This window comes from Triplophysa dalaica, chromosome 21 (assembly GCF_015846415.1).
Source record: "Triplophysa dalaica isolate WHDGS20190420 chromosome 21, ASM1584641v1, whole genome shotgun sequence".
NCBI lineage: Eukaryota > Metazoa > Chordata > Actinopteri > Cypriniformes > Nemacheilidae > Triplophysa > Triplophysa dalaica.
In genome coordinates this window covers 4,265,472-4,518,015 of record NC_079562.1, presented here as the reverse complement: position 1 = coordinate 4,518,015, position 252,544 = coordinate 4,265,472, and the positions used below count along the sequence as shown (strand labels likewise).

At 37.5% G+C, this 252,544-nt stretch overlaps 12 protein-coding genes and 1 long non-coding RNA gene across 20 annotated transcripts; 3 read left to right on the top strand and 10 right to left on the bottom strand.

The window, feature by feature from the left end:
- Positions 1 to 6,311: 6,311 nt before the first annotated feature.
- thsd7bb (thrombospondin, type I, domain containing 7Bb) lies at positions 6,312 to 45,846 on the top strand. The gene is made up of 28 exons (XM_056735561.1): positions 6,312 to 6,540; positions 17,858 to 18,010; positions 23,428 to 24,265; positions 27,140 to 27,388; positions 27,518 to 27,678; positions 28,116 to 28,271; positions 29,121 to 29,321; positions 32,745 to 32,936; positions 33,844 to 34,084; positions 34,405 to 34,520; positions 35,854 to 35,986; positions 36,153 to 36,256; positions 36,754 to 36,945; positions 37,284 to 37,592; positions 38,578 to 38,756; positions 39,720 to 39,883; positions 40,195 to 40,348; positions 40,454 to 40,592; positions 41,235 to 41,350; positions 41,435 to 41,549; positions 42,166 to 42,311; positions 42,423 to 42,597; positions 42,800 to 42,973; positions 43,569 to 43,664; positions 43,794 to 43,876; positions 44,215 to 44,407; positions 44,613 to 44,700; positions 45,040 to 45,846. The coding sequence occupies exons 2-28, from the start codon at positions 17,884 to 17,886 to the stop codon at positions 45,116 to 45,118; spliced, it is 4,920 nt and encodes a 1,639-aa protein (XP_056591539.1). The 5' UTR covers positions 6,312 to 6,540; positions 17,858 to 17,883; the 3' UTR covers positions 45,119 to 45,846.
- A 12,505-nt stretch (positions 45,847 to 58,351) lies between these two features.
- On the bottom strand, positions 58,352 to 60,390 carry LOC130410519 (uncharacterized). 2 transcript variants are annotated; one of them, XR_008905021.1, is made up of 4 exons: positions 59,440 to 60,390; positions 59,127 to 59,296; positions 58,765 to 58,895; positions 58,352 to 58,531 (listed from the first exon to the last, which is right to left on the bottom strand). It is a non-coding gene; the product is annotated as an uncharacterized LOC130410519 (long non-coding RNA). The 2 variants fall into 2 exon arrangements; XR_008905020.1 differs by having other exon boundaries at positions 59,127 to 60,390.
- Positions 60,391 to 62,924: 2,534 nt separating this feature from the next.
- On the top strand, positions 62,925 to 70,500 carry spoplb (speckle type BTB/POZ protein like b). Its single transcript, XM_056735619.1, has 13 exons — positions 62,925 to 63,086; positions 64,256 to 64,361; positions 64,587 to 64,715; positions 65,643 to 65,768; positions 65,853 to 65,974; positions 66,158 to 66,309; positions 66,399 to 66,526; positions 66,770 to 66,947; positions 67,514 to 67,569; positions 68,300 to 68,422; positions 68,507 to 68,649; positions 68,765 to 68,818; positions 69,341 to 70,500. The coding sequence occupies exons 4-13, from the start codon at positions 65,691 to 65,693 to the stop codon at positions 69,483 to 69,485; spliced, it is 1,179 nt and encodes a 392-aa protein (XP_056591597.1). The 5' UTR covers positions 62,925 to 63,086; positions 64,256 to 64,361; positions 64,587 to 64,715; positions 65,643 to 65,690; the 3' UTR covers positions 69,486 to 70,500.
- A 1,035-nt stretch (positions 70,501 to 71,535) lies between these two features.
- nxph2b (neurexophilin 2b) lies at positions 71,536 to 75,896 on the bottom strand. Its single transcript, XM_056735075.1, has 3 exons — positions 75,178 to 75,896; positions 74,776 to 74,889; positions 71,536 to 72,869 (listed from the first exon to the last, which is right to left on the bottom strand). The coding sequence occupies exons 2-3, from the start codon at positions 74,818 to 74,820 to the stop codon at positions 72,108 to 72,110; spliced, it is 807 nt and encodes a 268-aa protein (XP_056591053.1). The 5' UTR covers positions 74,821 to 74,889; positions 75,178 to 75,896; the 3' UTR covers positions 71,536 to 72,107.
- A 282-nt stretch (positions 75,897 to 76,178) lies between these two features.
- Positions 76,179 to 79,395, bottom strand: si:ch211-227n13.3 (uncharacterized). The gene is made up of 6 exons (XM_056735088.1): positions 79,256 to 79,395; positions 78,645 to 78,705; positions 77,907 to 78,513; positions 77,746 to 77,824; positions 77,354 to 77,467; positions 76,179 to 77,068 (listed from the first exon to the last, which is right to left on the bottom strand). The coding sequence occupies exons 1-6, from the start codon at positions 79,297 to 79,299 to the stop codon at positions 76,384 to 76,386; spliced, it is 1,590 nt and encodes a 529-aa protein (XP_056591066.1). The 5' UTR covers positions 79,300 to 79,395; the 3' UTR covers positions 76,179 to 76,383.
- Positions 79,396 to 79,812: 417 nt separating this feature from the next.
- Positions 79,813 to 93,831, bottom strand: phka2 (phosphorylase kinase, alpha 2 (liver)). Of its 2 annotated transcripts, XM_056734826.1 has the most exons (31): positions 93,194 to 93,831; positions 92,148 to 92,306; positions 91,790 to 91,837; positions 91,440 to 91,608; positions 91,268 to 91,350; positions 91,112 to 91,192; positions 90,937 to 91,035; positions 90,710 to 90,856; positions 90,397 to 90,450; positions 90,193 to 90,315; positions 89,971 to 90,066; positions 88,118 to 88,225; positions 87,818 to 87,896; positions 87,540 to 87,674; positions 87,212 to 87,321; positions 86,954 to 87,098; positions 86,770 to 86,848; positions 86,550 to 86,683; positions 86,094 to 86,261; positions 85,919 to 86,019; positions 85,503 to 85,639; positions 85,104 to 85,260; positions 83,981 to 84,060; positions 83,820 to 83,898; positions 83,603 to 83,732; positions 83,418 to 83,519; positions 82,961 to 83,079; positions 82,432 to 82,485; positions 81,752 to 81,979; positions 81,465 to 81,665; positions 79,813 to 81,160 (listed from the first exon to the last, which is right to left on the bottom strand). In XM_056734826.1, exons 1-31 carry the CDS (start codon positions 93,269 to 93,271, stop codon positions 80,987 to 80,989), a joined length of 3,657 nt encoding a protein of 1,218 aa, XP_056590804.1. In that variant the 5' UTR covers positions 93,272 to 93,831; the 3' UTR covers positions 79,813 to 80,986. The 2 variants fall into 2 exon arrangements, with proteins under 2 accessions (XP_056590804.1, XP_056590805.1); XM_056734827.1 differs by lacking the exons at positions 79,813 to 81,160; positions 81,465 to 81,665; positions 81,752 to 81,979 and having other exon boundaries at positions 82,434 to 82,821.
- An 886-nt stretch (positions 93,832 to 94,717) lies between these two features.
- Positions 94,718 to 110,476, bottom strand: col6a2 (collagen, type VI, alpha 2). Of its 2 annotated transcripts, none has more exons than XM_056734924.1 (28): positions 110,321 to 110,476; positions 106,709 to 106,801; positions 105,609 to 106,213; positions 105,490 to 105,510; positions 105,297 to 105,359; positions 105,166 to 105,219; positions 104,698 to 104,742; positions 104,575 to 104,601; positions 104,444 to 104,470; positions 104,294 to 104,338; positions 104,157 to 104,210; positions 104,014 to 104,076; positions 103,864 to 103,926; positions 103,730 to 103,783; positions 103,613 to 103,648; positions 103,461 to 103,523; positions 103,216 to 103,278; positions 102,724 to 102,786; positions 102,421 to 102,483; positions 102,262 to 102,312; positions 102,027 to 102,125; positions 101,788 to 101,850; positions 101,328 to 101,363; positions 101,207 to 101,252; positions 100,961 to 101,113; positions 100,400 to 100,858; positions 100,277 to 100,315; positions 94,718 to 96,267 (listed from the first exon to the last, which is right to left on the bottom strand). In XM_056734924.1, exons 2-28 carry the CDS (start codon positions 106,791 to 106,793, stop codon positions 95,666 to 95,668), a joined length of 3,042 nt encoding a protein of 1,013 aa, XP_056590902.1. In that variant the 5' UTR covers positions 106,794 to 106,801; positions 110,321 to 110,476; the 3' UTR covers positions 94,718 to 95,665. The 2 variants fall into 2 exon arrangements, with proteins under 2 accessions (XP_056590902.1, XP_056590903.1); XM_056734925.1 differs by lacking the exon at positions 94,718 to 96,267 and adding an exon at positions 96,478 to 98,296.
- An 11,999-nt stretch (positions 110,477 to 122,475) lies between these two features.
- col6a1 (collagen, type VI, alpha 1) lies at positions 122,476 to 151,472 on the bottom strand. Its single transcript, XM_056734966.1, has 35 exons — positions 151,216 to 151,472; positions 149,842 to 149,971; positions 149,169 to 149,369; positions 148,416 to 148,575; positions 147,876 to 147,989; positions 147,507 to 147,527; positions 147,381 to 147,401; positions 147,205 to 147,249; positions 145,248 to 145,301; positions 143,409 to 143,453; positions 143,276 to 143,302; positions 143,122 to 143,148; positions 142,991 to 143,035; positions 142,075 to 142,128; positions 141,493 to 141,555; positions 140,946 to 141,008; positions 140,611 to 140,664; positions 140,475 to 140,510; positions 140,195 to 140,257; positions 139,637 to 139,699; positions 137,103 to 137,165; positions 136,834 to 136,896; positions 136,707 to 136,757; positions 136,589 to 136,624; positions 135,471 to 135,533; positions 130,160 to 130,225; positions 129,245 to 129,280; positions 128,322 to 128,358; positions 126,850 to 126,858; positions 126,622 to 126,746; positions 125,733 to 125,842; positions 125,446 to 125,632; positions 124,610 to 124,781; positions 124,475 to 124,504; positions 122,476 to 124,022 (listed from the first exon to the last, which is right to left on the bottom strand). Exons 1-35 carry the CDS (start codon positions 151,295 to 151,297, stop codon positions 123,430 to 123,432), a joined length of 3,009 nt encoding a protein of 1,002 aa, XP_056590944.1. The 5' UTR covers positions 151,298 to 151,472; the 3' UTR covers positions 122,476 to 123,429.
- A 6,986-nt stretch (positions 151,473 to 158,458) lies between these two features.
- tdo2b (tryptophan 2,3-dioxygenase b) lies at positions 158,459 to 162,085 on the bottom strand. Of its 2 annotated transcripts, none has more exons than XM_056734097.1 (12): positions 161,965 to 162,085; positions 161,773 to 161,872; positions 161,493 to 161,583; positions 161,320 to 161,390; positions 161,081 to 161,208; positions 160,470 to 160,656; positions 160,240 to 160,347; positions 160,042 to 160,153; positions 159,849 to 159,906; positions 159,457 to 159,536; positions 159,285 to 159,375; positions 158,459 to 158,961 (listed from the first exon to the last, which is right to left on the bottom strand). In XM_056734097.1, the coding sequence occupies exons 1-12, from the start codon at positions 161,997 to 161,999 to the stop codon at positions 158,802 to 158,804; spliced, it is 1,221 nt and encodes a 406-aa protein (XP_056590075.1). In that variant the 5' UTR covers positions 162,000 to 162,085; the 3' UTR covers positions 158,459 to 158,801. The 2 variants fall into 2 exon arrangements, with proteins under 2 accessions (XP_056590075.1, XP_056590076.1); XM_056734098.1 differs by having other exon boundaries at positions 161,773 to 161,860; positions 161,965 to 162,074.
- Positions 162,086 to 164,279: 2,194 nt separating this feature from the next.
- On the bottom strand, positions 164,280 to 194,711 carry atp13a3 (ATPase 13A3). Of its 4 annotated transcripts, none has more exons than XM_056734163.1 (34): positions 194,679 to 194,711; positions 185,653 to 185,743; positions 183,323 to 183,410; positions 182,931 to 183,104; positions 182,209 to 182,391; positions 181,999 to 182,069; positions 181,817 to 181,900; positions 181,597 to 181,666; positions 181,307 to 181,441; positions 179,895 to 179,967; positions 179,533 to 179,664; positions 178,844 to 179,026; positions 178,486 to 178,643; positions 178,221 to 178,409; positions 177,847 to 177,908; positions 177,621 to 177,771; positions 177,362 to 177,478; positions 177,220 to 177,246; positions 176,986 to 177,139; positions 176,755 to 176,875; positions 176,516 to 176,640; positions 175,975 to 176,147; positions 175,637 to 175,765; positions 175,471 to 175,550; positions 175,169 to 175,211; positions 174,947 to 175,056; positions 174,486 to 174,582; positions 173,885 to 173,957; positions 173,400 to 173,565; positions 173,059 to 173,237; positions 172,801 to 172,889; positions 172,639 to 172,719; positions 169,839 to 169,931; positions 164,280 to 167,483 (listed from the first exon to the last, which is right to left on the bottom strand). In XM_056734163.1, the coding sequence occupies exons 3-34, from the start codon at positions 183,371 to 183,373 to the stop codon at positions 167,283 to 167,285; spliced, it is 3,774 nt and encodes a 1,257-aa protein (XP_056590141.1). In that variant the 5' UTR covers positions 183,374 to 183,410; positions 185,653 to 185,743; positions 194,679 to 194,711; the 3' UTR covers positions 164,280 to 167,282. The 4 variants fall into 4 exon arrangements, with proteins under 4 accessions (XP_056590141.1, XP_056590140.1, XP_056590142.1 ...); XM_056734162.1 differs by lacking the exon at positions 194,679 to 194,711 and adding an exon at positions 191,179 to 191,318; XM_056734164.1 differs by lacking the exon at positions 194,679 to 194,711 and adding an exon at positions 187,792 to 188,041.
- Positions 194,712 to 195,215: 504 nt separating this feature from the next.
- On the bottom strand, positions 195,216 to 203,632 carry tmem44 (transmembrane protein 44). Its single transcript, XM_056734167.1, has 10 exons — positions 202,610 to 203,632; positions 202,268 to 202,391; positions 202,072 to 202,162; positions 201,595 to 201,755; positions 200,878 to 200,964; positions 200,495 to 200,665; positions 199,843 to 200,061; positions 198,892 to 199,035; positions 196,310 to 196,509; positions 195,216 to 196,180 (listed from the first exon to the last, which is right to left on the bottom strand). The coding sequence occupies exons 1-10, from the start codon at positions 202,753 to 202,755 to the stop codon at positions 196,114 to 196,116; spliced, it is 1,410 nt and encodes a 469-aa protein (XP_056590145.1). The 5' UTR covers positions 202,756 to 203,632; the 3' UTR covers positions 195,216 to 196,113.
- Positions 203,633 to 203,946: 314 nt separating this feature from the next.
- On the bottom strand, positions 203,947 to 208,489 carry lsg1 (large 60S subunit nuclear export GTPase 1). The gene is made up of 14 exons (XM_056734166.1): positions 208,127 to 208,489; positions 207,882 to 208,008; positions 207,650 to 207,770; positions 207,377 to 207,463; positions 207,201 to 207,287; positions 207,030 to 207,090; positions 206,767 to 206,943; positions 206,178 to 206,519; positions 205,421 to 205,522; positions 205,147 to 205,290; positions 204,907 to 205,030; positions 204,742 to 204,821; positions 204,475 to 204,648; positions 203,947 to 204,395 (listed from the first exon to the last, which is right to left on the bottom strand). Exons 1-14 carry the CDS (start codon positions 208,226 to 208,228, stop codon positions 204,216 to 204,218), a joined length of 1,908 nt encoding a protein of 635 aa, XP_056590144.1. The 5' UTR covers positions 208,229 to 208,489; the 3' UTR covers positions 203,947 to 204,215.
- A 1,389-nt stretch (positions 208,490 to 209,878) lies between these two features.
- On the top strand, positions 209,879 to 211,849 carry fam43a (family with sequence similarity 43 member A). The gene has a single exon (XM_056734882.1). The coding sequence runs from the start codon at positions 210,052 to 210,054 to the stop codon at positions 211,084 to 211,086; it is 1,035 nt and encodes a 344-aa protein (XP_056590860.1). The 5' UTR covers positions 209,879 to 210,051; the 3' UTR covers positions 211,087 to 211,849.
- The last annotated feature ends 40,695 nt before the right edge of the window (positions 211,850 to 252,544 follow it).

Sequence of the window (252,544 nt, the reverse complement as noted above, 5' to 3'; positions counted from 1 at the left end):
TGTAAATGTCTAAATGTAAACATGACGAATAATTGACATAACCAACCAATAGCTCTGTCTGTCTAAAAAAAATCTTGCCATTCTCTCCTTTGCGTACTTCAGCTTTAATCTCCCTTTGGCCTAGTAAACGAATGGTACTGTTTACCGTGATTACAAAATGTTTATTCGCTCTCCTGCTTGAAAGTCACTCTGGATAAAAGCATCTGCCAAATGAATAAATGTAAATGTAAATGTGGGTCACCATATGTTAGACATGTAATACAGGGCAGCTAAAGGTGTAACTGGCTGTTTACTCGGCCAGTACACATGCTTGCAACAGATTCAGAAGTTGGCCTCCATAAACCAAAGTGTAAATAAATGGATTAGTTATAATAATACATTTAACAACTCCAACACCCCGATGTTACGACTTTCATTCACGAATAGTAACTTAAGGTTGTTGGGGGATTCATCCAAAATGAAGGTAAATATAATAAAAGCCAAACAACAGCTTACAAATACACAAAATTACAATATGCTTACAAAATTATTATTGTGCTTATGATTTCTCAATTGTTGTATGCTTATTAAAGACTTGATAAAAATCGGTTTACTTGTTTGTTGAGATAGTAGCTAATGAAAAGTATTCCGTGCTTGTTTATATAAGTTATAATCGGTCTAAAATAGAGCTTGTTAATCAACGTCACGCCGCTTTGAATGTTGCGCCATTTTGGGAGGATGAGTGGTAGTGTTAAATGCAGTGGTATATAGAAGTGCTATTCTGGTGAAGGCCACTTCTTCTTTACCACTGCAGTGTGCTGCAATGTCAGTTACAGCATCTGCTAAATTTAACTATCTTCTCAGTTTTCCCACTCGAAACTGCCTAGGTTCTTCCTGTGAAATGCGGAAGTAACATGTTCATATAGCCCATTTAAAGTAAACGTCATCAGTATTATATGTACATTAAATTAATGTGTCTTTATGTATTTAATTGATATATATAACTTTTCTGCAATATACCACCTGCTGTTGTTAGAATAAAGCCTTAATCTGTTCAAACCTAATGATATGCCAATAGAGTACAATCATGGTATGAATTAGATTTTGCAAGGTGATATTTGCACTTCTAGTAGTCCATGAAAAGATCATTTGCATCAACAGCAGCAGTGAGTTAATAAACAGGACAAGTTATTTGACACTGAGACTGGCTGTGTTTGTTCATATGCATTTAATAAAAGAGCAGCCATATCTTAATCTTTCTACTGTGGTTTCTAAGCTATAATATTGAACACAAAAAAACTCCCCTTATACGTTCTCATTTTTTGGGGGGCCTCCAGGCTCTGCCCTTTAATCTGAATTCATCACCTCCCCATTGTCGTTGTCATGGATACACGTTGATGCACAGAGCTCTATCCAAAGTTCTGCTAAGATAAATGTATGATTGTCTAATTAGCATCCAGAGTCCTATAAAAACGGTATAATCACCAGCACGCCCGTGGTGGATCAAAATTAGAAGATGCTGTGAACAAACAGAGTCGTGTCACATGTCAAGGTCATCACCGCATTAGAAATGTTGAGGAAAGTCATCATCTAAAACTTTGAGACCAGGAATAAATAATCCTGTTATACATGTCATTGCATGTGTGCGTGCGTGTGTGTGTATGATTATACGCTTGAGCACCTTTACGGTATATTTATTTCTCTGTCCTTGACAAGCTTTGTTAAGAGGTTATAAAAATAGAAAAGCAACTGTGTTCTGGCGTAATGATCTTCTTCCAGATGGGTTTATATACCTCACATGACTTTGGTAAACCATATCTCTAGTCTTCATACCTGTTTGTTTTTCAGTTCATTGAAACACTGATTTGTTTATAATATTTATTTTTAATGGCAAGTAACACTTGCATCCATTTCTTATCTGTATAATGCGGTTTGTGTAAAAAAAGTGTAATAGTGTAATTTAGTGAAGATTTGCAATCGAGTCAGTAGTTAAAGCCTTTATGATCCTTTCACTAACTAAGAAATACTGTAGATAGATCACGTGGGACAATCAACAGACAGGAATCCTCCTGAACACTTTCCATTGTTTTGGTTCTTAAGAAACACTTGCAAGTTCTGTTCCCATCCTTCCCCGCCGTTGCCATGTGAACAGCATAGCTTGCAGAATTGTGGCAGGAACCACAACCTTGTATCATGCGTGTGTACATGTGGCTCTGTGCATCTGTGTGTATTATACACATGAAGGATCTGTTGAGTAATCAGCATCTCTTCAATGAATATGGACTTTTCTGTTTCATCTAGACCTGGGCTTTTCACTGTGCACTGATCGCATGTCCTATTCAAAGCCTTTCAGACCGTAATATGCAGCCATCAGATTCTTTTCAGATTCTCAGAGTTGTATTTTTACACCTCGTTAATAATGTGATCTTTCAGAAATATGGAAATCCATTTGAAATAGCCGATGTGACTTCTGCAGGAAAAAAGGTAAATACTCTCAAGGGATTATTTGAGTACTGCTGCCATACTGTGTAGGATGATTTAATGTGCAAAACAGTAAATCATTTTGGATTTTAATGATAAAACATTACACATGATAAAAAGATCTATTCTCAAATCTATATTTAACAGTGTTATTTAAACCTTTGTGTTATAATATTGAGTACAGAAATTATATGACTAAGACTTATTAATATACTGTACAAAAATAACAAAAAATGTCTCCATGTTTAACTCACCCTCAAGGCATCTCAACTGAATATGATTTTCTTGTAGAATAATGCAATCTGATTTATATTACCAGGCATGCTTTCACTTCCAAGCGGTAGAATTTTTTGAAGCTCCAAAAAGTGCATCCATCGATCAAAGAACGGCTTGACACGGCAATTAACGCAACTTCCGGTGACGAACGCGCCCATTTTCATTTTGTTCCAATAATAAATAAATGAGGCATTTATAAAGCGCTTTATTGTGTATTGCTATACACCCAAAGCACTTTACAATCATATGAGGGGGGTCTCTCCTAAACCACCACCAGTGTGCAGCATCCACTTGGAAGATGCGATGGCAGTACAACGGTGCCTTTGCGCTCACCACACCTAGGTGGAGAGAGAGATAGAGCCAATTCAGAGGGTCGGGATTATTAAAAGGCCATGATTGACAAGGGCCAGTGGATTACACCCCTACTCTAGAAGAGCCATGGGACCTTTAAAGACCACTTGGAGTCAGGACCTCGGTTTAACAACTCTACCGAAGGACAAACCCAGTCTGACGGCAGTTCGTGGCATAGACACAAAATTTGGAATCTATTCATTTGTGTTCATGGACACGAATATCCACATTTTTTTCGTGTCAGTGAGCATAAACTTTTTTTAATGTCACTCAGCACGGCTTTCGTATTGTGTCACTCAGCACGACTTTCAATACTCAGACCCGTGTGTGTACCTACATTTATATACGTAAGACTTAATATCAAAAGAAGTCGTACTTATTTTAGGATTTTTAGGCTATGATAACCTGTAGCTCACTTCACCCCGAATCTTTAAATCACAGCCACAAAGGTTTATTTTGCTAAAAAGCGAGTTTCAGGAGGTGGCAACAAGTGTATGAATGGCTCCCTAACCCCGCCCCTAAACCTAACGTCACAGGGAAAAGACAAAACATAATAAAACACACAAATGAGTTCGTAGGAAAAAGAATACACACGAATGAGCCACCTTGTAAAATAGGCACGAAGTCTCCTTAGATTGCGTTGATATATACATGTGAAAGATAACGCGTAGTAGAATAAATTCGATTGAAAATCGTACGTTGTGACACGAATAAAAACCGTGCTGACTGACACGAAAAAAGGGGGAAATTCGTAAAAAGGAGTCGATAGATTACAGTTTGTGATGATAATGTCACAAATTCCCGCGAGACTGTGGTGGAAGGACTGTAGGATTCCGTCTCTGTGTGGGAGTTTCGTCACCGTCACTTGCCGGAAAGACACGCCCCAGGTTCAACTCGATTTCCGGAACAATTCGACGCTTTTTGTCGTGTTCCCACCGCGTTCGTTCCATCCTGACCGCGAGACATATCCTAATAAACAATTTAAAACATTTAACTATTTCGGTTGTTTAAATTACACAATGGAGAATGCAATCACATTTATGATATTGATCGTTTGCCGCTATGTCTTTATCTAGCGCCAAACGCGCTTCGTTTTAGGTTTTAACACGCCGTATTTTAACAGTAGTGCGGACACGAAGATCAGGTAAATGGACACACGACAGTAAACAAATACAGCTGACTTATATAGATCAGATTTGTGATATTTTATTAACACTGATGTTTTTATCTACTTTTAGCATTAGCATTATTGATCAGCATGTAAGCATTTGTGACCCAGAGAAAACCCAGTCCAAAGTCTCATGATCTAATTAGCTATTTGATCAAAGATTAATTTCACTAGGATTTAAATCTTTGAAATGCCATTATTCAGTCAATATTGCAGATATTGTTGTTATATTATAAGAGAATATTCTGTAGGAAGATTTTATGTAGGAAACAGTAAAAATACTTTTGCTGGGATTTCACAAGAAGGGTTACGTTTTATACTGAACAGCGTTGTAATTGGGAAATTATTTAAAGATAGAAGTAGTTCTGCTATGAATGGCATAGAAATGCTAATTTGGTAAGTACATTTGTTTTCTGTTTTATGATGAGAGCATTTTAATTGTTACAATGCATTTGCTGTAATAATATTATTAGACTTCTATTAAGAGGACATTCCCCTTAAGCCACAGAGCCTACAATATATGCATACTGTGGATATCAATATATCAAATAGATGGCTTTATAATATTAAACTGGGCTAAATTGGTTAAATATGTATTTATTTTCAAAAAACATACTGTCTGGACCTTTGTTTGGAAGAAAATATAAAGACCAGACCTCTTGGAACTTTATGCTTTGGCTCCTTCTCTGAGGCAGCGTCTAAACCAGCAAGATAGTAATGTGACATAAGCAAACGCTGATTGGCTGAACTTCTGTTGTTTGGCTGTTTGTCAATGTTTGACAGACGTGCTTAAATGAAGTAGCTGTCGACTGCCTTACGTCACAAGATAGTTCCTTTTGCCAGTACGAATGCGATCGGGCAAAATGTGAAAAAGTTCACAAACATCAGCTCTCTTTACTCGTTCTGGTACTTTGTTCCTGAATTGATCTGGTCAGAAAGCGCCTAATGCTTGTTGCCAAACCGTTCTTGGCCACCATTGACTACCATAGTTAGAAAAAGTTTGTTAAAAGTGCGCAGAACTGTTTCCTCTCCTACATTCTACAAAATATCTTATTTGTGTTTAACAAAAAAAACATTCTACTGTGGTAGTCAATGGCGGCCAAGAACTGTTTGGCTGTATCGTTGGAGATACTAACCAGCTAACAGTTTCGTAAGCTGCACATCCATCGTTTGAACCATATTGCTTCAACAATATAGTTGATGACATCACAGTGGTGGCGGATGAATAACGTCCGTTCAGATCAAATTAATGTCAAATTATTGCTGTAAATAACAAACATTGCGTCCGAAGACTACTATAGATATCCTTATTACGACCTGTAGCCCATCTGAATACGGCCAAGAATGTTTGATGGCTCCCAAGTAGGTTTTTTTCATTGTAAATTCATCGTATTTTTACTATGTCTTCAAGATAATGGGTCAAATGATAATCCTGATTATTTTGCACTACATTTCAATCACAACCACTATTATTCTGTCAATTTATAACTTTTCTATTTCTGCACATCTGCATATTTATTACACTTTACAGCCAATTAAAGCGTGTTATTGTATCCATGTGTGTGCTTGCTATTAAATCTCATGACTATTATTCTTAATGAATTATGGGAGGCAGAAATCACAATTAATATATGATTAACTGTATTTTTTTACCTGTTTTATCATCTACCAATGGTAATACAGTCAGCAGATTGTTTACCTTTGTGCAGTAGTATGCCTTCCCTTGCAGCAAGCATAATGAGCCATGAAATCACACAATTTTGACTATTAAGTAAAAGGAAATTAGAATTTCTTTTACCAAATTCTGATTCAAATGCAACGAAATATTCGCGATCTGATCAAATTTATGAGATGGTTCATGGAGTTAAACGCTTTCGAGCGCCTTCTGATAAGCTTTGAATGGCGATTCATTATTTGAAAATGAGATAGAAGGGGTGGGTGGAGGGGGGTTGGCTGAGTGACGAAGAAAGAGAGAGAGAGTGATAGTGCTGCCAGTGTCTGCACACCACACACAGACAGTCCCATCTCTGCTGTCTCTCGTCCTCTCTCTCTCCTCTCTGCTGCTTAATCTTCAGAAAGGACTGCCCACTGGGATACTGTTCTCTATCCGTCTTTCACGCACATTAATCAGCCTCGCACTCTCTCTCTCTCCTACTTTCTCAATATTTGACACTGTGTTTCTGTATCGGCTGTCATATATCTCCTCAACTCTCCTGTTCTCCTTTTTTATCACTTCTTTTTCGCTGCTCACATTGTGTCTCAGTCAGAGGGACGCAGTTGGACAGGTAAGATTGCGTATGTGTGTGTGTGTGCATGCGTGCGTGTTAGTGTTTCTGAGAGGGAGACAAAGCAAGTGTGTGAAAAGTAAATGACAGTATTTTTAGTAGACATTTCCAAATAATAATCTGTATTTTTTTCAATAAGATACTTTGTGTTCTGTGTTCTGTGTATTGCTCTTTCGAAACTCCAGATAAGACGCATTTAAGATGCTATAGGGTTTTATTTCCCCAGGAGAAAGTCTACATTTATTCCATTGTTGTATGATAGAAACACTTGAGAAATGAAACCGATATTTGTGATTTGCGGTATAACTATGAGCGTTCTTCATGTGGCTTTAGAAAGTTTTTCTCAGACTCATCAGGCGGTTAATAGACGATTTCACGAAGCAGATTAAGCCTCTTTCCTATGAGACGGATGAAGAACATGAGGAATTCAGCCAGCAGAGATGAACAGATGTTACTTTAGACCTCTGAAGATTTTGTATGTGTGCAGTGTGACCTTGACAGCAAACCACCCACGTCGTCTTGTTGTTGTTCTTTAAGTTTTGAAACAGAAGTGAAAGGGAGGTAAAACAGTACGGTGTTGCTTTACTGTCTGGAAGGTATACAGAAGAACTCATTTGAGCATTTGACACACGCCTTCTGTCTGTATTTGATGAGTTTTAATTGAATTTTTCATTAGAGTTGAGTTAGACGGAGGCTTACCTGTGCTCCTCACAGATGTGCTTTTAATAGCTTTAATTTTCTGCTCTCTCCATTTTTCTTATCTCCCTCTCTGTCTCTCTCACTATCATTCTCATTCTTAGTTTCTTTTTCCCCTTTCCTTGCTTTTTCTTTCAAACACAGCAAAACCTTTTTCCTTGTGACTTTGTGTCAATGTTTATATTTAAAATCTACATTTTTATAAAAAAATGTTACTATCTTTCTGCCTGTCATTCTACGTCTTTTATCTCCCCTTTTACCTGCAGGCTTGAACCTGCCTATCATTTTTATAGATCTGTGTTGTAGATTTGTGTGTGTGTGTTCATCTATGCAGACATAAAATGTGTGTCGTATAAAGCTCTCTGAGCTTCACGAATTTGGGATGCGGCGTTCAACGCTTTGTGTGATTCTATTCTATTGTTTTTCTACATTGAAAGTAGAATGCGGTGTGCATTTGTGCCGTGTATTCCCATGTTAGGAGTGCACATTAGTGACGGATGATTGAACGAGTGTGCTGTGGACTAGAGTCTAATGTGAATGTTTAAAGCCTATAGCGTGTTTCATAATTAATGTTATTGTTTTCATAATTTAGAGGTGGGGTGGCTGGGCCACTTAGCAATCAAGGTTTTGCCTTGGAAATGATTTCGACTATTGTGAAAAAGGACCAATCACAGACATGCACATATATGCGGTCTTTAGAAGTGGATATTTATGTTTAATCACATGGGGGAGAGGAGGCAAATATAGCTTTATTGTTTAGAAATTGTAGCAATGGATTCATGGGATCAATGTTTGCTTCAGCATGCAACCCCTGCAGGTTTTGCCATAGATTCAAAGAACTTACCGTTACTCATTGATATATCATTTTTCATTGATTTCCAACCAATTTTATATGTGGAAATCATTGTTTTAGTCATTGGAAAGTTTGGAATTTCAAGTTCCCTATAAATGTGTGTTCATGTTTGTGTGTAGAGAGAGAGAGACTGCAAATGAGTTTAGTCCTCTCGACGAAATCAATCCAAATATGAAGTGCTGGAGAGCTCATTGCTATTCAGATGCGTGTTTGTATCATATCTTTAAATCTGCTAATTAACCTCATTACCAGACTCAGCCTGTAGGGGATCCAGTATAAACCAGAGCGCGCACACACACCACGACCCTCGTACACACACAACGGACACACAGCTTTACCAGTTTAACTGTGAAACACCCGCGATTGAATATTTAATGCTGTTGGGTCTCCCACTGAAGCTCAGCTAGCATAGGCCAAGTGGTCATTGTGGTCCAGATAGAGATACTTTAAATAATCTTCACAGAACTGTCGCCTGGCAAAAACATTGTGTTGGTGATTTTTTTAGTCATCTCTTGCATGCTAACCATGAGGTGTGTGTGGTTTGCCGTTATTGTTTCTTGGAATGATTGCTGTGATTTATAGTTTATTCTTCGATTTATGTTCCTATAAGCAAAATTAAAACACACAGAGACGAATTGGAGATTATATGTGATTTATTTTGTAATATATTGTATATGTGAATAAGTCATTTTACATGCCACGTGGCGTACTCACCACTTCCTGGACTGGTACCTCCTATTAAGATAGGAGGCAGGACAAAAGTTGTCCTTATTCGTTCTTGTGTGTCGTACCATATTGCAATTTGGGGCCAAGTAATATAACTTTTGGCTTGAGGTCTTGACCAATTGTTCTCAAAGCTGTTTTAAAGAGTTGGATACCCAATAATGGGACATCATTTGAAGAATTTTCTTCATTGGTTTTATTGTTTAGCGATTATATGTTGGATATGTTCATTGAGAGATTTTATCACCCCAATAGTTGCTAGGGGAAAGTTCTTCTATGAAAGTTCTTCTATTGGTGAGGCTGGCCAAGGTTATTTTAGCCAGTCTAGTTGTAACCTGGGGTAAGAGAGGTGTCAGGGCGCTATGAATTGTTTTGCTGCTTAAAGCAACTGTATTCTTTGTTAAGGCTGAGCCTAGTGCCATTATGTTTGTGAACACGTTGTTAGATTGTTTTCTTTCTTTTTGCGTTGTGCATGTTTCCTCTAAATTTTGCCATCAATAATACACTTTTTGGGGACTATAATCGTTGTCTTCGGAGCCTTCCTACCACCTCCCCTATGCATAAACGGGACATGTTACTACAGAGAGAACACATAAAGAGGCAAGATTACACATGTTCGCACACAACAGGGCCAAAAAATCCAATGCAGAAACAAAATGTGAAATATTACCAGGGATTAAATTGGGGTTGAAACAGTTTGTCGTTGTGAGACCTTGGATTCAGAGAAGAACCAAATTTTTAAAACAAATTTTAGTTGGTGTGCTCTTATCCAGTTTGATCCCATTCTGTCTCTGTTTAGTGTACTAAGGTTAACTAAATTAGGCATTACGGTTCTAGAGTGGCACTTTTCTGGAAGCAGTTTTATGTCCAATTCAACTATATTAACATCTAACTCTAAGATTTTTGTCCATGTTTCAGCATATTCGACCTTCTCTGTTTAATGCAAACAAGTTGACATGAATGTTTTTGGATAATTTATTGTTCAATGACAAAAAATGGGCAAGGAAGAATATGTGTTTGTTGTAGGACATTTAGAGACAATGAAGAGTAGGAGAAGAGTAGAATTAGCATTTATTTAAAAACAAACTGGGCGGTTGATGGGCGACTGTATAGTTTTACAGCCAGCACCCACCACATTTCTAGAATGAGCAAAGAAAAGCTTCATGGTTGAATGTTATCCTGGAACATTTACTGTATTTTCTGAGAACTGTTACAATTAGGGCTGTCAAACAATTAATTGCCTCCAGAATAAAGGTTTGTTTATAATATATTTCTGTGTACTGTGTATATTAATTTTGTATTTATTATACTGTATATTTAGTAAATATTTACATGTATTTATGTATTTATTTTCGCCAATCATGTTAATTATATATTAATGTTTATTCCTTTTCATATTTTTCTTAAATAAATGTCTTTATAAATACAAAATTAATATGCAATGTACACAGACATATATTATGTAAACACAAACTTTTATTTTGGATGCGATTCATCTCGTTTGAATTGTTTGACAGCCCTAGTTTCAAATTAATATCTGATCAGTATAAATAAATATGCCTAAATCGTGTTGCTCAACTAGTTCAACATAATGACTTTGCTTTCAAAAGTATACATGTAAATGTACAATATACCTTAAATAATTATTTTTTCGAGTAATGATCTTTAGGTCATATAGCTTAATGTCATTAAGTACAGAACGTTTTAGTAGTTCTGCTACTGTAAAGTTGTCACAGTGTACATTTGGTTAGCAATCCCATAGAGATAATGTGACTATTAAAAATAAATCCACCAAACTAAACTAAAAACATATTGGAGAAAAAGTGCACTTTGGAGTCTGAGACGGATAGTCTGTTTGATCATCTGTGCACACTTGAAAGTTCTTCATATCATGAGTTAATAAAGTGTCTCAGCATATGGTGCAAGCATTCTCTGAGTTGTTGGCGTGAAAGAGAACTTTAGTTAACACGTCTGTAACGTGTAAGTGTGTTGTGTACACCTGTGAGAGTAAGTTTCGTCGAAATGCACAAATTATGCACTGGAATAAAGCGGTACATTTCCACAACTTTGAAAAGAACATTTGAGAGAGAGAGAGAGAGAGAAGTAACGAGACAAGAAACAAAGTGTTATTCCTCGCAGTTATACATAAACATGATTTCAAACCTACAGATGGACATATTTTTATAGACAGTTTTGCTGTATTAATTTAAACTTGAACTAACTCAAAAACAAATTCAACCTAAATTAGTCTTTAAACATACAGCTAACATAGAAATCTTGGGTTTCCAATCTAGGATTGAACATACAAATCTAAGATTTTCCCACTGCGCCATTCTCAATTGTTTTTTTTTGTCACCTTTACCAGTCTAGACCTTTGCTATTTGATCTTTAAAATCTGCTGTGGTCCTTTCAGTGGAGATTATCGAGACTTTGTGAAAAATTTTTAAGATTCATTAGAGAGGTCCTTCAAAGCATCCAAGTCATTGGTTACATGAAGTTTTTACAAGAGTTTTTTTTTAGAAATAACACGGTGACTGTAGCATCCAACGCACTTCGGTGAGTGTTATTAAGACTTCACAACAAACAGCATGTTCAAAAGTCAGCTGTATACATTTTGCAGGGTAGGATCAGGTGCATTCTGTATTCAACGCAATCTTCTAATGTTGTCAGTAAGATTCAAAATGCATTCAATTAAAATCAGGATGAAAGGCCATTCACTTCTGTAATGTGCTGGATCGACTGTCTAATCTATTTGCTGAAGTTTCCTAAACTCAAACTTTTACTGATACAAAAAGAAACCCCTATTAAAATAAGGTTAAAGTGCCAACGTGTCTCTGAACGTTTCCCTCTGCTGTGTCAAATATAATCTTTGCTCTCAAAAATCTGAGCTCTCTGTTCAGCCCTTGTGGCTACGAATCACAATAGAACTAAATGAAAAACAGATGAAAGAGAAGACAATCAAAGATGATTCAAAAACATGTTGAGATTATTTTAAGTGACTCACAAGTTACCCATGCACTTCTCATGCAGAAACTGGTATTAGTCTGCCACACATGAAAACAACACCATTCAAGCTGTGGATAAATCAGTCATACCATTTGTGCTTTTGTCTTTGCTGTTTGACAAATATTGACTTGTATATTGAATGAGAGGTTCTCAATAGGGTGTCCAAGCAGTGCTTTCATCTCAGCTGCATACAGTAGACATTTCATTTCTGTTGCTTTCAAGCAGTGCAGGCTATAATATACTGTAAGTATCAACCATCTGTCTCAGAAATAAAAATTAAAGACACAACTGTGTATCTTTACATACAGTTAGAGTATACAGCCAATGAAAAAAATTAGGAGAAAAAATATGTATTGTGGTCATTCCAGGTGATTTTTAACAAAATCAAACCTCAGGAGCGACAAAGTCATTTAACAGCATGACACATATTAATACAAATCCAGGTTATCACATAAAAAATATATATTTGAACTTTTCCTAAATACATGTACAAATATGACTGTTGTATCCCTTAAAAGTGAATATGAACTTAATTTGTTTTCATTGCAGTTTTTGAGGTCTGATAAAAAGCATAATTTCTGTTATTTTGACTTGTTTCTCCATTTTTCATGTTCTGCTATTAAATGCAAATTGAAACAATATTTTTATCTGAAATTTGGGAGAAATAGAAGTTCACAGAATGATTTTTATTTTGCCTAAACATGTACCAAAAAATGCTAAATATAGAAAAACTGAATATAATTTAATCTCTTCATTTTTTCCCGAGGCTTTAAGTTTGCATAATGAAAGTATTGTATAGTATATAATTATAAAGAATCTAGCTAGGATGTTTTTTTAATTAAAAAAAAACTTTTTTCAATTTCGTCTCTGAGCACAAGCGTAGTGTGAGACATAATAATCTCATTTGAAACTCCAGAGGAGACAAGATTATGAAACAAAAGAGCCTGTATGGTCTCCATCTAACCTTATTGCTGTCTAAAAGAAACAGTTGCGACATCTTTTGGGAAAATTATCCCATTAAAGAGATCTAATTTGGGATTTTTCCTTCCCGGTTGTATTGAAACAAGGGCTTTGAAATCGTCTTTCATGCATGTGTGCTGTAAACATAAACTGTACATTTCTCATACAACTCAAAACAAAAATCAAGAAACAAATCAATGTTCTACATGCATTATATCCTGATATCTATGAAGACTTTTGCTCTCCCTAACCACCATGTAATTTACCAAACAGATGTTCAAACCGGTATCAGTGCAGAGCTTTCATTTGGACCTTATAGAAACTGCATTTTTATTGATTCGTTCATTCTGCTTTGTAAGTGTATGTGGGACAGTTTCCTGCAGAGCTAAGGCTGGTTGCGTCGTATATAGCTGCCATATGCTTCCTGCGGCAAGTGCTCTGGGCCACAGCAGGGTCTGTGTCCTAATTGAACTGTAATTGACTCAGCAGCAGGGAAGGTCAGTTTGTCACCGAGTAGCTCATACATTGAGCCGCCAACCCTGTTACCTGATCCAACCAGTTATGACTCATGCCAGGGGTATTGAGATGCTCTGTTACATGATAAAACAGTGAGATTGATCCACATATGTACGTGAACACATGCAGAAGAAAAACACAACAAGTGAATTGGAGAAAGCACACACACACACACTAATAGATCACTATTGACACTAATGTAATTGGCTGATGTAAATTGGCGTCATTGATGTGCTGGGTGTCTGTCTTTCTAATCTGAATACTCTGGAGACACCACAGATTTTGTTTTTACTGTTCTGATTTTCCTACACATTTGGTCCTCAAACATGGAGTGTAACTTTCTTCCAAAATCTGCCCTCCTACCTACATAAAAGCTGCTTTATAATGCATCGATCTGACATGGATCCTCAAGTGGCTAATTTGAAGTGGTCTGCCTGAGGTTCTCAACCAGGGGGAGCAGAGGTACTGCACGTGGGGAACAACGGTTTCCCGATACCCCAACCTTTGGAACTCGATCATGAATGCATTGAGGAACGCGATTGCAAATTGACGGAGTGCAATGTTCCATCTGAAGCTGAAACTAATTGTAGGTCCTGCTAATTTTTTTTACACATTATCTTATCTATCCTCAATGTACAGATTGGGGGGGCGGCAGTTCTTTAAATGGGATTACTAGGGGGCGCGACCATGAAAAGGTTGAGAGCACCTGACGTATACACCTCATACAGATCATTGGAGACTCGACTCAAATTGAAATTTAATTGAATTTGATGTTGCTGATTTATGTAATGTTATGTTTTAAAGGGGTAATATGGAGCGAATATGTGTTTTTCTGTGTCTTTGGTGAGTTATAAGTTGCCAATGCATGTATTAGAAAAGTTAAATTGCTTAAAATAAAGTACATGAACAAAAGATGCATTCTAAAGCGAATGCTCACCCAGACCTGCCTGAAACGCCTCGTGCAACCACACCCCCACAAATCTATGTCAGTTTTTGGAATTACTAAGACCACCCAAATTTATATGCATAAATGGTGGGCGTTCAGTACTATTGCTTTGGAACCCGATGTTACAAATATGGCATGGGCGTTACATTTCCATCACACGCTTGCAGTATTCGACCAATCACTACGCACTGGTTAATTGGCCAATCATAGCACACCTCGCTTTTCAGAGTGATGAGCTTTGTAAAAAATCAGCACGTTTCAGAGAGGCGGAGCAAAGAGGAGATACAAACATGCACAGTATGTGGACAGCGATTTTTAACCTTAAATCGTGTAAGCACATTGCATTACTTCTAAAACAAAAATAATATTCGTTTTAGCCGTGTCATATGACCCCTTTAATGTTAAAATATGTTATCTGATGAGAAATATTAATTAATAGAAAGGAAGTTGAAAGCTGAATAAGATCTACAGTATAGATCATTGGTCCTCAACAAGTGGACCGCAATGGGCCCCAGTTGATTTCCAAGAGGGCCTCAGGATGACTAATAATTTAAAATTACACCAAATGAGCATTGAAATACATTTTAAAACAACAAAAAGGTATGTATTATTATTTGTCAGTTTTTATACTTTCAAGTAAACATAATTTTATATAGTTTTTGTTTTTGAGCAGGAGGGGGGGCCTTTGAAAATTGTTAAATTCAGTTGGGGGCCGTGCAGACACAATGGTTGGTTGTTTCAGTGGCAACAACAAACAAACGTTACGTGGACAAAACTTTGTAGTTTCAATGTAATTTAATACAATGAATATACGACAAAATTTGAATAAAAATTAATATTAAATATAATAGAAATTGTTATATTATAGCCAAACAAGTTTCCTTCGGGCCAGGCGGGTGCGTCCCATCTATATAAGGCAAAAATAACTAACCTGATCATAAAACTTAGATCTCAGATTCATAAAGAGACAACATCTGTGAGCGCAGCCGTCGCAATAACTGGAGATTAGTTCAGATGTCCCTCAGGTTAATTACTACAATACCAGAGATGTGAAGGTTAAACAAAGGTAATCCACGTTGACATTTAGATATCCGAGCTTGCTTTTACACCCGAAGTGTGAAATTTTGAGTCAACTCTGAAGCGGAGGCGTAGGAGATGTAATGCAAGTTGGATTTTAATGCAGTTGAATGTTTTAAAGGAGTCTACGACTGGCATTATGAAAATGTCATTGCGCTTTTCTAGGTGAGAAGCTGATTTCAAAGAGCGAGAAGTCCTTTGAATGAAAACTGCAATGAACGTTAATGAGCTTAATATTGCTATGAATAAGCAGTAAAAGCCTTTTCACATAGTCACATTTATTGAAACGGCTCGCTTTGAAACAGATCGCCTAAGATGAGACTCGGGAGTGTGTATGGATGTATTGTTAATGATGTCTGTATTCCGGAGATTAAGATGCATTTGTTCATTATTCTTTTCCTAGCGTCCTCTTGCCCCCAAACAGAGAAGATTTGGATGCTTAATGAAAAGGAAGAGCCCATTTAATCATGCCAACAAACTGTTTAATTAAACTTTTAATTGAATACTAAAGGGATTTCTCTTTCTTTCACACCACCAACTTAAAAAATGCAGGCCGTTGTTTGGGCAACAGTTTGTGTTTGTGTGTGTTAACATTTAATTGTTACTTTTAGAAATATAGTAAAACCACCTTGTAAGGACATTTTTGATGCTCATTATAAATAAAAAGAAAATTCTCATAAAATGGCAAATCATGTTCTGCCTCAAATAGACTGATGTCCATAAAGTGTACAAGGAATATGGTCAGGAGACATAAAATATCAACTACCTGATATGAGACTAACGTCATGAAGCAAACTGAAGTGTGTGTATGTGGTTGAAATCTGTGTTTGTGTGCCAGTGAATGAATGGGCCGCTGTCGAAAATGATTAGCTTTGTAATTACTCAGCGTTGGCCAGGATTCTCCGGTCAGCGCTAACAGACATGTTTAATGCTATGCGTCAATCTACAGTCTCACAGTAAAATCCAAGATGGGATTGCTAAAAAAACAGCACCAGGAGGAAAGGAGAAATGTGAGGGATGGTCTCTCAGTGCCCACCTTAGTTGTTACAAGCCTTTCAGAGAATATAACAGGCGAGACACAGCGAAACAAACATTCGAGGAGCTGGCTATGCAGATCCAGACAGCATTGTCTTAGTAAAAATGCCAAGCGCTGAATGAAACATGATTGTGGTTTATTTTTATGGATGGAAGTTTAGGGAGCTCTGAGGAATTGGGAGAAAAATATGTTGGGAAAGAGTGAATCATCTCTCAGAAACATCAGAGGTAGAGAGGAAGAGAAAGTTTAGCGGTATTTAATGAGCACGAGGAACTGTTTACAAGACATTATTCTCCCATCATTAGAGTGACAAGCAGGTGACTTCTGCTTTACAATTTGTTAAACTTGGTGGTTGGTAGTTTGTAGTAGAATGTCAACATCTCCGCCATATTGGGGAGGGCAAGATTGCACATATGAACACAAGTAAGCACAAGAGTACACAAACCAATTTGTCTCCTGTAACTTTTTGTCGTCAGATTGTAATTTTTGGTCATAAGGAATTAAGAAAACTCACATGTGTCAAGCTTTGAAAACTATTTAGAAATATTGTGTGCTTTTTGTACAGGAAAACAGCTTATAGCACAGTGTTGCTCTTAACATGCCAATAAAAATCAATGGTGGCCAAGGACTGTTTGCACACAAGCATTCTTTCAAATATTTGTCTGTATACCAATTTGGAATAAGTCGAGGTAAGTAAGTTGAGTAAATGATGACATAATTTATATGTTTGCGTAATCTGTCCCTTTAACTCTGTCTCTCTCCAGTGCACATTCAGTCTATTCTCCATTTTTGCCACCAACCTCCGTCTGTCTCTTTCTAATTCTCTGTCTCCCTCTCTTTCAACATGGTCTTACTCTCTCCTCTAAGTAACAGATTTGACATGGTGGGAATGTGGCAGATGTAATTTAGCAGAGTGGAATCAGGCACGGCTCTTTGTGTTGCAGAGCTCTCCAAGCATTTTGTTCATCTCTTTAAACGTTCTCCACGAGCACAGCACACGCATCATCCTGGCAGCTCTAACAAGTGCAAATGAATCTCTTTTAAGACACTACATGGATCTTTCTTCCTTTGGGAAGGTGTTTATTTGTGGCTTTGAAATAAAGAAGTAAGAGAAACATGGGACAGAAAGAGATCACATGTTTGGCTTTTGTGTAAATTTGTTCAGTGTCTCTAGAGATGTTCTTCTATGATACATCCTACAGTCTTTCACACACAGTGTTTGATTGTGTTAAAATTTCTTTACAGAAAGATTTTGAATTTAACCTGTTTAGGTTTTTTATACATTTTCATAATTTACTCATGAAATAAATGAAATAAATGATAGCAGAAAAAATATTTATTCAAATATTAGCAGATCCACTACAGAAAATTTGTGCTAGTCAATAAAGGATTCACACTTTAAAATAATATTTGAATATACACATTTTTGTATTCATGGTATATGTATGAAGATGTATGATTTAATATAAGACTAATTTTATGTATCATGTTGCTTCTGTTGCAGGTTGGATACCAACATACTGATAGATAATGGCATATCTGAGATATAAAAGTACCTTTGTGTTGTCTCTGTGGGCGTCCCTGCTCTGTGTAGCGCTAATGACTCTTTCCCTGGAGGCAGACGCACCAAAGACAAGCCTGTACGTTTGGAAAAAAGGTGGGATGCTGATATTTCTTTTCATTTTGCTTCAGACTTGATCACAATGGTCTGTACTGTCTAATTTGTCAGCATTTTTCTGCAGTCACCACTCGTCCACTTTCAGATTTGTTTTTATTGAAATCAAAAAACTTTTCATGTTATTTTTTCCCACATGTTACTTTATTTTTCTATACAATAATAGTATAAAAGGCTTTATGGAATCCAAATGAAAAAGCCCCACACACATCTTTCATGTGTTTCATGAACTTTATTCCAAGCTTTCAAAAACAATCAAACATGACTGGTCGAAAGATTACAAGTAAATGTAATAGATATAACTGGATATAATATCTCAATTGTCCCACAGAAGTAGGTAATTTCATATGGAAGATGAACTTTGGTTTGAAATCGAATTGTGATGTTTCCTCTGTTCATGTATTCACACATAAAAGTAGTGTGATATATGCACAGCACAGTTTACGTTTCTAAAATTCATCCACAGACAGAGCTGAGACGTCTGACAATTTTTTCGTTTCTCTGTGGTCAGAACCAGTTGGAGAAGTCACAGCTTGGGATTATATAATCAAATGTGTGAATGACAGTGTCTGGTACAGTCAGTCCACATTCTGAGACAGAAGGCAATGCTCATTTCTCATCTGGCTTTAATAGAGAAGTAGTGAATGGACAGGAACACCAGCTGACCTGTTGTGTTGGATATTGATCCTTGCGGTCACAGTTCTGGAAGCAGCAAGGATGCACATTTGGTAATTCTGAAATTATGGCTGAAAAGTGCGAGACCATCTGCCTGTGTTATCTTTGAAGTCTGATCAATCTTATATCCTGCTGGAGTGCTCTTCATGTCGCCATGGCGACAATTGTTAAGCGTGAGATTGAACAGAAGATTAATATGTGGCCCATTAACGTTGTCCGTTGTGTTCGAGATACTGTGCTCTTACAATATATAAGCCATACATTTCTCGGAAACAAGCATCCAACGGTTGGGTGTATACATCTTTAAATGGTTTGTAACCAAAAAAGAGGGATGACATTAAGGAAGGTTCTCTGCGTTGTCGTGTGAGGCATTGGTAAGTCCACCGAGACTCTGACCTTGTCTCCTCACGTGCTGTGTTTGGATCGAAGAGCAGCTCTGCAGGCCCACAGGGGTGATGATTTCTGGAATGTCAATTTGAAAATGGTTCATCCTCAGAGTGTGGGTCTGCTCCAGTCCTTTTTTTATGTTGAAATGCAAATTTTCCCATCTAGAAACACTGGCTGCAATTCACCACGGAAAAATGATGCCTGTGAATTTTTGCTTTAAAGGTCCAATGTGTATTTCTTGACAGAAATGCAATATAATATACAGTACATAACTATGACTTCAGAGGTGTATAAAGACCTTGCATGATGAAGCGTTATGTGTTATTATCTTAGAATGCGCTATTTCTATCTACATACACCACAGGTCCCCTTGCATGGAACTCGCCATGTTGTTTCTACTGTAGCCCTAAACGGACAATTTGCTCTAAAAAGAGTTTTGTGAATACGAATACGTGATCTTCTTCAGCAAAGAAGCCGTGAAAGAAAAGAAACGTGCAAAGAAACGTGATGACTTCTTTGACCTGTAATAAGTAGTACTTCAAAAGGGAGGGGTGGAGTGAGCCGTTGGTTGCAATTCACAACCTCACCACTAGATGCTGCTAAATTTTATATGACGGACCTTTAAAACAAAAAGTTCAAATTCAACTTTGTAAACATATGCAGTATATACTTAAGTATGGTGCCCTTGTGCATCATGTAATCATCTTTTGATGAAGGACTGCTGCCTTGATCAATTTATAAAATCATTTTAAGAGCTGAGAACAATTGAAAACACTTCAGGTTATTGCTTTCTGTAGATGATGAGAGTGTGACTTATTTACACCAGGCAAATAGCACTGACATTTGTCAATTCTAAAAGTCCTATAAAAAGAATTATTTGCATAGATGGGAGGCGTGTTTCCTTGAGCTTCGGATCTCTCTTCCTCATGTTGATTCATGTAATACAGTTGGCGAGTTCTGGGATTAAGAAATCTGCGTGGAGGAAGAGGAAACTCTTTTTTTATCTTAAAACCACTCAGGCAACATTAGAACCTAATATTAAACTTGTCTCCATGGAGTTCTGCTTCCAGGAGCTGGACACAGAAAAAGTCTTACAAAAACAAGATGAAAATTTACCTTGATAAAAAAAGAGCAAAAATTTACTGGAATAGATTTGGTGCTGCTTTCATGCAATTTATATCAAAACAGGATTATTTAAAAAAGAAGACCGTTGCATGAGTTTTTTAGCAGAGAATCTTGTGCTGCAATTGTCTTTTGTTTACTGTTCAATCAATTAAGTGCTAATTTCTTTCATTCTCTTGGTTTGATTGATTTTGTGCAGGGAATTGAAGGAAATCAGCACTACGTACACACACAACCTTGACAAAGTCATGATCGGTGGTGGTGTTCAGAAGATAAATTGGATTCACATTTGATCAACACTTTTGGGTGTAACTAGTTACTAAGTAATTAGTTAATGTAATTTAATTAATTTTCCCTTGAAAAAGTAAAATAAGGGGTTACTCATTATTTTTTCAGAAATGTAATTACAGTTACTTATGATGTAATTAAACTAAATACTGTGAAATATATTCAATAGTCTAAATTACATCAAAATTATAAGTCTAACCTTGAAATGTATGCTTTACTTTATCCTTCTCACATTTGTATACTTTGGTCAGTTAATATGAATAATCAATGTAGTTATTTATTATTTATTTGAATGAATGAATGAATTAAATAAGCCGTTTCATGTCCTTGAATCACATAACTAATCAAGCTGATATAAGATATAGAAAGTAGTAATAAGTAATTAAATACTTTTGGAGTGACAAATTTGTACAGTAATCTGATTACACTATTGAATATGTAACTAGTAACTAGTATATCATTAGTTTTTCAGAGTCACTTACCCAACACTGTTGATCAATGAAACATAGGAGTTTTATCAGAAGTTTGTTGAAAGGTTTTGAGGTTTCTCTGACACTTTAGCTTTATTTCATCTGTAACGTTTGAACGGTGTTATATATATATATATATACTATATTAAATAAATATTCCTAATCTGTAAAAAAGTCTTTGTTTGGTTAAACACAGAAAACTATTTGGAAGAAATTGGCACCATTGACTACCATCGTAGAAAAAATAACAATGGAAGTCAAAAATGCCTCTTTGTTGTCCTACATTCTTGAAAACATCTTCTTTTGTGTTCGAGAGACATTTATAAAGCTATTTTTCCTACTATGGTAGTCAAAGGTGGCCATAAAACGTTCTGACATTCTTCCAAATATCTTTCTCTTTGTTCACAGAAATTTTTATGGGTTTGGAACAACTTGAGGTTGATTAATTCATGACAGAATTTTCATTTTGGGTGAACTATTACTTTAACAGAAAACGTCTGCGCATTACTTTAAACTCCCTTCATATGCACGCACAAGTAAACACCCTGTTATACAGTATCCTGTCATTCCAGCATACTTTTGCATTCAAGATGTCACAATCCACCACAAACTCCCACAGACTCGTGACGGACCAAAAACAGCTCCATTTCCTTTGTGATAGGCAGAAAAGCACTGTAATTGCGTCTTTGGCCATCAGCGAGTAATTAATCTGTCATGAGCCCTATTGTTGGACCCAGGATACGACCGAAAAGTGTGCAATGTCAGCCTGGAACGTTGAGAGGAAGAAAACCGTCCTTCTCGAGAGACCTCTGGGTCAGGAAATGTTTTTTAGATGTGTAAACAACCCTAATGGGCCTAACGCTTTCAGACATCATAAATGGGTAATCCGATTTATTTTTGTATAAACAAAGGCTGCTTTGTCATCTCATGCTGTGTTGCATCTATACCATTACACTTGTTTATAAGGGAAGCAGTCGCCGATTGTTTCCAAATATACTTATTACTGTCTGGCTTTGGCTTAATGGGATGGGGTTTGGTTTAGTCCTCTGTCCTTGTATTTATCATTAAGTTAATTGAACCAATTGAATGGGTTTCAGCTGACTGAGGTGAACTGGCACATAGAAAGCAGTGCTAATGCTCTTCTTAGCACCCACACTCTCCCCCAAATACTTCCTATAATAGAAGTATCGTACCACAGAACTAGTCTTCCAGGCGACTACAGCTTTAGGAAATTTGAATAGCAGAAAATAACCCGTCTCAGATGCATTCAAACCAACGTTTCTTATTTGTGCTGATGAATTTCCAGAGTATGGTGTTTGGGGAAAATGTTTCACTTAAATTTTTCGAGTGAAACTCCTGATTTTGTATGTTTGAAGTGAATATTATGGATTCTTCCACCAGATAAGATATCCTGCAGCAAAACCGTTCAAACAGTACATCCGCCTTTGTGGTGTCACGGTCCTGCCACTGTTGCCTTCGCTTCCGATGCTCTCGATATGATCTAGTGTCACAGATTCATGGCAGGACACCACAGGACAGGACAGTCTCTTGGACTGCTGCGTTTCCATGACAACCATGTGAGTGACAGAGAGGAGAAAGAGGGTGCCCGCCCCATGAGATGGACAGGAAGAGCACTGGAAGGAGCTTGTCACAGCTGTGTCTGTTTGCACGTGCGTACGTGTGTGCATCTGTGTGTGTGTGTGTGTGTGTGCGTGTGCGTGTGTGTGTGTGTGTGCGTGCAACATCATATTTGAATGAGCACATATCTAGATGAGATTTGCTACAGCATTTCAAAACTTTGAGTGCTACTTATCTTATAATCTGTTTTTCCCCACACCATGTCGAATTGCCTTACCAGCTTTAAGCCAAGAAAGCAGTCAGAGGAATAAAAATACAACAGATATTGCTTTTCGTGGTGGTACATGTTTCCCTCACACAGCTACAGTCGAGAGCGATTTTTTCTTCATCTAAAGGCTTTAATCAGCGTGTCAACTTTCATAACCCCAATGAAGCCGGAGATCTAAGCAGGACAGGTCTCAGCAGACCTGAATCCCGTCTCCCGATAAATTGATATTTAAACACAGACATGACCGGAGAAATAATTTGGGCTTTTATGCAGTCTTTTAATTGAATGAGGATAGAGTTACTGACACAATTTTGTGTTCTAATCTGATTGGCTGAAAGTGTTTTTTGCTGACATCTGTGGTCCGACTGTGATGATGTCATCCCCTATATTTCTCTGTCCTACAGTATTTTCTGCCTTCACTCGGTGCATTAGCTGGGATTTGGTAACTTAAGTGACCTCACCAGTGAAGTGATGAAGAGAATGTGGCCTTTATCTTACCCAGAGGACGATGGTGTCATGTTTTATGTTTAAAACATCCGCCTCCCCCCCTCATGTCCTTATATATTATTATCCTTAATTATTATCAATAATGAATGTCTCTTTTGCTGCAGGTGTATGGGGTGTATGTATAGCCAGCGATTGTGGTTCTGTCGGGCTCCAGAATCGCTCAGTATGGTGCGTCCATTCAGAAGGCTGGAGTACACATCAGTCCAATTGCTTTCCGTCTGATCGACCGCCACACCAGCGAGTGTGTGTGAAGACGTGCGAATGCCAGAAGGATCTGTTTGAATGGCGTTTGTCTCCTTGGGGTCCCTGCACCCCGACTCCTTTCCTCCCAGCCAATCGATGTGTGACCGCTCAGCACGGATTACAAAACCGAGAAGTGCTGTGTGTGAAACGCACTAACAGCACCACGGTGAGCCTGCGTATGTGTGAAGCGTTCTCTTCGACACCCGAACGAGACCAGGCATGTTTGTTGCCCTGTCCTATCGACTGCGTCGTCTCCGCCTTCTCTCATTGGTCCACCTGCAGCCGCACCTGTGGGTCAGCCCTCCAGCAACGCATCAGGCACGTTCTAGCCCCGCCCCTTTACGGAGGTGCTGACTGTCCCAGCCTCACCCAGACACGCCCGTGTAACCACGACAACACCCACCCCACACTATGTCCTTCTGACCAACAGGAGTACAGTTACAGTTTGTGGGTGGGGCCCTGGAGCCCGTGTAGACTTAAAGGAAAAGCGCTTGTTGGAAAGACAACAGTGGACTTTAGTTTTGGGCTGGATGAAAATAAAGCAGACAAAGCGGCCTATTTTGTCAAACGACACAATGTTCATCATCAAAATCACTATGATGATAAGATAGGCCACAGAGCATTGTGGGAAATCACGATCGGATATCAGACTCGGCAACTTCGCTGCACAAGGAGTGATGGGAAGAATTCAATGATAAGGTGAGCTTTCATTTAATAAATAAAAGTTTAAATTATACATACATCAATCATCCAATTATTCAGTTATAAAAAACTGTTCTATGACCACACAAATAATTCCAAGGTGCCAAATTTGGTTAAAATTCGTAATAAATGTCTTTGTCTTACGTTTCTACTCTCAGTTATTCTCCTGCCACTATTAAAGTTGATGTTATTCTATTTACATTAGAGAACAAAACTTTATTCTTGGATTTACTCATTCACTGTCCCAAAAGTATCTGAATATTATTGCTAACTGTGAATGATGAGAAACTAGAAAAGCCCTTTTCCTTTTTTTCTGTTTAGGTAACATCCCAAGTGTGCTATACTTGATTAATATTAAATTTGATTTAAATTGAAATACTACTTGTTGCTCTTTGACGGTCACAATAATAAGCTCCAGTGAGATTTCAGCAGAGCAATGTGATTAGAGTGAATATATAAGTTTAAGACACACTTCAGATGATCCCTACATTCAGAGAAGTCAGCAGAATTCCTGTGAGACACATATATATATATTTTATTATGAAAGAGATTTCACAGAGAAAGCACGAAATGAATTCCCACTGCATTGTGTTCAGGTTTTTACTTTCTAAGACTTTTTATTTGCTAAAACTGAAGACTTTTTTCGAGTAGTTACAGAAGATTTTTATGACATAGGAAGCTCTCCAGTGTACTTTTTCAAAGGCCAAATCAAAATAAAAAATCGGTCTTATATTCTCATATTGGTCCAATCCTGAATAGCTTACCTTATTCTTTAAACACTTTTTGGAAGTCAGTATCGCACTCAATTATGGGCGTTTTCTTTATTTAGGGGTCTATCCCTAAAGGGGCGCAGACCCCTATTGGATCCGTTAACTCTTCGCCCGCCAGCCTTTTAAAAAAAAGTTGCCAGCCTACGCCAGCGGTGAACTTTAATGGCTCTCAGTACATTTTCTGTAAAGATTATATGGACAAACAATATGTCCAGAGTATCAGCTTTTAAACCATAGAAACCATATTCTTCTATCTGCAATTGTTCTCTTTTTTAATTACTCCTTAGATGTGAGTTGGTTTCTTCAAAAATGGATCACTTTGATTAAACAGCTGAGATAATTGAAGTTTTTTGTCAAAGATTCCACCCAGATTCCACTCGATAAGAAATATACGTTTTAGGTTCTGGGATTTTGTACTTTTTCCCAAAGGAGTTTGACAGCGCCACCTACTGTATAACAGCATAAACACTGATTGCCATAAAAACTCGTATTTGGCGGGGGACCATTTTTTAAAATGACGAGATAACTCGTCAATGGCGGTGAAAGATTTAGTTTTCTTTGGAATTTTGTCATAAAATGCAGTATTTTAGAAATGCAATGGCGGATCGCTGAAACTTGGTGTGGTGCATAAAGGTCATGTTCTGAGAGGACCAATAAGATTATAGGCCAGCGCCCCCTAGTGGTCATCTGACATGTCAAAATATTTCCCTTTGGCCGTTTATTGTAGCCTGACTACGTCAGACTTCGTACTTCCGCTCAATTTCAGTTCAGTTCGCTTCTGTACCCCGTCTGATATAGCAAACCAGCTCCCAGATTATCTCCGGCTCCGCTCTGCTTAATGCTACTCCAATGATTTTAAACTTCAGACACCCCCCACGAGAAAATAATTATTATGTCAATTATTCCCTTGCAGGCTCTGTCTACGAAACAAAGCAAAGCAGCTGAGTTTGTTATTACCAGGCTACCTTTATTGGGCTTGGACCCGTAATTGCTGCTTGCAGCTATATTTTTCTGTGTTTTTGTTTGTTTCCCAACATTCTTCAAAATATATTCTTTTGTGTATTGCAAAACAGGTTTGAAATGACAAGAGTGTGAGTAAGTGATGACAGAATTTTCATTTTTGGCTGAACCATCCTTTAAATAAAACTCCCTTAGCATAACTAACACATCTGACACTTAAGATGAGCATATAAAGGTTTTAAAATGTGCACATAAATTATAAATCCCACCTGAGTTCTGTAATTCTTGCCGTTTTAATTAGCTCATTACCAAGTGAAATGTGTCACGCATTATTCTCTTATTGTCCTCTCCTTGATACCTTCCTAATGGACACTGATGCTGGGAATCTATTTCATTGTTTGTAAAGGTAAATGTTATTTAACCTCTATTTGTTTTATATTCAAGCATGCAATGCAATCAACACTTTGTTTTCTAAGCAGCCAAGAACAGTATTGTTACTGGAAAAAAATGCTAATGCCAGTCCTTACTCAAACCCCTCGATTACACAAAAAGCATTATAAATTAACATAATTTTAACCTGTCTGCAGATTACAAGATTTCCCTTGTGGTTTGCTAACTTTTCACATTTATATTAAGCCAAAAGTTTTGAATAAATTGTACGCCCCCAGACCGCCCTAACTCTCTCTCTCTCTCTCTCTCTCTCAGGATTTCGTAGCTGGCTTTGTCGTGTTTTGTATGCCAATATATTCAAGAAAATCAGCAACAATGCTAAATCCTTGGAGAGTTTTAAGACATCTGTTTATGTTGTTACCTTTTCTGTCACGCTAGCCAGAGGCTAAACGCATGCCAACAGCTTTAGAACAAACAGACTTTTATTAGAAAAGGCACTGATCGTAGAACAAAAGCTTTAAAGACAATGTCATTTCATGCAAGTTTTTTTAGTTGTGAAGATCACATTTATACACATTTTAGTTGTATTAAGCTATAAACTGCACAAAAGCGGAGCATCTCAAAACCAGTGTGGAGAAATAAAAGACAAATTAACCCAGTAAAGGGGTTACGGACACCCACAAAATATCAGTCTATGTGTTTACAACACACTTCTTCATACACAATGATGACTCTGTAAATATCTCTCCAGCCTTTGCGACCATGACAACAGCCCGGTGAACTTCCGGTCCTGCGTAATGCCCAGAGATTGCAAAGTGTCTGATTGGTCAACGTGGAGTCCTTGTTCAAAGACCTGTCAAATATCCGACCAATCGCCAGGCTTCAGAAGTAGATTCCGCAGTGTAAAGAGATCAGCCATTGGCGGAGGAGAGGCATGTCCGGCATTGGTTGAAACACAGCGGTGTAATATTTTGGATGACGCACTGCCGTTTTGCCCAAGGTACAGTGGATGTTTTGGCAAGATTGCACCTCAAGTCTTGTAAAATTATAAATGTTTATGTTAAATGCAATTTCCTTGGCGAACAGATGTGAGCTGCATTGTCCTAATGTTAATTGGCTGGAAATTCAGGTATGGATGGAGGGTGACCAATTGGAATCCATGTCAGGTGACCCCCCTTTTGAGTCAACAGGACCACCGCCATAGCAATACCAGCATCCTGTGTGGAGGTGGGATCCAGACGCGAGAAGCATATTGTGTCAGCATCCATAACAACACAGCTCCATCACATAGTAAGACCATGGGTTTTTAATAAAAGTCAATTATGGTTCATTAACAAGCATCATGTGTTTTTGGAAATAAACAGTAAATAAACAAATGTGATAAACTCAGATGAGTTGTTTTGATTATTAATGGAACACCCATTAGGGAAACGTTTCCTAGACAGGGAAGATTGCTTCCATTTTGTTTAATCCTTTATGGGATGTCGAGGCTCAGGGTAGAGAGTGCTGACGGAGAGGGTTTAGCTTTCTCTGTGTTTGTGTTTTTTGATTTAAATGGTAATCTGTGGCCACACAGCGAGAGGGCGGATTTGAATTACGTTTATTTTCAAGCGAACTTCTATTAGATCTCCGAGAATGCTCTTTATACAGTTTGGAAAACAATTTAGACAGCAGAGAAGCGTTATGGTAAATCATTTTCTCTCAAACTGCTTCTGTTTTTCTGTTAGTCAAGAGGCCTGCCGGGAGGAACTTGTGCACTGGACCTTTACCGCCCTTGGCTCAGTCTTGCTCCATCCCCTGTCTGAAACATTGCCCCCTCACACCTTGGACACCTTGGGGACCCTGTCTCCATGACAACTGCTTAGAACCTCAAGGGAAGAGAGGTGAGAGACAAAAAGCATCCCATTAAACCATATCACACATTTCCAAATCTAAAGTCTGTCACGCAAACGCTAATCCCTGACCTTGGTCTCGGTAAAGTAAGTGGTGTGTGGGACAACTTTCAGAGGGGGCGTGTTTCTGACCCTGAGCTATAGCCCCACCCACTCAATGAGGCAACAGCTGTAACCTTCTATTATTTATGCTCGATTTGAAACCTTTTTTCAAGTATTCTTTCTATACTTTGTGCGGTTTCTTTCAAAAAGAAACATATATATATATATATATATATATATATATATATACAACCATACATCTCTATCAATTTGAGGAGCATCATTGTTTGGTCTGTAAAACCTGGAGAGGGCTGCCTGATAGTACTTCAATTCATCTTATAAAGAGAGATGATGTCAATGGCAGCTGATATTCAATTTTCCTCGTAGTACCATCAAAACCTTAATATAATATGTGCAATTTTTATGACCTCAAAGAAATTTCTGCAGTATGCTGCAGTTCAGCCAAACCTTGACCTACTCAAAAAACTACTTCAGCAGTAGGTTTGTGTGGCTTCTGCGCTCCCTTTGCAGTGTACAGATGCCTTATTTCTCCCAAAAATGAAATTTCTGTTATCACTTAATCACCCTCATGTCATTTCAAACCTGTGTCCAGTTAATGCGTACTGCTGTCGTTCGGTTAGCAACATTCTACCAAATATCTTCAGTTATTCAGGTTTAAAATGACAATAGGTCAGGTAAATGATGACATTTTTTTTGAGTGGACTATCTCTTTAAGAAATCAAAGTAGATTGCTGACAGATTTGATCCTTATTTCGTATGCACGTGTTGTGATTTTAGGTTTCAGAGTGAGGACTCGTTCTTTGATCAGTGAGTCTTGGGTGGAGTCCCACAGTTGCCCTCATATCACCGAAGCAATGATCTGTGATGACCCCATCTGCTTCCTCTGGCGGGTGACATCTCAGGGGCCCTGTGTTCCTTATAATGGATCGTGTGGTTTGGGAACCCAGGAACAGACTGTGGAGTGCATCTCTGTGATTGGTGAGCAGCTTATTTTTTGCACTTCTGCAACCACCTACAAGGCCTTAGCAACCTCCTAAGCACCCTAGTAACCACTCAGAACCTCATTCTGTAGTATTGTGACTTCTGCATAAGCAAGCACCACTTTCATCCTTATGGAATTTAAAACTTTTACTTTTTCTTCCATAGAAAGCATATAATCTTTTCTTTTTGCTATTATCGCCCTTATCAAGATGTTCAAGTGCTCAGTTATTTTCACTTGCGTAAACCAATGATCTGCTATCTCATCTACGTCTCATCTCACCTCCTTTGCTCCCAGTGGGCATGCGGTGTATCAGCTAGCTTTCTGTCTTCTGGCAGGTTTGAGATCAGAATCTTCCCTGACAGACAGACACATGTCACAATATTTCACTGTTGTTCTGACACACACATGCACAGAGACGAGGAGCCTGAAGAATCCTCTGAGGTTTGTACCAGTACTGTCCAAATGTCACTCATCTATTACAGGTGTCACAGTATGTGCTGTCAATCATCAGACAGGGTATGAGTGTTCTATAGAGGGTTACCAGATGAAATAATGGGTTTGGACACAGGATTATTTAAATTTAAAATGAATATTATTCCAACCACTACTTATACAGTATATACAGATGCTAAAAAAAGACTATTCCAAATTTTCATTTAAGCAGCATTTCTGTGTATTGTTGCCAATCCTGTGTCTGTTGAATCTCAAGAAAATCAAACCTCAGGAGTAACATAAAGTCGGCCAACAGCTATATAAAAGACGGACAGTGTGACAAAACAATGATACAAAAATCAATGATATTACCTAAAATAAAAAAACTTCCTAAATACATATATGATAATACTTTTGTATTGCTTAAAAGTGAATATGAGCTTGTTTTCTTTGCAGTATTTGTGGTCTGTTATTTTCACATGTTTCTCCAGTTTTTTATTTTCTGCAAATAGATGCAAATAGAAACAATATTTTTATTTTAAATTTGGGAGAAAATTTGTTACAAGTTCACAGAATGACACAAAAATGATAATTTTACCTCAAATTTACCCTTTAAATATGACATTTTAAAATCAGAAAACTTATTCAGAAATGGTCTCTTATTTAAAAAAAATTTTGTATGCATGTTGGTAAAGCTCCGCTTTGAGAAGAATTTAAAGAGGCCCCGGACAAAATATATACACAAGAAAGAATCAACAAATATTCATTCATGATCAATTTCCAGCTTTATTTCCTAATGCTTTTTGTTTGTCTATGCATTTTTTGCATTTTTTATTTCATTCGCCGATATCCTGTTGTTTGCCTTTTTGCCAGATAATTTTGTCCAATAAACACCTTAAAAGCTTAATGTTTTGTCTGTTTTGCACAAAACACTTATATATATTTGAAAGGTTTAATCCAACCTGCATTTACGTTTGTTCTCTATATAATAACAACCCAAGACCTTTATTTATTTAACAAAAAAAATATTTATTGTGTATGTGAAAACACAGTGCATTTGTATAGTTTGATTGGTTTTTAAATGCCATTTCAAAAAGTGTCTGTTCTATCCTGTGTAGGAGATCGTCTGGCAGGACTAGACATGAAGTTGAATATAAGACATATGCATTAACCCCGACAGAATCATTTGCCCAGCATGCATCTGGAGAGTTCTATAAATACAAAGTGAACTTGAAATGCCAAACCCATTAATGTAAAGTGCGTTTGACCTGAGCATATATAATAGATTTTTGCAGGAGATTCTTGCTGTACAGTCACCAGGTTAAACTCTGGTAAAACCACATTCACGCAGAAACATATCAGGAAAACATAACAGGACAAATGCACTGTTTATGAAGTGTAACTTACATTCAGAAAAAATCTGTTTGTGTTTTTGTGCGAGAGTTATTGCAGTGTACAGAAATGGTTTGATGGTTTTAAAGCTGTCGATTCAGATTTTGTGATCCGATAGTCTGATACATGTTTACGAGGCAGTTCCTGCTATTGATTTTCACTCGCTATTAACACTTCTGCATTCCTGCTTTATTATGACACACTTTTTAATGTTCTAGGTAAATCTCCGTCCACCAAAGTACAAAGACGAGGAAATATACCACAATAAAACAATTGGCAGGACGGTTATTACAGAGGTCATAAAAAACATAGTATATTAAGAGCTGTGCATCTTCAGTCTCTTGTGCTTGGAATATGATTCACAGAGATTGATTTTAGGGCAGAACATCAATTGTAGAAATGTTGTCCTTCCTGCATGAGATGTAATGAAGAAATGAACTGCTGCAGCTCGATATCTGATTCTCACAGGAGAGTCTGTTTCATTTCTCGGCTTTGATCTTTTCTTTTATCTCACAAACAAGCTGAAGAACATCTTCTACCAGTTGAATCAGTGTATCCTTGTTATCTGTTCATTCTAATCAGACAAAATAAGACTATTTTTTATTTGTTGTGTTGATGTTGTCTTAGAGGGTTGGAGGTTATACAATAATTTAAGGCCCCAACAGGTTGATCAGCACTCTAAGAAAACTTATTGGTTTATTTTGTGTCACTTGACTAGTATTTTCTATAAATGCATCACATTCCCATGGTAGCTTGAAACCAGAAGCATAAGGCAAAGTTAACTAAACAAAAATTCACTATTTATTATATGATTTCAAACCTGTATATGACTTTTCGGAACACAAAATAAGATATTTTGAGAAATGTCTCCGTGGCTTTGTGTCCATAAAATAAAAAAAGACAAAACTAGCCTACTGTGCATTTTTCTGACTGCTACCACAAAACTAAATGACTGAACATGAAATATTGATTTGACGCGTGCGAAAGTAAAGAGACAACAGAGACATGGAACTAGCACAATGTGGAAGATTGGTTGCCAGGGACAACGGTCTAATAAAGCCTACAGTTCAAAGATCATGATACAAAAACATCTGAGCACCATTGACCAATTATAATCAAGCGTCATGTAATAAACTTTGGTATTTTACTGTAGATTTCATTAGCAGATGATTATTTTCCAACTCTCATTTCATGAAAATGAATGGCTTTAATGTTTCTTAATCACAGTCTTTGAGGAGAGAACAGAGCCATCAGAATACTCTTAGACAACTTCTTTGCATATTTTTCTGATGTAATTATAGAAAACTGATTGTGCGGCGCAATTTTCATATTTTTTGTTTAATTATTGCAAGATAAGTGGCACCCAAGATATTTCTGGTATTTGAAAAGCCTTCATATTTATTTCGAGAATTTTATTAGTTTTTAACTGGTGAATTTAATTGAATATTTCCTTGTAGTACAATCAGAAGCTAATTAAATAAGCTTGTTTACTGGAAAAAGAAGATAATGTTGTTCACAACAGGAACTTTAGATGGAATAAACGTTTCATACGTAATGCGTTTAATCTAAATCTGCTCTCATTGTCTGTTTTACAGGAGAGTCAGCCTCTAGTGAGCGATGTCCAGGTGATCCTCCTCCAGTCCAGCAGCCGTGTGAGATGGGCTGCCCAGGGGACTGTGTGCTGGGACACTGGGCTTCCTGGTCTCCATGTTCACAGTCCTGTTCTAATAAACATTTTGAGGGAAAACAGACTCGCTCGCGGCCCGTTCTCGCTCTTCCTAGGGAGCGTAAGTCCACTCATCTTAAACATCTGGTCTGCAATTGTGTAGAAGCTGACACACTCGTTTTAATTCAGCATTTCACAACATTACAATATGTTTGGTGTGTTTTAAAATGCACTAGACCAAAGTTATTCTACATAAACCATAGGCCTCCCTTCATGTTTGAAATTCTATAGGTGTCATGGTAGTACACGATATGTGTTTATAAGAAAAGTTCTCAAAATCGAAATGGTGTCATCTTTTATGCACCCACATGACGTTCAACATGTTTTAAGACCTCCCAGCGACTTCGGAACTCAAAAAAAGATATTTTAGGTGACATCCGAGAGATTTCCAAGTCGCTTGAACTCGCTGAATTCAATTAAGCCACTATGGACCAATTTCATGTTTTTTTTTAATTCAGCTTTCAGATGATGTATAAATCTCATTCAAAGAATTGTTGACTGGTTTTGTTGTCCAGGCAGGGTCACATTTTATAAATCTTTGTCCTGTCGTACTTAGACATGATTCTTTAATGCTGGTCTCCATTAAGTAGCTCTGTCTTATCAATTATACATGTTTCACATTTGACACACTGTTTATGGATGTGACCTCTTTATGACCCAGTGAACCCATGACCCTTTCAACAGACATCTTTATCATTTTAATGTGTGTTATATGCTATAAATATGAATCTATATATACTTATTAAGTGTTTTATAGATATGTATGTACAGTACTATACAGTATATTCCTATGCCTTTTGTTTTATGATGTATTTGTTTCTAAAATAAAAGTTATTTTGTGGAATGAACATTGGTTAAAAATTTAGTAACATTCATTTTAGTGCCAAAAATTGGCCTTATACAAACTTTACATTTGCAAAGGCATAACTAAATAAACAGTATTTTGGTCAAAACATTTGTGGTTACAGAAGGCAAAACTTGTTCTCTATCCTCTGAGCTGGAGCAGTGGAGACCCTGTGGTACACACTCATGCACAGTATACTACTGGGATACTTCACCTTGGGACGCCTGTGTGCCAGAATCCATCACAAATGGGGGTGAGAGGAGCATCACAGACCAGATGGAGAATGAAGCCACATGTGGTACTGGGGTGCAAATGCGGCAAGTTACCTGCAGAAAAGCTGGAAATGGACAGATTGCACCAAAACGGTAAAGAAACATTCAAAATGCTGTAATTTAGATTCATTGTTTCTAGTAAATTTTTACAGGTTTTTAAGGTGATTGTAATGGGATATTATGAAAACGTCTTTAGAATAATATGTAAAGTGAGATCCGTGATCCAAAAAATATTTGTTTTCATCATTTACTCAAACCTGTATCACTGTCTTATGCAGAACACAAAATAAGATATTTTGAAGAATGTTGGTAACCCAACAAAAATTGAAAGTTTAAATGGAAATTCTCTCTTATGTCACATTTTTCATGCGAACAAGCCCTCAGTTATTAAATCTGTATTCACTTAACTTTAGCTGTCCTGAATCATCTCGTCCTGAATCGATCCGGTCTTGTGCTGTTCCTTGCCAAATTGACTGTGTCGTCACACCTTTTAGTGAATGGAGCCCCTGTCCCACTTCTTGTGTACCAGGTAAACCTACAATCATCTCTACCATCCACATTTGTGCTCCTAATTTACTCTCCATTGGAGCTGAGCTCCAGGTTTGAGGATTGACAGTGAAGTGAAGTATGTGGTAAGAGTGTCAAAAAGCAGAGAAATTTTCAACTTTATGCAAATGTGAGATTGAAACATTTGGCGACAGGCAATCACTGTGAGATGTGGGCAGCGATGTCTGTCAAAAGTTTTGGGTTTATTCATGCTTACATTACATCATTATATGTTGGTTTCTTTCAATCAGATTTTAAATTCAGTCTGTGTTATATCGATTGGGTTTCTTATTTGCCGCTAAACCTCAGCATCTGTAGTATAAACACAGGTGAGTTTAAAGGGATAGTTCACCCAAAAAAGAAAATTCTGTCATCATTCACCCTCTTGTCATTTCAAACCTTTCTTTCTTCTGCAGAACACAAAAGAAGATATTTTAAAGAATGCTGGTAACTGAAGCGCATTCACTTCTAGTGTATGGACGCAAAACCAATGCATGTGAATGGGGTCCAGTTACATTTACATTTACATTTAGTCATTTAGCAGACGCTTTTATCCAAAGCGACTTACAAGTGGGGTAGATAATGGAAGCAATTAGGACAGCATAAGTACAACAAAAGCATAAGTGCAATCAAAAAGAAGACTAGTCTCATATAGCCTAACACAGTATACGGAACCATTCATACTTTTTTTTTTTAAGAGTAGAGAAGAAAAGAGTCAGAACAGATCAGTCAGATGTTGGCGGAAGAGATGTGTTTTCAGGCGTTTCTTAAAGATGGCTACAGAATCTGCAGATCTTGTAGCAGTGGGCAGATCATTCCACATAGGTGGAACAGATCCGGAGAAGGTGCGCGAGAGAGATTTTCTACCTTTATGGGATGGCACCACAAGACGTCTTTCTTTGCAGAGCGTAGGGATCTGGCAGGTACATATGTCTGCATTAACGATTTAAGATAAGTTAACAACATTTATCAAAATATCTTCTTTTTAAGTTCTTCGAAAAAAGAAAGTCATGCAGGTTTGAAATGACAAGGGTGAATTTTTATTTTTGGGTGAACCATTACTTTAATATAATAAATGTCTTCAAAATGTGTTTTGGCGGGTTCTCATTTTGCTATTGCAGATTTGGACTGAAAGTTGACATTTTGCATTTTGTTGACAGTGTGAATTTATGCAAGTTGTCAATTCGCACATGAGTCACTAAACATAATCTTTACACAATATCCTGTTATCCAATATCATTTTTATTAAAATGAACTGAATGTAAAAAGTAATTTTTACGAACTGATATTCTATTTGATCTTCTCTCGTACACTAGTGAATGACACAGCCTCAGCTCAGTCACGCCACAGGATTATTATCCAGAGACCTGCTAATGGAGGTCAAGAATGTCCAGACACTCTTTATGAGGAGAGAGAATGTGAGCCGTCCCCTCTGTGCCCACTTTACAGGTAAAAAACGAAATATCCTTTTCAATACAAACATTATCAAAGCACACACAAACAATCAACAATGACTGGATATGACAACACAATCAATTTCACAAAATGTTGTAAAACATTAACCGGGTGAGTCAAACCCTAACATGTGTTCCTGCGCAACGATGTATCCTGGCAGATGGCAGACCCACCGCTGGCATCAGTGCATTCTGGTACCCGATTCAGTGAGACAGGCTGTGGGCGGTCCCACAGAGGCATGCGGGATGGGCCTGGAGGTAAGAGGTAAGTGACAGATTTAATTTTTGATTTGGAAAGTTCTGTGAGGGCTGGTTAATGATACCAGGTTTAGTTTCTTGTTTCTCAGCTGCCTGAAGAAACTTGTGTGTATAGACAGTCGCAAAATGTCAGTGAGCATCTTTTAGCCATGTTTGGCTGCCTGTGGTGTTACACCTGACATCTCAGTCCCCTTTTAAAATCTCCTGCTGAGCCTTCATGTAAATTTAAAAGCAAGTCCCAGCCTATCACGACACAGCGGGATCTTTCGAAGCGCGTTTCAGCATCCCGCAAGTACACACAGTAACCCTAGCAACCAAAATTTTGATGGCATCTACAATTCAGAGCAGTTGGCACGGTGTTTGAGACCAGCTTCTCTACATCAGTTTTGGAAATACCGGCTTTAAAACTCGATTCACAATTCATCATAAAATTCATTATATCTTGACATGAGCACACATGAGGAATAAATCGGTTTTTCTCTCCGACTGTCTTCTCATCTGTAGATGTGGCGTGCGTGGATGCAGATGATGCTCCAGCAGATATGGCTGACTGTTTGAGGTGGGCAGGTGTGATGCCTGAACAGGTGAGGGAGTGTCAGGTGCCATGCAAAAATGAATGCACCTTCACTTCCTGGAGCAGATTCACCCCGTGCCAAGGCTGTAGAAGTTGGCGCACCCGAAACCGTTCTTTGATAGGTACAACTTGCATTCACACAGGGTCCAAATTCATTTTTGGTTGCCCGTTACAAACCATAAAAGTAGTATTTTAGTTTACTTTATTCATTCATATAGCATCTTGACACACAACTCATGTGCTCAAATTGCTTCACAAGCATGACAAGTAAGCTTTGTACTTGCTTTTAATAAACTTACTTTCCAGTTACAAATCATTTTTCTCACATTTGGCACTTGTACAGTGTTTATTTGGCTCTTATAACACATCCAAACTTTCTGTGTTTATCAAAATTGTCTTCATCCATCATCACTTATCCAACTTCCTCTCTCATTTCTCTCGTCTTCACCCGAATTCTCAGGTCGCAGTAAGAAACGCTGGCGTTGTCAGCAGCAGGAGTTGATTCCTCTCCAGGAGAAAGAAGCTTGCCCCTGTTCTGAATTTCACGCCAAGCCTTGTGGTCCGTGGTCCCCCTGTTTGCTCCCTCCGACAGCAAACCAGGCTGAACATCCTTTCATCAGAGCAGTTTACCAGCAAGGCCAAAAGGCAGTCCAGGACTGGCGAGTTCAAAGAAAGAACAGCGAGTGTGGGCCTGGAAAGCGCTACAGAGCCCTCGCCTGTCTGGATCACCAGGGACGACTAGTGGAACCAGATCACTGTAGCAGCTCTGGTGATTTAAACTTTTTGTATTAATTAACACCGTGTCTACACTGGGCGTGACCTGACACGACACACGGTTTGTTTGAAAGGGTTTATTGTGGACAAAATAAAAAATTTCAATGGGTTTCAATGCGTTTGTAAAGTCCTTTGGTCGTGTCGCATCGCACCGGTCGCATTTGCTAAAGACAGGGTGTTACTGTATTTATGTATAGCTGGTCTTAAGCTAAAATGTACAGTCTTGGAAAAAGAAAGATATTTGGAAGAATGTCAGTAACCAAAGAGATATCATCCCTCATTTACTGCCAAAATAAATACTATGGGAGTCAATTTTCTCTGTGTTTAGCAGAACAAATACATTTATACAGGTTTGGTACAATTTGAAGGAGAGTAAATTATGACAGAAAATAACATGAACTAAAAGCATAGGTTTGGTCTCATTTGAAAGCAGACACTTGGCAGTTTATTTTCAAGTCAGAATTATTTAGCTATATCATAATGAAAAAATATAACTTAAAAGTACATTTAAAAAAATAAAACGTATCAGCCTTCCATTAGAGCACTGGCAAAGCTTGGTGCTAGCAATGCCAAGGTCTTGGGTTTCATCTCAAGTTACTTAGCATCTGCCAAATCTAAAAATGATGAGAATGAGAATCATGAATAATATGTGACCCAGTCTGTGAAATTCAGGTTAAAGTCACAATCTAATTATGAGATCAGAAGCGTCAAAGTAGTACTCACATTTTTATTTATGAGAAATATGATAAATATTGAAATTTAAGATTTGATTGACCTTATGCTTTTCTATTTTGCACAAAAAAGTACCAGAAGTTGCCTTTTGGAACATTAAATTAGGTCGTACTGAGCCAATATTAAAGATAATTTTTTCACCGAATGTGAAACATTAAATAACAATATTGTTAAATCTGGGTTTTCAGAGACTGGGTTATGTTTCATGAACAGTTTAACTATATTTAATTGTATCTATGTTGTTACAGGCTATGAAGAGGAAATGTGTCATGTGCCCTGCTCTACAGACTGTAAGCTGAGCGAGTGGTCTCATTGGTCCACCTGCAGCGCCTCTTGTGGTGGGGGTGTAAAAGTTCGCTCTCAGTGGCTACGAGAAAAACCTTTTAATGGAGGCCGACCCTGCCCGCAACTAAATTACAAAAATCAGGTGAGAACTGACTTCAGGTTTTCCTGACTTGCATTTTCATACATTTTAAGGAATTATCAAATTTTATGATGATTATAAAAACTTGTTGTAAAACTACACATGACCACACAAGCGTGTGTGTGTTCATTTCAATACTGTATATATGTAAAGATTCGCAGATAACTTAAGCAGTAGATGTGAGTCACAGAGGACATGAAAGAGTGTGTATGAAAACCCGATTCATTATTCATTTGACCTCGCTTTTGGCTGTTCCCTGGGCTTCCCACTTTCAAGCCTTTTCACACTGTTTCTCAATCACGTTGTGTACTACAGTAAGTCAAGACTGTAGAGAACAGAGGTCTACTGGGACTGAAGCTCTTATCCTTTCAGCTTTTCCTTGTGTTCAACTCTCTTTATTTTAAATTCCATCAGGGCAGGTGTAGCAAGAATTAAAGTTTCATGAGTCTGAACTGAAGTCTGAAAGTGTTTCCTTCAGCTCACTTTCACTCATAGAAATGAAGCAGGAAATAACCTGCCCTACCTGAAGTTCAGGGTGAAAAGTTAGACACTAATGAAAAAACTTTCTCTTCTTTTCTTTTCATTTGTTTCTCTTTACTGTCCTGTCCTTTTTTACTTATTCACTTTACCTTATTTTACTTTCCCTTTTTCATTCCTTTTCTTTCAATTTTTTTCTTTTTTCTCTTTCTTTTCTTTTGTATTCCTTTCTTTATTACATTTTTTCCATTTATTTTCTATCTTTTAATCCTTTGACTTTTTCTTCCTTTCCTGTGTTTCACTCCCTCTCTTTTGTGGTTGGCCACTGCTGCTTTGAATGTCCACAAAGGCTCAGGTGAGTACCCAAGTGTACCCATTTGCTATTGTGAATTCTTGTCTGTGCATTGACATGTTATCATTTTACTTGCCCTAATGCACATATCTACATATAATTCTATAACTAAACTCTGTTGTGTTGTATGTGCTCAGGTGTCTGAGGTGCTGCACTGTTACTCTCAATGCAGTCAGTATGTGTGGGTTGCAGGCTCCTGGTCCATGTGCATCATAAACCCAACAAACACTAACAACACTACAACGAATACAACAGAAGGACAGCCTGTCTTCGGAAATGGCCTGTGGACCCGCAAAATCCGGTGAGCTCATCGCACCCAGCCCTTAATCATCATCCCCTAAAGTCATCAAAATAGATCTAGTGAGCGTCACCGCTAAACTATCTCATAAGTCAGCGTTCAAAACAGAGCAGAGGTCACATTACCTCTTAATGGATTCATAGGGGTCAGAACTCTGAAAAGAGTAGTGAGGTCAGAGAGGATGATGGGATACTATGGAAAACATCATCTGAACGTTGAATATTTGGGGGTGTTTTTTGCTTTCGCCATCACAGAGTCATTTTTTCTTTTTCAGCCAAGTTTTAGTCTTGACACTTCTTTTTCCCGACTGACAGCTGTGTTAAAAGGGATGGACAGAACCCGGACGAGAGTGTGGATGACTCACTGTGCGACCAGGAGGAGCGGCCAATCACAGCTGAGACCTGTCGACTGCCATACCCCACCCACTGCGTGACATCGGAATGGAGCCAATGGACCAAATGTAGTGTGGTCAGTTAAACTGATGTACAGATAAACATGGCTGATAAATAGATCATTTTATGTCAGGATGGAGGTATGGCCTGTTTGTTGCAACATCTATATGTGTTTCTACAGGACTGTAATGATGGTGATTTAAGGTGGAGGAGCAGAACTATATTAAGATGGCCAGAAGGAAATCATACCTGTCCTGATCTAAACCAAACTCTACCCTGTAACAATATGACCTGTCTCAAATACTCATACGTATATTCAGGTAATGCTAAAATGATCATGCTTACTCTTCTACTTAAAGTCACCATGAAATCGAACAGGAAAATTCTGTATGTTTTTACACAGTGTTGCATGAATTATTTCAAATGATTCATCCGTGCACACCATTATTCAATTTAGACTTGTAATCTTTAATGAAAAACATTAAGCTCCTCACCCCCTTTCAACAACAATCACATGACGTAAGCGACAAAAAAAGGTAGGACTATACTGACTGTCCAATGGCCAGGCATTTTAAGCTCTTGCCTCAAGGCCCAATTTACAACAAACCAATAAAAAAGGGAAGGGCAAAATAAATCCCTAATTTCAGAAGCTGTTTCAATCGGATATATAAATCATGATACGGAAAAGAAGTCAATCGTAACTTCCATTACATGGTTACTTTAAAAACACTTCACATTTACAGATTCAATTTACTGCTAAAAAAGTTCAAGACCACATTATAAATTGAGTAAGAAATGTTGTGTTTTTTTAGCATTGTTCCCACAATTACGGTTAATCCAAAAATATGCAAGACATTTTCTAAAATAATTAAGTATAAGGAATAGAAAAAATCATTGAAGTAAAAAATAGATGTCAATGGAATAGTCCCTACTAAGATAAAAAATGTGTGTGTGTTTTAAAGACTGGAGTAGCTGTCAGATAGGTGAAAATGCAGTATGCGGCAGGGGGATTAAGACTCGACTCCTGAACTGTGTCCGCACTGACAGAAAGCTGGTGGAACTGAGCATGTGCAAAGAGGTGCTCCTTCATCTTTCATTTATAACACAGATTCACCAAAACTTCTAACAATGCACTTATTTTACCTTCTCTTCTCTTTTCTAGTTGGGTCCTTCACGTGGAAAGCTGTCTTCCCCGTGTGAGGTGGGCTGTCCTGTAAATTGCCTGCTCACAGAGTGGTCCACCTGGTCAGAATGTTCGCACACCTGTGGAAGCCAAAGTATGATTGTTATATAATAATTATTGTGTTTCCATTCGATTCCATGGAGAAAGATCCAGACAAATAAATTGTCATTCCTAGCTCGCTTACTCCCTCAGGGCAAAATCACTTTAACATTTTGGTAACTCCTTTAGTAAATCTATGGGATTTCATTATTAGTTATTGACCTTTAGATTAAAATCATCTGTCTGTTCGCTTACAAAAGTCACAGCACACCTCTCCACAACAAGACCCATGATGTCAAGTTAAGTTTAATATCTTGTATTAAGCCTTTCGTACAAATCCCTAACCCTGCGTGCGAGCAATAATAGCAGGCAAGCATCACTAATAATATGTCCCATAAAAATGAATCTAGTGTCTTTGAGAAGATAACACCCACTTGTGAGCTCTGTCATGCTTCTTGGAGCCCCGTCTCTCTTTCCAGCTATTGTTAGGGCTTTAATTAAAAGCTTTAATCAGTCTCATTTATCTCAATTCAAGGCCCATGAGTAAACCGTTCCCTGAGCTCGTATTAAGCCTAACCATGCAAACAGTGCTCGTACCTTAGATCCTCATCCTGTGTGTATACTTTGCATCTGCATATGCCAATGTTTGTGTATGCGTGTGAATTTTCCAGGTCAGATGACACGCACCCGGATGGTTTTACAGTCTGCTGGAGAGGGAGGGCGCCCGTGTCCGTCTCAGCTCTCGCAGACTCGCTCGTGTCCCATCAGGCCCTGCTACAGCTGGAGGCTGGGGGACTGGAGTCCATGCAGGGTGGAGGTATTGATTCGGCCATTTAGATGGAAAAACAGCCTTTACACTTCAGGGACGTTGAGATGAGAAATAAACATCAATATTGAAATGTCTTTATCCCTCTGTCATTCACTCCAGGGCGCTGACTGTGGTGAGGGTGTAAGTCGGAGGGAAATGTCCTGTGTGGTGCACTGGGGTTCTCTCTCTGGTCCTCCTCAGCCTGTCCCTGTAGAAGACCAGTGGTGTGTGGTACATTCCCAGAGTAAAATCAGTGAGATTGAGTTACAGCAGCCCTGCACGATCCCTTGTCCAGGTTTGCACCTGTAACACATTTGTACATAATATCTTGACAATTTGGCAACTATACAAAAAAATGTCACATTATTCTATTCTTGATGAAGATATTAAATATAATTAAGGATATAGTGGTTTAATAGTGATGAATCAGCAGCTTTGTTAAGCACACTTGTTTTTAATAGCTCCCCGTGATTGTTCTTTTCCATCTCGTACGTCAGGTGAATGTCACTTGAGCCAATGGTCAACGTGGAGTTCATGTCAGCTGCTGTGTTTGGATGGCCTGAGTTTTGAGACTTGGGGTCGACAGGCTCGTTCTAGAGCCGTAGTCACGCAGGTGGCTGAGAACCAAGATACATGTCCCAGTCAGGTTTATGAGACACAGCCATGCCAAGGTATGAAAAGAAGCCGATACAGAGATATCACATATCTGGGTTTAGGTTTTCCATACCTAGGAAAGCCTTACATTTTGGAAAAGCAATGGAAAGTTTGATTTCTGTAATAAATCTAAATTTTGTAATACGGATTAACAATGAAAATAAGTCTCTGCAAATTCAACATCTAGAAATGTTTTCATATGAAATCATATCCAATAGTGTTCAGAAAAGATAAACGAGTAATGTTAATTCATTTGTCAAGGCTTCAGAACCATGCACACATTCACAAAAAGCATTGCCAATTTCAGAAACATACAATTTGGGGATGAAAGCTTCTTTTTGTCCCGAGTATACCTTTCCTTTGCAACACCTGCTTTGAGTGGGTTTGTTGACAGGTATTTGTGAAGTAACATTTCTCCAGATCTAAAATATGGAGAGCAGAGTGAACCGTTCTCTCTCTTCACCTTCACAGATGCACAGCTGTTGTTTTGCAGACCTTATTTTCTGTCTGTCTGCCTGAGAAAATAGCTTCCAAGACTGAGAACTGAAAGACAAGATGTTGTTTGGCCTCTAAACACTAAATGCACTGTAGTGTATTTGTGTCTGTCTCCAGGTGGGACCTGTCTCAGTTATGAATGGATTACTGGTGACTGGAGGCATAACCGCAGACTGGTGTGGTGTCAGCGTTCTGATGGAGTTAACGTCACAGGTCGTTTACATTTTACCATTTATTGTTGTGTAAAGATGTATTGTGCAGCACATAGCTGTGCTACTACGGTCATTGTTAAAGACGAGAATAAAAAAAGCTTGTTCACTATTCAATCTTTCTTTACATTAGGAGGCTGCATCTCCCAAAACAAGCCCTCTGCTGTGAGACAATGTCATCCTCCATGTATCAAACCATTCTCTTTCTGCACACAGGTAACATTTACAGATCATATGGATACATGCTCTTAATCATTATTGCACAAATTCATTACAAACATAGAAGGTTATATTATTTGACCTCAAAATCATAAGATAAAAACAATAAGGTAACTTGCTAAATGGAAAATTATGTAATACCAGATTTAACATTCGAAAGTCTTCTCGTATTAAAATGAGCCACGACGGACACTTACCTGTGTTATCAGCTGACTAAATTCAATATAGGCTACATCTGTTTGTCACAGTTAGTGAGTAAATATGTTCATTATCGCATGTACAACACTGCACATTTCACAATCTGAGCCATGAAAACTTGAGTTTCTGATTTTCAGAGTGGAGTTTGTGGTTGTGAGAAAGGTTTCACAGTGGTCATGACCTCTCACGGTTTCCTGGATTACTGCACCAGAACTCCAGGGTTGGATCACAAGAAAGCAGATGTGAAGAGGAGTGCGAGGCATCCTAGACCAGAACATGCTCGAAACAAGAACCAAATCAATGATTGGGCACTGCATCCCCTTGGACGAGGTACTACAGAAACCATGTGCTCTATCAGAAAGATTGTTTGATTGATGGCTACTAGTCAAAAGCCAGTTTTCCCACATCATAACGGCAGTCTTTAGCGACACAGATTTGGCCTTGATTTGATTCTAAATAAAAAAAGAAAACTGACCTTCGTTTGCGTAATTCTAAACAGGCACTGCTATTTGTGTCTCCTTATTGTGATTGACAGATGGGCGTGTAAAGCTGTGGGTTTATGGGCTGATGGCTGCTGGGTTCGTCCTGATTCTCCTCCTCATTCTTATGTCCTTCCTCTTGTGGTAAGCTTTCTTTTACCTGACACATAACAGATGGTTATAGGCATTCGATTGATGGATATGTACGATACATGAGTTGTATTAGCTTGTTCACAGATTTAATGTGTAATTGTAGGCCTTCACGTAGCATTCCTACTTTGTAGACTATGTTTTTGCTTGATTTGATACTTGTTACAAAATGTTTAATCCTTCCTCATTTGCAAGTTGCTTAGGATAAAATCATTAAAACAACAGATTTAATAGCTATGTTATGCCCTCTAGTGGTTAAACCTGAAACAACATGTGCCGTGTGTGTCTCAGCTTGTGTTGTTGATTCGTACTCACTTTTTTTGTGTGTTTCAGTAAAGACACAGAGGGCAGTCCCAGCAATTGTCCTCAGAAGGCAATGTCTCTGGCATATGATGGTGATGTGGATATGTGAACTCTTCCTAACTGTGTGTATGCAATACTGAAGCTATCTCAAATCGGTCTGACTATGTTTAGTCCACAACATGGATGTTTACAGTACACAGGCAGAGCCAGACAGAGATGTTGTTGATGTTTAAACACAGCAGAAAGAACTAAATTACATAACTAAAACGGAATGTGTCATGCGTCTGTTGTGTGTTTGTGTGCATTGATGAGCGCGGACCTGTGTGTGCAGGTGTGTGTCTGTATGCTGTATATGTGTTTTAATGTGTAATGCTTGCAGTTATGGGCCCACATGAAACTTACTGTACTTCTGCAGAAAGTTCATCATATTTCAGAAGAAATTTATTATTTATAAACTTTTCTACAAATTTGTCCCTTTATTGTTAGTATTATGATTAAGTCTAATTTTGTTTTACCACTAAGACTGTAAACTCTTTTCAAACTTGTTTAGACACATTCCATACAATTTGACAAACTTGTCCTGTACATGTTTATGATCTCTAAAAGGGGTTTCAGTGATGCACTATGTTAGTGCCAGCTTAAGTGGCATATTTATTTATTTGTTTTAAAACTATCTTAGCATTTGAATAACCCTTGACCAGCCATGAAGTGTTGAACAATTTTATACCCCTGATAAGAAGTTGAAAGAATGCCTGTGACATGCTCTTTTTTTTTAAGTGTATGCTGTAAATATTTTCTATGTGTCTTTGAGCGCTTTATAAATAAACGTAAATCTTTGAAAAAGGCAGAGAATGTCATCTTTTTGATGCTTGTGTTGTAAGAGAAACCTCAACCTGGCAAAATGTACTGTTTGGACGCGAGTTAAACATGCTTGATGCTTTATATGTTTGTCATGATTTTACTGTGTGGGCTCTTTAACTTTCCTTAGTCTTCGCAGTTCTTGAACAGTGCTGTTGTCATTTCTTATCAGTATCAATACACCGGGCCAACTTTCATGAGCCAAGTCCAGATTGTCATAGTCCTCTCATGAATTGTGATTAGTATGCACATTTGCAACAGCAGATGAGATCAAATGAGGAAAACGCAGGTGTGATGAAACTGCATGAATACGTACGAGCCAGTAGGTGGCAGTATGACACCATTAGAAAAGGTAGTTGTCTGTGGTTTGTGAAAAATGAGCAAAAATATCTTGATTGAATTCTTTGTGTTTTGGAAAGGATCTGATTTTTGAACATTCTGGAGATTTAACTGCACAAGTTAATTTGGAGATTTTCTTTTGCACAAGTAGTAGTCCACATTACTGGTTTGCCACATTCAAAGTCTTCAGAAGCAATGTATTAACTAAAATGACAGTCAATGCCATTTCAACGTTTCATTAACAGGAATTTCTCATGAAAACTTTGAGTTTCATATCTTTGAGTTTGGAGACATTGACATTGTTCAAAATTAGTTTTCCTGTAGGTCAGATGGTAGCATATCGTGTTAGTAATGCAAAGGTTTGATCCAAGGGAACACTCAAACTGATTAATACAATGTATTGATTGAATGCACTGCACTTTGGATAAAAGCATTCCCATACATGTAAAACATCTAGCCTGTGTAGTTTTATAGAAGAAATTCTGTTCCTTTAACATGAGCTTACACAGATCTAGAAAAACACATTGGTCTAGCTTGGCCCTTGGAGTGTGAGCCCATATGAGAAACATCGTTTTAGCACTCGCATGCTGTTAAGACTTAAATGTTGCCACAAATGGATGACGGTAAATTAAATCAGCAAATTGATTTGATTTGAAGTTGTGGATTGACGTCAGGTGTTTAAGTGAGTTTTCTTCACAGCGTGCCATGCGTCAGGTCACAGATAAGACTTTCCAACAGCCCAGATTTCGAAATTGGATTCATTGATTTATGAGAGGAGGTAAACGACTTTTTACTTCTCTCAAAGGGAAATACTGTAGGTTATTTGGACCTTGAATTATTTTCTGTCTAGCTAAATTCAGCCAGAGATCATCAAATTACCCATTATTGGCAAATGGGTGGCCCACCACAGCAGTCCTTTTGCATCAAAATGTATTTTGTCTCTCACAATTTTCACTTAACATTGAGAGACGACATTCCTTTTAAATGTCCATTTTTCCACATCTGAGCGTCCAAAGGCTTTTCTAAATAATGTGTGATTATTTTAGACGGTTTGCAATTCTGTGTAACAGAATAGTGTTGGTAATTTACAATTATAATTTACCTTTTCAAACAAACAGAAGACCTCTCCACATTCTCCTCCTCTGTCGTATCTTCTCCCTCCTCCTTCTCTTCGCTATCAGTGGAGAAGTGCATTAGAGAACTCTCGTTCTCGCTCGTGTCTCTGTGTGCCTTATCAGATGAGATAAGAATGAGTGCTGAAGTTCTAATAGGGTTCCAGTCCAGCGGGATTCTTCTCACGTGCACTGGAAACAACAAACACATACATCACTGCGCCGACACATCAGCTCCCCAACAAAACAAAACCAGCAGTGACTAACTCAAACACATTCTATAATCAAGATCCCAGTTTAACGAAAAAACCTGAACATGTCCACATTTTCTACATTTAAAAGGATAGATCAACCATTAATGAAATTAAGTCCTCAATTTATCAATGTCATGTCATTTCAAAGCTGTATTGTTTTCTTTGTTTGTGTGTAGATACAGAAAATTTGGTATTTTTTAAGGATGTTTACAGTATTCTTTTTAGTCAACGAACATGACCAATGACCAGAATGCACTATTAAAGAATGCAACTTTTCCTTTTATAGCTTATATTTGGTCTATTAAAATTAATTTATGAAAAAAATGAACAATCTCTCAAAAATATCTTTAATGTATAACTTTCTTCTGTTGAGCACAGAAGAAGATATTTCGAGAAATGTTTCAGGGGTTTGTTAATAAAACGGAAGTCAATAGGGGCCAATTTTGTTTGGTTTCAAACATTCTTCAAAATATCTTCTTTTGTGTTCTGCAGAAGAAAGGAAGTCATACAGATTTCGACTGACGTGTAGGTGAGTAAATGATGAAATAATCTTCATTTTGGGACCCTTTAAATTTTTATTCTCTTACCTATGCACGTTGCTCGTTTTGCACCCCTTATGTTAAAAGCTATGATATATATATATTTTTTTTGTTTGATTTCTAAACTCTCCTTTATTTTCCATTAATCAGACCCGCTCCGAAGACCTGCCACTGTGACAAGGTTGGTCAGATTAATCAAACGGTCATGTTTTGGTTTCATCACAGGGCTACAGTGCTACACGTCAAGAGAATCAATCTACGACTGCTGTACTTGTTTCAACATATCAAGCAGGGATAGTTCATAGTATTATCAGTATTATGAGTATTAAAAACATTGACACATTTCACAATTACATTTCGACCAGAATTATACGTACTCACTGCAAAAGTGCACAAACATGAAAAGCAGTCTGGCTCTAAAGGAGCTTTGCAAAGCACTATCTAGAGGGCAGCCAACCCTCCAAATATTAGTAAACCATTATAAGACATAAACGCTGAGTGGAAGGCCAATAATGAGAGAGAGATAAAAGAAAGTGGCAGAGCGAAGAAAAAAAGGAGTGTTGGAGGAGATAACTCCCTTCTCTTCATTACTCCCTTCTCTCTTCCATTAAAAGCTTTTTCCTGCCCCTGGCTGAAGACTCTGGAGAGAAAGTGTAATTGTGCATGGGAAATTAAGTCTGCGACTTGCTACACTATTTAAAATACTGAGTCCCTAAGGGTAAGAAAGCCCGCTATATCATGACACACACATTTTATCTTTAACACGTGCGCTGGTTCGCACGCACACTCTAGCGGCGCATAAGCCGCAGCGTAACAACAACAGCAGACTTAAGGGCACATCATGAAAACAGAATCCGTGACAGTGTTTCAGCTTTAAATAAAATACATTTCTGAGTTACTATATTATGCAAATCAGGGACAAAATCGATGTGTAAGGCAAACTGCATATTTATCCATCTTATAGACACAACCTGACACTTTACTAGCACTGTACAATATCACTTCCATTGTGAACAAGGCCCTCACACAACTGTATTCTCAAAACGCAGGGAGTTTTATTGGTAGATGAACCACCATTATACCAAAGTTTGCCTGCTTCAACCCCTGGCTAGGCCCTTGGTGGGCTGATTTCAAAACAAAGCCAGTAAGTCTGAAGCAGAAGTGCATCATGAACATTTTTCTGCAGCCGTCTAACTCATGATGCATGAACAGGAAAGCTTTTATCTTGATGACGGATTGCTTTAAAACTGCTGCGTTTTTCCCCCGAATCAAATCTCGCATTTGTTCTCTCTTGTAATTTTAATCAGTTCGTTTGGCGGAGTGCCCGCGCGCCAACGTTTTCCCTCGGGATCAATAATTGTATTGATGAGGGTCCGATAGAGGCCGGTCAAGCGACCTGTCTGCACAGGGCTGCATCGATTTCATTTTCCGCAATCCATTCGAATCAGGTGGCTACCAAACGCCATTGTGTTTCACCTCGTGCTGGACAGGCATTATCAATCAAACACAGAGAAAGGCCTGTCCGATCAGTGCAGAGTAATGGGCAGTCGGACTGTCTCAGGGACGTTGTTCCCGGCCTGCGGTCTTGAGAGATGAGGTTTAGCGTGGTATACTTTACACAAACGCTGACAGGTTGTGGTGTGTTGGCCATTGGCAGAAGAGTTCATCTTTATGATGCTAGACTTATGACACATGTTCTGTAAAGGTTTCAATATCTTATGTTTTTGGTTTCACATGGCAATGTGGAAACTCTTCCTCCTAAACTCTGCTCGAGTGATTTAATGAAATGTGGTTGGATGGATGTGTCTATTGATGCTTTTTGTGAAAATGTTCACTTAGTACTGGCCCTAAAAAAGGTACTTTAAATTAAAATTTGTGTTGTATCATATTTCTTTTTGGTACTTTTTGGAAGACTTTTATTAGATGCTTTGGTACTTTTTGTTACACTTTTGGTAGCTCAGAAAAATCTGTCATATTGATTATTTTACTCTTTTTATATTATTTTGTAATATAATATAATATAATATAATATAATATAATATAATATCATATTATATTATAATATATAAAAATGTATTGTATTGTATTGTTTATATCATATTATAATTAACAATGGAACGCCCAAACTTAAAGCTTCTAAAGATTTATTTCTACAAAGTACTTTCCTAAATATCATTTTCTTTGCATTACACATCTATTTTTTAGACCGGTGAACATGATAAAGGTGTCTGCTGACCCTTGTTAATGGATGTTCTGCGGTATCGCAGCCCATAGGCAGCAGAGGGAACTCTGAAACAGCACTCAATACTTCGTGAAGTGTTTCACGTATAAAATTTATCGCTGGGCTGCCTCTTTGTCAATATCACCTGTCAATGTGAATGTCAGGACGAGGCATGAGAATCCATTAGACATGGTGGCAGCGGCCTGACCTGTGGCATTGCATTCAGTCACTGTAGCCTGGTGTCATTTCTTTAAGGTTTCCAAAGAGATATTCAGAATGGAGTGTTAACCTTGGATCATAAAACACAAGAAAATGCCACTGGCCATTTTGACAGAATTCGTATCGGCCACTGATAAAACTCCGTAGACACGTGTAGCTGTAAACTGGGGGTTTGGGTGATTTTGTACAAATCAAATGGATATTCTGAGTGTATAAAAACACACTAAAGGCTGTATTTCAACCTGTCAGGCATAAGTCTGTTTCATATTTTACCACTAAATCAAAAGACTCCAATCAATATAATAATATATTGTCAATATATTTATATTTTTAAATAAAACGTCTATTATTCTTATGAATGTTATACATTATGCGGGCTGTAGCCTAAACTTAATTAAAGGACTTGATGACTATAGACTAAAGAGGGAAGGAGAGAGCGACAGAGGGAGGGAGGGAGAGAGAGAGAGAGAGAGAGGGAGAGAGAGGGAGAGGGAGAGGGAGAGGGAGAGGGAGAGAGAGAGAGAGAGAGAGAGGGAGAGAGAGAGAGAGAGAGGGAGAGAGAGAGAAAGAGAGAGAGAGAGAGAGAGAGAGAGAGAGAGAGAGAGAGAGAGAGAGAGGGAGAGAGAGGGAGAGAGAGGGAGAGGGAGAGGGAGAGTGAGAGGGAGAGGGAGAGGGAGAGAGAGAGAGAGAGAGAGAGAGAGAGAGGGAGAGAGAGAGAGAGAGAGAGAGAGAATAGGTTCCTAATCCCATGCCGGATTGATCTTCTAGCTTGTGGTGTTGGGAGTTCTGTAATTATGTCTGAACTTAGTCCTTGACCCACTTTTGCTGTCTTATCTCTCTCCCTCTTTCTTCGCTTTCTCTCTCTCTTTCACTCATCACTCTGCATGTCTTTCTTTCTGTATTGCTCTCCAAACTCCTAAGAAGTGTATGGGGGTTAAAAACGAGTATGTAGATGCTGTTATGCGAGACAGAGATGGCCGAGTGCCCGGGGTATTTAAACAAAGGGAACTCGCTCCAGCGGGAAGAATTAGTCTCCTGCTCTCTCTCAACACTACATTTGGCACCTGAGGCCTGGCCTGGCAAAGCACCTCATCACCCCCCCAACACAATCCAGACAATTCAGCAAGGCATCTGCGATCCGCTCAGTAATGTGGGACTTCGACCATAAGTAGCTGCGGGCAACCGTTGGCCATATAATATTTCATTTGATCCATTTCTTCTCGGAGATGCGAGTCGATAGTCTTGCTGGAGGCAATGTTTGGTATAGATGTTGTTCTTTTAATATTACGCAGCAAATGTGCCGAGACTCAGATTCAGCTTATTCTTATTCCAGTCTGACCAGGCTGACTGAAGGGGTAAAATGACTGGGCTCTATGTGCACTTAATTTCACGTGTCATTCTGTATAATCTTCAAGGCAATAGAAAGTTTATGATTCAGAGTGTCAAGATTTTTTTTCAAAAGATAGAACGAAGATAAAATGCCTAAATTAGCAAATTTTCCTAGTCTTACTTACATCTTTTGCATTGTGACAATTTCAATGACAAGCACAATTTTCCTACAATTGCCTAAATATTTTGATTTTTTATCATTTAGATTATTCTCATGAAAAATAGAGTAATACAATAATGTTTTTCATTGAAACGTAACTAATATGCCATTGATTTTCTTGGTGGGGGGATATAACACAATTCAGTAGTATTAATCTCCTACAATAGGCTTTGATTTATGTAAACAAAAACATTTTATTATCTCTCTTTTAAATTTGGAATGAAATATGATCTGAACCTGTTCTTGATAGGTTTCATGACATTCGCCCATAAACAAGTTATTCAGTTATGTATAATACATCTTTTTTCCTTAGACCATTTTAACTGATTCAGCAGAGTTTCAGCATTCAGGTTGCCAAGGTAATCAACAGGCGAAGTCTGCGTAGCTCCAGAAGCCATACATCACTGTCACCTCTCCGCTCCTTTCCGAAGTACTACCGCGGATCTGCAACCAGGATGCTAATCACATCCACATCCCCACACATCCTAAAAAGATAGTGATGGATGCAGTTAGCATTCGATATCTCTTAGACACAAAGCTGCAGTTGAGAGCTGGTTTCTGTGCAATTTGTTTCAGCCACAATACGGTATGAGGGAATTTTAAGGTGTAGTAGTTTTCCTATGATACCTGATAAAAAATATATCTTAAATATTACGTTATACACAGTTCTTCAGCAGGCTTAAACTACTGCAATACGTGAAATAGCCCCAATAGAAGTATATGTGGCTCATTTTTGGATTTACAGTATCTGTATTTTTCGATCATGCAGTGAATATTCTTGACTCGCTTTAAGGCTCTACCCCTTCAGCACTTTGAGAATGTGATAATGTCTTATCTAAAAATCTCATCAAGCTCCACACAACGTTAATGAATCAGCTCGTTTGAGTTATCTATGGGGGAATTCCCCCTAATTTCAGACCCTGTTTATAGTGCACTATAAAAAAGATTATGGACTGAACAGCATTGGTGGAAAACAAACACCATATATTATCCTCAGTGTGTACATTGACAACACCATTTATTTTCTTCTGATAATGCAGATACGGGTGCGGAGGGTGTGAGTCCAATTTTGCAGGCATCACGCAAAATTCCTTTGCTGAGAAAAAGCACCTTGGAGTGCAAGTCACCCTGGATAAAGATGGCTAGGTGTTTTCATTTTAGTGACAATTACACTTTTTAAAAAATGTTCACCACAGTGATTCCATATATATATCTCTCTTACTTCTAATGATATAAAGAAGTAGGGATGCACAATACATTTTCTGCCATATCGGTATCAGCCAATAAATGGTCATTTTTAATGCTATTGTATCAGGCATTTATCACAACATTTAGGCGGATTATGAATAATTTTCTGTGGTCAAACCACTGTACACAGTTGAAACCCAACACCTTATCATCCTCTTACTATTATTAGCAAAAGTGTTAAAGTAGGTACAATTATAGGAACAAAAGCATAACGTTTAAAGGCAATTGCTGTCTGAATGCTTTCTTTCTGGAGACCTGTGAGACTCGTAGCTATCATAACACTTTTCTGGGTTGCTCTGGAAGAATATCTACAATTTGTTTATTTACTAAACATACCTGAAAAGTTTAAAAGTTAAAGGACCTTTAACTAGGTAAAGTAAGCTTGGTACATGATTTTCAGGGGGCGGGAGAATTTTTGGTTACTTTGTTTTCTGCAGTGAGTGGTTTCAAATAAAAGATGTTGTACTCGTTTTGCCTTTTGTTTCAGTCTCAGAAAATTGTGTATGAATGTTTAGGTACTGTATATCGGTCAATATATAGATTATCAGCTTCCAGTGTTAAAGTATTATCGGTTATTGTTATCTGCCAAAATTTACATATTGGTACATTTACCCTTTAAAGAACCCTTTTCCACTGACATGGAAAGATTCTTCAGATGTTAATTGGTTCTTTAGGAACGATTCAGCTGTTTAATTGTTCTTTGGCATCGTGAAGCACCTTTTTTAAGAACGTTTATTATAAGAATTTGTATAGAAAATCTATACATGGATAGCTACAGTAAATAGACATTTTACACTTTATTGTCTCTTGGGTATTATTTAACTGTATTGTAAATAGATTATAAAATGCAGAAAATGATTAAATGACAAATCCTTCATAATTTCGGAACACAAAAGATTATTTCATCATTCTTTTATCACAGTGGCAGTATTCTATTGACCAGGAAAGTGTCTGATGCATCAGAGTTTGCCATTTCTGGAAATATTTTTCAACTTTATTAAATAATTATTATTATTGAGCTTCTTGTCAAATGACATTGCAATTCAAAATCAATCAGAGCATCAAAGAAAATGCCACTTAATTAATCTTTTCGCTTCATTAGCTTTCCCGATCATAATTAAATGATTAGTAGATATGAACTTTATATTCAAGAGTTCCACTCATGCATTTATTCCCGCTGACAATTAAAACTCAACAGCGATCTCATGTGATTGAAGGGTGATTGAGAACAAGCCCTCAAGTGCTTTCCCAGAAAATACTAGATGAAATTGGTAGGCGTGAGCGTGTGGACATTTGCATGAGGGGCTGCAACTGTTTATCCATATTTTTCAGACATTTCTGATGTCGCAGGCAGGAAACCTCATGTGCCTTTTACTTGTAGAAGTCCTCTGCTTCTGTTTTCTCCACAGGGAAATCCGGAGCGTTTCTCAGGCCTCTCACAGGACTTCACACGCATCACTCGATGCCCTCCAGCCGTAGTGTCTTAATGTCACAGGAAAATTAAAAAACTTCTACCTTTGCCAAGGGCCTGAATCTTAATATAGACCCTTGCTAAATCCAAAACACAGGAGATCATCATGACTAGGTGACAGGGTCAGGAAGTACTGATTAAAATGGAGGTCGGTGAAAGGTGGCCTTTGAAAAAGAGTTACGAACAAGCTCAAACTTCTTTTGAGGCTTTAACACACAAAGGCTTAAAGCTGGTTTTATGTGAAGGATGTGGTTGAGCTTTTATTTGCTTTTTTTAAATGCACATTCAAACCAATAATAATTGGTCACGTCAGGTTTACGACATGCTATTGACAATTTTGCAACCATTCCTGAATATGTTGTTAAAAAAGCATTTTAACATCTTCCCTGCTTTGGCAGATATTGGATGAGGTCTGTATGTTTGGCTCAAGGGCTTGATAGAAAAATACCCAATTTAAACATTTACAGCAGACAAACTAGACGTTTGTTGTGACACTGTCAATACCAATACTGGTAAGCATAGATCAAACGTTTTACCGTAATGATTTCCTGTGACGGCTGATCACTGCAACAATTCCAACTGAAATTGCTTTCCGATGAGAAAAAGTGTTACTGAATTTGTATGAAAATGTAAGGAACGTGTGTTACTATTCTTCTACAATATAAAATTGCCAATTTCTCATACAGAAAACTGATAGCTAATTAAAATCGTTAAAATTATGTTTTAAATAACGTTAAAAATGTGTATTTTCTTTAACGGTCACACTTGTGATAACCAGCACTGTAAAACTTTGCTGTAATTTTGCATCAGGTTTGCCACTTACTGTAGATTTAATGTACAATTTTGTTTATTAGCATAAACTTACCTAGTTAACATATTTTTCTTTCATAAAACAAGAATACAAATATTGGGTCAATTTTCTTGTTATGCAAATGCATCGCAATTTAAGAAGTTTTAAATATTTTTACAGAAAACAAGAGAAAATGCTTAGGAATAATGTCATTTTTTTGCAGTGTTGCTGTGCTAATGCCAAACTCTTCTTGCTCATTTTGAAAAAAAAGTTAAAGGGTTTTAATTTTGATTAAAGGAATTGAAAACAGCACTAATTGGAAAGTATATTAAGTAGTAATTAATTCTACAGTAAATTACTGGCAAACCTGCTGCAAAAACTACAGTAAAGTTTTACAGTGCGTGAGAAGCCATTTCTCGTTTACAAGTGATTTATAGTCAATACAAGTTAGGCTACTGATTCCTTTAATACTAAAAACGGTAAAAGCACGGTTAAATCGATCCATGCCCTAAAATTAGCCTCCTGTGTCATAGTGGCTTTTACCTCAGATTGTAGCACAGATCACACGGCGGCTTGTGGAGTTTAACAGCTTTTTTACGCGCTTCCTCCTTCACCAGCTCATGAAAACATGCGTCTCTGCTCAGTGATTTCTCATTCCGAAAACACAAATTTAGATACAAGTACAAAACGAGCTTTAAACCGAGCTGTCAGCTGCGGAGATGAAAGGGAGTTAATCGTCGGAAGCCTGTCAAACCGTTGACATTCCAGCGCGTGTGTGTTATCTGCACAGCGCGCGCTGCTGGAAGCGCGGGAGGCGCGCGCGTATGCTGACCGAATCGCCGCCTCGCGCTTCCCGCTTTCCTTTCCTTTCTTCTGACAAGCGGTGGGGAAGAGAGAGGGGGGACAGAGAGATTTTCTATTTCTAATAGAGAAATATGGGGGATTTCTTGGGAAGCCAAGACAGACAATGTGGTTTTGTATGTCTGGACAGTTTTCTCTGATGCTTTATCACCAGAGTTTATGTTCATTAACTTGTAACAGTTCTCTTTAAGCTATGAGTGTGTCGGGAGTTTGGCAACACATTTCTCTCAATTAAGAAAAAAACAACTTAAGTCTTCACAAGCTTTTGTGCTTTTGTCGATAATTACTTGTTTTTGAATCCATGGGCCTAACAGAAGTCTTTGAAATATCTCTGTGCAGACAGGCTTCCTAGTGCTATCCCCCCCCTCCCTCTCTCTCTCTCTCTCTCTCTCTCTCTCTCTTTCTCTTAAAGAATATTTACCCAGCTGGCATATGCTCAAATGTAGTGAAGCATGAAACCAACCTTTATTTCATTGCAGACATTCTTGGTACTTTTCACCTCAATAAATGTCCAATGGTCACATAAAGGTACTTGCAACATAGGTCATCTCATGAATGACTGATCCTGGACAAAATGATATGGCTTCCTTATAATGATGTTTGAACCTTTTGCTGACCCACATACACAGCAGCCTGCAAATACACAACAAAAAACAATACACAGTGCAGGGGTTTTCAAACTGGGGTCCGGGGAGCCCCAGGGGGCCTCTAGAAGATTCTAGGGGGTCCCCGGAAATTATCAGTGGGGAAAAGTGTAGTACATCGTGTTTATGTGTGTTAAGTGTTTATCTCTTCGTTCTCGCTACATGCATACTTTCCCTACAATTTTTTTATCTTTGTAGTTAGTTTTCTCACTACAGTTCCCATTATTTCACTCCCATGCACTGTAAAACCAAATTCTCAAAATAATCGAACAGATTAAGTAATGTTAACCTAATTTCAAAAAAGTAATGCTTACTTAAATATTTTAAGTTCCTGGAACGCAATTTTACTTTTAAGTTGATTATTTTTGATTAACTTGAAGTTTTGACTTAAACATATGATATAAAAAATATGATTCGCTCCTTTTCTATTGACTTTATTTAAACATGTTAATTCAACACAATCGGTCGAGAAGGATTTCCAATTCCCAGCATGCTTTGCGACGGATTGCATTAGGTAGAGTAGATTTGAAAGAATATGAACACTTGATGTGTTCTTTTGGGCAAAGTTAAAGACTTGTTAGTGTTTAATGTTCATTTGTCAAAGATATTTAGAAGAATTTTCCATATTTTTCAGTTGTGTGTTTACCATTGTTCAGGAGAGTTGTGCAGGTGCTTAGTATCTGGGAGGATACATGTAACCTGTAACATGTGTTATGTCACCAGTGATTGTAAATGTGCTACTGCAGTTATGAGATCAGTCTCTTCATGCTAATTTTGTCTTGCATAAATTAGATTTATACATATCAAGACTAAACTATATGTAAAATGAAGAATCTGAAAGAATTAAGTTTAGTTAACATAAAACTACAGGCAAAATTGAGTCATTTCAACTTAATTAATTAAAGTAAATTTGAGTCAGAAATATTTTACTTATTTAAGTAAGTTATATGTTCATTTTTTTAATACAGTTTAATTAAGCCTACACTGTAAAAAAAATCCTGTAAAATTTACAGTAAACTACTGGCAGCAGGGTTGCCAGCCAGTTACTGTAAATTGTACAGCCACAGTACTGTAATTTAATTTACAGCCATTTACTGTAATTGCAGAATAAAGGAAAAACTGTAATTTTGAATAGCAACAGTATAATGCTGTATGTTTTGCATACTGGATATACAGTGTTTATTTTTTTTTAATTGATACAAAAATACATTACAGACAAATTGTGTACGTTGTTGTACATGAAATAATTTTATTCAGTAACAACTTCATAGTATCCAACATGGCTCTTTAAACATTCATGTTTAAACAACACGTTAACCAACATTACCATCATGAAACAACATTGCAAAACAAGGCCCAAGTGAGTCTGTAAAATGGTCCACATCTTGATCCATCAGAGCACAACAAGTAGCTGGAACTATGGAAACGAAACAAGAGAATAATGTTAGATATTCAATTTATAGTCAGAGAAAAACAGAGGACAACATATACAGTCAGAGAATAATAAAATGATGTAATTCAATGATGAGATCTGTGTGTGTGTGTGTGTGTGTGTGTGTGTGTGTGTGTGTGTGTGTGTGTGTGTGTGTGTGTGTGTGTGTGTGTGTGTGTGCGTGTGTCTGTGTGTGTGTGTGTGTGTGTGCTTCTTACTTTTCATCGATTACACTGAATATTCATCATTGTGTTTAGAAGAGCCGCGACATGTGGGTTCACTGCAACCTGTTTCTTCTGTATCCTGGCATTTTAGATGACGCTTCTTGTTCCACTCTCTGGATTAATATCTACAAAGAGTCAGGAAAAACTAAATGTTATATATTAAATGTACAAAATATATTATATTAAAACACATGAATTAAATCATCAGCTTGCTAGTGTTAAATAGGGGAGACTTCTAAATAATTTGCCCAAAAAAATTGCATCTCTCGTTGAGAAATATTGTTTTAAAGGTCTTAACAGGTATATAACATTAACATATCTATAAAAAGCAGGTAAGGAAGTTGTTCAATTAATACCTTTCATTGGACTCCAAGATACACGCTGCCTCATCCTGGTACTCAAGATTGAATATGTAACATGCTATGAACAGAGTGGGAAGGCCAGACATGAAGCTGTGCTGAGCACCGTCACACACAACCTAACCTTCAGTAGTCAGCATCCAGTGGCCTGCATGGCAAAGTGTGTCCTAAAACAAACAATTATACATGTGACAATAGTAATAGTTAATAGTGACTATACAATTATCTTTAAGCATTTTACATTTAAACTACATTTTAGTATAAGTGACTCTACAAACAAACTCTAAGCAAATTACACAGAGTAACTTACACTTAAAACCGTACTTATACAGAAATGTAATCCAACTAACGTTAGGGATGTCACGGTCAAGAAATTGTCACACTAGTATTTTGTAACGGGTCTCACTCCCACCCTCCAACGGTCCTATTTGGGAGACAGGCCTGCTATACAATGAGGGTGTCGCTAACGTCTTTTGCTCAAGCTCTCAGCTGGCCTCCGATACATAAACTGTATATCTATGGTTACGTACATTAATCACTTTACCGGGCTATCCTCCGTGAACATCGACCTACCGCAAGCTATGGTGACTCATTTTAATTTGGGCGCTCGATTTAACGGATGACTGCGTTTGCAAATTTGAATTACACCAGAAAATAATCACGAGCGAGTGTGGTATCACAACTGTCGAAGCATGTAACTTTTACCGAGTCTACGGCGGGCGCGATGTTCAACATTAAAAAAACAACCGTCAACTTACTAATACAATGAACTGTAGCTCGTCACATACCGCCTTCACTCCTGGTGTGAACAAAAACTCTAAATAACATGAACAACTTCTGTCCTCAGGTGCTATAGCGACGGAGAATGTTTGAAATCTTACCGCGACGGCGCTGCTGAAACCCCGCAAGACTCCTTCGGTCCCCGCGGATGGAGGTTGAATCCGGGGTTAGCAATATGAACCGCGAATTTAGATACCTCTATATAAAGTTACCAGCATGATAGTTACCAAATATGGAAAAAAAATACGTAATAAGTTACTTACCACAGGTGTGAATCACTCATTTTGCGCACTACCCCAATCTCGACTGTTGAAGATCATCCCGCCATTGTAGATTTGAAATTTACAGCAATATTCTGTACATTGAGTTAATCCGTCAAGTGACCCCAGAATGCATTGCACTTTACAGCAATATTCTGTATTATTTAAAATACAGTCAGCTTCTGTAAAATAACGCTGTAGTTTTTACAGCAATTCGTTACAGTGTACGTAATTGAATCAAGGCAACGAGTTTGAATAATAACATTAAGTAAATTAAACAAATTAGTTTTAACAGTGTGGGCTTTGTAAAATAGTCGTTGCAAAGGTGTAAAGAAACCTGGCTACAGTACACATACATTCGAATGAAACACAAAATGAGATATTTTGGAGAAGTTAGGAACAGCTTTGGGGTACCTTTGACAATTTTTTCTGCTATGGTAGTCAATGATGTACTTGAAACATTGTTTCAAATATCTTTCTCTGCGTTCATCACGTAGGTAGTCATACATGTTTGAAATAACATGAGGGTGATAAAACAATGATAGAATCTGCTGCAGATGCATGTAGAAAGTCACTTCCTATGAATGTTTATGTAATATAATGTGCAGTTTGACTTTAGGATTCCTCCTGTGAAAGACTGGGTTATGTTTTGTTTCTCTGATCTTACATCTTATCTCTCTCCATCATTTCTGTTGCCAAAGGTTTTAAAACTCATTACTATTTCCCGGATTAGAATTCAGCGCTCAAACAATAGAGTTAATTACAACCGATCATGATTGCTGTGAGAGCTCTTGAGTTCTTAATACGTAAGTGGCTAGGGGGTCGCCACTGAGTTTGACACTGTTCAACTAAAAACAGTACAGCTAATACTGTGAACTATATTTTGTTCTTGTCAAAACAGGGAAAAAAACATAAAGCTCAGAAATGATGAAAAAAGTGATAAAATAAAAGAGAGTGTATTATTGATGAAGCTATCACTGATGCTATTTTGCTGGAAACATGCGATCAAGCATTTTCCTGTCAACCTAGCAAGGCATCTCACTACCTGACAAGAAATGTTTGTCTTCTAATTGGGAATCACAAAGCCAGGGGTTAAACTCAACAGAGAAACTGTGGAAAAACTTTCTATTAAGTGCCTTTTTATTTCCCCTCCATTTGATCAAAATGTTTGTTTTCATATACCAAGGCCAAAACCTATTCCACCAAGAAATATAATATGTCAATCCCATAATGCATTGTGACAAACTGAACCCAAGATGGCTGATAACATTGCAGACAATCAATTATAAATAAACCTACATTTCCCCATAAGAGTCTTGGTGTGGGAGTCTATTCTGATTTTGTCATTTCTTTTGAGAAACACTTTTCATGTGCTGCATGGAGTTGCTGCCTATGTAGACCATTTCAAAACAATCTCTCATAATGTTTTTTGACTGAGATGCTGCCTTACAAGGTAGCAAACCAGCTCACTAGACTTTGGAGCAGACCTAAAGTGTTTATAAAAGCGCTGGTGTATATTTCAATAAAATGATTTGTATGCAGGGCTGTTGTAACATGTAATCCAAATCTACATTTTCCCAATGACAGAAAAATAAAGGCCTGTTTTTATGCAACGTTCATCTGTTAATAATAGAATCGTTTTCTACACAGATACCAGTTCATCCACTCTCATCTTTTTCATTTAGTTGATAATCCTCTTACTTTCAAACATTGATATTGTTATAGCGCCGGTCACAGGGCATTGAGACTCCGGCTTTGTCATGGTAATGAAGCTAAACTTTTAAATCTGAACTGATGAGACCACAGAACAGAAATAATAGTTTTTCAAACCATACAAATCTACACGAGTCACTTTTTTATCTGTTATTTTTTCCAGTGTATATCTCCCCAGGCTTAATAGGGCCTCCCTTTCATATCCCATTGAGTGATAACCTGGATCATTACCATTATAATGGCTGCTTCCAAAATACTGTTAACTTCGTGATATCAAATGATGATATATTGTGTGGCATCTCATTCATTCACTCAGACAAGATACCAATCAGAATGCCCCAAGTCATAAAAGATGACAAGTTGGATAAAAAACATTTTTAGTCCATGATGGCTGGCACACATGAGTCTTGTATGAGTGTATGGGGAGGGGGGAATGTATTGTGATCCCCGGTTCTTTCAGGACTCATGTCATACAAATAATAATATCTAATTAATTGCATTATAAACAAAATAATAAACATTTATAGAAAAGGCAGACTATGTGCAATGATTTTTGTCATGTTAACAAACAGAACCAATTTGGTAACACTTAAAAAATATATGTATTATTAATTAACACAAACACCTATTTTACATTTTGTATTTTGATTTTATGTATTTTTTATGATCTATTTTATGTTATAGTGTAATATGCTACTTTTTATAATTAATCCATGTTTGTGTATATCAATTATAATGTATCTTTATTTTAAATCTAAAATGTGAAAAAGCGCATCACATATCTATAATTTTAACATCAAGCAACATGCACAACGCAAATGTATTCTTTGTTAGCAAACAAGTGACAAACAAAGTTCAAAGCTGAACTATGCGCCACAAAATGTATTTCAATATAGCATGTTATAAATGAACTAAACCACGCTATTTTAATAACCCTAACCAAGTTTCAAGACATCAAAACGTATTGTAAGCTGCGCTTTATATCAGAACAGATGGAATCAGGAGGAAGTTCTCCGCGCATGCGCTTTGTGTAGAGCCGAAGCGCAGGCAGGCAGCGCTATGAGAGACAGGGAGAAAAAAAACACACCTTATCTGTAAAGACCGGCTTAAAAGTTCATTCCTTTCGCACAAAATTCTTTCTACGTCTCACTCAGGTCACACATTGAACCGTGTTTCTATGTCTGTGATGCGGAGTGTCTGAGAGGTTTGTAAAATATTTTTTCTTTCTTTTAACCACCGTTCTGCGCACTGACACAAAGACAGATGGCTGCTCGATTTCACCGATCCTTAATATTATGTTCTACTTTGATTCAAACAAATCTGATACGCGAGGGCTTTGCTAGAAGGGTCTTTCTTTGTTTCGACCGGAAAGCAAAATTGTTGGCTGTCCTTTGTTATGGTTCTGCGCTTGTTTGGGCCGTGCATGGAATTTAGGCCAAACGAGACGAGCCTTGGTTGGCTAACTTGCTTTCCTTTACTATTTTTTCTCCTCCGTGTTTATGCATCGATCGCATCTAACGGGAAAGTGCGCGGCGCGTAAATGTACGTAAATACTTGTACGAATGTTACGCGAAACGCGGTTTGGTTCGCAACAGAAACTTGGAGCGGATGGGGCTGGTTTTGTAGCGCATTAGCCGACATGATTGTCTGCTGGATGTTTAGAGAAACTTCACTTGTTATACCGGATGATTTGGTTTTGGATGCGTCCCGTGTGTTGTTACATTGTTGCGGTGTGTTTGTTACATTGTTGCGCGTGTACGTGAATCGCGTGAGCACGCCAGAAATGTTCATGTATCAAAAACGTATCGTAGCGCGACGGTTTTAACCGCCGCCAACACCATGCTTTGCAAAACTTCTTCGACATCTTGAGGTTGTTGACCTAGATTATTCAGTAGATAAAGGAGTAGTGACATGATTTATCAGCCATGATGATTCATCCAAGTTGACCATAAACATGAGTCCCCATTCGTATCAGCTCCAACTCTACAGACAAAGTTGGGAATTAATAAGTTTCTGCTTTAGTGTCAAACAAATAATTATTCATCCTATTTCACTTAAATGACTTTCAATTTTACAGCAAGCTGTGAAATCTTAAGTATGTGTACGCTGTATTCTTGATCTCTGAAATATGTTATCATACTAGTGCCCTTTCCACCATTTACTACAGTCTCCAGTGATGTCAGCATTTGCATGATACAACACTCCCAAACATGCCTCATGATGTCATTAAACCTAAATAATTCACGTCTCTTATATTTGTGGCTTATTTGCTTTTAGGGGTCGGTAATTTAAAATGTGAGCCACGTTTGGATCATAAAGCAATGTTCGTCGTTCAATGTAGAGGTGGTGTAAAAATTCTGTTGTTCTTCCCAGGGTTCATTGAATCTCTGCTGAGCGTGGCATCCCACACCATCCTTGCCTGCCAAGCTCTGGAAGACTCACAAAACTCCCACAAGTGAGATTCAGCAGTCTTTGTGAAGTGAGTGTGTGTTTTTCTAGCTGTGGTCTGTGCATGGGCTGAATGAAGACTTGAGGGGCAATGGTGTGTGCTGATTTATGTCGTCATCTTTAGTGGGAACATTGATATGTTTTATTCATTAAGTAATTTTCCGGATTTCAAGTTCGTTCGCTGTCATAAAGGACCCATAAGATGCATAATGGGATGTTTAGTTAATTCTGTTTGTGTGTGTGTGTGTGTGTTTAGGATGGCTTGTTTAGAGGCTGAGGTCAGTCTGCACTGTTAGTCATTGTTTCCAATCACACTGCCGGCGTGTCTCTGAGCTTGAGCCCAGGGATGTCATGGAAAACAAAACAGCTGATCTCTGAACAGAAGGTATAAATTTATTAATATTGCACAGTTATTGTTGCTCTTTTCCTAAACCAAGTATTACACAATGTGTTACCTGCATGTCGTAATGTTCCATATGGGCAGGACTGATCATTCATTCTTCTTATTTTGGAGATTTGCATTACTTTCTATAATTGTTTGGGCATATTAATTTTACCTGGCAGGTATTGAAATTGTATAGGCTTGCATCGCGTGAGGGAAAGGACCAGTTTCATAGAGACGTTGGCTACTAAAAGTTGTATTGTATACATTTGGTATATAGGTAGACATTTTAATCTAAAACAAGTTAAAGTGATAGTGCACGCAAATAAACAAATAAAATGTCTGTCATCATTTACTCGCCCTCATTTCATTTCAAACCTGTATGACTTCCTTTCTTCGGCAGAACACGAAAGAAGATATTTTTGAAGAATGTTGTTAACTGGTACCCATTCACTTGCATTGGTTTCGTGTCCATACAATTAATCTGAATGGGAGCTAGATCTGTTTGGTTACCGACTCTCTTCAAAATATCTTCTTTTGTGTTCTGCGGATGAAAGAAAGTATACAGGGTTTAAATGACAAGAGGGTGAGTAAATGATGACAGAATTTTCACTATTGGATGAACTTTCATTTTAACTCATCAGATTAAAGTGTCTGGCTATATGCTTAAATATAAAATGTATAAAAAACACATATATGAAAACACCCAAAAAACATGAAACACTCCAGGAACAGCATAAGGCAGGTTGCCAAGTATTTGTGAGCCTCTACTTTTAATAATAACTATAGGAACATTGAGTAACATGAATTGTCAGTATTTAGTTTGCTTTCTTGTTAAACACAGTGTATGTTTTGACTACGACCTTTTTTTTTTATTGTATTTTATTGTTTTATTTTATTTATTGTATTTTTTCTCTTGTTTGCGTGTAGGTCGAGCAGTAAGCTAAATCAGGGACGTGGAAGGGTGAAAAACAGGCCATGTCGCGGGTTCCCACACCCCCTCCCCCAGGGGACATGACATCAGGACCTGTGGCGGAGAGCTGGTGTTACACACAGGTGAGAGAGGAATGGAGAGAACGAAACTAACTGATGGAGTTTGAGTAGAGAACACGAGGCATGAAGCCTGTTTTTCTACGGCAGGTGAAAGTTGTGAAGTTTTCTTACATGTGGACAATAAACAACTTCAGCTTCTGTCGGGAGGAGATGGGAGAAGTCGTGAGGAGCTCGACCTTCTCATCCGGGCCCAACGACAAGATGAAATGGTGTGTTTAACCGCGTTCTTCGTGTTGGTAAATGCTCTTAAGGGCCTCTTGATTACATTCCCGAATTCCCACAACTTTTCCAAACCAAACGCATATAAAGGCAACTGGGAGCTTAATTTCAATCATGGTTTGCGAAACCTCACATCCACATCAACTGAAAGGTTCTTTCTCTTCTCTCTATAGGTGTTTGAGAGTGAATCCAAAGGGTCTGGACGATGAGAGTAAAGATTATCTCTCTCTGTACTTATTGCTTGTTAGTTGTCCAAAAAGTGAAGTGAGAGCAAAGTTCAAGTTTTCTTTACTAAACGCCAAAAGAGAAGAAACTAAAGCCATGGGTAAGCCCTTTCGGAAAGTTCAGAGGATTGAGTGTGGATGTGAACTATGGGGTATTTTGAGTCCTTATATTTTCTTCTCACACCTTTAGAAAGCCAAAGAGCCTACCGCTTCGTCCAGGGAAAGGACTGGGGCTTCAAGAAGTTTATCAGACGAGACTTTTTGCTAGACGAAGCGAACGGACTGCTGCCAGATGACAAGCTCACGCTGTTCTGTGAGGTACCTTGACCTTGGAAATGTATTGTGGATGTGAATTAGATAAACTCTAATGATGTCAAATGAGATGCTTGCAAAATAGAAGAAAATATATAAACCCTTATTCGTTATTGGGCGGTGGCTACAATAAATACCACAGGTGCTTGGCATCCTTGTACACTTTGTGTACATACATTAAGTGTCCAATAAAAACGTTTGTTTGACTACTGAAAACAATGAATCCTTTTTCTGTGTCTTTCTGATTAGGTGAGCGTGGTCCAGGACTCTGTAAATATCTCGGGCCAGTCTAACACAAACATGCTAAAGGTTCCCGAGTGTCAACTTTCAGATGACCTGGGTAATTTGTGGGAAGGCTCCAGGTTCACAGACTGCAGCTTGTTCGTTGGAGGGCAAGAGTTCAAAGCGCACAAATCCATACTGGCAGGTGAGCTTGGTTATATGAACAAATCGACTGTTTGAGGTTAACCCAGATTTTATGTTGCTGAAAAGACGATGCACAGATAGAGAATGTTTAGTGAAATGATAATGAGGATGTACTGGACACACAGATGATACCCTTAAAGGAACAGTTCACCTGAAAATGAAAATTCTTCCTTACTCACCCTCAAGTTGTTGCAAATCTTAATGAATTTCTTTGTTCTGATGAAGGCATTTGGAAGAGATGTCTTGTAACCAAACAGTTGGCCCCCCATTGACTACTATATTAGGAAAAATAGCTTTATAAATTACTCTTGGACACAAAATTTTGGAGAATTTAGGAAAACTAACAGTTCTAGGACACTTTTGACTACCATTGTAATTTTTCCTACTATGGTGTAGTCAATGGTGGCCAAGAACTGTTTGTTAACAAGATAACTCAAATATCTTTCTCTTTGTTCATCAGAAATGTATAAAGATTTGAAACAACTTTTTATTTTGGGTTAACTGGCCCTTTAAACTGTTGATTCGTGTTACCCGTTGTGTGCTAATCTTTTTTTTTTGGCTTGACAGCGAGGTCGCCGGTTTTCAATGCCATGTTTGAACACAAAATGGAAGAGAGTAAAAAAGTAAGTTAAGATAGAAACAAATAGGGGCGATTCACATTTCGCATCTAAAACCGTGTGGAAAACGCGAGCCACACTGCTTTCTCCTTTTTTTCCCAAAGCACCTAGGAGTTTGAGCTCTTCTGGCATCCGTCGTTGCTAAGCAACCATGGGCCACGCTAGCCATTGACGAGGAGGTATAAAGGATTATATGCACTGAAAATACCTTGCAATCACCTTGCTACTATATTTAATAACGCTTTGATCATCGTGTCTCCATCTTCACTGAGCTTGTCTATATGGTTATCTTGTTCTTGTCACATGACCTGTGGTGCGCGTGTTGCGATAAAAGTTGAAAAGCGGGAGCGTTGCACCGCATGCGCATCACGACCATGTCGTTTCCTATTTGAGCACGCTTGTTGCACATCTACATTTAAAAAACGAATATTTAAGACGCGAAATGTGAATGGCCTCATAATCACTACTTTTTGTATATGTATATACATATTTTGTCCTTTCTATTTTTTGTCATAAATCATTTTAATTATTCACTCTTTATGCGTGACAGTGGATTTTGCCAATATCTAACCAAACAAAGAACTTAAAAGTGCAACTTCGATGACACACAGTATTGACTCCCATTGACAACTGGACCAAATAATTGTTTTACAATAGCCTTTGTGCTTTTCAATGTCCAAACCACATTATCATATTATACAATGTAGTTGAATTTCATTTTCTGATTCCATTGCAGAACCGTGTGGACATCAGTGATGTTGACCCGGAGGTATTTAGGGAAATGATGGTATTTATTTACACTGGTAAAGCTCCTAACCTTGAGAAAATGGCTGACAACCTGTTAGCGGCTGCAGACAAGGTATAAGGTTTTGAAGAGATCTCTCAAGTTCTGATGGGCGCTATACCTGTATTTGACCTCCAGTGTGTTTGTTTTTCTGTACAGTATGCTCTAGAAAGATTAAAAGTATTATGTGAAGAGGCTCTCTGTAACAGTCTGTCTGTAGAGAACGTGGCTGACATCCTCATTCTGGCCGACCTCCACAGCGCCGAGCAGCTTAAAGCACAAGCCATCGATTTCATTAATAGGCAAGTACACACACGAAGAATCACATTTATTCTTTGATTTGATTGACGAAGTGACAGGGCAGGAAGTATAGGATCTATTAGCGGCGGATTTATTTAGTTTAGTTTTTCTCCTCAGGTGCAGTGTTCTCAGACAGCTGGGCTGTAAGGATGGCAAAAACTGGAATAGCAAGTATGTGTGCCAACTTGTTGCAACCTTCACACATAAAAAGGACCGTTTATTTAAGTTTAAAATAAGCTCCCATTTGTGCCCCAAGCGATACCTGTAAGAATAAACATACATGCTATTAAAACACATTAGGGCTTTAACAAGATGCTACATTTTCTGTTGTGTAGTTACGTATTTTACAAGAATGTTTAGATATAAAGACAGAGTAGCACATAACCAGAAGTTCACCCACCTCACACGGCTGAAGTCACATTGCTAAAAATGATTTAAAGAGATTATTAGGGTATTTATCAGCGTGGAACAAGGCTTATCTTATCAGAATTAAGATTCAGAACATTGCCTTGTTGTTAGTGCATTACTATACCAAACCAGCTAAAAGATGCCTCAGATGTCGTCTTTTGAGCTTAACTTGTTTTGAAACCAGAACATTCCTTTTAATCGGCATAATTTCACTAATCTTGGTTATTTTGTTGATTTTATAAATGGAAACTGTTTTGTGATAAGTGTTTGTTTTCGCTTTTGCAGTCACGCTGCAGATATAATGGAGACGGCGGGCTGGAAGGCGATGATTCAGTCTCATCCTCACCTCGTTGCTGAGGCTTTCCGCGCTCTCGCCTCCGCCCAGTGCCCCCCTTTCGGTCTGCCTAGGAAACGGCTAAAACAATCCTGACCTTTGCCCTCACTGACTGCATAGAATATGACGCATGAGGAGGCAACTACCCCACAAAGCCCTTTCCCCCACCCCCTTTCACTCGCCCTTATCGAAGACACAACAAAGTGGCTTGTTTAAACCACTGTGGTCTCTGCACGAGAGGAAGAAGAAATGGACTTCGCAGTGGATGCAGCCATGCTGTTTACTATGGGCTGCTGAAGTCTCGTTGGAAAATGGCCTTAAGGATTCGCCCCTGTTCCTTTGTCTCTACATGTAGCTATGTGCCTGCTACGACTGATCCCAGACCTGTCTGGATTGCACTAGCTCCTACATAATGCAGTAGTTTTAACATGGTGGTGTTTATGATCTTGTATGTTACGGTCATGGGGCGGGGTAACGTCTGGTCTTGTGAACTTTTCGGAAAACAAAGTATACACTCACTAAACGCATAGCTACGCACAAGCATCAAGTGCAAAGTTCGTCTCCACTGACACTTTTAAAAGTGATGATGTTGCCCATATTGCTGGCGAAATGACTCATGGTTATCATCGTTCAAATTGGCGTAGGTATTAACTGAGGTTGTGAAGTGAAATGTGAGGCAGTTCACATTGAGTATTAGAAGAAAACAGGTAAAGATGTCGATATTTTGCACCAAGTTCAACTGTTTGGTAAATATGAAGATTTGTTTACCGTGTTGTTTACAGAACTTGTTTTCCCCCTTTTCGCACAGAGTTAGTTTTGACCTTAGATGAAGGTGAATTTATTTTCCATCGTTAATGTACTCTACGGAACAGGAGAGTTCTTTGTGTTTGAAAATGTATTGTGGTTCAGAAGAACTTTGATTTATTGCTTTGGAAATAAAATGGCAAAGTCGTCAAATTTGTGCATGATTTTTTTAAGGGCAACACTTTACAGTAAGGTTGCATTTGTTACACATGTTAACTATGTTAGTTCGGATAAACTACCGATGAACAATCTTTCTCTACAGCATGTCAGTTATAGTTCACCCGAGATGAAAATGTCATCATTTACTCACCCTATTGTCATTTCAAACGTGCATGACTTTCTTCCGCAAAACACAAAAGATGTTCCAGATCTTCATCATTTGTGTTCTGCGGAAAAGAGTCAAACAGGTTTGATGACATGAGGGTGAGTAAATTACACAATTTTCCTTTTTGGGTCATTATCCCTTTCATTTTAGTTTAGAATTGTTTTTAAACAAATCTTGCATACACAATAAAGTAACATGAAACAACACTGCATTTGTATTACTTAACTTTAACAAAGATAACAATTCTCAAATGTTGCTGTTAGTTCATGTTAGTTACTGCATTAACTAATATTAACAAATGGAACCTTATTGTTACATGTTAACATTTTAGTCAAATCAAAATTCATCTGGTTATTTCTTAGTCCTAGTCCCACTTGGCACGTTATGTTTTTGTTTACATGAAATATTTCACTTGTTTAAAATAAGTGATTTTTGCATCTGTTCAAACTTATTTGTAAAACAATCTGTAAAGAATTGATTTTTTTATAAAAGTGTTAAATGAAATGCATCGCTACCTGGATGTTAATGTGTACTTGGAACAAGTCTCTGAATCACTTTAGTCTTTAAACATCTGGAGACAAATTGAGATCCGAGTGGTGCAAATCTTCAAACACCCTGTTTGTCAAGGCTTTCGATCACAGACCTTCACTGACACCGTGTACGATTTAAAGATTAGAGTCTGTGCATATGACCTGACATAACGTATAAATGTTCTAAACAGGGTCTGCTGCTGTGAAATGGTGCTGTGTATTATTCATCACAGATTCATTATAGATTATTGGTTAAACTGCCAGATGACACTGTTAAAACTGACAGCATAAGGAGATTTTCAAACACTGGTTGTGGCAGAAGGATACTTTGTTGTTTTGAGAGGATTTAGTAACACCAAACTGTGGCACAGATGTGACTTTTTTTTGTTTTGCTGATTTGCTTTGTCCACCATGAGCATCTTTGTAACAATCTCTATCAATATTATACAATCAGTGAGAAGAAACAAACACACAAGGGACTGTTAAGTAAATTCCAGTTAACAGATGTGGTTTTTAATAACAGAAACAAAAACTGGGGAGATAGTGGAGCACATTATGACAATAATAATCTTATATTGTAAACACAGAAATTACGAAATAGAGGGAATCACAAGTGACATCAATACTAAATGTTTCACATTTTTCTATTCCTAAAAATCCCAGCCATGTTGATTTGACATTTTTAATCTAGAAACTGCACACTGATGACATCACAAGGGTCACTGAGAATGGGGTCACTGTTGCATGTACACGTGTTATTCTTGTTTGGACAAGAAGCATGAGATTTAGACATTAGCTATAGCATTTTCAGATCTAAAGTTTTAAAGGGACGGTTTACCTAAAAATTAAAACTTTGCCATCATTTACACACGACATGTTGTTTCAAACATGCATAACTTTCTTCTGTAAAACACAAGAATGTAGTTGTGCGGGTAAAGAATAACAGAATTCCATCGTTGTGTCATCCTGAAGAAAGGATAAAAAGGGTGAGTCCGTTTCTGAGCTCTGCTTCCATGCATCCGGTTCTTTGTTTAACAGGAAGAGGGAATCTTGGCAGTGTTATCCCACAGAAGTATAGGGCGTATCACTGTGGTAGTTGTAGTCAGGGCAGACCTTCTGCACCAGCTTGTAGTCTGCGCTGAAGAAGTCAATGTAGATGCAAATGACTTTAAAGGGCTTGGAGCAAAGCCAGGACACATGACTTTGGGTCTGCTCCTGGAGACAGACCCTGTTCGGGAAGTCACTGCAAGCAGATGTCCTCTTGCTGCGATCTGTCTTCTCATATTCCACGCGACAATTAAAAGCCTTACTGTCTTTAGGTACCTCTATGGTTTCCTGTTGGATGATTTCCTGTTGCATGATCTCAAAATCTACAGCCTTGGAGGGGGGGACCAGACTGACGGACACGTTGCCGAGCCCGGTGGAATTGTGGCGGAAATAGACGCTGAAGGTTCCGTTGCCGTGGTCGACGATTTTCCCTGTGATGAGAAGGTTTAGCTTGACTGTTTTGATGTTGGAATGAAAGTCGCCCCAGCCGAACATCTTCTTAAACTTGCCTGTTTTCACATAGGGACGGCGTTTGGCCCTGGATAGGGTTCCCTCTGTGTCGGTGAGGTTGGATAACCAAGTCCACAGATCTAGTGCTCCAGGGTCTGGTGCAGCATCACGGCTTTTTGCGTTAGATTGGGACGGGTGGGGGAAAAGCCGCAGGGATTTGATAATCCCGGAACGGGAGTCGGGAGGGGAGATGCTCGCCTCCTTATCACTTTTACTCCAACCAAGAGGCGACACAGCTGTTCTGAGCTCTGTTCCGCAAGTCACCTTCAAAGACAAAAGCAGTTGTAGTTGTACATGCCAAAATATTTATAGTCAAAGAACCAGTGCACACACAGTGGATGCAAAGCTTTTCAATAATATCAAAAGCAACAGCATTTGTAAGCAAACATAAAAAAACTTTTCATCCAATAGGAACGGATGGATTTTTTTAATGATTTTTTTCAAAATATATTATGAATTATTACCAAAATGTTATTTGTAACATAATCTGTACAAATGTACATGTTGCACAAGCTAGCCCAATGATAATATAAAAACATGAATAACCTGACAGTAAAGATGAGAATACATAGAGAATGAACTGAGCATCACTGATATGAATAATCAGAAGATTAAAAGGAAGAGAAACAGAAAGCTGCGTCAAACTGTTTTGTTTTTAATGATGCAAACAGGATGTAACCGTGCGAGACTGTGAAAGCCCCGTGAGGAGAGAGTTTAGTAACAAAATAATCACCTTCTTCACCAAAAGTCAGTGACATTCACACATAAACAAACACACACTCCTAAACACATGCAAACTCATTTTTCTTAACAAAACAGCCCAGAAATAAATATAAATTTGTCGTGACATTTTTAGTAAATGGAACTAAATGAGAAACTGAAAAGATTAGTATTGCCATATTTTTTTCTGATCAGCTGCTATGAAACAATGTAAAACAATAATAAAAATGATGGTAAGAACAACAGGGCGGAGCTGCTCGGTCAGTAATCTTTCTATCCAGAAACATCTTTACTTTTATGTCCCAAAAGGCTGTTTGATTACAATCCTTTGGAGTATGTCTGAATACGCATTTCTTGTTTATTTTCAGAGAACCAAGCAACAAGATATTTAGTAGAGAAAGATCATTAATCCTGTAAACCACACGATTCAAAAACGAGAATTGAAACATCATGTTCTTCAAAAATGCTAATGTTTTTGAGCTCAGAGCCTGATGCGTATTGGTTGTATGTGATTTTGTCTGACTAGACCATGTTTGGTTTCTTCTCTATTCTCCAAATCCAAGAGACCAAAACACTGCCACTGCCCTCTGAAAAACATGTATGAAAATTTCACCATAAACTCTTTCACAAAGTGGAAATTGGATAATTTTCCTCCCCCGTTAATCCCTTCTCAGTGGAAAGAGATTTATTTGTTAGAAAAATAATGAACACTTTCATTCTCTTTAAAGTCAAGAGATTTGGGACTTGTTCCTAATCCGACATTTTCTAGTTTGTGCGTGGAACGATGCAGAAAAAAACTGAATGTTAAAAGCCTGAGTGTAGGTTATGAAAATAAAAGTCTCTTGAGAGATGATTTAAGACTGAGCCATCACGCAGGTTGTCATTTCATCTTCGGTTGGTTTATGGGCTAAAACCTTAAATTAACCTCTGCATGGGGCTTCTAAAGTCAATTCATATGCATTGGAATTAATCTTTTGAAAATAAATGCACACTGCAAGCACACATTTGAGAAATAAGTAAAACTGAAGGATTAGAGGCCCTGTGGAAGCAGGATAAAGATTTGCAGAGGAAATGAGAGGTGCCTGTAATGAGAGAAATACTGTCCTGTTCAAAAACAATGAAATAATTGAAACCAATAGTACATCAATAATAACAAAAATGTATGAAATGGAACATTAATTGTCAATAGGGTGACTGATAAAAATAAAAAAAGTAAATTACTACTAGTACCACTTCTACTACTTTAACTACAAATGATAATAATGAAGTCATTATTACCATTAATGTAAAGCATATCAGTATTTTTATTCTCTTTTTCTATCTCGCCAGTGCGAGCCTGACAGATAAAAAATCACTTGCACAAGACAGTCACAATCAAAACTTTCAAATCTTTATTGTTTTAATAAAAAAAAAATTTAGTTAGAATAAATAATTCAATTCAAACACATACCATGTACAAACAGAGCAAAAGCAGCGCAGAGTAACACTGGCACATCTCTGTCAGTTATACGAGTCCAGATTCTGGTTTGTAAAGATCAGGTCCAGTCGTGAAAGAGTCGTGTGTCTGTATGCACACAAACAAAAAACAATGAGATTTATATAAATATAAAGCTTTTTAATAGTTTTATGTCTTTTAAACTACAGGTAACAAGAAAGGTCACACACTTAAGAGTCCAGAAATACCATGTTCAGTATCAAGAAACAACTGTCTTGTAATTAAATGTAATGGTTTTATGCTTCTTTTAAATTATACACTATTATAAAAACGGGTTAAAATTTGTTGAGTTTAAAATAAACAAAACATATTCATTTTATCATTAAATATTAAAGGGTCATTTTAAGAATAACTCACCTTTTTACTGTGAGGCTGACGCCATGCATCTTTGTAAAATGAGCATCCTTAAACAGTTCACTTCAGAGATATCACACAACAGATAAACATCACTCCTCCAGAGCGCAAACTAAAGTGAGCAGCAATACAAACTTCTTTGCTTTTGATTAAAACAATATAATCTTCTTCACTCAACGTGGCTCATGTCCAGCTGTATTAAATCCTCTTAGCTCTGCTCATCTGACTGTGCGCTTTACCGTAACGCGATTAAGACTCTATGTGATTGTCCGTCCATAAGAAATAAACTTAACACTCCTCTTGGTAAAAGTCCGGGGTTTGGTGCATTCTTGTCCGCTCGATGTCTTAACCGATGCTCTGCGAGTGGATGAGTGCTTTTGAGTTTTAATAGTGGAGCCACTGAGCCCTACCCCTCAACATCAGCACCAATAACAGTTCCAACGTCTTCTATGCATGTTAACCCATTTAAAACCGCGTGGTGTTACGAAGCACTTTGTTGGTTCATAAAACAGTCGACTACTTGCCTTGAAGGTGGAGTTTATCTTTTGGGGGTCAACGTGTTTTAAAGATTTTTGTTTGTTTAACCTCTCAAGACCATAACCTTCCAAAACATGCTGTATAATGCTCACCTAAACAAACCCAAAAAGCATGTGTGTTAACAAAAAACAAGCCCATTTTAGCAAACACATTTTTCTATGGATATGCATAGTTACCATTTAAAACAAAGAGTAACATAGACGCTTTCATTGGTTTATATCATTTCTGCATTGTGCAGAGTTCACATTTAAGATGACAAAATGCCATTTTTAGTCACTCTGTTTCTGGAAAATGGTAAGATTTATGTATGTCATAACAATTAAACAATGCAAAATAAAAAGAAATAACAGTTGTATGCGAGCGCAGACGTATGTTTGTTTGAAAACAGTGGCACCTTGTGGTTGTTATCGATGATAAACTTCTGGCTATTGACAAGTGACCAACACAGCCAAACAGTTCTGTCGATGCACGATTTATTATTTACAGATGCAAATGAAATTGCAGAACAGAAGTAACGTAACAATACAATAAATATTCACTAAATCGTTTAAAGATTAGAATTATTATTGCAAACTGATCAAAAACAGAGCAAATCTGTGCAGACCTCTTCACAAAACCAAGCCATTTCTAGGCCTCAATGCTTACTTGCAAAAATACTCTCGCAGAAAGAAATCACTGAAAGGTTTCTTTAATAATCTTGTTCTGATTCTTCACCATAGTGGCTAACATGGACCTGAAGTTTGCTGTAGAAGAGGTTTTGGTAGGTTTGGTCTCACCGGAGACTGGGACTGTTTTTTGGCCCCCTCTTTTAATCTTAGGGTTCAAGCTGAACAGATCTGACGGTGTCTTAAAATCATCCGAATCTTCAAACAACTCCTCCTGCAGGCCATCCGAGTCCTTGGTCTCGACACAATTTTGAGCTTCACAAATCTCTCCACTTTCAAGCTGTCGCTGAGGGCCCCGGCTCTGTTCTGCAGTATCCACGGCAACGACTTCAGGCATGTCATCAAACTTTAGCACCCGTCGTGTTCCCTCTATGCCATCGCATGCTTCCTGCTTGTCAGATCTGTCCTGAAAATCTTTCCTCTTCTGTTTGGACTTCTGCCTCAAACTTGTGTCCAATCTTGAGCTATCATTAGGTTGTGGTTTATCTTTGTGTCTAATACTGATGCTAAGCTTGGGTGAAAAACGCTGCTGGGATAAAGTGTTGTTCATGGAAGGCTTCCTTTTAGCTGGTTTCGTCCCACTGATGTTCGGCCAGAGTGCAGCTCGGTGTTTCTTACGCTGCCGTGGCTTTACTTTGGTCAAGGATGGGTCAGTCTGAATGGAGGCCAAATATTTGCAACGTCTCAAGTTCCTAAACACATGCACATTAAAATCAACTTATATTGTTTCAGTACTTAATACGTTACAGTATGTTCCTATAAATATCAAAATATAAAATGTATTTTGGGTCTTTATAAAAAAAACTTCAAACACACATAGTCAAAACTTTATTTTTGGTTTCCTGTTTCTCAAACACTACAACTACTTTATATTGGCACAAACTGTGCTTAAAAATCTTGTTTGGATGTGCACTAATACTGAAACCCAAAGGTTAATCTGAATTTCAGTTTTGATAGTGAATGCTGTCTGGATTTACCGCTTCTGAAACACATGAGGTCTGGAGCAGAAAGTTTGAGTTCTGTTTCTCTCTGCAGAATCGTAGCCATGTACCGGCAGCTTTCTGATCTGGCTTAGGCTGGTCCACAATAGCCTAAAATATAACACTGGTATTTTTAAACATTCTGATTTTTCTCACTTAGTTGAAAAATTATCTTTAGATGGGACAGATCATCACTACAAGTGACATGTTTCTTGTTTACACATAAAAGACTCCTAAGTGTCATTCTGGTTATTATTCTCGCTGTATTATGCACATATGAAATTATTTAGGAAAAAAGTTTAAATGCTGCTGTTGTTTAATGACAAACAAAGCTTTGATGTACGTTTTTTAAAATACTATTGTGACATTCAATATTCAGCTCTACATACCCCCTCTTCCTATGCCGACCTCGCTGAGGGTGCCACTTCTTAAGAAGAACCCAGTGGTCACAGGACAAAGATGCTGGATCTATTACATAAAGAAATACACATCTTTAGACAACACAAATATACATCATCAAACCCCTATTTCTCAAAAGAGAGATGCCTACTCTTGTCTCTGTTTTTCGTTTTTGAAGGTGTCTGTCTTCTCATCTTGGAGAAAAGCCTTTCGCATTCTCTGCACTTTGCGGTATTAACATCAAGATTTGGAGAGCTGGGACCCGACTCCACGGTAAACTCAGCGCTGAATTCATCCAATGCGGGAACACATTCTTCAACGTCCTCTCTTTCTGATACAAGAGGGTTACTAGATCTCGCCTCTGGCACATTTGTGTTATTCATCACTCTGAGTTTTCCTAAAGTGTCTTCGGCCATTGCAGATGAAGCCAGGGAGATCTTCTGACACATTCCCGAAGAGTTTCCTTGCGATTTTACAATCGCGCGAGTCTCTCCTTGTTCAATTCCTTTTCTATTCCCAACAGTGAGATCAATAATATTCCCATCCGACTGGCAAGGGTCGGTGTCACTTGATAACAGCACAGAGCTGGTCTCAGTTCTGGTGGAAGTAGCCTTTTTGCCAATGGACCCATGCCTTGAAACCCTGTTGCTTTCCCCTTCTTTCAAGTCCGTTTGCTGTCGTCTCTTAAGGACCGAAGTTCGTCGCAGTTTCATGGAGACGGATCTGGCTGTGACCTCACTGATGACCAAAACATTTACCTGTAATGATTTAAAATATTTAGACGAGGATCAAAACCACAATATATTTACAAACGAGACAATCACAGAAATTGACAGTCAAATATAATCTCTCAATTGGTCTTTTCTGACTCATTAGGAAGATCTTCTACCTCTCTGCAGCATCCTGACTCTGTTCTTTGGGGAAAGTTAACGAGGTATTGGTACCATTCCCTGAAAACAACAGTCATTCAAACAAACAACACGCTGATATTAACTAATCTCACAAGTGTACACGTCATTGACTGATATGCTAACCAACCTGTGATGCCAAGATGGCAAATTGATGTTTATGTGCGCGCGCGTTTGACTTTTTATGTTGCAAAGAACCAAAGCTCTGTGCATGTTACATGTTAGCTTAAAGTAACAATAATTAAAACTATACACTTACTAAACGTAAGTGCAAACCACATAAGAAAAATTACACACAAAGTTACACAGGCTGTGTTTCAAAACATAGTAACGAAGATGCATTTTGGCCATCAAAGCTTTTGTTTTGAGACACGGCCACGGTTAACGTCACATGAAGTGAGAGGATAACTCATAAACATTTCGTTTTATTTGGTTGATATTATAAAATGATCTCATAACTATTTTGTTCATGCTGTTCAACTCAGTGCTTTTCTCTTAATTCAATTACAGTAACGTTACATTGAACTTGTTCAGTATCGTGAACAGCATTTTGGGAAAAACTCCTTGTCAAAACCTGACACACATTTCTTACTTTCTTTTGAAATATCCGTAGTTTGTTTCTTCGGTAACGTCCATCACTTTTAATCCGAATTTGTTGCAGGTTTATCAGAAACGCAATGCTGATAAACTCAGTCAGACATGAACCTCGCGCGATTCGTCATGAACCGGAAGTTGCAGTTGAACGATGGCGGCCTTTAGGGGGCGCCAAAATATACTATACTTATTCAATAGTTGTTTGTTTAAACTTTTTATATATATTGTCATGTATAAGTAATCCACTTTGAGCTTGCTCTACACACATAATACTTATTATTTTATTACTATAATTATTATCTTTCGTTCTGTGTGTATACATTTGCACTTTTTACAATTTACAAATGCTCTGGCAATACAAATCTAAGATTTTTGTCACACCAATAAAGCACACTTGAATTGAAATAGAATAGTTGTTTAGAAAATGATTACAGTACTAAATACAACAAAAACTAACCATAACAAAATATAAAAGCCTCTGACCACCTCTTTAACGGTGTGCTCTTACTATTACTCTTGTCCTAAATCTTATAAGAAAACACAAGTGCAATAAGACATTGTGTGATTAGATTTTATTTGTGATCATACAAATGTTTACTGGAGGTTAATGTACAATAACTATTTAAAATAAGTAATTTTGTAAATAAATTGGAAAACAAAATAATATAAATACAAAGACAACTCAAAGTTCAGACAATCAAATGAAAGCTTCATAAGAATAATGCCCTTCAAATGCCATGTAGACATTACAAGTTAGTATTGTACATCCAGTATGTTTCAATTAGTTAAAATGCTGGATGTTTGCATGCAAATCCACAATGACTACACTTTCCTACACAGTTTTCAAATGCATAACATTTGTATTGTACTGTAATATATATTGCATTAAATGAGAAGCACATGTTATACATCACAATTACAGAGTATAGTTAGAATGTATTCTAATATCAAGTACAAAAATAAAGTTGGCCGGAAACACTATGCGTACAGTAATATAACAGTATTTTTGTGAATGAAAACATGTAAAGATCCTTTAAAAGAGCATAACCTAAAAAAACTAAAACATCAAAGCCATAATGTGCTCTCTAAAAAGCTTGCTTGTTACAGAAACATCTTAAATAAAAAAATTATATAAGCATAAATGATAAATTATTAATTCAATTGTTATCGTAAGATATAATACAATAGTTAAATATAAATTAAATACTATTTATTTTAGTGATATTTTCATTTCACAGTAACTTAAAACCATCTTGATCAAAAACAGAACAGCACTGAGTGGCATTTCCTGCAGTCTGCTTCAAGGCCATCAACAAATTCAGAGCCGACGTTTAGGGACTCACATGTTGATGCTTAAAGGAACAGATCATCCGAAAATGAAAATGTAATCATCATTTACTCAAGTTGTTCCAAATCTGTAAAATGGTTTTGTTCTGATGAACACAGAAAACAATATTTTCGAAGAATGCTTAGTAAATGGTGGCCAAGAACTGTTTGGTTATGAACATTCTTCCAAATATCTTTCTCTATGTTTAGCAGAACAAAGAAAGTTATACAGATTTGGAACAACTCGAGGGTGAGTAAATGATGACAGAATGTTCATTTTCGGGTGACCTTTCCCTTTAAGATCTTAAATCAACTGATTTATTACATTCTTTTTTATGTTTTGGTTTTATTAAACAAGAAATAGACCAGTCCTGAAGGTCAAAGACTCTGAGAACTACAGTTATTACTGCATTAGACAGCTGCTGTTTGGCAGGAAGTCGTGCACATATGTGACCACTGCCTTTGAAAGATAAGTCATGGTGCCATAGCTGCCACTAGGGGCGCTGTCATAAAAGAAGTCGCAGATTCCTGTGGCAGGATCTTTCTCCAAGAAATACTCACTGGCCCCATGTGATCTCTGCGACAAAAACAGATGTTGTGAACTTCACTGTCAGTCCAACCTTATGGTTCTCATGATCTTAAAAATCTTTTTGATCTAAGCCTATTCTTGAAACAAAATTGCAAAATACAATAGTCCCCTAGTATGAATTTCTCCACAACATTTATTAACAGAATACATGGGAACTTCTTTAATGGTTTACTATTGTAATCTGAAAAAATATTAAAATAGCAAGTTGAAACTTAGCATGGCTTTACTTGGGTATGAAGAAGCGTCCAATATGTAGTAACATATATAACATACAAAAGAAACATGACGTTACCTGATCTTGCTGGAAGAGATCATTGGCCATATGGACTATACGGTCGATGTAAATAATTCCACCGATACTGGAAATCTCCATCTCGGCCACAAGGGTGAGCACCATAATGGCCTCAACCAACAGCTGTCTGTATTCTGGCTGTGGGACGTGATTGAGGACAGACTCCACGTGCACTGCAAACTTGATCTCTCCCTCTGTCATCTACAAGTACAAATAGTGTTTGTGGTAATGCAGTTTATACTTCTTATATTTATATGTGCAATCTGTATGTGTGCTTGTGAATGCACCTCGCTGGTGGTGGAAGAAGGCAAAACATATCCTGCAATCGACAGGCCATGACATTTCTGCAGAATCTTCCAGACCTTCTGGTAGAAGCCCATGGGCACCCTGTTAATGGCTCCATCCAGCCTGCGTCGTCTCAGCCACTGGCCCTGACGCTCCTCCCACTGAAGATGCGAGTCACCTGTACCGGTCGGGGATAAGATGCCGCTGGGAGTAGAGGGGCTGCTGCATCTCTAAAGACACATTTGTGTCATTCAAATTTACATCCACAAACATGCAATATGGGAAAGCAGTAATCGCGTTTAAAGATGAGCATGCTGTTAAGAGGTTAGCAAGCTGGAAACGTGGCAAACACGGTTAAGATGACATCATTTCAGCCGATGTCATTTTGAGTGAAAAGATCACAAGTTTAAGCATGATGAGTGATTTGTGATGGATATTGTGATTATTACTGAGCAGCGAGGCTGGAAGTTCATCCCATTTCATCTATAATGCTGCAATAAAATCAGTCAAACTTAAATTTATCCCTACATATGCTACATGTGAGTTTTAAATCAGTTTATTAAATTCATCTCTCCAGGTTGATTAAATAGTATTTAGAAATGGGAGATCTCAGCCTTGCTCATTTACAAACTGAAGAAGGTTAGTGGAAAGAGTTTTGATAGATTCAATGGTGTTGAGTTACCGTTGAACGAGGGGACGTGAAATTACTGCTGACGGAATGACTGCTGCTAAAGATCTACGACGATAAAAGCACAACAAACAAACATAACACAATGAACAGAACTATGGAAACTGTTTCGAATGGATTTTGCAAGTCTGCTGAACTGTTCACGCTGCGACACCACATACAGAGGCAAAACTAAAAACCTCGAAACAAATGTTTAATATGACTGAAAAAGATGTGCGTGAGATGGCCAAACATGATAATACTCTAAATATTCATGCTATTGCTGGTTTCATGGTCTGGAGTCTGGACAGACGTGATGAGACGGATACAGTTACTCTACGGTTTTAGCATTCCTGAAAAATGATAACAAACTCAACCCACGCTTATGGGTCTGGAGTCATCGAGCTGGAAATAAAATAAGCAGAAGTTATTTAAGGTACACCAGAAATCTGCATCAGATTAAAGATAAAAGTATCCAGACACAAACCAGAATTTATTTACACTTGCGGAAACATTTATGAAGGTTTGCTCTTTCATATTCCACCTGTTTGATTTCGGTCTTCAGTTTTCTGATTCCCGTTCGCTCAGTCTTGGTTGCCCCTACGTGTCCCAGCTCATGGATGGAAATAGCAGGACTAATGGCTGTGGACTGAATCGGACGCACTTTCACAAAATACAGAGAGGTTATTGATGTAAAAAAAGCTGTGTTCATTGACCTTGTACACGCACACATCGTTCAAATGTTTTAAGACGATTTCCACATTTGAGAATAATAGTAAAACCATGAAATCTATGAAATATAACACCGACTGTAACGTTATTTTTGTTGTCTTTCCAAAAGCATGAAAATCACTAGCCTATAATCGGCTCTTCACAAACACATTATTGATTCAAGTCTGCACTACATTTTAGTTATTGTTTATGTAAACACGATCTAGTTACACATTATTGAAGTCACAACATCTCATAATAGATATGGATTTTGATTTCTGTATACTCACTGCTTCTCTCTACACCAAACTCTTTCCCGCTCAGGATGTGATGTAATAGATTCTTCATGTCGAATGGACTCAGGCTCATCAGACTCTCTGATGCCTCCTCGCCTATAGGGGGCACATGTTGATTTAGTTCCTGTGCATAAAGAATGTGTATGTCTGAAAGCTTGGATGCACTCAGTCGTCTTTACCTGAACAGTGTAAACTGCGAGCGAGCTCTGTGGCCATCACCTGCATGATAAGGCCGATACGCAGGCGTAGCATGTCTCCGAACAGGGACGGCTGTGAGCGCATGAACATGGCCAGATATACCATAATCTCCTGTGCGGTACACAGAATCCAAGACGTTAACCAAGAACGTTTCAAAAATTGAATTTATTATATTGTATACATCTGAATTTGCATCACCTGTGTGAGAACTGCGATGCTGATGTCTTGTCCACTGGCCTCATAGATCAAGTTTATCAGTTCATCAGGGGGAAGAGGACTAAAATTGAGATAAGTTATTGAGTAATTTTAGTTACAGGGAATGCTAACATGATTATAAAGGGGCGGCGGAAGGCACTCACACTGTGATGACCTTCTCCCTGGGCTCAGGAGGCAGACCCACCGTCAGCTGTTTATGATGCGAGATCAAGTCAGTGCAGGCCTGGTGAACACACACAAACACCGGAGGAATTACTCAAATCATCCCAGTTTGTTCAGAAAATCAAAACCTATCGCTGTAAATGCAACATTATACGAGGCAAATGTAGCCCCTGAATAAGTTAATGATATGACTAGAGGTTTTACTTTCATTTTCAAGTGTTTTAAAGTGCTATTTCATCTCTTTAAATCATCGCTGTCAGGCGGAAATCTTCATCTCCAAAACGGGTTACTTTTCAGGAAAAATAAATTTCTTTTTTAAATAAGGGGTTTAAAAAGTTGCAAGCCCTTTTTCGATTCTATTCATTGGTTGAATATTTTCAAAGTATTTTTAAGCCTGTTTGACATTCTTCTGCAAAACACAAAAAATTTATTGAATAATTCAGTCTGGTTCGAAAACTGTTGATCCCCATTGACAAAAAGTCAATAGGGACCGACAATTTTCCAACATTTTTTAAAAATATCTTCTTTCGTGTTCTCACACGTTTGAAATAACCAGAGCCCGTGTTAATAATGACTGAATTTTTATTTTAGGGTGAACTGTTCCTTTAACAAATAAAAAAGACAAAAGGCTACTAATCGATTTTACTTTATATTTAATTAACATTTTTTGTAAATATTATTTCTATAATGACATGTTGACCCTGGACAACAAAACCAGTCTTATGGGTCAGTTTTTTTTATAGATTTTTTTTTCCATTTCAAACTCTTTTCATAACCTGAAAGCTACATTAAGCTTTCTATTGACGTATGAGTTGAAAAAAATCTAAATATTGCGAAAATTTCCTATGAAGTTGCTAATTAGAGGCACTGTGGCAGCCCATCCATTCACAAAAATAAAGTTTTTATATATTTAAGGTAGGAAATTTACAAAATATCTTCATGGAACATGATCTTTACTTAATATCCTAATGATTTTTGGCATAAAAGAAAAATTGATAATTTTGACCCATACAATGTATTTTTGTCTTTTACTAAAAATGTTCCCGTGCTACTTAAGACTTTTGTGATCCAGGGTCACATATATAGATTTGAGAGGGTTCTCACTTCAGCTAGGACCTCCACTCTCTTCTTCAGGATGCCTGATATGTAGCGGATGAGACCCCATTCCTTAAACGTTCCTGCCCAAACATAAAGCTCCTCCAGCAGTGAGCGAACAGTCTCCTCACCTTGACCTGACATATTAACTACCCATTCTGGACCCCTGCACAACACAGACGCAGTGAGAAAATAGCATTCATTTTATGAATGATTATTTACATTCATCTACATTTATGCATTAAGCAGACGTTTTTATCCAAAGCGACTTACATTGCATTATACTACACATACTGTATGTCGAACCCATGATTTTGCCGTTGCTAACACCATGCTCTAACTACTGCGCCACAGGAAACATTTATATGAACATAATATTTGCAGTTGCTTGTGTATGTGTATACTCACTTCATAGCATAGAGGACGTAAAGGATATCTGCCTGATCTTGCAGGGTTGGACAGCGCTTAAGCTGGTCAACCAGATAAGCAAAATCTGTGTTCCCATGGGGATCACGCGGCAAGTCCAGGTCCACGCTATCAGTCTTCTGAGGTTTGCACACAAATACATTTACATTTAGTCATTTAGCAGACGCTTTTATCCAAAGCGACTTACGGAGAGTTCAGGGAGCAATAAGCGATATGTCATACATGAGCAATAATACAATAGGTGCTTATACAAAGTTACTAGTTTCAACAAAAGCTAGACCACTACCTGAAAAACACACATAAATATGAATGCATTACAAATAGAACAATCAAACCTAAGCAACTTCTTGTTTTCCCGTTTGTTTATGTGATTGTCAGAGCAATACTGAGAAACTTGCCTTGGAATGGTGAGAAGTAAGGTGTTGTGGGACTTCGAGCAGATTCAGAGACTTTCTGTGTTTGCTCATTATGGGGGCTACAGGTAAATACATGGAAGGCTCTGTAAAACATAAGGGCTGTCAATGAAGCACATAAACTCAATTAAACTATTCAAGGTTGACTCCGAGGGCTTACTGGGTATGTTGTGTCCCTGAACCTGGGCCATAAAGGACAGAATGTCCCTGGTGGTGTGTTCAGCACTGAAAACGTGGTGCTGCCCCCTCTGGATAGGAGGTAGGTTGACCTTTGTGGTAGAGATGTGTAGGAGATCTGTGAGATACTGTTCAAACACGTCTCCAGAACCTGCAGGGAAACAAACCACACCTTATTATAACACCTTACTATGGGAAAAAGTTCAGTACTCATTGCTGTATTGCGGCTTCTTGTAATTCAAAATAATTACGTTAACTTGAATTTTTTTGTTGTTGCCAAAAGCAATGAATCAGCCATTTGGCAGAGAAATTATAAGGTCCTCATTTTAATGCTAGTTTTAGGGTGGCTATGAACATTTTAGTTAATGTTAAGTATGCGTAATAATACAGTTATGTCTTTTGGAAAAAGCTGTAAGCTTATTGTGCCCGTCAGGAATACCTGAGGGCTCAAAACTCTCTTGGTCTTCTTCCTCGTCCTCATCAAGAAGGTTCTCTTCAGAATCTGCGTCCAAGAAGCTGAGCTGAGTGTGGAAGGAGGTGGTGAGGAATGAGGACAGGTTTGCCATCTGTACCCTTCAAATAACAAAAAATATTTTTGTTGTAAATAAATACAATCATTTCTCTCATTGTTTCTTTCGTTGTATTTCTTATTCTCCAACCTGGCACCACCAAAGTAGCCATCTTGGAGTTTGCGCAGGGTAGACAGAACACAAGGATCAATACTTTCACCATCTTCAACTGGACCCAAAAAAAGAAAAAAGATCAACACAGTAATAATTCCTTTGTTCACACTATAGCATTTTCTAATATACAAGTGCTCATGGATAAGCATTAAAGTTTTACCCAGCATGCTCTTTGTGATAGGGAATGTGAGGGTAGGTCTTCCGGTCATACGCCAGCAGGACGAGAGATAGGCAAGCTCGGTTCGCAACATCTCCACAATCATCTGGTTATCCAGGGCCAAGTAGAAGTGATGTTGGTCAATGAACTTTGACAAAACAGAAAAAATACACAGTTTTATCCGCCCTGGTCTGAATGTACTTTACGTTTTTAATTTATTGTAGTGTTCTTAGTATGTGAGATTATGGCTTGAGTTATTACTTGTGGGGTGAATGTATAGGTACGATTTCTGATCTCATAGAACTTTGAAGTACCAAGGACACCAATGTGACGGTACGGCCGTCCACTCAGACTGAGCTTCTTACAGTTACCTGTGCAAACAGTAAGAGAAACCCCAATCTATTGATAATTTATGAATTTCAATTCTAAACACCTCCAAAAATGTCATGACCCGTTACTGTTTGAGGCTCACTATACATTTCTATAAGAATAAAAGTACCATAATTTATAATCAAATTATGTTATAATTCATCTACAGATGCAATAATTTACTTGGTTTGAATAAGTACTTTGTCTGTTGAATACTTACCCAATTTTACATATATGTGGCTCAGGATTCGAGCCGGCATGACTCGGATGGGTGAAACCTCAGAAATTGTCTGAACCTCTATCCCATAATCCCTCAGCAAATGCTGGATCTCCACCGATTCAGCCAATACACTCACTAAACAAAGCAAACCAATGATTTTGATTTCTTCAAAATATAGAGAATTTGAATTAAAACTGAATATAATTTCTAAAACAAGTTCTCAACGAACATGCTACACAATTTTTCACGGTTTACGAATGGAAAGACATAAACTTCACCTTGCACAACAACATCAGGCTTGAACCCTTTGGAGAATCTTCTATTGAGAGGATCGATCTCTCCAGGTGCCAGAAATCCCTGATAAAAACAAACAATTTGTCAACAATAAATTTAAAAGCAGCTGCACTGAAGATAATATAAACTGAACATAAATCTTGGTGTATCTGCGCTAACATGTGCACTCAATCAAAGTGGTTTCAAAACCTGCCGATGTATATCAAAATTTATTCTTAAAGTAATTCACTTGAATGTTTTTTGGGGTAACGTTTACGGAAATAAATCGTTTCAAGCTTCATCACCTCAGCGAGCAGGCTACCCAGGATGTACAGAGACTGGCCCCACATGTGTGGGAGCTGGCCGGCGGCCACACGCTCCACGGAGTGAGGGTTCCTGTACTCCTCCTCAATCTGAACGAGACATAAACAACAGATGAAATCATTTCCCCCCGTGATTGTTTGTCACTGTTACTGACCTGTGCACAAACACGGTTTCAACCAGAATTACCATTCAGTTACGAAGAACTTCACTGTAAAAAATACATGTGAAATCAGCGGTAATTCACTGTGTTCATGCACTGCAATTAACTGTATTAGGGGTCACATTGAATTACTGTAGTATCAATGAGAAATTACAATACTGGTCAAAATATTGTGAAAATCACATTAAAGAGGATGTGCTGAACAAAGTCACGGTAATCAGTATACTGTCATGTAGAAAGTCACAAGAAACAAGTCCTATGTGAAATTTACAGTAATTCCCTGTGTTCATGCACTGGAAATAACGTACTGGGGGTCACAGAGCATTAAAGTATATTCAGTATGAAATAACAATATTGATGGAATATTGTGAAAATCACATTAGAGGAATGTGCAAGAAAAAACGACTTTGTTAACCTAACCAACACTGGCGTGTGGTAAATCACAACAATCACTCATGAATGTTCATAGTTCTATATTATAAAGGGTTTAAATAATTATAATAGATATTTTCCCAGTTCACAGGTTTAACAGTTAAACTTGGAATTGAGAAACTTTTGTGTGATATTCAGGGCATATGAAATGGGACATAATCCAAAACAAAGTATGATCATTATTTAAAGGATACAAATGTCTTGCACAAGCTTTTAATAGCATTTTTTTCTTTTGAGTCTAGCACAACTAGACATTAAACATTGAACTGTTTTATAACCTTCTGTGAGTTGATAATTAAATATTTTTGTGAAAATAGACTTATATAAAGCTAATAAATCATTTATTGATTTGTCATGAGGTTTTGTTTACAAGCAGCAGAAATGCATGGTATTGACACAGGCTTATGATGTAGACTATTGGTGGTTCTAAACTCTGTGGCCCGCGACGTCAACTTCCTGCAGCCTTGACCCTGATCAAACTAACCTGTTTGTAACTTCCTAGTAATGACTTAAACGTCATGCAGCGCTGCGCAAATCCGATCACAGAAATTACATCAAAATACCGTGACAGGGGAATCAAGTGCAGCTTGTTCCGTAACTATTACAATAGCTCTCGCGGTACTTTGATGTCACACGCCGTCCGTGAGCAGCGCCGCTGTCGTGGACGGCCAAATACTGTAGATATCAAGAGCCAAACTCAATAGAACGTTCCATTGCAACACCAGCGCCCTGCGATTTCCGCCGTTTCGGGTTGAAAGTGACTCTTTTATTCTTTCTCGATAGCAATATGAGCTGCTTTGTAAAACATTGAAGCTGAAATCCAACCTGAATGATGATAATACACGATGACAAAAACATTAGCTCGCCAGAAACCATTTAAGTTATGAGGCATTTTCACCCCTAAATGGCGGATGCACTGTTTCCCAAAACACACTAGAGTTTTTCCTCTTAGTATCTATATTCTTTGGCGCCGCAGCACCTTTTGATGCGACCAAGTTTTCCGACCTGCGGCAGCAGCCTTCATTGTGATTGTAATGTAGCTGCACAGATTGCGTAGTATCGGTAAGTTTCTTACGTTTTCTTTGGACTAAACTTACTAACTGGCAGCCATTGACAAGTAACTTACTTTAATAAACAGTTACTTACTGGCAGAAAAAAATTATGTTCCAGTAAAGAAGGTTTTGGACTGGAGGGTCAATGACGATAGGCTTCTAGTTTTGGACGATGGATGTTTAAACTCACTTTATCAGCAGGTACAGCATAGAGTTCAGGCACCAGTCGAATCCCATGTTTGCCCCGTATTAAAACGCCATCAAGGGCTTCCCTGTATTCCTGCACCTATGAGGAATCACACAGCCAAATGTTAACACTACCAACTGACTCCCTTTGGCCAGGGCGAGTTGCTTCTCATAAATAAAGCAGGGATGAAAAAATTTCAGGCTGCTTTTCAGGTTCTTTTTGTACCTGCTCATGATCCTCATTAAATATCCCATCCAGTATAAGGTAGGTCCAAAACACAGGCCATTCACATTCAATATTCTCAAAGAGTTTCAGTTCTGCTGAATCATAGTGAAGTCGAGTGGGGTCCTATAACATTTACATTATTAGTGCCATGTTAAAAGCCTGGAGGTGTGTTAGTGAAATAAGAATCGGTCGATGGATATTTACCTCTTTAGGGGTCCTGTATCCATCTCGGATAAACCGGCAACAACCGTAACGTCCCTAAAATGAGAGATTTCGTAAGATTTCCTGTCAAAATCTTGGACAAAATGTCTAGAGAAGGTTTCATTGGATATTTAGTTTTTCATCAAACTTTGACTCAATCACACAATAGTATCTATATAACCAGCAAAAAAAAAAAGAGTGTAAGTGATAGAGAAACGTGTTTGGAAACTGGTTTGACACATACATTACTTACAGAAGCTTTAAGATTATAATCTTTTTTAAATAAAGCTTATTCGCTTATCCCGGAAAACTTTACCTGTAGCTTGGTGATGATCTCACTCTTGGTGATATTGACCAGGTCCGCATCCTCCACTGCAAATGCAGGAAAGGAGATTACGGACAGCAGACCAGCATCTATCTCTTTAGAAGTGGAGGCTCGAGGAAGCAAGGAACAAAGGATAGACTAGACAAGAGAAACAAAACCTTTGTGTAACAGCTTGAATTTGGATAACTGGCAAATGCATGATGGTTAATATAAATTACCTGACAATGTTCTACTTCATCTGGTAGAACATGAATCACTGATTTTGGTCCTCCGTAAGCTCCAAACAAATCAAGCTCATCAATAGCCTCTAACGCCGACTAGTAGCACATGAACAGAAATAATGAGTAACTTTGGACCAAGGAGACAGTGGAAATGATGACTCTCCTACTGTACCTTAGCCATTCCGACAGAGCTGCCGTTCAGCTCAGGGATTCCCTGATTGGTCTTGTCCCCTCGCTCCCACATCCCATAATCCTACAGGAGAGTGTGAACAGTGTGATGCTAGTCTGGTTCCGCTATGAAAATTTTTAATGACGGACAAGGACTTACAGCCACTTTATACGCCGCCTCAATGTAGAACACTAAGTTCTGGATGAACGCCACCTCATGCAAGTTAGAAATGATGCGTAGACCTTGAATACGATTTTAAAGAATTTACTTCAACAAACCTCAATCAAATCTCTCGGTTGAATGTCAATAAACCTTCGATTATTTTGTTTACCTGAAGCCGTCATCTGAGCCAGCGTGAGCAGGTACAGTGAAGTCGCATCTACCTGCAAATGCCCCCACTGGTCATCTCCAACCACCGTGGCGCAGGTTGGCGTATGATATTTGGCATGCAGACAATCCTTTGAGCTCTGTGTGTGTTTGAACTTCTCCACTTTTGCAACCTGCAGAAATAAACACATTCTTAACCAGGTGTGTGGTCAAATGAGTGCACATGCGCTCGAAAAAGAACACATATACTGATCAACGAAAGAAAGAACAGATACAAAGACGTGTATAACGCAAGACAACAGCAAATGCGGTTGGTTAAAGATTATTTGGCTGATAGGTTAGAATTGAGATTACCTGTCTCATCATACACTGCAGCAGTCCCTGCATGAGTTTGACGACACTCTGAAATAATAAAATGCTGTTTTGATTTTATTTAGAAAAATTCTACAATAATTAGAGAAGTTACCAAGAATAATTACAATACTACTTTTTATTTGTGTGGCATATTCTCAAACCGATATTCCAACACATTTTATTTCAAAATAACACTTTTACAATTCAATCACTCATCATAAAATCTCAAATACATCGACACATACATCCTGGGTAAAACCTTCAGGTGTTGCAGGCATCCTACCATCTGTTGTAATCCACACTTGTGTGCAACTAAACAATGTTGACTAGCACAATAGGTGATATAGTTTTGTTTCACCTGCTCAAGCTCGTATGCTTTGGCTTTGTCCTCATCACGGTCTGCGTTTTTCCGGTAAGACATGCCGAGTCCCCACACAGCCAGAATGCTGTAAACATTGTCTCTGACCCAGGCATCCTTCTGCTGCTCACTCGCCGGAAGAAGACCGGTCACTGGATTCTATACAGATATATATAATGTTTTTTTCTAATGCGAAGAGTGTTTATATTTCTGCACATTTCAGTCACTTTTTATCTCAATTCACTTGATAATTATGTCGATATCACATACAACAACTTTTTACGACAGAACAGTTATTCATTTCTGTTTAACACTTGCTTGGGTTGTGCATAAGTCATCAGCTCTGTTTTTAAAGATATTCACATGCTGTAGATAATACAAATATTTTCCCCACCCGTGGTTATATAAGGGTGACCTTTGTTCAAGCCCTATTTATTTTTAGATTCCTCCTCATAGAAGGGCCCCAATGGTAGAATGTAACATCAAACCCATAGACAGACTTCATCCATTATTATTAAAACTATTTGAATTGTGGTGGATTTTATAGGATGGTTTAAAATGTAAGAATCAGTATATACAGTAGTATTTTATAAAATTACTGTAAATATGTTTTGTTTTGAACCGAATACATTGCTTTTAAGTTTTTGTCTTATGCAACGTTACCTTCATAGCCCCATCAATAAGGTGCAAGAACTTTTGATTGTTTTAATTAATAGATGCTGCATAAATAGACACCTTTGTTGGTTTTATGGGCACGAATATTCCGCAATGGCTGTTGTTAGAATATATATATTATATTAATAGTTATTTTATTCTATATCATTCGTCTGCAATATTTTAAGTCGTAAAGTCGAAACTAAATCAAAAGTGAATCCCTATTGATGTTATATTATATTGCTATTATAATAGAAGAGAATAATACAGAATAACAAAACTGAAGAAAAATATCAAATATATATAACATAGAATAGTCTTATATAGAATAAAAGGGAATGCTATAGGATGGATGGTGTCTGTGCAAGCTACTGAAGATCTTATGAACTCACCTGATGGCATAATATTGTCTCATGGACAAGTCTGGCAAATCCATCCAATTTCACTCCCGAATTACTTCGGCTCCTCATGCTGTCATCTATTTATACGTTAACAATTAAAAACTAAGACGTTAAATAAAGAGAAAACCTTTTGTTTCTCTGGAGGAGAGCAGGATACCGGAGATCTAATGTCATTTAACGTTATTCACGAAGAGTCATGTCCGCAGTGTCGTTGTCTTTCCTACATCCACTCCGTAAGAACGAATACCGACCTTTATTCCTGCCACACAATCGGACGTTTAAAATGCATGTTAAAGCTTTTAAACAGACGTTTAAAGATGACAGTTCTGCGTGTTAATAGAAATTGTATCTACTGCATATATACTGAGGTTGACAGCCGACAAAAGCTCCGCCCACATTGTGAAGTTTACTGGCTTGAGTGACAGGAAACCCGGAAGTAGTCCAATGCCTTTGCTAGCATCCAAAGACTGATGTTTACAGTTATTCTTTGCCTTTAATGCTTGAGTTATGTTGTTAGCTAATTGCTTTTTTATTCTTATCTAATTATCTTACTTTTACATCCTGAACGTTAATTTAAATGTAAAGGTTTACGTGTTAAAAAATAAATACGGCTCCTTTTGACGTTGGTGTCTGTCTACGGTAGGCGCATTGGACCAAAAGCGAATTGTTTTTCTAGAGTAGCTCGTCTCCTGATTGGTTCATGATACGTGCAGAAGAAAGTGCATTCGGGAAATAAATGTATAAACATCTTGACATGACTCCTTAAAGGGCCAGTTCACCAAAAATGAGAATTCTGACATAATTTACTTAACCTTCAATTGTTTCAAACCTGTATACTTTTCTTTGTTCTGCTATGCACAAAGGAAGATATTTGGAAGAATGTCAGTAACCACACAGATCTCGTCCCCCATTTACAGTCAAAGTAGGGAAAATAAACACTATTGGAGTCAGTGGGGGATAAGATCTGTCTTGTTACTGACATTCATACAAATAGCTTAATTTGTGTTTAGCAGAACAAAGAAATTATACAGATTTGGAAGAATTTTAGGATGAATAAATGATGACAGACATCTTTGGGTGAACTTTCCCTTTAAGGTCGCATGTACACAATCCCTTCATGTTTGTTCATTAATTCAATCAAAGCATATTGTATAAGGCCTATCATAAAATGTTTTTTATGTTTTGGATTATAAAAAATATGTAAAATGTTAATTTGCCACACACACATGCTATATTAGACTGTTCTCAAGACCCTCCTGTGTGATTCAGTAACCTTTTGCACAAAATAGTTTGTTATAAGAACACTAGTTATCATTAAAAACAAAGTTGTAACCTCAGCATGTTGAACCAGCTGCTGGACGATACATTTCCTAAAACATTGGAAATCAATAGCAGGGCTGACCTTAAACTAATTTTTCCATTTTGACTTTGACCCAAAGACCACAACATTTCCTAAATCACTCCTGATCTCTCTGTTTGTTGTTTAGTAAAAAAGAGAAAACACAGACACCTCAGTCGTGTTACCACAGTTTGGTTTATTGTAAGACTTCAGTTCGACAACAACTATGGAATTCATCATTCAAGTCTCCATTAGCATGTCAATTATCTGAATGCCTTTTTTTGTTCCTGGGATTAATTGACTTATTGTGGTGCTCATAATACTCTCAACATGATTATTGATTATAACCATACTACCATTTATATTAAAACAAGGGTGAACATAATTTCTATTTTCACTAAATGTGAAGGACCAATCTGAAACACAGACCTCAAGAATCAGTTAAATCAAGAGTGTATGTGCTTTGGAAGATGGTATAGATTTACTGTAGTTTCTGTAAATCCTTTTTAAATTCCTGGTACATTTGAACAGCATCTATGTAATCAATACTATCCAATTCTCAATGATTTGAAACATACATGTACCCCTTAGTCTTACTTAATGAAATGTATTGTGTACTTGTTAGAATGGCTTCTCTTCTAAATTAGTGCACTTCGCACCAACGTGCATCATGAAAACACTTCTTTAATGATATACAGGAAAACTCCAGTCTTTATCTGGTTTAGCACCTTGTGTAGAGTACTATGTAAAAACAGCCTTTCAGCATAAAAAAATACAAACATAAAAACTACAATTGAAAGTTTGTCAAAATACACATTCAATACATATTCTTTGGAGAATTACTGGTAACGTGACCTCTTGTTTACTGCAATGTTTTTTCTGTACCCAAAGCCCATCTCCACCGGTGCATCATTAAGTTTAGAATAATGATAGAGATTTACTTTTTTCATTAGTTCGCTTGAGGTCTCCACCAAGATTTTTCAGTTTAGCTTCAAAAGCTAAAATGGCATCCAAAACCATTATTTTCCGAAATATATTGAGTAACAAATTGAATAGATCTATCCTTACCATTGTGCTGAACCCAATAATGCACCACTCCCCCCAAATGTAAACCCAGCCACCCCTCAGCAGATCCATCGAACGAAGCGGTCAAAAAAGCTGGCTTTGTTCAGCTGGCTAAAATCTTCGCCTCTGAAAATAGCCGTCTGGTCTCCCAGCGCAAGCTTCGTCAGAATCTCCTTGTCGACGTCGCTGCCCATAGCGATCACCGTGGAAACCCCCCCTTCATTTCGCATTAAGTTGATGTTCTCAGTCAGGTTCTTGGTGCTGGTGACCCCATCAGTGATGAAGACGATCGACAGCTCAGCATTTCGTCTGGCCAATCGAGCGCCACCGCTCCTGATGATATTATTGACAGCGTAGTTAATACCACTCCCTACGTTGGAAGTAGAATCTAGATAGTTCAGATTGGCAAGGCCATCAGAGATGACAGTAATGTTGTTGGTTAGCTGGAAGGCGAGCTCATGATTTTTGTCGTCACCGTACTGCAGAAAAGCCACCCTGGTGTTGCGTTCATCGTTGTCTCCACGGGCCAGGGTCAGACGGCTGGCAACGTTCTCTACGAACTCGCGGGCATAGCGGAAATTCTCCTCACCCATGCGCTCGGAGCCATCCAACATGAAGATGACATCAACAGGGCGCTGGATGCAGTTGGCTACCGCTGGTTCTATGAACACAAAAAACAATTGTATTGGTTAAATTTCGCAGATTGACTTGGTAATTTTAATTATTTATGGAGAACCTTTCAGCTGGATGTGCATTTGAAATAGGCAAACGTAATGTTTGGGATTGCTATTATAAAATCTAAAGTTTATCTTAAATAAAAATTCAATCAGGCAAAGTGCTTTTGAATGTTACTAAGATTACATAAAGCACACAAATGTCAATGTTAATTGTTAAAAGAAAAATATGAAAAAATAAAATAAAAATAATGCTAAAGATGTTTATTTGTTGCTCTGTTTTAGATAAACATTTCCTGCAGTCCTAGAGCTAATTGCACATTTTGAATACACAGTGTCATATAAAATCATGTTTTACTACATCCTTTCACATTACCAAGAAAAAGCTAACTATTGACCTTAATGGCAAACTGATTGAATAATACACAGTCCAAACTAGCTTTTTTCTTTCGCCCATGGAAAGATAACGTCAAGATGGGCACAGCTAAATCCCATTGCTATGTATTTCCAGCCATTACCAATCGCTTGAATAATAATTGCACATGCAATACATGCCACCCAGATGGACATGAACATTCATATGAGAGGCAAAACCTCATCACAGTGTATACAGTCTGCTTCAAATATACATTGTGAATTATCTAAAGATCAACGCTGTCTAAAAAGCAAATTAATAAATGGGGAAAATTTAGGATATATAAAATTACATAAATACCATAACACTGGTTAAAGCAGATGCTTTGGTTAAATGGTTAAACCACACACTTGAGATGTTGAACATTTGAACGTTTGAACACATAATTTCCATAAAAACACCGTAGGGGCACTAAAAACGTCTATGAGGCAATCTATGAGAAGCTTTGGAATCTAGCTATAATGTGCAAAATGCAAAACTGATTTAAATGAACGTAAACAAAATCTTAACATTAATGCCATACATACATGTGTACAGATGCTTTAAAAAAGTTCACCCAAAATAAAAATAAAAATTCTGTTATCATTTACTTCCCCTCATATCAATGTACAGTATATAATTGTCTTCAGTGGATAACATAAAAATATGTTTTGAAGAAGGTTGCTTTTCATATTTTTGTTCTTCACAAACCGCCAGACACCATATTGATTAGTTTTCTTAAAAATGTTTTTTAATCTTTTATGTTCTATACTAGAAATAAAATCTATGTGGTTTATGACGACTTGAGGGTGATAAATAATGACAGAGTTTTAGTTACAAGCCTTCAATTTTGAAGTATGATAACCACTAATCCATAATTCACAACCCTTACCCATTCCTCATCACATTTGTTTTAGTATGTAAAATCAGAATGCCTTCAAATCCTGCAGACCCCGAGGATTTAAGCAAATATGTACAAGCGAATTGCGCACCATATGAAAAAAGCAGAAATTGAGGTCAGAGACAAACACAGCTATTTCACATTAACTAAGCAAGAACTGCTCATCATGGAGGTAAGCGAAAATATGTAAGTGGCATAATTTCTGTTAATCTAGCCAAGATGCTGATTATTTTCCATGCTAGATTATTTTAAGTATTAGCAACTGTGTATCAATTACACAAGGTAAATTCATGCGTAGTCCAGCTAGCGTTTTACTGAACAACTCTTCAAGCACAACTGGACAGCGAGGCCAAGTGCTTCCTGTTCATTCGAAACGAGAGCTATCACCATGTTTTGTTTAATGCCCAATCGCATGCTTCTGAACCCTAACACAAATTGAGAGCTTTGTTTGGGTCTCCAATGATGTCGGAATAGACAACTTTAAACGAGTCTCTGAACAGATCGGTCCATCTCTGTTTTTCAGGACCAGAGGCCATCTTGGCTCTCTGGGCTGCGTATGCCAATGTAGCTATAGCCTTGGTGTAGGTATCTGGGTGCTTGGCCTCTTGTAGATTGTCGATTAAGTTTGCGACGCTCGATACAGTGTTCGGGATGGGACTGTCCTTTCCCTCCTCTGCAAGTGCATCATGTATGGGATACCCATTCCAAGTAGACACCACATCTGCAATTGAGCGTTGAAACACAGTTTTAGGGGCCGTCCTAGCAACTGGCTCCGCCTAAAACGATGCCACTGCAACGCTGGTATGCAACACTACAGAGATGCTTTACTTGTGAGACGGGGCAGGTTTAGCACACTTCACAGATGCATTACAACATATTTAACGTACATTTGTGGTCAGAACATCATTAATTAACATTTTTAATATTTTATATGAATTTTGAATTGATGTTGATTGTTTTGGTTTTTCTGAACAGTTTAGCTTTTTTAAGGGGAAAAATGAATGAGATGGCCTCAGAAGACAACAAAAGTTTTTTGTTCATTATTTTATATTAGTCAGCTGGCTAGGAGCTCCTTTTAAACCAAAGTTGGCTCTAACTAAAACTATAAAATTATATTAAAACAAGTACAATATAAGCTCAATGATTATTTGAAAAACTCACAACAAAACAAAAAATGGAAACGTTTGAAATAATTAATAACAAAATAATAATACAATAAAACAATTATCAACTTTAAAATAAATAAATAAACACTTAACTAAAACTAAAATATTTTATTTTATATACTTATATAAATAAACAAATAAATATTAAAAGAAGTGCATAAAAAATTGTAAAAACAAAAAATATGAAAATAAATATAAAAAATAAATAAATGCAAAATACAAATAAAACTCAAAACAAAACGTCTTGGTTACAGATGTAACCTCCGTTCCCTGATGGAGGGAACGAGACGTTGTGTCGAACCGACAGATGGGGTTCGTCTTGAGAAACCTATCGACTTCTGAATGGTTTAGAAAAGGCCAAAGAAATTGGCGAATGAAATTTGAATGCCCGAATTCGCCCCTGGAGACGGCATGCTGCATTCATTCACCTTTGGGCTGAGGAGCCTGAGACCTATCTTGACTGCTTCAGCGGGTGGCACGCGTTGTGGCATGAAGGACATCCGTTACCAAGACGTTCCCTTTCTGTCAGTCTCTCGACATTGTGTCCAACTGACAGATGGGGTTCCTATGGAAAACGCCACAGCGATGTCCCGTGTCACAATCTCTAGTGATGCGACGGTGACCGGCCTTGGCGTCTCATCATCATCACGCACCGTTTCCGAATACGTGGTTGAGGAACAAGACGGGGTAGGACCGTCTCTTGGGGAACGGTCAGACGAGCGAGACGAGGTGCGAACGGTCCCGCGAGCCAGTGGTTGACGAATTAACTCTCACAGTAATCCCCATATAACCCTTGCTGCTCACCGTAGCGGATGGCAGGGTCGTAGCCACCGCTGTCTAGGAACGGGAAGCAGATGAGGTGGTGGCTTGGTCCCGAGGGAACACAGCCAGCCATGACGAAACGTCTGAATCGTCATCCGCCCGCAGTGCGGGCAGGACGTATCCACAAAGGCTGCCTCAGCGTGCTGGAAACCCAAACACTTGAGGCACACAACTTGTCCATCCCCCTCCTCGATGAGTGTATTGCACCCACGAGAACAGTGGGACAAGCCATGCTGAAGAAATTAACTCTTCTGGAACGGCCAAGACGCCCAGGGGATGTTGCTGCAGGAAGGGATAGTCAGCTGCACCACATCATAAGGTTCCAGTAGTAATTCACGTAGAGTTTGTCTCAAAGTCGATCATGTGTGAAGGCTCCGGAGAACAAAAGGTGAATGAATGCAGCACGCCATCTCCATTTTATACCTGGATGTCCGGGGGCAGAGTCCGGCAAGCAAATTTCATTGGGCAATTTCATTGGCCTTTTCTAAACTAGTCAGAAGTTGATAGGTTCTCAAGACAAACCCCATCTGTCGGTTCGACACAACATCGAGAGAAAGTGAACTATAATAACTAAATCAAACCCTTTAAAAAAGGTAATTAGAATACAGTCGTGGTGTGAAAAAAAAGGTAGGACAAACAATGTTTATGAAATCAGTCATATACATAAAATCTGCTATAAAGTGCAGTTTGAAAAGATCAGAAAAAACGCTTACCGCTTTTACATGGAAGATCAGGGCAAACAGTCACTGGATCTAAAACGTAAAAAAATATTTATATATTGAGACCGCCAATAACTTTTGGATGTTTACAAAGACCTTCAAATTAACAGGACTCACTTGGGCAGAGCACAGGCTCAAGCTTATCGATGAAATCCTCTGCCACCAGATCCGCAAAACGCCTCGAGCCCATCACTCTTCCAGATTTGTCGCAGGTGATGGATTTCAGGCTTTCATTCTCTTCCGGCTGTTCAAACATGTCCCCGATTCCAATAGCATTGACATCAATGTTTTTATCATCGCCGCAGAGGTACTTAAGCAGTGTGTCGTCATCACGGGGGTCGTACCGTCCGTCCGTGATCACCACCACAGTGACATTAGCCTTCGCCCGACGGCTGTCACGAATGAGGTTATCATAGGCGAACTTCAGGGCGGACGGAGTCCACGTTCCACCGGCGATCCACTCCAGCTTTTTCACGGCTTCTTTAAAGGCGGACAGAGAGTCGATCTTGGAGTCGTTGAGGCGGATGGCCTGAAAAGTTCCATTGTGACTGTACTGGACAACGCCAACTCTGGTTCCTGTGAATGTGAGTACAAAAAAAGGTTAAATAAGTAAAAAACTTTTTCAATTGCATTTTTGTCATGACAGATTGTGTTAAAGGAATTTAAAGCAATGTTCACCTGTCTCAGAACTGGGATCTTTTGCTATTGAGCCCAGTCTGTTGATGGTGTTGATTACAAAGTTCTTCTCAAGGGTGAAGTTTGTCAAGCCCACACTCTCTGAGCTGTCAATCACAAACACAATATCCAGGGCTCCGCATCTCTTTTCACAGTCTGAAACAGAAATGGTGGTTCTTGTTGATCCAAAGCAAATATACAAAAGCAGATCAAATAATTTTGATTGAAAAGCTGAAAGAAGCATCTTACCACAGCATCCACATGTCTCTCTGACGTAGTTCATGACATCACATTCCTGAGAAAAGAAACAACAATTAAAGACTCACTATTTGCAATTGAGAGATAACAAAACGTCAATTTTAATACTTACAGTAAGACCAGGGTCTCCTTCTGGGCCAGGGTCTCCCTGTTAAAAACACAAAAATTGCTTAATGTAAATGGACAGTTAGCCCATAAATAAAAATTCTGTCATCATTTACTCACCCTCAAATTATTATTATTTCTTCAAACATTTTGACTACCATAGGAAACTACATAGTCAAAACAGTTTGCTTTCCTACATTCTTAAAAGAACAAAGAAATATATAACACATTTTTTTCTACTATGGTAGTCAGTGGTGGCAAGAACTGTTTGGTTACAAGTATTCTTCGAAATATCTCTCTCTGTGAGAAAAGAACACACACACTTATGCAAATTTGGAACAGCGCAAAGGTGAGCAAACGAATACCGAATCTTCATTTCTTGGTGAACTGTTCCTTTAAACTGCACTGTGAAACATTTAGATGTCACAACTTTCTATTCATTTCTATGTGATGGAGCATTGACTCACATTACGTCCTCCATCTCCCCTGGGCCCTCTTGGTCCAGATTCTCCTGAGGGTCCGGGCTCTCCCTGTAACAGATTTATGATGTTTCTTCATAAAAGATTTTCACAATATAGACAATTCTCAGTGGATAAATTGGACAGAAATGCTGCTTTGCGGATTTAAAATTAGTTGAGAGTGCAGTTTCATGCAAATATTTTTGGGACAAAAAATGTACAGAACTAAAATGATCAGATTTGCTCACAGGCTCTCCTGGAGTTCCGTTAGGACCTTGTCCACCCTTTGCTCCACAGTCTCCTCTGTTTCCTCTTGGTCCAGGTGCACCTTTATCCCCCCTGTCACCCTGCGAAAGACACCAACCGCTTATAGCTTCTAAAAAACGAATTCTATTAAATGTCATGATATACTGTATGTGATGTGACATAAACACTGTAAATTGAGGTTATTGTGAGTACTTCATTTTTAACTGGTTACAGTACCGTAGGTCCCATTGATCCAGGATAGCTGAACCCAGGTCTGCCAGAATCACCCTATGACAACAGAAACAGCATCTTGAATTTATAACAGAATGCAATCTATACTGAGTTTTTTTGTGAAAATACATTCATTAGAAACAAAACGTTTTTGTGTGGTCGCACCTTTGGTCCTGGGGGGCCAGAGTCACCTCTAGGTCCAGCATCACCTGGGTCACCTTGTGAACCCTGTAATGACATTTATTGTTTTTTAAGCTCAACTGGTCTTATCTAGAACCGACATCCAATTAAAAAACGTGGCACTTTAGTCATTAAAAATGTATCAATTTAGTACAGTGTTTTGATATTTTTTTTAACATCTGACAGTTTTTCAAAGTATAAAGTTCATTCTAAACACAGCCAATGTGAAGTGTGAATGTAGGACTCTTTATATTTTAAACATTTATTGATTAAATCAACATTTCTTACATTTCTTCCTGGTTCCCCAGGGGAACCTGGTGGGCCTCTTGGTCCTGGCAGTCCAAAATCACCCTGAAAGTTAGAAGAAAACAAACGTTTAATATTTAAGCCATTATTAGCCGCTGGCCATCCATTTTGAGGCTCGCCGTGAATGAAATTCTTAATTTCGGCGGATGACGCACGCAGTGCTTCCGAGTGTTCGAATTCACTCACTTTTTCATTTACTCATTCAAGTGGATTTTATTAGTAAACTAATGTAGAGAATAGTCATTGAGGGAATAGGGGACGATTTCTGACAAAGCCTTGGTTTATCTTAAAGCCTGGAATCTGATGAGAGGCACAAGGGCTTGATGTCACAAAAATGGTTAATCCTTATTTACGCAAGTGACAGATTGCAAGTGAATTTTGTTATTGCTCATGCTTGTTCATTTATATTCCTAAAGCTAAGTTTTTATACTATAAACAAAAAAATCTATTTGGATTTCATGTTGACTTTCGTACCTTAGCTCCTTTGTTTCCAGCTTCTCCCGCAAGACCCCTGGGACCTTCAGGACCCGGCTCACCCTGTCAGATTATAATCAGATGGAATAATAAGTGAATATTACATTTATGTTTGAACCACACTGGAGCATCGTCTTCCCTAATGAATTCAAATTATGCAACAAAGCGCCAGTTAACTAATTTCAATAGAGAGAAAGACCTAAGCCTGAGTTTGTATGAAAAAATGTATTTTAAGAGACACTGACCCTCTCTCCTTTCGTCCCGCTCGGTCCAGTGCCACCTTTGGGTCCAAAGTCACCTCGTCTTCCCTAAAAACATTGTCAAAAAATCACAGTTCTGCCACTGGTCATCTTATTTTAAACAAGGAAAATAACATATAAGTACAACAGCTCCTCACAGCATCGCCTTTAGGTCCCAGTCCCCCAGATGTCCCCTATAAAAAAAACATAAAACAACCTGAATATTAATTGGTCAAATTTGGTAAAATGAAGAAAAAAAATCAACAAATACATACAGCAGGCCCTTTCACGCCAGGATTTCCAGGTGATCCTGAACTTCCTCTTTCTTCCTGTAGAGAGCGCCAGGCAGCATATTAAAACATGATCAATAGCCAATATTGATATATCATCTTAAGTTTTAAAAACTCACTTTAGGTCCAGCGTCTCCATCCGGGCCAGGTGGACCTGATCTTCCTGGACGACCTGGATCACCCTGAGAACACAGAAAGCATGACAACTTAAACCAACAAGCCTCATAAGGATGCAGATGTATCTTTTCTGTATAAGATTGTTCAGGTACCTTCTCTCCCACAGACCCTGGAAGACCAGTATCTCCAACATCTCCAGGATGACCATCAGGACCCTATGAATAACACAGTCACCTGCCAGTGAACTTCAATAACTTGATATCCTGATTTCATAATCCAAAGAAAAAACTCACACCTTGTCACCCGGGTCACCTTTGCAGCCAGGGGCGCCGATCCGGCCAATTTTTCCCTGTTGACATATTGAAATTTGTGTAAGATTTCTGTCATGACTCCCTAAATGTTGAAACTATCACATATGGTACTGTAAGTAACCTTTTGCCCATCTGTTCCATTGCGGCCAGATACTCCTGCAAGACCCTGTTAGACAATAAAAATATTTTATGAATATTCAAAGATACATGTAGCCATTTGGATTTTAAAGAAAATATAAGGTTATCAATAGACTTTTCAGGAAGAACTTACCTTTTTCCCTGGTGCTCCAATTTCTCCCTAAATGTCAGAGAACTTGCGTTAAAAAGGAATTTGCAAGATTGGTGCGTTATCTATACGACTTTCTATTATGATTTTACAGATAATTCTCAAAACACTTATACCTTTTCACCATTGAGACCGTGCTCTCCCTAAGAAAATAAAGAAATAAAAACAATTAGATGGACAGACATAACAAAATCGATATTTCAATGCATATTTGCACATGAGGACAGTCTGAAACTCACCTTACTTCCAGGTTGTCCAATAGGCCCTTCAATACCAGGATCTCCCTGTAATGATTTGACATTTTAAATTCAAACATTTTGTATTTTCAAGAATTTATAAATTATGTAAATTAATTATGAATAATGAAAATGAAAATCCATAAAAACAAACGTATTAAAACATTTCTATTCGTTGAATAAAGACTTAAACAAAAACTTAAACTAAATGAAAATTTGAAAGATTGCGCTAACAATAAAATGAAATGAATTTAAATAAGGCACTAACATTATGAACTGAAAATAAATACAAACTAAACTAAAACAAAAATGAATGCAATTTATATGACAATATAAAAAAACGAATAATAGAAAGACGAAAGCATATTACCAAATTGCTAAAAACAAAACAAAAATTAACATAATAAAAATCACATCTTTTAACATGGATAAAACAACAAAAAAATTAAACTATAATAAATTGATACTTACAGCACGACCTTTTTCACCTCTTAGGCCAGGGTCACCGTTATCACCTTTGGTGCCCTGTAATAATCCAAATTTACATTAGATTATTTAAATTCATCATAAACACGTAGTATTAAGACTTTTAAGATACTCACTTTCTGTCCTCTGTGTCCTGCTGGACCTTGAGCTCCTTTAGTCTCCAGACATTTCGAGTAGCACTATGAAGAAAATGAAATTCAGTAATAAATAAGGTTAAAATCTAACCTGATCTCTAATCTAAAAGCTCTGACAGAAGATACAAAATGTTCAAAAATCTGTAATCGATGATGATTGCTGATATGATCACACCTCTTGATAAGCCAGATGGAGCTGTGAGAAAAAGACACAAAAGAAAAGTTATGCTCACACAGAATATTTATTTACATAACATATATATTACTAAAAATGTACGTCTTGCGTTATATTACCATTGTGTCATAAATGCTGTCAATGGTCGATGTCATTAAGAGAGGCCGCACCCCCGTGAGATCAACTGCCATGTAATCACTACGATAAACTCCAGCAGGTGAATTTGCGATCTCTCTAAGCCCCGACTCGTCTAGATTCCTGGAAGAAGCGACTGCGAAAATTTTTATTAACTCATCACGCGCACGCTCTGCCGCCCCTTTGATCCCACCGCAGGGGTCTCCTGTCACGTGACCATCAGTGATGACCACAGCGAAGCGTTTTGCATTGGGTTTGGATTCTGAGCGGATCAGCTGGGTCATGTTGGTGATGGCACAGTCAATGTGCGTTCCCTTGCCCAGATACTTGATACCTTGCACTTCTCTGATGAATTCATCCTTCCCGCCGATGGGACTGATGATTTTCTGTAGCTGGGAGAAGTGAAGACCTCCTACAGACCAGCTGATCTGAACTGAACCTTTATAGCTAACATCCTCTAGTTTCCTCGCAAAGGAGGTGGTGAATGCTTTGATGCTCTCTACCAGACTTCCGGGCGGGTTCTCTTGCAGAGCTATGGTCTCCGAAGTATCAATGACAAAATACAAGTCGATGGGACATTCCGTTTTTTCTGGAAGGACAGATCACACCATTAAGTCTTATTAGGCCAGCTGTTTTTCTTAAAGGATATAAATATATCATTTTTCAATAAAGGAATACTTCAAGTAAGAAACAAAATATCACTACTTTTTTCACTATGTTTTACCCACCCTCAAGGCATCTTGCCTGATTATGACTTTCTTCATGAAGAAAAACGCAGTCAGAGTTATAATACCACCTATCATTTCACTTCCAAGCGATAGAAAGGGAGTGAATGGTTGTACATTTTTTGAAGCTCTAAAAGTGCATCCATCGATCAAAGAACTGCTTGACCCAGCTCCATGGGTCAAGGAGACGGCATCCGATTGTAACAAAACGAAAAATTCTTTGTTCGTCAACTTACTACATGCCCGCGTCATTTGCCGGAAGGACAAGCCTCAGGTTCACGAGCAGCAGAGGGCTAAATGTTGTTTCTTGCCTGAAGTATCTCTATAAAGTATGATTCTAAAAATCGATTTTTATTTACCTCTGCAACCTGAGCCAACTGGAGGCTGGCCCCGTGCCACACTCGCAAGAACCACAAGGAGGACCAATATTCCCATCATCCTCATTCTCCTTCCTAAAGAAACACATAGAATGTACCATGATCTGTTATATAATACACAACATAAAACACTGTCTGTAAACATCGGTCAACTTTTAGCGGAGCAAAATAATAAACAGACAGTAAACAGACAACAACATAAAACCAGGATAATTATTCATTTCCTGCAAGTAAAAATGTCTGTTCAAGTCCTGGAACATGGCTATTATTTTATGGTTTTACACAGAGCACTTTGTTATGTATGATCTGATTCCAAAATCTGTAAAACACAGCCTCTGTTTAAAAAAATCTGCTATAGTGGTTGTCAATGTTAATATTCAACAATATTAAATACAGTGGAAAAAAGAGATTATAATTGGATTTTAGACTGAAATCATTAAAAAGTTTGGATTCCTAAGTGGATATCAGCACATATGTCGATGTTATGTGTTACATATGCACCCCTGCCAGATTATGCACCCCCCTCCCCACAATGGTTAGGGTTAGGATTAGGGGTTAGAAGAGGGGTTAGGATTAGGTGTGGGGTTAGAATTTGTCAATCTGGCATCGTGTTATTGATGGCTGTTTATTGATTATAAGTGCAAATTCTGGCAGGGGTGCATTTCTCGGCACAACACCCCACACCAACATTGTGCGTATGTTACGGAGATTCTTTCTGAATTTGTTCACCTATGATTTTTTACTACAGTAGTGATTTGGATACAGTAAGATCATAAATATGACTTCGAACAAGCTATCATTGTTTGACAAACAACAGTAATTTCAGGGCTTGTATCAAAGAGAATAGAATTTGTTGTCTAGGTACTGGATGAATCTCGTTGTACTTCTATGTTGTAGGCCTACAAAATGTGAATGACAATGTTGATCAAAGTTCTTTATTAAAGTGATTATTACCATATCAAAAAAATGCATATTGACAGTGTGTTGGTTAAATAAATCTGGTGCTCCCTCCTGAATAACGGAAATAAAACACGCCAGCAGCGGCAGCCAAGTCAGAGCCGTTGAGAGAGAGAGCTGCGTCAAATCAAGAGTCCGTTGACTCAAATCGAACACTTTTTTCACAGCAATGGAGGCTCTCGACAGTTCCTGAAAGTTACTAGTAAAGCATGGTATTGTGACGAACTTTTAATCCATTTAACACTAGAACTCCCGGATATCTATAACTACGAGAATGGCCGTAGCAGTCATTTTAACCTCTCATATTAGACTGTACTGAAAGTCATTTTTGCCATGCAATATTTACATTCAAAGCTTCTATTGAGATTATAGGTTGAAGCTTTGAATGTGTGATGTTGTCATATATTATATTGTTATCACACTAAAAAAACGCAAAATCCTCAACCACATCCCCAAGTGGCAAGCAAACTCAGATTGGCATACATAATACGATTGTTTAAAATAAATAATTGATATGTTTCATTTTTGTATATAATTTCGCAAAAAATAAGAGACCGCACCCAAAGGTGTGTGCCTTGCTTTGTGTCCGGTGTCCTGTTTAAGGACAACGGCAAGCAGAAGTTTTTTACCGCAGTGAAAACGTTGTTTTTGACAATCTAAACGGAAACAACTATAGATTGATGCAGAATATTTTGTTTTTTCTAATTTCTAATTTTAGAAATTATGATATCTAACCTTTTTTCTATGTATTTGGATCACACAAATCGCACCCACCACTGAAATCAAAATGTATGAATAAATTGATGTGTTTTGTTAGGATAGTTAATAATAAACATAAGGACACGAAATTGAAATTCTTAGGAATGTAAAAAATATATATTTCATCGTCAACCACAGAATTTATTGGGTAACCTGCTAATTACAGATATTCGAAGTAGATAAAATGATGTAAAACATTTTTTTTTAAATATAATAAGTAATCAAATATAACAATATGCATTATATTGCATAGTAAATACCTTCATAGACATGTATGGGCATATGGCAAAATTAGCAAGTTCAAATACAGTTACAAAGAATATTCGCTAACCTGTGGGAAAACGAACTGATTTAGAAAGTATTTCATTTTTGCTGACATTTTGAGGGTACGTTGTTTAAGCTTAGCAAGAACATAAAAACCGGTCGATAATAAGTTGCTCGGCAATCTTCAATGGCGGAAAAGAGCTCTGAAATGACGCAATGTCTGTAATGCATAGGCTACAATTTGACCGCCATGGCAGTTCAAGGTAAATACTCAGAACTCTTTTGTGTTCATCAATTTAAATAAACAACAATGTAAGAACAAAATATACATATATTTAAGATAAGTCAAGGTACTGTAGCAAAGTTGTTACATTGCAAATTTTAAAAACCTTGGTAGGTTTAGTGTAAAAGACGTCAATTAATGAATCAAAACATGAAATAAATAAAGCATTTAAAAAGAAAACATAACTTCCTGGAACTATCAGAAGGATCCATTAATCACGTGACTCAAAAATTTTAAACTTCCGTTGTCGCGACTCTCTATCCAACGACCGCATCTGAGCTAAGGTAAGCTCCGAAGCCTTAAAATGGGTGTGGCTTAGCAGCCCGGAAGTGGTTTCTAATTGGTCAGGATATTCTTAATTATTATATTAGTGAAGCTTTTATACTATTTTGTATATAAATACAATTTAATTTTGCTTGATTTCTATTTGTAGGTGTTATCCTGGTAGTAATTTTGTAGATTTGTGACTAGCCTATATGTTGTCCTACACATATGATTGCAATATTATAATGTATTAAAATGTAATTTTGTCTAAAAAGTATTGCAACAATTAAATCGACTGATTTGAAATATTATGTAATGACGTTATTAATCGAAACATTGGTAGGCTTGGGTTTTTGGATTACTGTCTTTGAAGGAGGGGCTCGATCCTGAGACAAGGCAACCTAAAATAGCAGAAAAATCATCTGAATGCCATTTATGTTTAAAGTCATTCTGTAGGCTACTCAACATAACACATATATGTGCACGACATGTAGGACTATGAACTATAAAACAAACACCATTTTAAAATGTGGCCACCCTCTCTTACATTCTAAAGCACAGGTGATCCTATGAATTGTAATTTCATATAGGCCAACAAGTACGCATGCATTAACGAAAAAGCATATTAGTTTATTATCTAATGTGAGGTTATATTTACTTAGTATATTGAATTAGTTTAATACCCAATAGAAATAACGCTCGGGTGCAAATAAATAGACATTCATAAAAATGTAGTTAGGTATTGTAATTAAATGACTGGCTGCATGCAAACATAGTCTTTCTGAGCTGTGGAATCAAGAATTATAACAAAAAAGAAACAATAAAAAATAAGTCAAATTCTTGTACATTTTTTGCTAAGTCTAAACTTGTTATTTATTCATTTTCTGTTGTAAATGTGGCTTCAAAGCAGACACGAATTTAGTTTTAGTTTCATGCACAAATAAACAATGTGTTACAAACTTACAACTTATAGTCTGAAGCGCATGATCATATCCAGATCAGATCCTGCGCTCTTCAGAAAAAAAAACCGCACAGACAAAATATCATGAAGTCAAATTCCAACTTACCCAATCTTCAGACTTTTGGTGTACTGCCTTGTAGTTACGTTTACCAAGCATACATTCCGACAGGATTTAAATCAGAAATCAGAATTAAGTCCAAAATGGTGTGAATGTTTCGGGAAGCCAAACTGCAGGAGAAGTTTCTTCTGCGCCTCTCCCAGCTTGAACAGAAGTCTGGTCCCTCCTTCAAGAGAAGAGCAGCGCCTCTCCAAACTCAGCATCTTTAGAATTCTCCTTCTGTCCACATGGAGGCGCTGTGCATCCACACTGATGGACTCCTCTCCCATCCCCCCTATACTCACTTATTTGGATGGCTGTTTGTTGATAAGAGGAGGGGGTGTTTAAAACACACACATGTTCACAAAGACTTCAGTGAGGGCAATTTTTCAAATAATCTCTTTTTCTATTGCAAAAAGTGTACACTGAATTCATTCTGGGTTCGCTCATGTGGTCCCTCTTCTGTGGAAGTGTATTAATGAAATGCACATGGCTGAAACATCTGTCAGTAGAATGTCACACAGCTTCATTTCAAAGAAATTTGACTTTTTTCACAAAGAAAAGTTGAGTGTTTGTTAAGCGTTTTGTAAAGTGAATGGTTACTCGAGAATGACTCGGTTTAGTTTGACACTAATGTGTAAGACATGAGAGTCAAATTGTCCAGTCATTTTTGCCCGTTGCCTTACTCATTTACAACAAGTTATTTCCAGTTGTATACGTATGACAGACTGTGTGCCAGTTCAGTCTGACAGAGGTAATTCACCGATGAGTCACGATTACCAAAAGATCAACAAACATAAACACACATTTTTATTCCATCTTCCTGTAAACATATTTGCAGGCCCAGCAAACTCACATTTAACTCCCTCATGTTTTACACACGCGCACACAAACACGGGCACGCACCTTTACTGTACATGAAACCACACATGATTGGTCATTTTTGGTCATCTTCGTTGCCATGTGTCCTTCCCCCAGGAGCCTGGAAGAAGGGAAAGGGACACGGATTTGGGATTTCCCCTGTGTTGAACAGAAAAAAAAAATATATATATATATAGAGAGAGAGAGAGCTCTTCCATATCCTTTTTAAAGTTCCAAAGCATTTTATATCACATGCACACATATCCCAGTGATGCAGGGGTTACATAAAATAGCAGATTAGCAGGAAACTCTTTATATTCTGCACCAGAAAAGAAGAATCATGCATAATGCATGCCAGTCTGAATTCTTTTGTACTGCACATTAATTACTACACAAAATCACACAGGTTGTATTGCATAACACATCGGGAACATTTGAATAGTTGTTACTTTGGAAAATGTTTACAGGTTGTTGAAATAAATAGGCCTATTAAAATGATTTCAAATGAAGTTGTTTTTTAGACATTTAAGCTAAATGAAGGACATACCTGTGCCAAGGTAAGTGAGAGGTGGTTTGGTTGGTTCTTCAGCTATTTGTTAACAAATCTGAGGCTTAGACATAAATAATGCACGTATACACACTACAGTCACTCACTAACACACTAAAACAAGTTTGCGTGTTTACATAAACTCACAGATGTGCAAGCACACACACAAGGATAGCAACAATATCCAGCTGGGGTTTTTCTTTTTTCGTTTTCCTGTTCCTTTTAAACACTGTGTGTGGCATGTTTGTATGCATACATATATACTGTAAATGAAGTATAAACACTATACAATTATGTATACATTTATATCTATGTGCTACAGACATGTTAGACCTTGGAATTGAAAACACTCGTTGATGTTAGACACACTCCTAGATTTTTTCTTTTTGCAGTTGCACGTTCACTCCCTTAGTTTAATACCTGTAAGTGTGGACAGTTGTGTCCACAATAAACTGTTCATGTTAATATTGATTGTATGATTATTCGATAAGATAATTCATTGATGCTTGTTGATTAGAGATGTTTGATAAGGAAGACACAAAAAAAGAACAGTGTTGGAGAACTAGATGATGACTGAACGTTGCTCTGGTAAAGTCCTGGATACATAATCTCATATTTCTGAAAATAAAGAACGTGTCTATTGAACACTCTCAAGAGTTAACAAAGAGGAAACTGTCACAAAAAAAGGGCAGAACTCGTAAAACAGAGATGGGTTTGTCCAATTTTCCATGTTTCTTGGCGACAGATGCATATTTCCTTGAGAAGGAGAGAAAGGGATGTAGGGAAAAAAGACACGGAAGGGGTCTAAAGGGGGGGTGGCGGAGTCTGTTTTGTCTCAGAGGTACTGAATGACTAATACTGTAAGAATGATTCCACACTCTCCCCCAGTTACAAGCGCACAAACCAAAAAGTAATGCCTCCTCCATCATGTAATGTTACAAAATCATGCTACACACAGTTGCGCTTAAATTAGTCAACACGATTCATTTAAAGTCAGATGGGTGTAAACCTCTGAAAATGGTTTTGGTGTAAAAAAATATATATTTAATTTCCTAAAAACATTTACGTATTTTTAAATCTTCTGAAGGACATTAGTAAATGAAAAAAATAACATGTATAAATGAAACAATAACAATTTACACCAAAACCATTTTCAGAGGTTTACAACCACCTGACTTTAAATGAATGGCAGCACTGAATGTTTCTATCTATTGTAATAGTTGTGTATGAGTGTCTTGATTGTCCTCAATGTAAAAAGAGGAATCTCAACATCATACAGCTACATGCTGGACATGAGTCAAATATCCAGAAATGCTGAAAAAGCAAAGATTGTGGGGGACCTGAATGATTGTTTTGAAGATCAGTGGACAGTCTACAAACAACTATGACTAAACATAACTGTCATTGATTGTTTAGGAAACATCATACAGTATAAAGAATCAGGGGCGTGTAAACTTTTGCCCTGGGCTAGTTTTTGAAATTCTCTTATTATTCTTTAGTGTGAACCTTATGTTAACATTTCTTTAGAGAAATGACTTGCTCAGATTTTCAAAAATCCTCTGAGTTTCCCAAATTTTTCAGCTTTTTCCAGATTCTGTAAGTGGTACATAAACTTTTGATCACAACTGTATCTACTCCCCAATATGATATAACTATGTCTTTAGATGTGAATAAAGACATTACATAATGAAGGGTTATATTTGTATTACCTTAGAAAGAGCTTTTTCTATCTACATATACACCCCTAACATGGAATTCGACATGCTGTTTCTACTGTAGCCCTATACGGACAAACTGCTATACAGAGGACGTTTTGTAAATATGTTACCTCATTATCTCCACAAGAAGCAAAAAAGTGACAACATCTTCGTCCAGTGTCTGCCACCATAGTGCTCTCAAAGGGGGGGGATGAGTGAGCCGTTGGTTGCAATTTGCAACCTTACTGCTAGATGCTACTAAATTTCATACACTTGTCCTTTAACACCGTTTGAGGAAGTTTTTAATAACAGATGAACTACACCTGTGGATGTTCTGCTTGGAATTGAGGGCATATGCAAAGTGAAAATGAGTTGGGAGTTACTTTTAAGTAGTTGCAAAAATGTCTAATTTATGTGGAGTTAGTTCTGAATTGAAATCTGAATATTTTATATAAATGTTTAAGCATGGATGCTTTTCATACGGATGTCAAATCAAGATCAAGTTTATGGCGCACTGTAAAATATGGTAACACATAGTCACAAGTTTTCAATATTACACAACTTTATTCCGTAACTCAACTTGTTATTAAATGGAAACTGGACTCCTGCCTTTAAAACTGACTGAGACTGAAATAGCAAATGGAGAGTTTTTCCTGACATCTTAAGTTTCTTATATGCCCAGTTTCACAGACTAACAAAGGCATAAGACTAGACTAAAATGAATATTTGAGCGTTTTTAACTAAACGACAATTGACCTGACATATCTTAAAAAATATCAGTGCCATTGTTTTGTCTCAAGATGCACACTTGCAATGTTATTTTTCTAATGCATTATTATAAAAGCAAGTTAATTTATTTAACAAATAAAGTGCACTTGAAGTCAGATATTTTAATATGAATTAGATTTTTTTTCTTTCAAAACAGTATCATTATTGTACTACAGTGCTCCTACTATAGGTTGGCAGTTTTTATATTTATTTTACATCACAGTATTACATTATATTTCAGCCTTTTGGGCTTCAGCTGGAAATTTTACTTAAACATACAATTATTAGAGAAGAGTAATAATGAAGTCCTGCCCCTAAACTGTTATAAAAGCAAATTATACAGTTAAAATAAGACTATAAAATGAATTAACCAATGAAATAGTTTAACTAAATTGCTATGAGATTGTGCTGGTTACAAGAATGGATCGATTCCATATTAAAAAATGATTTAATTTTAGGAAACATATTTTATTGATACATAAATGATACATAAATGACAATTATTCACAATGTCATCTGAGCTTTGAACTTATTTATAAAAAAAAAACTCATTTTGTGTATGTGCACCATTGGTCTTGTCATCACTATGGAGCTCTGTGTTAAAATCCCGAATTCCTCTAAAATCTCAGAATTACCGGCAGAACCAATTTCCTTATTCAAACTGAACCTCAGGTTTAGACAAACTGAAGCAAAGCAAAGGAAAGCAAGCAGGCATATCAACATTTCACACAGGACCAGTTCAGACAAGAGCAAGATCTGTTTTTAATGAAGACCGGTGAAGAAGCCCAATCATAGTTTACCATGACATTTAGCACGCCATAACATTTTATCTACTGTTTGAAAACAGATCTGATTGCAATTGGCATACAGCACAATTGAGTACAACTCCAAGTTCGTTTACAATCCATTACGTAACATCACCTCGCTTGTCCCCGTTGCCTGTTCACCAACCGATGACTCGTGCTGAGCGGTCAGAACAGTGGATCCCTTCAGGAACTAACCGACTTGTCGTCACTGGGAAAGACTGCCTCACCGGGAACACGGCGTAAAGGCCATAGAATACTTCTTTATTTCCCTGAAAGGAGGGTGTGTTGATGGCACCTGTGCGTCATCTTGTGTATTGTAAACACGGTGCGGTCTGTTAGTCGCTGGGGCCTTGTAAAGTTCCTGGCCAGATTAAACACAACTGGGATGAATTTGTAAACAGCCAGCTGATGAGATGCTTTAATGTACTGTGCATTTGGCCTTCAGTCCGGTGCAGTGGGCATAAGAGGTGCAAAATCATAATGACAGCTTATTTTATGAAAGGAGAGTAATGTTGTGATGTGTTTGTCAAAGGCCAGGCCACCTGTGTCCTGTTTGTCAGCTGTGTTAGCAAAATGATGAATTTTACAGCTCTTTACATAATAAGTTCAGAATCAGAATCAGACGTGCTGTATTGCCAAGTGTGCTTGCACACACAAGGAATTTTCTGTGGTGTTGGAAGCTACAAACATTCAACACAATGACAATACAAATATAATAAGATTTATAGTACAGTAAGAGGGGGATAATAACATATAAGCTACACTTTACAGGGAAGTATATAGTAGAATATACATATTAACAGATTGAATGTACATTTGTGCAAATGGATAATGTTGTAAGTAGAGGAAGTGTTTTATACATGTAGAAATTAAATGTACATATAATAAGGCACTATAGCGCACACTATAGGAGTAGTGAAAGATGAATATTGCTCTTAAGGAGAAGTTGTCTGTTTAGGAGGGAGATTGCCTGGGGAAGAAGCTGCTTCTGTGTCTGAAAGTCCTGGTGTTTGGAGCCGGCCAGAGGGCAACAGTTCAAAAAGTTTGTGTGCGGGGTGTGTGGATTCGATGATGATTTTTCTCGCCGGTTTTTCATTTAAATTAACCCTATGCATTTAAATGCAACCTATAAGATGTTGAAGTGGAAGTTAAATTGGAATTGGAATCAAGAAAGAAAGAATTCACTATATGTGACCCAATCTGTGAAATCCAAAGCCTCATAATCTGGATAACAAGTATACATCACAAAAAATACTTTTGCAGATTCATATTACAATTCAAATAAGTTGAACTCAGTCACACAGAAAAGTATGCTTTTTACAAATAGACTGGACATAATGTCATAGATATTACTCATTGATATTAAGTTACTCGGTGAATTGGATCCAAATTCATTGCAAATGTTTAATTTCTTCAAAAATTGAATTGTTAACATCTGTGTCCATGATCCAGGCGAGACCGATGACTGTTGACCAACGACTGCTTCATTAAAGAGTGCGTTATTTATACAGTATGCAAAATGTTTCAGATTTGAATCAGGATGTAATGACTCCATCGTGTTTGCAATCGACTATGGTAAAAAAAGTTTTTCTAATTTGAGTGTGACTCAGCTTCTCCTAATTGTTTTACTATGGTTTGGTATCCCGGTCTTGCGGCGGACTGTTGGCTGGAGTTTGTTTAAACTAACTAAACTCCCACCATGGAGCCCTTACTGGTTTCATTGCTTCAGCAAATTAGAGTGCATTGTGGCATTGCTCCATTTTATCATGCAGACTTTTTCTTCCTTTCTACCATTATTCCATTTCCTGTCTCTGAATTGTTTCATCCTCATTTATCTCTAATCCTCACAGCCTTAAACTATACTGCTCCTGTCCATGCCAAACTTTGCAGTCGCAACAAATTTATGAAACAAAACAAAGTTTTGATTTCTTCCAAAGTAGGTCTAATTGTTAAATCCATATACTGTATATTTAAATCATCCTATTGTTTCAGACTGTGTCGGTTTTACTTCACTCCTTTTCTTTTTTCGTGCAGGCATGACCGCATGCCTCCAGATGTTGGATCTCAGTTCTCAATACCAGCTGGGAAGCATTATCCAAGCACTTTGTACCAAACCTCTCTCTCTTCAAACCGCTTCCCACACCTTCATACACTAAGTTTCCACTGTGCTCTTTTGCAGGAGTTTCTTGGCAAATGAGTTTGACACGTGACAGCATGTTGCTCCAAGTTTGATTTGATACATCCTTGGCAAAATATTGTACTAGTATCGTTGTGGGGTTTAAAACACAATACCATCGGGAAGCCCCCCGGTTCACTGGACCGGCACAGTATATCTTATGGTGTGAGGCAACGTTGTAGGGGAGATTCTAACAAGGGGGGATGTAACAGTATGTTGCATAAATCTAAAACAAGAGAGAGATGTTCAATCCTGGACATGATTTATAGTTTTCTTTCTGTGTTTACATACATGCACTTGGCAGATGCTTTATTTCAAAAAGAATACGGTGCATTCAGTATCTGTAAGCTGTATATGTATCTAAGCTGTAAAACAGATGACAAATATAAACCTAGTTTGTCTGAATTGGAAGAATTAATCTTTATGTGAAACACAAAGACAGTTATTTGGACTCGAAGAAGATTGTAAGTTATGAAGGTAGTGGGACTCCCCTCAATCGTCCCAACTAAACAGCCATAATGCAAAATCTGGCAGAAGAATGTTTAAGGAATTAAAATGAAATCATCTATTTAACTGATTACTTTAGTTTATTTAAATGTTAAGCATGTTTTAGTCTGCTCGCTAAATTCATGACTACTCACTAAAGCAAGTGCAGATCTGGATCCCTCAAACGAATTGGCTCCATTTGTGTTTAGAAGGAAGTGCTAAAATCAGCACTAAATACGCCAGATGGAAGGAAAAGAGTCGAACGTCAAAGGTTGTGATGTTTTAGCTGCAGAAGCTTTTTGTAAACAACACTTTCATGGCATGTTCTCAGAAAAGCAGAGGGGAGCATTATTGAAAAATCACGAATTGATTGCTGCGTCCCATTTCGCATACTTATATTGTGCAGTAAAAGTATGTGTTGTTTTCGTTATGGAAAAGTATATACATTTTAGTGTGTAGCAAAACAATATGCGCACACTGGGACATACTAACAGGAAACATAAGTGGCCGTTGTTGCCTAGACAACATTGTGGCCATTAACTGTCACACACATCAAAATACAATTCTTCTTTCCATTTAAGTATTTATTAATTCATTGCTTCATATGTAATGTTAATTATGCTTATATTTATTAATTTAAGAGAGTGGAGTGTCACGTAAATCCGCTTACTCGCGGTGAGTTTAGTGTAATATTAGCCGTTAGAATGTGCATCATTCTGCACTTTGAATTTGTACCGCAGTGGTTCTCAAATGGGGGTACTCGTACCCCGAGGGGTGCTGCAAGGGGGTACGTGAGAGAAACTGACATTTATGAATAAATAAAGAAAATCAATAAATTATGATAATAGTATTTATATGTGAAGTTAGGACTACACAAAGATGCATAAATTAATAAATTTAGATTTAATAAAGGTTTGACTCTCAGTTCACTGTATTTTAAAGTAAAATGTTGTTGTGTGGTCAAGGGCTACATAAATCATAAAAAGGGGTACTTAAGCCAAAAAAGTTTGAGAACCACTGTTCTACCGGAAGTTTTAAACCATCTGCGAATCTTTGGAAAACTCCTTTCAACATACTACGATTTGGGAAATACTAATTATATATTCGAATACTATTTAGGAAGGATAGTTGGGACACAACACATGTCTTTAGAATCTTGACAGAAATTGGAAGGGCTAAAGCTTACCCAGGGATGGGCAGTATTTCAAATACATGTATTTAAAATACGTATTTGAAATACAAAATAGTATTTTGTATTTTAAAGCCTTTGGAAAAATCTAATGTAATTGTATTTAAATACATTTAAGATGAGTATTTTTGTATTTTCAAAATACTCAAAATACTTTGAGCCAGTCAACCTTTTCGTGCATCAACCAACATAATTCAGGCCCTTCCCCAGCCCCAACATTCATGCACGTGAGCTTCAGCTGTAGCTACAACCCAGCATTGGATCTGCGACTTTTCTGGAATAATGTGAGGATTTCATGGTCAATTTTATTTGTGTTTAAAATATTAACGTTACTGCGTGTTAGGTATGGGTGATGTCATGAAAACATCAACATGTCGTAGATTCGTAGCGATTAAATAAATTGATTTACTTTTTTTTAAATAGTTTGAGCTATTGGGGTAAGTAAATATATATGTGCACCTTTTAGTGGGCAGGAATAATTGGAACCTGAGAGTGGAAAAAGAAACAAGTGTGATTGAGTAATTGTGAGTATTGTGATTTGTTATTATAACTACCGCGAAAGGAAATTCAAATTCTCACTTTGCACGTTGGCAGTTTTTTTTGTGCACGCTCTCCGAGACGGAGTGTCACGTGTGACGCCGTAAGCGTTGGAATAAGCGCACAGTTGCCGCTTTCTATTGTTGCTTTGTGCAGTTGAAGCCTTGTTTATACTTTACAATTCGCATAGATACGCCGCGAAACTGTTTACTGCGCGCACTCCTCATTAAACCGACGAGGCTTTTATGCTTGACGTGATCTCCGTTGTATAAATCTGTGAAACGACGGGCAGCGACTCTGATAAATTCTTCTCCAAATCATCAAAAAGGAGCGATGAGAGGAAGTCATTTGTTTGCCGAATAATTTGTGAAACACTCCTCTCGTGATTAATGCATTTCTTCACATATAAATTGATTAGGTTTTGGGTCATTTTTAGGTCATTATGTGAAAAAGGTTTTGAGTACACTTCTTAAACCCTCAGTAAAACCCAGTTAACTTCAAATTGTGACATTATAACAAAACATATCAATATATGACAACATTAAACACACTAAATTGAAAAATACTGTCTTATACATTTTAAATGCATTATTTTCTTTTAATTAACGATTGTATTAAACAAAATAATCTCCATCAGTTTAGTGTATTGATTGTGTGCATCTGTGATGACACTGATGAATGATACATCACACAAAATCTTTAGCTTTTAGTAGAAAAAAAAACCTTTGGGTGAATAATGCCAAATTCGAATTTTATTTATTTTTTATTTTAGACAAACTTTCTATTTTTGTTACTGAGTTCGAAGTTATGATGGTGATAAAACCTAATAAAATTTTTTTTTATATAAAGTGTCTTTTTTGTAGTAGTGTATTTCCTACCGGGCAGGGGAAGGGAATCGGTAAATAAAATGAAAACGAAAGTTTCTTAGCAGTTAAACACATCATGCTTTTTGGCATTTAGAATAGGCCCAGTTAGATTTCAGCCTAATAGGGGTACCTGCACTGAATGACCAATTTCACATGTATTTTGTGTATTTTCAAAATACAAAATACTGTATTTGTATTTAAATACATTTTTCCACACAGTATTTTGTATTTAAATACACTTTTCCACACAGTATCTTGTATTTGTATTTAAATACACTTTTCCACACAGTATTTTGTATTTGTATTTTAAATACATTTACATGTATTTATGCCCATCCCTGAGCGTGCATAGGATTTCACACCAGGCCGAATTATATAAGGTCTGAGTGCCATTCTATTCTACAGAAATAATAATAATAATGTTCTTCATCATGATGCACAAAATGTCTTAATGTTTTAAATCAAAGTCTACTGTTTCCTATGAATTATGTGAGGGTCTCTCAAAATTTGCACATATAAACACAATTAGCATTACAAGTCTATAGACAATAATAAACAAGTTTATTCATAAATGTCATATAACATACATGAAATAATTTTGACAATAATCTTTTTTGAACATGACCAATAAGATCCTATTAAACAACTTGTATAAAAAGTATTTTTTATAATTCTACTACAGTGTTCCATGGACAATTAACAGTTCTTAATGGTAAATAATTACAGAATTGTTATTTTTGGGGTGAACTGCAAAAAGCAAAAAGCACTGCAGACCATTGCAAAAACTCATGATGAAGGCAAGATTAATCTATTGCTACCGAATCCTGCCAGGAATTGACCTTTTAGGTTAAACCACTCGCTATGAAAACGATGACTCCAGAAATGAGCCACACGTCATGTTCAGCAAATGGAGGACAGACATGGGGAGACTCATTCGATCAAAGTCCAGCAAAACTTTAGACATCAACAGGATTATGTTTTGTTTACCTTTAGGAAACCAGTAAAGGTTGTTATTTAAAAATGTCACTGTTGTTGGCATTAATTTGCAATCTCACAAGGGATAAATTAATCCACATGATCTTTTTACAGCTGATGTGAATCGTGCTTCACTTTCATCCGTTGCGTCGCCACCTCAGGGTAACATCTAAACAGATCCAGCAGTGTATTTTGGCCTACTTCATTGACTCGATCCATGAGCAAGCTGTTATCTTCAGTTTGAATATATCAAATCAACACTTTGTAATCACTAATATCTGCATCTTTAATGTGCGTTCATTGTGTTCATTGATTTTACTTATTAACTCTAAAATCGACATTCTATAGTTCACTGAGATCTGACATGAAAATAAACTGTCTATAAACTAAATTTAGAATGAATGAATGAATTAATGGAGGCATTTCTGTGTCAGAATTTCTGTGGTTCGTACAAAAAGATAAATGACTGATAAAATAATTTTAAGACATTCTCCTAAAAAAATATTCATGTGGCTTAGCAAATTTCACAAAAAACAGATGTATTAACTGAACAAAATCTTTTAAAATAATTTATCAAAATAAATATGACAACAATCCAAAAGGTTATTTCTCTAAAATGTACTTGTATGTGTTATTTAATGAAAAAATAATTGAATTAACAAATTATATTTTTAATATACTAATAAGATTTTATCTTAATTAATTTGGTGAATTCTACATTTTTAGTAACTCAAATATACTTTTTACATTTACTCAATTTAAACAGTATATTTAATTGATTTCACAGCTTTAAAATTACAAATTTATCATTAGTGTAAATTGTTTCACGTGAAACCACTGTAAAAAAGTTTGTGTAAAACAACTCAACAGACAACACTGTCTTACAGGAATCTGTAACAATTCTACGAGGTGGCTAATTCGTATGAATTCGTACAATCTTATATGTACTAATACTAATACTATCTAATAAAAATTCATTTGGCGTTACAATAGGTTTAGGGGTGGGGTTAGGGGAGGGGCTTCAGTATGGAATTGTTCAATTAATCTGACTTTTTTATGATTCATATTGTACAAATTCACATTAGCCACATTGAAAAAAAGTTATGAATTCCTTCGAGACCAGATTGAAATTGATTTACCATCTAATCCACAGCATCTTTTCTGCAGGATGTGAAATTTAAAGATTCACCTGACAATCACAAGTGAAAGATGAACGTGGGTTAGATTTATTTAAAACACAGAACCAGAGGCATTAGTGTGGGGTGTAGCGTCCTTTATTTCAAATACAGCCCAGAGCTGGTCTCAAATACATTTATCACATGTAAAATCTTTTGGTAAACAAAAAAAGTCTTTGGCTAATGTCTTGAAGAAACCTGCATTGCATTTACATTTGAATTACTAAAGGAGCCAGAGTTTACATTGGTAGCACCAAATGAATATTCAAGTTTACTTGTAAAGAAAGTGTACCACCGACCATTCCCAAGAATGATGAATTATGTGGGATAAAAATATAAATGAACATCTAAAGCAGGGTGAAGAATTAAAATTTAACTGGATCTATGAAGATAATGAAAAGAATGTATTTTGCAATGATTCCTTGTTTTTGTCATGTTAACTTTTTGTCCAAATGATCTTATTTTCACGACACCAAGTTATTTGGGATACTGATTGTGAGATTTACCTTTGAATATTTTTAGCAATATTAAATTATGAATCCCATTGGATAATGTCCTCACATTTACACAGATTTTTATCTGCATCATCACAGAAATTTTAGCTTCCGAACACTAAAATAAAAATATGCGCCCTCAACGATAAGAATTGCAATGGACAAATCCAATGAAGTACTAAAACACATCGACTGAAAAAATGGACATTGACTGAAACACATCGACTGCAAAAATACACATCGACTGAAAAAATTGACATTGTAATATGGCTTGACTGCTCGTTTTACCTTGAATAAAAGACTTGATGTGTGATATAAAAGTGATATAAAAATAGGCATTATTTAATTTTTAAATACCTAACAATCATTTACGGTCTTGTAATATGAAACTAAAATACCTTCAGATTTCCCATTCAGATACATCACATGATAAAGAATAACCGAAAAACTATCTAAGGTTGTTTGTTAACGCACTCCTTGCCTGAGCCCCTCCTTTTACCCATCACCATTTCTATTTTCGGTCCCAAAGAAGCCCGCTGTCTCAGTCCTGGGAAATCTTGCGTGAGACAGTTTGGTAAAAGACACCGCTGATCAATGAGGGGTAGTCAGATTTTTTGAAAAGATGGCGGTAGGCATACGTGTTGTCGTAGGGTCGGCCTCGGCTAACCAGGGTGCGCACATGTGTTTCGTTCACCTGATTTCCCACGGCCAGTATGTACATCTCAATGCCGGCATTGCTCACCTGCTCCACAGCTTTCTCAATCTGGATGTTAGTGAGGCCTTTAGAGCGACCATCTGAGAAGACCAGTAGCTTCTTCTTTCTGTTCCCGCCGGCCCTGAACCGTTCAATGGCGAAGTTGAGAGCCTTCGTCACCTCTGTACCTGCATCCTGGAACTTGGCTTCTGCGATCTGAGCGGCCACCCTGGTGGCGTTCCTGGAAAACTCGGCCTCCATATTGGCGTTGTTGCTGTACTGGCCGACGCCGACACGAATCTCGATGCCCTGCCTTTCGGCAGACAAGAAGCGCTTAGCAAGCATTCGCGTGAAGTCTTTCGTCATCTCGAAGTTCTTGGAGCCAACGCTGGCCGAGCTGTCCATCAAGATGAGAACATCTGTGTTACCACTAAATGAAACTGGAAAAGAGAAAGATGATGCCATGAGGACATGCTATTTTGAGGCCTCGACACAAAACAGTATACCAGACTGAATCTGGTATTTTGAATTATTAAAAGTCAAAGGTTTAAAACAGAAGGTTTACAGATTACTAAAAACAAAGGATTTAAATAGTCACCCTCTTTATTTAAGTGAAGCACTTTTTTACAAAATATTTTTTATGTCAGAAGAACCATTTCCTATTCATCAATATTACAATGTTTTTCCTTGCCATTTAGCCACTATATGGCCACTATATGACAAATACGAAAAATACAAATATTTATGTCTGAATAATCAAAAGATCCAACTTTTCAGAGAAAAATTAGCTTATTGCAATACTATATTTGACCGCTCTTCGCATCCTTATTATCGATAACTTTTGATTTGTGTCTCTCACTAGCTGTATAAAGTTATTGAAATAAATACTTACTTGGACAAGTATATGTGGGACATTTCTTTTCTGTGAACAAAGAAAAAAGGCACTGAATGACCATCTCAAAGTCTCTTCCATAACATAGCACACAAAGCACCATAAATCTTTCCAAGCAGCAGATATGCAACCAACCTTCACAGATTTTCTCAGTCAAGTTTTGCAGAAAGGTGTCATCCAGCAGCATGCCAAAATTGTTTAAGACAAAGGAGAAACCTTGTCTAGTATCTGCTTTACAAACCACATTATCGAGCTGCTCTGGATTTGGCTTCCGGTCTGCATAATCAGTCACACCAACACCACCGACCTGCCAGAAACCAAAACACACTGAAGGGTTTGATCCGACTTATTGAAAAGCAATATATAGTGCATTTAAGCAATGCAGCTTTTCCATTTGGAATTACATTGAGGAAAGGATGAGTGAATTTTACTAAGCCTCAAACTGAGATAGATCTTATAGGGAAGGTTCACCTAAAAATGAAAATTCTGTCATCATTTACTCACCCTTATGTAATTCATACCAGTATAAATTACTTTGTTCCGATGAACACAGAGAAAGAAATTTGGAAGATAGTAGTAAATTATTTTCAGTTCCAGGACATCGTTGACCACAATATGGGAAGAATTAAATGGTAGTCAAAGGTGCCCCAGAACTCTTTGTTTTCCTAATTTCTTCCAAATATCTCATTATGACAACCATTATGGTAGTGGATGATGTCCCAGAACTGAAAATTTCTAACATTCTTCCAAATATCTTTCTCTATTTTCATTGGAACCAAGACATTTATACAGGTCTAAAACATCCTGAGGGTGAATAAATGATAACAGATTTTTCCTTTTTGAATGAACTATCCCTTTAAAGAAAGGATTCAATTAACCTGTTACAGCTATAAAATATTGTCCCAAAGGTGATGCTGTGAGACACTTCTGCATCATCATTACGATAGCTCAATGTTTATTTGCTTTCTTACCTTCAGGCCCTTGCCACACAACACGTCCAAGGGCACTTTGTCCCTCACAGTGTCTGAACGTCCATCAGTTAGCACAATGACGATGCTCCTCTCTGTCACAAGCTTGCTAAGCATGTTCCTCAGTGAATACTGCAGAGCTTCTCCAGTGTATGTGGCTTCGGCCAGCCAGGGCAGATTTTTCACAGCCCTAATGTGAACAACAATTTAGACAGAATTAAATCTCATCCAATGTCATTTAAATGACCAGCAAGAAGACTGTATGCTGTTATTGTCATATCATATCATACGCTTTTAGGTCTGTCAGGCTCTTGATTTTGGGATCACCAAGCTGTACGGCCTGCTGAGCATTGGCGCCACTGTACTGCACCACACCAATACGGGAATCATTATCACCAAACTGCGAAGAATAGAGCGGGAGGAACGAGAAATTTACTATTTACTATATTGCACATTTTCATCTAATTGGCATTTCTAGATGTCTTTTGCATTCCTGTCCAGCGTCTGTTGAATTTTAACAAGATCAAACCTCAGGAGGGACATAAAGTCATCCAACAGCAATGTGAAAGACTAACAGCATGATAAGACAAAAGGAAACTGATTAAAATCAAGGTTGTCGTGTAAGAATTTTTCTTTTCCTAAATACATGTAAAAACACAACAGTTGTACTACACAGCCTGTTAACTGTCACCCGTTCCGTATACGGGACACCTACATTTGCCTCAATATTGTGCATGTAATTTCTAATCCAATCATGACAAACTATGGAAACTGGAAAGGTCTTAGACTCTAGAATACAGATTCTTTGGTGTTCTTTAAATAATTTATGTAGGGAGAATATTTGATAAAGAGTGTGCTTAGATTTTTGTTATCCTTTTGGGACCCATGTTTTTTTAATGTATTTTTTAATCAAAGAAAAACATAAACCCATATTTTTATATTTTACTATAAACCTAACCTTTTTTTGTGTGTGCAAATGCAAATGAAACAAATACTTTTGTTATAAATTTGGGAGAAACATAGTTTGTAGTTCACAGAATAAAACAAAAAACGCATTTTACCCATAAACATAGCAAATTCAGAAAAAAACTGAAAATGGTCTTTGAAATGTATCTGTTTGTCATGAATTCAAAGCTCAAGGCACTTTACCAGGTGAGCTATAGAGACGTCAAAGCTTACCTTTCCTAATTTAAGCCTGTCCATTACAGTTACGATGAAGTCTTTAGCAATGGCAAAGTTAGACGCTCCAATACTCTCAGAGCTGTCCAAAATAAAGGCGATATCCAGGGGTCCACACTTGCATTCTTAAAAGATTGAAAAATACCACATGCATGTAAAGAATACAGAATTGCAGAAAGGTAATAAATTGTAATTTCTTCTACGACACTACAAAGACTCGATACTTACCACAACAAGCTGAAAAAAGAAAGAGAAAGATGACATTGAGTAAGAAAATCAACTTTTGAAAGCATCACACAGATGAGAAATGCATGCTCTCACAACCATGTATAATAAGTGTTTTTACACATATAAAACAATTGTTAAAAAAATAAATGATTTCACATTTAAGCAAAAAAAGAATAAAGTAAATTCCAGGCAATGACCCAATTTGAATAAAACAAATGAAAACATTTTCCATATTTTTGAGTCTATAACCAACTGCATATTAGGCAAACTTGGCGAACAGAAGCCGCAATAGTAACAAAATAAGTCACTTATCTGTACAAAATAAATAGCAGGCAGAGTAATAGTGAAAGTCTCGAGAGAAAAAAGCTAGACTAATATTTTGTTTGGAAAGAAAAATAAGTTGAAAAACCCTACTTAACACAAAGCAGCTTCATTTCAAAAGATTGGTCGGATTCATTGTTCAAGTGGGCTGGAAGCCACTAGAGAGTTGATATTTTTTATTTGGGGGAATTTTGTCTGCTTTATATAAGCTTCTGGGTTGTTAATCATAGTACATTTCCCACACTGATTTATTGACAGTGTTTCATCTTTCATGATAAATGTTATTTATAAAATGACCAACTGACATAACAACACCATTTCATTGAGACATCAAGTCGAGATGAATGCGCACTAAAGATCAAGGGGCGTTCACGGATGATAGTCAGAAAATGTAAAAGTGTATTTAAACCAGCAGTTCACAAATCATTACTCAAACCCATTTTTTACCAAGCTCTTACACATTTCTGTTCAAAGCATCTGAATAGGTGTTTTCATCACATGTCTGGATGGTGATATAAAATATATAACTAGAGCCTCCAAAACTAATATTTATCGTATTGACATTTAAATGAAAATGTGTGTTTTGTAGAATTAGATTAGCCCCTGAGATTATTACTTGGGTATATAAATGGTTGTCATTATGCAAGTATAGTGACTTCTTATACGGCTCTCTGGAAAGCTCGATTTTGATTGGTCAATCAATGATAGATTACTCTTCGATCTTCTTCCTCTCAAATAATAAAACCATTTCAATGAAACATGTAAAGCATGCATACAAAATAAGTCTGTATTTATTTATTTTTCTTGGCTAGTATTTCCCGTCATGGCCCAGCTGTCTGGTTTAAAATTTGTGATAAAAGCTTACTGTGCACTTTCACTTACTAAGTGACCTATGTAAAATGCTCCTTTATTCAGCCTTATTTCCTTCAGGCTTCAATTGATCTTTCTGAATTTGCTCTACTTCCATGCAGAGGTCTGTCACTGATCTAAATACAGCTGGCCATAAGCGGACTGCCATTTCATTATGGCGTGGGCTTGTTCGACGGTGTTGTATCAGGCAGAACGCCATTTAAGGAGACCGTGCAGGTCAGTGTACGTCTCAGCTGTGACTCATGGGTAATTTAGAAGAGCTTAAGAACAGATCTACTCACAGCACATCTTCATGATGATATCCAGAATCTCACATTCCTACGAGGAAAAGAGAGAGAGGAAGAGTGAGCGAGAGACGTATGAGTCAGGTTTAACGTTTTAAGAGAATACTGCTTCTGCAGCTCATTCTGTCTGTCACCATTTTGTAGCACAAAATGGAGCCACAAAGTCCATGTTGGTTTAATTACAGGATATTCTGTTGCACATTTTGCATAGTTGCTCCCCGAAGACTCGCAATTACTGCAAAGACATTTTAAATTTTCTCTTTCGATGAAGGATGAATACACATGCTATTCAAAAATCTTCGAAAGGGCTGTTGGACAAAGTTTTCTTAGATTTTTGGAACTATATTAAAATTCATAATACCAAATCACACTTTTCTCTCTGAATAAAGTTGTGTTCTGATTAGAATCAACGAGAAATATTATGAGCAGACATGCATTTTTTAAGCATAAGATCCCTTTGTAAAGTATCTAGGATTTTTTTATATTTGTACTGGCGAACAAAAAATGTTTTACATTTATGCATTTGGCAGACGCTTTTATACAAAGCAACTTACATTGCATTATACTATACATTTGTTTCTAAGTATGTGCAATCTCTAGGATCGACCCCATGACCTTGGCGTTGCTAGCATCCATGCTCTACAACGACTGAGCCACAGGAAAGCTTTTATTCCCCAAGCACACTATTGTGCTTGGTTTTTATTTCTACAGACAATTGGGAATTCACAAAATGATGGAAAGTGCATTGTGGCACATCCAAGACCATTTATTAAAAAGAACAATGTCCTCCTTGGCATTCCTTTTCGACTCTTCATAGAGGAAATTGTGTTGGAACATTTGCATCAGATTAGATCCAACGCTGTGTGCCTTTCTCTAATTTGGGACATTTTATTTGTTGTATTTAAATGAATCTCACTCACATCAGCTCCTGCAGGTCCGGGTGGTCCTGGTGGTCCCTGTGCATGAAAACAGGATAGGTCAGATTAACAACGTGCACGTGAGGTCACGTGCCTACAAATGTAACTCTTTGTGTGATAGTGAACAACATAAACAAGTCTGCATCAATCTCTGATGTTAAACCGTTCTAGCTCTGCCAAGTAAAGACAAGCTTTCCAAATAAGAGCATTTTTGAGACACTGCCTTCTCCTCCTTTCTGGATGTCATCCAGTGGTGAAGAGGAACATCGCAAAATGAGAGAGAAACTTTGCTTCCCACACAAACTCATAACTCATACCAACTGTTTAACACCATTCCTCATATCTCTGTAGACTGCACGAGTCTGGTTGTTTGCTTTTGTGAATATCCTAATGCCAACTTTATATGCATTATATCACATCCTCTTGTGTTTTGGGAGTTTATTTTGGATGCTTGCAGAACAGACATTCTTGACCTTAAGTGAGCGTGTCAGATTGGGTCATTTATATTTTCGATGCTTACCATAAAAACAAAATTCTAGCAAACTTTAAAAAAAATCACACACTTTTTTATCATATTCCACAGAATTTCCCAACAATTTTGTACTCAAGGTTCTTGCTCTTCTGGACCACAATTTACAACACAGCCAAGTTATTTCACATGCCATAAGGCTCAAAACTATCAGCAGAAAAGTGTTTATGTTTCACTGTTCAACAATAGAAATGTAAGATATCCAGAGTTCAGGATTCTAACATAAGCACCATAAATGGCAGAGAAACTGTCGCACGTTTGAGACAGGGTGAACATAAATCAGCCGAGTTTGTGATGTGAATCTGTGGAACATTATGATTTTTCTCATTAAACTCTGATATACAGACAAAATACATGAAATGTTTCAAAACATATCTGTTCATACTCACAGAGGTTCCTTCTGGTCCTCTGTGGCCTTTCGCTCCTTTCAGCCCAGGTGGTCCAGGTCTGTCATTCTGTGGAACGCAGTATATGAAAATTTAGTTAAGAATCAATATATTATTTTCGAAAATAAAAAACATTCAGATTTATGTATGCTATTGCGTGCCTGCATTAAAATTTAAAAATAAAATACATATATATATATATATATATAAAAAATGACAACCGGCATAAAATAGATAAATACATATATAAAACATTTATTGGAAAATCAAATTATAAATAAAATAAATAAATAAAACATTTAAATAAAAATTATTATAAATAATTTAAACCAAATAAATACACAAAATATCAATACAAATATAAAGAGTTCATATTGAGGATATCAAATAAAGTCTTTGTTTAATTTTTGCATTTAAATTAATCTACATTTTTGCATATCAATATAACATAATTTGTTAACAAATAAACTGTATAAATTTGTCAACCAATAATAAGTTTTTTGCACTTTGTGGCATTAAAGCAATCACAAACATCATAATCCAACATCCCAAAATGCAATGCTTGCATCTTCCATCTCTCTCTCTCTCTCATCCAGAGTGATGAGTGAAAGAGAGAGAGAAAGCAAAGAAAGAGGGAGAGAGATAAGACAGCAAAAGTGGGTCAAGGACTCAGGTCAGACATAATTACAGAACTCCCAACACCACAAACTAGAAGATCAATCCGGCATGGGATTAGGAACCTATTCTCTCTCTCTCTCTCTCTCTCTCTCCCTCTCTCTCTCTCTCTCTCTCTCTCCTCTCTCTCTCTACAACAAAAAGTCTGTATGTCATGAAGTCTTCAATCTGAATCGGCTGTGTCTACATATTTAGCCTCCAGGCCTGCAGAAACCATCACACTGGCATTTTCATAGTGCCAGATTATGGTTCGACCGGCGAGATAACCAGCTGTCTTCTTTTAAAGCCATCTCTGTCATGCTGCTTCAATTAGTTTTAAATTCTGCACTTCAAAGCTCACAACTTTCACAGATCTTCTACAAGCCAGCTCACAGTGGGGACAAGGTTAAACTATGTTGTCATGCCATTATTGTTTTGGCATTCCGTCATTACCTTTACAAGTACAGAACTAAGTACAGGGCCCTCGGGTTTGGGAGTGGCCGGAGGAGCACAATCAAATGTTTACAAGGACATAAAAACATTTCGTAAACAGTCCTGGTGAGCAGAAAAGCAGACCCTCAATACAAACACGAGGAAAGCACTGACAAATAGTGCAGATGTGAGAAGAGGACCTGAGTAAGAACAGGACCGCAGAGGGCCTCAATGTACATTATATACAGCATTAAATCAAAGACCTTGTTCTTAGCATTATTTCCACAAACATAAAACACACTGATGTCAGTTCAGTGAGAAGATGACGGTCAAGAAAAAAGCAAATGGCTGAAGAAATATGTATAATGCAGCGCATGGACATTGTTTATGGATGCTCCAAACAAATGCAACTAAAGTGCACCGGCAAACTGTTCTGGATTACCAACAGAGCAAACAAAAAACATTCTAGATAGACATAACTTCTATCTAGATCAAAAATCAAATTAAAAAGAAATCTCATTGTTGTATTTTCAAGGAAAAGTATTAAACTCTCTCTTTTACTCTCAATCAAACTACTTAGGTGAATTGTTAGGGTTAATATAAACTATGGCACCGTATTTTTAAATCCTTAACGCTTGATAACACACGTATCAGCAGATGTCTGCAGAAAAATGACATGTTCAACAGTATGTATAAACAGTTAACACACATCTGCTGCAGAACGTTTAAATCTCACGCAAACATCTCTTGTGATTGATAACGGCCTTTCCATATAGTACAAACATTATACAGTGTGGATTCACTCACAGCTTTTCAGATATACATCCCTGTTTGCATCTGATCCCTTATCGACTTTTCACAGCAAGTCACCTGTCGAATGTGGATCTCATTTACTTCACAAATGTTCTGAATTACAAAGAGCCTTAGGCAGGACTTTAAGATTCACTTGTGTGATGGAACTTTGAGAGCTGATCTGGGTTTAAGTCCCAAAACAAGTTATACTCAAGTACATAAATCCAAATTCTTTTAGTTTTGTGCATGCAAAGTTTCGAACTTTCATTGAATTTTATAAGAAACCTTGAAATAATTATTTTATTTAAAATCCAAAATTAGTATATATATTCTGTAAAAAAATGACATTTTCTGGCAGCTGGGGCGCCAGTTAAAATGTAAAATAATAGTTTTTAATATAAAATGACTTTAAAAAATGTTTTGGTGAATTTTTAGTCTTTTTCTGTAATTGACATATTTCAAAAATATAGAAAAACCTGTAAATACAGTTTTTTACAGTGTATGAAAAATGCCAAAATAAAAGCCATCACATGGACTACTCTTGAAGTTCCCTGTTCTGCATTGAGCCAACTTATGTCAACATGTCCCTAAGGAGCATGTTTAAGTTTTATTCATTCCAAACCAGTGTAGTCCGGTCAGCCAACCACGGTGTGATGCACATGGGATGGGTTTATGAAAAATGAGAACAAAACAAAGCAACAAAAAAATCTCTATCTGCTCAATTTCCTCTGATTATGATAGTGAAACGTGTTGTCAATTCTTAAAATTAGAAAATCATTTCTTGAGAAAGGATCATGACTTTCCATCTAAAGACAGTGATTGAAAAGTCTTCCACATATGCTCGCCTAGGCTGTTCTTTTGAAGTTTTTCATTTACTATTAACGAGGACAAACACAATGATGAATAGCAAAGAAGTCTGGACGGCGGATTACCCAAACTCAACAACAGATGAATGAAGATGAAAGCTTACGAGCATAGGTATTTGTTTCCATTTTGTGTCCCCTTGTACGACCACAACAAAGCAAATCGGATCGCTTTTATGGAAGGAAATCAAACATGAACTCAGCGCTTTGATAAAAGCATGGGTTATGTGTTTAAACACAACATCCAACTCTGCGATAAAATAACAGAACACAAATATCCTAACAATTAGGGTGGCCGGTCGAACAAAATCATACAGTGACATGTGTCAAGTTATATTAAGATAATAATATATTCATATTGAATGATTTTTGATTGTGTATAAATAATAAATTGATAATGGAGGAACAAAAATAACTTTACTTCAAATAACTTATGTCTTACACTGCATAACAATTAAAAACAAAACTTAAATAGCAAAACGATAAAACTGATTGTTTGAACGTCTAAATGTCACATGGTATATGACATCATGCCTCACCGTGAATATGTTCCAGATGTCTTTTGTACATTAAATGCAATCTTTGGTGAGGCGTTACAAAGTTTCATCCTGTACAGTTTATTTTCCTTCCTGAAATTTGGATTCTTAGATAATGAGACAAACCACGCAGGCCTCTGTTGTGATAAGCCCAAAGCACTGAAGAGGAAAGCATTGACATTTTAATCTTGCTGATGTAAAAATAAGCCTGGAACAAAAGATCAAAGCCCAAATTGTGTGTGACATCTCTTGAACATTTCCAATGCCTGCAAACAGTGTGACAAGATAAACAACAACATAAGCTGTGATATTTCAGACCAGCTTCCTGTCAATTCTCAGCAGACGTTCAGCTCCCATTGGGAATGAATATGGGCAAAACTTTTAGGCTACTAGTGGTTGTCTGACCACCCCAGATGGACAGAATTGTTTATTCTGGAACAAATTCAATATATTTCCGAATGTTAACACAGACATGGTGCAGAATGATTGCTTTTTTGAGTTGTTTGAACATGCGTGGGTTCAGAAAAGATCCATATACCATAGCTCATGCACGGCTGGAACATGTGAATAAATCTCCATCGAAGACATCGGATTTGACCAAAAGAGTTTAAAATGATCATCTATGTACTTGGTTTGTGACTTATACTGCATTTGTTTAGTCAGAACAAAAGAGATAACAATAGCTAAACTGTCAATGGACAACCTTAAAAAAGATCTGGTTTACTGGCTTCTGAGGTTATTTGAATGGCTTTATCTATAATCTAATTCAGTTGTTAATAATGGTTACTAGGATGTTGCTAGGATGTTCTGGATGGTTGCTAGGTGGATGCTTAGGGACCCTCCATATCCATAGGAAAATAGACGTGGGACAAGTCACAGCCCATAGTATCGTACTGTACTTGATGATTCAAATCTCAAAAGATACAAAAGCTGACCCATTGGCTGTTCTAAAACAATTATGTCATGTCAGTGGGGCTAACTGCAATGCAGAGCCTACTGCAATTTTACTGCCGGACCATGAAATGACAAAATCCATGACCCTTTACCACAAAAACATTAACGGTTAGATAAGAGCGTTGTTCAATCCCAAGACTCTTGCTTTGGGAACACATGTGTTGTTTTGTGAGAATGTTGGGAGACGCATTGACTGGATCAAAAGTGTCTGGGGGCTGTTTAAGAATGTAAACCAGCTGAGGAGTCAAGCTTTAGAAAAAGTGTCAAAATTGCTTTTGCCAAGAACTTCTGGACTTAATATCTAATACTGAAATAAATAGTGCTCTTGTTAATCTGAACCAATATTTCAATCATTAGACTTGGCATTTTGTTTTACAGTACAAGCTTTTCACAATGACTATGCTGTTTACCCCGCTTAGTATAAAAAAAACATGGCCGTGATGAGACTTTCGCATGAGAAATAGTTGAAGACGTTTGGTGTCACAAGTTCCCTACATAAGCCATTTAAATATACGCGTTTAAAAAATATGTAGCCTTCTTAAAAACAGCAACCTTTTAAACTTTATGTTGTTGATGTCGTATCAAGAAACATAACAGCTGTCTGGACTCAAATCTGGCGACAGCAACCAGAGAGCCGAAAACAACTGTAATTCTGTGTGATGTATGCGTGACCGTCACATAAGAGCAAAACAGATGCTTTACACTTTAGAGGAATGTTTTGGGTTTAATGAATTAAAGTATTTTTTCTTCATTAAAAAAAGTGTGCATAGGAAAGAGAACAGTAGTTTTGACAGATATGAGTTTAAAATTATGAGTGCTTTCTTGTAAATGAGGGAAATGTTGTCATTTTTTAGTTGCAATAAATATTACGCACCAATACTGTCATGAAAGCCAAACGTCTTGAACCCAGAACATTCCTTTAATAGAGAGTACCATCTTTATGAAAAATGTGTTAAGCTGGGAAAGAAAATGAGGAGAAAGGCGATACCCGCACCACAAATAAATCAAGGTGTGGAGGACTCCGCTGCGAGATCAAAGGAAAAGAGAATAAATACAAAACAAATATTAAGTGAAATCACTTACATCTAATCCTGGGTCGCCTGGCTCGCCATCATCTCCCTTGGGTCCAGGAGTTCCTTTTCCACCCTTCAGAGAGAAAAAGTATACAAGAGAGAGAGAGCATTTAGGTCAGAGGCAATCACTTTGATCAACCACATCCTTTAAATGTCCAGACTCAGAGCTTTGGTCCAGATAATTTACACTTGCTGGCGAAGAACAAACTCAGCTGTTCTCCAAGTTTCTATTGTATTGCAACACAACAACCCATTGCAGTAAAACACAAATGCAAGAATCCATAAGAAGAATGCTAAAACATCTAATGAATCAAATGACTGAATCTCAATATATCGTAGAATTCCAGTCTCCATATAGAGTGTAAAGATACAAAAACACTTTACAATAAGATTGTTGTTTAATGCATTAGTTCACCCAAAAATGATCATCATTAACTCACCATCTTGTTATTTCAAACCTGTATGACTTTCTGTCTGCAGCAGAACACAAAAGAAGATATTTTGAAGAATGTTGGTAACCGAACAACGGCGTTTCTCGTTGACTTGCATTGGTTTTGTGTCCGAACAATTGAAGTCAATGGGTAACGCCGTTGTTCGGTTTCCGACATTCTTCTAAATATCTGCAGAAGAAAAAAAGTCATACAGGATTGAAATGACAAGAGGGTGAGTAAATGATGACCGAATTTTCATTTTTGAGTCAACTATCACTTTAAAATGGACTTAATCTTTGTTCATGTTAATTATTTGAATTAACTAATATTAGACTTACATGCACAATTGCATCGTTAACAAAGACTAATTCATGTTAAAAACTAAATTGCTCATTTTAGGTTCATGCAAGTGAATGCATTTACAAATGTGAACAAATACAACGTTATTGTAAAGTTTTAGATTATATTTGAATCTGTTATTAATATAATTTTGATTGATACACAATAGTGTGTTAAATTATTCCAATTATTTATTTTATAGAAAAATGGTGCACAACCCCCTAACCACAGATCTGATTTGTTGATATATAGGAATACTGGAATATTCAGGAACGCTCCCTGTTTTAAAACATCTTGGTAATTACTATTACAAGTTTCACTGCATTAGTACAAGAGAAATGATGTTAGGAATACTTACAGGTTCTCCAGCGTCTCCCCTTGGTCCAGGATAACCCTAAATCACATAAGAATAACATTTCACTCTACTAAAAATGGCAATCAACAGTTTTTTTTTTTTTTAGAGACAGGAACCTTACCTGGAAACCAGGGCAGCCGGCAGTACCATTTCCTGGTGGTCCATCAGTTCCCTGAGAGAAAAACATATTATTAGGTTGACTGAATTTTGTTAAACCTCAACACTAAAGATGAACAGGACTAACTCACTCTCTCCCCGATCAGGCCTCTGTCTCCAGGGGATCCTTTAATTCCTCTGGGCCCTTTAGCTCCCTAACAAACATGCAACATGGGAAATTAAGTTCAGTTATTGCATTTCTCTTCATGTGGAGTTGAAAATGTCATAAATTACCAAACAATAAATCCTACAAAGTGTGGCAATAGAACAATATAAATGTATGTAAATGCTGTGAGAACCACTGACCGCACCCTTCAGCCTGCAACAACCCAAAAATCAGTTATTGGCATGCCGGACCTACCTCTGGCCCGGCAGGACCCTCATCGCCACGGTAACCTGGTGACCCTGGCCTTCCTGGCTCGCCCTGTTAGAAAGGTTGGAAAACAAAAAGACATTACGAGAAATATTTTAAGTTTTAATATCTGGACATGTCCGAATGCAATGCAATTTAGTCACCTGAGATTTGGAAGGGTGTTCATATGGTGAGTAAATTATTTTTTAAGCTTTGGGTTAACCATCCCTTTTAAGAGAGTGGATATTGAACACAGAGGACCATTCATGCCTATGACACCATATCGGAATTAAAAAGTTATCTACGTATGTTTAGTTTCTTCGATCTGAGTCATCGGCTAAAAATATACTGTGCTTGTGGTAAATGACTCAACAAAAATCACCTTTTTCATTTAGTTACTGCCTATTTTCACATGCAGCATGGTTTCCATGAAAGCAATCTGACACATGAGTGAATTAAATCAGGAAAATAACAGGCTTTGGAGAGCACTGCTTTCTGCTCATGAGTTCAGAAACTCATCCAGATTTCCACCGATGTGAACACTCGGTTCTTTCCCTCCCACCCGCTTAACTCTATTGGAAAAAATCTCTGCCAGGATATAAACCAATAAAAGAGATCCTTCTTTCCCGGAGCAGTTGCTACAGCTCCTTCTATTAAAACGCTACAAATTTTGATGCGTTTGTAATACACATCATAATTCATTTTAAAATGCATACTATAACTGTAGCATAAAGCTGCACACATCTTTAGAAACAACATCTTTTTCTCAAAAACACTTAATGCAAATGTAGGCTCAAAGGAACTCAACGTTGGCCTACATAGACCGTAGTATGCTTAGTACAGTTTACATGTTCACTGGGAATTGATCCAATGACCTTGCCGTTGCATGCTTTGCACATTATAATCCAGTAATTGCGAGAACGCAAAACTGAGAGCAGCTGGGCCCCAAGTTTCTGTTTTTGAGAAACAACAGGCGGTTGAGAGAACTATGAAAATGAAGAACCGTGCCATAGGAAAAAGAGTCCTCCAACAGAAATCTGCTCCTAAAATGTTTGAAGTCGGCCTGCAATTAACAAGAGTCGCGGAGGGATCTTAAGTGCTGACAGAACCACCACGGATGGAGTTCTGTGGTGCAGCTGGTGATGTTGTAAACCTCAAAACTCGGAAATCTCGTAGGTTGAAAATCATGGGGGATTAGCTTGTTTCAGATAGGAAATCTTGAGTGAGATCTGGCATCTGAAACCAATCTCAACATCTCTCCATTGGCGTGCTTGAACAACATGCATGCAACAGATTCCGGTCAAAATTAGGATTTAGTGCAACCCAAGATCGAAACATAGCAAAAACCCAATTGGATTTCTTTCGATTCTAACATGAACTCTTCTTGAACTTCCAAAACAATTTCTATTACTCTATAACTTTCACTTACAATGTACGATTTTTAATGTGATTATGACCTGGGTGTAGTTCACCTATAGTTTATATGAGTTTCAGACACCCATTCAACCCTACAGCGATGCTCAAATGACATCACCTTTTACTACATGAAGAAAAAGCTATTTTTGTCTGTGAAGAACATTTGGTTTTAAGTATTTAAATCCATCTGTTGAACTGCATATGCAGCTCATGTTCAAACTCGCCTAACGCTGTCCATCTGGAGTCCATCTGACCTTTGAAACGTATATATCCTTCATCCTTCTCTCCACCCACCGCTAAACCACCACAAATGGCCAAACCACTGGAGGCTTTCCTTTGTTCTTCATGTTATCTTATATCATGGCTAAACTGCCCAATCGTCTGAGAGCATTTGGGGGCCTCAACAACATGCCTTTATAATGAGGTCATACGCTTTCATCCGTGTTTAATTCGTATGTTTTATGGTACACAATTCTGCATTGTATAATTCCAGATGGGCCCTATGAAAATCAACATTAGTTTTGTTGCTGTCAGGTCATTGTTGAGGACATCTATTTGAAGAGAACTGCTACATAATAACAGAATATTCAGATTTGCATGCACAGTCTCTCTCTCCTGGATTCAAAATGTTGATGACTCACTAGAAAGATTTTTGTCCAATCAGATCCTCCCTAGAATAAATTTACTCCCAGAAAAACCATGCAACTGACAAGTATGCAGAAAATCATATTTCCTGGCTTTGATGTAGCTAAAGTACGTTGGTAATTAAAAAAAACTTTATATACCACCCAAACTTCTTATTTCTGAACACGGGAAATTTGCAACAATTTACAAGGTGGCTTATTTGTATGAATTTGTATACTGTGAATTCGTGCAAAATGTAGGATTATTAGAAAAACTCTAAACTGAAGCCACTGCTGCGACAGCAAATCCCACCAAAACATTTAGCGTAAAGATAAAATCTCATAAAATAGTGTTGGCTTTTTAAGGGATATCACAGGGTCTTCGGAGAATCCCAAATGTATAAAGACATTCAGATTAACCACACAAGGCTTTTTATTATTTTATGGACGTGGCTGGTCAACTTTAAACAATCATACTGACTTGTGAACCACACGACCACTCACCGGTTCGCCGTTTGGCCCAGACGATCCCTCACGTCCTTGGTCACCTCGGGGTCCTGGCTCACCCTACAATAATTAATCATAAATATCAACTTTCGTAGCATCTTCTTAAAATATTTAGTATTTTTTACTTCTTGAGTGCATATAAACGGATGGTTTAAGTTCTGAGTGCACTTAACAGAACAGAACATTTATCAAACTTCTAATCATTCATCTGATGAATTTGTGGACCATATGTTACAATCGATGCAAGTTATGTTCATCTTGATAATGTGTATTTGATTTACTAGACATTAGCTACAGTCATCTTACTCATCAGTGGAAGAAAAAATATGCTACAGGTCAACATTAAATCAAGACTTGTCATGACAAGTTCTTGATCTATGTTATTTACACAAGGTTTATTATTATTGAAAATCAAATGAATTCACGATGGACAAAATAGACAGCTTTCTTAAGAAATATTTTCTATTAAAATTTGATTATGAAAATCCTTTCATGTTATTCTGAGGGTTTTGACATTGCATTATGGGATAGTTATGTCTGGTAAAGTATACTCACAGCCTCGCCTCTAGGTCCTCTGTTACCACGTGAACCTTGTTCACCTTTCTCACCAGGTGTGCCCTATAATAATATTAATAATAATCATAATAATAAAACACATTTCACATCAAATTTCTCAATATCTGCAATGAATGCTGACAGGCTATTGCGTACATACAGAACATTAAACACACAAATGTACAAAGCAATGTGTCAGATTAAAGGTCTAGGTGCACAGTTATTTAAGACATTTAGTTACAGTAAGACAGAAGCAAAAATAAATGGAAATTTAATTTACTTTCTCTCCACTTGGTCCATCTTTCCCTGTTTTACCCTGAAGGAGAGTAAGAAATGAAATGAAACATTAGATAAACATTATTACAGTACATATACTGAGATCTATGAAAAACTGTCTGACCAAAGGAAACACTCACATCATCTCCTCTCTCGCCTTTATCACCTTTGGCACCACGAAGACCCTTATCTCCCTAAATTAACAAACACAGTGGGATTGTGGGTAGGCAAACATCCATTATAAACTATTAGTTATAGTGCATTGACATTTATGTATTTGGCTTGTGTTTATCCAAAGGAACCCGTATGACACGGGAAGAGCGATTAGGAGGCCAAATAAAATTTGTTATTAAATAAACTCACAATCATGGTGGATTTAACAGTATATGCATTCCCTGAGAATCAATCCAACATCTACCAATCACATTTTGAAAAATGACATACAAGTAATGAAAATGTGAAAATGTCACTGTACCTTGATTCCTGGAGGTCCATACTTTCCAGGTCTTCCTGGCTCCCCGTCTTTGCCAGGGTCGCCCTAAAAGTAACACACCCACAAAATAAGTTTTCAAGTTTTATTGTTGTAGATCATGGGTGGGATACATACAGTATAGATGGCATGCTGGGTTGGACAATATATTTGGACACTTATGCAAAACTTAAATCAGTAAAAATACCAAAATAGTGTCTGTTTTGAACAAATGTTGCTAGCCTTTTCTCCGAGCTAACAAGCATTTCGACATTTCTCAGTTGGTCCCAAGGAACTTGATTGTATGAAGTCAGTCCTGACAATGTTCCACTAACACTTATTCCATCCAAATACTTTGTCTTACTTGCATGTTATTCAATTTCATATCCAAAGACCTAACAAATGTTTTTCTTGCTAATTGTGCTAATGCTATTTTTCCAACAATAAAAGTTTGATATTTTGTTACCTAATGCAGAACATTTTCAGACCTCAAGTGGTGCTTAAGTGTCCAAATACCCTTGCTGTTTTTACACCGACAGGTTCATGGACTTACTCTCTCTCCTTTGGGTCCATATTGGCCGGAATCTCCTTTAGGACCTAGTTCTCCTTGCAAGCCCTATATTATGAAATAAAAACAGCTGATTTGTGATTAAATGAGCACGTACAACCATTGATCACTTTTCCTGTAGTATATCCTTATTACAGAATGTAAACGAAGTACAAACACACTACAGAGGGGGATTTTTCAGAGCAGCTTGGATGTCAGATTTGGTAAATGTTTGGCTGCTCGAGAGGCAAACAACCTTCATCCTGTGTCCAGATGGAGGCTGAGTGGAAACAGCCGCTCATAAAACTGACTGTCATACCAAACCGCCAATCAACATCGCTTAAAGGTGAAAGAACATTTGCAATTGACTGTATGGTATATAGGGACTCAATTGACTCCCAATATTTAAAGATATAGATCTAAAACTCGTGTACATTTCAAACGCATGTAGATCAACCGCAGCTCAATGCATTTGGATAACATGCACACGTTTGCACATTTATGCACGCAGCTGATATATACACACGGGTGTCTATAAACACACAAAAAACTCCTGTAAACACGTGGGGAGGTAACAGTTTTACTCACATCTGGCCCCAGAGACCCTTTGCAGCCTGGAAGACCAGAGAAACCTGGCTCACCCTATGAAATATAATACAAACACGCAAATCATAAACACTCATCTTCACGTCAGAAGTTAAAGAAAGCGTGGAGGTGTGGTGCGAGGTCAACACACAGAACTGCATGCTATTAACTTGAGAATGACATCATGCTATGAGAAAAGTATTTTGAGACTACACACTCAAGAGAAAGAAAAACAACACTCATGTAGTAAATTAAATCTGGATAAAGCTTTAAGATGTATCATGAAGATTAGGGGAGTGCAGACGAGAGATTGTGATTTGTTGAGGGAAAATTTTCAGATAAGTTGAGGACTCTGTTTGCACATGTTGAAAAAAAGAGCGAAGAGCAAAAACGACCCAGGGTTAAGGACAAGATGATGTCAAGGGTCACAGACACACAGACCACACCACCATTATTCAATTGGGGTAACACTAAACAGGTGATGGAAGGCAGAAATAGAAAGATTGTCCAAATAAACCAAAAAAGTGATAGACGTCCATGCCGTTTGTTCTGAGATGAAATAAAAAAACATGTAGACAACTGTACATAATGTTAATCTGAAAACTCACACAGTTTGTCAGAGAAAGCAATAAAGGAAGATGAGATAAACATCATAAAGATATGTTTGAATACACAAGACTTTTTTACCCAGTTACTTTTTAAATACGTTTTTGATAACCTTGTGTTCTGTTTATATTTCAGAACTGAGTTATATCTGTTTACTGTGATTTTGCATTTTGGATCTCTCCCCATTTACGTAAAAATATCTATTTTCAGGCTCCATGCAGTATAGATTAACAATAATAATGAGCAAATTATGACTGATTTTTTATTCCCTTTAACATTTTGGGTGCTATTTCTAGACACCAACAACACTCACCTTCCTCCCATCAATGCCATCAAGACCATGTTCTCCTTTATCTCCCTGAAATTCAAATTAAAAGTTTTCTGTGCATGACAACGACAGAAAGAAACAAGACTGAAACGAATAAAGACAAATGTTCAGCTTACCCTGAAGCCTTTATGACCTCTGTCTCCCTGTGGATGAACAAGAGTTTATAAATGACACTGTAGTTCAAATATGAATCCTTAGACGAATTCGGACATGGAACGTGTGCTGATAAAATTAGTTTTAAATCAGGAGCAAAACTCCCTCTCTTTTTACCTTATGACCTCTTGTTCCTCGGTCTCCCTAAAAGAAAAAGAAAACAATACCGATTATTTCCATAGCAAGAGCACACAAATCATGTCTAACGTAAACAGATGTAAATATTTGTGAGAGTCAGTATTAGACAAACCTTCATTCCTTGGTAACCGACTGGACCCGGATCACCAGCATTTCCCTAATAGGACAGATGGAGAGAAAAGAGAGTCAGAGACTAATACAAGAGGCTTGTTGGATTTGCTTCTTATAAACAGCTGATGCAGAAATGTTTGTTAACAATGCGACTGCCTCCCTGACCCTCTTCATGTTAAACTTAAACTTATAGGGGTGTGAATAACAGGACTAATGACATTATTATGATTAGAGGAAAATAATGAAAGAAGATTATCGGTGAAAAACAGAAGGTGAATTTTTGACATAAAAAATCTTTCTTCTACCCATGGTTGAAATTTATAGGCAATAGTATTGAAAGTACTGTAACTTACCATCTTTGATAAGTTGTTAAACAGTTAAAAGTGGCTTTTGGCACAACACTGTACATTTAAGGTCATTCAAATTACTAAAAAAAATCTTTAGGGTATTTAGCAATCTGCCAAACCCTTTGGCACAATAGCACAATATATATTAAAAATTTTATATGACATATAACTTTTTTCTCTACTAAACTCTTTGTAAGTCACTCTGGATAAAAGTGTGTGCTAAATGTAAATGTAATTTTCAAGTATTTTAAAAATTACAGTACACATACAATGTAAAACTTTTCGCAGCAGGTTTGCCAGTAACTTACTGTAGATTTAATGTACAATTTAGTTTTAAGCATAAACTTTCCTAGTTAAGATATTTCTTTCGTAAAACAAGACTAAATATCTTAGGTCAATTTTCTTGTTATTTAAATGTATCGTAATTTAAGAAGTTTTAAATATTTTAAAAGAAAACAAGAGAAAAATGCTTAGGAAGAATGTCATTTTTTTGCAGTGTTGATGTGCTAATGTTAGTCTATTCTTGCTCGTTTTGAATCTCAAAAGTCAAAGTGTTTTAATTATGATTAAAGTAATTGAAAAGAGTTCTTATTGGAAAGTAAAATAAGTAGAAATTAAATCTACAGTAACATACTGGGAAACCTGCTGCAAAAACTACAGCAAAGTTTTACATTGTAGGACATTGAAAATGAAGACATCAAGTGATCAAAAAAGGTTTCTGAAGTCTACTGAGGATATGCCACCTTTGACTTTATACAAGAGTCTTACACTGTTAACATTGTTATGTCTACACAATCAGCATCCACTGTAAAATAATGGAAAAGCTGGCTCACTAACCATAAACTATCTAATAGGTTAGCTGGATATCTTCCAGCATCTATGTGTTTTCACTTTAACTTCGAGGGCCAAATTTCTGAACAGGTCCTCATTACATAGCAAAACCCCAAATGTAAGAACAGTGTTTGTGTATTTGTACACTGTGTGTTTGGCAGAAAGGATGTCATTAAGCAAATTTAGAGTGAAGCTCCATCATTTTGACAGATCATGAAGTTTTAACAGCTGCAGAAAATGAATGAGACCAGACCTGCATCTGCGGGTCACTTCAGGATTTTGCTTTGATTTGGTTATCGAAAAGAGATCAGGGGACATATGAGACAGTAACAGGAAATGATTTTAGACCCACGTGAAAATTATGAATTGGTTCTTTTTTTGTTATTAAAAAGATTTTTTGAAATCACGTGAAAGTTCTTGTTTAAAAAGTGATTTGTTCTTGTTTTGAAAAGGTAAACTATGCAAGTTTAATACTTTAGTTTAGACACTAACATATATGAGGAATAATAATGCTCGCCCACATTCCAAAGGTCTGCACTGATTTCTGGATCAGAAGCAAATAAAACACAAAAGGAAGTGCCAGAGGAATTCATCTGCAGGCCGTTTCCTCTGTGCATTGAAATTTCTTCACTTTCTTTATAAATTAACAGAAGATTGCTTACCGGAGCACCAACATCTCCTTTCTCTCCCGGCATGCCTGGTCTTCCAGGTTCTCCCTGCAGGAAGAGTAAACTTTATTAACAAAGTCCTCATTGAAGGTCAATATAACATAAATACATGTAAGATTTTTTCAAAAGTTTTTTGCACTTGGAAGGATGGGTGATGATAACAAAAGCAAATGTATCATTTTGTCTCTTCTTTACAATAGTTACAGTCACGGTTGGTGTTAACTAAACACAAGAGCAACATGCAGGATCCACATGCAGAGTGTATTTTATTAATTGGAACACTGAGGGAAAGCAAAGTAAACAAAGACACAAACAAACACAAGACCAAACAAACGAAACGCAATGAGTTTTATACAGATGTTATGAGTTCTAACAAGTGTAAGGTGCATAGATCTGGGTAGTATAACGTGGACAAGACTACATAGTGGCAGGAATCATAAAGTATTATTTAAAATTGTGGACGATCAGATAATATAACGAAATGCAAAATGGTGGACAGCATACATATCACTATATGAAGCTGCCCCCAACAGCAAACCGGATAATTGGGAAAATATCTATTGGGAGAGGTGAGCAGTTCAGGACAGAGAGGAAGAGGGACATGTGCTGGGGACCACAGGAGAGCCAAGGGAAACTGAGGCCAAGGAGCTGTCAGCAAGGGTGGAGCTGGTAAAAAGAGGATCAGGGTGTAGCTTGAGGCCAAGATGGGACTGGTGGTGATGGTGACCATAGAAGAGCTGGAGAACAGCGTCTCAGCGGTGACAAAGGTCAGGGCAGACACAATGATGAAATAGCATGGCTAAAGACCCCAGAGGAGGGTTGGTTGGAGACCAGGGCAGTACAGGTGAAGATCACAGCAAGCGAAATCAGGGACGGCCATTTTGGCATAGCAAGAAACACAAGAAATTTGGAAAGTTACAGAATGGATGGCCGCTTTGGCCATAACAGAGATCACTGGGGGCACAAGAAAGTCATGGAAGACCGCCTGTGGGGAAGCTGCTGCTGCCTCATCCGTGTCTCGGGAGGCGGCTGTGGCCTTATCCGTTTCTAGGAGTGTTCCTGTGGCTTCGTGCACCTCTGGGGACATTGCTGTGGCCTCGTCCGACAAAGGGGAAGCTGACATTGGGTTGTCCGCCTCTGGTAAAGGGGAATTTGTACTGGTTTTGTCTGCTTCTGGGGTTGTTCCTGTGGCCTCGTGCACCTCTAGGGATGCTGCTGTGGCGTCGTCCAACAAAGAGAAAGATGATATTGGGTTGTCCGCTTCTGGAAATAGGGAATTTGTACTGGTATTGTCAGGATCTGGGGGTATTCTTGTGAACTTATGCACCTCTGGGGATGTTGCTGCGGCCTCTTCCGCCTTTGGGAAAGCTTCTGCGGCCTCGTCCACCTCTGATCATTGGGCCATTGGTCATGGGACCTTTGGGACCATCGTTTTTAGGATCACCAGAACAGGCAAAGAAATGTTTAGGGGAAGGGCCCCTCTCCACTCTCACCACAGTGAAGGGGGAACCACCCAACAATAAGGCACGATCCACAAAGTCTACAAAGGTCCCCCGAAGATCATTACAGGAGAGTTGAGCTTTAAGTGGTTGAGTCTGGAGCAAAACATGTCAATGAGATAGCTATCTGAAAAGCTACTTTGATTGGCAAGGTCCATGAATTTACGGGTGTGATCCTCAATGGAGCGGACGACTTGGCGAATGAATCAAACTCCTTTTGGGAGTACGGCTGCTGGGTCACAGTTGGTGTATACCAATAAACACATGGGCAAAAGGCAGGATCCAAGCACAGTGTGTATTTTAACAATCCAAACACAGAGGGAAAGCACAGATAAAAGGGACATAAACAAATGCAGGCAAAGAACACAAGAGCTACCAAAACACAAAATGGCGGACAAACAGGAAGAGACTTATCAAAATGCCGGACAGACGGGCAGACATATGACACCTACTTTGCTTCCTGGATCTCCAGGGGGTCCTTCACTGCCTCCAGGTGCCTATAAGGTGAACACCAACACCACGGTTATAGGTGTAAATATAATATACAACAGTAAATAGTTATATCTATACAGATGGACAGCTTTCTCACTGCTGATGTTTGAATAAACAGATAATTAATGTTACTTACATTGCATTCAAAGGAGCAGCACTGATGAAGAAAACATTGATAAGACACAATTAATATCACAAAAATATCTGAATGTACAAAATCAAACAAATTGCAATACAATAAAGAAAATAAGGAGCAACATACCACTTCTTTTGTTTCGTTCGTCTGAAAAAAAAAGAAGGCAACATTAACATAAACATGTTGGCAGGTGACCTAAAGTCATGCTTGACATTTTTGATGGAGCACCAATGAAGGACATTTAGTCATTTAAAACGGTGATGTGTTCACGTGTTTTGAAAAATCTGAGTTAATAATATCTGTAACACAGACCTATAAATTAGAATAGATTGTGCAACAACTTTTTATGTCTTTTTCCTAAATAAATTTCAAGCAATCAAAGCCTTTTGTTCAAGAAAATTAAATCTGTGTGTCTTTCACTCAATCAGACCCATAAATCCACAAGAGAAGTACATAAACAATTTTGTTGTGGCTCGTTTGTGTCCTGACACTCACGATAATGTGAATGATGTTCCGTATGGTTGTCATTTGCGTGCTGAGGGATTTATCTGCAGCGGTGAAGTTTTGTCTGAAATTCTGGTTTGTGGCGATGACAGACAGTCTGGTCTCCTGGAAATAAAACAATTAAACAAATGACAAATTAATTCTTGCTTGTCTCAATGTCTCTATTTCTCACACATCCTAAAATGTATTATTATGTCCTAATAACTTTGCACAGACAGGCTAATGACAACAAGCATGAAGTTTGCCTCACTCTTCAGCTACTTAAATCGAGTTACTACTCACGTAAATAAGAAAAAGACAATATTTGACAAATGCAGTAACCAACAATATTTAAGAATAGATCTGATGATCCATAGCACCACAAAACATCAGTAACGCCAACTTGGTAACACAACTTATGTTCAGTTCAAGATGAGTAACCTGCAATTTTATATTCAAACCGAGATGGCGATATAGAGGCAAAGGTCACGGATTGTAGCTTTCACTACACACGACAGACCTCTGATCTGTGTTATATTTTGTGTACGGTACCTCCTGATCGGGTGAGATGGCCACAGCGAATACTTTGATGCGGTGTTGTCGGGCCTCATTGGCAGCCTCCTGGATCCCACCACATGGCTCCTTGTATCCGTTCATAGGGTGACCGTCTGTTACCACCACTATGTATTTGTTATCATGATAGTGGGAGCCCCTGGAGCAAGAGACATTAAAAACGGTTACTTGCCATTTCTTTTTGCATCATTTCAAAGGAAAGGATTTTGAAATTCATACGAAATTATTCTTTATTGTTGAATGTACACTGACATTTTAACTCAGTCTGAAAGGTCCAGTGTATAAAATGTTGCGCCATCTAGCAGTGAGGAGGTTGTGAAGAGCAACCGATGGCTCACTTAGCCTCTCCTTTTCGAAGCATACGGAGACTGGCACAGTACTATGATATTGTCACATATTCACTTCTTTGCTGAAGTAGATTTTTACGAAACATGCTCTGTAGCGGTTTGTCCATTAAGGGCTTCCGTAGAAAAAACATTGGAAATTCCACGTTAGGGGACCCACAGTGTATGTAGATAGAAATAGCTCATTGTAGTGTTAAAAACATAACGCTCTTTATACACCACTGAAGACATGGTTATGTATATTATATTGCACCAAAAAATAAAGCAAATGGGACCTTTAGGTGTGTTTTTTTGAATGAACTTGATTTACTTGAGTAATTCGTGTCGTGTTCCACAAAGGGAAATACTCATGTGTGTTTATGTATGCATGTTCTTTTAATGCACATACGCTTTAAGCAGCTCGGAGATACCGTCCTTGATGGCACAGTCAGTGTTCGTTCCCTTGCCGATGTATCTGATTCTGTCAACGGCAGCCTTCAGGTCGGCCCGTTTCGTGTTCAGGTCGACTAACTTCATCACAAGCTCAGTATCATCACTGTAATGTAGCGCTCCAGAGTTCCAGGTAACATTACGATCACATGGCTGGCTCCTGGCAACAACAGAACACTTGATCAAATCAATGCAGTAATGTAGACATGAATGTTAACCTGTTCTCACTGATACAGTAAAGGTATAATGTCCTACTTAAGTAACATTTTATTTGTTTAACTAGCAAATACATCAGCGATCGTACTGCTGCACAACACAAGACTGATTTTTTTTTAACAATGCTATTGCAAAGAACTTGAATGTGTATTTGTCACACATGAACAATTTATTTCTCGTTTGAAAGTGCCTTACAATTTTCTTTCCTGGTCATGTGATCTCAACATGACAGCCCCCATGGGTAGGGACCACCCTTATGTGGAATAAAACTTCCTTTTTAATGCCATCTTAATGACATGAGTGCCTTAAGTGGACAGCATTTTAAACATATTGTCAACTAAATTAATTTCCTTGGGTATAAAACCGTTTTTGAATGTTAAAAAGAAAATTGATGAATTCATAATTATATAACATACATGTCTTTCAGCTCATCGATGAACATTGTAGTGAAGGACTTGATTTGGTTGATGTAGTGCTCTGGTGGTTTAGCTCTGAGGGCCACACTTTCAGAGGTGTCCAACACAAAGAATAAATCCACAGGACAGTCTGCAGGGAAAAAGTGGGACAATCGCAAAATCCAAACACATTAGCCATTTGATTTGCTTAAGAGCTTTCTTTTTGTTTTGTAAGAAGAAAGTGAAACAATTTCCCTGTTCATAATATGTTTGGAATCACCAGGTTATAAAAAAACTGTTTTCCAAAAATATGCATGAAACAGTTTAACTATATAGTTTCTAATTAGCTAATTACAATACAATTTCCTTAATATGACCATTAGGGTTATCTAAATGCTCAGCTCCCCCTATCGGTGGAGGATCACCTTGGGGTGGATTATCATTAAATTGGCTGCCCAAAACTGTGCATCACCTGACCTGTTTTAAGTATTGCAGTCATGTGACATTACAGATGCAAGGTGAATAACAATAAATTAATACAAATATTTATAGATATATCTTGTATAAAGATCTAAGAGTCTATGCAAAACAGGACTTAATCTTCCCTGATGGTATAAAGAGACCTATAACAATATCTAACCATATACTAAACATCTCTTTAGGATAGTCCTGTCTGATTAAAACTATAATTACTGTATATTGCAGGAACAATTATATTAGTTGATGTGTTTTTATCACCTTATTGTAGCACATTCAACAACTTTTATATAAGAGGATATCCTGCATCTGGCCGAAATTAAGGCCTTTCAGGAACGATATCTCTTCAAAACACAAGATGCATGCAGCAAATTCATTTCAGAGCATTTGCTGAATCATAACTCACTGTCATGACTGTATTCACATTCAATCATAATACCTGATCTGAGGTTTCTGTTGTCAATCTTACAATCTTCAAATGAAACATGCAGCTCCAAAAAAACATTCGCATTCTGTCTGAACAGTGGCCATAGTCATATGTGTATGCCATGTCATCATTTTACTGTGCAATACTTACTACTTTACAACCCTATACTATACCTCACTGAGCTACTGTATGCACTTAAAATGTGTGTACTGACTGTACACACCGTACTATAACAATAGATAACTAATCTGTGCACTATTATAACAAAGCAAAATCTATTAAAAGTACCCACATAGTTCAAGATGGTTATATGAGCAGCATTTATTTCATGCTAAAGATGCATTCAATGTGTGTATATTATTTAGCCATGACTTTTACGCACAAGCCAGCAGCTAATGTAAAACATTAATCCATGCAATAAGTATAAAAATAGATTATTTAAGCATAACAGAATCAACATAACAAGAAGGCTAAATAATATATATAAATACCTCTGAAGGATGGTCCATCCTGAGCGGAGATCACTGCCCAAAGTGCGCACAGAGCGCCTAATATAACTCCATTACGCGCCATATATTCCGATGAAAGTCCTACACGTTAACCGTGCGAATCGAAACTGATAAACGCACAAAACTGAACGATACGAAGGAAATGAGGGTACATGAAATAAAAACAGGTTTGGATGAGATGAAATAAACGGACAGTGTTACGCTGCGCCCGCTGAGAGCGCACAACAGAGTGAAACGCCTTCAAGCGAGAGAGGGAAAGAGGTGGAGTTCAGTCTGTTCTTCAATGCTCCATCCATGCTGTTTGACACAAACTTTAGGCCTTGGAAAATATCAGGTTAAAATTGTATTGTATAAAAAGTATTTAAGGTAAGCATGGTGGTTCAGATGATTCCTCAACTTTTTTATAGAAATGACTTTGTGACAAAAGAGGAACGATTCATGCTATACAGAACACATCTCTACATAATTTGTTAATATGTAAGGACAATTTTATAAACTATTAAGATTATTTTAAAAGGTTATTAATAAATGCATTTTTTATTTTAACCACAGTCTCCAAAGAAACATACTCCATTCAATTGTGCCTTCCTTCCTAAAATAGTTTTAATAATTTTTTTAGGACAGTGGTGCAAACGTCAAAAAGTTACCAGAGGCAGTAGCCATGGTAAGATTTGCCAAAGCATGATTACCATAGAAACATACTGTTGTGCATTTGTGCGTAATGCAACAATCCCTCGAATGCCTGAGATTTACATGGATGTGCATGTGACATGGAAAAATGTGGTTTGGTTGGGAAGAAGCAGAAACATGCTCTGTTTGAAGTTACACTGTGGGAAAGAAGTGTACAGAACACACTGATGATGTTATGCGCTGTCAGGATGGGCTGAGTGTCAATGAAGTTTGTCTGTGTGAGGGAGAAAGAGATGGGGTTATAACAGTGCACTCAGGGGGTACATGATTGTCAAGAATTTTGGGGTGATAAGTTTGAGAGAGAGGGGGTGTAAACGAGACATCTGACAATTCTTATCCAGAGGGGGAAGGTAAAGATCTTTTCACATCTACATCTTGTCTACATGCAGAACGAAAGAGAGAGAGACAGAGAGAGAGAGAGAGAGAGAGAGAGAGAGAGAGAGAGAGAGAGAGAGACATAAATAACGGCACTCCCTCTTCTGTCTTTCATTGAAAGAGACACAGCGCCACCCATTTGTGACGTTCAACATGTGAATTACACTACAATGAAATTTGTCACCATGACTCTATGAGCCTGGCCTCTTCGGATCTCAGTCTCTCTTTCTCAGAGCCAGCATCTTCACAAATTTTGTTCTTCACTGCCAATATACAGAAGATTTTCTTAAACCTCTTTTTATATTATGGCAGTGATGAAAGCAGGTTGAATTTGTACCTTCTCATTCAGGACGTGTACCAAACTTAAAATAGTTCCTAAATGAGCCTTGAAAGACAGGTAGTCGATTGTTGCCAATAAAAGAGTTTTGTATATTGACTCCATACACATGGAAAATGCCTCCAAACATACCAGATCAGTTAAGCACTGGAAACGTATAATGGTAAAGTTGAAAAATATTTCTAAAAATGGAGACACTACACCCATTGTGTGTCCAGCAGTGGTGCATAAATGGCTAAAGGAAAAACAGCAGCATGGTCCTGCAATACAGCAATATTTTCCCTTTCTTGGCTTGTAATGGGACCAGAGTCCTGAGCTGGAGTAGTCATGGAGATGTGGAGGGAAACATCAGGGTGGTCCCTGGGTACTCCCTGGCATCACCACGACACAGTAATGATTACCATGGTACTTAAGACTCACCATAATGTTTACACGGTACTCCAAAGTAAAATAACAACAACAAAGGGTGATTTGCTCAAGTGTGAATCGGGCTGTTTTTGTTTACGATCAAAATTGTTGCCTGGCGCAACCAGAGGAGACGGGTGTGTTTTTCCCCCTGAAGGAGGGCAACACTTGGATTGAAAATTCGGGAGACCATTTTCTGGCTCTAGCTCATCAAACATTTTCCACTGATCTCATACTCTCGCTTATTTCCTTTTTTTCTTCCATGGAATAAAGAAAAAATCATTCTGAACCCCAAGACGGAGAGGAGAAAGAGGGGAAAAGCATCTGGTAATAATCGGGATTTCATAGGGGAGGTTTACTGTAAATCTGCGAAGAATCTGACAGCTGCGCTGGTTCCTACAGCCTGAGCTTTATAGACTTGAATGACATTAGGTGTTTTCTTCATTTTGTTCATGAGACAAGCACACAGTATTGTGAGAATTAAAACAAAATTTAAGGGGTGTTACAATATGGCATTGACAACAACCATGATATTAATCACCTTTATTATTGATGTCTTTATATCACACATACAGATTTCATCTGACACGCACGCAGGGCCCAAAGTTGTGTTTGGTTATAATTTAACAATTTATATGAATATTAATTTATATGAATATTTGATTGTATATTAATTGTATTAAATATTAAAACTACTTTGCGGAGGTCTGCTAGAAGTTCAGTTTGGGCCATGTAACGTTTGTTTATGTTGTTGCTGCTGAAACCCTCAATAGCTACATACTTTCTCTTTGGCTCCAAAATATATTTACAAAACAAAATAGACTTACAAAACTTGCAATTAATCAATTAAATTTAACTACATATCATTTAAATGCATGAACAAAATATAATTTAATTATAATATCATGATAATAACATTCATTCTTAAATTTAATTCTTTCCCAATATGTGGGAGCCCAAGAGTTCATACATTTGTATGATGCATAACAAGAGATAAGAGAAAAATGTTCAAAGTTAAGTGCAGACAGAGAGGTCAAAGTTCAGAGCCCCTAAATGAATGTTATGCTGACACTGACTGGGGAGGGAGGGGTTAAAGTAGACTTCTGGGAGTTGCCTGGGGATCCTCAAAGGTTTAGATTTTCACAGGACAGCCGGTAAATCTTAGGACTCTAGGCCATGCAGCAGGGTCAAAAAGTTCAAAATTCAACAGTCTGCATTTAAAGAAACGAAATGAGATAGTAGGGGTCTACTTTTTTGGTATTTCCAGCTCTGTAGCCATGGTTGACTCTGGAATTCTTGTCATTTTTGACGTAGGAAGAGTGGCAAAAGCATTCATCTAAGAAACACGAATCAATGATACAGTTGTATCCTCCCTCAGCTTATGAATCTGAATAATTCATCAGCATGAAGCAGTGAGGATCCCTTTTTTCACCAAATGAATGGTATTCAGTATTATATCTGAATCTAAATAGGAAAGACTGCAAAAGGATTTTCCATAGAATGAGCTCATATGCTCTTGGGAATGTCTCTTAGCAAAAATGAACCTAGATGCCAATTTTTAATACAAAGACGTTTGTTCCACATATCTGAAACAGAATGATACGTGATTCCTGTTATGTGATACAATCCAAAGTAATCTGCTACGTGAATTAATGGAGACGGTTTTATATTTTACAGGAATAGATGGTCAACAGATGTTGTAACACAGTCCTTCAGACGTTCAGATCATCTACACGTCTGTTTTAATGTGGTGGATGGATGGAGAAGTCCATTCCGTTAATTGTAAACTCATGTGCAGATGCAGACTGTCATCACCTGTTGTTGCATTTCCTGCCGTTCTCCAAATCTTGTGATCATGCAATTCAGCCACACTATTAAAATGCCGTAACGTCTGGAAAGCACATTATTGAAAAAACACCTGCGAAGGGAAGAAAAAACGACACGGCAGCCTTCCAACGGAGAATAGGCTCAAATTACATTTCACTCCATACTAACCCCAACTGTTTGTACATGGACATAAATGTAAGAGTATCTTAAATCATTTGGCGTGTTAGGGAGTTCTCAAAAAAATCTGTGGATCTAGACATGTACTCCAAAAAAAGGTGCTTGATAGGTTCTTCACAGCGATGCCCTTGAAGAACAATGAAACAGAAAGGTTCTTCAGATGTTAAAGGTTCTTTATGGAACCCAAAGGATCTTCTATGCCATCGAAGAACCTTATGAAGCGCCTTTTTTTAAGAGTGTATCCACCAAACATATGGTTCCATCCTCAGATTTCCGGGTGGGTGGTGTGCGCCAGAAAGTAATCACTCTGCAACGACTCAACATCCTAGCAACCACACAGAAACACACTAAAACTTTGAGCACTATAGCATTGCCATGGCAACTACCCATAACAGCCATACATGATGTTGCTGTGACCTTTGCATGAGTAAGCATGACCTTTTCTTTTTAACTGTATGACATGATCGTAAAATACATATTCCACACTAGACTGAAGCAATCGTTTCTTCTTGAATCTTGCTTTGTGCACATTGACATTGTCATGTTAGAATAAGGGTCTTGCCCAAACAGATGCAATGTAATAAGCAGCACACAATTCTCTATAATATCATTATATGCTGTAGCATTAAGATTTGAGATCACGGAAATGACTAAAGTAGTAAAAGATGTTCATGTAAAGGGGATGTGCTAATACTTTTGTCCACACATGGTTATGATTGACAGCCGGGACAGAAAGTGCACACTTTACTGAATTTGTGATAAACACCTCAATCCTCCTCATTGACATTATTTATCATTTTATGAGCTGTTGTTCTGTTACAACCTTGGGGTTTTGAATGTTGGTGGGCAATGGTATTGTTAGGATCCGGCATGTGGATGTTGGCCTGCCAATGGCAAGGTGTGATGCTTTCACATGTGTGTCATGGAAAATGAACAATGCATGGCTGAAGCTGTATTTAATTAAATAACCTCCTGAGAACGTAATTGGATAAAGAGAGAGAGTCAAATATAAAGAAAAAGACTAATATGACCACAAGAGAATTAGTATTAATCTAATCACTTCAGAAATACCACTCCAAGGATTCATTTGTAAGAGTCATCAAGGATTCAAGTATAAAGAGCTGTAGATAATTAAACACAGACGTGAGCTGTGAGCGCACTGACACTTCCATTAATCTTAAAGCGCCGTCTGCCAACCAGATGTAGAAATCCAGCCGACTAACAAACCACTTTTCTCCCCTCTGCTTTCCTTGGAAACAAGCTAACAAGCATTTGGACAAATTCATAAAGCTTTGGACTAGCACAATGTTTACCAAAAAAAGCATGCATTTTCTTTGGAAGGCAGGATATCTGGTGCGTAGAGAGTTCTGCAGAAGCCGAGAGATGAGGGAGACAAAAAAAGAATGAGTCCATGATTTCAGAGAAGTGTCAACGGATTGCCAATATCTACAAAGACAATGAATGCATCACAGCGCATTATAACAAATCATTTGTAGAGAAACCCCATGAATCCTCTTCCATAAAAACATTCACATTTCACAAGAAGCGGTTTGGCAGGAAGACTGAGATGTTGATGAATCACAATGCAATGAGGAGCGTTAACACTTTTGCTCTTTTGCACTACTGTGCTTCACTGCGTGCTCTGTTTTCTTTTCTTCTACGTTATTTTTCTGTTGTCCTGCTTCAGTGGTCCATGTACCGCGGTGACAGATTGAAGATAACTGCCGGAAATGGTGGAAGGAAGGAGACAATCAGCTATGATGCTAATGAAAGTAATTAGAGACCTCAAAAGAGACAGACTTCCTGAGCAAGAGTCCCACCCAGACTGACCATATTCACCTATCCGTCATTACTAATATTTTTTATAACTTACTTTTCGTGTTCAAAGCTTACAATAGAAAGTAACACTGGTATGGCACTGTGGCTAAACAGACCCAGAGAAATTAGATTTCCTCGTTTGTCCTGACAAATGGAACAGCAACTTTTTTAAATCTTGGAGTCACTCTGCTCTCTAGTGGAGAACTCAAGCATTGCTGAGTCTCAACTTTGAAAACTCAGTAATCAACAAAAAAACAGTGTTTTTTCCATTTCCTAAAAAAAGAATTTGGACATCTGAGGTTTTGGAAGGAGATCCGTGATTTGCTATTTCTATCTGATTCAGGATCTGTGCATAGGTTATTTTTTATGTAAAGAAGGATCTTCTATGTACATCTGAATGCAGATGGTGTCATCAGTGTTATTTTCACACATCTCACATGATGTTGTTCCTCCAACGTATTGCATTGTGTCACTGGGAATTTTGATGATTTTACGTAGTGATGAAATGCATATTTTTTTATTTGAAGTGTTTTACAATTCTTACAGTATGTGTGTTTAACACTGAGTGACATTTTGTGTGATAATAGCTGTCACACATTAACACAAAGCTTTCCTTAAACCCTTGTTATTTACAGTATCCTATATAATATTTCCAACAAGACACAAGCTAGTGTACACAAGACATTTATATATACATTATTATATGACTAACTGTACTGTCATGACAGCGGGGTTATAAAAATCATAAGGTACTGTATTACCACAGAGTCAGGGCCAATGTTTGTCATGGGAGAGAGAGAAGCTTACAGTGATGTGGGTCTAAGGTTTACTTTTCCATCTTGTTTGTTTTAATGGCAAAAGGAACTGGAAAACATTGGAAAATGTTCCTAAACAGCAGATGTTTATAGCCATTTCCTGCTAAACAAGCTTTTTTAACTGATAAGTGAGTTCAGAGAAAGCAGTACATTTAATGTAATGATTTTATACATTAGACATTGCACAACATGTCTCTATGTTTTCCGTACAGGATAAAAGAGAACAAACAGCCTACTGAAGAGCCCAATTCCTTTCTACAAATTATTCTTAAATGTCTTTTTTTATATAAAATTATACTAGTCATTTATATCCAAACAGAAACACTGCGTTCAGATCACAGTGACTGAGCTAGAGGACAAACAAATATTAACATTCAGCAAGTGACCTGATGTTCTCGCAATTTCCGGAAAGTATTTGGTGTTTATTGCACAAGTTGCACACACAGAACCATATGTACCTTTGATCAACATTATAATTAAACGCTGCATTTAAAATGATATATATTATGTAAGGGATAATAGCGTGGAGGCCAAGAATTACCCAACGTAAAGCTTATACCATGGTCATTTACAAGTTAAACCTGTTAGTGATGTTTACAGTGTAATTTTTGATCAGACAGGTGAAAATGACATTTATTATCCTCACTTAATTTCAAACATTGATCAAACTGACTGGAACTACCTGTGCATTACCCGGTTTTAATGCACACCTTCCAGCCAATCAGAATCAGAATTGAGTATTCAAACAGACCATGGTATGAATAAAATATAAATTAGCATGTACAGTATACTCAATATATTTTAATGTGGAGTTAATATTTCTATAAAATATTTAAATATAGAATATTTACAAAATGTCACACCAAATGTTTTTCTTTTCACATCAGTGTCAAAAATATAACACATTATGTACACGTTTTGTGATTTCAAAACAGATTTTTTGTATAAAAACAGAATTACAAAACCATATATTTTCTTCACCACAATGACGTGAAAAGTACGTCACAACAAATCGATGAACTGGGGACAAAATGCACAAACTTTGGCTTCTGGATACATTCACTTGGCATTATTCCTGATCTTTATTTTATGTAATCAGCAAAGACAAACAAGTCTGAAAGTTTCTAATCTGAGTCCTCACTGCTGTAGGAATTGTACGAGCTGTCGTTACACTCAGCCATGTAGTGGAATTTATGGATCTGGGGGTCGAGTTTGGGCACCCAAGCTCGAGGGACCAAGAATGTTGCGAGGTTGAACAAATCCACAAACACTTTGTATCGATCACTGGGAAGTCAAAAAGAATGACATTTACACTTCAGACAACAATAATGTTCAAAATTTTGCTTGTGGAAATCTGTTTGCACTCTTCTGAGATTAATTGTTTCTGTTTATCACACGCGTTAATTTAATCCGCAAGAAACCATTTTAAGGGCCTTTATGCACTCGTACCAGCAGCGTTCAGGGAGAAGTGTTGACTCTATAACTTGTGATAATAATGGGTTGAAGTCACAACCATCACGTGTATGATGCAACGCCAAAAATGGGAAGTATACACATCATGACACCAAATCATTTCGTCTTTCTCAGGAAAGTCGTTTGGAAAATACCTGACAGTGGAGCGCAGATAACAATACCCTGAAGATCCACCCGTTCCTGCTTTGCTTCCGATCATTCTGTGCACCATGCACACATGGTTATCTGGAGGACAAAAGTTTTAAATGTTACTGTGTCTGTGTCAGTTTCTAGACTTTTTATTGTAGATCACAATGAAACACTTACATCTCCACTTAGACATGAGTGTGTCGATCTCCATCAAAGCAGTGAGGAGCTGGAACGGCACCTGGAAACGAGGCTCTTCCCTAGGAGAGAAAAAGTTTGCTCCCTTTTATAAAAATATATTTTTAAATGTCTTGGAGAACATAATAGATATATTCATACAATGACATTAATATGAATACAATACTGTATTAAAAATGAAAGGAATACTCTATTATTAAAACGAAAACATTAATATGAATATTCATTTCTGATATGAATTCATTTCTGAATGAATACAGTTTTGATATTTTAATGAATACAGAACATTATTAACATGAATACACTATTAATTTTGATATTGAATACAGCAGGCATTACTAAATATGAAATATTTACATGTACATATTCAGTACCTGTAGAAATTGATCATAAGAGCTCCTTGCAGCGCTTTGTAAGAAAGTCGACGTTCACCTGTTAGCAAAAATAATAAAATTAACGTCAATATCTATATGAACAAAACCATGGCTGAATGGCATTTTCACAGTTTTTCCTATTGCTCCCATTTTTATGATACTCATTGGCAAAGCCTTTTGGGTAAGTCATCACCTTTGTTTATAAGATGCTCATGTCGACTGGGGTCAAACAGGGCAGTGAACAATTCAGTCTGCTTGTTCAGATCCTCCAGCATGTCCCCTTTCTCCTCAGAATTGGATATTTCCTACCAGCCAACATCAAAACAACGAGTTAATCTTGAGCACATTTAGATATCAAAAAAACTGTGAGGAGAAATAAAGTAGAACTGACCTCCAATTTCTGCTTCTCCAGCTTTAGACCCTCCTCAATGTTGGCTTGCAGTTTCCCCCAAAAGTTAAATCCATCTCTTTCAAGCCCAGGAGTTCGTTCCAGCCATTCCTAAAACATCAAATAACATCATTACACTGACACAAAAACACACAAATGAAAGGATTGCCCTTGATTTCACATATTCTCAACAGAGGAAAACATAAGACGTGTGAATGAGAGTGAGATGATACCTCAACCAGTTGAAGCAGACTGGGTTCCTGCAATGATCTCAGCAGGTTTTCGCTCTCCTGTCCGTGAAAGGTATCTCTGTAGTGCTGACGGTTGTAAGCGACTCTCAAATGATCCGCCACGCCGATCTTACTTTCCAGAAGACGAAACTGAAAACTCTGGAAGCCTGACGCTACAGACAGATATTGCCTAGAACACCACAACAATGACACAGAGATGCAGGGTCGGACAATCGGTTACAATGATGCAACACCTGGGACCTTAACTGCATGCTTCCTTTTCCATAAACACAAAAAGTTAATTTTTAATAAAAAAAGCATAGCAAAAAATTGTTTTTTAATACAAGGTGCTACACATTGCAATGGAAGAACCACTGAATGGATCAATGATAACCTTTAACGTACAAAGAACTTTTCTGTTACGCAAAAGGTGGGAAAATGTTCTTTAGACTACATACAAAATAAATGGTTCTGATGAGAACCTTTGACTGAATTCATTTTTGAAGCACCTTTTTCCAAGAGCGTGAGGCTGTATTGCATTTGTGATTGATTTATTATTTGAGATTTATTTTATGTTTTATTTTAAGGTCAAGTCAGGGTGTTTAAACTTTTACCTGAAATCAAAGAAGTCCAGAGAGGTCATGGTCTCCAACACAGCGAACTGCTCCACCAGCAGTTTAAAGATAATGGTGATCCTGTGGATCCTGCTCACCACTTTCAGCATGTTCCTCTCATCTCGCACCTGCACGAAATGAAAGAAAACCCTTTATATTTTCCCATCTTCACTTTTATATTGAGTCATGTCCAAAATACCCGTTACCCTTGTGGGAAGAACAAAGTGGATTTAACTCACATGATTTTTAGTGAAAAGGTCCCGAACAGAGTCAAGTTCCCATAATATCTGCTTAAACCACAGCTCGTAGGCTAAAGGAGGAAGTAAAGGAGTCTGTTAGGAAACTTTCTCACAAGAAACAAAAGTAAAACAATAGAAAGTCTTAAAAATGAAACACAACATGAATGAATGACCTTGGTGGGTAACGATGAAGAGATGCTCATCGTGGATTCTGTTTCCTTTCTGTTGACTCTGTAAGACTTGAGCATTCAGCACTTTATCAAGCTAACAGCAAACAGGTTGAGATGTCCATAAGTAGTCATTCTTTTTATCATATTTATTGTAGTCAAAATACATTTCTATATAAAAACATTCAGCATTCAAGTGTTTTTAAATGCTAATCATTTTATATTTACTATGAATTTATTTATAAAACTTCCTTGGGTCAAAACAGACGTCTACAAAATAATTTACCTGTAGATATTCTCCATAAACGATTCCACCTTTACTGGCTTTGTTGATGCCTTTTTGAGAATCGTCTTCCTCCGGCTGACTGGAGTTACTGGAAAACAATCTAATTTGACATGAAAGCATTTTTATTTCATAATGATTTTTGATCAGGTTAAAAAGTCGAGTTGATCTTGTAAGGGAAATAAAAGCACATACTGATGATTCCTCCCCATAAACGGACATCCACTCATGTTGTTATCAAAAAAGTTGATCAGAAATGGATCCTATTCACATGCACTGACATTCACGGCACAGTTCTAGATGTTTCATCATAAGGTGAAGTATTTAAGGATTTCTGATGACCAATCAAACACTGAAAAGCCAAGCACCACCCATCAACATTGTTGCGCATGATGGGTGTAGGAGTGTGTTTACAACACAATGGGATTTTTTGTTATTTTTCTAAAAGTATTTATTGTAGGTATTTTCTCATAAAGCCACTGAAATCTAAAAACTGGACTTGTTTATAACATGGAACTGAATGTGACCAGGCAACCACATTAATATTCAATGATTTTATTTACTGACATTTTACTTTATTATTTTTGCATTTCACTATATTTTACTATAGCACATTATAATTTAATGTAATTTCATTTATATTTACAGTAACATTTCTATCACTCCGATTGTGAAAAGCAAAAGTCATTATTACACGTACTTGTACTTTACATCAACAGCTACCAACACTGCAAATTCAGGGACAGGTACATATTTACATTATACTGTCTCTCGTAAAAAAATCCCAACCAATGGCAAAGCAGGATTAAGAGGGGGTTTATCACAACAAGGTCAAGCATGATCTGCAGTTATCTGAGATCAACTCTGTTTATCAGAGATAAACAAGCAAAAAGCATTGATAGGACATTATAAGAGTTGAGAACTATTATTAAAAAACATGCATCTTGATTTTGTGAAATCAAATTGTTCACGGTGTGAAAGAAAAGTTATAGATACACTAATTCCCCCATAGCCTTCTATGTGTCATTCAGTTTATCAACAAACTAAGACTGGAAATCATTCTTTTCAGTTTGAAAGCACATCATAAAATTTCAACAGAGCGTAACTTGCAGCTTTCCATGAATCATAAACCAAGACAAACGTATATGTTCTTAAACAAAAATGTATCACATGTATTCCTATAAACAGACAGAACATTAACTGGATCCCGACCAGGACACCTGACCTAAAAACTAAAGCCTGACTCGATCAATATCTCAGTGGAGGTGAAACAGTTTGTATGTTTGATGTGGCTTAAGTTGAGAAAATATATAAATATATGGGCAAACACTGGTAAAACGAAATCGCATTCAAAGACACATTACACAGGAAATGTTTCACACACATATTGACCTTTACACTGCTCTGCCGGGGGTCACATGCTTTTCAGTGGTCTGTACCTAAAAGATTTAAAGAAGCCCGAACATATGACATGACTTATTTCTGTCATGTCAAGCAAAGGGGTGACCATAAACATGATAACACCTACATTGTGTGATTTATGATGTGTTATTACTTCTCAATGTAAAAATGTTGTTGCCTATAAGACAATTGAATGAAGAAACAAACATTTAAACGTACATTAAAAAAACAACCTGGAGGAGTCGGACCTCGAGACCGATTGTGGAGCCTGATCTTCAATGTTAATGTGCATTCACTAAAATGACATTTACTTGATAATATGATGTAAACAATAAAAGACACACCACCAAATTGAAACAAAGCTTTACATGGGCACTCAGAGGTCAAGTATGTGTACTTTTTGGAAAAATGTAACTTCACTACATTATAATGCATATAATACACTTTTACTCCACTACATTTCATAAATAGATGCTTATGTTATTTACCTTTAACACTTAAGGTCCCCATGAGGCGTGAACCAGAAGTTTCGATCGTTTTTACTTCCGTGTTCTGACGCATTTTCGAGAGAAAATTAGTGGGTGTGGCTTGCGTTTTTCACTGCGAATTGATTGGATGTATAAAAACAGCTGTTGCATTTTGAGATGAAACTCGCTGCATACGGACGGTTGAAGGGGAGGAGTTAACACATGCTCCGCCCAACCCGTCTAATTTACATTATTTGAGATTAATCGTCTTTTCAGGGGCGGAAGTGCATTCTCTGATTTTAAATGAAGAATAAGAGGGTATATGAATTTTAAAAAGAAAAATGACCCACATTGATAATTTATTTACTATAAACGCTGCAATATTTCATGAAAAAAATAAGAATTGTAATTTTTTATTTCACTGGGACTTTAAAGTACATAAAAAATGTACTTGAGTGCAAGACTCAGAGTAGAACTTTGATGTACTCAACTCAAGTATTAAATGTAAAAATCAGACATTTATAAATTAAATGCAGTAGAGAAGAAGGTATGATACACGCCTTATAATGAAACAAAAATATTTTAGTCTCCACCTCTCATACTTTCGTAGCTTAAAAGCTGAAACCAACACACACAAAAAACTTCATCTTTTGTTTGTGCCATTTATTACGGAGCAGAAGAAAAAAAAATCAACCGAAAATGTACAACATTTCTTAAAAGCAACAAAAAATAAATAAAAAATAAATTACACATAAAAAAGCAATGATCACAAATTTAGATACTTCTACAAATGATTTTGAATATTGACTCTGTTAGAACATCTCTGCTGCACATAAACTTGAAAATCACCAAGAATACTGACCCACATGATTTTTCTATATTCATTTATTTATCACTAATCATTACAGAGACACATTTCCCTGAGGAAATTAAACCACTCCAGCGGTAAAACAACCAGTGGCTGAACTTTTGCTTCGATCATGTTTGAAAACACCTAAAATGTGTTATATTCACGGAAAATGAATACGACATACTGTACGAAAATAATAAGCAAAGAACGTTACGTGACCTCCAATTATCAAACACATTTTCCAGTATGTGTTTGTTTCCCAGAGGATCACAGATATGACATGAACATGGCCCCCATTTTTGGAAAATCCTTAATTTTTCTCAAATTTTCAATTGCTGTGGAATTTCAACAGTTTATTCAAGTGTTGGATATTTCAAATGTCTATGTTTTTGTGCGCAGGCATTTGAAAACGTGCAATCGATTTTACTGTGGTAGAAAATGTAATAATGACAATCAAGCCGAAGTCCCAAGCAGCAACCTACTGCCTCCTACAGGTGAGGAGGAGAAACTGCTAGCCACAACACACAAAAAAAACTAATAAAATAAAAAAGAACTACAGCAATAAAAATAAAATGAATTTAACATTCCCCAATCCCAAAAGCTTTTAGAATTGCATTCACATTTGTTAAGGACATACAGAGTTGAACATGATCGCTGTTTTTGTCTGTCCCGGTAGTAGATGTTTAAAGGTGGTCATTTATAAAACAAAGATATCAGTTGCCGTAATTAACGTGTCCCCCAGATCAATGCAATACCAGCACGGTGATTTGTTGTTACCTCTTTCATCAAATGCCCAGAACACTTGTGTTCAGAATATAAAACAAACAGATCAAATTTGGACAAACATGGTTGAAAGAAACACATTGCAAACATGACGTATTATCAATACCGCTTCAAATATTCAACAGTACCAAAATATTGCAGAAATTGAGCAAAAACAGACAGATTGAGCCCTTTTTCAGATTAAACCGAAATTTAAACAAATGCCCATAAAGCAACGAAAAACTCTAATTATAAATAAATAAACAATGTAGGAAACTTCCATGTAATCAGATTGTTAGATTCTTGTGGCTTTCTGTTGTGGAACAGGATTCTGTTGACATGCAATGGCTTTCAACAAAAACGTTTGAGGCAAAACTTTAAAAGTAGAACATGTTTCCGTGTTTCTTTCCTTTCAATGATATCTATATTTACAATAATATAGAAATAAATACAATTTGATATTCGCATATGGCATAAAAATACTATTTATCTTTCCTGATATGCAACCACACTCTTAAATGGGTAACCGACCCCTCCCCGTCACAAATCATCAACTCGCATGAGTTACAACACAAACAAGATGTAAAGAGAGCTAAGGTGATCACCTGATATTGCTTAGTGGTTCATTTCAGGAACAATACGTGTAAATTTGTATTTTATAAACCGAAATAAACAAAAATGATAACGCCGATGCATTTCCTCTACTGCACAATCCTGAATCTCGAGCTGCATAAATTATGCAAATGAACCCAATCTGAAAAGTAAGAGGGATTACCTGCAAAGGATTCTGAAGGTTCAAATGTTTTTTATTCCAATACGAGCGGCAAAAATGTTATAAGCACATGTGTTGAAGTAATACTGTTGACTGGCTAATTCAGGGAGATTTAATTGGTGACCTGCTGTTGTGTTTGCAACATTTAAACTGCATGTGCAAAGATCTCAGATACACAACTGCGATATCATCTAATATATGACCCTGGGTGAATAAGCATGCATGCGTGCATCTTGCCCTCCGAGTGTACATTTTCGAGACAATTTACATGACAATTTCCATATTACACATTATTACTAAAACTTCAATAGACAACCCGAATCGCAAGCTGCATCAAAAATATAACATTTAGCACGGGCAGATCATTTGCACTGGCGTTTCCGATCATAAACACAATGTGACATGAGCACTGATGTAAAGTGTTACCATTTTTTTCCCCCAGAAAGCATTTCACCTGAGGCCCCTATTTCTTCCTGTACGTTATCAATTCTGTCATTCCCGCGCCACTGTAACGTTGACTGCGAGTCGAAAACAACCGCAAAAATTGATTTGGTTGGCCAAATCAAAACCCATCACCACAAACAGTGCCGAGAGATGTGAACTATACACAAACCATGGCCTACCGCAGGTGAATGCCGCCTCGATTCTTCCATGGGAAGAGATATGAAAAGAAATGACGTCAAATTAAAGATCTCCGTTGATATATTTGTAATATGAACAGGCTGGATGGATTTGATTCCGTGAAGCGATACAGTTTGGTTTGTTCAATATGCAGCTTGATGCGATGGTGTTCAAGGAGTTGGCATGCTGGCCCCGCCGTAGAGCTTGTGGAGGCGACTGCGCTGACAACGTCATAATGCATAAATTACAGTACGGAAGCTCCAGTTCATGGTCAGAAGTGTTCAGATATCGTATGCGATTGCATGAGATCCGGCAGGGGCTGTTCAAAAGTGATGAATTAATGATGAGTTTAATCACTGTTTACGGTCATAAGGTTATAATGGCAACGTGACAACAGACCTCACGCTTGTGGGGCGGAGCAACCACAGTTCCCAGCCTGTGAACTCCGCCCATACTTTCAGAAAAAAACTCTTGAGCAGCTGAAACAGAAAAAAAATCTAAGAAAGGAGATAACTCTCCCTTGTGGGTTTCTGTATTTGGTGTCTTTATCTGTCTCTCGTGACAAAACGAAGTTAAACGTCATTTGCATTAAGAAATCCCTGGCGGTTTGGACGTGCGGGACGGAGAGCGTGTGTAATTGCTAGGAAACGGCCTCGATCTGATAGGTGCAGTTGTCCGACGGTGAAGAGGCTTTCGCTTCTGTAGTGCTCTTGGGTTTGGGCGGCCAGTCAGGATCCACGCTCAGCTCCTGGGCCAGGTGCATGTACCGGGCCTTGGGCACTTTTCTCTGACGGCAACACAACCAGGAGAGGCATCTGTGGCCATACATGTCTATTCCTTCCTGTAGAGACACACACACCACCCAGGGAGGAGAAGAAGAGAAAAGAAAACAACAAGCTTGTTTTATCATTTCGTTTAAAACATGAATTCAAATCAGTTTTGGAATGAAATATGACATTCATATTTATGTGCAGTAGATCAAATTGTCAGTAGCTTTGGGTGTGTCTATGACTTTTAATACTGTCATGCTTCTGAGCACATGCAAGCGTGATCTCTCTTCTGATTTAAAAACTATACAGATTGAATCTGTAAGGATGCTTCAGGTATTTTATCAAGATGAAATGGCTCTGAAGGAATGTTGCAGGTTGATATCGGTGGCATCTTGTAAGTTACCACAGAAAATGATTTTGACTCGTCCTTCAGTTTGTAAAAATGTGCAAAAATCATGTGTACAGTAATGAACCGAGGCAAACAGACACACTGCTTAAATGTGCACTTTTTACCACTGTTCAAAGGAATAACCACAAGACTTGGGATAGTTCACCCAAAAACTAAAATTTTGTCAACATTTACAGGCAAAAGGAGTTATTTTGAAGAATGTCAGTAACAGAAAACCGTTGGTCCCCACTGACTGCATTGGTTTTGTCTCCATACAATAGATCTCAATCGGGACGGTTTTTGGTTACCAACAGTCTTCAAATATTTTTTGTGTTTCTCTAAAGATAGAAAGTCATACAGGTTAAAATAACAAGACTGTGAGTGAATGATGAAAGAATTTTCTTTTTTAGTTGAACTATCCCTTTAAAGATGATACGTGTTAACATTTAACCGGTAAGACAAAATCACTTAGTAATCTTGCCTTTTCCCCACATAGGAATAAAGTTCTTACCACGTTAAAGGTTAATACACCATACATTTCCTTCTGAAATTTTCTGCTCCATAGATATTTTAAATGCATTTCTATTACTGTAAATAAGATTTTTCATGTTTTTACAATCTGAGGAAAGGAGTTATTGTCAACCATGGTCAACAGTTACACTGCAAAAAAAACGAGTACTTAGTATTGAATTTAATATTTTCATCTTCCAATTTATATACAGTACATATCTGTAAAATCCTAAATCAATATACATTTGCATGAGAAGCAAAATGAACAAATATTTTAAATCTTGTTTTCAAGATAAGAATAGCCAGAATTAACTCTTTCCCCACCAATGAAATTTATCTCGTCAATTAAGAGACAACACTTCCCTTGCAAAGACAAGATTTTACGGCAATCCGTGTTTCCACTATTATGCAGTACGTGGCGCTGTTAAACACCTCTTAAAACAGTACAGCATATACGGACTCAAAATTTGTTTCAGCCTTCCGAATCTAAAGAAAGACGTGGGCCGGGAAAGAATAAATAAAGTTTATACTCGAAACAAGTTACAACTTAATTGAGTAAACTTACCCCAAAAGCAGATCTTTTTCTTATTTTTAACAAACTCGCATTATTTTTTTGAAAACAAGACATAATATCTTAGGTCATTTTGCAATGTATTTTGATTTAAGATTTTTTTTAAATCCAATACTGGCAAACCAAGATGTATATAAAACATACTTTGTAAGAATAAAACATTTTGCAGTGTGCCCTGAACCCAGAAACCTTTTGAAGGAATATCCCAGGTTATTAACCATTTAATGACTCATTTCGAGTCAATTACATTGTTAAGCTGAAATCCGTAATTTTTTCCCTCTCTGTTTGAAACATAAAACTGAAATTGACTTAAAATTGACTTGAAACTTTACGAAATGCAGCTGTAAAATATCTACAGACATCATGTCAAGCCAACTGGATTACTTTGGCTTGACATCAGTGAAAAACAACTATTCGTAAATCCCTGTCATGCATGCCTAAGAATTTCCTCACCTTAAAGACAATATCCACCACAAAAAAAAAAAATTCATTGTGGTAATGAACTTATTTTCAGTTACATTAATAACCTGCAATATTCCTTAAACAAAACCAGATGCATAAACACACAAGACGCAATGTTTTAGACACTTTAGCAAAGTTTTGCAAGTCAGAGGGTTAGAAGTTTACATTGCTCTGTTCGATACCATCATTCCAAACCCCATGTGTTAACACACTCATAACTCTCAGACGTATGCAATAGTTGTCACTTTAAAAGGAGCATTAGAGGCATTACAGGAGAATGGGGGGGTGGGGGGAAGAATCCCGCAGGGGGCACTAGAGAGCCTTCAGAAAAATCATGTTGACACATGCAAGGCCAAAAGTTAAAACAGGGTGTTGGGTGAGAGAGGGAGACAGGAGGAAGTGAGAGAGGGCATAGAGTGAGAGTGGCATAGAGGGCGGCGTGAACACTGGGAAGTGAAAAGGCAACAGTGAACAGAAGTGTCAGATTTTCCCAACCTGTGGTGTCAGGGCTGCAGGGGAGACGTCATAACTTCCCTGCTTGTCTCTGCTGAACACATGCTTCCATAAGATGACGTCGAGCACGACGGTCTAAAGAATATCGCAGTAGGGCGGAAAGAATGAAGAGAGCTACGGATCACATGACTAGCAAAATAATTTCCTTCATCATTAGTTTCTTTCTTCATCATTTCATCAGGAGCAAAAGTAAATACATCAAAACGGAGGTGATTTTTTTGGATTGTGTGTTAGTTAAAGAAGGACAGAGGAGGAGAGAATTATCTTATTCTTGACAAAAAAACATTATTGGTTCATTGATCACATGACTGGGTTTCCGATTGGCTAATCTGATTGGCTGCTGCAGTCTATGTGTTTAATTGATTTGAGGGTGAAACAGAACGGCTGAAAAGGGGCAGCCATGGAGGGAAGCTGATCTGTAGTCAGCACCGGGAAGTTGTCAGGTTTTTAAGGGGTCTATAAGGCGAAGAAAACAGCCACTATGTCACTACACAGCAGTGCAAAGGTGATTGCTGGCGTTTCTAAATCAGGGTGAGCAGCTTCATTTTCCCAAAGAGGAAAAGGGAAATTTGTGTTTCTCTTTGGGATTTAGGAGTGGAAGGAGCGGCTAATGGAACTGAATACACCGCGCAATTCTTGACTTGGCTTAATAGGTTAAGATACAACTATTCTCCGTAAAACAGCCTAAGTGGATCAGACAGAATTTATGGTTGTATGTGCACGTGTGTGTTGTATGTAGGCGTGTACATTTCATTATGTAAACTGGAGGGTTTTAATTGGGTTACAGCAAGAGCAGTTTGTTATGAACCTGGCTGAACTGATCAACTTCAACTACTAGCGCTTATCCACCATCGCGCAGAACCATTCATAGCCAGTTACATTAATGTTTCCTCGTGAGCCTGGTTCCACATGGCTCGGCTCGAAATTTATATGGATATATTTATCTATTTGGAAGAAAATTTGTCCATTTGCATACCGGCTGGCGTCGATCGGCACGGATTAGAACGATTAAGCAAGGAGAACGTTTCGGCACGATGGTGGAAAAGCGCTCTAAAGGCTTGTCCACACCAGGGCGATAATTATGTGCGTTTATCGTCAACGTTTAACCGCCTTGAGAGTAAACAGAGGGCGCCAATGTGAGTGAGCACACAGACACGCAAAACGGCAGGAGTAAAACGTTATTTTAGAGAAATAGCTCTGGCTCGATTTTTTTTGTTCGACGCGCCACGTTAAAAACCATCCGACCTATGAGATTGCTGCTTTATTCACGTGCCTGGAGCTGCTGAAGTTACAGTAAAACACGACTTGGTGGTGCTCAAGCACAAAACGATCTTGTCGAGCACACATTGACGAAGAGGAAGCAAGATGAATTCTTCTTCTGTGTGAAAAGCTAGTGTCTGAAGCATAAAGTCGTGCAGCGCCACCTTGTGTACTGGGGCATTTCTGTTTTCCATTAAGCGCCATCTCTGTCAGGGAGTAAATTTGTTCAATCGGCTTATCGTCAGTGATAATTGTTTCGGTAAGAACGTTGACAAATGTCTCGAAAAACGCTGGCGGTTATCCTCCTGGTGCTTACAAGTCTTAAGTCACATCATATAGAGAAACACATCATGGTTCACGTAATACTTTCCCAAATCTATGAACTAGAGAAGCACCAGTTTAAAAATAACAAAAAAATCTTGTTTGGTGAAAATCTTAACAGAGGTTATGTTAACTTATCTTATAATGCTTATGCCAAAAGTCTAAATTTTTCTGTGTAACTTCAGATATTTTTTAAATTAACTTATGTCTTAATGGCCTAGTTTTTTATTTAGCTACTTGATCCGTTTTCTACAAATATACATAATATAATATATAAATGAAACATTTAAATGTATAATAATATTATCACTCTTAATAATACTGTATAATAAAGTGTTTGCGATTATCGTCCCGATGTGCACAAGTCTATAGAAAAACACATCATTGTTCACATAATACTTTCCCAAATACATGTTTATATACATAATAATAAGAACACTCTATTTCACATAATAAATATAATTATATATCAATAAATATTTTCAATATCAGTGCATCTCTTGCATAAAACAAATGACATACAATTCAAGTTTGCTTAACAACACTCTAAATAAATGCTGGGTTACTTTTCAACTTAGTGTTGAGTCAAAAAGGGACAAACCCAACAACTGGGTTTATTTGTGGGTTTAACCCACAAATCTTAATATTTCTCCCAACAAGGTTAAAACAACCTGCATTTTGGATTATTAAAAATGTTAAAGCTCAAGTGTTTAATGTTTTGAAGGATCTATTGACAGAAATGCAACATCATTTATATAACTATGTGTAGAAAGATCTTGCATAATGAGGCCTTATGTATTTGTTACCTTACAAGGAGCTTTATCTATCTACATACACCACGGGTATGGTATTCGCCATGTTGTTTCTACAGTAGTCCTAAACGGACAAACTGCTTTTCATAGCGTTTCGTAAATAATTGATCTCCTTTGGTAAAGAAGCAAAAACATGATGACATCTTTGTGCTGCATCAGCCAACATAGTGCTTCGAAAGGGTGGGGGGAGTGAGCCGTGGTTGTAGCTCTCACCACTAGATGCCGCAAACTTCCATATACTGGACCTTTAAATTACAACCCGATGTTTGGATTCGTCCCTTTTTGACCCAATGCTGGGTTAAAAATAATTCAACATTTTTTAGAGTGTATTTTTTGCCCAATCCTTCTGATAACAAATATTTACATATCCTTATTAATGGTCCACTTACCTCAGTAAAGAAGGACACTAAAGCGTTACCCAGCACAATAAACAAAATAGTCAAGCGCCAGCTCAAAGGAACACACACCAGCTGAGGAAAATGCAAACACATCATTATATTACACTTTATCTGACAGAAGATTAAATAAAGAATGCTTGGTATGTAACGTACTTCCAAAAATTGATAAATGCCAGAAACGGGGAAGAACATGATGAAAAATAAGAAAAAGACGAGTAGTAAACACGAGAGGACGAACGGCCCTGGAAGAAACCAAAAAGACAGATACACCATCAGCAGACAAAAACTGTAAATTACTTGCAAATAGCAGTGTTTGTGACTCAATGATAAAGAATATAATAAAAATATGCAAATACTACAGTGTACTATGAATGAATCATATGAAATATTGAATCATAATAAATCTCTTACAGTTCTTATAGCTGGGCTGGCGGAAAGGTTTTCCTTTGGAGAAAACGATGGCAACGATGAGGTACTGAAACGATGAGACGAAGAACAGTGTGGTGTTCACATCACTCTTGATATTCTTTTCATTATTGGTGGTGTTTTTGGAGATCTCCGTGTGACTGGGTGCAGAGCAGTTGTAGATGCTGTTATTACAAACAAAAAAAACATTTGATATGTATTTAGGTATAAGGTTTAAAAAACAGTTGTATTTGAATGAGCTATAAGTCTGAAAGTGATATTAAGTGCTGCCATCTCAAGGTGTTGTAGTACTAATGGCCTGCGGGGTCAGACTGGGTCCTACTTACTCTGACTTCAAGTACCAGTCCATATTTTGGATCAAGAGGAAGGCCACAACCTGGAAACCCAGGCAGATCAGAATCTGGGTCAGAACTGAGAAGAGAAGAGGACCTGAGACGAGACCGGAGGGCGGCCGGCGGGCGACCAGCTCCTTCCACGCGGGGTTCAGACTCACTAGGAAGAAAAAAAGAGAAGTTAAAGCCTATGTGATGTGGTCTACACCGTCAACTAATGGAAACTAGACTTTAACAATGGATTACTCAGAATGTGTCAAAATGAAAACACCTTATTCAATAATCTGGCCTACACAAACCGTTCAGACAACACCAGAGGATATTTAGGCTGCCCAAAAATCTATTCCAGTATTCAAGTTTCTTATATTGCAGACCTTTTAAAATCTACAAAGATGCATTGAAACAGACAAATGCAATAAACGCTGCAAAGATCAATTACAGCTGTTCAGGAGATGAATACAAAAAGATATGAAACTTACTAGTGAAGACAATTAGAAGGATGATGGCTATGTCAATAAACAGGAACTGGAAATCTCCAAGGTTACTGCGTATCTAAAACGCATTATAAACAAAACAGGGGCATATAAGGTCAGTAACAGTCATGTTAAAATGACCGTAGAGGTACAATACACTCAAAAATAAGGTTGTGTCATCATTTACTCATCCTCATGTGCCGAGTCACATGATGCAACCCATGAGTTTGGAAGCAGATGAGGATAAATGAGTAAATAATGACAAAACTATGCCGTTAATATTTAACACTTTACAATAGGTTGCGTTTGTTTCCATTAGCCAACACATTGGCTAATGAAATGTCACATTATTCCTTCTTAATGTTGGTTAGTGCCAAAACGGTTGTCCATGTTAATTTTTGGTGCGTTAACTAATGTTAACAGATATAACTTATAATTAAAAATATATATTCGATGCAATATTACTCACAGTAAGTACATGTTAGCTAATGCATTAACTAATATTAACAAATACAACCTTATTGTAAGGTGTTATCAACATTTTAACATATAAAGGGTGACAAGTAAAGTGTAGAAAACTGATGTGATGTTATCCGGAGGAACTTACGGAGTACAGCAGGGCGACACTGAGGCATTGAATAATACTGTAGAGAGCCATAAACTTAAACACACAGAATGAGGTGATGAGAGCCGCTCGGCCCTCCCTGTGGAGAAACAACATGTTTGTAAGAGAACAGACGGGTATAAAAAGGAACATTGGTGAAGGACCTTAAAAATGAACTCACAAAAAAAAATATACGTAACCTTTCACTGCAAAAATATTTATAATGTGTAAACTATTTATGTAATATTTTCAAATGCCCCCCCCACGTTCTTAAGCTCTCTGTAATGCAAATAATCTTACCCTTTTTATTACAACTTGCTTTATCTTAATATAATTTTATAATGCATCTCATGTGATCAAAACTCAACAATTCATTCATGAGATTCACCCATTCAGACTAACAGACCTGTCTGACCCAGGAAGCATCAACATGAAACACACAGCTATGGGTGAGGATACTACACCTGATAAGATTAGGGACGCATGTGATGCTGGGAGTTGTGGAAGTGAACGGAGAGGCCACTGACGCCTCCAATTCTGACAGGGAGATCCCGGCATGAGCCCTCTTCAGTGCCTGAAGAGAGATAGACATCATGAGCTTCATACAATAACAACTCCTCATCAGAACCGCTGACTGATACATAGGAAAATATATATAAGTATAGCAACAACAACAAAAAACTCACCCCACAATCATTTGCTCCATCACCACACATTCCAACAAAATAGCTGATGGAAAGAAGAATACACAAAGGTATTTAAACAGCTACATGCGTCTTCATCTACTTCTACATTTTGTAAAGAGAACGCGTTTCTAACCATTCAAACTTCTGAGTGTTTGTTGCTAAGGAATTCTGGGTGGTTGCTAGGTGGCCTCCGGGATGTTTCATAGTGAACCAGGACAAAAATGTCCATTCCCAGGCCTCAACTAGTTTGATATATGACTAGACAAAAGTCCTCAAAGTGCATTTGTGTTTTCAATACTCACTCTACACTCTCTAACGTCTCAACAAGCTGAGTCTTCTGGTCCGGTGCCATCCTCGCAAATACTGTTCCATGAAGTACCAGCTACACCCACAAATGGAAAAACACCAAAATAATTAAAACAGTGTAACACCAGCATATAATCAAGGGTGTGTGTGTTTTCTTCAGACCTTCTGCATCAGGTCTTGGAAATGCTCGGTAATGACAGCGAAAGATTTTCCACCCATGGCAAAGTGATAATGTTCCTGAGGTCTCCGCTCATCCACACAGTGTCCGTCTTCCATTATGATCTCCATCTCCTGTGACCACAAGAATAACAAACATTACAATGATCGCCCAGCCACTAAATCAATCACACTTACACTATACGAGTCTAGTTATTCCCACTTTATTACAGTGTTAATTATTCAATTGCATGGTAAGAAACCGCAACAAACATCCACATTCATAATAGATGTTATGAACTATGCTGCAGTAACATGGTTTGGCCACTAGAGGACATACTGACCTCTAGTTTCGTTGGTTTATTAGAGTGTTTGCTGGGTTTATCGGCATAATGCCAGGTGATCTTGGCAGCCTGTCCATCTTTAGGAGGCAGAGCCTCGGCAATAATGACTCGGTCTTGTGGCTGAATCATGCCACAGTCTCGTGCCACAGAAATGGCCGTCAGCATGTTGTCACCTGCCACAAAGAGAGGGAGAGATTAAGATACATAATAATAATGCTAAAATGATGGTAATACTGGTGGCATTGACCCAGTTATACTTATTGTAAGAGCGAGTCATGTACAAACTCAATCTGACAATGCTGCATTCATCCTCATCTAAACTTTGCAGCACTTGGCGGGAATCTTTATTAGACCGGATTCCTGAAATACCTAATGAATTAAGCTTCAAAGCTCCCAGACTCCCGTCTGCCTGCGGCTGGTCTGGATTAATCTCTCTGAACTCTCATCTGTCTATAAACAACATGGGGAATATTTCCATTCTAATGAGGACTAATTCATTCAACGAGTTTTAGACATGAGATAAGATTTTTTATTGCTTTACCTGTGACCATAACTGTGCGTATGTTTGCACGCCGCAGATCCTCCAGCACCCCAGGAGTCTCAGTTTTCAGCTTGTTTTGCATGATGATCAAGCCCAGGAAATCCATATTCTTTTCTATTTGATCCCTATTGAGTAATAAATCAATACATTATTACAGAAAACACAATTATAACAGTTAAATCTAACTAAAACTTGTAAATAAGATGAACTAAATAAACAAAATTTTAAAAACAGTATACCTGTTGACGTTCTGCACTTTGTGAAATGTGAGTTTGGCCTCTAGACGTCTGTGTGCTAGGGCGATGACCCTAAAACCTTGTTTGGTGTAGTCCTCCAGAACCTCAGCAAAATCCTCAGGTACTGTGATGCATTGTTGGTAAATAAAAACAGATGTAAACGTTACGCAAGTTCTATCCAATATTAAATGTAAAAAAGAAGAAATATTAACATTGGATGGATGAAACACTAACATGTCTCTTTTTTGCACAGGCTCGCCACGACCTCCGGCGCTCCTTTCATGTAAGCATCCATACGCCTTTCTCCAATCTGACGGACTACCACGCTCATTCTCTGCAGGGCGGAGGAGAAGGAGAACTGGCGCACAATACCGATCATGTACGACGCCTGCAGGAAAAGAAACAACACATGTAAAGATCTCAAACGTGTCTACTATAAAAACAAATCCAATAAAAACTTGTTCTTACCGAGAGCTCATACAGTTCGGACAGCTCCTGAAATCCAAAAAACATAAACAGAACATTCTTTCAAAATCAAAAAACACTTTAGATTACAACTATGAATGGTCAAGAAAGGATTTCGTTGGACAGGAAGGAGGTTGTCACTCACCATGTCCTGTTCAGGTGATATGACCGGTGGAGGAAGAAGCTGATTGGGCGGTTTGACATAGGTGAGTTCAATGCGATCGTGTTGAGCCGTCTCTTCTTCTGTGGCTTCAACGAGGATCTATATTACACACACATACACATAGTCAAACAAACAGCGGGAGCATTAAACTACAATTTTTTTACCTCCAAGGGTACAGTTAACACCCCGCATTATTTGTTGTGAAAATGGTCTGAGAACATAAAAACACTGAGACACTGACCCAGCCTGTGGCCTCGAACATCTTGAGGTCGAGTGGATCTCCAGAGAGCTGACCCTCGATCTTTGTGAGGGAGTGACAGGTGGCCATGCAGGATACAAACTTTGTCGTCAATAAGCTTTTTTCATCAGCTTTTTCTTCTGAAAGGTGGAATCTAAGGCAGAGAGACTCTTTGGTCACCAAGACAGCATCCACTTTTGCTATATATGTATACATTTATTTATCGTACCTGCCGTCTTCAACTCGTTGAATTCCCCACATGTCCAAACCGTCTTCTGTAAGAGTTCCTGTCTGATATGATGATGAATAATGAAATCAATTTAAAAGCCCTAAAATAATTCACAAATTAAGTCAGATTTTCACATCCTTGTGGTGTTCCAAACACTTCTCAGAACACAAAAATAACGTGCGTTTCATTGTATAGTGTGAATGGTGGCAGTGAGGGAGAAAATATTGCCTATTTTCTGTAGAAAGTGATGATATGTATGCATAAAAAGCATGCCAGCGCATTTTTGATGCTTCTATGGTAAATAAACCAAGGTGCTATTTAAACGCATCATAAAATGTCAATAAAACTTCAACACAAACTCCTCCACAATGTACCTTGTCGAAGCACACCAGGTTGAGCTGGCCACAGATGTTGATTCTCTGTGGACTGATGGAGAATATCCCCACTTTCCTGAGGCGGCGTTGGGCGTAGACAATACCAGCTGTCATGGCTGCCGGGAGGGCAGGAGGCACTGTGATGGTAATGATGTCCAGGGACTTCACAATGATTTGCTTCACCGGTTCCTGCCAGGACAAATGTCTTCATTCAACTTTTGCTAAAAACAAAGTGCAACAGTTTCTTTAAAGGGTAGATCATAACCTGGTTGAGGACTTTCATGACCAATGAATAGAGAAAGACAATGCTGGCCACGCCCACCAGGCAAAGCAAGAACATGTAGGCATCTCTGTACAGCTTAAAGTCAGTGGGTTTGGGGTACAGGATCGAACGAATGAGCTGCCCTTTAGCAGTGCTGAAACCTGAAAATAAAGCACGGATGAGCTGAAATGTGCAAACACGAACACACAGCCTCCATTCCAAAAAGCTTGTCAGCTGACTACAAGTACACTGATACCACATTGCTGCTTGCACACCTACACACAATTGCATCATAAACTGTACCATTGTGTTAACTGCATCATAATACACAAGCAATAACCAAATACGTTCTGGCTCATACCGGTTCTGACCACCACGGCTTTGACCATCTCTCCTGTGTAGTAGCGGGTCTGAATGACATTTGTGCCACAGAATAGCGTGTGCCTCTTCTGACTCTCTGTGCTGTAGATGACATCTCCCTCTCCGCTCCTCTTGTCCACCTGAGGGTTCGGAAGGTCCGTCTTCGTGACCGGAACACTCTCACCTAAAACAGGATGAGAGCGAACAGAAATCATTGATCTTTGAATACAAAATTATTCATCATACAAGAACAGGAAAAACAGAAATAAAAACAGGAAAGTAATTAAGATTTTACTAACGGGAACATGCTATTGCTGGAAAACGTTAAATGGTATAATGAGATGAGATTTTTTATAATATAATAAAAAAATGTAAACAGAAAAATGTATTAAAACAAATCATGAACTAAAAGGAAAATAAAGGGAATGAAATATCATAAAGATAAAATAATCAAATATAGAAAAATATTTTTAAGAATATAAAAAAGTATAATATATATAATTTAAATAAATCTTAGTTTAATTTAGTTTTGTTTCTTGAAATGAAATAAACAAAACAATTTACTTATAATTTACAATATAATTTACTTCTTTGTTTTATTTCTCCAATACAAATCTGTCTACTTGCAAAATTTCCATCATATCAGGGTAAATTAAACCCAAGACTTCATAGTTGGCTGTGACCACATACCTGTCAGCATGCTCTCATTGACTATGCACGTTCCACAGATGAGCACTGCGTCACAGGGCATGATGGTCCCGTTGCTGGGGATAACAATGACATCACCAGGGACCAGATCCGTGGACAGGGCTTCCTCGGTTTCTGTATGCCACATACAAATAGAACAGGGCACAGAAAGGAGGAGGGTGGAAAGAAAACAAAAGTTAAATAACAGAATGACTTTCTGTCTCAGCACATCACTTATTACCCACGCTCCCTTGCACAGGATGCTGACTCATCGTGACTCCGGCCACTGCGCCAAGTACCCTGAAGGAGTTACTCTAGGATCATTTAAGAGTGAGGAAAAGCAATCAATCTTAACCAGATCGTACCGTTGTCGCCCCTGCAGATGGTAACTCGAACAGTGCTGTGTGTCGCCACCATGTCGTGTAGCATTACATATTGCTATGAAAGAAAACAAACATCAGCTTAATAAATAAACATTTTCAAGAATTTGAAGAACACACACTTCTAACTGATAAAAAGCCTACTTATATCAGTATCAAAGCTTTAACCTTGAATTCATTAAGTGGTGTAATGAAACTGCTCTGAGGTCAGTATAAAGGTACATTTAGAGACAAAATGAAATATATATATTTTTTTAATAAATGTATCTGGTCGTATTGTGCAAGATTCTTCAGCACTCTTTATTCAATGGACTTTCAAAAGAAAAAACATTTCGAAAGATTTAAAAATCAATATTCATTATTCTTCCTTAAACACATTATTTAAGCAAATTTTAGACAAAAACAGGGCATTGTGGGTGTTTTTTGTATTGTACAGTTTCACTCAAACTAGGGTTGGCCGATGTCTACCAAAATGGCATCGGATGATGGCTACAGTGACATCGCCCTGCGGCGTTATAAAGTAATGCAGAGACACATCTTCTTTATACGGCACAAGATGGCAAGATATCAATTCTGGTGTCATCTGTACAGCACGAGCTTCACAGTTATAAAGTGAGGCTAGATTGTATACTTATTCTGAAGTTATACTCAACAAATGAGTTCTAAAGTGAGGTGCGTCTTCTTTATACAACGCAAATTGCGCTGATCAAGTGTCTTCTTCATATAATTATAAATTCAGATGGGTCTGCGCAAACTTAGGTCCTCTTTATACAGCGCGAGCTCCACAGTTATAAAGTCAGGCTAGTCTGATCTGTACAGTGTGAGGTTTTATGCCCATTAGCTTTGTTTCTATTCTTTACAACGCGTTTTGCAGCCCACACAGAGCAGCGAGCAGTACGTGACGAAAGTAAAACATTTGTTGTAGGGATGAATTATCGGCTATATCGGTATCGGCCGATATGAATAATTACCTCTGGCGGTTTTCTGTCATGATCATTCCCTACTGTTATTAGCAAAACATTGCTGAAATACTATGCAGATATTTATGAATGTGTAAATTATAGTAGCAAAAGCATTTTGTTTGATGCCGATTGCTGTCTGAATGCTTTCTGTCTTTAGACCTGTAAGACTTGTGGCTATTGGGCTCTGGGGGAACATCTATAATCTGTTTTTTAAATAAACTTTAGTCCAGAAAAGTTTAAAAGTTAAAGGATCTTGAATAAGTGTAAAGTGCACCCCTAATTTGTTGGAATCACCATGCCGGCTCAACATTGTCATTTCTATCAGCCATCGGCGATGGACGATAGCATCGTATAACAGCCCATCCCAAACTCAAACATGTCACATTACGTAACTAAACGCTTTCAAGTGTTCATGTTGTCTTCATGGTGATTTACCTTCTTAATAGTGTAGAGAGAGGTAGCTATTGATATAAACGACATGACGACTATGGCCATTGCGTAGTAATAATATTCATCCGTACACCACAGGATAACGCTGAAGAGCTGGAAGATGTAGAAAGGATTGAGGACCTGAGGAAAAGAAAGACAGATCAATATCTGTTGCTTCATTTCAACTCCCTGAGAAAGCAAAAGAGCGCAGTCAGCAGTGCTGCGTCATCCTTTCATTCACGTTCTGTATCGTTATCAGTTCACACACTTAAATAGAGAAACCGAGTCGAGCGTACCTCCTTAACTAGCAGCTTGAAAAGAGAAGGCACTTTCACATCTATTTCATTCGCTCCGAAGAAAAATCTCCTTCAACGAGAGAGACACAAAAGAGACGTGAGGTTTATGCTGTTAACCGGCCAAAAACTCTGTTGTACATGCACCGGGTCCATTTTTATTGTTTTGCCTAGATAATACAATTTCATGTTTCAGGTTATGAAAGCAAATTGAAGGTTTTACCTGTACTCCTGCTGGTCTTTGCTTTGCCCGCCGCTGTGCTGTGAGTGAACGGATGAGCAGGTCATATCCAGATCTTCTAGTCCCCTACAAGTCAATACAGACAAGAAAATTAAATAAACTACCCATAATCCCACAAGTACTTGGTGTCAGGTACCACTTATGCCACTCATATGTTTTCTTACTTCAATACTTCAAAGTTCTGGATGCCATCGTTCCAAAAGTATTTAGTGCTGTGGAGGGTAAAATAACGTATCTTTGGAGGGAAAAAAAGAATAAAATATGTATTTATTGAATATGTCAAATAAGGACGTTTGTAACTTGCTCTGTGTTTATTTGAAGGGTAACTACTGTTAGAAATTCTGGGACAGATTTAGTTGCTTCAGGTGTGACACCTGCACATGCTGGTTCTCTGCAATCCTGGTGATTTTCTCAGCGGCGGAGTCAGATTGACTGTGGGCGTGATTGCCATCGTTGGCCTGGGGGGAGATGGTCTGAGAGGCCATGTTGTCATAAGGGTTCTTCCCGGGGGCCAACATTATCCGAACCTTCGCTCGGAACCAGCGCTTAAACTCATCCTACGAGAAACAGAAACACACAACAGATTACATCCAGACACACACAAAGAGAAATTTCAAACAAGCAAAACAAAATTAGTCATCGTAACTCAAAACAAATATAGAAATTCAAGACCAAAATAATTATTATGACTTCAAATGCAACAAATTTACATTAAAATGTTCGCAGTAAGGCCAGGAGAAAATTAAAGAGTGTGGTTTGACAAGTATTAAAACATTTTGATAAGCATTTATGGGATGAGTCATTCACTGACCGCAAGAGCAACCGAGAGTCAAGTGGGAGAGGATGTCTCGCATTCATGTGAAATTAATCATTTTGAAGCATTACATAATTAATTTTTAAAGCCACAGTGATATCAAAATGAAACCCTTATCAAAAATATGTTCGCCTTGAAGTGATACCTCACCCAAAAATGAAATTCAGTCATCACCTTCGAGTTGTTCAAAATGTGTATTAAAATCTTTGTTCTGATGAACACAGAGAAAGATATCTCGAACAATGCTAAATGCAAAAAACTAAATTCAGTCTTAATACATACAGTGCTTTGTAAGAGGGCGACGTCTGCCTCCCTGACAGTGGTGCGTGAGCAGGTGGCCTTCACACACCATTCAGGCATCCAATAGAGCAGAAGAAAAAGAAAACCTCCCGTGCAGAGACCACCGAAACCCACCAGAGCCAACTTCCATCGGCACAGCCGATATCCATGCAGCTCCTAGAGAGAGAAGAAATAAATGAACGGAGAAAAACAAAGGAATCAACAAACCTTAAAACAAACAAATTAAATAAAACAAACTACACATAGGATTTCATTTAAGTTGACCTAAAGCACTTGCAAAAACAAGGACCAAACTACAATGTAAGCTGCCACTGTGATAAAAAGAAAACAAAAGATAAAGAGAGAGCGATCAAAAACTTTGATCAAATACATACCATCTCATCCTCCAAGCCCACGTTGATAATTTTCATGTCTTCCTTCTCCATCCTGAATTTTAGTGCGGCCCAAATAACTGCTGCTCTCCTGTAGACACATAGAGATCACATGCTGAGTGTGTGTATGTTTGTTGTACAGTAAAAGTTGTACGAGAGGCTCAACAACAGCTGTTATATCATTGAGCTGAGATGACACAGACTCATAAACACCTTCAGAGGAACTGCCGGTCAAGATCAGGAACGCTACAGCCGAGTACCACGCTGAGCGCAAAATTCTGATCAACTTTTTCCCACGTATAAAAACACTGACAACAGCTGTCAAACCAGTGCGTTATTCAGAGAACTCGTATGTTTCTATAAGTAGGTATCAGAGAAAGAGAAACCTAGCGCAGAAGTTTGAAATGAATCGAAAACAAAATTGTATAGGCAAAAGGACATTTTGACTTACTTTTGCCAGTTGTCGACTCTTAATTCTGACCTATTGATGTTCACAAGTTTGCGTATGAGGGAGATTAATGGCTTAATATTTCATGAGTCAATGCAATTCAGAGCTGCAGTTGTCTTAAAGAGTGACAGGAATGTACAGTGTGTGTAACCTAAGATGTGTGCAGAGGAAGGTGCAAACGGCTGGACGATCGTAGTTTGACTCATTTCACCTCTCATAAGAATTAGACACACTGGCCAATCCACTATCCACAAATCAAACCACCAGACGAACGAAGTCTAAACCATTAGCATTCTGGTAACCTAATTTAGGTAAACCCCTGTAGACAGGTTATTATCCTTCACCGTTTAATCCTTTTGCGAGAGTGTATCGTGTGAAGTTTATCCATAACAGTTTGTTTCACCCCGAATTAAACGTAACAGATATTTCATTACATTTCACATAAAAGAAAAGAAGCTGGTTTTTAAGACCGCTTGGTTTTGCCTTATAATTAACCCATATTGAATTAGTGAATTATTTACTCAACGTAATTCATTACATACTAATGGTGTGAGATATCTTGTTTAAAATAGATATTTCATTTATATCACATCATTTATCGCTTATATCGCGGAAAGACTAATTCCTATCGTGGGGAGAATTTCTACCGGTATTTCACAAACAATAGAATATCGCGCATCCCCAACGTTAACACGCCTAAACACACTCCCTTGAGTGGCACTCGGCAAAACGCCTGGGAAAAATCAGGAAACGCAATTCCGCGCAACATATGTGTGTCCAAGGACACCTGGTTCCTTTGCAAGTTGTAAGGATCACCGTCGAGTCCACCTGCTTTTTTAATTCTCCTATTGAAGGCAGCCATTTTGCTGCGTGTTTTACCACTCAAGGGAACGTGTCCTGGCAGTCAAGGGGGCGTCTCCATGCTTGTCAACGTGGGTAAGTGACGTCATTGCATACCCACTATCGGACAGTCCCAGAGCCAATCTTTCAGCCTGTCCTTACATGAAAGGGAATGCTCCTTGCATGTTATCAAATGGCCATAACAATACCAAGGCAGCGCAGATCTGTAAGGACGGTTCACTCCCTTCACTGCCATATATCGGTTTAAACTTTAACACATAGTGAGCTCCCTACGTAGACCGTATTGGCATCATGCTCAAAAAGCATAAATTCTCAACTCGTAGCATAAAAGACCCATTAATGTTTAGCTCAATTTGTAGAGCACTGCACTAGCAGCACAAATGCCATGGGTTCAAAGGAACACACATACAAATGACAAAAGTATAGGCCACGTACATAAATGTGACTGTTACTTTATACTTGCAAGCGTATCAAATGATCCAAGTAATAAATATTCATTAACCTCGCGTTTGAGGTCATACATAAGTAGCCAACAAACAGATTAAGGAACATGACAAACAAACTAGCATTGTGCCTGTACGTCATGCATGGCACAAAGCAGGGAAAGTGAGGAATGTGTATGTTATTCAGAGGGGTGTCAGCGTCCATGCTCTGCTCCCGCAACAGGCCCTGATCTTATCTTCCCCCTGCACCCGTACAACACACCACGGAAAGGGAAAACCGAACTCAGGGCCGATCCCTTCCTACCATTTTCTCCGGCCAAAGCAGCCGCTGTGGCCACATTCGCTCTCGGCTGCAGTTTATATTGAATATTGCGGGTGCAACACGCTGAGCTTTCTACTTCCTCTTGCGCAGACTGCACAATGAATTCAAGGAAGCATTGCAATCATAAACCTGACGGGCCTATTTACCCGACCTGTGACAATGCGTCTCATGTAAATATGCATGGGGCTCACAAGTTCCTAAGTTTAGGATATGTTATAAGGTCAAAATAGTGAAGGCTCATGCTGTTGTATTCTCATACCTTCAGATCCTGGGTGCTGTGGCCCTGGGCAATCCCTTCACTTAAAAAGTGGCCTCTCTCTTGTTTGTTTTCACCGTGCAGACCTGGACTCCTAAAGGGAAACGAAAGAGAACATCTTTATTAAAGCCAATGAATCACAAAGCCTACGGTCGTCTAACAGCAGAATTCAGCAGTTCTCTCAGATAAGATGTGGAAAAAACACTGGCAATGATTTATTGTCTTCATAATCAAATGTTTCGGCGGTCCCCAAAACATCTTACCAGATTTAAACATCTGAACAAAGACAATAACAATTTTAAATCGTGAAAAGCGAGCTTCGTACATTAAGGAATAAATTGGGGCTGCTATTTAGAACATGAAAACTGCTCAGCACAAAGTCTTCAGGACCTTTTTATCGCATCTCGCAAGGGTAACATCCGACGTGGTATTTACACAAATCCTCAGAGTTGTTACAGTGCCAGCCTGAGTCTCAGGTATTGGCACCGACTGGTCCTCTACACTTCATCCGAACAACGTTTCAGGGTGCACTTGACGGGTTATAAAATGCATGAATCGAAGTTTGCAAATGCATCGTGTAAAAGAGGCCGACAGCTAGATTTCACAAGGCCTGTTGGGTAAGAGCTCATAGTAGATGCGTGGCTTATTCAGCTGTCTTACATCCAGCTGATCGATCGGTGAAGTTTTCTGAGAAGCACGCTGAGTCAGTACTCTGCAGGTAGCTCCATTTACAGGCAGTTTTGCAAGAAAAACAAGTCATCAGACACGGTCTGTCTTGCTTACTAGAAGTGAAACCGATGCCCCAAACCCCTTGTGCGGCAAGCTCACACAAAGACAGAATCACAATGCCCAACAACCCAGCGACGGACTGCACAAAATGTGTGGAACCCCTTCAAGGAGAAAGTTAATCTGCTGTCTTGTTTTATGTCTAAAGTGCTTTTTTTTCCATAATCGTAGCCGGTCAGAACAAGAGGTTTTGTTTCCCACTGCGGTAGGTCACAAGGCACTTCGACCTTACTCAAGTCTCGAACTCTTCCTCTTTTGGATAACATGACTCTGTGGTCATGACCTACACGTTCAGACTCCAGTATCACAGTGTCTGTCCAAGTTCAAATATATTTCAAACCTAATGACAGGAGGACAATCCAGAACAATGACAGAGCAGATCCACTGTGTATTTCAACAGATAAGGAGCGAGTTTAATTATTAGATGCCCAAATGTGTAGTTAACCACCGGGTTAATGTGTCACAAGGCGTCACATTGCATGATTTCCTTCGCCACCATAAAGATAAAAATGAGCAGTACAGAAAAGATAAAGACAAACAATAAACATTGTACAAAAACAACGTATAAAGCTTACATTGTTTCCACAATGAGACCAAATCCGGCTTAAGAAATCAAACGTTTGTTTAATTTTTAGTTATGAAGGCTGACACTGCTACAAAACAAGGTGACTAGCTAAACACTTACGTAGCATTGATTTCGTAAGATCATCACACAATATCCTGAAAAAAGCACACTGCGTTGAACCATGCATGGGTGAGCTTTTGTAAAGTAGGAATCTTGCTCTTCTCATTTCTTTCAGTAATACGATAACAATAAATGTTAGTCTTTTAAATAAATATATTTATTATTATCTTTAGTCTTATATATAATACAAAAATGTATATATAATTATGTCCTCATGTGAACTTACTGAATCCATGCTCTGAAATGTTTTGCGAAGCGGTGAGAGAATATAAAATGCCACACAACAGCACAAAGTTGCTGAACTGCTTACTAATTCACAGACAAATTCAAGACCCAAAAAAGGTGTTTTTTTTATTTCAAATTGATTTAAAGAAAGCACAGAAAGTTCTGATCTGATTACAGTCAATAGCCTTGGTGAAGAAAGTAAGAACAAAGAGGGACAGAGAAAGTGAAACAGCTTAAATCTCAAAGACTCTGATCATAGGAAATGTTCTCACAGAACACAACACATGATACTCTTGTTATTCTGTTTAAACAGTTGAGTAATGGTCAGGTTCCAACAGATCATGGCAGTTTCACATTATATTATTCACATGTAAAGTTTACTCAAAGCAAGAGTAAAACTAATAGCATGTTTTTTTTTTCAATCAGACAACACCACCATTGCATACCTGCAAAAACTCCTGCTATAGCAACGGTCCAGTTATAGTTACTTGATAAATCCATCCAGAAAGCTATGCAAGCAAAACCTCAGATTCTCAAGCAAGCTTGACAAAAGATATCAGGATGTCCTTTATCATCCAACCCCACTTAACAGCTGAAGAGAAAGGCATCGATCCGTTCAGCAAGTGAGGACGGAATAAAAGATCAGAGATGTGAAAGATTTTGAGGACTCACTCTTCAGGAGAACTGAAGTCTACCAGTCGAGAAAAAAACTGGTTCACAGAGTGGTCGGTGGTGGGCAGAAACAAAAAAAGAAAAACATCAAACAGAAAACGGGACCCGAGTCAGGCCACATGGCTTTGGATTAACATCTCTCATTGTCAATGCTGTTAGGGAAGTAAAAACTGTGGGGCTTTGAAAGATTTTTATATAACGATTTTTTATAATGTTGTTGTTTCAAAGTACTGTTGCCTAGAGTATATTACCCTTCATAAATATTGTTTCTTTATGATTCTAGGTGTGGTAAACAACCTTTATCAAAAAGTAAATGCAAGGTTTAACTACAGTAGATCTAAACTGCATAAGGATTAAATGTTAGAAAAGAAAAAGCTCCAAAGTTTAATATTACACAATGTAATCGCTGAATACAAAAACCAAATTCACTTTATTTTTTAATATCGACAGTACTCACAAGAATGTTTTCACACATTTATACATTCCAGTACAATTATTACTCCTACGCAGAAATAAGATCAAAATATACTAGAGCTAAATATACACTGAAACAAAAAGCACCACAGAATTGTAAAAGAACCATAAAGTCGCACAAAACAAAAATGTATATTAATGCACATATTAAGTACTGAAACATGCTAGTAGTCATTTATACTGGTGGCAAACTGTTTTCCTGAAGTTAAAAACGTATGTTGTCCAATAACTTCGTTTTGTGTCAGATTTTTGACTTTGAATCTTTTGGCTGTAAATCTGTGGTCAACGGTTCACAATTGTGTACCAAATTCTACATATGTTATTCTTTCGATCTAACTCATTCATCACACCTCCCACAGACAGGGTTTTTTCGGGTCTTGTAGCTAAAACCGCACATTGACAGAAAGGTCTCACCCGTTCTGCTGCCTTCGAGGATTCTGAGAGTAAACAGTTGGAGAGCTGCTTAAGAGACTTGCACCATGTCATGATATGTCACACCACGGCTCTGATTCAACACTGGCAGACTTTCTGTCATACGCCGATGTCTTAGAGGGTTGTGTACCGAAATCATTCCATGAGTAATCTCGGCATCACCTCAAAGTTCTTCACAATATGACAATCCAGTTTGCTCATGTCACCAAGATATGAAAGCAAGTGGATGGAGGTTACGTACCAACATGACCATCCAGGGGTCAAGGTCAGAAGCTAAAAAGATTTAGAAGATGTTTAGCTTAATGCAAAAGACATTCAGATTTTTGGTTATTATGTTTATTGCATCGTTACAAAAAAGAAAGATAACTTTATACACTGTCATGTGAAAGCTTTATGTTATAAAGAAAAAAGCATCACAGTGGACTATTGGATAAATACGCCAAAATGCATTTAACTAATTCAGAGATTTGTTTTTAATAGAACTACACACATCAGAAATAACACAACTTCAGTGGGTAAGTTTCCTGACACTTTCTTCATTGCTCTAAAATGTCAGTTTTAAACTAATAGTTAATCTCTTTTCAAAGGATTTTTGAAAAGTCAAGTGCTCTTCAGTCAATTAAACATAATATTTATGCTCAACCGGGAGGTTTTTAATAAATGAGCCCTGCACTTGACCTCACTTTTCAGACAAAGACATTTTCTTTTCCAAGTAAATTATGACTTGTCTTCTATTCCACATTAAAATAACCTTTGCGCACACTAACCAGCTGAACCAGCTGAATCTCTTTTCTACTCTTAAAAAAAAGAATAAGACCAGTTTCATTGCGCTTATGCTTTTTGTTTTCCTTTTGTTGTTCCAATTGCTTGTCTTGTTATCCTCATTTGTAAGTCGCTTTGGATAAAAGCGTCTGCTAAATGACTAAATGTAAATGAATAATATTCCTTCCTGACCTCAAACTGTATTTTGCATACAAAACATTTACATTTAGTCATTTGCCAGATGCTTTTATCCAAAGCGTTGGAAGCAATTACTTCAACACAAGGACAACATAGCATAAGTGCAATAAAACTGGTCTCACGTTAGCCTACATGACATTATCCAAAGTTACGTTAGATTTTTTTATAAAGACAGAAAAAGAAGTGGAAAACCTTAAGCCTTATATACAAAGCATCCTACATATACAAAAAAGGACAGTGTTAATGACTTAAGTTAGTCAATAATTATAAAAAAACAAAGGTTTGGGGACAAAATGTAGGAAAATTTGTGACACAAAAGCCAATGTACAAAAGGAAGATATTTGTAAGAATGTCAGTAGCCGAACAGATCTCAACCCCATTGACTCCCATAGTATTTATTTTCTCTACTATGGCAGTAAATGGGGGATGAGATCTGTTTGGTCACAGACATTCTTACAAATATCTTCCTTTGTGTTGAGCAAAACAAAGAAATTTACACAAGTCTGGAACAACAAGAGAGCGAGTAAATAATGACAGAACTTTCATTTTTGGGTGAACTATCCCTTCACATCTTAGAAGGATTGAAGCACAGATGCAAAATACTGTATCAGCTACACAGAAACATTAATAGTGCAGCTCAAGACAATCAATGGGTTTTTCGGTCAACATCATGATCTTAGTATAGAAATTACACAATAAAGCTCAAAACCAGTTCTAACAGGTCAAAACAAACGTCTGCAATGCTTCAAATTGAGAGAAAAAAACACAAAACAAAACCTAATAAACGACAGGTGGATAGCAGACAATTTAACAGTGACACATTCACAACAGCGCTGAAAATAGACTTTTATTCACCAACTCAGATGCAGATAAATCCTACTTTTTTTTAACAACAATAGATCAATAAAATTAGTAATGCAAATCAATAAATCTTTACTACAACCCCTTACAACCTAAAGAAAACACCATATATGCGAATAATATTACCAAGTTAATGTACACATTCGCCACTACACATCAGCTTTATTAGCTAACTAACGTTAAACGACAACATACAGATCACTAAATCATATAGCCTATTTCCACGTTAACAATACGATTATATCCACATAAATATATAACATCTCAAATGTGTATATACCTAAAAACCCTTAAAGTGGTCTATGACACATGAGACTAGACAAATACAGGCAGCCATGACTTCATACTGACACATGAATGAAGCGATCAGTGTGTGTGCTTGTGTGTGACACGTGCGAGTGCGCGTTTATATTAACGACCAAAAGCACACTTACCCAGAACCACCGGTACCGAGGATCACCTTCGGGTCATGCTGGAACCGTTATAATCGCGGACAAAGAATCGTATGCTCTGTTGACGGCAGATGAATGTGTGTGTGTACCAGACTGCCCAGATCTGGCTCAGCGTGCGCAGGAAGTGACGCACAGGATGTGAGGTCACAGTGGAAACTGCGTCAGGTGCGTGGGAGCGCGCGCTACAGGCCCTGGTTTAGTGGGGAAGTATGAGTTGTAAAGATGTTTGTGGTTGATAGTGGCGAGTTTTGGTTTTTTTAAAGGAAGGGGCAATATTAGGGGGGCAGTGCGCAATTCGTTCTCATTTTCAATTGCTGCTGGGGCTACTGAACAAGTGTTTCCCAACAATCATGTGTTTCATAGTGGGAGCAGTGTTGGGTGTAACTAGTCACTAAGTAATTGGTTACTGTAATTTAATTACTTTCCCCTTGAAAAGTAAAGTAATGGATTACTCTTGTTTTTACTGTAATTAAATTACAGTTACTTTTTAAGTTATTAAACCAAAAACTTTGTGGAAAATGTGCATTAGTGGAATTGACATACAAATTCAAAGTATAACTTTAAAATCTGTGCTTCAATTTATAATTCTCACATTTGTAATACTTTGGTCCGTTTATAATACTACTTATGTAGTTTTATATTATTTATTTGAATGAATTAAATAAGCCGTTTCATGTCTATCCTTGAATCACTTAATTAGTCAAGGTTTATGTAGGATATAGAAAGTAATTATTAATGAGTAATTAAATACTTTTTGGAGAGAGTAATCTTAACAGTAATCTAATTACACTATTGAAGATGTAATTAGTAACTAAAATGAATTACTTTTTGAGAGTAACTTACCCAACACTGAGTGGGAGAGATCTTAAACATTCTGTCAGGGCTGCCATGTAGGACTGGGTTGGGAAAGACTGGGAATGATGCAGGTTTATTAATGTTAAACAGAGATGAGTATAGGTGAGTAGCAACACAACACAAAAGTTTTATTAACTTATTAACACACTTTTGCTATGACCAAATACTAAAGGGTTTTAAGTGTCACTTTTATTTCAGTTTATTTTTATTTCAAGTGTCAATTTTCACTTCCTCTGCCATTTTCACTGGCCCTGCCAGAAAAAATGTAATAATGGTTGGTATCGACCCATCATGTTATCTTGTATTCTGATTAGCAAACTTCTATGACACCAAAATTCAGTGGCGTAACTTTATTTTGAAAAGTGGTAGAGACAGAGATGCCAAAAATAACACTTAAATAAATTGTTTCTGTAATAGCTCATAGGGAATATGGAGATGGTGGTCTAGTGGGTTAAACCACGAAACTGGTAAATCAAAGGTTGCTGGTTCGATCCCAGCAGCCACCACCAGTGTGTCCTTGAGCAAGACACTTTACTCCATGTTGCTCCAGGGGGATTGTCCCTGCAAGTGCACTGTAAGTCGCTTTGGATAAAAGCGTCTGCCAAATGACTAAATGTAAATGTAAATGAATATGTATCATGTATAGTAAGGGTCCATCCATTAGCTATACTCCGCTTTTCGACTCCAGCTCTCACAGAATGTGGTTTCCAGACTGTCATTTGGGAAAGGTCACTTGGCTGTTGCGGTGCATTACAGTTTTCCTGTAGCTCGGTGGTAAGAGTATTGCGTTAACAGCGCAAGGTTGTGGGTTCGAACACAGGTGATTGCATATACCTAAGTATAAATGTTTAGGTTAATGCAATGTAAATCGCTATGGATAAAAGCGTCTGCCAAGTATAAATGTAAATGTACACTTAAAAAAAGTTTATTCCTATGACTAAAAATGTCCCTTGTCCATTGGTTTACGCATTTTTGTGCTTGGACACTGGAGGCATAACAAAGCACCGCGAGCGCACATTTTTCTTACTGGCAGCATTCTATTCGGTCGAATGTGTTTTCGACTTCTGGAAGTGGTAGGAAGTCGAGAAGCTCAAAACGTTTCACACCCCGTTAACATCTGTGTTAACGTCCTCCACTTGTGATCCGATCGACCAAAGCAAATATCAGGTGTAGGCTACAAAGACTCCGAGAGTCTTTAAGATTTCAACCCCTAGATCCGCCAGCGATATAGCTATAGATTATGACTTTTTTGAGGCATTCTAAAGTATAATAAATATATTGTGAGAGAATTAGTCTTTAAAATAATCTCTAATGGAAATTCTAATGGATGTTAAGACTATTATGGATATTGGATTTGGTTTAATGGAAACTAATGGTCTTTGTGGGTCTCTATAGAGAATCTGAAGCTGATGCACGCCCTATGGTGCATGTTTTGGCGCCGCCATCTTGGGAGGATCTTACTCCTCTGCTATTATTGTTTTGATACCATTACTTGTTTTGTTTGATATATGGAGAAATGGAAAGTGAATAAACCACAGGCTTTTCCTGAAGGACTCTGCGTAATGCTATTGCAGTTTTTAAAACAGCAAGACTGACCTACCATAGTTTTATTTACTTATTATAATAGAAAAACAAAACACTGCAATGGCGCAACATTCAACGCGGAGAGATGTCGATTATCAACCTCTATTGATAGGACCTGGCAAACAATGCCAACAGCATTTAATCCGACTGGAATAAGATCCAAAACACATTGACATTTTGTAATGGTTTCAAAATGGTATTTGTAATGAAAACCATTTTGTAGGCTATCGTTTTCTTCAGCAGGGATCAGAATTTTTTTAATAACGAACATATATAACAATTATTTCACAATTTACTCACCCTCATGTCTTTTCAAACCTGTTTGACTTTGTTTCTACTACACAACACAAAAGAAGATATTTGGAAGAACTTTGATTACCAAACGACTCTGGCCCCAATTGACTTCCATTGTAGGGACACAAAACCACTGAGAGCATGTCAAGCAAAAGTCCTAGTCCAGGCTCTTGGAGCATCTGCCCGCTTCTAAAAGATCATCAGTTTCTGTTACCATCTTTAAGAATCAGCTGAAAACACAACCGCCAACACCTGACCGATAAGTACTACTGAATTCTGTTTCTTTTTAACTCTTTCTATCGAAAAGAAAACTTAGCTTTGTATACTGTGCCGTGGTATACGAGACCAGTTTTTAATGTACGTATGCATTTTGTTGTCCCCATGTTTTTCCAGTCGCTTCTATTTATCAGTAAATGTAAATATTTTGCGTTCCCCAGATTTGAAGGACATGAGGGTGAATAAATTATATATATATATATAATACATTTTTTTGTGTTGTTCTTTAAATTGCACATTATATAATCAACATTCTGCCAATGATTGATATAAATATGAACAAAAAAAGAGAATTTCAAGCCTTATTTCAAAGTCCTCTAGAGAAAATTTGCAAACATTCACCATGTGGGTGAGCCTAAGATAAAGCTTTATCTAATCATACTCAACATTACATCATAAACCATTACATGGAGATAAATCTTTATTGTATAAAGAAAGAGAATGTAGAAAGACGAATTACCAAATTTCCTTACCATATGCATGTGAGAAGGACAACTGGCAAAAAGATTATAACTATAATAAAGAGAAATATACTCTTACTTAGTTTTATACTGAGCATTATGTAATGAGTTGTCTGGCTATTTGTCCATCTGTTATATTGTCTGTTCAAAGGTCATCAGTCTAACCTTTCTAGACATTCTTAAAGTCAAGATGATGAGTAATCAGTAACTGCTCGTCTGTTTCAGATCTTATTATAAGTAACTAGATAAATCAAGTTTACATGTATTTTGCAAGTCTTGGGTGTTCGGTTTAAAAATTAAAATGCACAAGAAATAGATGAATGTGTCTAACAAAGTGGAATGTGGACATCATCATCAAAAGGGCTGAACTTACTCCCACCTTGATCCCTTGCAGCAAGTTCAAAGTGATGTACAATCCGAAAGAAAAACAAGAATCCTCACACAACTACCGCTTCAGATGTTTTAATCCATGCTCAAAGTCAAATGTGCAAACCTATTTAAACAAACTGGACAGTTTGCTTTCATTTCACCACGTACAAGGGGGCGAAGGATTAGGAGCAAACTCAGGCCCCATATAGGCTGGCTGCCTGGTAATGCCCAGGGAAGTTTAGTGATGTCAGAGACACCAGCATCCTGGCTTGTTACGTCAATGACCGCACTGTGAAATGATGGCTCAGCGTAGTCCAAAGAGCAGATTTAACCCGGTCCGAGGGCCCCAGAACCCAGTGAGGAATTGAGAAAGCATAGATTGTGTGGTAGGTCTAAGGTTGGCCGTGTCATTTTCCAATCCCATGCTTCATCCCACTAATCAAACTTTACTACAATAAAGTGATAAATATATATACAGAAAGATCTTTTGTCAGTTTTAAATTATTAGAACATTAACCCGCACCCGTCAAGTTAATGTACAATTAATCAGCTGCACTAGCAGTGTTTCTCTTGTTGAAATTCCCTAATCGACACATTGTTTCGCTGTCAGACTTTAAGGAAGTCTCCGGAATACAAATCAGTTAAACAAGACAGAGCGAGACACAAAAAGCCGGGGAGGCAGACCACGACAGGCCAAGTCTAGAGACCCGCGAGGACACTCGTCTAGTCTGCATCGTATCTCGCGCCGCTGGGGCTTTTCCAGTCCAGTTCAAATAAACCGGCAGCGACCATAAAAATAAAGGAAATGACCCCATGACCTGGCAAGCCTGCGAGAGGGTGATATTGTTTTTATTAGGGCAGTCGATGTGACACCTCCCTTCATTTGTCAATGTTCTGTATCGTCTATGAAAACGACAGGCCTGATAAGCGTTTCAGAGCCATCCTATTAATCAGCGGTGTGCTTCTCCAGAGGGAAGGGAACGACAATGGAAAAAGTGCTCAGTGTGAATGACAGGGAAGTGCTGAGAGCCCCAGTAGCCTCGAGGGAAAGATACATCAGATCAGTTGGAAACAATAGTCAGACTAGTTGTGAGGTTTGAAATGTTGTCAATTTATCTCCTTTGCTTTGTAAGCGAACTTCTGGCCTTGAATTTTCCAAAATGAAAAACAAGCATATAACATCACTTTCTTTATTAAACTTCACTTGAAATCGAATAGAAAAACACTTGATACGCAATTACTGTAGTCGTTTGACTAAGATGCAAATATTTTACTTGTGGTCTGTTTTTCTGGATCCCAACTTCTCAGCCAACTGTGCACGATTGCAGAGGCAGACGTGAGAGCAGGGTCCGCTGGTTGACTTTGTTCCTGGGCTCACTTGCCACTCCTGGAGCGGGAACGCCTCGATCTTTTGTAGATCTTCGGGGGCTTCTTCTACTGGGATCCACTGGGTCTTTGTTTCTTCAAAGTCCCACTGCAAGATGAGAAAAACAATAAATAAAACAGGTCTAAAAGAATAGACTTGTACCACAGAACTTAAAGGGAAAATTCACCCAAAAATAAAAATTCATTCATTGTTCCAAATCTGTATACATTTCTTTCTTCTGATGAATACAAATGAAGATATTTGGAAGAATGCTTGTAACCAAACAGTTCTTGGCCACCATCGACTACCACATTCGGAAAAATGACAATGGTATTCAAAAGTGCCTCAGAACTGTTTGCTTTCCTATATTTTTCAAAATATCTTCTTTTTTTTTGACAGAACAAATAAAATGTTCCTGCTATGGTAGTAAGTAGTGGCCTTTTATACAAATGGTACAAACTCTGAAAACATTTAACTAAAGTATTCCCAATCCAAACAAAAAAGTAAGTAAATGTAAACGCTTTGAGTTGCAAAGTAGCTCCTACACCTCATTCATGCTAACATATATTCAAATATAGCACGTTGATTCATTGCATCGGGTTCGACCAATCTTCACATGCCATATTTGAATATAGGCACAAATGTGTCTCACAAAACTGTTTTTTTCCTACAATTTTATTTCCTTATACTCCCTTTGTTGTATGTAAAACTTGACAATATCTGGCCAATCGGTGAATTATACAACTTAAAAAAACAGTTTGTAAACCTTCAGACATGACCCACATCACTAGGTATAAAATTTATACAGTAGGTGTACCTTAATGTTTTACACACACTCTTCCATCTACACTTAATAAAAGAGGTAGAACAACGGATAACACCCACCGATGACATCATCATTTTAAAAACAATGGCGGTAAAGAGGTATTAACGTCCTGAAAGCACTTAACAACCCCAAATAACTCAAAACCTATTCAAAATGACTCTGCACTTATTTTTTCTTCAAACGTGCTGGAAATAGGGGCTATATATTAATGTTATTTATGAACACCCCTCAGACTGCTATCTGTTCTCCAAACAACAGACCTGCTCCTAAAATAGCATAGGACCAAATCTCCTGTAGACTGAACAAGCATTTTGTACCACTTCCGATGCAGAAAGGTCCTGCCCTGATCTTTAACAGCAGAACAATCAAGCAACTTGAATTTCTGGAACACCAAACCCACCTTCTTTATCAGAATTGCTTACAGTTGACACAATAGATTGGAATTGCAAGCATCTCGCATGTTGATTTGTTGGAATGTCGATGAACTCATTTGCCCGTAAGCTGGTTTCCCTCTTTCAACAACAAATAAGAAATGTTCGAGTCTTTCACATTATTCACCATTATAATAAATGTATATACATATGGGTGTGGAATTTTGTTGAGTGTTGCCATACTGCTGCTGTGTTGTTCAAATCGCTTACATATTTTGGTCCCTAAATATGATTTTGGTCCCCTGAGACTGCAGAGATCCCAATACAATGTGTAAAGAATATGCTGTCATACTAAATTCGTTATAATTTGTTTTCACTGTGTGCTGTTCTATGGCAGATCATGGTTTTGAACTCCAGTTTCTACTCTTATCACACGCAGAGTTTGAGGAGGTTCACATGCTTAGCGCTTTCCTGTTTAGTGAATAAAACAAAGTTCAATTGTTTTGTACAGGGCGATTTGCCTTTGTTTGAGATTAAATGACATCCTTAATCACTTGGCATTCCCAAAAGCCACTTGGAGAGCCAAGAAAAAACTATGTTGCATCACTATTGTCAGCAGTAATGTTGTGATATATGTAATATATTGTATATTAACATGTTATACGATTTCCTTGAGGGTTCTAAGTGTGCAAGCCAAGGATTGACTATATAATACAAATCCTATTTTACCATGATTTTGAAACAATTAAGTGTTTTTTTAAACACTGAGCACTTTGATTAATTTTCTTAACAACACTGCCACCTAACAACACAAATCATTACTGCAGCCTTTAAACTACATTTTATGTACAAAGGTCTGCTAATGTTCTCAAGGCACAGGGTGAATATGGGTCAGTTTTCTTATTGCATATTTATAGGTTTGCATTAGTTCAGGTTTGTAATTGTAAAAGTGTACAGGAAATCAATTTAGACTCTTTACTAGTAGTTATGTAGTCTTATTCTGAGTAACGTAAGCTTATTCTCTAATAATCAAACGACTGTGGTTTTGCCGTTCCGCAACCTAATGATCAATTATTCACCCTAATGTCATTCAAACCATTACTATGACTCTTCTGTGGAACTCAAAATAAAATATTTTTAGAAATGTCTCAGTGGTTTTGTGTCCGTGCAATGGAAATCAATGGGGGCCAATGTTGATGGGGCACCAACATTCTTCAAAATATTTATAAATAGACGAGTAAACGAGTTTTCATTTTTGAGTAAACTATCCCTTTAAGATTCAGCACAGCTAACCTCGAGTTCAGAGTTGAGGGACGACGAATCAGTAGAAGTGCCTGAAGAACAAGGTTCATCCACCCGTACCACCCTTACAGTTCTTTTGAGAGGAAGAGCATCGGATGAGCCATTACGGGAGATTGTCACCTCCTTTAAACAGACCTGAAAGATATCAACCATCCTGTCCTTGGTATACAGTATCTCAAATTATTCATTAAAGGGATACTTCACTAGCAAATCAAAATCTCCCCATGTTTAATTCATCTCAAGGCATCCTAACTGAATATGGTTTTCTTCTTGAAGAATAATGCAGTCGGAGTTTTAATCTGCCACGTATCATTTTACTTCCAAGCGGTAGAATGGGAGTGAATGGATCATCATCTGTCGAATGCACGTTACCAGAGGCTTGTTTTTCCGGGAGATGACGCAGGGGTTCCGCAAGTTCCGGCGACGAACGCTGCATTTTTTTTTGTTCCACAAAAACAAACCTCTTGTTCAGGCGCATTCGAGAGATGACCGAAGCTAGACATCAACTTTAATAGCGATGTCAATATGGATATTTCTCTAAAACAAATGCATCGATTCGCTTCAGAAGACCTTTGTTAAGACCACGCTGCCGTGTCGAGCAGTTCTTTGATGAAGTGATGCACTTTTTGGAGCTTCAAAAAGTCAACACCCAATTACTTCTATTCTACCTCTTGGAAGTAAAATGATACGTGGTATTATAACTCCTACTGCATTATTCTTCAAGAAGAAAAACATATTCAGTTAGGATACCTAGAGGGTGACTAAAACATGGGGAAATTTTGATTTGCTAGTCAAGTATCCCTTTAACAATAGTGACTATTGCACAGAACAATAAACGTTCTATTATTGAAATTATAAAAAACACTTTATTACAATTCTTAACAACAAAATAGTACTACAAAAAGAACACAATTACATTTCTATGGTAAAAACCACACAAACCTTTCTCATTGGCTGTATGTTGACATCCATGTAGAGACCCATGTCAGTGCCTTTAGGAGATTTGCATCTGTTCAAGTGCTGCTTTCTATGGCAATTAATGTTGTTGTTGCAATGCTTATTTGTGCTTGAAGGTTCTCTTAGTAAAGACTCTGTATCCGAGTCTAAAGACCGAACAGAAGGACGTTTATGTTTGGATCTGTAAAAGGCGAGGGCCACAATCTAAACATTGAAAGTTAAAGAATCTAAAGACATTAACAACTGTTAATCATTCACAATTTGCCCAATCACCAGAGGATTAAGAATACACATACATTGTTTGACATCTTATGCCTCCTGTTCTATTTGCATAACCACAGGTATCTTGCTACAAGGTAAATAGTAAGTTGGATCAGAGAATGTCATTCATGCCTACTGCCAGTAGACTTTACTGGGGTTTAACCTATTTTATCATGCACCAGACTGTTTAGAAAATGAATAGCACACTTCTCCTCAACAAGCCACATGATTTGAGGTTTCATTCGTGTCCGTGACACTAATAATGTTGAATGAGTTATGCGCCAGTTTAACACTTACGAGTTATGTGGTAAACCACAGATTCTTCTTTCACCACTTAAACAAACAAAGATTCACCACGGCCTGTGTAAAAGGATACAGCTAAATCCATAAGAGCGCAGCAGATGGCTGCGAGTATCCATGGCATTGCTTTGACAACAGTTCTCGGCTGGATGTCATACAGAAGAATGGAAGAAGCGTACAGACCTCCAGCAAGAGAACACAGCATTCTAGAAGACACCTGCAGAGCAGAACTCTGTTCTCCTCTGTTCTGAAAAGCAAAACACAATCATGAGGACACCAGTATTACGTTTAGATGAATTATATGCTACACAATTTGCTTTGTGAACTTTTACTGCCATCTATCAAATGTGTTTTGTTTATTTTTTCATCATGAAATGTACGCATACCTACAGTTTGTCATCCCAAACAACAGGTGAGATATTTTAAAATGTATATTGTGTGTGCAGAATTTTCACTCACAGCCTTTAAAAAGAAGGGAAACTTAGCAGTCCAGCTGATTGCAAAAGACAGAAGCCCTAGAATGTATCCGAGGTTCTCAATATAGTCCTAAAACACGCAAAAGCAACATTTATCTGTACCTAATCCACAGTCTCACATGGCTTTTAATTTAACGTATACTCATTTGAAGTATTAAGCATATTTCTTTACAGCCAGGTTTACATATGGAATCAGATATGGTATGTAAATGCAGGTAAATTTGAGCTCAAGGTTGAGATGGTTAAAAAAGGATGAATGCTACATAGGTTTGGACACTTAGCCACAGCATGTATATTAAAGGAATACTTCACCCAAAAATAAATTTTGAAATCATTTACTCACCTTCAAGTTTTTGCAAATCTGTATACATTTCTTTGTTCCGATTAACACAGAGAAAGAAAGTTGGAAGAATGCTTATTGCAATGCGTGTCCCATAGTAGGAAGACATTTTGAAATATGTTGGACACCAAACACTTCTGGGGCACTTTTGACTACCATTGTATTTTTTCCTACTATTGTAGTCAATGGGGGCAAAATCTGTCTGGTTACAAGCATTCTTCCAAATATCTTTCTCTGGGTTCATCAGAACAAAGTAATGTATACATAATGTTCATTTTTGGGTGAAGTACCCCATTAAGACGTGAAAGCATTTCTTAGGTTTCTGTTTCAGCTCGTACACGTACTCTATTCCCTGCTTACGTCATAAAACAGATTGAGTAGTCTTCTCCCGGTTGTAGGTACTCTTATAGGACTCAGATGGACAGCTGAACACAGGTAAATGCTGCCCCCCACTGCAAACAGTAATGGCACAGCATAAAAATGTTGCCGTCTTCTCTTAGACATCATTCTCGTGGTCTTTCCTAAAAAGAAAAAAAATATTAATTATATTTTTAATTATAAAACAAATACACAATTTATTTATGTAGAGTGTTTTGGGCCTTTTTCTATTGTGTTTTAATGGTATTTTTTTGTATCCCATCCACCAGATAACATCCCGCGACTAACCGTTACCAATAGTGTCCATTGAAACCGATACAATCCCATTATAACCATTAAACCCATTACTCTTCTGTGATAGTTTCTATTATTTTTAGCAGGGTAATTATTCAAACTTTTAAAGGGTGAAGTAGAGTCTCATGCATTGAAATAAACAACAACGTAGCATTAAACCTGTACCTGTTTTTGAGTAATACCATAAGTAAATGGAGCAAGATATTGACAAGATGTGAACGATGTCCAGGACCGCCACAAATGAAGCCATGGAAATCTGCATGAGATTCAGAGAAAAGGTTTACAATAAGGACATGTCAGAGCATGCAAAACTGGTCATCGACATTTCCAGATGCACATAAACATGTCAAATCTTTCTCACCAGAAATCCAAACTGGTTGGAGAGCAAAGCTCCCACTGCGCCGCACAAGTTCCCAATGAAACAATACATGGCACAGGCAGCCTCATCACTCCAATGCCTCCATCTGCATCTGTGATAAAGAAGACTGAGACAAACCAATGTATGTTTATCAACATAATGTGCCAACTTACCATTAAAAAAAATCCTTTATGTAGTGAGTTTTGGATCTTCCATTATTATAAAAAGTGTGCAGTTGGTTTTAATCCAGTAGAGCCCAAAATATTATAAGGGAGACCAGATGGGCAACCATAGCCATTACATTTCAGATTGTTTCTCATCAGTTTTGCATCGCACGACACTCACAGTGAACATGAAACCAGCAATATCAAAGCAGACAGGAGGTAAAATGCTGCCGAGATGCAGATGTGTCCTTCGTATGTCGAAAAGCATCCTTTAGCAAACTCTGGGCTCCATCGGCAGACAAAGTCTAGGACTGTTATCTTATCCATAACTTGCACTTTTGCTGTCACGCATAAGGAAAAGCGAACTCCTCGCAAAATATTACATCAAATGCTTCCGTTTCTAATTTCTATCATTAGTCGCTGGTTGTGACTGAAATTCTTTTGCATGATGTTTGGCAATAAAACACGTACAGCTCGTCAGCCACCTGTATCAGTTTGGCAACACCCCCACCTGGATCTGTTCTTACGACGCATTACCTTGACTCATAAATATTAATTACGTACAGTGACGCTGAACAAACAGATTGGCTGGAAGGAAGACGTTATGTTAATAGCGTTATGCTAATAAAAGGGTGTTACTTTTTAACATTTTAAGTACATTTGATGTTTGAAAGAAATTTTTATTTAAATATACTAAATAATTCTTAAAATGGTATTAATTTTAAATATCCTGCAATGTAGGCATTGTATTTATTATACTCACATTCAAGATAGTGTGCAATACACTTGAAGGGATGCTTACGCCAAAAATTTAAATTCTGTCATAATTAACCCACAATCATGTTGGTCCAACTTGTATACATTTCTATGTTTGGTTGAACACGAGGAAATTAGGAAGAGGAAAAATAATTGTATCATTTTGTTCTGCTGAACACAGAATGAGATATTTGGAAGAATTAAGTAAAGCAAACCGTTCTAGGGCACCTTTGACTACCATTTTAATTTGACCTACTATAGTAGTCAATGATGTCCCAGAAATTTCAGTTTCTAACATTCTTCCAAATATCTGGCTTTATGTTCAGCAGTACAAAGACATTTATACAGGTTTGGAACGACTTGTGGATGAGTAAATGATGACAGAATTTTCATTTTTGGGTGAACTTTCCTACCCCTTCAAGGAAACCACAAACTCTAAACAGATACACTGCAAACAGTGTGCAGAGTTTAACTACAAGAAGAGGTAGGAAGACACTAAAAATGTATTGTGTAGTTCCAATGATTTTAAGGTAAATCATTTCTTAGCTAAACACAACATTAAAATAAGAAAATGCACAATTTCAATGCATATTTAAGTCATTATTACACTTTTCTAGCCATCTTGGGTCGAGGCATGAAAACACCATGGATCAGCAGTCAATCTATAGGAAGGGTTTACACACACATACAATCACATGCACCTTCACTTACAGGAAATTAAAACTTTTTTTTAAATACGAAGAGAACGGCACACAGTCAGACTAAGATAATGTAAATAGATTTAGATTAACGGTCAGCTTTGTCAGATAATAAAACAAAAGAAAAGAAAGAAAAAAATATGAGAATACATTTACTTTTGATGACATAACCAGGCTTCATTTTTAATAGCGTTTGAGTGATGTGACAAAACCTGGCACAGTGAATCTTACACCATACTGTAAAATGATGAAATATTACAGTGAAAAAGTTTCTACTTTAGATGAAGAGGAATGAATTTTTCAACCAATAATGCACATCGATTAGAAAAACGATCAAGCATCCAGATGTTTGTTGAGTCTTCTAACTTTCTCCTTCTTGTTCCGGTTACCATGTTTTTTCCAGGGCTTCCCAACTTGATGTTCTGGCCCTTCTTTTCCAGCCGCAACAGGGCCACTTCCAGGCTTATAACCCATTACCATCTGTACGCCCTTTGTCAGTGCTCGCACATTTTCCTGTGAGGGATTACAGAGTTAGGCCTACAAATCAAATTAATATGTGATATAACTACTAAGTAAATCAGCTGAATCTCACTTGATGAAAGAAATTTTTATCCACAGGGTTTTCGATGCGTTTGATTTTGGATGGTTTGTGGACACTGCTGGAGTTTTTTCCTTTTCCTTCTGTCTGCCTGCTAAACCATGCGTGCTGAGGTTGGAAGTCTTTGGGGTTTATGTGGGGTGGAGGATGGCAATACAAGAGTTTGCCCTGGAAATCGTAAGGTCATAACTAGAGTTATTTCTCATATTCTCCATATTCACTGTAAATTCTTACCCTGCAGTAACAAATAGAGATACTTACATTGACGTAGTCTTTTAAAACATAACGGGCTGATCTAGATTGGTCTGGCTGGCCGTGGGCTGTCATATAGCCTCTCATATCTGCACAAACACAAGTAGGCATTGTTTGAACTCAAATTCTGAGTCATCGTGTTATGAAATGACAATCTGACAGTAAACCACTTACATCCGTATGCCATCAACAGCTCCTCCTGGGTAGGTGGTCGATCAGGGTCCTCATCCTCCCTTGGTCTGATGATGTTAATGCCATAGGTCCCATCCAGCACAGCTCGAGGGATAGTCTGACATACGTATTTTAGTTAAGGGCATCACTTTTAAATTTACATCTTTGTCTCTTAATATTTGGTTACAACAATCAATGCAGCTAGAACGCAATAGCATGAAAACGGCTGTTTAGAAAGGTTATTAAAGAGATTGCTGGGACGTGATCTCTAATCTGATCAATGGGCAAAATCCCACTGCAGATCATCTCGGCTTTGGTGGACACGAAGGAGGGCATGACGAGTCCAGGACAATCACACAGACAGAGACCAGGATCAACAAACAGAGTCTGTAACACACGCACCAGAAGAGTCAAGATGATGCAGAGACATTTGATCATACAATACAAGCACAAAAATTCTCACTATGGAATTTATATCACAAGACAGATGAGGAAACTAAAGTCATTAATTACTCACCTGAAAATGTTTTGTGTGTCCGGGTGTAGCTGAAACAGAGACTTTCTTGTTCCTAAGGATGGTGTTGATTGAGGAGCTTTTGCCAACATTGGGATACCCCACCTTAAAAAGAGGTGCAGGTATTAGGCTATTTAGAAGAAAAAAAAAGCTTGCAGCGTTGTGGTTACGAATAGCAGCCGGCAATGTTCAGAGGCAGCATTTGTGCACGAATGCCACTCAGATTCAGCTTCATAGGCACCATAACAGAAATCTATTTGAATTGTAAAAAGAGAGTGTCTTTGCAACAACCAGTCGCATATTTAAAAACTAAAATACGATTTTCTCGCTAGAAATGGAATCAAAAGTTATTGAAAGTAAACTTTAATTTACACAAAACTATGATCCGACCGGCGTTTCAGCCGCCGTTTTACTTTTTCAAGCTTGATCCTGCTCGACCAATCACCTTCCTCATCTTCCGCATGTTGTTATGGAAACGACAGGTCTCGCAACTCGCTTGTCATTGAATAGCTGTGAAAAGGTGCTTGACGTAGGGTGGGGGTTAACTTTTTCAACTTCAAAAGACACCTGAGCTGCAGAAACATACGCCACGTTGGCATTTTAAAAAGTGCTCATGACTTTTCTGAAAACACGCTTTACTCCATAGGAGTTATCATGTAAAACAGACGCTGACAGCTTAAAAAAGACGTCAAATGTGAAAATAGCCTTAGTCAAGCTGATGGATGACAACACAAACATTTCATACATTTGTTTCACTCACCAATCCTACTGTGATTTGTCCATCTTTGGATGTGGAACCATAATATGTCGATTTAAAGACTTCCAGAAGCTCATCTCTGCGTAACAACCGGCTTGAGTTGTAGAACGATGATGCAGCTGTGGAGTTTGTCTGCCTATCTGTGTCATCTTCAGATTCCTCAGAGCATGTCCGCCAGTCCGTCTCATCAACATAGCCCTGAACTTCTTCACTTTCCTCCTCATCTTCGCTCTCTATTCTCGTCTCTTCTTGAGTGCTGTTCTCCATGTGATGATCTGTGATATCTTCTAAAGCTCCTTCCTGTTCCCCATCACTCCGATCCTCTGGTTCCAGCGGCTCTTCTCCCTGAAGGAGAATTCGGAAACTTAAAGGTACTAAATATTAAAAGAATACTACTTTAATACTGTACTTGAATACTACTGTGGATTCTGGTTTCACCCAACTTAAAAACTAAGACTGGCCTGATCAAATGTATCCATTGAGTGAACACTTTGAAAAAAAAAAAAGTGTCTGCAAAATGCAAAAAAGAAAACGTAATGTCCAGTTTTACTAGGATGTGGTTACATCTTTATAAACCAACTCCATGCTTTACCTTCTCTTCCGCCTCGAGTCGCTGATCTTCGGCCAGAGCAGACCAGAACACCGCTCTGATGCCTTCTTTCTGGAAGTATCGGGCCCAATGTCGCCGCTGTTCTCTAGTAAGTAGGTCGGCTTTGTTCAGCAGAAGCATGTTTACTTTCTGATCAGAGACCTCTTTTACATATTTTTCCTGTGAGAGACAAGTATAGAAATTGATAAAGCAATAAGAAGAGGAAAAATAGGATGGATCAAAACATTTTGAGATAGATAACTTACGAGATCGGGGCAGCGAAAGAGCCGTGGGTTTCTGGCGTCAAGTATTTGAACCACAACATCACTGAGGAAAAACAAAATCTCGGTCAGTATTCACCACCATCTTAAGGGTAAATCACACAGCGTATTATGCTAGAACAAGAATAGCCATTACAGTCAAGGGGAAAGATTTACCTCCTCTCAATAACTCTCCACAGTTGCCTCCAGAAATCCAGATTCTTCTCAAAAGGGGTAAGAATAAACTTCTGTTCTTCTTCCAACCTAAAACAGAGAGTGTTTACAACGGATAATGCACTGAAATCGCTTTAATATTACAAATATACACTGTGCAAGATATATTCAATATTTACTTTGCCAATTCTCTCCTCCATATTAGGAAACTCTCCCTCTCGACTTGCTGTAGAACTTCAGGACTTGTGTTCTCATCCCAAGGAGGCCTAAAGCGAGAGAACACAAGTACACAGTGACTGTCCTTTTCATCTTAGGCAACACATTTTTTTGTAATTTAACTTATTATTGTTCAACCAAGTACATCAACACAGCAATTAGTATCATTTTAACAATTATACAAGTCAACATTTTTTTATAAATAGACAAGAAGTCCACTGTTAGTTTCATTATACCTTCGGGGGATTCGCAGAAGTTGTTTGTTTTCTTCATGTAATTTCTTCAACCGCCTGGACTCTTCACTGGTTAGCAGACCTGCCCTTGCTTCAGCTGGGACAAACTTAACGTTCATCTTCTCTGCAAAACAATATCACAAAGTATTATTGCAGTACATTTCTGTTCCCAGCCATGTTCTAATAAATGTCCATGGAAATAAGTTTAGAGTCACTGATCATGACGTCCACCTACCTGCGATAAATTCCGTTCCAGCAAGTTCTGCAGTGGCTAAAAAGTCATCCAGAGAGCTTTGCTCTGTCACGGACTGCAGGTTGAGCCGACCCCAGTCATAACCATCATTCAGTTCACTGGTGTGGAGCTGAAACATACAAAACAAGTAATATTATTTAAAGCCATAGAGATCATAAACTAAATTTTGAATTCATTTAAATTAACGTTATTCGGATTATGTGAGCTTGACTAAAATCACTCCATACCCATGTGTCATTTCTTCTGTATCCACGGCCTGCGTTCAGTCTCTCCTTTATCAATGCTCTCCCCAACCCTGATCCCTCAACACGGGTCTTCTTCTTCCCCATGTCAGACCTTTTTACAACAGTAAGCAGCAATTAAAATGTGTCGGTGAGGTTTTGAACGAGATACGAGTAACGTGCACTTCACCCATGTGACGTTTGTTATGGCAGAGGAAGGAAGTCGAGTGGAATATTCCATCTACAGCACTTCATTTTTTAAGGATAATATTGTTTAGTGTCTCTTTTTAAAATGTCGTTGTCGATGGATCGATGATTTAGAATAACTACGTTTTATCTTTAAACGTAGATGGATACGATAGATATTGTAGCCCAGAACATAAATCTTACTTGGTTTATTCCAAAGTGTCCTACTATAAAATGTCCGACGAAAGGCTGAACTTCAAACTAGTTAGTTCCGGATGAAAGAAACTGCGATTTAATGTTTTTATTATTCGAGCACGGTTAATAGATACAAAATTCAAAACAATGTAATATATAAAAAAAAAAAAATACTGGAAAATTAGACGAAGTAAACTTTTATTTTTAAAAGATTGTACAGTTTTACCACCGATAATACACCGATCAGGGATATTCAGAAATCGTTTAAGGGCTTTGTGGACACGTAGCTGTTGTGTTAAGCATCATCATTTTTTAAAATAAACATTTTTGTGCACTTATTCGTCCTTCCACCAATGAAACTTTTATTTTAATGCGTGTGTGCCTTTCTACCAGTAGAGGGCAGCACACAACAAGTTGCATCGGTCCAAACCACCTATCCGCGCAAACCTGGCCAACCATAGACATCTCTGATAGATATGATGGATATCTATGGCTCGACCTGATTTTTCCAAGTGGCTGATGTCCTCAGGACAACATATTTTGTTGACCTGAGGACAACATTTTTATAAATAAAAACCTAAACCCACATCAAACCCCAACCCTAACCATAACTTACCCCTAAAGTCAGAGGGTTATGGTAAGTGAAAAAAAAATTTGGTCTCTAGAGCACCTAATCCTGGTTGGAATATTAAATTTAAAATAAACTGCGAATTTATTTCACAAATCTGATTGGTTGATTTAAATGTTGTCCCAGGCTCAACATGATGTTGTCCTAAGGATATCAACCACTTGGCAAAAAAAGGAGAGTCGATATCTAGCCTGGCAACAACAAGCCTATACTTCTAATATCACTAGGATTATTACTACTAATAATAATAATAACAAGAAGAATAAAAATGAGAACAATAATGTCTGGAATACACTACAAAACTAGACAGACTTAATGCAACAAATCTAGACTGATAATCTAAAGCAAAAGTCTTGAATAATGTGCTGTCGAGTAATTCATTAATAATAATAATAATAATAATAATTTATTTAGTTCTTGATATTTACATTTTCAACTAGTGGCACGTATGGTACACTTTTAAATGTTTTTGATGATATGCGATTGAAATGTCGGTGAAGAATATGCTATGCATTCTGATAAACGAATTTCGAGTTAAGTTTTAGGTGTATAATAAAGGTGTATAGTTAAGAGGTGTTAAAATAAAACATTGTCTATATAGAACATCTCAGACTAAGAAATAAAAAGCTTATTTCAGACATGTATTGTCTTAGTACTTTCCTCACTCTTCCGATCCCTCTGACGTGCTGAGTTGGTTCAGTCCAGTATTTAAGTCGCTGCTTCAAGCTTTGACTGTACAGTATGTTATTTTGTGATGCATAGTTAACAGCGAGCAACGCGATACTCCTCCGCTCACAGGTTTACAAAGTGCTGTGCAACTTTTATAATGTCTTAAGGCAAGACGACTACAGATTGATTCAAAGCAGAATATAGATGTAATAGGACTTACTAGTGTAGATTTAACGTCCTCAACGCGACAAGCATGTTGCCTTGGAAGAAGAACAAGTTCGAGCTGATCGAGGAAGACAAGCAGCATTCCAAGCCGAAGGGCTATGCCGTGAGCCTCAACTACTCTACGCTCACCTCCTTCGCCAAATCGTGCCCGGAGAGCGCGCTCAACAGAGTCGGGAGCATGTTTAAATCAAAGAGGAAAAAGGTCAAAATCACCAGCGAGGACCCCACGTACACCGTGTTGTACTTGGGCAACGCCACAACCATCCAGTCCAAGGGTGACGGATGCACGGACGTGGCCGTCAGCAAGATCTGGGGCAAGAGCGACATGGGAAAAAACGGAACCAAAATGAGGCTAACCATCAGCTCGCAAGGCATCCGTATGGTGCATGTGGACGAAAAAACCAAGAGACCCGGACATTTATATTTATTGCACAGGATCACCTACTGCGTCGCGGACCCGAGGCTCCCCAAAATCTTCGCCTGGGTCTACCGGCATGAGATGAAGCACAAGGCGGTGATGCTGCGGTGCCACGCCGTGCTGGTGTCCAAGCCGGAGAAGGCGAAGGCGATGGCGCTTCTCCTCTACCAAACCTCCGCGACAGCTCTGGCCGAGTTTAAAAGACTCAAACGAAGGGACGACGCCAGGCACCAGCAGCAGCAATTGATAGGGGAGCAGACCATCCCTCTTGTCCCCCTGAGGAAACTGCTGAACGGACAGTGTTACTACAAACCCCCGGTGGAGCGCAGCAGGAGTGCGCCCAAACTGGGCTCCATCACAGAGGACCTGGTCGGAGAGGAGGAAGAGGAGAAAGCAATGCACTTTGAGTGCGAGGATATTTTGGTCACCGACAGCGACTGTGGCAAACAAGAACTGTGCCAGATTATCAATGATTTAGACTCTATGAGTATAGGGAACGATGTACAGTCACTACGGGCCGACCTAAGGGTGACGCGCCTGCTGTCTGGGGACAGCACGGGGAGCGATTCCTCCATAGAGAGCAACCAGGATGCTGCGTCTGTTCCAAACGGCGTTGTCGGGGGAAAGATGCAAGAAGTCGGCTGACTTTTCTTTAACAAACTGCTTTTATCGAGCCACATGTGATGATGAAGACCGCGGGGGTATGAACGTGCCACATCCCTTAGAATTGAAAGCGCAGAATCTGGTTTGCGGATTAAACGGATGTGTATCAAAATCTACAGAGCTGCCTATCTAGACATTGTTTTTGGAACATAAGGATGCACAGGACGCTTGTTAAGAGTTTAATCGACTCAGAAAAAGACAAAATGCTGTCTAGGTAAGCAACTCAATGCAGGTTTGGAGACTTTGGACACTCATAATCCCCCGTTAGTTGGGGCCTGGAAGGACCAGAGCTGCGCAATAATAAGACGCTTAAAGTCTCTGCTAAACCTCTCAATGGTGTAAGAGATTTTAGGAAAGATCTTGTTTACCTAACGTTTTCCTTGAGGAAATGCATTTTAAAAGTGAAACAACAATCCTGAAATGTGTCTTTTGTTTTTGCATTATTTCTGGATGGTATACGAGTATGTTAACCTGATCAATGAGTTACATAGCAACTTTCCTGTTTTTCTGTTTGTACTTTTTTACTTTCCACTGTGGTGGAATTCGGACAAGTGTTAATATTTATGTGTATATTTGTTTTGCCATAAATGTTCTTACAAACATACGCGTTTATCTTTGCTGTGCAAAAGAGAAAATAATGTACAGAGATGTAAATATATATAAATACAAAATGTGTTAATGAAATGCATTATTTTTTGAAGAATGTGGTTTGTTTCTGTGAACACCAATAAAAAAGTGAAATGTACATCTAAGTCTGAAATATATACTGAAGCTGAATATAACTGAAAACTGAGCAGCATTGTGGGTCAAACTAAATAAGCCAACTGTTCTTGCAAACAGGGCTTTGTACTGGATCTACCGAGCTGTTGTGTTTAAACCCGTAGCCTGTGTTTACACATTCATAAATCAAGACTGCTTGCACTAACAATCAGATTCATAAAATAACCATTTTTCATGACTAATTGTCAGGGGAATTTTGTTGAGTTTGTATGTCCCTTTTCTATCACATATTTTCTTGTCACTTGCCTGAATGTACGGATGCGATCATTTATAATACTGATGCAGATTTAACTATCAATAGCAGTAGCATTATGCCACAACATGTTGTTTCCTTACTCAAGATCTACAATTAGAAAGAAGTTAAAATTATGTAATATAAAGGAGAAAAGAAGTTTTGTAATATGTATGGCAACACAGAGAAGTAGAATGTATAAATCATAAGGGTCAAATGCGCTGAACTAAATTCTAAACCAATTCACTATTTATAATTTAGGGGTGCTATTTATTACACACTATAATACAGAGATAACAATTAAAATAATCCCAGATGTTAATGTTCTGAAGTTGAGAAGAAAACTCAAATAAATTCCAATCATCCTTGAGTCACCAACTATGAGTCACCATAAAAGGCTTTTTTTACATAAGCGAGATGTATCACGTTGATGAAAGATTCTATATAATATATAAATAGTGTATGCCAGCAAAAAACATCCTTTCCTTTTAAATCTTCACACAGGTAATTTCTCAAAGTATTCTTTAAGTATAGAGAATACAATAAAGATACATTATCAAATACTGTATAAGACATCTAACATCACAAAAAACACATATTGGATACATTTTGAAAACAGCTTCCATAGAAAAATGTGCTACAGTAACTGTGTACATAGCAAACATATGTCTGTGTATATGTATACAGTACAGTATGTACTGCATATATATAAATATATGTGTGTGTACATTCAACTATACAACTACTCTGCACAACTTACTCTCGGAGAAATGGGTTCCGATCACCTAAACTAGCCAGACAGACAGATCTATGTTTTATTAATGTGAAATTCATCTTTGTCTTTGGCACTCTTTTAGAAAAGACTAATTGCTTTAGTGGTTCATGCATGAAATGTATCTTAAGAAACCTGTAATGTATCACATTATGCGAAAAGCCTCTATTATTATTTGTATGGGAGGTGATGGTAGCCTCTGTGTAGCTTTTCCACTGAGATGGGTTTGGCACAGCCATGTAAAGAAACACGCTCTTAAATAATGCAAGCTGTTGTTAAAAGCCATGCAGTCTCACAGGTTAGTCTCCTGTTACACCTGTCTAAGAAAGGAACCCTCACCCACAATCTCTCTCTCTCTCTCTCTCTCTCTTTTACATACACAGGATTCCTTACTGTTTGCGTCTAGTGTAGAAAAGCATACAGTATGTACACAAAGTGTTAAAAGTGTTATGTCATTACGAAGATTCAATATGACAGTTGTTTGGCATTTCCTGTGCTTTACAAAACCATATATTGATTTTAACAAATATGCTGAGCATTTATTAACAAGATAGTGAACAGCCAAAAGCAATTTTAAATCAAGGTTTTTTATTAAATTAAATATTTTTCAGGTTGACCACTACAAACTTCATAAGATTACAGATATTCCACCCACAATCTTGTCACAAGGAGGCATAAGTATAGCATTTATCGCTAATCGCTGCAACTCCAAACAATAGTGTCTGAGAGTGCAAGAAAAGGTTATGATGGTGCTCTTGATGTTGGTGTTTCCAAAATATGTGCATGCATTCCGAGTTTGTCTTTACAAAATCACAAGACACGAGTCCAGTTTGCACGCTCAGATTGGGAGATTTCATGGAAATGTTTACATCCAAGGACTATTATTTTAGTTTATTTGTACTTTGGTCACATCATGGCACCCAGCCCGTTGTACAAACCATTTTCTTTAAAATGTGTATGCATATGTTCAATTTATGTAAAATGTTACATGCAAGGCTTTGTTGAAACTACATTTCCCACGAGTCTCTGTCAGTATGAAAATGATACGATACACATTATCTTATTATGTTTCACTAGGTATCAAATGTCTTAAATAATTTATTTTATCTAAGCCAAAAATCACTTGAATGCAGATCAGATTTGCATAACTAATACGGAACTTGTAAGCACTTGTAAGGCCCTGCACATTCCTAAAAATAAACATTCAGACAGACTAACGCAACTCAGTCGTGGTTTATTTTATTCTTCTGAATGTTTAGATTTTACCACAGCGTATTTGTTTAGAACACACACATACACATACATACAAAGCAGTTAAAGTCAGCATTGTAACATATATACGAGTGAAACGTTTTCTGAAATGAAAGAAAAAGCAGGGCGGGACTTGATTTCCCTTATCGAAAACCGTTTGAATCTTTGGAAGATGGGCATTGCCAACAAAATGGAGGCAGATTTCAATGCGAGTTTAAAGTAAATCGTGGAGGATTATTTTCTATACCGAACTCACCATCGGCACTCTACCATGAAGAATGCTCCGCAGTTAGGCCATTCGTGGTGACAGGAAGTAATGTGGTCCTTTCCAGGGGGAGGAGGTTAACGTTTTTGAAGATTATGAGGGCACATGAAATAATAATAAAAAAAAAACGCACTTTTTTAAAAAGCCCTATAATATTCCATAAAAATATGATTTTTCAATTTTGATTTCATGCCGTCTTTAAGAATAACAAAACTAAGACAATACCTACACTTTACCAAAAGATTATAACCAAATGTAGATTCCACCTAATGAAAGTGTCATTATTCGTTTCCAAGTATTAACAGAATTGTTCTACCCGTTCACTACTGAAATTTACCGAAACCACAGGTTAATGGGGTGAGTTGAATATCTTTGATGTGCTGTTTGTAGAAGTGCTTTTACCCATTAAAGGCAGGTGGTAGGCTGCTGTGATGGAAGAAGATGATGGAAATCTCTGCATTACCCATCAAAGACTTTTAAAGAGATAAGGGGTTTTCCACTGCATGGTTTTGAGGATTCTGCCACCCCACCAGTCTCAGCACCAGAGAGGTGAAGCTCTACTATGGTGTGATCATAGATTCAAAGCACTTCAAAGTGAACCGACTCCCATAGAATATTTACAGCCTCATTAGCGGCTGGGACTAACCTACAACCTTCATAGGATTTCCACTACACTTTAATGAAGAAGTAACAGCAGCTGAAGCCGAAGACTGCATAAATGTAAACAGTCTTTTGTCATCTGTGAGATGTTAATGATGAGCTGTGTAGGAGGAAAGGAGAAATTTAGATAGTAGGGCAAAAAACATTAAAAAACATGTGGTTCATGTTCACGATAAAAAAGAAAATTTGTTGTCATGAATGCAGATTATTAGTTGTTTTATGTCTACATCTTAAAATTTCTTACAAAAATTTCTCTAAAAAAATGTGCAATGAACAAGTAATTGTCTGGTGAAAATAAGGACGCCAAAACTCATTTACTCTCAATGACAGGCATGATATTCTGTTTGGCTGAACTGCCCCAAACTAGTATGCAACCGGTTTGTCCTCTATAATAGTTGAGCGCCAGTGAACCGCATGGGAACGCAACTTTGAAGTGGAGCAATATCATCGCTATGTGGAATCACTGGTAGGACTCATGATGAGACCGGAGCTGTTTGCTAAATGCTCGATTGGCACAACAACAGTTTCGTACTTTTTGTGTACAGTATAGTAAACGGAAAGCTGACGATGATTTTGGATTCAGAAAAATACAGACATAGGCCTACTGGGAAACCCAGACTTTGTGCCGCATGTTACCTATGCATCTCATGGTTTAAAATGAGATATGATTGGGATACCACAACCCCATTGCCATATAAAGTATGACACCTTCAAAATACAACAGTTTGGATAATTCACTTTATGCATCTCTTATTTCCCACTTATGCACTTCTCTTTTGAAAAACATTTAAAGTGGAAATAGGCGAAAAACAAATGACCCTTCTGCAGTAAGCTGTACACAAGCCATTATGATTTACAGAGTATGGTTTTGGATAACTTGACTGGCCTGCGGTCAAAAAACAGAATAAGGGATTGATGCCAATGGTTTTAAATTGAAATGCTCACCTTGCACATACGAATGCACTATTGAGGTTTCCGAATACCTCTGGGCATACACTTTGGCATTTGCATCTTCATCTGGCCCAGAGAGAGAGATCAAAGGTCATGAGCAGGTCAAACTGAATGTTCACAACTACAGCCTGGAGCACAGGAGGATCCTCCTTCATACTTGTACTTCACAATTCCTTGAAGCACAAGCTCCTAGAACACAAGCACATCACATAGCAGGCCTAAAAAATGTAGACGGTACACTGAGTTCCATTCAAATACCATTTCTGAATGCTTGAGACACAATAGTTATGTGGATTCTGTGCTCATCAAAAACATAATGGTTTTGTGGTCGGCGTGATTCCTCTGGTCAACACACTGCAAATTTTACTTTATACTTCACACACTGGTTTATGTTTGATAGATGCATATTTGATCCGGCAGATCCATAACAGATGAGATTAGCAAACCTTGTGAACCATAGATAATACCTACATGACCACATTATTTTCCCCAATTAGTGGAAAGTTATCTTGTGGCTGTTTCCCTTAATAATGGGAATGAATAAAACAGCTCCAGGCCCATGAAGAATATGACTCTGCAGGGGGGGGAGGGGTAGGCTGAACTAAAGCACATTGTCAACAAAACACAGACATCAGTTTCACTCACCGCATACGGTTCATGTCCGGCATCTTTTAGAGCTGGGACGGCTCCATATATCAGTTTCAAACTATCTCCAAATCCAGTGTTATATCCACATATCCACAGTGTTTATATGACGTTCATCACAGTGGTGTAGTCCTAACAAAAAAAGTGGAGTACTATACTATACAATCATAACCCCGACCACACATGGACAAAAAACAGGGGTCAGTGTGTTTGTTAGATTTGTTTTTCTAGTAATAAATGACAAGTATTTCAGTTAAATATTTATGCATTATTCTTCGCTTATGCTTTGAATATGAAGTTATAGAATTGGAAAAAAATAAGGTTGGAAAAAACAGGTCTATGCCAGTACTGGCATACGACCACAATACAATATTTTTTACAAAGCATCATATCTTTGTAACGCATCACATATACAAGAATATATAAAAACATATGCAAGATTTTACAAAATAGAGATGCAACTTTGTCATCACTGTGATCCCTGTGTCAATGCTTGTTAATAATTTTAGGGGAAGATATTAATGTATGAAGTTAACGTTGTGGTTAAAACAGACTACATTATTTAAATGTAAAATAAACGTAACAAGTAGGTTCACAATGACTTTAATGGGAATACATAGAAAATGTAAGGATTCTGACTTTAAACAGTAGGGCTATGTAAGTGCTTTGTTTCATGTCATCATGTGTTATGTAAAGAAAGCTAGTATTAAAATTTGGGAAAACTTTTAGAAACCTGTATGATCGCTGGGGGAGTGTATTGACCACCGAAATACTACGTAACATGCCCAACTCCTTTTTTGATAAATTGACCATGTAAAGCATGAGAACACATAACGTTTGACATAATGTGCAGATTACAGATTTGGCAACATATTAAATCTGTAATTTAAAGTCAGGGATATCAACACAAATTGTAACAATTCACATAAAAATTATATTTTTTGAAAATGTCTCAGTGGTTTGTGTTCATGCAATGGAAGTCAATGGAGGCAAAAGCTGTTTTTTTACCAGCGTTTTTCCAAATATCTTCGTTTGTATTCTGCAGAAGAAACGCATACAGGTTTGGAATGACTTGAGGATAAGTAAAGGATGAGAGAATTTACATTAGTGGGGGTTATTTTGAGGTGAACGCTCCCTTTGCTGTGGTGCACAAACCATTGCAAAAAGGATGTAGGCAAGATATGGGCTTCAATCGTTAATGATATAGAAATACAACAAACAATATATTGACTTCTAAACACATTGTTTATTATGTATATTCATTGCTTTATTCATCAGCACCAATAACATAAACTAAGATATAGCTCATATAGGCTAAGATATTGATCATGTAGGTTAAGATATTGATCTTATGGGCTTAAAGGCTTATTGATCATATGTGACCCTGGACAACAAAACACAGGGGTAACAAAACATATATTTCATATATAACTTCATATATTTAAGGTAGGAAATTTACAAAATATCTTCATGGAACATGATCTTTACTTAATATCTTAATGATTTTTGGCATAAAAGAAAAATATATAATTTTGACCCATACAATGTATTTTTGTCTTTTACTTAAAATGTTCCCATGCTACTTAAGACTTGTTTTGTGATCCAGGGTCACATATAGGCTGAGATATTGATTGTATAGCTGCAGTTTTTCCTAATTTAATAGAGACAGAATGAAAAACCTAATGTCCCTTCATTTGAATTTTACTGCCTACATGAAAATATCTATTCTGTCACTTATCATCAGGCTGTTTAGCCCACTTGTTTGAACAGTTCACAAAAACAGCCTCCACTTCCCCTGCACATTCTCAATGCAAACGTGCTAAAACAAAACATGCGTTTGGTAAACAAGAGAACAGGGCTAAAAATAGTATAGGGTGTGCTACAAGAAAAATGAGAATAGCTGGCCTTGGTCTGTCTCTTTTTCGGGGAAATGTCGAGTTGTTCCCCACAAGATGAAAAGAACTCATTAGCATCCACGCTTTGTTGCTTTGGTTGGTTTCTGGCTGAAGAACAGCTCCCAGGCTTGCAGTGACAGATGCACAAACTGCTGAAATACTGTACAGCTAAAGCACAGAGGGAAGAAAGAGAGAAATAAAGAGGAAAACTCAAAGCCGGGAAGAGTTGAAAGTAGGTTGGATGCTTGGGGAGAGGGAGCGATGAAAAACAGGAAGGTCAGAACAAGCACAGGAAATGAAGGAGATAAACAGGTGTGATAACAGACAGCACAGGCGCCAAGGTATGCGACTCGAAGTGAATTCAATTCGGTCAGACATGTGCAGCATACTTTCCACATTCTGTGTCTCGTGTCCTAGATGCTTTGTGATATGCTGCGTTCTGGAACAATACACTCTTTAAAGGTTCACTGTGTAATATTTTGGAATATCTATTGACAGAAATGCAATATAACATATAAAACGATGTCTTCAGAGGTGTATTAAGACCTTACATAATGAAGCGTTATGTTTTTATTGTATTAGAATGAGCTATTTCTATCTACATACTGCGGGTTCATTTACGGAATTCGTCATGTTGTTTCTACAGTAGCCCTAAATGGATAAACTGCTCTAAAGAGCATGTGGTAAACACGTTTTCTCCTTAGACAAGAAAGTGAAAACATGACGACATCTTTGTCCTGTGTCAGCAACCATAGTGCTTCAAAAGGGAGGGGTGGATTGAGCCATTGATTGCAATTCGCAACCCCACCGCTAGATGCCGCAAAATTTCATACATTTAACCTTAAAAAAAAATGCTGTTTACAATGCGAAGGGGAATAATGTGTAGCTGAAGTTCCGATAAAAAACATAAACACCCAAAGAACCATTTTGTTTCACAAAAGATTCATAGAGGAAATTTTTTTGTAGATTATAAAAAGTAAGAAATGCTTCTTTTAAGAACCTGTGACTAAATGGTTCTTTGGGGAAACAAAAAAAAATGTTTTATGGGGCCGGTGTGATAAACTTATGTAGCAACTTTATTCAAGAAGTTACTTGATCCTGATTGGATAATCAATGCATTTGTAATGATGTGCCACATAGTTGATTTAGTTTCATGCTTCTCAAATCACTGTACTGTCTCTTTTTTTATAATAAATTAGTTCTGGCCCAAAACGGTAGCCTCTGTTTATCGATTTACTTATTTGGAGAAAAGTCTGTTATCTTATCTTTTAATAAACAGTTCAAGAATAAAGTTAAATTGATCTAAAACAAAAAGTTTACAAAGCAAACCATATCAAAATGCACTGTAAGAAATGTTGCCTGTTTTACTCAATAAAACTGAGTGAACTTGACATTCTTTTTGTTAATTTGTTTCTTTTCCCCACTAGACTTCAAATGTTTACAGCATGCACCCATAAATAATCAAACTTATACATTTTCAAACTGCAGTTCTACTGTAAGTATATCAAACATTATTTATCTTTGCCCTATTTCTTATTTAATATAAAATACCAAACACCGATTTATTTGAAAATTTCGATTACAACCCCAGCAAGTCATTTTTCTCAGTGTTAGAAAGACACAGTTTGAGCAAATGAAAATCATCTTTTAGTTCTTCTCACCTGAAATATTTTTTTCTGCCCTGCAGCCGTGCCACAGGAAACTGAATATTTTTACTCAACGACTAAAATTACACCAACACGTGGCATCAGATATTCGTTACAAGCTGTAATCTTTCAGCAACCTTTCAAATAGAATAACAGTCTTAAGTCCTTCCTCATTTTTTTTGCTTCAGCCACTGGTGTACATCAACCACATTGAAAGACTCAGGCCACTGAACAGAGTGTAAACAGGAAGTGGATCTGGAGGTTTGAGGGCTCTGGGGAGCACTCAAGGGTGAGCTGAGATCATGACCACCAGCAGCAGAAGGGAAGTCGGTCGACAGCAAGCAGCCAGTCAGAAAACGGCATTACTTCATCTGATGGATGTCTTTGAGTCTGAGGAATGTCAGGAAAACAATGGCTTCAAAAGTTGATGTACCACTGAAACATGAGATTTTTGGTGCTTTTCCTTTGACAGGGAGATGAGCATAATAAAAGAATAAAAAAACAACTCTGTTGTGTTAGATTGGACAGTTTATCAGTAGAAGGGTCCGGCGGTCTTTGCAGTTTTGGGTAAGTTACTCTGAAAAAGTAATTAATTACTAGTTACTAATTACTAATTACATAGTCAATAGTGTAATTAGATAACTATACAAATTACACTCTCTAAAGAGTATTGAATTACTTATTACTTATTACTTTCTATATCTTATATCAACCTTGATTAGTTACGTGATTCAACGGCTCTTTCAATTATTCAAATAAATAATACAATATAAAACGACATAAATTAGTATTATTTACTGACCAAAGTATTACAAATGTGAGAATCATACATTAAAGCATGGATTTTAAAGTAAGACTTTGAATTTTGATGTCAATTCCACCATTGCACACACAGTATTTAGTTTAATTACATTAGAAGTAACTGTAATTAAATAACAAAAATTAAGAGTAATCCCTTACTTTACTTTTTTAAGGGAAAAGTAATGAAATTACAGTCACTTATTACTTAGTCACTTGTTACACCCAACACTGGTCACTATCATATTGCACTGCGGGCTAAACCCACAAAGAACAGGGAACAGTAAAAGGAACAAAAGCATTTTACACATTCTGCATGTTGACTAGTTTACTCATTTATTATCCACTACCTAGTGAATGTCACAAAGTGCTCCATATGAAAAGGGTGTGAGCAAAAATGAGTGTATTTAGAGCAGCATGTGACCACATTTGCAAACCTTGTATAGCGCTACAAGTGTTGTGTCCTGAAATCTTGTATAAGAACACTAAGATTTGCAACATTCTCTTCCACAAGCTTCACAAATTGAGACACCATTAATAGCCACAGCACAATTTGTGCAAGACAAGTCATTACATAACCATAATGACTTTTTTCTATTTTTATCCCTATAAATATTTTCTCTCTACTCAGAAAACAAGTCACACAGCGCTCGAGCATGCATTGTGCTGTACATATTTAATTGGTCTGACTCACTTCTAATGCTTTTTACTCTTTCAATGATGTAGTTCAGATGTATATGTCACACCCATCGGAAGTCACACCCTTTATTGTTGCAAATAAACTACCAATGTGACAGTTTAAGACAGAGGGAACCTAGAAAGGAAATTCTTAGAACAAGAGTCACCCAAGAACGAGGCAATTTCACAACGTATGGGTTTCACACCCTTTTCCCAAGTGCTACCCGAGTCACAAGGACGCGAGTCATTAACGTTACAATGCTTAAGGCACCGATCTGACATTATTTAACACATATCTTTTCCACCTGCAGATTGTTTAACTTTTGACGTTAAAGTTAACTGCACAAAACAAGACATGGTTGTATTTTTAAGAACTATCAACAAAGCATGATATAATTTTAAAACTGACTTTTTAAAAGGAGAAGATTTGCATTCATTGACTTTATGGGAACACATCATTGTGGGGAATTACGGCCCATTCCCATGGAACAAATTGTTTTCAGGAAAAATATGCTTTTAACTTCAACTGTTGATTGCGTCCTGGAACAAAACTCAGAGAGGATAAAACAGAAGTGGAGTTATTGTTTCGGGGTGAATTAAATGGCATCATTGCCAAAGGAAGCCGAAATGGGAAATGCCCTCCATCTGCCAACTTTTCAAACAAAGAGACCTAACTCTGACTAACTCTTTGTCACTCTGAATTTTTAAACAAACATACCCCTTAAACCAGAATGATAACACGTGAGATCTCTTTAATAACTCATTTTGTTTCTAGATTATAAATAAAATTGGAAACCTTTGCTTAAGTTTCTCTTGAGACAAAATACCCAGAAATCTCACAAATGTCTCCATTAGGGTTTCAAAAGAGATCTCAACCATATCAACGTTTTCGAGGCCAAAATAATTCACAATAACAATTTTATCATGATATCGAATGCAATAGCTTTTTCAAGAAATGATGCTATCAGTCAAATTCATCTTTAATTTGGTTAAATTTGTGTGTCTTTTGAATGAATCACATTCAAAACACAATTGTATGGAGCCAGAAAAGAGTTGCTAAATAATTGTTACTCTTATGGATTTTTTTTAATGGGTGCAGAACAGAGTATAACTAACACAATAACACTAATCATGTTTTAAATATCATGTGTAAATGCAGTATATTGTCACACTCCTAATCTCCACAATGTCACAAACTGAACTAAGATATGTCAAGATTTTATTTAAAATCAAGATTATTAGAAGTCAACATTACTGAACATTTCAACATGAACTCAAACATTTCTCCTTGAATTGACCAAATCCAGATTATTTTACCCGTCCAATCTACACTGATTCTATGCTCCATTTTGGCATTTGTTTCATTTTAGAATAAATACTTTAGATCAAGTTGACACCTAAATGAAACTGAATTTTTCTCAGTCATTAACCATGCAGTCAATAGCCTTCCAGCAGACTCCAAATTTGGATACGTATCTTAAAATAACAGCAAGAAAGCCCAGTGTTTCATATCGGTAATACAAAACTATCCTCACAGGGAAATCTATACTTGATAGCTATAAGGGCTGTTTTAGCCCAGTAACTATTTAATTAAAACAAGAAGTCACTGTAACGTCTGGATTTAACCTATAAATGTTGATGTTTGTTTCACGCTATACAGCACATAAGAGATAATAATATCACGCCTAGATATGCATGAGAGTTTGTGTTTCAATGGAATGACAACCTCTCTTTAAACTTCACGTGACTACAGATAATACTCCGGAAATAGCTCCACAACAACAACAAATTCCTCACCACCTGTTAGGTGAGATCAACTCAAATAATCCCATTATAGAATATTTTGCATGAGAAACACTGAGAAAAATATGCAAGACACGCAATGCATTTGTGGTTTTAAACTTCAAATAATGCAAACCAAATTTTCCTTTGAGGTGACTTTTTAAAGTCATATACACAAGTGATGTACAGTAGATTAGAGTTCTCAGGAAATCTGAAGGATCCTGGAGCGGAGTAAAACCGGGATTATCTGGTAAAGAGCTCTGTCAGAGTTCCTTAAAGCTGTAAGCCAAGGCGCCTCACTGGTAAACCATCTGCAACTTCTCTGCGGTGGATGCTTTAGAGTAACTTGGCTCTGTTTTCATTCACTCACAAGCACATGTAGGAAAACACGATGGCGAGACCTCTGAAGGCAACAAATTGTAAATTTGGCATCTAGTACAGCAAAGACCACAAGGGTCAATAATAGCCGAGCTGAGTCAGCGAACATTGGAGGAAAATGCGCTTCACCTCAAAGCGTTTGTACATTTCCGTTTTCTCCAGGTAAGATGCTGCGAGCAAAACAAGCAAACAAGTGATCTGAGCAAACAAGCAAAGCGTTATTCCGTAAAACCACCAAAAAATGGGCCATTTTGACCTCCTTTGAAAACACTACGCCTATATAAAACACAGCATGAAAAAAAATCTTGAAAAATAGCATTTCCTGCACATTGCATCTTTGCAGATGGGGTTGATATTTTTTTCCAGAAACAGCCTGCCACCATTAAATCTCATTATGCAATTTAGAATCGCATTTATCCTCTTTCATTCGGATCTAAAGAGAAAAAAGATAATCTTCTTGGCCACCGCTACTCTTCAGTGGATGATGTAACTCAGCCGCTAGAAGTGGAAAACAACTAAAAAACATTTCACATGCTGTCTTTCTGCCACAAATATGGTTTTTAGCTCCTCAGTGTTTGTGTTACTTGTTTCTCAAAACCTTTGAATAAATGAATAGATGCATCATATCTGATATATTTACCGTAACCATATAGATCTGTTCTCCATGCTTACAAATCACGCGTATGCCTGTAATACTGCTGTTTCTAGATTCTTTATACACACAGAGGGTTTTAGAGCAATTAGATGATAATGGCCTTGGGGTCCATTATGGGCTTAAAGCATGTAACTGAAAGACATTAGCATGACAAAGAAAGGATTCTGGTGACAGTAATGGTATGAAATATGTATGCAAAATACTTTAATAAATACCATGATACAGAATGATTTTCATGCGTATGTGTCACAATATATATTGCATTCCTCAGCACTTTAATGAAGTCACCATGGAGTTACCATGGTGTCTGAATAACCAAGGTATGGATAAAAGGGGTCATATGGCACGAATACCTGTTTTTCTATGTCTCATTGGTGTGTTAGTTTCCCCACACCTGTATTAGACACCTTAGATTCCAAAAATGTAAGTGTCGAAACAAAGGTGTCAGTTCGTTGTATGATTTGACTAAGACCGCCCAAATGTATACGCAATTAAGGTGGGTGTATCAGTCTGTACAGGAACCTGATGTTCCAAATAGGGTAAGAGGCGTTACATTTCCGTCACATGCTTGCGTATTCGACCACTGGTCAATCATAGCACACCTCGCTTTTCAGAGCAATGAGCTTTGTAAAAAATCTGAGAGTTTCAGAGTGGCATGGCAAAGAGGAGATACAAACATGCACAGTTTGTGGAAATTACAGCATTTTTTTTACTTTAATTGTGTATACACATTGCTTCACATCTAAAACAAACCATAATATTTGTTTTAGCCGTGTCGTATGACCCCTTTAAAATAATGAAAATATATAAATGGAAATTATTAAACAAACATTATCAGGGTTTTGGTACCTTGACATTTGGTTGACTGGAGAAATCCACACATGTTCAAAGCCTCTTGGAATGCCACAGTGTCTGACTTCAGAAATCATTGATGAATTTCATGGAACTTCAAGGTTACATAATTATGCAGAAAGCTGACTGTCACAATTTCAACAGAATGACTTAAGAGAAGCAAAACAAACAGAGAGTCATGTGAAAACACACAACAAAACACCACAACCTTTCACAGTAAGCTTGTGCTTTGGTGATGTCATCCATCTTTAGACGTCTTCTAATACAACAGACAAATCATACAAAATGTTACGAAGTATAAAACACAAAATAATTGAAAAGAACATATAAAGACAATGCAGAATCATTTTCTGAAGTCATTTTTCATTTTTAAGAAGTAATTTACGTATATCACAATATCACGTACAACACTTATTTTGAACAGAGGTTCCCAAACTGGACTAACATTCAAACCAAGAAAAGAGTTTGTGACACACTTTCTTTACACTACTGTCTATCCCATGATACCTTAAGAGTGGCGCTTGACTCTCATGGAAATGAACAGAAAACATTCGCTCACCTTCACTCAAAATGCTTGAGTGGAAGCACTTGGTTACTAAATTACTACAAGCTGCTCTATACTTCTATGAGGAATAATGCAGCCTTTACATGAAATAACACGATTGGAAGTTATTTTGTGATTGGTAATATATTTATTAATCTATGTGTGTAAATCGGACAGAACAATGTTTATTGTTCAGAGGGGTAGGTCAAAGTTTAGACACTGCTTCAGGAAAACATTTGTAACCCTATATAATTAGCCATTTGTGTGAAAATTCAACCTATGGATTCTTAACCAACTTGTTTTACAACTTCAAAATAGGAGGATAATCCGAGTGTTGTACATTTTAAGCCATGTGACACCTGTTAAATTAAAAATGTTGTGGTCATTATGAGACCACAGGTAAAACAGCGGTCAAATGTATGTGGGGCATGTTCTTTAGCCCATTTCTTTGAAATATTAATTTAAACATATTATGAATTAAATTGACAGTAAAAAAACGTACAAAATAAATGCATTGTAGCTGTGTTTACTCAGCAGCCTATAAAATACTTTTCACAACATTTAGTAGCAAGAGTGTGCTTCAAAATGTGCTTTCATAAACTAATAAATGTGCAAAATATCCATCCATCCATCCATTTTCTACCGCTTATCCGAACTACCTCGGGTCACGGGGAGCCTGCGCCTATCTCAGGAGTCATCGGGCATCAAGGCAGGATACACCCTGGATGGAGTGCCAACCCATCGCAGGGCACACACACTCACTCATTCACTCACGCACTCACACCCTACGGACAATTTTTCCAGAGTGCAAAATATAAATAATAAAATTAAAAGTACTGAACGTACAATCAGAATACGTCTAAACGAAAAACAGTTGTAAACTAGTTGTGTACTCAAAGTGTATTACTGTTAAACTCAAATCTTGCTGAAAGTATACTTTTCTAAACGAAAATGTCAAAGTAGTATTGGAATAGTACACTTACAAGTATACACTTTCTTTTAGTAAATTGATTAGCATACTTACCAAATTAAGTACACTTAAAATATACCTTTAAGTAAAATGTACTTGAAGTGTACTTATTTTTCATAAAGGGAGTATAGGTAATGATTTTTGTGTATTTGTGCACTCAACTTTGACTACTGTTATACTCAAAACCATACTTAAAAGTATACTTTCATAAACAAAAATGTAGCGCACATATTAGCATATTTACCACATTAAGACATGTATTTGTGTACTCAAATTTGACTACTTTTACACTGAAATTATGCTTGAAAGTATACTTTTATCAACTAAAAGTGTTTCAATTTACACTCATGTAGTATTGAAATAGTATACACACAAGTGCACTTATAGTACATTGATATTAGTATCTAGTTAATCTACCTTAAGTAAAATGCACTTTAAACTGACATATTTTGTCATATGGGGCAAAAGAAAGTAAACGTAATAATGAAAAGGCCCGAAAATCAACAACACCAACAACCCCGGATGTCCCAGTTCCCAGCTAAGCACCATACTGCCTGAACGCTTTCAAACTCCCCCTTACCATAACAGGACCGCTCACTGCCCTTCCTGATGAGAGACTCATTGAATAACAAGTGATTTTGACATGTTTTTAAAGCAATAACTCGGCCTGTCTATTACATTTTCGTTATTTTCATCAGCGCAGGGGCTAGAATCCTCAGCCGAACGTGTGGCCTAAAGCCATATTCTGCCATGGTTATTAGCCACAGTAAAGAGGAGAAACATAACATGACCTGATACCACACAAACTCCCACACATACACACTGACACCGTATACATCTGATCTGAGCATACATTATAATTTCATCAGCTCTCATTAAGTTGTTGTTACTGCTAATGGCCACATTCTCAATGGCTGGCACAGCCCAGTACATAGTTTAATTAACGCCTAAAAACTCTTACAGGCGCCTGTGACCTCCATTTTTGTATTGTGCGCTCTCATTAGGGGGAAAGGGTTACATAAACACATGGAGCTGATAATAGAGCTTGTTTTCAAGTTTGGGAAATCAGCAGAGAACCTCTAAAAATATTCCTCAGGTGAAAGAGATCTTAGCCAGAATATTCTTTCTCCTTTTCTCTCTTTTAGACACATATATCTTTTGGGAAAGTGCATTATCACAGCAGGCACGACCAGTCATCCAGGTCGCACTTGGTGACGAAGCAGCATACTGATAAAAAAAGACCTACAAGTTCTGAGCTACAGCGTCTTAGAAAGTCCTAAGTCATATATGAAATATATGACCAGGATGTCCTATTTTTATGCTGGTTGTACATCATTCTTGCTTACACTTCAGACACAAATGTGTGGGGTGTAGTCACAGCACAACTATGGATTTTGCCCCATTTGGCATCACACCAGGACAAGACAAAAAATACAGTCACACACTTACTGCATTGCAATGAGGGCATCCATCTTCATTAGCATGGTATGACAGGAGAAATGCCCCGCTGCTCAACCTGGCTCCTCCCAACGGTCTGTTGGTCCTGGCAATGGTTAATACAGCACACCAACCTTATTGTGGCCTATCAGAATGGTCAGGATAATCACCGTGGAACACGGAACACTTATTTGTGATGGGTATAACTTAGAAAATGTACCAGGAAGAGAAGAGAACTAATGCAGAAGATAAACGTTTCACCCCAAAATGAAGAATTAAAAAATGTAGAATTTACATAAGGGTTTCATTGTACTATTTCCATGACAAGTAAGAACATTCAAACTCTCTTTTATAATTCGAAATAAAAAAAACAAAGATATTCTTATTCTTATGTAAAACCAGGATATACAAAAACCATAATATGGTTTATATATTATGTCAAAACTGGAAATTGATTATTGGCAATCTGTGTTGTAATGTCTTTAATATATGCTGATTACAATTTAAAAATCGATTTAATTGTTAATTATTATTTATAAATATTTTACTTAAATAATTGGGTAGTTGACAAACATTCCATGGTTTGACGTTTGACATAGGAAAACTTGTGAAAACAAACTGTTAATTATATATTATTTTACATTATTAATGTTTATATTTGTAATATAAAGTAGCATAAGAGAGATTTATCTTTATTGTTCATTTTTTTATTTTTGCTGGGGCACATTTTGTCAGTTTGTCAGCTCCCAATTACTGTTTAATTAAATAAAACATCTAATTTATTTTAAAAAAAATTGTAACATTAAAAACTGCAAATAACCTTTAAGAATAACATAAAGTAGCATAAAGTATCAAGATTTGGATTTAACCTTCAGTTTAATATTATTATGGTACTAAATGATCTCGACATGTTTTGTGCGATTCACAGAATCTTTAAAAAAAAGTGTTGCTCCATTTTAAAACACAGCAAACTAAAGCATCTGGGTTAAAAACCCGAAACATCCAGACTTCAAAGACAGATGCATTTTCATGTTCCCTCAAGGCTGATGTGGAGCTCGCCTGCAGTCTTCCTCTGCTCAACAGCAGGATACATGAGGCTTGTGAACAAAGACAATACAGCGCCACAACGTTTCCGTATAATGCCACCATATTCTTGTTCATTGTGTTCACACAGTGAGACAAAACAGCCGGGAACAAATTAGTGTCACTTGGAACAGTGAGATAAAAATAAGACTGAAAAGTAAAGAATCAATATAAAGGTCTATTCTGGGAAAGTTTTTTATCTGTGCAGAGACAGTGATAGCTACAGATGGAGATGTATGGAAAAGACTAGACAGACGTTCTATTCTAGTTTGTTCATAGGAAATGTTTGTTGACTCTGAGCGGGATGTGTTGAATCATAATGGTTGTTTTTCCTGTTTAATGTCTTCTTGCGGTCTCTTTAAACGCTCCCTGCAGGTTGTTGTCATATATTTGACCGCATAACAGCGACTAATTTAATCTCAGGTTTGCCTGCTGCAAATCGGTTTGCTGTTTAAATGTAATTTCCTGCCCTGACCTCTCATTGCCAAAGTTTAGATGGTTATTGTAGTACTTTCCAGAAAATATTGTGCGGCCACCTTGTCAATGTTATTACGTGATACTGTGTCAACAGCTAAAAAAATACATTTCACTATAACAGTATTTTACAAAGGAAAAATATTAGGAATCTGTACTGACTTTATTATGCTACAGGATAATATTTCAACCATTATATGACTCTTTCTTCTGTGCAGCACAAAAGAAGATATTTTGATAAATGTTACTGTGGTTTCGTGTCCATACAATGGAAGTCAATGGGATTGTTTCGTCATCAGCATTCTTCAAAATATCTTCTTTTGTGTTATGCACACAAAAGAAAGTCATGCAGGTTTAGAATGACATGAATGTAAGTAAACGATAAAAGAATTTTCATTTTTGGCTCAACTATCTCTTCAAGCCATGCTTTCTTATCAGCTTGTCTCATAAAAATGAACGTACTCTAGAATAAACTCAACAGGTTAACTGAGTTCAAAAGCAAAGTGAACTGTGATATTGGCGAGCACACACATCTATCTTCCACCCTTCTGTTTGCACCTTTTGCTATTGATTGACCACAAAACAGCTCTCTGTCAAGACTCCCACATACACATTCCATTGAGTGCGATCTCCAGTCGCTCCGAGACAGCTGTGTAACTCGTCCATTTGTCCTGATATGCTCTCATCTCAGTTCATCACGTATCACTTACAATGAGCCATGTTTGCTCGAAGACACAACGCTGACCTTTAACGTTGTTATTCCAGTTTCCCCAGCCTATTATCCTTATTAAAAGCCACGTCGTCTTAGACAAGAGAATACTAAATATAAATGGCTGCCAAGGCTGTTTAAGTTACTGTCCTTCCCCGAGTTGTCTTTTGATCTCGGCGTGAGATAATTCACAGCCAGCCGCTGATAAATGTCATGAAAGTGGCATTTATGTGTCTCGGCGTAAGTTTACATCGTTGGAGCTCATCAAAGCTCAGTACATTTCTGGCTCTATTAAACTATGACCTCACGACCTATATGTATGAGTTTTCTATTCTAGTTTGGAAGGTTCCCCTCTCTCTCTCTCTCTCTCTCTCTCTCTCTCACTCAAATTCACACAAAAAAATCAACACGTTATAGTAACAGGAAATTCCCCCCTCTTTATATTTTTAGTTTAGACATTATTATCAGTGCTCATAAAATCGGACATGTACTTACAGTTCTTTTGTATGTCACTATATCTCAAAAAAGGATTGCATAATCCTGTCACGTAGTTCCAAGTTTGAATCGATTGCCAGCTTGATGGTATTTTGGCACTGATATTGATCTGTCACCTAACTGGTAGAATCTTGGCAGATAGACAGATTCCATCACGAAATCGCACGAAAGATCACATTCCTGTTCAGCCTGTATTTCTGGGCCTATGAAGTTAGTCAACGATTTTGGGTGCTATACAATCATAATGAAGTCACAACCTAAAAGTTCACTATCTGACCAGAATTTAAGTTCACTTATATATCAGGTTCAGGCATCACGGCTTAAAGGGATAGTTCAGTTTTATCATTTACTTGCATATATTTCTTTTTTACTGCAGAACACAAAAGAAGATATTATGAAGGCCCCATTGACTTCCATTGTGTTGGACACAAAACCATTTCTCAAAATATCTTCTTTTGTGTTTTACAGACTAAAGAGTCATATAGAAGGTTTAAATGACATTAGAGTGAATAATTGATGATAGAATTTTCATTTTGGGGCGAACTTTCCCTTTAAGGGTCACAATAAAGATGTTATTAGAAGTAAGAAAATGTGTTTCAAATGAATGAGATTTTCCAAGACAAGTACCACATCACATGACTGGAATGTGGAGCATCACACCAGACTTTATAAAAAAAAATATGTGTAAAGAACATGATAAAACAATAGGGAATAACTTCAGCCAGCATATATTTAATAAAAAAACTAAGTTTTATAACCTAATGTTGTAAGTCACACAAGCATGTAAACGATGTAAAAAGTGTCTTGACAATGTAAAAAGTGTATTACTCTCTTTACTCAAAAAATTAATCTGCATGTTGTTCTGGATAATAATTATTGTTGATGCATGCTAATGAAACATTAACATTAATATTTCTCATAGAGTTATTGGGGTTTGTCCTAAACCAAATATTATCCTGCTGGTCAACATTATTGCAGGCAGCTGAGGAATCAGGATATTAAACAAACTTGACATGACCTTATCAAATGCATGCAACTTGCCAAAAATAATAAGAAAAAAAACCTACAGAAGTTTATGTGATGAATCACTTTGCACGTGGGAGTTTCTTTTTAATGTCAATTAAATTTCCAAGTTTTTCTCCAATAACAGTTTGACTTTAAAGCTCAAGTGATGCAGAACTATGAAAAGGGGAGTTTGAAGATCATTTACCTTACTGTGGTTTCCAAGAGTCTTCCTGAGCCAAGGGCCAGAGAGAGTCTCAACTTAGCAATGAATCAGATCATAGCTTCCCAGGGTGTGGACATCTGATCTCTTAGAACAGACGGGTTGAGCTCATACCATACTTTTACTTATCCACTTAGATGTTCAATGAGTAATTTTGGAAAGGTTATGGAAGTTTAATTCTTGAACTGACAGATAACAAGCTAAAATGGTCTCTGCGGATATATAACCATGAAATTAAGAGCACTAAATATTAAATATTGTGGAGAGGTTACAATTTGTAAAAGAAAATGCAGAGTCAATTTTGATATTGAGCAAATCTACAGTAGTTAGGCATGTGTCTCCATCTGACCAGATCTAACACCGTTCTGTGACTGGTCATAGCATCAGCAGTGTGTGATGTTCCGAGTACTTTCTGAGAAAATGACTCAACCGTGCTCTCAGGTTAACCTCATAAACACTTCATGCTGGTGTGTTAAAATACATTCCTTACAAGAACGAGGTCAAAGGTCAGACGTTCTAAACTATAAAAGAAGATATTGTTGAATGGAGATAGTTATTTTTTACACTTAATTCAAGACGAATAAATGTGAAAAATAAAATAATAAATAAAGAACAAAGCTGTTGTGACTACTAAGACGTCGCTTTTGAAAGAAGACAAAAACATATGCCAGAAGCATAAATAGTTGTCTTAGTAGTGCTAGTTTATAAAAGAAACGAAAACAGGAGGTAATTTCATTAACACAACGTCAGTATTCAGATGTGATGCATGGAAGCAGGGTGGGCCAGTGTGCCATGGAAAATAAAACCCTGTTGTTAGGATGAATATCCACCTGTGATCTTGATTGACCGTGACTGCTCTCCGGGATATGAACGACCTTGAGTTATAATCCGGACCTTTACCTACAAGACCCTGATGTAACCAACAAACCAAATCTTTTTTGTCACCTGAAGCAACAGTGAGCTGCAAAAACACTCTTAAGTGCTTTAATCACTTCTGGATCAACAGTGTATACAAAATAATATAAAAAACATACACTGCTGAAAAAAAACAAAAGGCACCCAAAAGAAACCATCACAGAAATGCTCATGATTCCCATTAAAAATACCATCCTGAACTATTTACAAACCATTACAAAATACCTTTAAGTGTGTTTTGGACATTATTTGAACATCCAATAGAATCCACACATATCAGTACACCATTAATGTTTCATTTAAAACCAATGCAATTCCCATTCGAACCATTAAAACCATTAGATGTTCTATTGTGTTCTGGGCATCCCTGCTTCCCCTACTGAAAAAAAACCATTGAAACCCAATAGAAACCAACACAGATATTCTAATGATTTACATTAGAATACGCTTATAACCCAACAGTCTTTTTCCATTAAAACCATTCTAGTAGGAATTAACATCCCACCAATACAATCCATCAAATACCAGTAGACACCATTACAGTTTCAGTTACAGTTTAAAAACCAACACAAATCCCTTCAAAACCACTTTAATGGTTTTAATGGTTTGGCCTTTCTGAAAAAAAAACAATAGAAACCATTCAAGAAGGTGTGATGGTTTTGATGGTTTTGATTCTAATGGTTTTCCATTTGAATTTCTGAGATGGTTTCAATTAGGTTTCTAAGTTTTTTCACCAGGGATTGCAAACATGTACACAATAAAAAGGTTTCTGAGAGTTAGCTGGAGACGTGCAATCTGGCATACATCACTAGTTTACAGCAGCAAAGACACCACACTCTGTTTTTGAGATCCAGGCATTTGACTACATCAAACGATTAGTTTTAACACATTTCTTCATCATTTAATGTGTTATCGACATTAAACCTGGTGGCCTTTAGTTTGGAGAATTAAAGACGCTTTGATAAGTTTAGAAAGTGAGATTTTATTTCCTTTAACAAGGTGCTGTCACTCATATAAAAAATTTAAATGACGGATAAATTGTAATAAGTGGATATATATCGGTTCACTTTTTTTTTCCGCACTTACAAAAGACATGTGAGATGAGATCTGTCTGAGAAAGGCAAGCAAGCACAAATAGCGGGTACTTCACACACAACACTGGTCCTTGTGAAATAAATATATAAACATATAAAACAATATTAAAATATAGATAAAGAGGACAATTTACAAAAAATCCTGGACATTATATTCAGTCTGAACAAAGATCGAAGTACATCTGCCTAGCAACAAAGCAGAGAAGAAAAACCTCTAGCCAATAGAAAGTGACTACTGGCATAATGAGATTGCCAACACATTTTCTTGCACTAGACTTGCATCATACTCTGCAGAAGAGCTCTGATCTGTTGAACTGACTCTCTCAATATAACTGACCAATGGGATCTGACATATGAATCACCTCTGACAGCCCACAGGTGTGTGTGTGTGTGGTTTCCACTGGTGTCAGAAACACTACTTCTGCCAGGGGAATTTCTCAAGGTTGATGACGAAAATATGCTACGTTGCGACAAGACTCTCACATTAAGACGAGACAGAAAAAAGTGATGCAGTTCTAATCTGATCTTATCTGTCTGATGACAAGTCAAAAGAAAACATGTCTTTCCAAAACAGATGAAAATGTAACCTTTGTTATCATTAATGTCAAACTAGTATAATGGAAAGACAATTCTTTTTTTAATAAATACTATTTTTATACATTAAACGGAAATGTATTCTGTGACAAAAAGTCTATCACTGTTTTATTTTTAAATGATATTTTTGGCCTTACACCTTTTTTTAACAGCACAGTACAGAGATGGCAGGATGTTACTGTGAGAGAGAAAGGGGAACAGGAGCCGCGAAAGGACCACGTGCCAGGATTCGAACTTGCCAAAAACGCAACCGCGCAATATGTCGGCACACACTGTACTGTTGGCATCGAATAGTCTGTGACTATTTATATATTCTTAGACTTTGATGTAACAACCCTAGACCACTGGCTAAACATCTGATGCATACACACAACATTGAAACACATCAGGAGCTTCAAAGTCATCATCTGATTGGTTAAATTGTAAAGGATTACCAGGTGATACAGGGACATCACAACAACAAAACTGTGGCTGCTTTACATGTCAGCACTGGCCAATGACAGATGAACGTTTGGCTACGTGAGAATATTATTTACCCAGCCTTGTGTTTCTTTACTAAAAACACAAAGTACAAATTTGAGGGTTTATTGTGAATAATGACTAATAAGCTTGAAAAAATCTGACTTTTTGGGGAGTGAACTGTTTCTTTAGCACACTTAGCTTGGTCTTTTGTCATAGTGTGAATGTCTTATTGCTCAAGCTGATGTAGCACAGCTGGTGTGTCACGCTAGCCGGCGTATAAATAACTCTGAATTACCGCATAAATAACAACTGTCCTGTACTTAGTTTACAAAGTACCACACGTGTGTCGGCATGAAACATTTACAATACATTTACATTTATGCATTTGGCTGACGCTTTTATCCAAAGCGACTTACATTGCAATGTCCTATACCTTTATAAATAGTTATGTGCAATCCCCTGGGATCGAAACCACGACCTTGAGTTGTTGATGCAATGCTCTTACCACTGAGCTACAGGAAAACAGTGCAACATGTTCTTGCCGAGCGATTGCAAAGGAGTAATTCTAGTCTAAAAAGAGAACAGGAGTATTATATGAAGCGTTAAATAAAGCTAAACTCGTCCCACAGTCACTGGGTGAGACTGTTGGGTTATATATAGACGTAAGCGGAAGACCAAACTAACTGTAACAGGAAGAGTCCTCTCAGGAACTTTAGGTCAATGCCACCATCAGCCAGTAACACGGTTTCTTAAAAAAAGCAATCGCCTGAGGGAAAAACACCATTAAAATGTGTCATACAGGGACAAAGGCACAAACTAACAAAAAGTGGAAAGGATGCCTAATGGATTTTTCATAATAGGCCATTTGACATGTTTGATGCTTAAAGGCAGTACAAACCTTTTTAAGGTATTCTTACTGTGCAAACCTGCATTTTATATTACAAACTGAACGGGTTTGGGCCGACATGTCTATCCTAAATGAACGATATGCTGCTAAGATTGAATCCTACACAAAAATTGACACGATGTGTTCTCACTTTCAAGCTCATATCCGGCAATTGTATTTATTTATTTTTTCCTGTCTGGTAGGCAGCTAAATTGTTTTCCGCAAGTGTAAAAATACAAAGCAGGCAATCTTCTGATTCAACCGGTGTTCGGTTGAAGTGTGCTTGAGCACACCGTATGGGTGCGAATTAAACACGGCAGCACAATCAATAGCGAAAGGTTTTGTTAAGACTTGAAATAGTCCTGACACTTTCCTAAATTTGTTGTGGATTATGAACGTTTTCGTACGAGATGATAGATCAGAGAAAGTGATGAAAGCCAGCGATTTTGTATTATTAAGTCACTGAAGATATTTTGAAGAATGCTAGTAACCGAACAATGGCTGTACCCGTTTACCTCTATTGTAATGACACAAAACCAATGTAAGTGAATGGGTACAGCCGTTGTTCGGTTAACAACATTCTTAAAAAATTGTAATTTGTATTATTCTGCAGAGGAAATAAAGTAATTTAGAGGGTGGGAAAATGATGAACGATACCTTAAAGCAAATACTGTAGTGCCTCACGGGTCAATTTGCGTTTCATTTTCAAGGACTTTTTGTCATTGTAATGTATTTGGCAGATGCTTTTATGCAAAGCAACTCACATTGCATTCAACATCATATCAGTGCGTGTGATCTCTGGAAATTTTACATTTGAGCTGCAAACTCAATGCTCCACCAATTGTGATCCACCTGAATCCCATATTTATGATATTTACATTTAACACTACAAAAGGTTTTGTAGCTCAACAGGTAGAGCATTGCATCAGCAAGCCAAATCGTTGTGGGTTCGCAGAAAACGCACAATTTTACTTGCTTACTTGCTTACTCTACTTAAGTTCTATTTTGGGGGATTTGTACTTTACTTCAGTACAATTAAAAATGAATACTTATACTTTTACTTAATTACATTTTTTAAGTAATTAAAATCACACTTTTTACTCCTTACTATTATATTTATACTCAAAAAGTACAATTTTTTGGAGTCTCAATTTCCCCTATATTCCCTTACTTCTAATGAACCAACCGAATTGTGCCGATAACCAGTTTAAATGTTATTTATTCAGCCAATGAGATTCTTTTTAACATTCAATGAAACTGGCCAGACATGTCATCTGTCTGTCATTTCATATCAATTACCACAATGAACAGCACCTTGACCTGGACCTGAGAGAAATAATCAGTGGAAGAAAATGGAGGAACACGATTCAGCTGCAAGTACAGTTCAAAATCCGCCACAGGATCAAGAGCACCCGTGGCCTTCTTGTAGTGGAATGAATAAGGATTCGTATAAGATGAAGTGTGTTCTTTGTCTCCCACTCACCAAGGAAATATCTGCCTATCTTGACTCTAACAATTTAGAAAATCAGCTTCTGCTGAAGTTAAAGCTGAGGTTTTACAACCTTGACTAGCATGTTGCATTTAAGAATAGGCATGTCTTGTGGTGTGATAAAACTGCAAAAGTGAAATACAATTAAATACAATAATTTCTAAAGCAGGATAAAACATTGCATGTGGTTCATCCACTTAATATTGTGAAAGTTTAAATGCTTGAATAGCATCTATAGCTTTATAGTTACATTTACTTTTACTCAAGTACTATTTTAATGTGATATGTTTTTACTTTTACTCAAGTATGTTTCTGGACAGATACTTGTACTTTTACTTGAGTGAAATGCTCACTCAGTATTTTCACTTGAGTAATATTTTTGAGTACTTTTTATACCTCTGAAAACACACATGCTGGTAAAGCTTGAATGCACCATAAGTCATTTTGGATAAAGTGTCTGCCAAATGCACAAATGTAAATATCTATCTGATGAAAGTCAGTTGCCTCCTGATTAGGGATCAGTCAGTGGATTACACTCAAATCACACAACAACACTTGAGATTACCTGGTCTTGTTCGTCCACAAATATAGTGTACTTGCTTTGCCACTTCTGAAATGTAACTCTTAGTTAAAAAAGAGACACAAAATCAAATTGGCAACTTTTCAAAGTGCCGTTATAAAGAAACAAACAGCAACTTTGCTGTTGAAATTTATCCCAGTCGTGACCTGTTAATGCCAGCTAAGCCGCTTCTGACTGGGTTGTGTTGTTGTCAGCGTGTGTTCCTTGTCGGGTTGTTAGACCACTGGCAAACAAAGCAGAATGATCTTCTGATGTCAGCGCAGAGATCTTGTCACACAAACACGAGAAAGCTCCAAGAACATTGTGCAATGCAGTAATGACCCCGAAGCAGCTGTAAAACAAACACGCTTCTCGTCCAAGTGTCAAAACATGGATAATGTAGCAGATCAGTGTGCCAAACAAGAGCATGTGTTCTTAGATGATTACTTTAACAGCAGAGATTTTATTGGGAATTTAAAGTAAATTCAAAACCATTTTCTGCACTTGTGATTCATGGGTGCATATTATTCCTTAGACAATTTTTGTCTTTCATTGACAGGAAATAATTCACTATTATTTCTTTTTGTTGACATCATCAATCTGTCTTATTTTTCAACTTGTATACCCAATTCCTTCTTAAATCTATATTTGGCAGACACGTTTATCCCAAGTGACTTACAATGCATTCGAGCTACATTATGCATTTTTATCAGATTCAAACCTATAATATTTGCATTGCTAAAGCAGTCGTCTGCCATTCATTTTGAATGTGGTATTGACTTTAATATTCAAATACATGATAAAAATAATACCATTTAAACTATTCCTGGATTCAGACATGTACAGTCAAGCTCTTTATTGGCATTGCTTGGGCACCACAATTTATGCATCCCATCTAGCTTGGATAAAAACAAACCTGTTGCCTATCTAAAACATGGGTGTGAGACACAGCTTCATTCACACCGTCTTTGACAGATCTGCAGTTCCTCATGATTTCTCCAAGTGTTCAAGCGCCTATATGTCTGATAACCTACAGGACTCAAAGCCCCTCGCGTTCACATCTTGAACAACTGCCGCTGAAAACAAAGAGCAGGTTGCAAGGGAAGTCTGACTTACAATGCTTAAGAGAGAGAGAGACAAGATAGACGTGATATAAATAGCAGACTTTGCTTATAGAAGCGTGTTTCTTTTTTCAGACCGCCCATGAGTGTTTTTAGATTTAGACAATAGGGTCACTTGGGTTTGAGTGGAAAATCCTTGTATGAGTTCCAGCAGTGAGTGTTGTTTATTAAAAGAACAAGAAGAAGCAGAAAGCAATGTTATGTTACCATTGTTATCCAGGTTTATGGAATATTGTTCTTGATGACAAGTGATTGTGATTTTTTTACCTAAAAAGGAATACTTTCTCATTATCTACTCACCACTTTATCCAGATTTTTCTTCCCTATATAAAACTAAAAAGCAGAATATCCAATTCATTTGTTTTCCACCAAAAAAAAAGAGTTGTTGAGCAACAGTCATTTTTCCATTGCTCTCAAAGGCAGCGTGTCATGAATCTGGTACTTATTGTTATAATACTGTAAGGTTTCTTTTAGTCTCGTTTGGATCTTATAGTCGCTTTGTCCTGCTTTACATGCTGTGTTAACAATCCATTTTTCTTGCATAGGAAAGAGTTATCATCTTTTGTGTTTTACAGTACAAAGAAAAAACATGGGTTGGAACTACAGGAGAATGAGCAAATCTTTAAAAGGACAAAAATGATCATTTTATCATTATTTACTCGCCACACCTGATTACTTTGGTCTTCAGAACCACAATGTGATTTAAAAAAAATCCATTCCGTTCTATTGTGTTTGCAATTATTTAAAATACACACAATTCTGCACAATATTTGCCTCGTTTTATATAATATAATAGTCTAAGCTTATTAGATCAGTGCTTTTCAAGAACAAGATCACATGGATCTGTTCTATGAGCAAGACGTTATGCCTCAGGCAGCAGGGGGACAGATCACCACAGAGCCATCTGGACAGTGACGGACTCAGTTAAAGGTTAAAGAACTAGAAGGTCAAAGGGTAAAGAGGCTCAAGGCCTGTAAGTCTGAAATTGGTCAGTGCATTTCAAATTTAACATATGCACCTGAAAAGGACATGCACACATGTACATTTCTTTTACAGACTTTAAAAGATTTTACAATAGTCATACAGTTATGCATGGTTTGAAACCAAAAGCAGCATGTTAAAAATACCTGCACGCAGAGGGACTATAGGGTAGAATCGAATGCGAAATTACCGAAACCATGTGTCAAAGCCTTAGGCTATATGGCAGAGAACACAAGAGCTTAGTGTGTATGTTTGTGAAAGCTTTACATTCAAGCAGATCTATTCAAAAGGCTTTTAGCTCATGTTGTTTACCACGTTATAATCGAACTGCATATTTACACAATCCCACCGCCACAATGCCAAAGTGTGTTCGATGAAAGTTGTTATCTCATCCATTCATTCGTCTGAGTGCTGATGAGAATTACCGTTATGCCACCGAGACACAGTCTCTTAATTAAGAGACCTCTGACCTCTTTCTCTCGTCTCCTGAATAATAGCAAGCAAAATATTTTCCTCTTTCAACAGCTCAATGCCTGACATCAGCAAGACCTTTCTGAGAAATCTTTCTTAACTTCTTACTATTGGCTATCAGGAGAGGTGCTTTGTTTACGAACGGGGGGGGTCTGCTAAAAACGGCATGATGTATTTATGATGCATGCCTGACCCATATTCATAACTGGAGTTGTGTCATCCTGTGCCGCTGACCTCTATCAATCTGTTATGCTGGTATGACCACATACGAGAATGCTGGTCTGCCCAGCGGTAACTAGAGATTTATAAAGCACAGTGTCGCATCTAGTATTATTTTGCTGTACAGCCAGCAGCATATTAAAGAGATCTAGCTTGAAAACATTGGAGCGTTTATGTCCTTTTAAATCAATACTGAATTACATCCCTTCTATAAGAAGAATGAAAAGACAATAAAGGAGCATGAAAATATTAATAATGCATACAATACAGCGATTGCACAAGAGGTGTGCAATAGAGCATTTGGAAACCCAAAAGGGGTCTCCCCACGAATCACACAAAAAACTGGAGCTCGGCCAATCAATACCAATTTAATAAGTAATCCCACAGATCTCAGCCTCACTACCACTCTCTGGATCAGCCTATCACAGCAGAGCTCAGTCTGTCACCATAGGGCTTTGTCTCTTACTTTATTGTTGCTGAATCAACAGTATGTTTTATACAGACTTGAAATGTGCCACCTGCTAGCTAATGTTATACTCCTGAGTATCATTATCTTCACTGCACTCGGCAGATGGGTTAAATTACACAACAATTTGTGTCTATGCCTCTTATATCTATCCTAGGAGGGACCTGATTAAGCTAGGTAAGTTGTGGTTTTGTGGTTGTCAGGCGTGCCGTCTCTTGGGATGTTAGAGTGCTTGCAAACAAAGCAGGAGGATCCTGGTGTCAATTCACAGATACGACCACATAGCACACTGCAATAATTGAAAAAATCATGTGTATGGTTAGTTGTTTTCAATTGCACTGGGAGTTCTCTCGCTTTTGACGGTGTCCCTGTACCTGCTATCTGAAAGAGACTGTATCATAAATTGAATCGGCAGGAGAAATGTAATTCCTCTTGGCCTTGTGGGATACAGCGGGAGAAAGAAAAACAGAATAAATAGGAATATTAAATATTCATTTGAATTGTTTATCCAAACATGGATGGAAAAATAGGAATACGTTCTGTATGTTATTATGTAACAAGATATATTGAAATTTAGTCTTACTAAATTCCATATTTTGTACTCTATAACTGTAACAGTGAATAATTTTATATAAATGTGTAAATGATATATTATAATCTTGTATTATAATCATATTATAAACCTTGTATTTCCATATTTCATGATTTTTATCTTTTGTCATACATCATTATTATGTTGGTCACTTGGTTTGGCAAATATCTAAGCAACAAAAAGTGTTTGTTCACTTTGACAACACAGTATTTAATCATTAAAAAAATTACATTTTTTTCCATTTCATGAAAAACCGCAAATTTAGACATCCAATGTTTTGGAAGGACCGCAACTATATGATTATTATAGATATTTTGGAAAATGTCTCAAGGGTTGCTTGTCCACACGATGGAGGATGATTTAGCTATGAACATTTTTCAAAATATCTTCTTTTGTGTTCTATACAGTTATATACAGGAAATACAGGTTTTAAATGACACAAGGAGGAATAATAAGAGGAAAACAATTTCATTTTGGGTGTGTGCCCTATCTTTAAGTTATTACAATACATTTAATATTTCTGAAGACAATATCTGAAGATATTAAAGATCAGAGAAAAACACACTAAGCTTTCCCTGTTGCATAGTGCTTCCATAGTCCATAGGGAACATATATGCACATACAAACAGACACATGCACGCACACACACACACACACACACTCACACACGTGCAACAACAAAACACAGCGACCCCTAGTTGTGTGAAGTAGATGTGAATGTTTTCGTGTGGCTTGTCAGATATATTTTCCATCTAAATTGAAAAGGTTATGGATTATAGTAATAATCCAAGTTAAGATTTTGAAACATAATCTCCACCTTCATCTGTCTTTCACTGTGACTCTTGTCAAGAAGAATATGACAGGCTGTGAAGAATAATTCTTTGTCTATTCATCTCACATTTCCTTATAAATATTTGATGAGTGCAGCACACCCACACCAGCATGTCCGCCGGAAATCTCAATCTGTGCAGACATGTTTACACATTTACACACACACATTACACACATATTTGAAGAGACGTATACTTTGCAAATACAAAACTAATACATACGCTGACATAAAGGTATGCAGGCTTTTGCAAGCACACAAAAGATGCGTGCAAACACACGCACACAAGCCTATCCCACGTAGGTATATCCAAAGAGTCCTGAAGATCAAGATATGGACTTTATCAATCAATACAACACAAACCACAGTAATTCAATCATCTAGAGCGCACATCTGACCAACTAAAGCACACATCATTGGCTTGAGGGAAATAATCGTGCACTCTCATTTTTCTTCAGAAATCAAAAACTTTCAAAAGCTTTGTTGGGTTAAAACTGAGCTTGTCATGCATTCTGACTTCTTTACACTGTTAAACGTGCTGGCTTCTCATGCTTTACATGGTCAACCTTTTAAAAAACGAGTTGGACATATGACGTAGTATTTTTGAACTTGATACACTCCCCCAGCACTCCATTTTGTTACTTAAAGTTTTTTCTTATTCTTGATCCCTGTGCGTTCCCAGTTCTAAAAGATGGGGGACGTGAACTGCACGCAATAAGTCAAACCAATTCATACGTCCGTGTTTTGTTGGCAATCGGCGTGTGCCTGCATAATGTACAAAACACGAAGGGATTAATGTGATGATGTGTTGCTTGTTCGTGCTGTAGTTCCTTCCCACTCTTCCCGTTAGTCCCACCTCTGGCAGCTCATGTTTTGTACACCTGAATCTCTCTTTTATAAATTTGATCAAACTAAATACTCTTCGAAGATAAGACATATGCAAAACTACTGTATAGGCACTCAAGATTCATAGGAGATGCGCAGAAACTGCCTGTGATACGCTATCTTTAAGCATTGCTTGAGCACAGATGAAAAGAGCACAACCAAAAGATCGGAAACGTCCTGCAGGCTTTGCATGATTTAGTGACCCAATTCTAAACATGTGCAGAGCCGGTGAGATGGACCATAGAGCTTTCAGCTTAAAAGGCCATCTAAAATACAGAGAATAATACGCCAAAAGATGATTCGGGAAGTAAAGTAAAATTCCCGAAGCGGTTGGACGTTTTGTAACTGAGCGCTGAAGAGATTGCTCAGCTTTCAAAAGAAACAAACCAAGTTCACATGACGCATGACTCAACGCTATCTTTGTATAATTCCAAATAGTCAGAGTATGTCCCGCTGTTGCTTTCACAGTGTGAGAAACCGCTTTCAGCTTCCTGATTTGCTTTTTTGTTTCATTCACTTGAAACAGGTCAATGTAACAGCGGCACACTGTTTTCAGGAGGCATTTTCAAGTGGTTCTTCTTATGTGTCTGTTATTCACTGTTACGAAGAGACCATCTATTCTGCCCGGGAATGAAAGGATTTGTGTTTAGAGGACATTGGAGGAAATGTTTTTTACACCAGAAACAGATTCTGACCGGTATTAGGATTTGCCTCGGGCGATCACAAGTTATTAGCAATAAAAACAGGTGTGAAAAAGGTTTGTGTAATCGACAGGGATAAGAAATATTAACCCTTAAAGGTCCAATGTATGAAATTTAGCAGCAACCAATGGCTCACTCCCCCCCTTCCTTTCGAAGCACTATGGTGGCTGACACGGGATTAACATGTCGCTTCTTTGCCAAAGAAGTTAACATATTCACGAAACACGCTCTTTAGATAGGTATTTCTGTTAAGGGCTACTGTATATACAAAATGGTGAATTCCATGTAAGGGGGAACCGCAGCGTATGTAGACAGAAATAACTCATTCTAAGGTAATAAAACATAGCGATTCATTATGTAATGGCTTTATACACCTCTGAAGACGTAGTTATGTATATTAAATTACTTTTTTGTCAATAGATCCCATACACAAATTACGCACTGGACCTTTAAAGATGCTTCAAAGAACAGTTCACCCAAAAGAAATAACATAAATATAATTACCAGCAGGTTATTAAACAAGAACTTCTCAATAAACTTTGAAGCTACTGAGATTTTTGTCACTTGGGAGAACAAAAAAACTTGTACCCATTAACATTGATTTACTCTTTTAAACAATCATGCTTTTTGGGTTACCCTGTAAAGAAAACTAAAATAAGCAACCCTGAGAGAATTTAGCTGGAATGAAAAGAGACAACAAGCCTCAGTATCGCTTACACATACTGTATACTGCATACATAATTGTTGTGATGAAAGTGCACTGCATACATGAACAGAAATTGGATTTATCAGTTCTCATAAGGTCACAGGAATATAATCTCCATCACTATTTATAGAAATGTACCAGCTAAGATGCAGCACCAAAGTGAGGGACAGTAAATCGTTCCAATGACATTTCAGTGTATGATTTCATCACTCTCCCCAGACCACACGTATATGACAAATACTCTGTGAATAAGACATGGTTGGGGCTACAGATGCGACTTTCCTTTTCACAGAGCAAACCGATTTTCCAAATTACAAATAAATCAAATACTAACTTGTTACAATGAAGTATATATTCTATATAAATATATATTCTTGAAAGGCTTAATACATTTGATTGTACATTGCACTGTTCTTCATTCAGCCCTCTGCTTAAATGACACGATGCAACTATAATTTTGCCATTGATGTCTTGTTTCCAAAAGGGTTCTGTTCAGGCCTCATAATCCATTTTCTCTGGCTAATCCTGTTGGTTTGGACACAAAACCACTTTGCACAATTGTAGAAGAGAGACTTGGGGTGGATCACTAAACAGCTGACCGAGAGACCGAGACAGAAATAGTGAAGAGTCTTTGACTGCGAAAATCATGTGGTTCGCCAGATGTCTTACTCTTTACCAAATATGATTGTATTATAACATAATATTATCAGTGGTATATTTCAAGTTGTCCTGTCTAATGTGCTTGCATTGCCACGTGCAAGTGTCATGACAAGACCACCACTGATTTGGCACCCCCTTATCTTCACTCGATACTGCAGACTTGTACACCCGCCAGATCCCTACGCTCTGCAAACGAACAGCGTCTTGGGGTGCCATCTCAAAAAGGTAAAAAATCTCTCTCACGTACATTCTCGGGATCGGTTCCACATTTATGGAATGATTTGCCAGCTGCTACAAGACCAGCAGATTCTGAAGCCATTTTTAAGAATCATCGAGTGATCAGTTCTGACTTCTATCTCTTTTCTGCTCAAAAAAACAAAAACGTATCTATGTATATTGTGGTGAGCTATATGAGACTAGATTTCTTTTATTGCACTTATGCTTTTTGTGGTGCTCTGAATGCATAGCATTGCATAAAGAATGCAAAAATTTAATACACCATGCAGCAAAATTATCAGAGAGGCAAAAACAGATGGAAGTTCAAGTTATTATTATTAAGAAGTCATAAAAACCTACTTTTGTATTTGTAAAATTGACTTGTTGTTTTGATTTGAATTCCTGTTGAAATGGCTCTGTGGCAAAAATGAATTAACCAAAACTTCTCTTGAATTATCCGAAACTTCTTCTCGTCTCTATTTTTCAATGATTCTGTATGACATTTGTCAAGAGCTGAAGTATAAAAGATTACAGGACTAAAATATAGCCAAATGTTCTTGTGTAATGCAATTACAGTCAGTGTAGTGCATTAAATCCAATATGCTGTTCGCCCCATCATTTTCCTTTGCTTTATTCAAAAATAAAAGCTACACTAAAACTTTTTGCAATGCAATTCTCAATCATCATTCATCCTACAATATAAAGCGGAGATTATTTTTGACAGAGATCATTCAATACATTTGATAGGACAACATGTACCATATTTGATTTTAGTCTAAGGTGCAGAAAAGGTGAAAGCAACAGACAAATTTCTAAGGCCGTGATAAATGTCCCGGCGTTTTGAGAGGAACTTTGAGGCATAGATATATTGAAGGGGAGCATGGAGAGGCCTTGAGGACATGGTTGTCAGTATAGTAGGAAGGTAGGAATACATCACTGCAACACAGAGCGGATCGGCATGACCATCACGTTTCCTAAAGAGCCGCCATGTCATCTGCTGAGCAACCACGAGCGAAAGGTCTACCGTGCGCACACACTTCTCACAGCGCGCATGACACAGCGTGAGATTAGAGCACAGTGGCTTGTATTAATGCTCTGACCCACACAACACGGCAAAAAATAACCTAGAACAGCAAACAGGGTACATGCGTCAAACAACAACACTGGGAAAAGAACATATTAAAAATAAATACACCATGATGTTTACCTTTAGATTTGTCCATTTTGTAGATACTTAATCCAAAGCGACACATAACAAACAAGCAATTATTCATAAGAGCAAACAATATTCGTAGTGTACAAAATAAGATAAATGAAAAACATAATAAAGTCTCACCGTTTGTCTGAATTTTCACAAATGTGGCGTTGAAGATCTTGAAGAGCCGGAGGTCTTTTCTGTTTGGTCTTTCACGTAGCAGAAAGGTAGGTCGACATCTCAAAGCTTCAAAGAGTGACGTCAGATCCTCTCTTCACTCGAGAAACATCTCCCTTGACCTACTTGTTTTGTCTGTCTTTGTATCGATGTAATAATTCTAACAAAGATCTGTTTGAACCCAGAGATGGTGAAGTGATGATGACAAGCACTTCGGATCTTCTGTGCATCTGGGTCCTTTGTGCTTTACTTCCCGAAACACTTGGACAGGCTGATATACTAAAGATTTTGACACACACTTTTAAAAAGTTTTCTTTCGAAATGTTAACATTTGGTTTAACAAGGGCATTTGAGGATTCTATTCAAACTTATCGCTGGAATCCAGTTAATTCATTACTACCGCAAATCTGGTGGAGTAATGTCTGAGCAGCAATTTCCTGCTTCTCTGATCAGACGACACTCTGCGACACATCTAGAAAATCACAAGGAAGTGTTGCATAATTAATGAAACCCACAAGCTAGATTTTGGGCAGGAGTTTTCTGCGAGTTTGCAGACTACCGATTACCATCGAAACTCATTGGAGATGTCATCCCAATAGAAAACGTGGCCAGCTGGGAATAGGTGCATGTGATATTAAAAGAATTTAGTTTCATAGCCCATGAGTTTCTGTAAAAAAATATTTCTACTACAAACAGGAAACAACTTACTTATAAGTATTTTTTAGTATAAGTATTTATTTGTCCAATTGACTTATGTATCCAATTGATATTCACTTAAATGGAGCATGAAATAAAACAAGTGCTCACAGAATTATCTACTTCGGAAACTTTAAAACATGTTTGAGTGCAGTGCAGGCACATGCGCACACATGCATACACTTCCTGGGACTGCATTGATCTGACTGCTGCAGAGCAATGGAAATATTGATGAGGCCATCAAGCCTAATGCATTTTACATAAGTCTTAATGTCAGGCGGAATACAAATAAACTTTTACAAGCCTTTGAAGACACAAAGTCCCATAAACAACCAGACCAGAGACCAAAACAGACACTTGAAATCCAATTAACAAACTTTAGAGAAATGCACACTGATCGCCCTGTCTATCCTCTCTCTCTCTCTTTGGCCTTTACATTACAGATTCCATCCAATCACCAACCACCTGTGAATTTGAGTCCCTGAGCACATATAAACTCTCACAAATCAAAACCGACCAAATTTGGCAATATGTGAAAAACGCAAGCAGGATAAACAGGTTACATAAGTGTTCCACTGCCTGTTAACAGACCAAATCAAATCACAATGAAAACTTAAGGCTACATAACAGCATGTGTAGACGCTTGCGAGTACTGCCAGCCATAGGCACTAAGTGTGTTTTCATGAATAGGGTACAGAACGGAAGCCAAGTTAGAGCTGGTACCATCCAGCACAAAGCAGATGAGTCTTCTGTGGCTCTTGGCTGTTGAACAGCAGACGGCTTTTCTCATCCTGCTAAATAAATAGAGCACATGATGGTTTGGGCAAGTTATTAAGGCATCAACACATTACATGCATTTGCCTTTAGCTATGAAGCCATAAACAACTAGGGTTTATTGTGTTGGTTAGCCGTTACATTTTTTATTCATTTTCAAGAACAGAGCATTATGTACTACCCTGTACATACTGTATTAGGACATGAGAATGATGCTGTTGCACTCCCACCTTTCACTATCAATTCACACTATCAGTCACAGAAATAAATAGGCCAACAGTAACCATCTGTCTATCTCTGAACTGACACTCATCTTCTCACATGCATGTTCATGTACCACCGCTCACTGGCTGCTTTGAGCTCAAATGTACTGGTCCCAGTGACGTGCCGGCCCTTTTTAAAATTCTCTCTGACACTAAGACTATTTTTACATAATATGACTTATAGGTAACTGTCTTTACTAGTGCATGTGAAGACACTTCACTGCTGAGAAAACAAAAGAAACCATTGAATAAGTTGAAATGGTTTTAAAGGGATTTGTATTAGTTTTACTGGGAACTGTAGTGGTGTCTACTGGTATGTGATGGATTCTACCTGGTGGGATGTTACATCCTACTGGAATAATTCCCAAAACACACTACAAAAAAGGATTTGCAATGTTTTAAATGAATGTTAAAATACTCATTTTCATATGGTGTTTTAATAACAGTGAAATGTATACAATGGTTTCTATTGGGTTTCTATTGTTCTTTAGCAGGGTTTTAAACAATTAGTTAATGCATAAAACATACAAATAATACTGATCAATAGTCAGACTTCATTCACTGATACATTATTAAAATCAAAAGTTGTAACTGTTAACATTAGCTTATACATAGCGAACTAACATGGATACTTGTATTTGCTTGAATTAACATTACCAGACATGCATAAATGCTTAAAAAGCTATTTTAAATTAAAGCATTTGGCAGACTCTTGTATCCATAGCCACTTACATTTCCTTGTATTATCCATATGTTTCTTACTATGTGCAATTGCCTGGGATTCAAACACATGACCTTGGTATTGCTAGTGCCATGCTCTAACCACTAAGCCACAGGAAAGCTTTAATATCAACCGTTCCGTATATGGGACACCTAAGTTTGCGTCAATGTTGTGCATGAAATTTCAAATTGAATCATGACAAACTAAATATCATTGGAAAGATCTAAGACTCTAGAATACAGATTTCTTTGGTGTTTTTTTTAATAATGTATGTAGGGAGAGTAATTCATTCTTTTTTTTAAGAGTGTGCTTAGATTTTTTGTTATCCTTTTGCGACCTGTATATTTAATGAATAATTGTTAACAGGTTTTAATCTTATTGTTAGAAAATGTTAGAAAATGCAGTTACTAATGTTAACTAACACAACCTTATTGTTAAGTGTGACCTGCAAATACAGCGCATTTGTGTTTAAAACTGCATTTTCATTCCATGACGGAAAGTTTCAAAAGGAGTTTTCCTCAAACTTTTTACTGAAGAGTTAAGTTATAGATCAATAGTTCTAAACCATCACCGAAAATCTGACTCCTTATGACTGAGGTTATGTCTTTTATCAGCATTTTAAAAACACTGCAGGAGACAGCAAGGTCTGTTTGTCCCGCTGTCTGTATCACTCCTTTGATTCACAGCGGTTTTCTCACTGAAAGAATTCAGCACGCTGTGCATTGGAAGTCACTTGTCACTTATCTCAGGTAATGCTGAGAGGGTATTTCCCATGAGCCTCTTCTGTAAATGCAGTCTGAATAGATCAGATGAGGCACACGATCCAGTTTCAGGATTTAATTCACTACAAAGAGTACCTCAGAGAATTACAGCATCCAGTCATAATTAAAAGCAAACTGCAGAAAAAAGAAAGACAGGCTACTTAAAACTCCCTTCAACTGTGATTTTACAAATAATAGAAAAAAGACATCAGGTGTGTTTTATTTGATGCATTATGTTAATTTCTGATAACAAGAGCACATATTTTAAGATATTAGTTTCTCTATAATCTGAACATTTTCCCTTTGATCTGGGATTAGTGCTCTCAATGAGATTTAAAATGCAAATTTGTTGTAATGCAAGACTCAGACATGAGTCATGACTGACAATGCATCTCCCTAATAACAAAAGATGTATTGTATCAATACAAAACACATTACAATGTCCATCTGCAATGAATAAGATCTCAACTGCTTATTAAGTCAAATTCAGTATGTACTGTTTACAAAAATCCAATGGTGTTTCTAGACTCGGTCAATTCAAAACTTTCCACATAGCATTCACATAAAAGACTCGCGTACAGAAGAGATCCACTACAGATAAAATGACACAGGCAGTCAATTTAAAGGACAGCACAAATTCTGCTGATCTATCGACTGTGTGCATTTTCCAGTTTGAGAGCTCGTGGCACGTGACGGTGTAAACGTGATGACAGGTTCACGTGTCTCCGGGGCTTGGGAACATCACTTCATTTAGAAAGTCGTGATATGAAAATTGGAGTAGGAAGGCTTTTTATCCAAGTATATTAGAAGCCATCTGTCTTTGCTAGTGTAATCTCTAATGTTCAAAATATGAACCTTCAGAGGATATACAGGTACACATTTTAAATGTACAATTTTTCACCTGCTGGCAAAACGGACAAAAATGTAATGACTCATCTTGCACTGGTGTCTTTCAAATCAAATACTTTCTAGAATGAGAGTCTCTCCCCATCACCACTGAGACCAATAACCAGCAAATCATGACTCACAACAGTGGCGTGACAAAAGTTTTTCAATTAAAAAAGTTCCACCCAAACATCCGGTGTGTGAATACTCCAGCGATTTAAACTCTGCGGTCTATCCTGACCAAAAGATGGTGAGTTTGGGAAGGATGTGTGATCATTTTCTCCAAAAACAAATGACAGATTCACATAATTTAAAGTTAAAGAGCTGTTTCACAACTAATACTTTAAATTGCAGGACTATACTAACATATCCCACAACAAAGTTATACATTGTGGCACATGAATACAAACCAGAGCCTATGAAACTGGGAAAATGTGATTCATTCGAACATAAATATTCATATATCACTTTGCAGCGACATATCTCTATTTATTGCATCTACATTGATGTAACATTTCCCATTCACGATGCGTTATTCAGAACATACTAATTTCTATCTTTTGTTATAAGAAATCAGTATTTCTCTCTGGCTTGGAAGAATTGAAAAGGTGAAAACAAAAACAGTTGACTCTATGGCACGTGTATCGGAGTCACATTTCCTGTCTGACATCAGTTGGACGACGAGACACATATCCACTGTCTTGCATCTCTTGATTCTTCATCAATGGCTTCGTAACTCGAACAGGAGACAGAAGCACAGTTTCGTCAAAGCATATGATGAATACTGAACTGTGAATGGAAAGGCCGATGTGTTTGATGATTGTTCATGTTTACAAAATAGGGCTGTCAAACGATTCATTGTGATATATCGCATCCACAATAAAAGTTTGTGTTTACATAGCCAACCATATGTCTGTGTACTGTGCATATTTATTTTGTATTTAT

Coding starts and splice junctions, on each gene's coding strand:
- phka2 (XM_056734826.1), bottom strand. CDS start 93,271: ATGAGGAGCCGAAGTAATTCGGGAGTGAAATTGGATGGATTTGCCAGA. Junction 87,322..87,539: donor CCACATATATGTAAAATTGG/GTAAGTATTCAA, acceptor CTGTTTGCACAG/GTAACTGTAAGAAGCTCAGT. Junction 82,486..82,960: donor TGAAGACCGAAATCAAACAG/GTGGAATATGAA, acceptor TTATCGTCGTAG/ATCTTTAGCAGCAGTCATTC.
- col6a2 (XM_056734924.1), bottom strand. CDS start 106,793: ATGAGGATGATGGGAATATTGGTCCTCCTTGTGGTTCTTGCGAGTGTG. Junction 106,214..106,708: donor AGTTGGCTCAGGTTGCAGAG/GTAAATAAAAAT, acceptor CTGTCCTTCCAG/AAAAAACGGAATGTCCCATC. Junction 102,484..102,723: donor CTGGGGAACCAGGAAGAAAT/GTAAGAAATGTT, acceptor ATGTCATTACAG/GGTTCACAAGGTGACCCAGG.
- tdo2b (XM_056734097.1), bottom strand. CDS start 161,999: ATGAGTGGATGTCCGTTTATGGGGAGGAATCATCA. Junction 161,209..161,319: donor ACCTTTTCACTAAAAATCAT/GTGAGTTAAATC, acceptor CATTTCGTGCAG/GTGCGAGATGAGAGGAACAT. Junction 160,154..160,239: donor TGGAGAAGCAGAAATTGGAG/GTCAGTTCTACT, acceptor GTTGGCTGGTAG/GAAATATCCAATTCTGAGGA.
- spoplb (XM_056735619.1), top strand. CDS start 65,691: ATGTCGCGGGTTCCCACACCCCCTCCCCCAGGGGACATGACATCAGGA. Junction 66,310..66,398: donor AGAAGAAACTAAAGCCATGG/GTAAGCCCTTTC, acceptor TCACACCTTTAG/AAAGCCAAAGAGCCTACCGC. Junction 68,650..68,764: donor GCCATCGATTTCATTAATAG/GCAAGTACACAC, acceptor TTTTCTCCTCAG/GTGCAGTGTTCTCAGACAGC.
- lsg1 (XM_056734166.1), bottom strand. CDS start 208,228: ATGGGGAAGAAGAAGACCCGTGTTGAGGGATCAGGGTTGGGGAGAGCA. Junction 207,288..207,376: donor TGGAGGAGAGAATTGGCAAA/GTAAATATTGAA, acceptor TCTCTGTTTTAG/GTTGGAAGAAGAACAGAAGT. Junction 205,291..205,420: donor GACACACAAAACATTTTCAG/GTGAGTAATTAA, acceptor CGTGTGTTACAG/ACTCTGTTTGTTGATCCTGG.
- tmem44 (XM_056734167.1), bottom strand. CDS start 202,755: ATGGATAAGATAACAGTCCTAGACTTTGTCTGCCGATGGAGCCCAGAG. Junction 200,666..200,877: donor TTCCCTTCTTTTTAAAGGCT/GTGAGTGAAAAT, acceptor TTTGCTTTTCAG/AACAGAGGAGAACAGAGTTC. Junction 200,062..200,494: donor GCGCTCTTATGGATTTAGCT/GTATCCTTTTAC, acceptor TTCAATGTTTAG/ATTGTGGCCCTCGCCTTTTA.
- thsd7bb (XM_056735561.1), top strand. CDS start 17,884: ATGGCATATCTGAGATATAAAAGTACCTTTGTGTTGTCTCTGTGGGCG. Junction 18,011..23,427: donor CCTGTACGTTTGGAAAAAAG/GTGGGATGCTGA, acceptor CTTTTGCTGCAG/GTGTATGGGGTGTATGTATA. Junction 42,598..42,799: donor CTGCACGATCCCTTGTCCAG/GTTTGCACCTGT, acceptor CTCGTACGTCAG/GTGAATGTCACTTGAGCCAA.
- col6a1 (XM_056734966.1), bottom strand. CDS start 151,297: ATGGCGCGTAATGGAGTTATATTAGGCGCTCTGTGCGCACTTTGGGCA. Junction 145,302..147,204: donor CTGGAGATCCAGGAAGCAAA/GTAGGTGTCATA, acceptor CTCTTCCTGCAG/GGAGAACCTGGAAGACCAGG. Junction 143,036..143,121: donor GAGGTCATAAAGGCTTCAGG/GTAAGCTGAACA, acceptor TTTGAATTTCAG/GGAGATAAAGGAGAACATGG.
- fam43a (XM_056734882.1), top strand. CDS start 210,052: ATGTTGCCTTGGAAGAAGAACAAGTTCGAGCTGATCGAGGAAGACAAG.
- si:ch211-227n13.3 (XM_056735088.1), bottom strand. CDS start 79,299: ATGGACGTTACCGAAGAAACAAACTACGGATATTTCAAAAGAAA. Junction 77,825..77,906: donor AACGAAAAACAGAGACAAGA/GTAGGCATCTCT, acceptor TTTATGTAATAG/ATCCAGCATCTTTGTCCTGT. Junction 77,069..77,353: donor CCTCATGTGTTTCAGAAGCG/GTAAATCCAGAC, acceptor GCATGTGTTTAG/GAACTTGAGACGTTGCAAAT.
- atp13a3 (XM_056734163.1), bottom strand. CDS start 183,373: ATGGAGAAGGAAGACATGAAAATTATCAACGTGGGCTTGGAGGATGAG. Junction 182,070..182,208: donor CAGAGAACCAGCATGTGCAG/GTGTCACACCTG, acceptor TTCCCTCCAAAG/ATACGTTATTTTACCCTCCA. Junction 173,566..173,884: donor CCTTCTAATTGTCTTCACTA/GTAAGTTTCATA, acceptor TTTTCTTCCTAG/TGAGTCTGAACCCCGCGTGG.
- nxph2b (XM_056735075.1), bottom strand. CDS start 74,820: ATGTGCCAGTGTTACTCTGCGCTGCTTTTGCTCTGTTTGTACATG. Junction 72,870..74,775: donor TTTTGCTCTGTTTGTACATG/GTATGTGTTTGA, acceptor TTGTCTTTGAAG/GTGACTTGCGGAACAGAGCT.